This window comes from Manis pentadactyla, chromosome 13, assembly GCF_030020395.1.
Source record: "Manis pentadactyla isolate mManPen7 chromosome 13, mManPen7.hap1, whole genome shotgun sequence".
Taxonomy (NCBI): domain Eukaryota; kingdom Metazoa; phylum Chordata; class Mammalia; order Pholidota; family Manidae; genus Manis; species Manis pentadactyla.
In genome coordinates, this window is record NC_080031.1 from 100,454,588 (window position 1) to 100,734,937 (window position 280,350).

Consider the following 280,350-nt stretch of genomic DNA (forward strand, 5'->3'; position numbering starts at 1 on the left):
GACTGTCCTTTGTCCTTTGGTGTCTGGCTTATTTCCCTTAGCATAATGTTTTCCAGGTTATTCTAAAAGTCACAATGCCCCCACCCTGTCTGCCTCCTACCCCCACTCTGTTCAACTCCTGACCCCCTTTATGCTGCCCTTTTTCTTCCCATAGTATTTGTCCCTGTCTATATTGTACATTTTACTTATTTATTGTGTTGGTTGTTTTTTTCTCCTCCCCCACCCCAGTGGAGGTGAGTCAGGAGGGCAAGGATTTTCATCTCTTGTTTACTGACATGATTCACCCAGAATAGTGTTTGGTACATGTAGGATCTCAATGAAAACTTGTTGAGTGAATGAATGAAAGAAGAAAACAGTCTGATAACTGGGAAGGGGTCTGCAATCTAAAACTGGGTTGGAGCCAGGAAAAGGTGGGCTTCTGGCCAGGGCAGTGGTCATCAGTGCTGTTTGCTGGGCGGCGGCCACCCTCCTTCTCCCAGGAACTCTCTCCTGTTTTCCTGGGGGACAAGGCCCCTGCCACTAGCCCATGTGGATTGCGGGGTTGGGGGGCTGACAGCACCCCTCACTTCAAGGTGGGCAGAAACTCTTCAGGCCATGGCGATCAGTTCAGGGCTGAACGTGTTTCATCGCTGGGCCATGAGACTGAATCCTGAGACTTCTGCTTATATTCTTGGGACGGGGAAGGCTTCTTCCACCGAAGCTACACATAAGCTCAGAGCTGCCTCAGCCTTTCTGATACTTTCTTGGAAGAGCCTGCCTGGAAATGAAGCCAACCCCGAGGAACACTGGGCTATCGATGTGGAGAAAGACCACATTTGGGAGCCTGGATTCAGCACTGCCGGCAGCTGGATCTACTCCTGGACTTTTCATTTACATGAACCCCTTTTCACTGAAGCCAGTTTCTGTCACTTGCAACTATTTACACTGTGCTTGCCTGAGCTCCTGAACTGGGAAGTGAGGAAGGGGCTGAGTAGGGCCTGAGGGGTGGGTGGGGTGGGTGGCCCCAGGGGCAGTCCCAAGTGAGAGGGGCTGACAATATGGAGCTCAGTCAATGAGCAGTGTTGAGTAGAGGGGACGTGAGGGCGATTTCCCATGGCCCTGCCCTAGGGGAGTCCCAAGCTGTCAGGGCAGAGGACATGGTCACCAGTAGGGCAAGAGAGATTGAGGGGTCCTGCTATACCAGCTACAGGCTAAGCTGAGATGGACTGCACCCAAGGTTGGGGTGGAAAGTAGGAAGGGAAGCTCTCCCCGATAGGGGGAGCCCCCCAGGAGCTCATTCCTGACCTGCTACCCCCCACCCCCCAGTTCAGGGGAAGAGCCCAGTTAAAGTACACGCCAGAGAGTGGAGGCTGGGTTTTCACACGTACTAGAGCTGTGTTCTGGGTAGGTCACTTACCTTTCCTAGCTTCAGTGTCCTCATAGGGAAGATGGGATGAATGATGTCCCCCTCACAGGACTGCTGTATGAAATGAGATAATGTGTGAAATGAGATAATGCCAAGAACTTAGCATGAACCTGGCTCACAGAACACTTAATAAAAATCAGCTGCTCTGAGCGCTGTTCTCGGCGGTCTTGAGGACTGCGATTGCGCCCGGTAGCGCAGGTGCAGTTCTGCGGACACCAGAAGGTGGCGCCCTGACCCCAAAAGACACGGAACAGACAGCTTTCTGAAAGGTTCGGTAAAAACTGGGAGGGGCGGCCTCTCGGGCCTCCGCGTGTTAGCCCCCTGCCTTCCCTGCTGCGGTGGGGAGAGGTGCTTCTATTCCCCGCAGTTCCAGGAAGAGGGGGGCCTGCGTCACCCTGGGATAGTCAGTGGAGCTGCAGTTTTCCATCCATATCGTGCAAGAGCATGGCCTTCGGAGGCAGCCGGGGCCAAGTTGAAGACGTACTCAGGTTGGACCAGGTAAAGGACTCCAGAATGAGCGAACATGCCAGTACAGGGGCCGGTTACAGGGAGACTGCGGCTGGGCCTGGTGCCGAGGCGGAGGGATGACCCCCACGTTCTGTGCTTGCTTCCTTTCTAGGAGAGAGCAGGGCTGCCCGGTGCGGAGGACCCGGGACTGCTTAGCGCTGTGACGCGGGACACGCCGGTAATTCTGAGTGTGGGCAGCAGAGGGAGGCAGAGAGCCTCCAGGGCCTGGCCTAGCATGGCTCCCCTCGCAGCCCCGAGCTCGCCCTCCTGGGAGTCTTTCAGGCTTACCGCCCTTCCCTGGGCCAGCGTGCCCTGTGTCCTTGCACTTTGGAAAAGGCTTGCTCTCCTCTCCCCCCCTTGGGTTCCTGGGGGGAACGCGTAGGGGCAGGGGAGGGGCGGGGCGGGGAGGGTCAGCTTCGGCCCTAACTGTGCATCCTCCAGCTGAGCCCCGCCGTCCCTGGGCCTCCGTAACCAGGGTGGGTTCTGCTCACCACTCTCATCCCAGCCATCTGACTTCTGGGATGGAGTGGTGTTATCTCCCTAAGGGTAAGGATTTGGGGGACAGAAGGGGATCTTCTCTCTAACCTCCCATCACCAGGCCTGGGTGGCCAGCTGTACCTCAGGAATCAGGGTTGTGCCCACCTCACAGCACCCTGGCCAGTTCCCGGCATTGTCCTGGACAGGATCCCAAAGGCCCACAAAGGCCCTCAGACAAAGTTCTGGGCCAGGCTTTGCCTGGGCTCTGGGCCCACAGCTGGCTGGCCCGAGGCACTGAGAGTCCCTGGCCCTCCCCGTGGGGCTTTGTGCGCAGCCCTGGACCAGTGCTGGAAGGGCCCTGTTGGATGGGGGCGGGGAGGGGACGGCGGCTCTCAGAGCTCCCCTCCTGCCCATGGCCTTGCCTTCCCCCAGGGCACCTGGCCCCGACTCACGCTTGCCCAGGCTGTGGCCTTTCCCACTTCCCTGCTGCTTTTGGCTGCAAGTCCAAACCCTTGCCATCTTCAGGGTCCTGCTCATATTCTACCACTCATTTATTCTTTCATCCAGTTATTCAACAGGTATTTATTGAGCTCCTACTATGCTCTAGGGCTCTGCTAGGTGCTGGGGATCCAGCAGGAGAAGCTACACAGTTCCTTTCCAGAGGTCACAGTCCAGGGAGGCAGTAGGCAGGAGGCTGGTAAAACCCACACCTAAACTTTGATTTCATCTTGTGATAAATGGGGTGAAGCCCAGAGAGAAGCAGCTGCTCCAGGAAGCTCCACCCACAGGGATATTTCCCCTGGGAAATCACCTGATAGGCTGTGAGCTGTGGAGGGAGAGACTTTGGGCCCTGTCTGCCCCTCCCTCTGCTCCCCTCCCCCAGGGCCCGGCACACAGGCACACAGTAGGTGCGCACACCAGGGGCTGTCCAGTGAGAGTGGCCTTTCTTTCCCCCACTCCTTCCCAGTTAGCACAGGGTCATAGGTAATGTTGGGGGTTGTACAGACAAGACCGTGGGGCGCCAAGGAGTACATCCCAGGCTACTGTGGGTGCCCAGCTCCTTGCTGCATGGCGTCCCTAGCCCGGGCCCTATCAGAGTCCCACGGCTCATGCCTGCAGTCATTCATGACCTCTCATTCATCTATTTGGCTTTATCCCCTTTTGGGTGCCTACTGTATACTGGCCCTGGGCTCAGGAGGAGCTGGATAGGGTATTTGTCCTCATGAACCAAGCAGTCTAGACAGTGGTGGCCCAATGTGATGTGGGGAAAGATGGCAGAGCTGTGTGAGCCTAGGGGTGTGTGCCCAGCTTGGGGCACCCCTTCAGACAGGCCTCCTCTGTGGATCTGCCTGAAGGAGCTTCCACCCTTTCATCTAGGTGCTGTCACACCCCAGTTTTTCAAAGCACATTTTAGTATCTGCAGTCATCTTTCTCTACCTGTTGGTGCATTCATTATTTGAGAGCTTTACTGACTGCCTACTATGCACCAGGCAATGTTCTAGGTCTTGGGGATACAGAAGTGAAAGAACAAATTTCCTGCCCTCCTGGACTTTATGGTCTAGAGATAGTAGTGGTGGTAGGCAGACAGACAATAACTAGAAAAAGCAGTAAGCATGTAGTATACAGCTATGCATTATGGAGGAAAAGCAAATTGACAAAGGGGAGACTGGCAGAAAGCTGAAGGGGGTGAGGGGTGAGGCATGCAGAGCCACTTGTGGACAGAGTGCTTCAGGCAGAGGGAATAGCAAGTGCAAAGGCCCTGAGGTGGGAGTGTGCCTGGTACGTTAAGAGGATTACTGAGGAGGCCATTGGGGCTGGAGAGGAATGAGGTCAGAGAGGTAGCAGGGGCCGGATTATGTAGGACTCTGAGGTGTTGTAAAGACTTGGTTTAACTCTTAGTGACATGGGAGCCATTTGAGGATTTTGAGCAGAGGGGTGACATGGTCTGACTTACGTCTAACAGGAACCCTTTGGCTGCTGTGCTGGGAATGCTGGTAGTGGGACTGGGTGGGGGGACAGTTAGGAGGTGACAGTAAGAATTCTGGTGAGAGATGACGGTGGCCTGAGCCAGGCGGTGGTTGGGGAGCCACTGAGAGGCGGCTGATCTGAGACATACTTTGGAAGGAAATCCCTTAGAATTTGTGGAGGGATTGGATGTGGGATGTGAGAGAAAGAGAGGCAAGGATGACTTCCAGGTTTGTGGCCTGAGCTGAAGGAGGGATGGCGGTGACATTTACTGCGATGAGGAAGAGGAGGACAGTTTGGGTTGGGGTAAGTTGGACATCCCACTGGAGACTTTGGGCCAGCACTTGGGTCTGAGGCTCTGGCCACAGGGGCCAAGTTCGGGGCTGGAGGACCACACACTGAGAATCTCAGGGTTTAGCTGGGCTCTGAAGCCGAGGTGGGATGACTGCGGGAGAGGCAGAGAGATGACACAGGACTGAAAGCGTGGGTGCCGCAGCCTCTGGAAGTCAGGGAGGAACCGGCAGAGGAAGGTGAGGAGGCACAGCCAGGCCAGGGGGAGAGGAGAAAAGCCAGGGCAGCGTGAGTCCTGGAAATCAAGAGGAGAAAATACTTCGGTGGGGAGGAGACAGCCAACTGTATCAGATGCTGCCAGTGAGTTAAAGGCAAGGCCTGAGATTTGAGTTTTGGATTTGGCATTATAGTGGTCACTGGGGACCAGGCCACAGTTAGGGTATCTAGTACCTTTGTACAAATATTGGGAAGAGGTGTCCCCTCCAGTGGACCCGGCCGTGCAGGCACCCATAAGGGAGATACCTCAGTGTGAGGATAAGGTGTCCCTTTCCCAGGCAGATGTATCCTCAAACCAGGCACACAGCATGGGGAGAGGACAGCAGGCTGGATTTCAGCTCCCTCTCCGCTGCTTGTGTACCCCTCGTGCAGTGCCCAACCTATACATCTGTACTCAGCAGCTGTGCTGGTGTCCCTGATGAGTGGTGTCGGTGAATGAGTGTGGATGAGATGATCAGAGTCAGATAGGACTGCATTCAGGAGAGAATGGGACAGGAATTACAGAGCGTGGACCTCAATCTCCCACTTGGAAGAAGGGAGAATTGGGTGTATCAGGTGCTCTCTGAGCCAAACCTTCTCCGGGCTGGAACTGATGTCTTCCTCCAGGTGACAGGAAGGAAGGTCCTCACCTCTTCTCCTCCCTGGAAGGCCCCCTTACTCAGGCTGAGGAAGAGCAGGAGGCCCTGCCTGTGCCTGGGGAGGCAGAAGGTCAGGTAGAGGCTTCAGTGTGGCAGAGGCTGAGTGGGCTGGGACTATGGTCCTTGCCCCTCTCCAGCCTCCAGCCCCTGCCTTCCTGACGCCCAACCTTGGGCGGGGGGTGGGGTGGAGGAGGAGAAATGGAGGGAAGCTGCTGATTCTCCTTTCCTTAGAGGGATGCTGGGAGCATAGTGCATCTTGGCTGCTGGGTGGGGGGTGCTGTCCTGGTCTCTTTCAAGAGGCAAAAGTAGCTAAAAGGAATAATGACAATGACTCACTCTCCTGTGTCTATGACACTCAAAGCCCTCCATCAGGCAGAGCCCACCTGTGGCTTTGTGACAGCCCTTTGAGAGAGTTCCACTAGACTTGGGAAAGTGAGGTTCAGGGATGGAATATAGCTGTCCAGAGCCACACAGCCTGGGAGCAGCAGAGGCCAGACGAGTCCAGGTGTCCTGGCCCTGGCCAGCTCATGCCCACTGCAGCAGGCCCCCAGAGCCGCGGGTGACAGTAGACCCAGGGCAGGGACTAGGTTCTGTGCACCAGCCAGGCCCTGACTAGGTGGGGACAGAGCTCTTTCTCCCTCTGGCCCTTCTTCCCTGCCACATGTACTTACTAAGCCATACGGGTGTCAGGTGCTGCGGACACAGTGTGAACAAGGGGGACCTTCCTGCAAGGGGCTCACAGTCCATCTAGGGGACAGAGACTAAAGAATCCATTGCACAAGTCAGCCCATCATTCTGTTGGAAGAGCCATGGCCTGTTGAATGCACCTGTGTGCCAGGTCTTGGGTGGCTGGGCACTGAGCACATCAGCAACTTTCATCCCCACCCCAGCCCCACAAGAGAGGGGCTATTCCCATCCTTCTGGGTAGATGAGGATTGGAAGCTCAGACAGGCAGTCCAGCTGTGACCTGAGGCCATGGTCCTGAGGACGTGAAAGCAAAGCCCTGTCACCCCCACCTACCCCGGCGGCTCTTGCTGGTTGCCAGTTGCTGCCCCTCACTGCCTATAGGTAGCGGAGGGAAGAGGGTAGAGGGTAGGACGGTAGGAAAGCCATGCTCCTTCTGTTCTCTTTAAGAAGATCCTAGGTCCCTGCACTGGAGTGGCCCCTGGTTTCTGGGCTCTGTGGGAACATCCTAGGACTTGACAGGCATTGAAGGGATGTGGCCAGAGAGCCCTTTCAACTGCCCAGCTGTGTTCACAGGATCAGACCTCCTGGGCCTTTACAGAAATGGTTTATATTTTTGGAGCCTCAGTTTTCTCATCTGTAAAATGGGCTATAGAATTGTTTTTCAGGTTAAAAGCAACACCTGGAAAGCACTTAATGTGTACTCTGGCACATGGTAGATGCACACTTGATAGCAGAGATGTCACCATGGTTGATGAAACCCCAGCTCCATCTATGGCCCAGCTTGAAGAGGGAGGAGACTAATTACAGCTCAGACCTTGTACCTCCAATTACTGCCACACTCCATAGTTTAGACACCCCTCATAGGCCCACAAATCTCTACTCTCACCTTCTGTTCCCTAAGAAGAGGGTCCCCAACTGTCTATGTGTACATGGGTGGAAGGCAGGCCAGAGAAAGCTTCATGGAGGAAGGGATTTTTAAGCAGGGATTTGAGGATTGAGTAGGAGTTCACTGAGCACAGCAGGATCAAGGCCTTATCAGGCAGAGGGTGGAACACCTGCAAAGGTCCATGCATGGGAAGGAGCTGGGTGTGGTGAACAGCCCCTGGGGGCTGGGGTGGAAGGAAAGTCGTGGAAAGTGGCCTTCTGTGATAGGGCCTGACTCTGACCTGATCTCCCTTCTCCACCCGTGGGGCTGGGCCTACTCGCCTGGGGGTCCTGAGGATGTGGAAGCAAAGCCCTGTCATCTCTACTTCCCCCAACACTTCCTTCTCTCCCACCCTCAGGTCCTCGTCTCCCAGATCCCTGTGGGTCCTTTGTCACCTCTCTGAGGGGCGGAATCTTGCCCTGCAGGAGCCTCACGCCCAGGAAGTCCTTGGTGTCCAGCCCAGGTGTGGTAGTGCCAACCTTCTTCAGAGCTAGGGTCCTGGGGTCAGGGGAGGGCTTCAAGGTTGGGACTAGCCTGAGGGAGGGTCTGTGGGGCAGGTCCCTGGCATGACGGTTCCACAGCCCAGAGCACCCTGTATCCGTCTACTTAGGGGAGCCTCCCTTGACCTGGCGCTGGGGCCCTGCACCTTAGACGGGACCCACTGACCTCCCTCTCCCCAGGGTCTCTCCCCTTTGTCTCTGTCTTCGGCACACCCCCTCCAGCTCCGTCCTGAGATGCCTTGGCGCCCGTAAGCCAGGCCCATCTGTTCTGTCCTTGTAGGTGGGTAGGGCTCCTTCCCCCGCACCCCCTAGATCGTCAGCCCTGCATCCTTCGTTCGCCCCTCGTCTGTCCGGGTCGGGGCTCCTCGGGGCAGGTGTGCTGAGGGTGGAGGGCAGAGAGACCCCAGACCCCGAGAGCCTGCTTCCTCCTCCCCCTCGAGGAGGGCCGAGGGGCGCCGCAGGGGGCCGAGGGCCCAGAGCGTGCGGCCCGCGGGCCCCGGTGCGGGGCGGTGGTTGGCCGGACCGGGTTCGGGGACCGCCGCGCGGCGGGCCGGGAGGGGGTGGGACCTCGCGCGCTCCCCTCCCCCGCTCCTTAAAGGGCCGGGCGCGCGGCCGGGCGGGCCAGGCTGCCTCGCGCTCCCGGCAGGGTCGGGCTCGCAGCCGCGCCCCGCGTGTGCAGGCTCGCGGGCAGGCCGGCCGGGGCCGCCTCCGCCGCCTCCCGGCCCCGCTCCCGCCGCCCGCCCGCCGGCGGCCCTCCCTCCCTCCGCCTCCCCGCCCTCCGCCTCCCCTCCTCCCTCGCTCCCGCCGTCCGCGCCCCCAGCTCCGCTCAGCTTCGCCGCCGCCGCGGCCCCGACACCCGGAGGGACCGAGGCGGGCGCGGGGAGCCCCGACGGGCGGCGGCGGGCTGGGACAGGCAGTCCCGCGGCCTCGGCATGGCCCCGCCGTGAGAGACTGCGCCCGGTGGCCGGGACCCGGAGCGGTGAGTGGGGCTGCGGGGCCACCTTGTCCCCAGGGCCCTCGCGCTCCGGGACCCCGCCCCTCCCGAAGCCGGCTTGGGGGTCGGGAAGGGGTGCTGGGGGGGGACACATGATGGGTGGCGGGTGCCGTCCTCCGCCCCCTGAGCCCGCCAGGGTCTGCTTAACAAAGCTGCATTTCGAGATCAATTCCGTGGCGGCTGGAGCATCGGAAGGATACGGTTGTCATGGAGATGGGGCCGGGAGAGGAAGCCCGGGACGGCCGGGTCTGAGCCAGGGAGTGCGGGCGCCACCAGGGAGCCCCAGGCCAGCGTGCAGGGGGTTCAGGCCGCCGGCCCAATTGTCTCCTGGGCTCTGCCTCCCGATCCCCGCCTTTTGTATAAGCTAGTGTGTCTGTGTGCGCCTGTGGGGTGGCAGCGGCAGCTTGGTGGCCGGGGACCTGGGGTGCTGGGTGCCGGGGCTTGCTGTCAGTCTCCTTTACCATGGAACAGCTTTGAGAATTTATTTCTGTTTCCAGTTTCCCAACTTTGACAGCCGGGCTTGGCCATCAGGCCTTCCCAGCCCTGGGCTGCTGCTAGAGCAGGGGCTTGCATGGGGGCGTGGCAGGCAGCCGGCAAGGCTGCGAAGGCACATAATGGCCATGGCCGCCGCAGGGAGGGAGGGGTCCTTAGAGCCCACTGCTCGGGTAGGGGTGGGGCAGAGGGTCCAGATGTAGGGACCACCCTGCCCAGAATATGTAGGCAGCAGTTTTCTGACTCCTGCTGTCCTTGGAAGATCTGGGGGCTCCCTGTATTACACCTGGGGGTATTGTTTCTGCACAGGCCTAGGGGGGCTGCCCTAGCCCATCCATTTGTCTTGGGACAATCCTTGTGGGTGTGGGGGGGACTGGAAGAGAACTGGGGGCAGAAGTACCAGCCACAGTGGAAGTGGGTCTTAGATTCCTAGCAGGCTCGGGATAAGCCAGGCTGAGCTTGATGGGTGGGTGTCGGGAGCCAGGAGAGGGCTTAGGGTTTGGCCAGGGTAGATGGGCACCCTGGGTCTGGAGAAAGGCATTTGGACTTTCCTGGGCTCACCAGCTCCTCCTTCCAACCCTGGAAACAAGAGCTGCTCACTAGGGGCTACAGCTTGAGGGAGAGTGGGTAAGGGGCCTTGGGACCACCTCCAAGCCCAGCCCCTGGCCCTGGGCAGATACCGTCATTGGTCAGGACCTCTACTTTCCAGAGAAGCTACCATCCTGTGACCTGGGATCTCTGAACCAATAAAATGGGTCAGCTGTCCTCCCCTACTCACCTCACATCTCTGGAGAGACCTGCCCTTCCAAGAGACCCCTTTCCTCAGTGTATGGTCCTTGCATGGGGTGGCTACACCCTCTGGTTCTTGTGGAGGCCTGGCAGATCCCCAGGTTGCTGTCCGAGCCGGAGGGTTCCCACGCACTGCCGTGAGTACACGGGTGGTGGTAGAGGGGGCCTGGACTGTTCTTGGAAGGCCTCCCCTGCCGGTGCCTCTGGCGGGGACTGAGGCTGCTTTCTGAAGGGAGGGAGGAAAGCTGGCTGCAAAGAAGGACTTCCTGCTCTGGACAGGGCTGGGAGGGCCTGGGGGCCTCACCTGGCCCAGCTCCCATTATCATCAAGCACTACAACTGTGCTATGTCCTCTCATACACAAAACAGCCTTCAGAGGGAGGTACTGCCGTTATTCCCAGTTTGTGGAGGAGGATACTGAGGCTCGGAGAGAAGTTGTTTGTTCAAAGTCACCCAGTCAGTTAGTGGCAGAATTGGGATTCGTATTTGGGCAGAACTGTCTGATTCTCTTCTTTCCTTGAGATACAAGTTAGCAGGGAGGTAGGACTGAAGTGCCTTTCCATCTGGAGCAAGGAAGTGACCTTGGGGTAAACTGAGGCATGAAGATGGGACCTTCTAGAGAGGTAGGATTGAGGCATTCCCATTCCGGACGTTGGCATATAGGAAAACGATAGAGCCTCTCGTGACAGACGATGTTCTAGACATCCTTTGCCAGATGGTCTTTTCCAGGAAAATCTGTTTTGAGCGGCATCTTATGTCTGTGGCTCCATATTTAGCCTGGCTTGTCACATGGGAGGATACACTCAGGCTGTCACCCCTTGAGGGGTGTTTGGCGGGAGGGGTGGGTCTGGGCCAGACCTGGCTCCTTGCCACAGCTCAGGCAGAGGTGAGGCAGGACCCATGTTCTCGCTAGCCTTGCCCCGGCTGAGCTCAGCCCTGCTGGTGTCCCTGGGAGCTGGCTGTTGCCACCAGGGCCCTTGGCCTCCTAAGTGGGTTTGCTCACAGGTAAGTCTGCTTCCTTGGGGATGGACTCCTTTTAGGTGGTGAGCCACTAAGGGCTGTGTCTGCCTGGCACTGGGTGACTCCAGGGTCCGGCCCAGGGAAGGCCTCCAGCCCGGCTTGTGCGCTGCCGGAGTGAAGGACTGCCCTCTCTTTTGACTCCTGCCAGGCAAGCTGGGCTTTGAGCTCTCCTCTTTGGGGTGTCTCCCTCCACTCTTTTCCTTTCCCCTAATTTTTTGCCTTGTCGACCCCGAGTGCAGTGAGCACCCACCTATCTACCCCTCCCCTGGAGTCCTAGATCTTCTAGTTGTTGATATTTTGCCCACTTTGTTTCTCTGTTTCTCTGAACTTTTCAAAACTAAGTTGCAGACATCATAACACTTCGCCTCTAAATACTTCCCCATGAGTTTCCTGGGACAAGGACATTTTTCCACATAGTGACTGTACTATTATCATACCCAAGAAATGTAACAATGACACAACTTAACTTACTATATAATCCATATTCAATTTCTCTAGTTGTCCCAGTAATGTCCTTTATAGCTGTTGAAAAACGATTTGATCAAGGATTACAGATTGTATTTAGTTACATCTCTTTACTCGCCTTTAATCTGGAACAATCCCCCTGCTTTAAAAAAAAATATTTTATAACATTGTCAGTTTTAAAGAGCCCCATCATTCTCTTAGAGAATGTCCCACATTCTGATGTGTCTCATTGCTTCCTCATGAGTAGATTCAGGTTAAACATCTTTTGGCAAGAATATCCCATAGGTGATGATGTGGCCTTCCCAGTATGTCCCATCAGGAGGCATATGTCATTAGCTTGTCTGATAACAGGTGGCGTGAAGTTCAGTCACCTGGCTAAGGAGTCCCTTTGTTTTACTCCATTCCTCCCTTTTCCCTCCCTCCAGAAGCTTCAGCCGCTAGGTCATCCACACACCTGGTCACGACACTGTCCAAAGCCCTACTTGAGGCCATCCATACCTGGGGGAAGGACGATTAAGCAGACATTGAGGGGCCTCCAAGCAGCTCACGACCTCAGGGGCAGGGTGGGGGCGAGCTGCAACTGCGGGCAGGTGCTGTTGGAATGGGGGGGACCCAGAGCAAGGAGTGAGGGGTCTGAGGAGCACAGTTGGCCTGGGCTGGGAATGAGAGTGGGCCCTTTCTCCAAGGAACCACTGAAGGGTCTTAAAGAGGGGGGCAGTGAGGCCGATGTGCGTGCAGGGAAAGGCGCTCTGAGGGGGCTGGAATGGGGTTGGCAGGGCCTGCACGGTGGGAGCGACCAGCCAGGCGGCCGCGCTGCGGGGCAGCACAGGGTGCAAGGATGCGGGGTTTGAGGCTGCAGTATCTGTGCACAGAGGGGACGGGGCTGCTGGTGCGGTGGCCCGGCCGGAATGAGGTGTGGCACGAGGGGGTGGAGAAAAGGGGATGGAAAAGGAGAGATCTGGGAGGCAGAATGGATGGACACTGGTGTCTGACTGGAGGTGGGAAGCACGGTCTTGTGGCGGGTTGGGAGGGTGACGGAGAATGCCATTTTGCGTGTGTTCGGTCTGAGGTACTTTCCAGGTTGGAGGGTTGGTATGTGGGAAGCTCATTTCTGCAGATGTTGGTGGCCTCCTGGGACCCCTCTCAGAAGCTCATCTTGGAATGAGGGCGGAGGGCAGGCCTGTCACGGCCCCCAGCAGGAGCTCGGGCGGACTCCCTGGCACCAGCAGGGGCCAGGGGCTGGCTCAGAGCAGCTGCCACCAGAAAAGTTAGGTAATCCCTCCCTCACAGACCCCCCAACTCCCTCACCTCACTTCACATTTCCTTCACGAAACCCCAACCCTGGTTAAATCCAGCACCTGGCCCATCCCACATCTGCTCGGTACAGCTGAGCGGGGCTGAGAAAAACCACTACCCACAAGGGTCTCTCTTTAAGCTCCAAACTGCGAACCTCAAGTAGGTCCTTAGCGCTGCCCCACAGTCCCGCCGCAGGTCCTGGCCCCTCCCCTCTCCCCCTACCTGCTGACTATTTCACACCTTCTCTTCTCCCTCAAGCCTCACCCCTCTTCCCTTCTCCTCCCCGTCAGCCGATGACTCCCCTTACTACTTCTCTGGGAAAAGAGAAGCAATCAGAACTTCCTCGACTCCTAGTGCCACACTCACCCTTCTGCCAGTATCTGCACCTGCTGCTCCGCCTTCCTCCTGTTGCTGTGGGTGAAGTGTGCCTGCTCCTGGTCAAGGCCATCGCTCCGCTTGTGCAGTAGATCCTGTCCCCTTGCACCTGCTCAAGGACATTGCTCCAGCAAGTGCCTCCAGCATTACAGGTCCCCCGCACTGGAGCATTCCCTCGGCAGGGGATGCGCCGTTGTCTCTCTTGTCGTGGAAGATGCCTCTCTTGTTGTCTCCAGCCAGCTACCACTGCGTCCCTCCGCTCCCCTGTCCGGCAAAACTCCCCCGAAGGGTTGTGTGACTCACTGTCTGCGTGTCCTCGCCTCCCACTCTCTTGGCTCCACTCCAGCTGGGCTTTCGCCCCCTTCCACTCTGCGGACTGCTCTTCTCAAGGTCACCAATGACCTCCGTGTTGCTACACCAATAGCCAATTCTCAGTCCTCATTGGTAGCATTTGATACATTCAAGTCTCTCCTTTCTTGAAATACTCTCCTGGACCTCCAGGACATCCATTCTCCTGTTTTCCTCCAGTCCTGTGGGTTGTTCCTTCTCCCACTCTCACCTCCTCATACTGGCGTGCCTGAGGGCTCAGCCCCTGCATGCACCCTGCATGCGCTCCGGCCAATCTCATCGAGTCCTGTGGCTTTAAGAACCACCTACATGTTGCCAGCTCCCAAATTTATGCCCTAAATTTTGACCTTTCTTCCGAGCTCCAGTAGCCTGTTCAGCATCTCAGCTGTTACGTGTACCAGGCACCTCCAGCTCAACTTGTCTAGAGACGAGCTCCCCATTTTCCTCCCCAGACCTGCTGCACCTCATCTGCCCCATCTCAGGAATGGTAACCCCATCTCTCTAGGTGCTCAGGGCCCAAATGCTGGCTCCTTTCTTTCTCTCCTACCCCACGTACTGTTCATCAAGGGATGAGGCTTTTACCAGCAACTTTATCTCCCATCAGTGGGCTGTGGCTGAGTAGGAGGGACATTTTCAAAGATGGGACAGGGAGGCCACAGTGGAAGGGCCCAGGGCAGCCCCTTTCACACCAGCTGGCTTTGTGCCACGTGCTGCTCGCCCTCAACCAACCTCAAGAAGAGCACAGCCTCAAGACCTTTGCAGGCCCTGCGCTGAAGTCCTAAAGCAGAGGCAGCCGAGGACAGGGGGAGAGGAGGGAAGGAGGGGACCAGGGGGTACTCAGCAAGGGAGGGATTAAGTGGAGTTAATGAAGAGGTTGGGGAGGGGTGTGGAGGAAGGTCACAGGGAAGGAGGCAAAGAGGGAGAGGGGTTTTCCTGGGGTGGGAGGCGAACAGAGAATGTGAGGATCTAGGTAGTATGGGGTAGTGAAAGCTGGGCAGGGAGAGGAGGATGAGATTTCTTGGTGCATCTCCCCTGGCTGTTGAACCGGCCTGGGGGGCGGCTGCTCGGAGAGTGAGACCCCAGATCTGCCCCCACCCAGGCACCAGGGAGGACTCCTGCTCAGTCAGTCCTTTGTAGCTCTTGGGGTTCAACTCTTAATCCAAGGGCTCAGGAGGTCAAACTGGCTCAAGAAGCAGAGTGAGTCTTAGGCACCATCTGAAGCTACATCAGAGCAGTGAGGTATTTACCCAGAGAGCCCAGTCCTTTGTGGTCCCAGAGAGTTGGGGCTCACCCTGTAAGGAAGTCAGCCAGGGGTAGAGTCACCAGCTGTAAACATAATTTGAGGTTTGACAGCAGAAAATTATGAATTTCATCAGTGTTGAGTACCAGCATGCAGTAGGCAAATGCTAAGAAAATGAGGGTGCCAAGCGTCTGGGGGCTGGGGAGAGAAGCAAGCCAGGAGATGTCAAGAAATGGCCTTTGTGGAGCTGGGACCAAGTCCTAGCTGCTGGGCTGTGGGGCACAGGCAGATAAGATGCAAATGTGCCCCCAGCCCCAGGGACCTCTCTCTGCCCAACCATGAGAAAGAAGAGGCCTTCCAGACCCCCACAGCCCAAAACAAAGCTGGATTCCCCAAGAGGAGAAAATCGGGGGTGCGGGCCAGGCCCCTTAACAGCCCCAGACTGGCACCACTCAGAGAGGAGGGATACCTTTGGAGGGACGCTGAGCCCCCTGGCTCTTGCCCTGCACATGGTGTGGCTCTTGTGCCTTGAGGTGGAAAGTTAGGACGGAGGCTGGCCTGGGGTGGAAGTGTCATCGCTGGGGCCAGACTAAAGTCCCTACTGGCCTCAGGAGAGGGTGGGGTGCCCTGCTGGCCCAGCCGCCTGCTTCCACCATCAGGCTGGGCCTCTGAAGCCCCTGCCTCAGAACCGCCACTGACAGGCCACAAAGGACAGTGTCTGCTGGGGCCCCTAAATGTCCTTGCCGCTGTGCTGCCCTCTTGTGCGCCCCATCCCCAGAGCAGGCAGCCGGCTTCTGGAAAGCAGTAGCCGCTGTCCTCCCTGAGCACCTGTGCCAGCTTTGAGCATTGCACCCATGCCATCTCCTCACCACAGCCCCGTGAGGCATATGCTATTAGCACCATTTTACGGAGGAGGACGCTGAGGCTCAGAGAGGTAGACCACTTTCCCAAGGTCGCACAGCTTGTGGGTAGCAGAGTTGGGATTTGAAGCTAGTTCTTTGTGACTGCAGTTAGGGTGCTGACCCACTGTCCTGGACTGTCCTAGTCTGAGGCACTTGTTGCTGCATGAGGTGGTCCAACCTGGGAAAAGCAAGCCAATTAAGAGGGGTAAGGGTCACTTTGGGAACGGATGCAGGGAAGTTCCCAAGGCTCCTGTGTAGCCATCCAGGACCTTGTGGGGAGCCACTTTCCTGCCCTAGGCGGTTGGGACATTGAGGAGGCACATGCCCAGGCTGATCTGTGCTTAGGGAGGATGCTTAGAGCTCAGCAATGACGGTCCTGACCCCCAGACTCCCGGGTGGGCAGAGGGTGGGGGGAGCACGGTGAGCTGTGTGATCCAGGGGCCCCACTAAAGGGTCTTCCTATCAGCGCCCTGCTGCGCATGCTGTCAGTAGCCCACCGGTACCTGGAGTATGTATGGAGACCTGGAGTGCCCAGGCGTGGGCCAACCAGGGCCCCATGAATGGGTGGGACACAGTGGCCGAGGTCTGGTCTGAGCACTTGCTACCTGACGGCCCTTTCTGTCAATCATCTTCTTTAACCGTCCATGTGTGTGCACTTGTGCGTGTATGTTAGGGATTCAGTGTAATAGGAATTTTTGGGGAGATTAGTGGACTAATGGGAGCATTCAAGGTGCGTTCCCAGGGGGCAGAAAATAAGTTTAAGAATGAAAGGTTTCCAGCTTTTTTTTTTTGTTTCTAAGTATCCCTCATGGAACTGAGCGTCGTGTCAGAGGTGGAAGATCCTTGGGAACTGTCCAGGTTGGGACTTATGCCCAGGGCCTATGGATGGGCTTTAGGGGTCCATAATCTCTAAAAAAATACTCAAAAGGTTGTACGCACGTGTGAAGGTCTGTCTGGGGTAGGATGCACAGTCTCTCAGATGCTCAAAGAGGTCCAAGGCTTGGAAAGGGTTAGGAATCTCTGACGAATATGGGACATGAGGCCAGAGAGGGGTTTTGTTTGCTCAAGCTCACTTAGCACGTTAGAGGCAAGACCTGTGTGTCCTGGCTCCGAGCTCTGCTCCCTGGGACAGCCATGGTCTCAGATTCGCCTCTACACTGACATTCCCGAACCATTTCCTCCGACCCCTCCAGCACCCTACCTGGGCTCAAGCACCCACGGATGTCCCACGGCTTCTTAGACTTTGCCTGTCCTGGGCAGTGCTCAGCAACATGGGTCGCCCAGTCCAGTTCTGTCTCCTGTACCCCCATTTCCACCAAGTGGGCATGCATTCCCCTATCTCTCCCCAAAGCCACCCAGCTCTCTGATGCCACTGGGTGTGGCTGCTGTCAATGTGGGCGCCTCTCTTCCCCACCCCCTCCCATAGTCTGAAGTGCTGGGTTGCCCCATTCCTGTCCTGGCTTCTTGGAAAGCAGAAGGCTTTTCACCCCTCTGCCTAATGCTGTAGGTCTAGATCTAGCTGCCCTGAACCGAGCCCAGGCCTGTAGGCTCCTTCTCTGCACCGCAGCACCCAGGGGACCGCTTCATGAGGGCTGCCCAGCTCCCTCCATGTGTGCCTGTGTGAGTCTGAGGGTGTGTGTGTGTGTGTGTGCCCTCCAATGCCTGTACCCCCATTCGCCCCACTGCCCTTTGCCAAAATTCCTATTACACCGACTCCCTAACTCACCCAGGTTTTAGCACATGGGCTGAGATCTTTATTCACATGCACGCAAGTGTACATAATGGACAGTTAAAGAAGATGATCAACAAAAAGCGCTGTCATATAGCAAATGCTCAGAACAGACCTTGGCCCTCCTGCACCCAAACATTCTCCCTTCTGGCCTCCCTTCTTGGGCTTCCCATGGTCCCTGGCTTGGATCATAGTGTGAAAGGTACCAGAGGAGGCTGTCCCTATGGCAGTCCAGTGTCATTCCGAGCAGAATGCCAGCTTGCCATTTTCCAGCTTCTTTACTCTGAGCATGTTCCTCAACTTCCCTTAGCCTCTGCATATAACAGGGATGATAATTTCCAGGTCATTCATTCACCAAATGCTTTTTAAAAGTGCTCAGTCTTTGCCAGGCATTGTGCTAGGCTGTGGGGGAGACAGCAGTGAACACGACACAGTCCCTCTGCCGTCACCGAACTTGCATCTTAGTGATGGAGATGGGCAGGGAATAAGGAAACAAATAGAAAAGGGAGCTTCAGTTCTGCTAAGTGACGCTTAGATATGATGCTCCATGAGAGAGAGTGCTGGATGGTCAGGGCCTCTCTGACGAGGCAGCCCTGGAATTGAGCCCTGAGTGACAGAAGAGGCAGTCATTTAAAGATCTAGGAAAAGAACATTCTAGGCCAAGGGGACAGCTGGTGCAAAGGCCCTGCGGTGGGAATGGGCTCAAGGACTAGAAAGAAGGCCAGTCTGACTGATGGGGTGGGGGATGGGAGAGGGCAGGGAACCAGCTCAGGCAGGGCCTTTTCAGGTCATGCTGAGGAGACTGACCCTAACTGAGGGGCAACGAGAGCTGTCAGAGGGTTACCAGGGAGGCAGGGATGTGATATAATGATGTAATTTGTGTTTTCACAGCTCATTTTAGCTGCCTTGGGGAGAGTGGGGAGGGAGATAGGGTTGTCTCAGGAGCAGCTGAGACCTAGCAAGTGGCTGGCTTGGCATTCAGCCCTTGCCCAGCCAGGGTTCCACTACCATCACGGTTATCATCTTATATGGTGCTGAAAAAGATGCTGCTGAGCCCAAGGTCATTCCAAGGGTAGTGGGCAGCAGAAGCCCCCGCCTGGAATGGCGCCTGGATTGGGCTGAGAGAGGCTGTATGAGACCTAGCCCCTGCCGGCCTGCCTGTGCAGGCATCTCCGTGGGTTGGGTGCCCGGCGGCCCAGCCGCGCCCCCTCCCACACTTGCCAGCGGGGCTGGAGGTGCGCAGGGTCACTGCTTTGGGTAGAGTCCTGGTTGGTGAGCCCTTGATCTCATAGGAGAGACTGACAGAGGGCCTGGGATACTGGGGGCTCCTCCTGCACCTCCAGCCCACTGAGGTGCAGAGGGAGGCTGCTCCTGAGTTACAGAGGCAGCTAGTTACCCTCTGTGTGACCTCAGGCAAAGCCTTTCCTGCTCCTGTGCCTCAGTCTCCCCATTTGCAGGAGTTGAAGGAGCGGAACATATCGACCTTTCTCTGTGACCTCTGTGCATTTGCTTTTCCTTGGGTCTCAGCTTTCTCAGCATTCATGACCTTAAGATCTCCCCCCAGCCCCCATTCTGTGGATGGGTCCCTGAAGGCTAGAGAGGACAGTGATAAGTCCCAGGGCACATGGCGGTTCAGAGTGAGGGCCTGGGGCATTGCTCCCACCTTGGCCCCGGAGCCTCCCTTTGTAGACCCCTCTCTGTGGCTCAGCAAGAGAGGAGGGTCCTGGCTCAGCTGTTTCTGGGCTCAGCTGGCCCTCAGCCTAGGCAGGGACTTTGGACCCCCTGCCCAGAGTGGAGCTCAATGCTGCCCCTTGTCTTCCCACCCCTAGAAGCCAAGGACAGGGCCCAGTGCCCGGTGTTGGCAGAACCTCCATCCTGCTCCCGCTGCAGGAGGACTTGGTGGGGCAGGTAGGCTAAAGCCAGCCTCAGGCAGTCTCTGGAAGTTGTGGGGGGTATGTAGGGGCCTCCCAGGAGGTCCTTGATTTGTCCGTAATCCTGGCTTTGGGGCTGGTGTAGACTGAGCATCAGGTGAAGCCACTTATGCTGTCAAATCTCAGGGTTTACTGGGAGTTCGGGCAGAGCCCTGACCCAAAGGGAGGCACCCACCCTGCTGGGCATTTGTGGGTGTGGGAGTCCGAGGCACCCTGGTGGAGCTGGGTTGCTCACCCAGGCCCCAGGGCTAGAAAGCAGGCCAGCCGACTAGAATCCAGGCAGCGCGCTGAAAGGCCCCCCTCCCCCCTCTTTCCTTTCTGAATGCCGCCCCCATCCCTAAGGAGTCTCTGCTGAGGAGGTGACCTCCTGTTCTGCCTCCTCTGGGCACAACCAGAGGGAACAGATTGAAATAGCAACTGCAGCAGCAGAGATTTAGGGCAGACCAGAAAGAATCCCTCGCCAGGGCCGAGCCCCTTGGGGTCCCTGGTGTCCTCAGGTTTTTCATTTTTTTTTATTTTGTGGAAGATTTTTGTTTTGCTCTGTTTTGTTTTTAAAGTAAACCCTGATTCTCATTCAGTCTTCAAAACTCTAGGATCTGATGCTTGGGGTGGGTGGGCTGGGGCCCCAGATGTCTGTCCTGCCCTCTTCTCTTCCATTCCATGTTTGAAAACTGAGGGTTAAATGAATCTTAACTGGTCCTGGGGTGGCAGAGCTCCCCTCGAGGGCTCAGAAGCCGCCAGAGAAATAGACTCACCTTCCTTTCCAGCTCATCTCTGAGTGGAAGTTCTTCCTGGAGTCTAACTCAGTGTTCCCCAAACTTGCCTTAGTATAAGAATAGCAGGTTAGTATATCCACTCTCTGTAGATCCCAGGAGTTCAGGAGGTCTAGGGGACGGCCGTATATCTGCATTTTAACAAGCCCCTCAGGTAACACTTAGGACCAGGCAAATATAAACAACATGGGCCTCACTTAAAGCCCTGTTGCTGTACCTGCACCTTGTTCCACTGCAGCCCAGAGGGCTGAATGGTTCTTCTCCTCCATCCCCTCCCGAACGCCCCAGGCACCCTTTCTCCAGTGGAGACCGGGGATGCTGGGGGAATCTGAGGCCCAAAGAGGGGAGCAAGGAAGTTGTCTGGAGGGGCTAGTCTGTGTCCCTGGTGGCAGAGGTCACAGGTCATGGGGTGTGATGCAGAAATAGCCCATGTGGGGTGGGGCCTGGGCAGAGAGGTACGAGGGGAGAGCCAGACACAGCCCATTACCTCTGTCCCCCCATCTGGGATTAGATGGGGCAGGAAGCCTAGGGAATGTGGGCTGGTTCCAGTCTATTATGAAGGGAGGCGGGGCGGGGACGGCAGGTACAATGGGTCTGTTCATTGTACAGAGGGGAAGCAAGCCCAGAGAAGGGCAGAGGGGAGCAGGGCTGGCCTGGATGGGGCAGGGAGGAGGCCCGACCTGGACCCACACGGCCCCTGGGGTCATACGTGAGCTGGGCAGAGCAGGGTCCCACCCCCTTCCAGTGTCCGCCCCAGAATGCCCCACAGCAGCCTCCTCACAGCCCCTCCTGAGCAGAGCTGGCGAGCTCTGGGGCCTTCCTCTTTCCTCCTCTGACAGCCAGGGCTTGGGGCGCCGGGCGGCAGAGGCCGCCTCACTGTGAGGCACGCGGCTGGCACTGCACCTGCCCAGCACCCTGGACAGCTCCTCACGCTGGGCCCCGGGATGGCGGCCTCAGGCCTCCCTTTGGCTTCTCTGGGGTGGCCTCTGCTCTGACTTCCCTCCTCTCTCATCTCACCCTCTGTTGGCAGTCCCCCAGCCAGTTCCCTCCATTCAGCACACAGTCACTCTTGTCTGGCTCCCGGAACCAGGTGAGGACACACAGAAAGAGGCAAGGGGGGCTACCGCTGCCAGCCTGGGCTTTTCCCCATCGCTCACCCAGGGAGCAGGTTTGCAGGGATCCTGGGCCTTCCTCAGAGGGCTTTGGTGAATTCTGCAGGGCACAACGGAAACACGTAAGAGGTAACAGGGAAGGCGAGCTGGGTGTACCTGGATGGCCTGGGGTCAGGGAGAGGTGAGGGGCAGTGCAGAGGCCTCAGCCTGCACGCAGATGCCAGCCAGGAGGTCCTGAGGTCATCTCGGCTGTCCTCCTGTCCCCAGGCAGGCTGCCTGAACTGGTGCCAGCACCTGTCCTGTCCCACCCACCCCTTCATGTCTCCGTCTGCCGCCAGGTCCAGCGGAGCCCCAGGAGCAGCCAGCACGAGGAAGCAGCGACTGCCATGGATGAGGACCAGCTCCCGTCTGTACTGCCTGGGGAAGGCGGTGCTGCCTGGGACCCCAGCCCGGAGCCTGAGGAGGGGCCCGAGATCCAGAATGGAATGGCAGCCAGTGAAGACCTGAGTAGCAGCCACAATAGCCCAGGGCATGAGATAAGGGGCACCCTGGTGGATGCCGAGGAGCCCATGAAGGGCCCGGACGTGGTCCTCCATGGCCTCAGCCTTGGCCTCTCCCTCACCAATGGCCTGGTCCTGGGGCCAGACTCGAGCATTCTGGAAGATTCTACAGAGTCCAGGCCCTGGAGGGCTGTTGGGCTGGCAGAGGGGGACAGCGTCTCCAAGAGTCTCTGTCCAGACACTGAGGACTCTCAGCTGGGGTAAGTGGGTGCCTGGGATGGCGGCTCACCACATCCGGCTGCCCACAGTGCTCTGTGGCCTGGCCTAGGCACTCTGCCTCTCTGGTTCTTGTTTCTCTCGTCCATGCAATGGGAACGTCACGTCCTCTTATGTCCAGCTTCTTCATGTTCTGGGAGGATAAAGCTATGAGATTTCAAAGGCCGTGGGGCCTGCTGTGCTGCATACCCTCAGCCCCCAAACTACCGTGGACCATTTTCCTGTGGAGTCGGTGGCAGTACTCCATCCTAGGCTGGGCCTTAGTGTTCCAGAATGCCTTGATGTGGAAGGTCATCTGGCTCCCGCCTCCACTTCCCGGTTCTGCAGCTGACCTCAGGAGAACAGGCTCTGTGGGTTAATCCCTGCCAGCACCCCTCATCTGAGAGCCATCCAGAAGTTTCTCAGAAATGTCACTTCAATCCCACTTACTGGAGTTACAGCCCCATTTCTCTTATCCCCAGCAGGAGGTGGAGAGACCTGGTGTCCTGGAGGTGCCAGTTGATCTAGGAGGGTGGGGATGGGTCAGGGAGATGTCTAAAAGACCTCAGGGTAGGCTGAGAAAAGAAAGATTATAGAGGTCTTTATGTGCCCAGCTGCCAGCCCTGGCCTGGACAGGCAAGTGTGGAAGACGTATGTGTGTGAGGGTGGCATTCATGTGTGCCTGGCCTGTGCACTGGTGTGGGTGCACAGGGATGTGTGGGCAGGTTGGTGTGCATGGAGCTGTGCTGTGGGTGGTGGGTGTTTGTGTGTGCAAGGTCCATGCATTTGTGGGGGCACATTTGGGTCTGCACATAGGGTATGTCTATGTCCCATGGGTAGGCATGTCAGTAGGCGGGGTTGTGTGCAGCCACCTGGCTGGCAGTGGGGTGTGGGTGGGAAGCTGGGGCTTCTTGGAGCACCCTGTATTCAGGCTGTGTGTTTATTCGGGGTTGTTGAAGGTGGGGGTAGATGAGGTTTGAAAAACGGGCTGATGGTCTTTAAGCCCCTTTCAGAACCACCTGTCAGGCCTGCTCAGGTATATGACAGGGTGGGAGATGGGGCCTGGGGGAGACCATTCCTGGCTCTGATGGTGAGTTGAGAGCCCCCCAAGGTCAGGGTTCTGTATTTTTGTTCGGGTGTCTCCAGGACCCAGCACAGGCTGGGTAGAGAGGCCTTTCTTTGCCGGGCAGATTTCGGGTGTCTGCTCTGGTGGCCAGGGCAGTGGCCCTTCTCTTCCCTCCCTCCTCCTGGAAGTCAGTAGAGGCAACCCCACCCCAGCCCCCACCAGGCATCCCGTCCCGTCACATTTTTGATGTGCCCTCCTCTCCACTTCCTTCCCTGGCTTCTCCCAGAGAAGGCCTGCTGAGGCTGCAGCCTCACTCCTCCTGGGCCTGCGACGGGGGGATGGCTGCGGCTCCAGCGTTCCCTCTCTCAGGTCAGTTTGTTGCCCCCGGAAACACACTGGCACCAAATCTTAGACACTTGGTGTGGTGGGGTGGGAGGGTCCAGGGAGCTGTTGGAGGGGAAGGCTTTTCCCAGTCTGCCAAATACAGGCTTGGGGAGAGCAGGGTGGGGCCGGGTCCTCAGTGGAGAGGCCGCTGTGCTTTCCAAATGCCGGGTCTGGATTTTCTGGAATGGGCCCAGCTCAGCTGGCTTCTTTCTTTGCATCTCTTCCTCTCGCCGTCTCTGTTTCCGTCTCTCTCTTTGTCTCTCCTTAGCTCTGTTACCTGTTGTCTCTGTTTCTCATGCTCATCTTATCTCTTTTCTCTGTCTCTTTCTTTCAGTCTCTCTCCTCTCCCTTCCCCGCTTCCTCGCATCTCCCCAGTGGGTAAGGATCCTTCTGAGATGCCTCGATTTGTCTCTGTGTGATGCTCTGTTTGAGGTGGTGCGGATACACCAGTGAACAGAACATACAAATATTCCGACTTTCCTGGACCTTGTGTCTAGTGAGGAGATAGATAATAAATCATAAAAATAAAAAATAATTATATAGTGAGTTGGAGGGGCATAAGTGCTTTGGAAAAAATAAAGTAGGGTAAAGGATGTTTGGAGGAAGGGCCCAGTTATAAATGGGTGGTCAGGGCGGATCTCATCAAGAAAGGGATAAGAAAGGGGGGTTTCAGGATGAGGGAAGCACCCTCAGGGGCCTGCAAGGCTTAGGCGTGTGCTGGGCCATGGGGTGGACACACGCCTGTGCTTTCACCCAGTGTACCATTCAGCAGGGTCTACTGAGTACCTACTGTGCGTTGGGGGCTTCCTGACCTTGTGTGGAGGGAACAGATGATAAATACCGTGTGATAAAAACAGATGAGAACACTGTGTGCTGACAGGGACTGAGAGAAATGAGGCGCTACCCTGAGGATGGAGAATAATGAGGGGGCTGGATGGCGTACTGTGTGGTCCTGCCTCCCTCGGTCTCTCTGAGGCAAAGCCTGAGAGATGGAGTGTGGTTGGGTATGTGAGGAACCTCCCAGGCTGTGGAGCCAGCAAAATTATGACCCAGTGTGGCACTAGTTGTCATAGGGGGATGCCCACCCTGCTCTGGGAGCCTGCAGGGAGCAGCCCCGAGGCCAGCCTAGAGGAGAGGCCCCTCATTCATTCATTTAGATGAACGATGCCACTTATGAGGTGGGCATGGGGGGGTGGGGCAGTGCTTGTCTTTCTCACTGCTATATCCCAGTGCCCAGCCCAGTGCTCACTGGCACCTAGCTCTCAGTAAGCATTGGCTGAAAGGGTAAACAAGAAACAGTCCGTGCCCGCTCCCCACCCCCAGGGAGCTCCCAGACAGAGACTGGTGCAGTCCCTGCATCTGTAATGAGGGACACCCTGGCAAGGTGGTGACTGGTCCTTGTATCCCACAGGCTGGGCGGCCCAGGAGAGCCGGACGTGCGTGATGGTTTCAGTGCCACGTTCGAGAAGATTGTGGAGTCGGAGCTGCTGCGGGGCACCCAGTACAGCAGCCTCGACTCCCTAGATGTGCTGAGCCTCACGGATGAGAGTGACAGCTGCGTCAGCTTCGAGGCCCCCCTGACGCCCCTCATCCAGCAGCGGGCCCGTGATAGCCCTGAGCCAGGAGCTGCCTTGGGCATCGGGGACGGGGGGCCCGACGGGAGCCTGGGAGCGGCTGGTGGCGACGGGGAGCTGGGCAGCCCCCTGCGGCGCTCCATCTCCAGCAGCCGCTCCGAGAACGTCCTGAGCCGCCTGTCTCTCACGGCAGTGCCCAATGGCTTCCACGAAGACGGCCCTGGAGGTCCAGGCGGGGATGAGGAGGAGGAGGAGGAGGAGGAGGAGGAGGACACGGACAAGCTGTTGAACTCAGCCAGGTGAGGCAGAGCCCAGGCTGGACGCTGGGAGAACCGCAGAGCGGATGGGGAAACTGAGACGCAGAGGAGGCAAAGCGAGTTAGGGCAGCCCAGTGTCCAGAGTGAACAAGCCCTCTCCAGGGTCATCACGCCTTCCCTCTGCACCCAGATTTCCTGCCCTGAGGTTCCATCTGCCCTTCCAGGCTGTCCCAGCATGCTGTGGGCTGGGGTGTCATCCAGTGATCTCATCTGAGGGATTCTTCTGAAAGTCTGACTTGACTCCCTCCGGACAGCGGAGCTTCGTTCTTGGCTCTGGCCTCTGTGTGGGTCTTCAGAGACCTGGGGAGACCTTCCGGCCCCTTCCTGCCTCTGCCCCTGGGCCTCTGATCCCCTCCTCTCCACCCCACCTCCTCTCTGCAGCGACCCTAGCCTGAAGGATGCCCTTTCAGATTCAGACTCAGAGCTGAGCAGCTCGGAGGGGCTGGAGCCTGGCAGCACAGACCTGCTGGCCAATGGGTGCCAGGGGGTCAGTGAAGCTGCTCGCCGGCTGGCACGCCGCCTCTATCACCTTGAGGGCTTCCAGCGCTGTGACGTCGCCAGGCAGTTGGGCAAGAAGTGAGTTCTGTCTCCCATGCGCCCACCCCAGGCCAACCTGGTGTCTTCCTCAGCCTGAAGGGGGCACGGGCGACTTCTGGCAGGGCGCCTGTGCCTGAGGGGCTCCTAACGGTCCCTAAGAACTCCTCCTCCTGCCACCGTCCTCATTCCCTGCCTTGTCCTGAATCTGTTTCCTTTCTGGGCTGTCTGGGCGAGGGCCCTGGCTCTCAGGGAGGGGGCGGCGGAGGCAGCCCCTCGGGGCTGGGGGGTGGGGGGTGGCATGTGGTTATGGGGTCACGATGGATGGCAGTGAGGACAGAGCTGCCAGGTGGGGGCTAGTGGCCCATCTAATGGGGCCAGAGAGCAGAGAACCTGGGTCTGGGCTGGGAAGGCTGGGACCTAGGAGCAGGGGAAGGGGTTCCTGGCCCTTATTAAGCCCCACGCACTGTCTGTTGGGCTGGCTAAAGGGCTGAAGCTGCCAAAACATAGTCCTGGGCTTTGGACTGGGGCAAAGGGAACTAGCTAGATGGGGCTCCCAAAGGGGCTGGGGGGCAGGTGGGTGGGGACTGTGAGGAAGCTGGTCGGCACCCCCTAAGCATGTCTGAGAGCCTCTGCCCTGCCTCCAGTCCCTCCCAACACCCACATTAAGCTCTGAGATGTGCGGAAGCAGGCCTTGCTCAGAGGGCAGGGGGAACCCCAAGTCTTAGTGACTGGGGTTTTAGGCCACAGGGAGGTACCTAGGGTGGCTCCGTTTGGGGACCCCTCTCTTCTCCCTCCCCTCTGCCTCTTCCACCCTCTGCAGCCTGTGGGTGGCTCCTGCCCCTGGGCTCCCGGCCCCAGCGCTGAAACCACAACTCCCAAGTCCCCACTCCCCGCTGGGCTGGGCCACCTGCCCCCAGCACCCAGTGGCACCCCCATCGTCCAGTCTTTTCAACCACTCCCTCTACGTGAGTCTCCACCAGCTTGTGACTGTGCTCACCTGAAAACAGAAATCCTTCCTCAGCTGCACTCGCCACCGCCCCTCCTCACAGCCCCGCACTCAGGTGATCTGCCCTGGGGCCCTGGTCTGTCCCTTGCTGCACATTTTGCCCCTCGGGGCTGCTTCCTCCCCACCCCCTCCCAGGCGGAAGCCTCTCAGCTGTGCGTCATTATCAGCCTTGTGTTTTTGAGTGGCAGCTGCTACCAGGCCTCATCTTACTCCCCTTCCACAGTTTTAACACCTGGCTACTCCTTTCTGTTTCTTTAATTACGCTTTTTATTATGAAAATTCCAAACATACATAGAAGCTGAGAAAATAATACATTAAATCTCTGTGGACCCATTGCTCAGCTTTAAAGTCACCAACGTTTTTCTCTTCTTGTTTGAGCTATTTGCCCCACAGGCCCCCCAACCCCATTTACTGGAGGATTTTAAGGCGTATTTTAGGCACTCTATCATTTGATCCAAAAATATTTTAGTATTTGTCTCTAATTGATAAGGATTTAAAAAATGTAATCATGATTCCACTACTATTTTGAACAAAGATTAACAAAAATTCTTTAGTATCTCTTACATTCAGCCTCTGCTTAATTTTCTGTCTGAAATTTTGAGAATGCTTGTTCAAATGAGGATGCAAACAAGGTCCATGCATCACATTTAGCCAATATATTCCTTCAGCAGCAGTCTGACAGCCCACTCCTTTCTCCAATGCCACGTAGTCATTGAAGAAATGGGGCCATTTGTCCAAAGGAATTTTTTGGGTAGCTTCATGGTGTCATGCACATATTCCTCTATTTCCCAGGTCTCCTGTAAATGGGAGAGAGAGCTTGGAGCTTGATTAGATTCAGATGGAAATTTATCTTTTTACGCAAGAATTCATCACCCCAGTTTTCCGGAAACACTGTCTTCCTGGACTTCTGGGCTGCCACACCCCTACCTCTCTGGCTGCTGTTTCTCAGTCTCTTTCACTGGCTCTCCCTCCGCGGTCCACCCATTGGAAGGGCTTTTTCACACCTCTACTCTGGGTCTGCTGGCCGGTCTGTGCGTCTCCTCTGGAGAGGGCTCATCCCCCTTCCCACTAGCTCTGGGCTCAGGACTTCCAACTGGGTGCATCCCGTTGTTCTGAGCTCTGGACCGGTCCCCTGGGGCCACCTTCTCCGTCATGCCCCATACACATTCCATCTCCACGTGCTGGGGAATCTGCCTCCAGAATACCGCCCCCCCTCTCCTGGACGCTCGGGCAGCTCCCCAGTGCGTCTCCGCTCAGTGGAAAGAGTGTCCCAGATGCAGACCTGGCCTTCTTACTTCGCCCTCCAGTCAAGCCCTGGTCCTTCCCTTGGTCCTCAGGCCCTGTTCCCTGCCTCGCCTGTGGCTGTGTCCATTCCTGCTCTCTGGCTCTGGCCACACGGCCCCGCCGGTAGCTCCTGGACACGTGGCAGTGTCCTCTGTTGCGTGCAGTGGGCTCACTTGGGGACACTGCATCCTCTCGCCCCATCGTTCTTTCACCTGGCTGGCTCTTACTCCCTGGTAGGTGCTGGCTGAGGCTTCGCCTCCTCTGGGCAGCTTTCCTGAGCCCTCCACCCAAAGTTGAGCTGTCAGAGCCAGATTGGCCAGCAGGGAGAGGCAGCTCGGGGCTGGCAGGGCGGAGGTTGGGGGATTGGGGTGGCTGGGGCCCACTGCCCATGTACCCCCTTTGTTTGCTGTGCCCTGCTTCTAATGGATGCCCGTGCCCTCCTGGCAGCAATGAGTTCTGCAGGCTGGTGGCCGGGGAGTACCTCAGCTTCTTTGACTTCTCGGGCCTGACCCTGGACCGAGCGCTCAGGTCAGTGGGGCCGGGCTGGGGCGGGGCCCACAGGGGGTGCAGGTCAGACATGGGTTCTTGTACCAGCTCCATCATAAATTTGCTGTGCAACCTCGACGAATCTCTTGACCCCTCTGGGGAGGCTGTGGGGAAGGGACACAGAGTAGCAGCAGTCCAGTGACTCAGTGAGTTACAGTTGTGTGGTGGGCGCTGAGGGTGTGAAGGTCTGTGGCAAACTGACCCTTGAGAGGAGAAGGGGCAGAGGGCTTGCCTGTATGGAGCACTTCCAGGCTGCAGGGTGCTAGAGGTCCTAACGCACCCTGCTGAGCTTCCCCTAGCAACACCCTGAAAGGTACACCTTAGCATTCCATTTACCAGTGAAGACATGTGCTCCAGCTGGGTAAAATGATTTCCCCAGTGGGGTTGGGGCTCAGGTCCTACTGGGGTTTGGCTACAGGAGGCAGCCCTCAGGAGACCTCAGGAAGAAGGGGGCTGGAACGGAATGCAGCTCAGGAGCCACAGGCCCTGGTGACGGGGCCAGCAGGGGGACAGCAGGCAGAGCCCCTGGGGAGGGCCCGTGGTCTCTGAGCAAAGGCGTGGGTGGTCCATGTACGTTAGATCTTCTTGTCATGTCCCACGTGTCACCTATACCTTTAAAAAATGTATTCCCATTCTTTTTTCTCTGCTTCTGCTGGGATATCTTCCCACTGATTTGCTTCCAGTTCACTTAGTGCTTTTCTGTGTCTAATATGCCCTTAAACCCATTCATTGAGTTTTTACTTACTATTGTTGTGTTTTTCAGTTTTAGAGTCTTCATTTTATTAAAAATATTTTTAAGTAGATTTTAATTCTCTGGGGAAATTCCTCATCTCTTCACTTATTTTCTCCATCCTTCCCTCTCTTTTCTTGAGCATATTAGTCATAGTTATTTCACAGTCCTTCTCTGCTCACCTCAGTATCTGTATCATCTGAGTTGTCTGTATGTTTCTATTGTCTCTTGAAAAAAACAGTTTTCTATCATATGTCCTGTCTCTCTGCACGCTTAGTAACCTTTTTATTAGATGCCTTACATTTTGTATGGGATTATAGAGGCTCTAGGTGATTATATGTTTCTCCAGGGGGGTTTACCTTGCCCTTTGCTAGACCGTTAGAGGAGGGTAAGGGGGCACCTGACCCAGCCGGGGCTGTGCTGAGGACAGGCCGCACCCACGTTTGGTAAGGCTCAGGGCTCATGCCCAGGTTTCCACTGGGAGCCTCATGCCCAGGTTTCCACTGGGAGCCTCCCCTTTGGCGGCACCTGAATCCTAATTTTGTCTCAATGCTGCAAGATTGTCAGAAAGCCTCCAAAGCCCTCTAGTTCTCAGAGGCTTTCTGCTTAGCTTTTTAGTGTCCCGCCCCTCACCTCTCCAGAATGTGCCATATGTCTCAGGCGGAAAACTGCCCGGGTGCTTACAGCCCCTCAAGGCCCCAGGTCTGTCCCTTCCGCTCTGTGAAGCCACCAATGTTGTACCTCTTTGCCTGTGCCCATAAGTAGCAGCATCCCCAGGGAAGGGCGGCTACAGGCCAGCCCACCTCACCCCAGCTGTCTTTTCTCCAGAATCTCAGCCCTTTTGGCTATTTTGTGCCAGTGGGTCTCTGATAGGTGCAGAGAGCTGTCTTCTGTCTGGCTGTTCCCGCTGTTCTCAGGGCCAGTGTCGGTCCGCTGCGAGCTGCTCTGTCCAGAGCTGAGCCTGAGGTTTGCCTTGGAATGAGGAAGATTGGTTGGGGAAGGTGTTTGGTGGGTCAGCTCATGGTCAGAGGCATGGGTGCTGGTCTAGAGGACCTTGTAAGCCAGCCCAATAGGTTTAGGCTTGACCGCACAGGTCCTAGGGAGCCACAGAAGGTGCTGCGTGTAAAGCAGTGTTTTGGGAGGCAGTGCTGGCAGCAGCTGTTGGGGGCCTTTGATCCAGAGGTGTGCAGGCTTCTGAAGAGGGCCTGGTGGGAGAGGCGAGGTCTGAGGTTGGGCAGTGGGGCTGGAGGAAAGGTTGGTGTGAGAGACATTTGCCCGAGGATGGAGCAGACAGGCTGGTGGTGCCAAGACGCAGGGGAGAGCGGGGGCAGTGGTGAGGCCGACCTGGGGGCAGCCCGAGAGCTTGGTGGCAGTGTGCCCGGTCGGGGTTTGGGGCGGACCCCTGGGGAGGGCGTGTTTGGGTGGGGGAGCAGGAGCTGGGATGGAAGGCTCATAGGTGGGACAGGCCCAGGCTCCGACGGACGATGGGTTTCAGCAAGTCCCAGTGGAGTGTGGGGAGGGGCAGGAGGAGCCAGACGGGGAGTGAGATGGGGAAGAGAACGGGAGCAGGGGGCAGGGGGAGGAGGACAACTAGATGGCAGGCAGTGTTCTGGGCAGCCGCTGATTGACTGGGACTGAACTGGAGGGTGGTCTGCGGTTTTGGGTGCCTTGGCCAGCCTCGGGGGCTGAGGGCTGGCCACAATGGGGCCCATGGGTCCCAGGGTGCCTTAGGAGCAGCGTGAGGGAGGATAAAGCAAAGTGGGCATCACAGAAGCCTAAGATCCACAGCAAAATCAGGAACAAGCTCGTCTCAGGAACCTAGCGGCCCAAACGGTGTCAGCTTGCAGTGAAGGGGTGTGCTAGGCCCCATTTCCCACATTCCTGGTTTAGGGATCAGCTGCAGGGCCCTGAGAGCCATGGACCTTTGAATTGGGCCTTGAGAGGGATCCAGAGCTGCCCAGCCGATGGGGGCAGGTCTTTCAGGCAGCGCCCAGCCTGCTCAGAGGCAGCAGCAGGGAAAATGCCTGCCTTGCTAGGGTATGCAGTGGTGTGAGGTGTGAGGTTAGTGGGGCAGGAGGGCGGTGGGGTCTTCAGGAAGACCAGGACATGAGGAGTGGGGACATTACTCTGAGGGCTCTGGGGAGCCAGTGACCGGGTCTTAATCAGGATGAGTCATGACTGCATGTGTGTCTGGAAGGACCACCCAGTGTCTGCAGGGAGGATGTACTGGGGAGCTGCTGGGATGCACCTGTCTGGAGGCTGTTTCAGGTGTCCTGGGCATGCACCTGTTGAGGGCAGATGAGGAGGGATGGAGCTCAGAGGTGAAGAACAAATCGTGGGGACTCGGTGACAGCTCAGACCCGGGGCTGGGGGAGTATGAGGGAGGCTGGGGTTAGGCCTGGGCTCAGTGGGTGGCGCATCAAGAGAGGAGCAGGGATGACTGAGGAAGAGCAGCTCCAGGGCAGCTGTGGACCTGCTGGGCCCAGCTGTGGAGGAGGGAGTGTGCAGTCACCATTTGCCCCAAAGATGAACTGATGGTGGCCTTGAGGTGCTCATCTGTCTTTGTTCTTCACAACCTGTCCCCTGCCTACTCCCAGAAGGGCCCTGGAGGGCAGTGAGGGCTGAACCTCCAAAGTCTGCCAGACCCCCTGGTTTCTGCACTCTGGAAGCTGCCCTGGGGGCCAGGGGGCCTCCTTGGCCCAGATCTGGGGTGCTAGAGCCTCGGCCCCCTCTGGCAGGTGTGGATAATATATGTGGGGTGGGCTCCTACCCTGTATGAGGATCCAGACTGACTCATGGACTCTAGGAGGTGCTCAGCATCCTTGAATTTGCTCTCCAGAACCTTCCTCAAGGCCTTCCCGCTGATGGGGGAGACGCAGGAGCGGGAGCGGGTCCTTACCCACTTCTCCCGCCGGTATTGCCAGTGCAACCCCGACGACAGCACTTCGGAAGGTATGGCTGCCTGCCCTCCTCCGCCTGGCCCACCGAGCCCCTCCCAGCCGGGCCCTGGCTGCCTGCAACCCCTGGTCCACCCGCCACTCTGTCCTGCTCAATGAACATTGAGTGAAAGAGCAGTGGCATGAATGGGGTGTGCCCGCCGGGCAGGGCACCTCCCAGATGCCTGGCCCATGGTCGTTCTTGGTGCCTGAAGGTCTCCCATCCCACATCAGGCCTTTGGGTCTTCATTCTCCCTGCCACAGTGCTCATTCTTGGGGTGGTGGGAGGCCTGGTATGGAGGTCTGGGTTGGGCCCTGGTAGGGTCAGGACTTGCCCTACGGATGGCCCTGAGTCCCAGGAACTGGGAGTAGGCTGGTTATTGATGGAGACACAGACACAGTAGGGACATAGCCTGGGACCCAGAGCCATTCCTGGGCCTGAGGTTCCAGGTGAGTTCGGTCACAGGAGGTGTGAGTCTGGGCGAGAACAGGCCCAGGGTGTTCAGGTCCCCTCTGAGGGAGGGGCTGGCCCTGACGTGGGACAGGAAAGAGGCTCCAGGGCTCCAGTGGGCAGGCAGGGGGCGTCACGCAGGCCCTGGGTCCTGAGGTGTGTTTGGGAGGTGGCTGGCCTCTTCCTGTCTCCAGGCCTACAGACTGGCTCTGTTAGGAGACAGGTGGGTGGCCAGGGCCGGGAAAGAGCTGGTCCTCACGCTGATGGTGCCGCCATCTCTGATTTAGATGGGATCCACACGCTCACCTGTGCCCTGATGCTGCTCAACACGGACCTGCACGGACATGTGAGTTGGGGGAGTCCAGGAGGGGATGGGTCCTCTCACCGACTCATCCCGAGTTGTCCAAGCACTGTCCCTTCCTCTAGCCCTCTTCCTGAGACCTCCTGCTTGATGGCCGTGTTTCTCTAAGCAGACCTGGGAGCTGGGCAGCTTGGCTTCTGGACTTGGCCTGTCCTAGTGTATCCCTCTGAGAGCTGCCTGGGTCCCCACCCTCAAGCCGGGCAGTAAGAACAGCTGAGTGGGGACTTAGAAAGTGCTGAGTACAGAGTGGGCCCCTAGCGTGTCCATGCCACACATGACTAAAAGGTCTTGTGCTCTTCCCACGCCTCGTCCCCCAGGGACCCCCATTGAAGTGCCACACCCCAGGCAGCCCCTACCTGTCGTTCCCATAGCCCCCACCCCCCACTGGCGCACAGTGAAAGGCCAGGTGGGTGCCCCGCGTGTGAGGCCGCGCCCCTTCAGGAACCTGGGCCGTCTTGGTGCTGCCTGCGGCTCACTGACACCTTCTTGTTTCCTCTGTCTGCTCCGGGACCCCCTCTTTGGGCTTTCCACCCTCCCTCAGGTGGTAAGTGCAGCTGGTGGTGTGCATGCCCTGTGAGCCTAGCCCCCCATCTCCATGTTCCCCTTCTGTGTCCCCCATCACCCTGTCTGGCTCCACCAATCCCTACCCCATCACTGCTCAGTCAGGGGTGGTCAGAGCCCTTGGGTTGGGGATATTTCAGTGACTAATGGGGACAGCACACCGGCATGTCTAGCCCTGGAGTTGACCGGGAAAGTCCAGGGCACACTGGATGGAAGAGAGAGCTGGGCCAGGCCTGACTTCAGGTCCTATCCTTGCCTCCCCATGGCAGCTCTGTGACTCAGGGCAAGACACTTGCCTTCTCTGGGTTGCCGGCTCTGCGTCTGTGAGCTGGGAATGATTTTTCCCTCCCCAGTGTCCTGAGGAAAACCCTGGAACTTAATAGATACACCACCAGGTGTCAGGGTCTGGCACCTCAGAAAGATTTTATTATGAATAATACTATGTAAGAATCACAATAGTGCTCATTGATAATATTACTGTATAAGTGAAGGAGAGCCTGGGGGCCTAGCGTGAAGATTCCTGGAGGGTCAAGAATGTGAAGGCCACGGCCTGACGGCAGCCTGAGTGCCCGTGGGCACACTGGGCGCCTGGCCTGGGAGGTGGAGAGCCTCGGTGACCTCGGCACAAAGAGTAGTCACGTGACGACTCTGGTTCTACGTGCCTGGCCCGGCAGCCTGAGTGGGGAACGGGAGAGAAGACACATGCATTTCAGGGGAACGCCACCAGAGCTAATGCGCACGGACGGGTAATGTTCCCCGAGAGCACCCACTCTGTTTACAGAGAGCGGGTGTCGCCAGCGCACCTTTAAAGGAGCACTAAATGCAGACCCGTCTCCCCACCCTCACCCATGCCCGGGCTGGAGGGCAATCTCAGGACTCGGTCACTGCTGGCCCCTCCCCAAGGTGAAGTCCTGCAGTGGCCACTGTTCGGTGAACTCCAGGTGGACAATACCCCCAAGCTTGGGGTGCCCCAGCTGCTCACGTCCCCACATTAATGCCCACAACTGAAGAGAACACGGGCACCTTCTTAGATCAGAAGTGGGCAGGGCAGGATTGTTCATACTTGTAGCCAACGGACACTGAAGATCCCTTCTTGCTCTCTCTGTTTTTTTTCTGAATTGACCATCTTTCTCTCTTGAGGCGTTATTACGAATGACCTGACAGCTGTGGGGCTCGGGGCCAGTTACTGACCTCACCAAATCGGGGTCCTTGGTGTCAAGCTCCTGTGAGGCTTAGTGACACCGCTTGTCTGGCCCAGGGCCTGCTTGTGGCAGTTGCTGTGAGCTCCAGTGCCCCCTGCTTTGTGCTTTTCCCCCTCTCTTCTTCCTCCCTTCTCTCTGCTGCTCTTCAGAGACAGTGCCTGGGGGAATGTAGGGACCTCAGGAGTGTGAGGCCTGCCAGGCCCCCCAGAAACAGCTGTGATCAGAAGGAAGACAGTAAAGGGGCTGGCAGGGGGAAGGCAGGTCCTGCCCGTCAGATTGCCCCAGCCTGGTGGAGGAGTCAGGAAGACTGTGGGTGGCGTTTGGACTCTAGGGGCTGGGTGCCTTCTGTATTCCATGGGCAAGAGGGAAAGGGAACCCTTGCCTCAGGGTGTCTGCTTTCTGGTTAGAGGACATGGACAGTAACAGGCAGACAAGCGATCAAATAGCGAGAGGTCTGTGAAGGCAGTGACCAGGTGAGTGGTGGCGGCAGGCGGGGGTCAGGGAAGGAAGAGGCGCGGGTGGGACAGAGACCAGGAAGGTCAGCAGGAGGCGGCTACAGAAAGATCAGGGACGAAGTATTCCAGGCAGAGAGGCTGGTTCCTACCTTTTGGCTATTGTGAATAACGCTGCTGTGAACACTGGAATGTAAGTTCTTGTTTGAACACCTGTTTTCATTTCTTTTGAGTATATACCTAGGAATGGATTGCTGGGTCACATGGTCATTTTGCGTTTAACATTTGGGGAAACTGCAAAACTATTTCCATCGTGGCTATTGCTTGAGTCTGGGTGGGAAAGGACAGTGTTGGGCCCGCAGGGTGGTGCGTGCGGACAGATGATGGAGACCAGCTGAGGGACTTGCTGATGGGGTGGCCGGTGAGAGAAGTTAGGACGGCCTCAGCATCTGATGGGTGAGAAATGTGTGTGTGTGTGTGTGTGTGTGTGTGTAGGACTGGTAAGTGGGACTCGAGTCCCAATATGACATGTCGTGTTTGAAATGTCTATTAGACATGAACATGGGGTTGCCAAGGAGGTGGTGGGACAAACATACCTGGGACACAAGGGAGAGATGAGGTGAGGTGGTACCTGTCATCCTGATGGAATTACAGCCACGGGCCTGGCTGGGTGTCTGGGAGAGGCAGGCTGGCAGCCTGCTCCTGGCACCCAGGGTTGTGTGGAGGCCAAGCAGAGACGGCGAGGAAGCCAGGGATACAGGAGGACTGCCAGGAGCACACTGCGTTCAGAAGCCAAGAGAAGAAAGTGTTTCAAGGAGAAGGGAACGGCCAACTGTCTAAAAGGCCGGCATGGGGTCAAGTAAAATGACAACAGAAAAGCGACCATTGGGGTTGGAATGGCCGTTGGTGGGTCATTGTCATTGGATGGCTAAGGTCACTGGAGAAATTTACAAAAGCACTTTAGGTGGAGTGGAGAGGACAAATGCCAGGCTGGAGTAGGTGGAGGTGAAGGTGGGAGGTGAGGAAGTGGAGGCTGTGGACAGCTCTTTTGAGATCCTTGGCTTTGAGCTGGACCCTGGAATGAGCTAGGCTGGAGGAGCCTTGGAGGGACTGTTTTAAAATAGGACTGGGCCACGTGTGTGTGCCAGGCGGATCCGCCAAGCAGGCAAGGAGGAACTGGTGATGCGGGAGAGGGAAGGGAACCAGAAACTTCTCTGAGATGAGCAGTAGGGCTGGTGGGAGTCAGGAAAGCTCACTTCCCATGACAGGGCGAGCTGGGAGGGAAGGATGTCAGAGGATGGCGATTTTAACCTCCAAACAAGAGAGACGGCAGCTTGGGTTAGAATTGGAGACGGAGACAGGGAGAGAAAAATCCAAATAGTATTTTGGATGTACGGTCACTAGCACTGGGCAATGCAGTGGGCGCGGGGTGAAGGGGCGAGTCGTTAAGGATGAGGCCAGTAGAGAGGGGAGCAGGTGGGCGGGAGAAGCCGCTCCGTGAGTGTCCAAGCTGCAACAAAGTTGAGTTGTTTTTCAGGAACAGCTTAATTTCTCTCAAAACTTGGGTTGTTTGAAGAGTGTGGCAGGAGTGTGGGGAGGTGGGTTGAGGCTGGAAGACGGAGGGCTTGAGGGACACATGCAGGGGTTGGGATGCCGTCCTGAAGGCTGTGCCAGGCCTGCCCATTTTCGGATGGTGACCAAGCCCCATACAAGAGCTTTAAGGGAGTACCAAATATCACCCAGGGTGAGTCTAGATTTGCCAATAGTGACAGAGGTTTCCCTGCCTTTATGACTTTTGATGGGCCCCTTCCCTGGCCCTGAAGGATAACATCTACTTTCTCTCTGCTTCTGGGGGAGCCTTAAAGACGGGCTGGGATTGTTCCGACTCCAGGGCTGCACAGCTGGTCGTGCCAGGTCTGTGGAGAAGGCCTGGCTTCTGTGGGTCAGACGCAGTGACCAAGCTTCACTCTCTGAGTGACGGCCTGGGCAGTGCACCAACCCCCATCCAGGCCCTGCTCTGGGAGGGAGATGGGCTTGGGGAGGGGCTGGCCTCAGGGTGACTCTTCCTGCCAGGACACAGAGGCTGTAAAGAGGTTTGAGGGCCAAGGGCAGGCTGGGAGGCCCTGTGGATCCAGGAAGGAAGGGAGGAGCTGGGGACTTGGAGGTCCCAAGTCATCCACGTCCCTTTGGCTTTGGGATGTCCCAAGTACATGTCTTTTTTGCCTAGTAGTAGTAGTTGTTGTTATATTTCAAATCAGATAACTTACCCAGTATGATTTCACTTCTTTCCAATTTGCTGAGTCTTACTTTTCCATTCAGAGAGAGATCAGTTTTAGTGGATGTTTCACATGGTCCTGTAAAGACGTGTTGGTTGTAATGCTCTACTGTTGATAAGGTCAAGTGTCATAAAAATCTGGTATGTCCTTACTGATTTTTTTACTGTGGTAAAATACAAACATAACATAAAACGTAACATACAAAATTTTCCCTGTTGAAGTGTAGAGTTCAATGGCGTTGAGTGCATTCCCGTGGTGCGCACCTATGACCGTTCTCCAGTTCCAGAACTTTTTCATCATCCCAAAAGGAAACCTTGTACCCATCAGCAGTCACTCCCCATTCTCTCCCCACTCCAGCCCCTGGCAACCACCAATTTGCTTTTTTTCTCTGTGGGTTTGCCTATTCTGGGTATTTAATGTACATAGAATCATACAATATGTGACCTTTTGTGTCTGGATTCTTTCGCTTAGCATAATGTTTTCAAGGCTCGTCCAGGTTAAGGCATGTGTCAATGTGTCATTCCTTTTAATGGCTGAATAATATTTCATCGCATGGATATTCCACATTTGTTTATTCATTCATCTGTTGATGGATATCTGGGTTGTTTCCAACTTCTAGATGTTGTAAATAGTGCTACTATAAACATCTGTGTGCAAGTTTTTGTTTGAACACCTGTTTCTATTTCCTAGAAGTAGACTAGCTGCATCATATGGTAATTCCATGTTTAACATTATGAGGAACTGTGAAAATGTTTTCCATAGTGGCTGAACTATTTAAAATTCCTACTAGCAGTGTATGAGACTTCAATTTCCCCACATCCTCACTGGCACTTCTTTTTTTTTTAAATGATAGTTGTCCTAAGGGGTATGAAGTAGTATCTTATTTTTGTTTTGATCTAAATTTCCCTAATGAGTAATGGTGTTGAGCATCTTTTCATGTGCTTGCTAGACGTTTGTGTATCTTCTTTGGATAAATGTCTATTCAAGTACTTTGCCCATTTTTTTTGAATTTTATAAGTTTTATTTTAAAAACTGTGGCAAAACACTCATAAAATACACCATCTTAAGAATTCTTAAGTGTATACTTCAATAGTATTGTCTATTTACATTGTTGTACAACCAATTTCCAGAACTTTTTAATTTTCTGAAACGGAAACTCTATACCCATTAAATAACTCATTTCCCTCTCCCACCCTTGGCAGCCACCATTCTACTTTCTGTCTCAGTGAATTTGACTACTCTAGACACCTGTTATAACTGGAATCATGCAGAATTAGAATTTTTGTGACTGACTTATGTCACTCAGCATAATGTCCTGAAGGTTCATCTGTATTGTGTCACAATTTCCTTCCTTTTAAGGCTGAGTAATATTCCAATTGTTGGTGAAACACCAACAGTTTCAGTAGTTTGTGTGTTTCCAGGAATTTGTCCATTTCATCTAGGTTACCTAATTTGTTGACATTTATTAATTGTTAATGAGTTAATTATTTAGTGTTCTTGTTCTTCCTGTTACAGAGAGAACAGTGTTAAAATCTCCAATTCTTTTCATCTGCTGATGGACACTTGGGTTGCTTCCCCCTTTTGCTTATTGTGAATAATGCTGCTATGAACATGGGTGTGCAAATATTTCTTTGAGACTCTGCTTTCAATTCTTTTGCATATATACCCAGGAGTGGTATTGCTGGATCAATGTTATTTTTCACTTTTTAAAGAGTATCCATGCTGTTTCCCCTTCTGGCTGCACTATTTTACATTGCTACCAGCAGTGCACAACTTCTCCACATCTTCACCAACACTTGTTATTTTCTGTTTTTTTTTTCTCATAGTGGCCATCCTAAGGGCTGTGAAGTTATATCTCATTGTGGTTTTGATTTGCATTTCCTTAATGATTAGTGATGCTGAGCATCTTTCCATATGCTTATTGATCATATGTATATCTTCTTAGGAGAAATATCTACTTACAGCCTTAGCTCATTTTTAAGTTGGGTTGTTTGTGTTTTTGTTGTTGAGTTGTAAGAGTTTTTTGATGGTATTGTAAATAGAATTGTTTTCTTGGTTTCATTTTTTGATTGTTCATTACTAATATATAGAAATATAATTGATTTTTGTGTGTTGATCTTGTATCCTGAAACTTTGCTGAACCAATTAGCTCTAAAAGGTTTTTTGTGTGTACGTGTGGATTTAGGATTTTCTATATATAAGATCATGCCATCTGTGAATAGAGGTAGTTTTACTTCTTCCTTTCTAACTTAAATGCCTTTTATTTCTTTTCTTGCCTAATAACTCTGGCTAGAATTTCCAGTACAATATTGAATAGGAATGGGGAAAATGGGGATCTTTGCCTTTTCCCATTCTTAGGGGGAACGTTTTCAGTCTTTCACCATTGAATATGATGTTAGTTGTGAGTTTTTCATAGATGTTTGTCATGTTGAGGAAGGTTTCTGCTATTTCTAGTTTGTTGAGTGTTTTTTTTTCTTTTATCATGAAAGGACTCTTGAATTTTGTCAAATGCTTTTTCTGCATCAATTGAGATGATCATGTGTTGTTTTTCCTTCATTCTATTAATGTGGTGTATTACATTGATAGACTTGTATGTTGAGCCACTCTTGCATTCCTGGGATACATTCCACTTGGCCACAATATATAATCCTTTTGATATGTTGCTGGATTCTGCTTACTAGTGTTTTGTTGGGGGTTTTGTATTTATATTCATAAGGGATATTGCTCTATAATTTTCTTGTGATGTCTTTGTGTGGTTTTGGTATCAAGGTAATGCTGACTCATAGACTGAGTTAGGAAGTGTTCCATCTTCAACTTTTGGAGAAGAGTTTGAGAAGTACTGGAGTTAATTTTCCTTTAAATGTTGGGTAAAGTTCACTAATAAAGCCATTTGATCTTGGACTTTTCTTTTGTGAGGTTTTTGATTCCTGATGTAATCTATTTACTTACAGGACTATTTAGATTTTCTATTTCTGCTTGAGCCAGTTTCAGTAGTTTGTGTGTTTCCAGGAATTTGTCCATTTCATCTAGGTTACCTAATTTGTTGACATTTATTAATTGTTAATGAGTTAATTATTTAGTGTTCTTGTTCTTCCTGTTACAGAGAGAACAGTGTTAAAATCTCCAAGATTGTGAATATGTCTTTCTTCTTCTGGTTCTGTCAATTTTTGCCTTGTATTTTTTGAGACTATGTTATTAGGTGCATACAAATTTAGGATGCTTATATCTTATGGTAGATTGGCCCTTTTGTCATTATGAAATATCTCTATCTCTAGGAAGGCTTCTTGCCTTCAAGTCTATTTTGTCAGATATTAGTGTGCTATACTGGAGTTCTTTTGTTAGTGTTTGTTGTATATCTTTTTCCATCTTTTGCTTCTAAGATTTCTGTTCTTTTAAGAGGTATCTCATGTATCATATACTTAAAAAATCAAGTCTGATAATCTTTGCCATTTAATCTGACCATTTAATGAATTACTAATATATTTGGATTTAAACATAGTTGGTTACTATATGTTTTCTCTTTGACTCATCTGTTCTGTGTTCCTTTTTTTCTCCTTTCTTGACGACTTTTGGATTATTTAAGCTTTTCCTAGAATTCTATTTCTCCCTGACAGCTTGTTAGTTGTGCATTCTTTTAGAGTTCTTTTTGTAGTTTGCAATATGCTTCCCTGACTTATTAAAAGTACTTTTTCCACGTTCTGGCCAATGAAATATCCTTAACACTTTAACTCCATTTATTGCCCTCTCAATTTATATACCACTGCTACCATCCTTTTAACTATTATATCTCTCTACATATTTCTTCCCAACAAAACTTTGATATCATTGCTTTACATAATCCATATTAATTTAGACTTAGCCACCTTTTCTGTTGCTCTTCACTCCTTTCTGCCTTTCCATGTTTCCTTCTGGGATGATTTTCCTTCTGTCTGAAGAACTTCCTTTAGTATATTCTTCCTTATTTCAACTTTTTTTGTTGAAGTATGACTGGGGTGCTTTCCAGGCCCCCCCTGGAGGTCCTGAACCCCAGGTTTTGTTCTCCAGTCCTATTGGCCACCCAGTTGCTCAGCCTTTTGGCCCCTGCTCGTGAGTTGGCAAGTGCTTCAAGAAAGAAAGCTGCTCTTCCTTGGGCTCAGCTCTCCATTCTTCCTCCCTCTGCAGGATCTTTATCCTTGAAGTCCTCACTGCTTTTCTATTTCTCCAATGCCTTCGCACAGGTGTTTTATTAATATTTTTACCAGTGAGTGTTTCTGCTCCCAAAGTTCATCTGCAACAAGATAGTCATCATTACTAGGATTGGAATCTTGTCTCATCATTTTTTAATTGAATTACCATTGTTATACAATCTTATATTGGTTTCAAATATACAACACAGAGGTTCAACAGTAACCCATATTATTAAATCCTCACCCCCTCTAGTGTGGTTACTATCTGTCAACATAGAAAGATGTTACAGAATCACTGACTATATTCTCCATGCTATACTACTATCTCCATGACCAACTTATATTATGATTCAGAATTTTTGTGCCTCTTTATCCCCCTCACCACCCCCACCCATCTCAACCCCTCCCCCATGGTAACCACTAGTCACTTCTCAGTGTCTATGAGTCTACTGCTGTTTTGTTCATTCTGTTTTGCTTTGTTTTTATATTCCATAAATAAGCGAAATCATATGGTATTTGTCTTTCTCCACCTGGCTTTTTCCACTAAGCATAAATAACCTCTAGATCCATCCATGTTGTTGCAAATGGTAGGATTTATTTTATTTTTATGGCTGAATAATATTCCACTGTGGATATGTACCACATCTTCCTCATCCATTCATCTACTGATGGACCCTTAGATTGCTTCTGTATTTTGGCTATTGTAAATAATGCAGTGATAAATATAGGGGTGTGTGAATCTTTTCAAATTTTGTTTCCTTTGTGTAATTCCCTAGAAGTGAAGTTATTGGGTTGAATGGTATTTTTATTTTTAGTTTTTTTGAGGAACCTCCATACTGCTTTCCACAGTGGTTGTACCAATTTACATTCCCATCAACAGTGTAGGAGGGTTTCCATTTCTCCACATCCTTGCCAACACTTTTTATTTTTTGTCTTTTGAATAGTGGCCATTCTAACAGGTGTGAGGTGATATCTCATTGTGGTTTTGATTTTCATTTCCCTGATGATTAACGATGTGGAGCATCTTTTCATGTGCCTGTTGGCCATCTGTATTTCTTCTTTGGAGAAAAGTCTGTTCAGGTCCCCTGCCCATTTTTTAATTGGGTTATTTGTTTTTTTTGATGTTGAGGTTGCCTGGTTATTGTTTGATTTTGCACGCCTGATGGCTGGTGAATGTTCAGTGTGTATGGAACTCAGACAATATCAAAATTGCCATCATACTCTTCTGTTATGAATGCACACATACATGGCTACACACACACACATATATATGTATATACACATGTTGAATATACACACAGACATGGGAAACACACTATATCAAAGCACACATAGAATCTTTTCTCCTTAACCCTTTGGAAAAGATGTAGAAAAATTCTTCCTTGTCAGCAACTTATAAAGCCTTACATCGTTGTTTTCTGAATTGTTTTCTGTGTTCTCTGAATGTACCACATGATATTAGTATGTTCTTTTTGCTATATTGGTGCCAAGGTCAATAAATTTGGGAAAGTGTACATGGAGTCCTGTCCTTGGAGACTTCTAATGCACAAAAGCATGTAAATAAACTCATTATGAAATCTTTTTTGAGGGAATTCCTATTCCCACCTGTAGGTAAATCTTTGGAAACACTGCCTTTTAGCAAACCTAAGTCCACAGAATCACACACAGTAAGTATCTTGGGTTCAAGGGTCTTTGTCTTTATAAAGGTGGAATTCTACCCAGTGGTTCCTCAAACATGGATACTGAAAAGAGAGTCGGAAAGTATGCATGTCAGGCATTGGGTTTGCAGGGCTGGAGCACTTTGCTACTTAGTGATTAGAGAAAGAAGGCAGAACTTGGGGCTACAGTCATTCCCAGCTCTTTGTCTGTTTGTGCGTCCTGGAGTGAAACCATTTGCTTGGGTTCCCTTGGTCTCAGCCCAGCTCAGCATGAGGTTCCCATGTGTGTTGGTGGAAACTGAATTTTGATTCTCTTAAGACCAAACCCTCTCTCACTGCACCCAACTCTTGGAGGTTTTGCTGCCCCTCTGTACAGGTGGGAGGGTGAGACAATTGTGACGGGATACACAGGGCTTCTGCTCAGGAGCCAAAAGGCCTGGGTTCAAGTCCTGGTCCTATGTGACAGTGGGAGAGATAACCGTGGAGTAGCGATGAGAGCGCGGGCTTTGGATTCAGACGCACTCAGCCCTTCCACTTCTTTGCTGTGTGATTGTGGGTACGTCACTTCACTTTCCCGCACCTCAAGTTTCCTTCCCCACCAAATGGGGATAAGAATAACACCCACCTCAAACTTCTCTTTGTTATGAGAAGGAAGTAAGATAATGCATGTCAAGTATGATACCTGGAACATATTAGGCACCTGACAATGTCAGCTGTGACAATACTTCATCCAACCTGATGCCTTCCTCTGGGTTTGAGGAGAGCCCCAACCTCTCATGGTGCTTGAAGATCAAATAGAATCTTGAATGTGAAAGAGAGTTTTGCAAACTCTTGAAGACAAAGGGCGATCCAGGCAATTTTTTCTTTCATTACTGCCCTTGATGCTGCCTCATCGCTTCTGGCTGGGCTGGGCAGGCTGTGGGGGCCACACCAGCCTCCATTCCTGCTCTCAGGCAGAACCATTTCTCCACTACAGAACATCGGCAAGAAGATGTCCTGCCAGCAATTCATTGCCAACTTGGAACAGCTGAATGATGGCCAAGACTTTGCCAAAGACCTTCTGAAGGTATTGCCTACTGAGGGTCCCCATGTCCCTAGGCTCGGTGGAGGGGAGAGAGGTCTCTGTCTCACTACATCCTGGGGCCACCATGACTTTGGGACAGAATTAGAGACGATCCAGCTCAATGCCTGACTGTTCTGTGTTTCTGGACTTAGGTGCAGGGCAGGCTGTGTGAGATTTTTTTAGTGCTCCATTATCATCTTTGCTGTCGTGGTGATCCTCGACATTGCCACCAGTTGTCACAGATGCTGCCACCATTACTAGCACTTTTATCACCAGCACCATTACTGTCCTCACCATGAGGAAAACCCCACTTATTCTTCCAATATCACCAGGAATTAAGGGGATCTAGTTTTGTATTGAGACTGAAGCCTAGGGTAGAACTCTGCCTTTTCAGGCCTGGTCAGTTCTCTGCCTTGGAGGAAGAGAAGCAGGTTTAGGGGAGTAGATGATAAGTGCAGTTTCAGATAGTGGATTTGAAGGACCTGGTGATACCAGGTGGACAGTTGGATGATTAGTATGGAGGTCAAAAAATAGAGCATTGTCTCCATCACTCTTCTTACCATAGTTACCCTCTTTACCATCAACAAGCACTTGTTAAGAATGTATTTGTAAGTAAGACCAAACAATTCCAATCCCACTGCCTACCTGCCCACCTCTCCTTATCTACTCATCCACCCATCCACCCATCCTCCCACGCATTCACCTCCCCAGCAACTCATTCACCTGCCCGTATACCCACCCATTTGCCCATCACCCACACATACACCCCCTATGCTCCTAAACCTTCCCCCATGTATACTCTACATCCACTCATCCAGCCATTTCCCCACCCACCCACCCACCCACCAACCCAGCTACCCATTCATTGTCAAATCTGTCTACTCAGTCACCTAACAAATCATCCACTCACCCATTCCCCATTCATTCACCCATCCAACAAACAAGTATGAATCAAGCACCACTTTGCCCCACAGGCTGAAAGGTGCTTCCTCACTGTATACACATAGCTAGAGGTAGGTGGAGATTTCGTTGACTCTTCATCTAAATTCCTCTCTTTCTCGTTTCCCCTCTCCCAGACCCTTTATAACTCCATCAAGAACGAGAAGCTGGAATGGGCCATGTGAGTAGTGCCCGTGGGCACAGGTATATGGGGAGAGTGAATCTCTGATGGGAAAGAGGGGTAGCTGGGAGTACATGGAAGACACTCTTGTTACTCTCCATGGTGCTGATTTCTCCCAGCCCAGGGCCCTGGTGACGCCTGTCCCACTGGCCAGCACCTCCTGTCAAGTTCCCCTTTGGGTTTGTTTTGACTGGTAGGAAGTGTGCAGTGTTTACATTACTATGGAATAGACTGAACTGTGACTGTAGTTTCATGATGTTCACAATTAGTTTTCAGTACTGGGGATATTGCCGCTATTCCCAAATGATGATAGCTCTTTCCCCTTTGGGATGTCGGCAGGCAGGAGGCATGGGTCACCCTGTATGTCACTCCAAGAACATGACCATATTTAGGTGACGACTGCTCTTGGCAGTGGGAAGAGGTGCTGCCCCCTAACTTTCTCCCCTCTGAAGGCAGTGAGACCTGGAAGTGCCCAGCCTTCTGGAAAGAGGTGTGGTGACCTTGTTGGTTGGGGAGACTGAGAGGCTCCTGGGAAGAGTGGCCACCCTACCCTGCTGTGCCCCCCAGGACAGCCCGGGTCTTTGGATTCATGTAGAGGTTCTAGGCAGGGATTTTTAGAAGTCCCAACCCCACTGGGAAGAGCTGGCATTTTCCTTCCAGGGCTTCAGTGGGGAGCCTAGACTTTGGGGGTCTCACCTTCTGGCCTGCCCTCCCCCAGTGTGTCTGTGGGGTGTGGGCAGCTTCAGGCTGGCCATGGATGGATTACTGCTTCACAGGGCTCGGCATTCAGGGCTGGAGAGAGGAGAAGGAAGGCCAGGAAGGAGGCCCGGAGACACTAAGATCTCCAACTTTGTGGTCATGGGTGGGGACTGGAGCTTGGAGGTCAGAAGACAGGGGTCAGCATGGAGACTGAGGGGAGGGGTCAAAGGTCTATCTCTGTGATCTGGCGTTGGAACCTCATTGTCTCTGTTGTTCAGCTCCCAGAGGAGTGGTTGGTGGGGAGAGGGCATGTAAACGTGGGGCTGAGGGCCTCCGTGGAGGCGGTGCTCAGGCCCAGTACTTTCCTAGCGATGAGGACGAGCTGAGGAAATCGCTGTCTGAGCTGGTGGATGACAAGTTTGGCACAGGCACAAAGAAGGTGACACGGATCCTGGATGGCGGCAACCCCTTCCTGGATGTCCCGCAGGCTCTCAGTGCCACCACCTACAAGCACGGTGTGCTGACCAGGAAGACTCACGCCGACATGGATGGCAAGAGGAGTGGGTGTCAGGCGGGTCAAGGGTTGTAGGGAGGGCTGCTGGTGCAGAGGGGGTCTGTCCCCTTCGGCCACCCCTCTGGGAATGCACACCCAGAGAGACATATGGGGGGACACGGGAAGAGATATTAGTCTGGGTGGTTGCAGCCACACAACCCCTGACTCCCTCCCCAGCGCCCCGAGGGAGGCGTGGCTGGAAGAAATTCTACGCGGTGCTCAAAGGGACCATCCTGTATCTGCAGAAGGTGAGAGACTGCCCCAGAGTCCTTTCCCAGGAGGGGCCAGCTCAGTCCTCCACGCAGCCTCTGCTGTGTGGTACCCAGAGGGCCCCGGCCAGGACCCGGGCCTTAGGTAGATGTTGGGTCCCCACCCAGCAGGGGCTTGAGTTGGGCCTACCAGGGGCTTTGATAGTTGCAGGGAGGGGCCTTTTAAATGTCCAGGGGCTCTGAGGATACCCAGTGTGAAGACCTCTTTGGGCCTCTCAGACAGACGGGCAGCTGGGAGGAGTGCCCGCAGTGGTTTGTTGGGGCAGCCAGACATCAGAGCGGCAGGAGCTGCAGGAGGGAGGGGTCCAGGAGCAGGGATGGGGAGAGCAGGAGGGTGCGGTGGCGAGGGTGAAGGGCGTGTGGGTCAGTAAACCAGACCTTGGTGGTGACAGCCTTGCGCACCCCCCGCCCTGCCTGTCCAGGACGAATACAGGCCTGACAAAGCTCTGTCTGAGAGTGACTTGAAGAACGCCATCCGTGTGCACCATGCTCTGGCCACCAGGGCCTCCGACTACAGCAAGAAGTCCAACGTGCTCAAGCTGAAGACAGCTGACTGGAGGGTCTTCCTCTTCCAGGCACCGTAAGTAGGAGTGGGAGGCCCTTGACTCCCACCCTGGGCCCAGGGCCTGCACAGCCCCCCTCTCCTCATCTGCCCCAGGTGAGGCACCCTCAGGGTCCCCTGCACACCGGCCACAGAGGGAGTGTATCTGCCTGGCACAAACCAACAGCTGGGGTCTCCTGAAGCTGTGGTCCCCAAGTGCAGTCCCCTCAACATCTCCTGGAAGCTTGTTTGAAATGCAGCTTCTCTGGCCCCACCTTAGACCTACTGAATCAGAAGCTCTGGGGATGGGCCAGCAATCGTGTTTGAACAAGCCCTCCAGGTGCTTCAGGTGCTCGCTCAAGTCCCCAGGTACTGGGCACATGGAGTCACGGCAGGGGTGGGAAAGACCCACCTAGTTTCCCTGTAAGACCGTCCATCTGCTCTCTGCGCCCCATCCTTCCGTGACTTGAGACGGGGGTTTCGTGTGTCAGATGACCTTAAAAGGAGGCTAGTAGCTGAGCTCTCAGGATGGGAGGGTGCGTGCTGGGCGGGGCAGTGGGCAGGCAGGGAGGGGGGCCCAGCTGCCCTTTGTCTCCCTGGGCCACTGGCACAGCACCCATTAGCTCCGGGGCTACTGGCTCGGGACCTGGACAGCTTTATTTTCGCAAGCAGATCCAGGTCTCGCCCAGGTGCTGGGGCAGAAGGGGGGCTTCCTGTTCAGAGGTGGCCGGGCCTGTCTAGCCCCGGCCACGCCATCCTCCCCCCCTCCTCTGCTCACCGTATGAAGGCACTGTGCCCTCTCTGTGCCAGGCTAGTGCCGGGTACTGGGTGCCGGCTGGGGGACAGGGAGTCCTGTTGTGAGCAGCCGGCGCCCTCTCGCCTCCTCTCTGGCCCCAGGAGCAAGGAGGAAATGCTGTCCTGGATCCTTAGGATCAACCTGGTGGCAGCCACCTTCTCAGCCCCCGCCTTCCCGGCCGCAGTCAGCTCCATGAAGAAGTTCTGCCGGCCCCTGCTGCCCTCCTGCACCACTCGCCTCTGCCAGGTCCGTGCTCCCAGGATCACAGCACCGCCCCCCATTCACAGCCCCCGCCTCAGCTCCTATGCGATGCCTGGTCCGAGGCTAGGAGACGAGGCAAACGGGTGGATACCGTCCTCCTTTCCCTGCTGCACCCCACCCCACTCACAGATGGGAAGACTGAGGCCACACACACACACACACACGAGGCCTGGCTGTGCTGTGCTGGGTGGCCTGCGTGCACTTCTCTGCCAGTGGCCGTATATCCCGTGGATGTGGGTGTGGGTCTGGGGGCTTCGTGTGTGTCTGGGCATGATGTGAGAGTGTGGGCATCGTACAGAGCCAGGGATAGCCCAGGCCCGGCTGTCCCTTGGTCCAGTGCATTTGTGTGTGCATGTGAGAGTCCATATGAGCCAGGGGTGTTCTGGGTGATTGTGTGTCTACGTCAGGGAGCATGTAGTGCCCATACAAGTGTGAGGGCTTGTCTCCGGGGCCAGCTGGGGAGCATGGAGGGGAGCCGATGCCGAGGAGAGGAAGGGGAGAGAAGGTGCAAAGACGTGTGCTGAGGTCCCGAGCCCGGCTCTACCCTCACGTATGTGATGACCCTGACCAGGCCTCAGTTTCACTTTGTTGAAGCAGATCTTGGCTGGACAGGATCAGACACCCCCATGTGACACCCCGAGAGCAGGACCTCACGGTCCAGGACTTGTTTTGCAGGAGGAGCAGCTGCGTTCTCACGAGAGTAAGTTGAGGCAGGTGACTGCAGAGCTGGCTGAGCACCGGTGCCACCCAGCTGAGAGGGGCGTCAAGTCCAAGGAGGCGGAGGAGGACCGGCTGAAGGAGCATTATCTCACCTTTGAGGTGGGTTTGCCGAGGGACAGATTGCAAAGGACAAGGCTGGGGCAGGGGGAGGAGGCCAGCCCCCACCTCTCACCACCACCGTCATTCCACAGCCAGGGGCTCCTCATCTGGGGGTTCCCCACTTTGGGGGCTCCCCTGAGGCAACCATGAACCACACTTGGCACCTTTGGGCCAGTGTCTGCACAGTCCAGCTGCCAGTTGTTAATCAAACAGTTGTGCCCTCACTTGTGTCTCTCAGAGGGCACCAGAGGGCCCCACTGGAGACCCCCGGCTGCCCTCCCCACCCTTCCCCAAGGCCCATCTTTCTTCACCTCTGCTTCCCCCACGGGCCCCGCTTTTTCAGAAGCTTTTACAGCCAAACCACAGAACTCTCAAGCCCTGTCCGTGAGACTTTCCTCCTTTTGTCTCATTTTCCTCTTCCACGTATGTTTATCATGCAGAGCGACTTAAAAACCTCTGCTTCGGCACCCACCCCTTCTCTCCGTCTTCCTCCCTGCCCTCTCCCCTGCTTCAGCCTCCTGATGCTCTGCAAGGGGGGCTGACAGGGCAGTGCCCGCACTGGGGGAGGGTGGGGGTTGGCTTGGGGGAGGAGGGCAGGAAATGCTTGTCCATTTTGGACTAACCTGCACATGGGGGTGGACAGACAGACGACAGAGAGACTGAGACTGGGCCAGGGAAGCCTCCAGAGCAGAAAGGGTAGGAAGTCACCAATCTCAGTCTTTAGATTTCTGCATTGATTTTTGTGGGGGACCGAGGAGATTTCCCAGGATAGGTACTGATGTTTTGAAAAATATAAAGCTTTATAGTTTTCTGAAGTCTTCTCAGATCCACTCTCTCTGCGATGTAAACCTAGGAATGGGAAAGCTACAGTGGACTGTTCTCTCGCTAACGGTCAGGTGTGAGTCTCTTCAGTTCCCTTGTATTGACTGATGTAATCCTTCTATCAACTGTGAAATGGGCTCTGTTATTATCCCCAGTTTACAGATGGGGAAATGGAAGCTGGCACAGGTCAGATCACTTGCCAGAGGCACCCCAGTTAAGGGTGGGAGTCAGGATCCTCACCGGGCAATGAGGGCAGCTTCCGAGCCCTGGTCTTCCTCACTTCTGCCTGGCTCACCTGGTGGGGAGGGGTGGTGAAGCCCAGCAATGCGGGGTCTTTCTGCTCCTGTTCTTGCCTGCTTCTCCCAGGGCCCCAGCCTCTCCTGACTGTACTGAGGGCCTGAAGCTGAGACCAGGCGCTCAAACACTGCCAGATCTCCCTCCTAAACGTTTACCACTTTATAAGCCCTTTCGTAGACTATGATTGTACCTCTCTCTCCATGCCTTTACCAACACTGGACACTATCAAGTGTTTTAATCTTCACCAGTCTAATAGGTTTAATACATGGTGTTTCATTGCTGTTTTAATTTGGATTAAAACATTTTTATGATATTTTGTAAATTTTGTGATATTTTAATTATCATAAAATACTATGATAAATACACATAGCATAAAATGTATCATCTTAACCATTTGAAAGTGTATAGTTCAGCAGTGGTTTTTGTGCATTGTTGTGCAACCGATCTCCAGAACTTTTTCATCTTCCCAAACTGAAACTCTATACCCGTTCAATAACTCCTTATTTCCCTGTCCCACTTCCGGCAGCTGCCATTCTACTTTCTATCTCTATGAATACTTCATATAAATGGAGTCATACAGAACTTGTCTTTTTATGACTGGCTTATTTCACATAATAAGCCTAATTTCCTAGCATAGTAACCTTAAGATTCATGCATGTTGTAGCATGTGTCAGAATTCCCTTCCTTTTTTAGGGCTGAATAATATTCTATTGTGTGTCTAGACCACATTTTGTTTACCTTTCCTCTGCTGATAGACATCTGGGTTGCTTTCATCTTTGGCTGTTCTGAATAATGCTGCTCTGAACATGGGTGTGCAAATGTGTCGTTGACACGCTGCTTTCAATTCTTTTGGATGCATATGCCCAGAAGTGGGATTGCTGGATCATATGGTAATGTCATTTTTCACATTTTGAGGAGTAGCCATCCTGTTTTCCACAGTGGCTGAGCCATTTCACATTCCCACCAGCAGTGCACAAGGGTACCCATTTCTCCACATCCTGACCAACCTTTATTTATTTTTTTATAGCATTTATCCTAATGGGTGTGAGGTGATGATCTCATTGCGGTTTTGATTTGTATTTCCCTAATGATTAAAGATGTTGTACATCTTTTCATGAGCTTATGGCCATTTGTCTATCTTCTTTTGAAAAATGTCTGTTCATGTCCTTGGTCCTTTATTAAATTGGGTTGTGTTTTTGTTGTTGAGATGTAGGAGTTTTTATATATTCTGGATACGAGACCCTTATCAGATGTACTATTTACAAATATTTTTTCCCATTCTGTCAGTTGCTTTTTCATGCTATTGATTGCATGCTTTGATACACAGAAATTTTGAATTTTGATGTAATCTTATCTATTTTCACTTTTGTTGCCTATGCTAAGAAGTCATTGCCAATTAATTTGGATTTTTTAAATTATAAGTGAAATTTCTATGCATTCCCTTGCAATTTTTTTTATTGGATTGTTTATCTCCTCTTTACTGATTTGTAATAACTCTATGAATATTAAGGAAATTAGTCTTTTGTCATATAAGTACAAATTTTTTTTTGCATTTTTGTTGTTTATCTTTTGACTTCTTTTTGGCCTTTTTCTACCCCTTTTCCAGAAAAGCCGTTATGAGACCTATATCCACCTCCTGGCTGTGAAAATCAAAGTGGGCTCAGATGACCTCGAGCGGATTGAGGCCCGGCTGGCCACCCTGGAAGGGGACGACCCTTCTCTCCGAAAGACACACTCAAGCCCTGCCCTCAGCCAGGGCCACGGGACTATGACTGGCGGCAAAGCCACAAAGGATACCACTGGGCCTGATACTTAGCTGGCATGGATGGGCAGGCCCCAGAGGCAGGCAAATGTCCCCAGAGGGGTCAGCGAGCACAATTCCAGCCAGGGGCCACTTGGACCAGCTCCAGGCAGTTGACGGGTAGTCAGAGGGGTTTGGAGAGCCCCATGGGCCTAGCAGACATGCTATTCATGGCATTGACCGTCTTGTGTCCTAGGGCTTCTCAGGGCCTCAGACCCTCTCCAGCCCTCACGTCCCTCTCCACCACGGAGCCTCATTTTCTAGGCCAGCTGTGCACGCTCTAGACACCATCTCACTGGAGAAGCAGGAAGGGTGCGGGCTTCCCAGGCCACCTTTTCTCGCAAGTTCCCCCCTCATCTCCCTTGCTTGAGGGCAGGTCTTGACTCCAAGGTCTTGGACCTCCCACCCTTTATCTTCCTTGTTCCTCGGAGTTGACCAGCAGCAGGTCTGCAGACCACCAGCACCATCCTCTCCTCCCTCCACTAGCAGCATCTGGAACTATGCCCTGTTCTCCTACCTCCCATTGCAATAATCCAGGACCAGGGCCTGCTCCCTCAGTGCCACGCTGTCTGCACTCACATGTGCATCCACCTCACCTTCCATCCATTGAGGCCACTACTGCTTTCTTTTATATGGACATAAATGTGTATATATATATAAGAATTATATATATGTATATATATATGGAACCCCTTTAAAGATGGTTTGGAACTGATATCAGAGGATGAAATAAGATGAAGGAAGAGGCTATTTCAGAACTCCGTCTGTTAGTGAGAAGGGCTGCTCTCTGGGCTTCTGGTGGCCCTGACATTCTGGAAGGGAAGGTGGAACTAGTGCTGACCTTCTCTCACCCTGTTTCTACTCTTCTGGCTGACCTGTGACTACACTGCTCTTACAGTGATGCTTTGGAGTAAATCGTGTATGTGTGCCGTCCCCTCTGTCCCACAGGCTTCCTGGGCTGCAAGTGGATGGGGCTATGGTCCTATTTATATTTTGGTCCTTATGTTGGTGCTGCCAGGTCTCTGAGCTCCAGAGGTGCCTCTTGTACAGATCTGCTACAGGAATAAAAGACATTCTGCCTTGCAAATAGCCACTTGTCAACAAGCCCAAAGATGTTTGGTGGGGGAAGGGTATGGAAGCCATTCATTCTTGGTCTTGGGAATAGGTGGGATGACAAGTTGCTGATTGTTCTGCAGGTTGTTTTTTTTTTTTCCCACTCTTCTTGTGACTCAGAAACACGAGCTAAGGACATGTTTGAGAAGAGAGAAATTTGTCACGTGATGATCACAGACTAGCATCTTTTAATCCCTGCATTCTTCAGACTGGCAAGTGGTGGGGGTGATGACACCCTCAATGCAGCTATGATGAGCAAATCCTTACTATTTTTTTAATAGATTATTGTAGTTTGGCCAGCAATTTGATCTCAGTGGTAACACATTTAGTGAATAAGTCAACCTTGCAACTAAGTATGCAACATTTACAAGCACACTTGCATTTGATGCAAGGGACATGTGAGCTTGCAGAAAAGTGTAGTGATTTAAATCCAGATTCTTTAAGTCGGGTCAGCTGAAGTGTATTTCATAACCAAACCATCTGGCCTCTTTGTTTTGCAGAGGGGAAGTAAATGTTCATTTAAATGAAGTTGAAAGAGCAATGTGACAACATAAAAGAGCTCTCTGTACTTTCTCCACTGCCTCAGAGGTCCTTTTAGGTTTAGGGCCAGCTTCCCGCCCTCTATCTCTTGGGGGTGCGTGAGTGAAAGCAGAGGAGCAAACGCCACTGCCTGCAAGCACATGTGCTTCCCTGAACACTCCTTGTGTCTCCCGTCAGTAAAAAAAGTTTTAGTTCACTTTCTTAATTGTATAATTATTTATTGTAAATTATATACATGTACTACTGTACTAAAATATTATGTACATTATAAAACATACACAAAAATAGAAATTTTAAAAGATGAGATGAAAATAAACCTAAATCAAAGTTCTAATATTTTTTTCCTGCATTCTAATGGACTATCATGTTTCCACCACTTGTTCCTAATATGCCCATTTACCAGGACCGTCCAGACCTAGGGGCTGGTAGACGACAGGTGGGATGCAGTAAGTGGTTCGTGCCACCTGGTGGTCCAGGGAAGTGGCCTCGGGCTCAGGGATTCCTGGGGCTGACCCTTGGTGACAGTCTCTTGAGCCTTCATGCTCATTCAGTGAAGGTCAGCAGCACTGTGCAGGGTGCAGGGGATCCTGGGGTGAGAAAAGGGTTGACCAGCAACCTGTCCACATGTGGCTCACAGTCTGGTGCAGATGGGGACAGGAAGTCCCCATGATCCCCTGGGACTCTGGGAGGGCTGGGGAGATAAGCCAGAAGCGACCTGAGAGAAGGAGGATTCGGAAGACTGGGGAAGAAGACTGTGACTCAGGAAGCTGCTGGAAGCTGCTAAGAGCTCCTGGGGGACAGGTGGTAGTAGGGAAGTCACTTAACAGGGCTGTACCTCTTCCTCACAGATGCCCCTAAGGCAGGAACTTGAGAGGCAGAGTGAAGGCCTTTCTGGCCACACTTGCTGGTCATGAAAAGGTGAAAAGGTTCACCAGGAGGTCATTCAGAATTATTTGGGGTCACATAGAGATCAAGGGGTTCATTTGGAATCATGGAGGTGGTTTCTGACTGAAAATTCAGAAGGCAACAGCAACTTAAGACCCTCAGAGGGTCAAATCAGACACCAAGCGGTCATCCAGAATTATTTGGGGTCACAGAGAGGAATTACTGGCTCTCAGAACATTTTAAAGCCAACAGCAAACCCAGAGGCAGTAGAGGGCTCTGGATGAGATTATCAGGCAGGGCTGGGAGAGGTCAGTAATTTTCAGGTTTATGTAGTATTTTCATTATTTTCCATTGTTTCTTTGTAACAGGTCCTTTTTTCCAGCACCCCCACAATGAATATGATGACTTCTTTCTTTTCTCCACTTCTCTTTCATCCAGTTTTGGCTACTCTGTGTGATTCCGGAATGCAAAGCACAGGATACTGTCATCATCATCGCTGTCAAATTAGACATTAATAGGCACCCATTATGTGCAGAAGCAATGCCAGGTGCTTTATAGATATCATGCCCACAGCAACCCTTTGAGGTAGGATTTAGCATCACCATTTTGCAGTTGAAGAAACTGTAGCCTAGAGAAATCACATAGCTAAATGAGGGGCAAAGCTGGAATTTGAATTCAGGTCCTGTTGATTCCTCAGCCCTCTCAACCCTAAACCTCTGTCTCTCCTGCCTGTAGGTCTCTGAACTGGCCATGCACATATATCTTAGCCACCTGAGCTCTTCTGATAGAAGACTCCCCTCATGTCTGGCTGGGACCTAATGATTCCTGGCGCTGGGCACTGGTTTGATAAATTAATCAGTGAAGGGAATGGTTTCTTAACCCTGGACTTCCATCTGCTTTATTGATGCCTGAAATCCTGTACTCTTCATCAGGAACTGCAGGCTTAGACAGGCCCTGGCTCTGAGGGGGTATAAAATTGGGAAAAGTGCAGCACCCCATGGGCTTACAAGCTGCAGCAGCTGTGGTCCTCCTGGCAGCCACAGGTACCCATTATGCCATCCTACATGTCCAGACTTTGCCTTTGACATGTTTGAGGCTCCAAGGGTCATCTTGCCTCAGCTACCCTGGTGCCAACACCACAGCCCTTCCCTCTTCACCCACCTAGGCCTGGAAACTGTTGCCTCAGTCTGCCCTGCAGCTCCAGGGCAGGAACTGGGCCAGGCTTTTGAGGCTGAGCTGGAAGCAGAGTAATTTGCCTGAGCCCCTTGGCCACATACCTCTGCAACAACGGGAGACACCTGGTGGATGTTGGAAGGGGAGAGAGGGCTGGGCCGTCCTAGGAACTGAACCGTGGAGATTGGAGGGTCTCTTCCTCCCAGGAGCTGTCCTGGCCACCTCCAACCTGCACACCGACACCCATCCATCACCACCCCAGGTCCTCATTCTCTCTCTTCCCTCCTCATCTGGGGACTAGGCACACACAGTCAAACACGTATTATTTCTGATTTTATTTATAATATAAAAATGTTCAAGTGTCAACAGTCAGGTGTTTGGACATTTCAGGGCAGGGTTCCCATTTGTTTGTGATTTCTTTTAAACAATCACCTTTTTGACAAATTAGCAGTGGACCCAGTTTTGGGGGCTGGGGAGGACATGGCTGCAGAGGGCGTGAAAGTTATAGATAGGCTGGGGGCTTGGAGTTGGAACTGTGAGAAGGAAATGGTGTTTTTTATTGCTAAAAGGGGAATCAAATACACTGTGGAGTGGCTCTTCTCGGTCCCAGCGTGACCATGCATCCAATCTAAAGAATCTGAAATGCAAAGGACATGCAGGCGTAAAATAGAAAAGACGACCTGTAAACGAAGGTGCTGCAGAGGACGGAGGGGCATCCTGGCGGCCATGGGGGAGGCGGAGCCGCGAACACTGGGGCCCTGGCAGAGCGGCCCCCTCCCTGGGGCCGGGGCTGCTGGGAAGACCTCTTAGTCAGAGCTCCCTCCCTTAGCAGCTGCAAGGAGCGGGGGCCCCCCTCCCCATTCTGGTTGCTGTCGGTGGGCAACAGTCTACCCCTGAAAGGTACCTGACCCAACTCCAGCTCCAAGCCTAGGATCCCCTGCCCTCTCCTCAGGGGGTTCAGGGCTCAAGATCTTGCCTGGGGGTAAAGCTACTCCCCTCCCGTTTTCCTTCCTCCGGGCCAATCCCTCACCGCAGCCCCGCCCCGCAGAACCCCACGGCCTCTCTCCAGGCTTCCTCTCACCCCCTCCAGCTCAGGATCCTACATTTCCCCCACCCCCACCCCACGACCCAGACTTCTCTCCAGGAGCCCCAGATTAGCGTACAGCAGAAGGCACCACAATATAGGTTTCTATTAAAGAGTCAAAAAATTGGCCCATCTTTCTTTTTTTTTTGTTGTTTTTTTTTCCGAAGCTGTAAATCAGGATGTTACATATAAATAGTTTCCCTATAAAAACGTCTTTGCCGTTAGCTAATATTATAAGACAATTTTTGCTAAAATGAAAATAAAACATTTTGTTATACCTTTTTCCTTTTATAGAAAATAAAAATATTTTTATTTCTTTTTTTCCTCCTTTCTCTCTCTCCAGCCGGTGGTCTCCGTTCTCCTTAAGGACAGTGGGGCGGGCGAGGCGGCGGGGGCGGCGGGCGGCGGGGGCCCTAGAGGGGCGCCGAGTCCTGCTGGGCCCGCGGCGGCGGCCCGCGGCTGTGTCTGCTGCCGGCCCGCGTGCTGTGGCTGTCCAGGGAGTAGTAAGTCCTGCTGTCGGCCGCCGGGCACAGCGGCGGCGAGTCCGAGCGCAGCGCGTCGTGCGCCGCGCGCAGGCCGAGGAAAGGCGTGCTCTCGGCCGCCAGCGCCCCGTCCGCATCGTCCGCGTCGTCGTCCGAGGCGGAGGCCGAACCGCCCCCGGAGCCGCTGCTCAGCGACAGCGAGTCCCGCGCCGCGCGTGCGCGCTGCGCCGCCAGCCCGTTGAGGCGCGAGCGGCGCCAGCGCCGGGGCCCCGCCGACGTCCTGCGGGACGCGCCGCGGGCGCGCGGGCGCGGCGGGGGCGGCGGCGCGCACTCCTGCGTCGTCTCGTACTCGTCGTCCTCGGGGATCCGGAAGGGGCTGGCGGGCAGGCTGCCCAGGCTGCCGCCCAGCGCGCAGGCCCCGCGCCGCGGCCCCGGCCCCGCCGCGGGGTAGTAATAGCTGTCGTAGCTGCGCTGCATGTCTGCGCCGGGGCCCGGGCCGGGGGGCGCCGGGTGCCGCAGGAGCGGCTGCTGCTCGGCCAAGCGGTAGCTGATGGGCGCGGCCGGCGGCAGCGACACGGCGTGCGCCGAGTTGGGGGACGTGATCTCGAACGTCGGCACCTGCGTGGCCAGCGAGTAGTGGAAGTCCACGGGAGAGAGGCGCGCGGGCGTGGTCAGGGCCGACACGTACCTGCGGGGAGAGGCAGAAGGCGGGTCAGGGGCGGGGGCGGGGGGCTGGGGCTGGGGCTGACCCCTAGGAAAGCAGTGGTTCTGCCTGGGATTCTGCCCGCAGGAACTATGGTGGGAATCGTCAAGCAATTTTCTTTTCCTTTCTGGGCCTCAGTTTCCTTATCTGTTAAGCGGGGATAGCCATAGCTTTGTTGGGGCGATTCTGTAAATGTATCAATGAGATGTCATAGCCCAGTGCCTGCCTGACCCACGGTAAGCCTCCATGACGGTCCTTTGCTGTGGGGTTGCTCACAGTGACCGGTATTTCCTGAATGGGTACTCTAGGCCAGGCGCAGGCTGGGGCTTTTTACAGGTAGGATCTCATCTAATACGGTACTTCTTTAAGACTCTTTTGTTAGTCCCATACTACGCGTGAGGAGCCTGAGACTCAACTTATTCGAGGTTCACACAGCTAGGAAGAGGTAGAGCTGGGATTTGAACAGAGGCCGGGCAGGAACCAGGACTCATACTGCCCAAGTCCAGAAGCCACTGAGTCTCATTCAGCCAGCCCTGTGACCTGGCCTAACCGTCCCTGCAGGGACAATTCAACCCACGACTGCTGGCTTCAGTAGGGGAAATATTCCTACCTATATTGAAGCTAAAAGCTGCCTTAGGGAAGTAACTGTTCACGTGGCCTGAAGGTTCCTCAGCCCACAGCTGAGGATCAACAAGACCCCATTGAGGTGTCTCGGGGGCTAGAGACCATCTGTTCCTTCAAAAGTCTGCCCTTGTTAATCTCTCCCAGTCTGGGTCCCAGGCATCTGCCCCTTTTCTTTTTCCACATCTCCCTTGCTGAGACCATCAGCCTCTTGACCGACCGTTGTCCAGCCATCTCTGTGCTTCTCTTCTGAACTGTAGAGTCACAGATGTCACTGCTCCCCGAGTCCCCGTTACTCTTTCTGAGTCATGTGACTCCCTTTTTTTACCCTCTCCCACATGCACGTCCAATTAACCAGCAGATGGTACCCACTGCCCGTCTCCCGGAGCACATGGAACACACCCCTTCCTGCTCTACCCCATCCTGGGCCTCGCTGTGCACTCTGGTTAATCCCCCACCTTAGGGTCTCTCCTTCGCTTTATGCAGTTCATTCTTTTAAGGTCACAGCTCTGCTTAAGGAGGTTGTTCCTGCTTAGCTATCCAGGGCCCACCTCCCAAGCAGAAGCCCAGGCCATTAGCCATCTTTCTGGCCCCAGCCTGCCTATTTAGGCCCAGCTGCATTTACCCGAGTCCACCCTGCTCCAGGCATCTCCCTCACCAGCCATGTTCTTAAATACCTCTGCTGTAACAGCTCAAGATGTTCTTGCCTGGAATGCGTTTCCTGTCTGTTTTCCTTCTAAACATTAAGGAATCCTGTTGCTATTGATAATAGCTACACTTAGTGAGCACCAGCTCCATGCCAGGTAGGAGGCAAAGAGCTGTGTACACATGATCTCTGGTGGCCGTCCCAAGGCATGCATGATAGCTATCCTCCCAATTCTATAGCTGGGGAAACAGAGGTGGTGGAGCTGGATATGGACAGGTTGGTCTTGGAAAACTTGGCTGATTCCCAGAACCCGCAGGCAGTGTGGCCTTCTCTGCCCTGGTAGGGTGTTCTGTGCTCAGCACTTTCTGTAGGCAGCTGTGAGTTTCATCAGTTTGTGTGTGTGACCAGGACCTCAGAAGCAAGAACCAGGTGGACCATCTCTGGATGCCCAGGCAGTCCTGCGCTGCATGGGGCCAAGCAGGGAGTAGGCTGAGTTGGGCAGAACATCTGCTCCTCTCCCTCCATTCCAGCCTGGAGTTCCAGGGACTGTGCATCTTCCTCTGTCTCCTCCCATAGACCCCACTTGCCAGGGCCACTGCTTCCTGGTTCTCACTGCATCTGTTGATCGGGAACCCAAGGGCATCTTGATCCATGGGGCCTTGTTCCTGATACTGCCAGGGCCTGTGGTCATTCTTGGCTCATGCCCATCCTGCACTGGTCACTCTCCTCATAGACAACTTCCCCTGCATCTCCAATCTGCTTCTCTTCGTGTCTTTCTATTCCTGCTGGAACACAGGGCCTCTGAGTGACAGCAGGGTAGAGCCACCATGTGTTCTGGCTTGTCCTGGACAGCCCAGTGCAGTTACTAACATTCCCTTCTACCCTGAAAAGAGTCCTAGTTGGATAATTAAATTAGATGGTCACTCTACACCACAGCCCACTGGCCTGGCTATAGTTGCAGTCTGTCATTAACATGCTGATGACCCTGAGCAGATCATGCAACCTTTCAGGGGCCTTGTTTGCCCATCTGAAAAATAGGGATGAGGCTCTTTGGAGCACCTGATCCTGATCTCAGGTTCCTAAGAGTCAGCCCTTGGTCAGTGGTGCCAGCTGTCTGGCCAAGGTGGGACTCAAGTCACAGGGTAGGATCTGACCTCTCGCTGTGTGGGGAGTCCCGCAGGGAGTCTATGGAGTCGTGGTAGGGTGGCGTGGCAGCCCTGCGCCTCTCCTCCAGGCCGGAGGCCGCCGCCCGCCGCGCCCGGGCCTCCACACACGCGGGGCTGTTGCACTTGCTGGTGCCCACCGATGACAGCATGATGCCCGACTGCGAGTCAGAGGTCAAGCTCTCAGAACGTTCCAGGCTCCACGTGTGGCTTTCATGCCTGGAGAAACCAGGTGAGAGTGAGGTGAGGGGTCAGGATGGGCTGGGCAGCCCAGGAGGGATGGTCCCAGCCCACCCCCTCCTGGTCTATCATTCCATCTCAGGCTCCCTCCTCAGTGCCCTTCCCCACTCTGAGCTGACGCATAGTGTCACAGATGCCAACCCCAGTACAGAGGGAAGGAGAGATGGGGTCCTATGGGTGGGTGAGTTACAACATGCACAGGCCTCTTCCTTTCCTCTTTGCCACCAACCTCCCCTGAGCACTTGCCTGGGGCCCCTGCCTGGGATCCTTCTGCCCCCACGGTCCTTAGCCACCTCTCTCAGAAGCCCAGCCCCAGTGGCCAAACATGCAAGGGGACCTTGTCTATTCCACACTGCCGCCTGGGGATGAAAAGGTCCAATCATATTTTTTCTTGAGCTGTATGAGCCTTTATGTTTCTGTGGACAGAGCTTCCCACCCCTGGAGAGGAGGAAGCCAGGGTGGAGTAAGTTCATGTGGGCAAACTCATCAAAGAGCATCAGATAGCTCAGGGCGTTTGGGTGAGTAGGCACATGATGCCACATAAAGTGGTGCCAATGAGGTCCAAACAAAACAACATTAGAGGGGAGCTCAGCACTGCTGTTGTTCCTCTGGGGCTTGTTTAGACAGGAAAAGGAAGTCTGGTCCCCCCCAGATGTGGATGAATGTTTTGGGGTGGATTCTGGTTTGAAGCCCACCACCTCCAGCCTCTTGTTCAGGGGGACCCTCAGTACAGAACTCTGCCAGGCTGGGGAGTTTCTGTGTGTGTCCCCAGGCAGGTGAGTGGGGTGTGGTGCACGCCCGCTGTGGGGATGAGGAGAAGAGGCTGCGAGTCTGTTGTGGCCCTTGGTGGCACCCACCTGTGGCTGGAGGTGGGCGTGGCTGTGGAGCAGTGGTGAGAAGGAGAACAGGAGTGGCTCCCAGAGAAGGTGGTCTCAGTTTCCCTCCGGATGACGTGGTCTGTGGCTGGCACATTCTTGGAGATGTACTGGGACAGACAGAGTTGGGCAGGAGTTAGTGATGCGTGACCAAGTTGGCCCTCCTTCCGGCTGGGGATGGGTAAGTGAAGCTCTACACTCCAGGTTGGGGCGGGGTGGTCCCCTGGGTAAGTGACTTGCTACTGGGGCAGCAATGTCTCCAGCAATCAACCCTCCCACCCTTCCTTAAGGAAGTGGGCAAAGGGAGGCCAGTCATCCTGGTACTCGAGGGAAGACTGAGCATGGGACGGCAGGCTGCCGCGCTGGCCCGTCCTGGTAGGGGTTGGAGCAAGCCAGCTGTCCAGCGAGGGCTCAGAGGGGTCCTGGGACCACCACTCACATCTGCCATCTGGATCTCCTCAGGGTCTAGCCGGGGGTGGCTGGGCCCGTTGGCCAAGCTCCGGTTCTGGTGGGCTGGGCACATGTTCGGCCGGAGGTGGTTATGCATCTGCTTCCTTTGTTTCCTGCACAGGAGAAGGGTGTGTTAGCCTGGTGCCCTTCGTGCCCAATGTATGAACTCCCTCAGCTGCCCCTCCAGGGGACCTACTCTGGCTCTGTCCAGGGTGGCTGCAGCAGCGCCTGCTACTGCTCTTTGCCGTGCTCAGGCTGCCCTCGGCCAGCGCCCCTCCCACTGCCTCAGCACACCAGCCTGAATCCTGCAGGACACGAGCCAGAGAGCAGGATGCCACCCTTCAAACTACGTAATCCTGGGCAAGTTACTTAAACACTCCATGTTTCACTTTCCTCATCTGTAAAGTGGGGGGATCATTTACCCATCCCAAAGACTACTGAGGATTAAGAGCAGATAAGCTGTTCAAGCATGGTGCTGGCCCACTCACTCACTCATTCATTCATTTGGCATTCCTTGGGTTTGTACTATGTACCTGACGCTGTTTGGGAGCAGAGAAGGAGACAGATCAGGTCCCTGCCCAAATAAATGCACAAGATACTTTCAGCAAAGTGCTATGAAGAAAATAAAACAGGGCGCTGTGGTCAGGGGGTCAAGGCCTGTGGGCTGACTTTATTTTGGCACATATTGAGTGCTCAATATATTTGTTTTATAATCAATAAGTCTAAGCATGTCACTTCCCTGTTTAAAACCCTTCACTGGCTCTCAGCATCCCGTTTCTCTCCCCAGCCCTGTCTCTCACTGTCCCCGCCCCTTCCCAGCTTGCTGCATCCTTGGAAGGTTTATTTCTGATCCTCCACTGTGCCCACCCTCTCTGGCCTCTGGGCCTTTGCACATACTATCGTAGCCAACTAAAACACATTCTCTGCCACTTCATCTGCTAACTCTTGCTCACTTCTCAGGCCCAGCCAAATGCTCCTGAGGCCAAGGAGCCTTCCAACTGAGGTTAGGCACCCCTGAAATGTATCCCGTGACACCGAACCTCTTGCTTAGAGCACTGGCCACTTGCCTGGTGCAGGGCCTGGTGTCCGACAGGCACTGAGTGGAAGTTTATTGAAGAAATGAGTGAATGTAGTGGGGGTAATGACAGGGGGCTTGCTTCCCCCCAATTCGTGGCCTCAGTTTTACTACTTGGGCCCAGTCTCTTCGTCTAGGATCCCTGAGCCCCAACTCCTAAGGCTGGCAGGGCCTTATATCCCACAGATAGGGGCAACAGGAATCAAGACCCACGGGCCCAGTCCTCCAAATGGTGGCCACGTCTAGACCCTTGCTTTCCAGATAAGAATGAATGTGGTAAACCTATCATTTTTCTGCACTATATCACTCTACAGCCTTTGTTGGATCCCTGTCAACCTCAGGATAAACCTGTCCTCCCTAGCTGGGCATTCATGGCCCTATGGTGCCATCTGGGTCTCAGCTGTCTTTGTAGACCCACACCCCTTTTTCTCTTGACCCCAGCCATTTGTTCCAGCTAGTCTGGCTGCTCATGCTCTGGAATACAGCTGTCCCTCCCCCAGGACAGTCTTTCAGCTTGCACCATGCTACTGGAACTGCCCAGCCCCTTTCTGCCCCTTTTTTCCCCTTGGCCTGAGGTTCTTCCCCCACCTTTCCTGTGCCCAGAGGTGTTTTGACCCAGCCTTCTCCGTGTCTCTGCCTGGATCACTTCCTGGTGGGAGCAGGCAATGCTGCCGGAGTCTCTTTGCCCTTGGGAATGTGGCCTTCCTCTGCACTTCCCCACCCCCAGTGCCGCTCCAGGGCCTGCCCACCCAACAGGGGAGATGCTCCCACACAGCGTCCTGGGGTACAAATGAGGATTATTCCCATTTTACAGATGAGGACTCAGAGGGGTTCATCAGTTTGCTCAGAGTCACATGGGAAGTGGCAGAGCTGGATTTGAACTCAGATCTTTCTTCTTCCAGTGCCCATTCTTGTTCAGTCCTCTAGCCCGTCTTCCCCGCTCTGCCCCACTTGCTTGGCCCAGTCCTGTGGCTGCAGAGCCTCTGAGGAGGCAGCTGGGCCCAGGGGGGTGTCGCGAGGGCCAGGCCAGGCATGGCAGGTGGGGAGGAAAGCCTGTCCTCACAGAAGCGGTGGTGGGCCTGCCCCCAGCCCGAGTGCCTGGCACTTACTTGGTCTTGCAGTAGGCGACCACGCAGACAATGCCCACGACCAGTAGAGCCACGCAGATGCCGGTGATAGTCAGGACTCTCTTCTGGTACAGCTCCTCGGCTTCTGCAGAGGCAGAGAGTGTGAGGCGGCAGGCAGGGCAGACCCGTGGGGACAGTGGTGCGTGGACCCTCCCCACCCCTGCCCCCAGAGCTTCAGGCTCCCTTCCATTACCTCCCTCCCCAGCCACGGTCTCCCTCCTGGGTGTCCTGCTACCCTGACCTCCACCCACCTGTGGATCTGGTCACAGAGTACCCCCGAGTTTACCTTCCCAAACCCCAAGCCCTGCCCGGAGTGTGTGTGAGTGGAAAATGCAGGGGGTTGGGGGAGAGGGTGGGATGGAGGTGAAGTTCCTAAGGCCATAGGGGGAGGGCAGTCCAGCCTGGCCAGCACGCTGCCCTGCCCGACTATGGCCTGGTGGCTGTAAAGAGCCTGATGGGCTCGGGGAGCTGTTCTCCATGGTGGGGAACATGGGATCCTGGGCAGGGCCTGCCTCACCACTTCAGCCGCCCTAAGACAGTGGAGAGTGGCTTGTTCCAGGCGGGTAACAGGACATCAGACCCAGAGGCTGGACTTCGGAGGGATGCCAGGGCCAGGAGCAGGGACAGAGTGGGCCAGGCCCCTGGCAGGGTTGTGGCCCTGGGCCACTCCAGCCTTCCCTGTCTTGGCTGTGAGAAGCCCACGAGTGGCAGCACAGACCCCTGGCATCTGGGACAATTCCTGTGCTCAAGGAGCAGCCCTCAAAAAGACCTGAGCACCCCCCCACCTCCCACTTCTTGGTGGGGCAACCTGTACTCTTCTAGAGCAAAGGAAGCCAGGAAGAAGGAAAGGAAAAAGGTGACAACCCCAGCCACTGTCAAGGCCTATAGCCTAGACATCCTGCCCTGCCCCCAGCTCCACCTGTCGGCTGGCCCCTCAGAAAGGCTCCCTGCCCCCAGCACGGGGATAAGTGGCAGCTGGACCCCAATACCTTGGTGGAGCCCTGGGAAATGTCCCTAAGCCCTTGGACTTGCAGAAGCCGCTGTGGGAAAGGTGCACTCGGCAGCAAAGCCCCAGGGCCGCAGACCCTCTAGACACAACCTTTAGAACTATGCCTATCGGATACACAGACACTTTCACAGATACACTCACACACATGTCCAGCAAAGCACACGCAGACGTGCACACACAATCATGCAGAGTTTTAAAGTCGTGCAGAGATAAACCCACATGCCCTAGCTGGTCATTCATGGCTCTATGGTGCCATCTGGGTTCTCGCGTCTTTGTAGACCCACGCCCTTGATCCTGAGGAGTCTTAAAGAGCCCTGCATCCCGGACCCTGACCTCTGCACCCTGCTGCCGGTTCACATCCCCACACCCCTTGGTCCCCTCTAGTCAGGCATCTGTCGCTGTCACTCCTCTGAAACCACTCTGGCCATGGTCACCAACAGCTGCCTGCTGCTAAGTCCTGTGGCCATCTGTTTTGTTCTCAGCCGACACCCCTTTAGCAGGGTGCCAGGCCCATGCCCCCTGGACGGCTCCTTTCTCCTGGGGCTCCTCTTCCTTCACTGGCTGGTCTCTCTCTCCCAGCTGCTGCTCCTCCACCGAGGCAGAAGGGCCCAGAGCTCCCTGGCTTCTCTCTTTTCTCCACCTGCCCTCTCTCCTCTCTGATCCCACCCAGACTCAGACCTTAAATGCCATCTGTGTGCTGCTGACTCTCGAGCTCCTGAGCCCTGTGGTGACTGCTCCCTGAGCTCCAGACTCCGACAGCCAAGGGCTGTGTTCTAACAGAAGCACCTACGCCCCACCTTCTTTCCAAACTGCTCTCTGCTTTTCCCATCTCTTCAGCACCTTGCCTGTTGCTCAGGTCCCGAGGCTTGGAATCATTCCTTGTGTCTATTACGCTACCCGGGCCATCAGCAAGTCCTCTCAGCTCCCAAGGAGACCCTGGATCTGACTGCTTCTTGCCGTTTCTACTGCTTCCAGCTGATGCTGTCCCACCTGGACAGCTGCTCACCGTCTGGCTGCTTTCTCTGCACAATGTCCCGTCCTGTCCCCAACCCAGTCTATTCTCTGCCCAAAGGCCACTTGATTTCTAGCCATAAAGCAGATCATATTACCCCTCTGCTTAAAAACTCACAGTGGATTCCCCCTGCAACTCCAATACAGCCCAAAGCCTTACCACGGCCCATGAGGCCCCTGGTTACCTGGTCCCAGCTTTCCTTGAATTTCTCATCTGGGGTCCCCTCCCCCATGTCGCCTGTGCTCCAGAGTCGCTGTCAGTCTTTCTGTCCATTGCACATACAGCCACACCACCGGCGACTGGCTGAGCCCTGCCTCCAGCTCCCCCCACCCCCCAGGTGACTGCAGGGCTGGTTACTTTCATCAGCTTTGAGCCAAACGGCGCCTCGTTGGACAAGCCTTCCCTGGCCACTGGGCTGAAGAGGCCCCCACCTTGGCGGGGCACTATCCTACTGCCTTCTTCCATTTTTCTGTACATGCTTGCCACTGCCTAACCCCTCTCCTGTCTTCTGTCTGTGTCGGAGGGCAGGGGTCCTCTGTACCCCACCACCAGGGTTTGGCGCATCCTGGGGCTCAGGATATGTTGAGTTGGTGAGTGAACGAATACACACACCATCACTACAGACACAGATGCACATTGGCACACGCGTATCACCTTCACACCCACACAGCTCCACCTGCACAACGCTCAGCCCTGATACAAATGCCCTCCCCAGCCCCGTGCATGCACTTTCTGCACTGAGACCAAACAAGGTATAAACATTTTCGCCCCCATAACAATGCAGATTCACCCCTGAGCACCGTGTCACCACTGGACAGGCTCCACACACACTCAGCCCCTCTGCTGCCCACCCTGTCGCCATCAGCAGATAGACAGGCATGTGCCTCCACACAGACTGTTAGCTCGGTCTTCTCCTGAGAGCAGCCAACAGGAGCTAGGTGATGGGGGATCTCCCCAGACCTGCCATGAGAACAACGTTCCTATAACTGCAGGCTCTGCACTATGAGGTCTGACCCCACCAATGCCTTGACCCCTCTGAGCCCCTGCATCACTCTTGCTGTAACACATCAATCTCGCTGTAACACATCTGGACACCTAAGGCCAGGGTACAGCCTCCCTGCACAAAGCCAGAAAGCTAGACAGACTGACCCCTCAAAGTCCCTTTTTGCCCAAGGCATATTCCTGGGGCTGAGGGGCGGCAGTGGGAGGGAGGGTCTGAGCTGGGGGGCAGGAGGGCAGGTACCAGACGCCAGCCCACCCTGGACCCTTGCATGTTTTGCCCACAGAAGAACATGCGTGCTGTCATGGGGACAGATCATGGAGGGAGTGACAGCCTCAAGCAGATGGCAAAGCCCGGCAGATAGACACAGAGCAAGGGAAGAGACAAATGGGCCACCAGCCTGGTGCAGAATGAAAAGCAATGGAAATGGGAAAAGGAAGGAAGGTAGAAGTCAAATTGGAAGGGATGCCTCTCTGCACAACTCTCCAAACCAGGATCTGTGGCTTCTAGATACTGGCTCGCCAAAGGGCCTGTCCCTTGTCTGGCCCACCCACTGGGATGCACACAGCTCAGGAAGCCCCTCCCCTTGGAGGCTTCCTGCGGTTGGGCCCAGGCAAGGGAACACTACTGGACACTGGGGGCACCGTTTGAACCCCAGGACACTCTGTTGCTCAAGAGCGCCTCTCATCTCCCCCTCATCAACGTAGTTTATGACAGGATCTCTTGATGGGGCCAGGGGAGATTTTGGCATCATCCTTTTTCCATTTTTTTGGAAAGAAAACAAAACATCCAGCACACATGGTGTCAGAGGCTGCAGAGAGGGGCTGTGTGGACGGCACCGACTCACACACACAGGCTCCGTACCCTTTAGTTCAAATCCAAGGTGCTCTGGCAGTGCAGAAGAGAGGCGGGCCAGAGAGGGGAGGGAGTGGAGGGAGAGATACGGACAGAGAGAGATGGGGGGGCAGGGGAGAGAGAGAGAGAAACGTTGGTCAGGACTCTTCAGACACCAGCAGCCAGCCTGTGAGGTGAAAGCAGGTTAGTGGTGTCCCCTCCCGGCCTCCTGAGCCCCTTCCCTGGCACACCGCCCCCAAGAGCCCCGAGTGGGGTGGAGAGAGGAAATGTTAGGCTCAGCAGGCAGGGCAGGTTCTTTAGAGATGAGCTGTGGGGTTAGTACCTGGTGGGGAGGCAGAGGCGCAAGAGTCAGTTGGCGAATGTCCCCAGGGAGGAAAGGTAAGTGGGCGCGGGGGCCCAAGGAGGGCCCATTCTCCCACGCCCAGCCCCACAGCCAGGCGGGCAGCACTTGGGAGCCCCCCTGTAGACAGCTTGCTCAGCCCTGAGCTCATTCATGGGGCACCCAGACTGGTCCCTTGAGCCTGCCTGGCTTGCTCATCTAGTAGGAGCCTGGGCACGGAGACTCAGGGTCTGTGGTGGGACAGGAATGGGGAGAAGAGGAGGCTCCAGGGGGTCGGCCACTTCTGTACTTGATGCCCCAACACCCTAGAAGCCGACAGGGGCTAGGACTCAGCGTCTGAGCTGTTTTCACTACTTAGAAAAAGCAAAGTGCAACTCAGAAATCTGAGTCGAGTGGGTTCACTTGTGGGACACCTGTGTCCCTTAAATTGTGGGCCAGCTACTCTCTGAAATGGGAGGTAAACATGTGATTTCAGAGCCTTATGAAGTAGATGCCCACACCAAATAAGGGTCAGGTGAAAGGGCCTGGCCCCAGGGGGTCTGACACTGACCCCCTGTGTGCCCCCAAGCGTGCCCAGCCTGTCAGCTGTCGGCCTCTTATCTGTTCATTGGGGATCAGTGGGGATCAGGCCTGGCCATGGGATCTCTGGGCACTCTGCCACCTGACTGTGCTTCAGAATCATCCAGATCAATGGAAGCAGGCTCTAGGGTGGGAGCCCAGAAGTCTCAGCAGTGTTTTTGAAAAACTCACCTACCATTCTAAAGTAACAGCCAGTACCTGTCTGCAGGCCTTGAGCCTCACTTTTGTCCCTAATTTGCTGTGTGCATGTGGGCAGGTGAGAGGCTGTTTCTTCATCTGTCAAAAAATGTCAGTCCATGGTGAGACCTGGCTCGCATGAGGCTCAGCGCGTGTGCAGGGCCTGCTTTACAGCCTCCCAACATGCACAGGGAGCTCTGCTAGGCACAGACAGGAGGTGAAACTGTGTTCTCCTCGGAGGAATGAGTGTGTGTGGGAGCCAGCAGGAGGTCCTGTGCATTGTCCATCCCTGGCTATCCTGCTTCCTGATAGGGATTCCAGAGGGTTCTGCTACTGGGAGAGGGCAGGGTGGCTCTCAGCCAGGGGACCAAGATACGGCTCTGACTTAAAGAGGCTTGAGGAAGCACCCAGGGCCCTGACCCCCAGTTCCATGCAGAGACAATGCCCTCAAAGCATGAACCCCAGCCCTTTCAAACAAGAGCCCTTCTGTGCAGTCCTGTTAAATGTGAGGTTGGGAGTGGTCTTAAATGTGGCTTCTCTGCAGTCTTCCTCTTACTGCTTGGAGTTAGGAGTTACCATAAGCATAATGAGCCCATGCCTCTCCCCTGGCCTCCCAGGGCTGGCTAGCTGTGCTAAGCAGACAGTACAAACTTGACAAGCCCAAACTCGAAGGAGTAGTTCATATTGTGGTCCTGGGAACCCTGCAGGCAGCTTGAGAGAGCTCACATGGGGCGGACATCCACCCATACTCCTGTGAGAGAGAACAGTCTAGCCTGACCACAGCACCTGGGACACTAAGAGGTCTGTGGTTCATAGAGCTAGTTGGAACCCCACTTTTGATTGCTGTTGTATTCGATGAGACAGCTAGGGTCCAGTGGTGCTAGGACACTTTCCTAAAATCACACAGCAAATTAGGAGGCAGAAGGGAGACTAGAGGCCAGTTCTCTGGTTTTTTGGAACGAAGCCATGGCTATTCCTGACCACTGAGTCTCTGGGTAGGCAAGACTGGCTAGTCTTGAGGACAGTGGTCGTCTTGGTTCCCAAGGCCATTTAAAAACTCCCTTCTGCATCATTCCTCTGAGACCTGTGTAAGAGCGGCAGCAGCCTCTGAGCCTTCCGACTGGCCTCCCCTTGGAGTCAAAGGCCGCTGCTGTTTTGGATGGACCATCAGTAGCTGGCAATGTCACCGAAGGCTTGGCTAGTCTCTAGGAAGGCGGCCCTGCTTCCCTCTCACTGGGAAGGTATCCCGAGGGGCCTGCAGCATGTGTGCCCAGTAAAGAGGACAGCCTCCCATTCATCAAGTTCACTGGCTGCCACTCAGCCAGGATGGAGTGGCACCACTGAGCTATAGACAGTGCCAACTGGGCAGAAATTTGCATGTTGACTGGTAACTAGGCAACCTGATGCTGGACTTCCAACAGTGCCAGGCTTACCAGACCATATGCAGTCTTCAGCCTGGACAGTCACAGGGACCTGGACAAGGAGGCCGTGATGTGGGCCTCAGAGCACGTGCTCATGTGTTTGAGCCCTTGTGAGCATGTGTGTGTCTGCACATGTGTGAATGTGAGTATGGGCTTGTGTGTGTGTGTGTATGTCTGCAGCTATGTGTGCTCTTTTCCCTGGGGGAATAGAGCTGCACAAGTTTGGCTGTAGGGAAGGGGAGAGGTGGCCAGTGGAAGAAGGAGAAGCTTCAGAGTGCTATTGTGGCCACAGGCTCTGTTTCCATGGCTTCTGCAAAAGGGAACTGGGTCTGGAGGCTGTCTGGGCAGAGGTGAAGGTCAGACATTGCTCAGGATGTGCTGAGAGGCAGCCTTCAGGGGACTGGTGCTAGCCCTCCTACCCTCAGTCCCATAACCTCTCCCCTACTGTAGCAGGGAGAGGTGCTCAACTGAACCCACCAGCAACAGCAGTCTCTCTGCTAATATGCATCACCTCATCCTTACAACAACCCTAGATGCATAAATGTTACTATTCCCATTTTACAGATGAGAAAACAAACAGAATAAATGAGGCCCTAGAACTAGTAAACTCAGCAGCTGGCATTTTTATGCAGGTCTGTCGGAGGCCTGAACACTTAGGCTAGCATGTTTTACTACCTTTTCAGTAATTATCTGACCAAGCCATGCATGAGGTGCTTTGGGCAAAGTACTTGAATAATGAAATCATTTACAAAAAGGTAACACAGCAATGAGCCTGATACCACTAGGCAGGAAGGCCTGGGGCTGCCTTTCCAGGTTCTTTTCTGGGCTCCCAGGGTCCTGCTGACCCTCCCAGCAGGTCTGAGCTGAAAGCTGAAGCCGCCTGGCCGGCACAGAGGCTTGGACAGTGGCTGAGTTGCGGAGGCTCTGCTGCTCTGACTTGGGACAGGGACAGGGCTGGGACTCCCTGTACAGAACAGTCTCACAAGCTGGGAGGCTCTGGGCCTGAGGGTGAGAAGGAACAGGCAGGCCCTCCACTGCCTCTCTGCCCTGGTCCTCAGCCTCTGCCTGGCTGCCTGCTCCCCCCTGAGGCCCCTCTAACTTAAGGTCCTCCACCGGCGCTGGACCTGACTCCGCTCTTCCTGGAGCCTGGGCCCACGGGCTCTGCTCTTATCCCCACAGTCTTCCTCCCTGGCCTCCGACCAGAGGGGCCTGGGGAGACTGCTGCCTCCCACACTCTGGCCATCTGGGTTGACCGGCCCCCACCTCCCTGGGGCCTCTACTTCCCTTTCTAAGTCTTGGCCTCCAGGCTCTTGGCAAGGAGGGGACGGTGATTTCTGGGCTTTGGTACTGTGGCCTGAGGAAGATTGATAAAACTCATTTCTCCACTCTGAGACCCAAACCTCAAAGCCCTCTTCTCCGGGGCTGTCTTACGGCCCCTGGGCTCTGCACTCGGCCTCTCCTGGAGCGCCCCACTCCATGCCCAGGCACCTCACTCTGGTCCTGGCTCTTCGTGGGAGCCAGCTGTCCTCCCCGGAGAGCAGGAGGTGGGCTGGGGCCCAGCCAGGGCTGGTGTGCTCTGGAGGCTAGGTGGCAGGGTCCTGCCGGGCAGGCCAGCAGAGCCCTGGGCCCCGAAGGGAGCCCGTGGCTGGCCTGTGGCTTTTTGCTCTGCTCCACCTCCACCTGGTGGCACTTGGAGGAACTGCTCCCAGGTCCGAGTAAAACAGTTGCAGCCTCGTCCGTTGACCGGCAGGCTTCACATTTTTTCAGCAAACTATGCAAACCAGAAATCGCCAACCTCAGAAGTGATAGGAAGGGAATGAAGTCCTGTTTGGAGACTCAGACCAGAAAGGGCCTGGAGAGAGTCACCAATCAGCCCTGATTCCTCATTCCCTCGGTCTTCTCGCGTCTGCAGCAACCCCCCACGGCACCCATCCTGTAGCCACATAAATATCTCCAGTCTCTGGCCCCCATGGAAAACACTGCCCTGGGGTCTGTTCTCTCTCCCGCCCCCTTTACCAACCATCCCTTCTCGCCCCGAACTAAAACAAAACAAACTCTGGCCAGCTTTGAAGACAGGCTTTCCGAGAACTTGTTTCTGTCTCTCAAACGCACCAGCACACATGTGCGCACCCTGCCCTGCCCGACAGCAGCCCAGCTTCCTCAAACAGGCCTTTAGAGGCAGGGGGGTGCTCTGTAAGAGCTGCTTCCCTTCCGGCCAGGCTGCCTGGTGGCACAAGGGGTGAAGGGGCCTGAGCGTGGCTCTGGCTGGCTGCAGACAGAACCCAGGTCACTGTGCCGGGCAGCACAGCCACGGATGGCAGGGCACATGAGTCTCCTCTGCGCAGGCTTCTGGAGGGCGCCCAGGACACACTCTGCATCTACCCCACTCTAGTCTTGCGAAGCAAGGCCCCAGCCCTCCCGCTGGGGGAGACTGTCAGTCACCAGGGAAGAAAAGAAATAGAAGAAAGAGACATACTGGAGAAGTTGACCATTGCGAACTGCTGACACCTGTCCCCGGTGTATCCCACAGGACACCTACCAAAAGAAAGAAAACCGGAAAGAGAGAGCCAGGATAGCAAGTCACAGGCAGCGCAACACCCCGGCACGGGCTCCTGCCGATGCCAGCTGGGTTCCTTGCCACCGTTACCATTTGTATTGGCCTTGCCACTCTGCCCCTTACCTGCAGCCCTGCACTTTAAACCCAAGGATTAGGCCAAAAATGAAAAACAAAGCAAAATGAAACAAAACAAAACAAAACAAAACAAAACAAAAGAACTAACAAACCAAAATACAGAAAAGAAAAAAGAAACAAAACAAAACAGCCAAAGATCAAAACAACCAACACCCCTGGCCCTATGCCCTACACGGGGGCGGGGGGTGGGGGGAACTGCACCCAGAAGCTTTCTAAGGAGCAGGGACTCGTGTTTGTATCTTCAAACATACTTTGCTTAGGATCTGGCATGTACAATCGCAAAGGCAGTTTCTCCAAACATCTCTGTCCGAAGAATCCGTTTGGACATCTGGAGAAGGAAAAGGGGAAAAATCACAGAACAAACTGGCATCATCCGCGAGGCTCAGGTTAGAAATCAAAGTGCACAGTGATGAATGAGAAAACCAAGTCGGGCGCCGGGGCACACTCGCTGCTGAAGGGGCTGGAGACGGGGCTGGGTGGAGGGCTTGGAAATCTGCTCCGAAATCTCTCTAGTAGATGTGGCTCCGCGGGGGGGTGGGGAGGTGGGGGCGGGTTGGGGAGGATGATTGAGGGAAGCAGGCTGGGGAGTTAGGAACTTGCTGCCTAGTTGTCCTATGGCCCTCGGGACTTCCCTTCCCACCTGCCTGGGGCCCCAGGAAGCCACAACTGTAGCCCCGTGGCGCCAGGCCATCAGCAGGCAGGGTGCTGGGAGCCCTCTGGAATACCAAGTTTCGGGGAGCTGCTCCTTCCAGACCCTCCCGAAGGGCTCTCTCCAGGGCCCCAGGCAGGTTTTTGCATCCACGAAATGCCCCTGAAAACCTCAAAGGAGAATTCCGGGATGTTGCTCCCAGACTGTGTGCCCACGACACAGGGACCATGGAGGTGTGTCATCGTTCCTCTCAAAGAGGGTTCTGTGGTCCCGTAAGTTTGGGAAATCCATTCCTAGGCTTCCCTCTAGAGGGGCAGTGCATGTTAGCATGTGAAATGCTATCGAGTTCCGTAGGAGGAAAGAGCTGAATTTTCCAGAATGTCCCAAATCTATTTGACCACAGAAGTCATTTTTTGAGGAACCCTTGTGAACACAGTTTGAGGAAAGCTGTCCTAGAGTAATCCATGTGGGAAAAGCTTCATGGGGAACAGGCGAGGCTGGAGAGGAGCTGAAATCACCAGCACCCCAAAGCTGGCCTGCTGCGGCCAGGTGTAAGGCACCCAGCCTCAGGTGGCAAGAAGGACCTGGGGCTAGAGCAGGCACCCCAGGGACCCTAGGGCCCCCTCCATGCCGGGGCCGTGCCGGCTGCCAGGGATGCCTGCCTCCTCCCCATGCCCACTCCTCCATCCCTGCCTGGCTCTGGGGGGCTCTCTCCCACAGTGCCTCCTCCGTAGCTGCACAGCACCGCCCGCTCGCATGTCTCTGACCTCGTCCTCACCCCCAAGGCACACTTCCTTCTGCTCTTTGGCTGCCACTCTCCCCTCTGGTGAGTGCCTGTCTTGCAGGTTTCTGGGAGACAGGCCCAGCCCTGTACTCTCTTCTGACCCCCAGCAAGGCCAGATACTTGAGGGAAGCTTACAGACAGGGCCAGACTGGCCCCCGAGGCCTGGACCCGAAGGTGGGTCTGTGTGGCCTCTGCCTCTTCTTCTTTAGGGAGTCAGGGAAGCCCATCCCCAGCGCCCCCCCAGGAACAGGTCGTGCTCAACACTGACTGGTAAACCTCCTTCAGAGGTGAGTGTACTCTGCCTCTTAGCATTCTGGGGCATGCCGACCGTCAGAGGTCCTTGAACTCATAGGGCCTGCTGGCCACTAGCTGTGACAGACACCACGAAAACCCTACAGTCCCCCGGCTGGCCTGGGAGATTGGGAGTGGTGGTGGGCAGGCAGCTGAAGGTTTTCCAGGCCTCCACAGCATTTCTCTCTGGGGAGGCGGGAGGCCGGGCCTTGCTGTGAGGGCAGCGTGCAGGCAGTGTGTCTGGCTAACGGCCGGGGTGGACGGCTGGGAAGTGTCTGGAGAAGTGGCGGGGGGACGACAAGAGAACGTGATGCATGCTCGTCCTGTTGAGCAGGTGGCTTGGAGGAGGCGGCTACCACCTCGTCTGCGCACCCTTTCCTGGTCCCTGGCCCTGGTGCTCGCCACCGCAGCCCAGGGAAATGGAGGCAGAGGCTCAGGCTTCCCAACCAGCTCCAGTCAGGCTCAGCTACTCTTCCTCAGCTCTCAGAAACGGATGTCCACTTGGGGTGGGGGAGAAAGACCCAGGAAGCTGCCAAAATGACTTTTGGAATCAATGAAGGAACAAGAAAGAGACAGATTTGACTGTGTGCAGTGTCTAACATAAGCCCGGCTCTTGGAGACAGGGACAACGTGTGTGTGTGCGTGTGCGTGTGTGTGTGTGTGTGTGTGTGTGTGTGTAAGAGAGAATGGGGGAGTGCAGGGGCAGAAGGGGACAGAGGGGAAATTTATTCTCACTGCTAAGAGTCAGGGATGCTGTCCCATGGCCCCCGGAGACTGATGATAACTAAGCCTGTCCCTGTGGCTCTGATTCCACACCCAGCCTGGACTAACCCAGGGTCCTTACATCTTTCACAGCCCCTGAGTTGCACAACGCCAGGTGGCACATGGACATGGTCTCCAACGCAGACGTGCCCCCTGGACGTGTGCAGTGTGGTCCTACTCTCCCTGCCATGGGAACGTGTGCTCCCCGCTGGCTGGAGGAGAGAACAGGCAGTGGGGGGCGGGCACAGTGAGGGGTGGGGAGGGCTGATACCCCATGCTGTTCTTGGGGCACTTTGGTTGTCTGGGACCCACCTTCCAGGGGCTCCTGGACACTTCTGCTCTTTCCTTAGCCCTGTTTGCTGAGGATGAGCCGTGTCCAGAGACTGGGGCCTCCCTAGAGAAGGTCTGGGGTGGGCCTACAGCCTCTCTCTACCTTGTACCCAGGACCAGGTGACAGGGTACAGGTGACGACAGCCGGTCACCCAGGAGGGAGGTTTGAATGCAGTGTGGGTGGCTGGCTGGTAGTGGGTAGGTTCCTACTCAAACAGGGATTGACCCTCTGAGTTCCAGGGGCACAGGGGACAGGTGAGAAGGTGTGGCAGGTAATAGTCTTCACAGCCCTTCCTGCAAGTCATCAGCTGTGGTTACAGGAAGGCCTGTGCCCAGGGCTGGAGAAGAGCAAGGTGAGGGGGCAGACAGGAGAGCCCATGGGCGGCATCTGGGGTGACAAAGAGGTAGGGACTCTGCCTCCTCACTTCCCACCCCCCTCCCGGGCCTCAGTTTCTCCTTTTGGTAGCCTGGGGATAATGCCAAGTGTGCTGCCCTCACCCAGGGGAGGGGGAGGATGAAGGATGAGGGGGCGGCCCGGGCACCAGAGGGAGTGCAGGGCCTCTGGCCTCAGGAGGGGTGGGGTGGAGAGGTGGAGAGGATGAGCAGGCAGATGGGGATGGGATGGGCATCACCTGAACACTGGAGGGGCGGGTGGGGAGCAGAGGGATGGGGGTGAGCCGATGGGAGGGAGGCATGCCGCTGGTATGTGCACAGGGCTGGGAAGAGTCTTGTTCTGTTATCATCCCCTGAACCAGTCCCCAGGAGTCACGCACCAACCGTGCTCTACAAAAACGCGGAGAGAAGAGGAGAAAGCAGCGAGAGGACGTGCAGAGGCCCCTGTCTGGCCCAGACAGGGATAGTCACCTTGATTTGGACCCCCATTTTCAAATCCCCCTAAGTTTTCATTTTTTTTAAAACAAAATTCAGTATCAGTGACACTGTTTCTTTTGGCTCTGAATTGCAGAAAAACAGGAGGGACGGAGTGTGCCTGCTTTCCAACACTCCCTGCGGGGCTCTGAACCGATACACAATGACAAGTGTCAGAAAACCAGGAAGGAAAACTGATTTTTATAGAAACTGGAATGAAACTGACCAGTCTAGTTTCATTATCCAAGCTAAGCGGAAATGCAAAAAAATCAAAATAAAAAGTAAACAAACAGCACAAATGGTAAGACGTGAGTTCCGTTTCCTAAGTTCTTTCCTTTTCATTCCATTCAGGTGCCATCAGGAACCCCAAGAAGCCTGCCCCCCTTCCCTCCCAGCTCCCAACCCCCAGAATGGCCTCTGGGTTCTGCCCTGCCCCCCGCCCCCTGTCCTTCTCCAGCACAGCTCTGAGGACCTGCCCTCCTGACAGCAATCCCAGCCAGGGACGCCCCTCTCCCCTGTGGCTCAGGGAGTCAGGGAAGTTGCTCCCAGGAGTCCTTGGCTGGGGCTGACCCATGGCAGGTTGAGATGGGGAAGTGGTGGTTCTGTGTGCCAAAATCAAGGCCTAAGTGGTGAACCCCAGTGCCCTGGGGGGTGGGGAGGAGAAAGAGGATCTTCTCAACGATTCAGGCTCCTGTCCTCTGCTCCCCTCCGATCTAGCTCGGTGGGCAGCCCTGCTGGCAGGACCCTCTGGGAACCCATATTGCTCATCACTCCCCTTCCACACTAAACCCTAGCCTGGGCCCCCGGGCCCTCCTCAGCCCTGGCACCTGTCCTGGGTGGCTGAACTCTTCCCTACCTGGGGCCGGGGCTGATTTCTGAGATGACGCTGGATCCCATTAAGGTTCTGGGGCCCAAGGGGCCAGGGAATAGGACAGGTCTGGCATGTGTGTATTGGGGGGACAAAAGAGGGGGGTGCAGAGCTGGGCTGTCTCTGTGAGGTATTCTACAACCCTTATGAGTTTCTATAGCCTATTCCAAAGAGCTCAGAGCATTTTAAAGGCTAGAATGTTCCCCAGGGTCTGTAGAACTAATGTGGCAGCCTCCTTGAGGCAGAAGGAAGGGAAGGATGAGGGGCTGAGTCTGCGCTGAGACGTCCCCTGGGGGGCCTGCAGTGGTTGCTGGGACTGCCTCCTGAGATCCAGGATGGGAGAGGCCGGGAAGGGGGTGCAGCAGGTGAAGGGTGGGGCCAGGGAGGAAGCCAGCCAAGGAGGCCAGCTGGGGCAAGAGGTACAGATCTGCTTGGCGGTTGGAGCCAGCTAGGCCAGCACTGAGGGGAGCGGGTGCAGGAGGCAGGGCCCCCCGCCACCATGCTGGGAGGCGAGGGCCTTGGCCAAGGCTGTGTTCAGGAGGGGGAGGCAGCCCCGGAGCTGGGGCCCAGGGCAGGAGGGCCAGGGAGTGCTGGATCTGACCTCGTCTGAGGGGAGGGCAGATGCCTCTCCCTGAATCTCCATCGTATTCTGGTGGGACATTTCGCCCGGATGCCATGGGAATGGGGCAGCTTCGGCACCTCGCCAGAGCCCAAAGCTGTTAACGATGCCCCCCCTCCCAGTCCTCCTCAGGGTCTCGCCAGAACATGTGCTCTCCTCACCAAGCTCCCCCCACCCTGCTTACCCAGCAGAGACTCTGTCAGGGGGCACTGTGGGCCCCGCTGCCCAGGGATCTGGCAGGGCCTGACAAGCCCTCTGATGACTCTGCTCCCACCTGCCCTGGCGCTAGGGGGGCAGGCTTGGCCCTTGGGGAAGCCGAGGAGCCTCCGCTGGGGCTTCCCCTGCACCCTGACCTCCCGCACGGGGCCATGCCCGCGGGGTGTCCTTGCTGGTGCCCTGTCACTGCCTAGGGAGGGGCTAGGGACTGAGGTGGCGCAGGCAGCCCCCAGGGCACCATATCTGGACAGTGGGTCCTGCTGGGGGGAGAGCAGCCAGGTACTGAGGTGACTTTGCCCCTTGAGGCTATAGCAGAACCTCAGCTACCAGGGCCTGTGGGGCCTGTGCCCTCATGACTGTGCCAGGCTCCTTACTGCCAGGCAAGACACACCCTCAGAAATGTTCATTAGAACAGTTTGGAGAGTTGCTGAGAGAAGAGGAGAGGAAGAAAGAAACAGAGAGAGAGAGGGAGGGAGAGAGAGAGAACCCAGTGCCCGATGCTGAGGACACAGACTGGCATCGCCATCTCCCTAAAAGGTGTTGGTGAAGGAGTGGACATCGGGAGATGGGTGTGTAAGGGCCCGGGAAACTGGGGCTGCAGAGCCCTGAGCCCCTTAGAGCTTATGTGTCCCTATATCCCAGGAAAGTGCTAGAAGTAGGACAAACCCTCTTGTCTGCACCCTTGGGGACCCCTTGTCAGTGGCTTGCGGCCCATTTCTCCTAGAGCCCTCCACTTCTGCCCAGCCTCTCTTGCCCTGCTCTTGCCCCCATGCCACCTCTACTGGCCACTTACTTGCAGGAGAGCTGGTTGATGCCCTCGATGTAGTAGCAGACGCCTCCATTGACACAATAGGACTTGGCGGTCTCGTTGCACTTCCGGGCGTGCCCCGACCAGGACGACAGAGTGGTGCTCACTGGAGGTATGAGACACATGTGCCAGTGACCCACTGAGACCAGCCCTGGGCCCCAGGAACCGTCTCGCTCATGGCCAATCTCAAAGCTAGAAGATCAGACTGCAGGAATGGCGTGGGGTCGGGGGGAGGTCTAGTGGCCCCTCCCTGTCACCAACAAGGACAAGTGGAGGCCACTGCCAGCTCTGACCACCTGCCCAGCACGACGCTGTGTCCACACTCTGGGCAAACATCCAAAGGTCAGGCAGGTTTTCTTGTGGTTTTGGAGGGGGTGAGACAGCTAGCCTGTCTCCTGGAATAAGGGCTCCCCTCTGCCCACCCGCTTGCCTTCCTGGGGGCTCCACTGCAGGTGGATGAGAAGGAAGATGAACCAAGTCACGGTGGTGCAGGGAGGAGACATCTGCGCCCAGGGGCACTGCTCGGGCTCTCAGGGTGGCAAAGGGGTGGCACCTTTTGGACCCTGTCATTTTCTAAGACCTAGGGACATGTGGGGAAGGCCTTAGCTGCCATCTCTTCCACTTGGTCCCGTGGAGGGCAGTGGGGGGACAAGCCTCCCAGGAATGCTACAAAGGCCATGTCTGTCTCCAGGAGCACCCAGGCAGCCCCCTTCTCTCCCAGCTATTTGCCATTGCCTCCAGGCTGTGGCCAGCCAGTCCAGGCTATAAATCCTGGGCTTCGGGTTGCTGGAGCAGAGCGGGGTGAGGGAGAGGCTGGGCTGAGGAACTGGGTGAGGGCAAGACTAGGCTTCAAGGCTCTGCCCGGACTGCGCGTCTGCTCCCCCAGGTCCATCTGATAAATGAAAATAACGAAAGCTCTGCTCCCCATGGGCTGGCATCCAAAGAACTGGTTTCAAGTGAAAATTCTTGCCCCAAACATCATTCCCCACGCTGTTGCTGCAGAGTGGGCAGCTGGGCATGGGGGCCTGTGCCCTGCCAGACTCTGGGGCTCTGAGAGCCCCTCACTCCCACCTGGGCAGCCTCCTGGCCCAGGTGGCCCATCCCACCTTGGCTGGTCCTGGTTCCTCAGGGGTTTTGAGTGTCTACCACCCCCCACAGTAATGGGAGGTGAGTGGAGGAGGAGGGGGCAGGCCCTTGGCGCCCCCAGTGTTTAGACATGCGGGGAGACAGATGGAGCGCAGGGAAGGGGAGTGTATACACAGCGTTGCCTCTGTATATGTCTGAGGAGCTCACTGATAAAACCCAGCGGGCAGGGCCAGCTCCCACCTTCCCCTCCACAGCACCGGCTGCTGGTCTGGCATCCTTGCGCTGCGCCCCTGCCGCCGCCTCCTGCCTCTGCTCAGCCCCACCCCCAGCTGGGACCCACTTGCTGGCTGGGACAGGAGGCCTCCACTGGTCTCTGCCTGCTTCTAGGTCAGTGAGACCCAGGGAACTAAGAAAGGGACAGAGCAGAGAAACGGCTGAGGTGACCACGCCTGTGGGTTGTAAAATTCCATTGCTGGGAGGGCCGGAGAGGTTGCTCTGCCCTGCAGTCACACCGCCAGGGAGGAGCGAGGAAAGAGCAGGGAGATGTCTGTCCAGTTACAGTGAGTGTTGGGACAGGATCTCAGGTTGAGCTTTCTCACCAGCCACCTTGGGCCTCCTGGGAGAACACATCGGCATGAAGGCTTGACACAAGCAGGGGGACACAAAGGAGAGGTGCGTCCTCTCAGGGGCCTCGGCTAAGCCAGAGAAATCTCAAGCCAACTTGATTGATTCCCTCTGTAATCATGGGCGGCAGACACTGCCTGCTGCCATGCTGACTGGGCAGCGAATAGCAGCCAGGATGGTGGCAGCGACCCCAGCAAGGCACTTGGGCCTATCCACATGCATGTCTGTGCTCATCGAGGTCTCGGGAGGCAGAGGACAGCTCCTGAAGGAAGATGGGGCCCTAGCCGGGGTGCACAGGACTGTGTCATCATCGGGACTAGGCTGGGGCCCCTGACAGGCAAAAAGGGAGGGCAGCGGGGGAGCCAGTCACAGAAGGTGCTGGGAGGAGGCGACCACAGGCCTTCCCACCTCAGAAAGAAGTGCCTGAGGCCACCCCCTGTGGTGGCAGGTCTTCCCAGGCACTGCAGCCCATCCCTGCTGCTGGTGAGGCTCATGCCAGCAAGGTCCCCACACTGCAGATGTGCATCATCCATGCCGTTCCGGCACATGTGGTTCCCAAAGGCAGCCCGTGTCCCCACTGCCTCACCAGCACATCCCTGTTCCTTCACTGTGTTCTCCCGTGTTTGGGGAAGTGAAGACATAAGGACTCCCAGTTGCAGAGGTGGCTGTGCCCTTGACGCCTCACTGGGATGGCTCCAAGCTACCCCAAACGCAGCAAACAGTCACCTGCCCTAGCCACTCGCCCCTCTAGTCTTGCTCATCTCAGTGGCTGAGTGGCACACCCCGGAGACCCGGAGGCCACCTTTGACTCCTCATCCTCCCTTGTCCCCTCAGCCACCTGTCACCAAGGGCTGCCTTCCTACCGCCTCACGAGCCTCTGTCCATGTCCTGCTACTGCCACCAGGCCCAGCAGCCGTGGTCTCTTTCTGGGATGACCACAGTAGCTTCCTCTCTGTCTCCCTGCCCTTGCTCTTGCCTTCCTTTCTAATTTTTTTTTGCTTTGCAGCTGCCAAAATGGTCTTAAAATATGTAAGTTGACCAATCACTTCCATCACCGAAACCCTCCAAAGGTTTCCATTTGCACTCAGAATAAAGTCCCCCAACTCCTCCCTGGGTCTAAATTGGGCCTTACCACCTCTCCCACTTCATGTCCTGTCCCTCCTTGGCAGTATGTTCAGGCTACATTGGCTTGTCCAACTCCTCTAACAAGCTAGGTGCCTCCCTGTCCAGGCCTTTCAAAATATCAGCGTCTCAGAGGGCTGCTCAGGCCCTTCCTTGCCTACCGGCCTCAGCTTTGCATATTTGTCCCAGTAGTACTTATTCTAACACCAGCAAGTGACTAGTTGTGCAGTACTAGCTGTTTAAAGCTTAGCCCCTTCACTAGAATGTAAGCTCCACCTGGGCCTAATGCCTGACATGTAGTAGGTGCTTAACAAACATATGCAAGTATTTGTAATGAACACATGAACATCTGATTCTTTAGAGAGAGGTGCCTTCTGCTGCCATCCCAGAGGCTAGTCTGGTCTCCATGGCTGATGATGATACCTTTTCTGCAGACTACAGATTGTCTCCTATTAAAGGCAGATGTTCCTGGGAGGTCATTAGGGAAATGAAATCAAAAGCACAGTAAGACACCACTTCACACCCACTTGGATGGCTATAGTAAGAAAGATGGATAATACAAGATGGTGGAGATATGGAGAAACTGGAACTCTCCTACACTGCTGGGGGGGAATGTAAAATGGTACAGTCACTTTGAACACAATCTGTTGGGTTCCTCAAAAAGTTAAACACAGAGATACCATATGACCCGGCAATACCACTCCTAAGTATATTCCCAAGACATACATCCACACAAAAAGTTGTACCTGAGTGTTACAACAGCATTATTCATAATAGCCCAAATGTGGAGATGTCCCAGATTGATGAATGGATAAACAAAATGTGGTATAGCCTCATACTGGAATATTATGTAGCCATGAAAAGGAAAGGAATGGTCTGTACGGATGAACCTTGAAAACATTATGTTAAGTGGAAAAACCAGTCACGAAAGGCCACATATTGTATGCTTCTATTTATGTGAAATGTCCAGAATAGGTGAATGCATAGAGATAGAAAGTAGATTCGTGGTTGCCCAGGTCTGGGAGGGGCACAAGTGGGGAGTAACTGCGAATAAATACAAAGGTACTTTTTGAGATGAAAATACTCTGGGATTAGTGGTGATAGTTATACGACTCTGTGAATGTACTAAAAACCACTGAAGTGTATGCTTGAAAAAGGGTGAATTTTATGGTATATAAATACCTCCAAAAAGTTGATTTAAATATGTGCCTGGGCAGGTAAACCCAGGAAGCCCCTATCAGCCATCAGAGTCCTGGTGCGGGTGAGTTCATTGGAGCCCCGAGGAGAGGCGGAGCAGGGCTGTGCCGGCTGCCAGCCCCTGCAGCTGCAACCTCTGCTCGTCTTCCAAGGCCCAGATCAAGTGTCTCAGTGTCTCGCCATCTGCCGAGGCTGCCCCCCCACCTGCCCAGTGTGCCCCTTTTCTGGTGGTAAAGATGCCTTTCCTCCAGTGCATTAGTACAGGCAGGTGCTTTGAGTTCAGGAATTAGCTTCCTGCCATTTGAGGGACTTTGTTGGGAGCCAGACTATTCAGAGCAGGGTCTGGCTGAGTAGGGCCTTGTTGAATATACATAAGAGAGTGTGTGTGTGTGTGTGTGTGTGTGTGTGTGTGTGTGTGTGTGTGTGCATGGGATTAAACAGCTAGCCATGTTGGCCCCCAGGTGAGGGAAAGGCCCAGAAGCCTCTCCAGGGGTGAAATGTGCCGGCCCTCTGGGGCAAAGCCAGGCCCAGCCCCACATCCTGGGAGGGGCATGGCCACCCTGGGACAGTCCCAGGTTCTCTTTTTCTCTAACTCAGAAGTGGGTTGAACCAGGCTTGTTTTGTTGAAAGTACCACAAATGTCGTGCCGACTCCTCTTCCTCCCAGCCGGAACTGGGAGGCAGCCTCCTGCGAGCTGGCACAGCTGTGACTGCAAGAAGGGCCACTCTAACTTCAGGAAAGAGCACCAGGCTCCTCCAGAATGGAGCTGCGGTAGTCAGGCAGGGCCACCCTCCCCTGCCCTCTTCTGGCTGCCCCACCCCTGTAGCCCTGTCTCCCCATGGGCTGGGTGGGGCTAAGCCAACCCACCGTGGGATGAGTCAGAGGGGGGCTGGCACAGCTGCCCGCTACCTGCCCTCCACCCCCTCCTCAGGGTGTGGTTGCTGCAGGTCTTCTGGGTTCTGCGGGTAAACAGGAGCCTGGGCATCTCTGCCTGGAAAAACATCCCCACGGGGGCTCCCAGTCCCCTGCGGCAGGGTAGGATTGTCAAGGTAGGCTCTTGCCTGATGTGGACAGAACAGGGCAATGGAAGAGGTGGCGTGTGTGTGCATGTGCATGTATGTGGTGGCAGCCAGGTGCACAGGATGCCAGCCTCAACATCAAACTCAGAATTCCGGAAGTTTAAGAGAAGGGGCTTAGAGATCATCTAGCTTAGCCGTGGATGGGAGAATCGAAGATGAGGGAGGGAGAGTAACTCGTTCAGGGCTGCACGGCACAGGTGGGACACGGGCAAAGCTCTGGACCCTTCCCACGGTTCTGGCCTGCCGCTCTCCCGCCAGGCTGCAGGGACAAGAGGCCAGAGGGCCCAGGGGAAGCCTTCAGCAGGAAGCTCCACTATCTGGTTCCTAATTGATCAAACACAGGCTGCTGAGGGCTGGCAGGAGCCCATGGGTGGGATGGGACTGTGGCTTTTCCGAGGGGTCTCACAAGGGTCCTAGTCTCAGGCCCCAAGCCCTGTGCAGGAGAGAGGGCGCCACTGTGGTATCCTGCATGGCAGCCCTTCTCTCTCTCTCTCTCTCTCTGCTTCAGCACCTCTCTAGGGAAGAGGGCTCCGTGTGGTCTGGTAGGACCACCACTCAGGGTATTCTGTCTCCCAGTAAACTGCTCTGCTGAGGGGAGTTCCCCATATGCCCCTGACCATGGTGTCTGAGCAGGGCACATGACCTAAGCAGAGTCAGGGAGACTCCATCCTTGTGACTGTATGAGAAGGCCCAGAGCCAGAGCTCTCCTCCCCTGGGCGGCAGACTGGGATGATATAAACCGGGCACTGCCTGGGGCCCTGGCCTCCTCTTCCCAATGCATTCCCCGAGTGTGGGAGAAGCCCATTGTTCAGCAGGAAAGAGCGAGGCCAACACGCAATGGGAGAGAGCATCCTGACCCCTTCTTTGAGTGTTTGGGCTCTGCAATGTCTAGGGCCAGTTCTACCCCTGGACATCTGTTTTATAAACCAAAAAAAATAAATCTTGTTAAGGTAGTTTTAAGTTGAGTTCTTGTCAGTTCTAACCAAGAAAGTCTTGAATAATAAGACAGGAAACCTTAAGTCTAAAGTGGATCTGAGCATGTCTGCCCATTATGGCTGAAGGTAGAAGGTGCTGGACCCCCAGCACGGTCCATTTCCCCAGGCTTGGGACAGGTTGGGAGGAGCGGGGGCCCCAGGCACACCCACTGCAACCATGTGCAGGCTGGGGCACGTGGGAATCAGTACAGGCCTCGGAGCAGGTTGTAAGCTTCTCTATTATATTTATTAGGTGCCCGCTATGAGCCAGGCACTGTGCAAGGCCCTGAGGCCAGAGTGATAATCAGGCTAGACGCAGCCCCGTGCAGCTCACGGCTCAGGGTTTGCCAACTGCTTTTACATCGTATAGCTCTGTCATTACCCAGCTGTTTGACTTGGGGCAGAATATTTAACCTTGCAGAGCTTCAGTTTCATAATCTATAAAATACAGCACAGGCTTGAGTCAGGGTTCAGGAGACAGTGCGGAGGCTGGCACAGAGCATGGTATCAGTAAGCGGCGGCTATTACTGTAGCTCCTGGGGAGAGGGCATCTCCCTGGCCTCCCTACTCCTGGGCTCACGATTCCACTGCGAAGGTCACACCCACAGAGAAATTCAGCAACTGTGTGAGACTTGAAGAATGATCTAATAAAATTCAACAGATGCACAAGACCACAGCTGGCCAAGAAGTGGCCCGGCAGGGGGGCCTGAGCAGGGAGTGTCCCTGCCATGGTTGGAGGGGTCGGGAGGACGGCTGCCCAGAGGGACAGCACGGGAGGAAGAATGAGAGGGGATGTTGGGGGCTGACTGAACGCAGGGTGGGAAAGGCGGCTGGGGGTGGATTGGTGCCCACGGGGCTGTAAGACAAAGTCCCTGTTCTGAGACTCCACAGGGTCGGGGCAAAGGATGAAAGCATCTTAAGACGCTATTGCTCAGGTTCAAGTGAGTAGGGATGAAACCTGGACCAGGGTTGCCCCCGAGGAGGGGGTTGATGTGGCAGGGTCAGGTGGGAGAAAGATCCAGAAAGAAGACCGACGGGGACTTGGAGACTCAGACCTATGGGATATAGTGGCAAGGGAGGCAGAGTAGCCAGAGAGGCTGGGACAAGGCAGGACACACAGGGTCTGAGCCATGTTCGCCTCTGAGGGCCCGAGGGCCGGAATGTTCCGAGTTCTCTTAGACGGCGCTGGGCTGGGGGAGTACTGGAGGGCCGTCTGGTGGCAGCATAGGGGGTGAAGGCATGTGCAGGATTAGACCTGGTGTCCGCCGCAGGCCTGGGAGCAGCCTGGAAGCAGACCCAAATAACCAGGTCGCCAAATGGCAGGCTCAGTCTGCGGGTGTCGGGAGCAGCAAGGGGCTCTGTGGAGACCCTCTGGGGGCTGGAGTCCTCGGGTTAGAGTGGAGCCAGGCAGCGCTGGCTGCTTTCCAAACAGCCTGGCAGGGAGGAAGCCTCCACACTGAACTTGGGGCCATCTATGGACAGGGTGAGTAAGGGTGCGTGGGCTCCTGATCTTGCAAGTTTTCAAGGGAGAAGGGCCTGCCATCCCTGAACAGAGGCTGACCCCAAGGGTCCAAGGCACACAAGCCTCCCACCCAAGGCCATGAGGAGATGGCTGTCTGCACCGGGGTGCCCAGCAAAGCAACAGTCAGCTTGCACACGCCACGGGCCTGCCTCTCTCCGGAGCCCCACTCCTGGCAGCCCAGCCTCCCATAATTGCCTTCTAAAAATATCCTCCCCCACCCCCATCTCTTGATTTCAAAATATTTAGTTTTCAGGGTATTTAAAATGAGAGCTGGCGGCTCTTCCAGGCCCAGATAACAAAACTAAACATTTATGCTTCAGCTGCATTTCTCTGAATCAGCCCAGATCTCAGGGCTTGATATGGCAGCAGTGGAGGGAGGGGAGTCAAGTGCAAGATGGGTCGTGTGCAGGCCTCCAGGGGGCTGGGGGGACAACTGGCCCGCCCCGCCCCAAACTCCTGGAGGGACCCTCCCTTCCTTGGGGGGCCACCTACCGCTGTTGACATGCAGCCGGCCCCGGACCGTGTCCCTCCCCAGGATGTTCTCGGCCTCACAGACATACTCGCCAGCGTCCTCCACCTTCACTTTGTTGAACTGTAGTCGCGAGTTCTTTCTGGTTAGGGAGGGGACAAGAGGGGGCAAGGCACGAGTTAGAGCCACGTGGATCCCCAGCAGTCACCCAGCATCACCTCTTCGTGCAGAGCCACAAAGGCTGCTCAGGGTAGGAGGCAGATTCTGGGTCCAGATGGGGTGCTGAGCCCTGTAGCTGGAGGGAGACCTGGGCACTCAGAACACATGGCAGGGCTAGTAGCTACACATATGTTCTAAATCTATGAATCCTCACATTCACTTTTCCAGGACTGCACCTTCTTTTAGGCATTTTTCTGGGGGAGGGAAGTGGGGTCCCTTGGGAAGTCACATGACCACTTTCAGTGCCCCCCTGCCCTGACTCCAGGGGCCTCCCCCTGCCCCCAACAATAGGGCAGCCACTGGCTCACCAGCCACCTTGGCCTTCCCTTGGGCACGGCAGCCTGTCACTCTAGATATGCAAGGCCTAGTCCCAGAGACCTGGGGGGCTGCTGATCTAACATGTTCCCATGGCAACCGTACCCACACTCTGAGTCCCAACCAGTGGCTGTCCAAGCCTTCACACTGGTCCTGCTATCAGGGATACTCGATGGCCTCTCCTAGGGCTGTTGTTTCATTCATTCATGCAGCAAACGTTTACTGAGCTCCTTCCGTAGGCCGGGAGCTTGGCTACCTTCGGGAACAAAAGGATCCTCATCCTCATGGCCTGACTGGACCCTCATGGCTAACCTGGACAGAGATGGACAGGGCAGTACCGATGGAAAGACTGAGCCTCAGAGCATCTCCCAGACTTGCCCAAGGGCACCTGGCAAGGCAAAGAGGTGGACCAGGGGCTGGAGTTGGCGAGGACATAGCGGGCCCCCCGGCAGCTCATGGATAGTCTCCTAGAGCCTGGCTCCCTGCATGCCGGGAACTGTGGGGCCAGGCCTGGGCAGGGACTCCGGTACTGCGTGTGACTCCAGGGCACCTGGCCCTGGTTCCCCTCTTCCTTCTGAAGACCCTGCCAAACCTCTCCTTCCTTCCCAGAGTCTCCCTGCACCTGCCCCAGGGTGCCTGGGCTCTTCGGGGCCTGCTCACGCCTCCCACTTCTTCCTCCGCCCCACTGCTTTCCAGGGGCTGGTCTGAGCTCCAGATAAAGCCTGGGACCCCAGCCTGGCCCCCAGGGGGAAGCAAGAACTAGCATGAACATTTCTTTACGTGACGTAACCTCCTCCTCTTTTTAGTCCCCAGTTAAAGCACCAGGTTCTCAGAATGTGCATAGTGGGTTGGAAGGGTGGTGGAATAGGGAGCAGGGTAGCAGAGTGGCCACTGCTCTGAGCCCAGGGATGAAAAACAGAGCCATGAACCTGACAGGGGCAGGAGAGCGAGGGGAGCAGAGGGGCTGGGCTGCGCTGGAGACGCAGCTTGACCCACATCCCTACTGGGGAGGCCCTGTGGGGACTTGTCTGCGGGCTCCACCTCTGCCTCTGGTGGGGATGGAGGGAGCTCTTCCCAGACCTGCTTCCTCCAAGGCCCCCTGAATAAGCCTCCATGAGTTGTCTTGTCAATAGGCCCTGTTGCTGTGGTGATATCCTGGCTGACATTACGGTGACTGACAACTGTCTGATTCCACTCTCCCATCCTTCCCAGCTCAAGCCAGTGTCTGTCTCCTTGGCCTGGTGATTGCCTACAACTCTCTTCTGTCGATTCAAGTTTGTTCTCTTCATTAGACAGAGCCCTGGAGGCTCCTCTGGCTGAGACAGCAGCTCCTTCCTGGCTCCAGACTAATTAGATGCCAGGAAACCCAGGTGCCCCAGGACCAGGCTTCTCTCGCTTCCCAGCCACCAGCGATTCCCTGACACTGGAGGAGCGGAGCAGGGGGGTCAGCTGAGGGCCACAGGGGCATGATGCAGGGAACCAGAGCCATAGCCTCCTCGTTGACCACAGCTGCATTCAAAGGGGCTCCCCTGACATGGTACCGTACGTAGCAGGGCAGTGCTGAGCTAGGCTCACAGATACCTGGAGGGATAAAAGCTAGAACTAGAAGGAAGCCCTCTGGAAGGAGGCTCGGGGCTCAGGCAGAGACCCCTCCTCCCACCATGAGGAACCAGCAAGAGGCAAGGGGAGGGGGACAAGGACCCCTAGTGCTACCAGCTGCAGGCACCGTGCTTTACCAGCTTGTGCTGATGCGGCTGGTTCCAGGAGGTGGGCCGCAGACTTGCAGAAGAGGCCCTGGGGTCAGAGCTGCAGGGTGAGGCTCTCTGGGTCTCTCTGGCCCTGAAAGAGCGGGGACCACTGCACTCTGTTCTCCGCACTCCCAGCTCCAGTGGGAAGGGCCTCGGATTCAGGACTCCCTCCTGCCTTCTTGGCAGGCCTGGTGCCCCCTTGCCATGCTGACCCAGGCCTGCCCCTGTGGCAGATGCCCCTCCCCTCCTCCTTCCTCAGCCAGTTTTCTGCTGGCAGGGACGGATCTGAGCGGCCACGTCTGTGCTCCACCCCTCTGCACATTTCCCCAGCCCCTCCCTCCTGTTGCCTGCCTGAGGGGCCTGCTGTAGCCTGCCCCTCATAAATAAGGGAACACGCGGTTCTGCAGGGGAGGGCCCTGCACCCAGGGTTGTGAGGGGGGGCAGTTTTCTCCTGGCACAGGAAAGCTTGGGCAAGACACCTTGGTGCAGCGGCCCCAGAGGCAGACGGCGAGGGCCAGGGCGGGGGCCTCTGCAGGCCAAGGGCAGTGTGAGCTGGAGAGTGGCCCGAGCAGATGGAGCGCTAGGAGGGCCGGAGGGCAACCTGCAGGTGGGCGGAAGGAAGGAGAAAACTGTGCCAGAGAGGAGGCTCCAGCCCCTGCCCCTGCCCCATGCCGGCGAGACGTGGTATGGAGGTGGCGGCTTTGAATCACAGTAAGGGAATTGGAAGTTTCCTACCACAGCTTGCTCCGCACGCCAGCAACGTACCGCTGGGAGCCCATGGGCAGGATGGGGGAGCAAGAAGCTTCAGAAAGGCCACAAATGGGACAGGGCTGTGACAAAAAGGGGTAGGGGACACATTTCAGGCTCTCGGAGTCTCCCATACCCAGGAGGGGAAGACATGACTGAGCCATTTCTAGACTGGGTGACCCATTTGTCATATGAAACTGAAGCTCCACCAGGACAGAAATTTGGTTAAAGGCTGGGTCCACCCAAAGGGCATGTGGCCCAGTCCCAATGTCATTCTGCACTTGGGAGAGGAGAGCTAGTCCTGCAAGAGTCTCATCAGTTCAGCACTGAATGCAGCGCTCTGCCAGGGCATACACAGGTGAGCAGTGCATCTACGAGGCCCAGCCTTCGAGTCTGTCTCACGCTAGGAGAGACAACCCCCCAATAATGCAATAAAACCGTGTCTAAGGCACCAGGAGAGGAGATGATGAGAGCTGCCTGGAGGGCTCAGGAAGGTGTCCCAGGGAATATGACATTTAAGCTGGGCCTTGGAGAACTTTGCCAGGGACAAGGGTGGGGGTGGAGGGAGCTGCCAGCACAGGGAACAGCCTGGGCCAAAGTCCATGGTCGTGAAAGGAAAGAGCAGGGATCAGGAGCGCTGAAGGGCTGGGGAACAGCAGGGTGATGATTTATAGGTCAGGAGAGTCGGAAGGGCCCCAAGGCCTGGGCTGTACCTGGCACACAGCAGGCTCTTAAGATCTGTCAAGTAAATGAATGAATGATCGGATATGTGCCCATGTTAGAAACATCATCCTGGCAGAGTCACAGGTGTCTGTGGACCTCTAGAACTGTGAGCAAAACTGGGTGGATAAGGCACATTTTTTCCGAAGAAAGGGTTGAAACCTTTACCAGATTCTATAGGAGAAGCTAGACTAGGAACTCCATGAAGGTAGGGACCACATCTGTTCCCTTCTCTGGTGTATCTGCAGCCTGGCACAGAGTTCATGCTCAACATGCTTATCGTAGATACAGGAATGAATTCACAATTCATGGCTTGTGGCCCAGAAAAGGTGGGGATGGCCACGAGTGGAACAGTGGAGCAAAGGAGGGTAGAGGCAAGAGCACAGAGATGAAATGTGCACGGTGTGGAGAAGAGACACGGTATTCAACTGGAGGGGACCCGCGGCGCAGGTGCTGGTTTAGCCGCAGCTGAGAGGGGAGCGCCGAGGGCAGGCAGGGCCAGAGAGGGCAAAGGAGAGAGTTTCTGGATTCCATTCTGGATTAGAGGTGTCTGTGGGGCATCTCAGGGGTGCTATCTAGTGTTCACCTGGCAGCATGGGTCTGGAACTCAGGTTTAAAAATGTCATCAAACTAGAGATGGAGTTTTGAGGTCATGAGATATGACAGGGTGAAATCACCCAAGGTGGAGAGGGCGGGGGAAGAGGAGTGAGGCCCGTAAGACAGGAATGTTCCAGCATTGATGGCAACTGAGAGAGTGATCAGAGGCACAGAAGGTCCCAGAGGAGGAACCCAGGGGCAAGGGAGCAGGTGGCACCCATGCCAATGGCTGCAGATCACAGGATCTCTCAAGAGCCACGACCACAGGGAGCTTCCACAGGGCATCAACAGGGCAGATTCCAGCAGAGCAGAGCGGAGGGGAGGATGGGAGAGCGGGCTCCGCGGGTATGAAACCAACCTCAAGTGGTGGTGGAGGAGGAAGACGGGGCAGCAGACGGCGGACAGACAGGGACAGCAACACGAGGAAAGGCCTTCAGAAGAGAAGTGCTGTGAGTGGGTTTGGTGGCGGACAGAGAGGCTGCAGTCGCCAGAGAAGGGGGTTTGTTAGTGGCCCCAGGGCTCTGAGAGCGTGTGCGTGCCTGTGCGAGCAGAGCGTGCGGGTGAGCGTGAGGGCGGCTGGGGACCAGGACTGGGGGATGAGGACGGGCAAGCTGTGGAGGAGGGTCTGGAGGACCCTTCCCTGACCCCTGTGGTCTCGGCAAAGCAGGGGGAGAGGCTGTCTCCCGGAAGGAGAGGACAGGAGGGAGGCAGCAGCCCCAGGAGCAGTCCTGGAAGAAGCCTGTCCTTTCTTCTCTCCAGTTTGCAGCCGGCCTTGGCAGGGCAGTGCGAAGGGGTGGGGGGGCCTCAGGGAGGCGTGGTGGGCAACCTGCATGTCCTGCTAAGTCTGTAGGCCAGGGACTCACCGGACCCCTCCCCCGGCATTCTCTTGGGAAGCAGCTTTCTTTCACCAGAAGCCTTTGATCTAAACCAAACCATTCTTGAATTTCTTTCTGTTTTCTCTCTGGACCACTTTCCAGGGTGCCCAGTTTTGTCTTTGTTCCCCGCTCTTGGAAAGAGAGTCAGAAAGTCTGACCCATGACCCCCCTACCCTCTTCATAGGTACCGGGGAGTCAGGCCCAGGGCCACGACCCAGGGCCACACAGTGGACGGACGGGAGCAGCCTGAGCCCAGGCTCTTCCATTCCTTTCTGTTGTAGGGCAGGCGGGTCATCTTCGCTTGTATTTGGTGCGTGCTGGTGGGTGAAGAGGGAAATGACAGCCAGGAAGAGGGTGGCTGTGAGCTCCTCTGGAGGGACTGGAAAGACTGGAGGGCCCCTCAGCCAGGGAGAAAAGCCTGCCTAGGCCTCTGGGCTGACAGGGCAGAGGTCACACAGCACTTCTGTTTGGCTAGCAGATGGGAGCCTCTTGCTTGTCCTGCCCTCTGACAGCACCTCAGGGGTATGAGAGGCAGGAGAGAAGGAGGGGCTGCCCTTGGACTCTCGGCTTCTCTAGCGCCTGAAACCCCCTGCCCCGCCAACCCAAGATGGAAGAAAGCCCATCTCCCACAGCCCGGAGACTGTAGAGCTTCTGACTCTCTTTCCTGGAGTGTTGACTCCAAGATTAAAGACAATTCCCTTGTCACGGGGGACCCTGAGATACAGGCTCCCCTGAGAGCAGGCACAGCCTTGTGCCCTCCCCTAGCTCTCTGCCTAGTGGCCGCTTGCTGTGCTCAGAGGCCAGCCCACCCTCATGCGCGACCTCCCAGATGCGTTCTGGAATGAGACTCTGTCCCCAGAGATTTCCAAGTGGGGGGGTTTTCGCACACTGTGGCAGGTCCTTTGAGAAGTTTTAGGAATAAGAGGGGACTTCCACAGATAAAGCTGATCTAACAATCAAATTGCCTTGAGCCAAGCAGAGACATTAACGAAGCATCCACAGTGCAGGACACCGGGCCAGCAGAACCAGACAGGCCCAGAGCTGCCAGGGGAAGTCGGGTGTGGCGAGGAAGTGGACCGGAACTGGTTCCATGGGTGGGCCTAGGGGGACAGTCCTGGCTTCAGTCCAGCTCAGGAGGGAGGGGCAGCTGGGTGGATGAGGCAGGGGTGGATATTGCTCACCTGCCGTTGCCATACTTGATGCGGATGTCACGGCTGCGGTTCAGCTCCTTGCCATCCTTGAACCAGCGGTAGGAGGGCTGGGGATTGCCCGCTGCTGCCTCACACTTCAGTGACTGCTTCTCGCCCACCTGTCCCGTCTGGCTCTTCATCTTCTTCAGCTTGGGCCGCGCGGCTGTGGGGGAACCAGGCAAGGAGGTGAGTGTGGTGGGGGAGGGGGCAGTGCCAAGCATAAAAAGTCAAGGAAGGGCCCCTCTCCTGGGTGGAGTGAGCCTGGGCTGCCACCCTTCTGGGGTTGCCTCCTAGTTTAATTCAATAAGCATTCACAGAGGGTCTGCAATGATGTCAATATGGTGACTGCCTATGGAGTGGTACGAGAGCTTTAAATGCATTAGCTTATGAAAACGAGCTCACTGCAGCGGTTAATCCCATTTACAGATGGGGAAAACCGAGGCTCAGAATGGTGCAAGGTGACGGATCTGGGATGCAAACCCAGGTATCCTCAGTGTTCCTAATCTAACTCCTGTCCCAGCTCCCCAGGCTATGCTGGGCCCAGGGGACACAGGCAAACCTAGATGAGAGCGACAGCTCCTGCCTTCAGGAATTTCAGTCTGGCAGGGATGTCAGCACAGCACGGTTCGTGAAGGCTTGGGGGTGCTGAAGCCCTGAGGGGCCACCCAGTCCAGGCTGGACAGGAGCGAACTCAGCTAAGAGCAAAGGGCGGGGCTAGAAGAAGAAGGGAGGGAGGTGGGCCAGGTGGTCAGCGCAGTGGCCTCAGAGAGTCACATGTGGTCTAGTGGGGTGGGATAACTTTTTCAAGTCACATAGAGTGGCTGTGTGGGGGACAAAGTGTGGGGCTACTCAGGTGGGTACAGGCCTAGCTAGGGTTACACGGCTGCAAATACTGAGCTGAGAGGCTTCTCCCATTTTTCTTAAACACCTTTCTGTTTCCACATGCCCAGGTCCCCATACTTCACTGCTCCTCTCCCCGCAACAACCTTACAAAATAGAAAAAGAAGTACACTGTTTGTTGTCAGGAATGTGAGGGCCAGCCTGTGCTCCCTGCTGGGGTACGTAATACTTCCCATGGCGACAGCCCTCTAGAGGACATGCAGTGCCTTCACGCACACTCTCCTTTGGTCCCTGAGCTCCTCTGTAAGGCAAGTGTCATTGCTGACATAGATGCTGAAGATGACACTCAGAGACGTTAAGATATTTGACCAAGGTCACATAGCCAGGCAGCCACAGAACTGGGACCAAAGCCCAGGAATCTGCATTTGCAGTGTGCCAGGCTTGTAGCAGGCTGGTGTCCACTTTTGCAGTCTCAGTGTTTCTCTTTGAGGTACTGAGAACCTAGTTGAAATCCTCCCAACAGCAGAAGGGGGGTCTGCTGGGGCCAGGGAGTTGTCTGGGGGCCTTGCTGGCCCCATTTAGGCCCTCAGTCCTTCTCTCAGCAGTTCAGATCAACAGGCCCAAGCTGGCTCTGGGTAACGGCAGATGAGAGGGCCTGCCGATAAATGGGGTCCCTGACTCTGAGCTGCTGCTTGTGAGTAGGGAGTAGATGGGAGTGGGGTGCAGGGTCCCTAAAGCCCTAAAAACTAGATTGCATAAACTCAGAAAACAGTGCTTGTGAAATTATTAAGTTAATTTTAGAAAAATTTATAATACAGATGGATAAAAGAACACAAAATCATCCAGTGTCGTCCTAGTGCTCAGAAATAAAACACACACACACGTTTTTAAACAAATGGGATCACTGGCAGTAACATGTTTCTTTCATTTAATAAAACAGTGTAAGCCTTTCACCTTAACATTAAATATTAATAATAGTATTCCCCAAACTGAATTCTAAAGGACAGGAATATCCAGAGAGATGATAATAGATGTTACTTGAGAAAAGGGCTCCATTAGCAAATCAGTTTGCAAACAGTTAAAGAAGTATCTTTGTTGATTTTAGTATGATTCTCCAAGAAAGGGTCTTGGCACTTTTTTCTTAGAACGCTTAGTAGGATTTCAAGGAAATAAAAGTTATGTGGGTAAGTTCTGTAACATAACTTACAGGAGTATATATTTATAGATGTATACATATTTTAGTAGATAATATATTCACATAATTCAAAATTCAACAAATGGAAAAGGGTATATGGCTTAAAAATAAGTCTCCCTCTAACTTCTGACCACAGCCATACAGTTGCTGTTTCAGGAGGCAATGAATTCTACTAGTTCCTTTTATATCCTTTCAGAGATCTTTTATGCATATACCAAAAACCCTAGTATCCACATGCAGATTTTTTCCGCTCATCCACCAATTTTCATGGCTGCATAATACTCCTATATAGGTGTATGGTAATTTACATAATCAGTTCCTCTCATGGGGGCATTCAGCATGTCTTCGTCCATTCCACCACCCCTGCATTACAAACAGGCCCAGAGCCACAACATCCTTGCAGCGTCCTCCATTGCATATCCTGCGCACACATCCAGCATATACCACTGTAAGGGCAGTGTGGCCCTTCACTCAGACTGCCTAGGTTCAAATCTAGGCTTTGCTGCTTGTTAGTTTTGTGTCCTCAGGTCATTGACGTAATCCTTCTGTGCCTCAATTTCCTCATCTGTAAAACACAGGAGATAATATCAGCCCCTACCTCCTGGGAGGATGGCTGCAAGGATTACATGGGTGTAGAGCCTGGCAGGCAGAGAGCATTTAATAAAGGTTAGCTATGACTGTTATTATTATCCACAATTATTTCCTAAGGCAATCTTCCTAAAAGTGGAATTGCTGCGTCAAGAGGGGAAGCAAGCTTCCTCAGCCTTACGTGTTGCCAAATTGCCTCCTGGAAAGGCTGCACCAATTGTATTGCACTCCCACCAGTAATGACAGTGCCTGTTCCCCCCTCACCACCACCCCCAGCACTTGGTATTATCATGTATTTTATCTTTGCTAACTTGCTCCACAAAGGTAAACTCTCTTTGTTGTTTTAATTTGCAGTGATTTGACTTCTGGTGAGGCTGGCCACTTTTCCTAAGCGTCATGGCCCATTGTGTTTCTTCTTTTTGAATCGCCTGTTCCTGTCTGTACTCTGTTTTTCTGTTGGGTGCTCATCTTCTTAGTGATCTGCGAGAGTTCTTTATAAATGTCAAGGCTATTAACCCTTTGCTATAATTTTTCTCCAGTTACCTGCTTCTTAACATTTTTTTAATGCTGGCTTTGGTGTTTTTGTTTCTTGACACCCAGAGGTTTTATGTGTATTAACCTAACAATCTGTTGGACTTTCTGGAACTTAGTTTTCCTGAGTGTGGCAGAAGCCCTGTCTCAGCATCCTTCCCCCTTACCTACACCCCCACCCTCCTTCATGTGCTTGCTCAAGGGTCCCCATCACTCCTTATTAATAGCTCTTAACCATATATGCTAATGAGAACCATAGGGGAAATTAAAACTTACGTAGGTGCCTGGGACATATCCTAGACATTCTAAAGCAGAACCTGTGGAAGGGGGTCCAGGCGTGCAGGTTGTAAATACATAATAAATATGTATGTGACATACATATGGGAAAGTGCACATATTGTAAGCATATAGCTCAGTGACTGGTTACAAACTGGACCCATCTTCACAGGTGGCTTTGCTCTAAGGCTGAGCTGACACCCAGGGATCTAAACTCTTGGTGACCTGGTGAGCTCCTGCCCATCTCCCTGTTCTTGTGAACTGGGACACGGAGAGCTCTTCTCAGGTTGTAAAGTACCCCTTTCCCTGGCTTGGAGAGTGTTGCCCTTCCTTGCAGTTCCGAGACAAGGGGACTCCTTTCTCCCCCGCCACAGGCCACCTCCCAATGAGCCATGGTGGGGACGGGGGATGACACCTGCTGGGAGGAAGTGGTGGTCACTCTATGACCTTATTTCCCAACATGAGTCTTGGCACAATACTGTGCACTGAGCTCTTGGTCACTGCTTAATGGTGCTGGTGATGGGGGCAGGGGTGTGGTTACATAGAGACTGACCCCAGAATCAGTTGGCATGACCCTAACTCAGAGGGACTGGGAACTGGGGGCTACAAGTATCCCCTGCCACCAATGGAAAACCCAGGACTCCATGTCACTGCACAAGGGAGCCCACCCCAGCCAGTGAGAACCCCACGTGACCCAGTGGCCACCTGTTGATAGTCCACTTCCTTCAGAACCCCATCTAGTTCACTTGTTCCTCATTCATTCATTCATTCATTCGTTCATTCACTCAACCTATTACATGCCAGGCACCATTCTGGGCCTTAGTCTATAGTACAAGACAGAACATTTACTTAGTATTATGAACAAGAGAGATAAGCTTCCTGCTTGCAGGGAGCCTGAATTTTAGTAAGGAGGACAGACAATAGCAAATCATCAACAGGAACAATGAGGCAGTGATAAACAGCTTGATAAAGGCCTTGAGGTAGGAATGAACTTGGTAAGTTGAAAGGATAAAAGATGCCCATGTGACTGTAAGATTCTGGGAGGCAGGAATGGTATTAGGGTCGCCTGGAGAGGTAGGCCCACGTTACAATGTAGGGCTTTGTGAGCCAGGATGAACAGCCTGGCTTTGTTTTGCCTTTTTATGGGCCTACTAGAAAATTTTAAATTACATGTGTAGATCACATTACATTCTTAAAATTTTTTTTATTTTATTAAAACATCATTGACATACAATCTTACGTTGGTTTCAAATATACAATACAGTGGTCCAACCATTACCCATATTATTAAATTCTCACCCCTCTAGTGCAGTCAGTATGTATCAACGTAGTAAGATGTTACCGAATCATTAACTATATTCTCCATGCTGTACTACAGTCCCTGTGACCCACCTATATTGTGATTGTGAATTATTGTGCCACCTAATCCTCTTCACGTTCTCCCCACCCTGCCCCACTCTTTTCTCCTTGGTAACCACTAGTCCCTTCTTGGTGTCTTATGAGTTTACTGCTGTTTTGTTCTTTCTGTTTTGCTTCATTTTTATACTCCACAAATAAATGAAATCATTTGGTGTTTGTCTTTCTCTGCCTGGATTATTTCACTGAGCATAATGCCCTCTAGCTCCATCCATGTTGTTGCAAATGGCAGAATTTCTTTTCTTTTTATGGCTGAATAATATTCCATTGTGTATATGTACCACATCTTCTTTATCCATTCATCCACTGATGGACACTTAGGTTGCTTCCATGTCTTGGTTATTATAAATAGTGTTGCAATAAACATAGGGGTGCATATGTCTTTTTGAATCTGGGATCTTGTTTTCTCTGGGTAAATTCCTAGGAGTGGAATTACTGGGTCAAATGGTATTTCTATTTTTAGTTTTTTGAGGAACCTCCATATTGCTTTCCACAACACTCGTACCAATTTACATTCTCACCAAGAGTGTAGGAGGGTTCCCATTTCTCTGCATCTTCACCAGCATTTGTTATTTCTAGTCTTTTGGATGTTGGCCATCCTAACTGGTGTGAGGTGAAATCTTGTTGTGGTTTTAATTTGCATTTCCCTTCTGATTAGCAATGTGGAGCATCTTTTCATGTGCCTGTTGGCCATATGTATTTCTTCTTTGGAGAAGTGTCTGTTCAGGTCCTCTGCCCATTTTTTAATTGGGTTGTTTTTGGGTGTTGAGATATATGAGTTCTTTATATATTTTGGATGTTAACCCCTTATCAGATAAATTGTTCACAAATATATTCTCCCATACTGTAGGATGCCTTTTTGTTCTGCTGATAGTGTCCTTTGCTGTACAGAAGCTTTTTAGTTTGATGTAGTCTCACTTGTTCATTTTTAGTTTTGTTTCCCTTGCCCAAGGAGATGTGTCCAGGAAAAAGATGCTCATGTTTATATTTAAGAGATTTTTGCCTATGTTTTCTTCTAAGAGTTTTATGATTTCATGACTTAAATTTAGGTTTTTGATCCATTTCGAGTTTACTGTTGAGTATGGAGTTAGACAATAATCCAGTTTCATTCTCTTACATGTAGCTGTCCAGTTTTCCCAACACCAGTTGTTGGAGAGGCTGTCTTTTCCCCATTGTATATTCACACTATATTCTTATTAGACAATACTGGTCTAAAGAATGACAAAATAAAAATAACTATACATTGACTTATGCTGTGTTCATTATAAAGAGTCTTCTTTTTGTATCTCTTAATGCTTCCTCACAAGAGTCATCAGAGATTCTAGAAACCATTTCTCCTGTTCTGGCAGCTTCTAGTCCTGGTTCTTGGTCACAGAAATCTTAGTTCATAGCTCTTTGAAACCCAACAATGGGCATTTTGAAAGGGAATAGGACCCTGAGGATTGGCTGTGTTTTTACTTCAGGCAAGTCCCTTGACAGGAGGGGCAGCTGCTCAGGTGGTAGGGAAGAGAACACCCCAGGGTGGCACTGAGAATAATGCCCCAAGGACCTGTGCATTCTCACCAGAGTCTTGCCAGGCTTTCTATGGCAAGGAGTGTGGGCAACCTCCCCAAGATGGGCCTGGATTTGTTTTGTAGACGTGATGGGAAGGAATCAGAAGCTTGTAATGCTTACAAGGCTTATTTTCTGCATTTTAAGCTCATTCTTATCCTGAGCCACCTTTGCTTTTTCCACTTTGGCTTCTAGCCAGTGGATCCTGTACCAGCCCCTGGGCACATCTGGACAAGGCTAAGAGGCTGATCTTTGTGGGCCTGGAGAGAGCACTTATGGGGCTTCAGACATGACTGGGCCAGCTCTAGCGCCTGCCTGGGCACCCTCTCTGAACCGGGTCCAGTACTGTCTGAGTCTCTCTCACAGCCCAGGGCCCAGAATACAATACCAGTGTGAGGTATGGAGACCACCGTACCATATCCCAGGAGTGCCTCGGAGCCAGAGCTGACCCAAGCAGAGGCACAGGCTTCCTGGGATGGATGGGATCTCTCAGAGCAAGCACTGAAGCAGCCCAGTAGTAGGCCCTCACCGTCAGTCAGTTGACATGTGCTGACCAAGTGCTTACTATGTGCCAGGTTCTGGGCTTTGTTCCAGACAGAAATGATCTAACCACACGTCACCATACCAACCCCAAGGAGTTCAGCTTGTCCCCTTGGTTATTGTTTTTTATATGAGAAATATTTTTGTGGTCAAAAAATTACACAATTCAAATAAGGAAAAAGAAAAGCACATTTAAATTCAATCAATTACCGCAAGAGAGAAAACCACTTGCAACACTTTCAAATATCTCTTGCAAGACTTTTCTAAAGTGTTTTATAGCCTACCTTTTCAGTCTATATATTGTAAAAACATTTCCCCAAATCTGGAAATACAGATCAAAATCATTTTAAGGACTGCATAATATTCCACTGTTCAGATGAATTTGTTTCATCTCCAGTGTTCTGCTCATATTAACAGTACTGCAATAAAGTCCTCTGTAAATTTATCTCTGCAGCCAAAGGGAGGGGTCACAGTACTGGGGGGTCTGTGTGAACTTCCCCACGCAGAGAGGGGACCCTCAAAGGCCCAGCACATAGGAGGTGGTCCGATGAGAGGCGTCAGGTAGGAGCAAGGGGAAGATCTATGTGCACAAGAAGGAGTAGCAATTTTAAGCACCCTCCTCCCATGACCGTCACCAATACCCTGTCCTCTATGGCTTCTCCTTCCCCATAGGTAGAGGGGGCAGATGGCAGGTGACAGCCTAGGGGGCCCTTGGGTGTTGGCAGCCCTGCCATCACCTCCCTTAATGTCTCCTCCCCAGACCAAGCCCTCTCTGCCTAGCTCCCAGACTCCTGGAGAGGTTATTTCATCCAGCTCCCTTCTTCCTGGATCGGTGCCCACTGGGGCAACAGGACCAGGACTCTCTGGAGTTGGGGGTTGGGGTGTAAGATCCCTCTGGCAGCTCTGTAACAAGAGGAAGGTCTCAAGGATGAGCTAGGTCTCCATAAAAAGATTTCCCTTGAGGATGGGTCCTATAAAGCCTCAACACACATCTCCACAATTGCCATGAGTTGGGCCACAGGATAGCTGGTGGCTTCGGCCTCTTCATCACCCAGTGTTAAGCCCAGGCATCCAGCTGTCTGTCTGCTGAGCGACCCCCCAGGAAGCACCTCACTGGCGCTACCAGCAGCAAGAACAGCCGCGGCTGCGCCTTTCCCACAGCCCAGCCCCACGGCCAGGAGGCACCGCTGCTGCCAGGGGGCTGACCTCATTTCTCTCAGCAGTGGGCGGTGGGTGCGGAGGCTGCAGAGATCTGAGAGCAAGACTGACGCCCGGGATGTGGCCAGGCAGCCCAGCTGGGGAGGACCTGGCTGGCCTCCCTCCCAGCAGGCAGGGAGCAGGGGCAGTGGACTCTTAAAAGGGTTAATGATCCTCACCTCATGACTAAGGCTGAGCAGTCCTCTTTGCAGGGCAGCACTTGGAGACAATGTGGCCAGCCTGCCCGCCCAGCATCAAAGTCTCCCACCGTCCTGGTGCTGCGGGCTGCAGGCTGGCCCCCTCCCCGGCCCTCTCCCACCCACAAAGCAACTGCCACCTACTGGAGGTTAATTACAGACTCCAAGTTCAAATGAGAAAGAAAGAAAGAAAAAAAACTAAAAACACAGCTGGTACAAGTGGGCACAGAGGGCCTACTCTGTGAAAGGGTAGTCAGGTATCCTCCCCGTGGCCTGCAGGAGAGCCACTTGTTACTCACACGCCAGGCCTCCCAAAGTGAGTGGGCACCCCGCTGGGCTTCTTGGCTTTCCCTGAGCCACATCTCCTTGGCCAACCAGGCCTGGCCTGATGCCTACACTTGTCTTGTTCTCCTCTCGCACCCATCCAACAATTACCCCCTCCAACAGTCCCTGTGGTGACCAGTCCCTCTGACGCACGGTGTTGAGCAAGACAATCTGGCCCCTGCCCCTGGGTCAACCTCCTGTTCAGGGCTCCACTGAGACTGGCAGGGGAACAGCCTCGTGGAGGACCACTTCCCCTGTGCCAGGGAAAGCCAGCCCAACCCGATGGGCTTTCGGTTCAGCAAGCCAGGAACTTGGCACCTCAGCTGCAAACTAGGGCAGAGGGGCCAGGGCTGGCTAGGGATGGGAGCTAAAGAAGGGAGGCGGGCCCTGTATCAGGAGGAGGGTGATCAAAGAGGAAGAGGGGAGGGGGCAGGAGGAGACCACACTTGGCCTCCCCAAGACCAACACAAGTGGTTCCTGCTTTCACCTGTGTCTGGGGGAGATGGCACAGATTCACAGAGCAGAGGCAGCCATTGCTGGGGGAGCATAGAGTACTCAGCCCAGATCCACACTCTCCCAGGGTTCCTGCCAGCCCCAGGGCCATGGGCCACAGACACCTGGAGTTGGCACAGATGAGGCACAGAGGAAGCAGCACGGTAACAGGGGAAACAGTGGCTGCCGAGGGCGCAGCCCTTCAGTCTTTGCACCGGCCTTCCGACTTCCCAGCTGTGCTCCCCAAGGTAAGAAAGTAGTTCAGCTTCTCTGGACCTCAGTTGACTCATCCGCAAACCACACTACCTGTTTTAGAGGAACGGAGTAAGAGAAAGCTCTCTAGGGAAGGCTTCTGACTAATATCATCTCTTCCGCTGCTGGGGTGGAAGTAGGGACAAAGCAGAGATGACAGGCCTTCAACCATTTGCCCACGCGCGGTTTCATCTCCTCAGTGGGGACGGCTGGGCCCTGGAGAACCCTCCGTGGAGGGCCTGCTGCTGGACGAGGCTGCCCCTTGCTTGAGGAACCCAGAGAGGAGAGCCGAGGAGGAGATCCCAGACCCCCACCTGCTTTGGAAGGGGCTGCACTTTCCACCTCCTCAGCCTGGCTGGAGAAAGTTGTTTCCGAAGCTCTGGGTCACGGGGAAATGTAGCACGGCCGGTAAAGGGGAGGCACCTCATACACCACCCAGACTGGGGTACATGCAGAGCTGTAGGAGGAGCTGAGCGCCTCTTTCTGAAGGCTCCGCCAGGCTCATTAATTAAAGAAAAGCAACACCTTTGTATTAAAGCAAACAGACATATGATGGAGTACAATGTCAAGTTCATGTGGGTTTCTAAGATAAAACAAAAATACAAGAATTCAAAGAAATGTTAGATTTTAGTGGAAAGGTCTTGGCAGGCTTGATACAAGGAAGATAGAGGCCCATGTGCTTACCAAATGCAGATACCCCAGAGGCTGCAGGGGGGGCCCGTTGCCAGAGGCCTGGCCTCCTTCCCTCAGGTCCACCCACTAGGGTGGGGAGCCCCGGCATGGGCGCTCGGGGGTCTGGGAGGGCTGCGATGTGTCCTGTGGTCCAGCAGAGTCAGAGAAAAGGGGCTTGAAGGAACTCACCCTAACATGACTGACTGCCTAGGCACTGGCCCAAACATCACATGAGGGAAACTGGTTTCCCCATCTTCTCTCCCAAGACCACTCTTTCTCCTGGGTTCTCTTTTTCACAGGTACCTTGTCATCTGTGACAACTCTGTGTCTCTCCTGACTCTCTGCAAAGGTGTAGAGCATTCTTCTTCTTTCCTCACATCCCTCCATCACTGCCAGGCCCTGGTTCAAGCCTTACTGCTCCCACCCAGGACCCGCCCACTGGCAGTGCCACCTTTGTGTGCCTCTCTGCCATTCAGAGAGGCTGATGTCTGTAGAAGAAAGGCTACCCCACCTCTCTGGCTGGCAGCCAGGGCCCTTGTGGGACCCTCGCTGGGTCACTAGTGCCCCCTTCCCATACACACCTCTCTGCTTTTCCCCCTGCTTCTTCTCTCCCGGAATTGTACATCCCAGGCAAACCAAACCTCTGGCTGCTTCGCAAACATGCCTATTCTGTTCTCTGCTGGCCTCCATGCCCTCTCCCACAGAAGCCCAGCCGAGAGGGTCAGACACGCAGGCTGTGGGGTCAGCTGAGTCTCACTTCACATTCTGCCTGTGCTCGGTGTTTGTACACCCAGACAAATTACTCAACCTCTCTGAGCCTGCATTTCCTTGTCTGTAAAAGAGGCACAGTCTCATGCACCTGTTGTGGTGGAAACTCAGTGGGGTTAATGTATGTCAGGAGGCGGGAACAGAGAGAGAACTAACTGGCAGCTCTTGGTAACCTAAATCCCTTAAGAGCTCCTCAGACGGCGCCGCCTGCTCTAATGCACCGCGCGGGGAGCATTCTCTGTCTCACGCAGACTCCCTGAGCATTTTTCCTGCCCCACCTGGGGATACCTACCTTGGAGCGAACCGAGTTCTTTACTTCCTAGACCGGGGGACCTCGGGTATGGGATGTGTTGGAGCAGAGCATCGCTACACTCTTGGCGCCCGGCACTGAGTAGGTCTCACTGCTCACTGGCTGATCAAGTGAACTGATGATGTAAGGCCGGGCTGTGGCTGCAGGGCGCCTCAGAGTGGCCCAGACCAGGGCTGCGGCAAGTCCTTGGGGCTGCAGGGGCCCTGGACAGCGAATCCCAGAGCGCTTTCCCACTCGATACCGCTCCCTAACTCAACCTCTCCTTCCCCATGGGCCCAAGCGGGAGAGCAGAGCAGATGATGGCACCGGAGGCGTCCCTGAAGGGCCACGCTTACTCAGGCCACCAGGCTGCTCAACCACGGAGGGGCCCCTGGCAGCAGGCAGGCAGCTCAGCCAGGGCCACCTCTTCTCATGAGCCTGGCCTCTTCCAGGAGAAGAGGGTCTGGCTAGGCCTCCTTGTACAGCGGTGAAAAGGCTTGAGAACGTCCTTTTTCATTCATTCGTCCAAGTACGTATTGGGCACTCAGCCCATTTCAGGGGTTGAGGGTCAAGTTGACAAGTCTCAGCCCTGGTGGAGATTCCGGCGGGTGCCTGTACAGTGGGATGGCTACTGTGACTGGAGAGGAGGGGGCGCACAGAGCCTGCACCTCTTCCTCCCTCCTCACCCTTGGGCTGGGTGGGGGTGGGGGGCTCTCTGAGGAATCAAAGCCAATGCCAGGCCTGACGGATGACCGGGATTGGCCAAGAGGAGGAAACAGCGCTCCAGGCAAAAGGAACAATGGATCCGGTGGACTGGGGAGGAGAGCACGGTGCCCCTAAGCACTGAGAGAAATCCCATCTGGCCCACCAGCCTGTGAGGACAGAGACAGGAGGCGCGGTGGCTACGGGAGGGGCAGGCCTTGGGGGGCTTTGCTCTTGTTGGCAAACGCTTGCCTTGCTGCTGTGTGGACGTGTCTCCCTGGGCCTCAGCCTCCCCCCCTGATCAGGGAAGGGACTGGACCATGAGCTCAGACCCAGCCTCAGCCGACTGCACCAGGAGTCTCGGAGAAGCCTGTTCCAGGGTTGGAAAACCCACCGTGTTTTCTCCCCCTACACACTGTGCTGGGCAACGAGTCTTCAGCACTGTACTTCCTTTCCCAAACTGCCTCTGTTCCCCACCATCACTCAGCTGGTCCCCTCAGCCTGAATGCCCAGCCCCCTCACATCCCCCCCCGACAGCCACAGCCGGGTCTCCAGAAAGCCTCCCCAGATTCCTCTGATGGGAACGAGTCTCTCCTTCTATCCATCTGTGTCAGCCCTTGCCAGGGTCAGCCTTGCAACTGCAATTAGGTCTGTCCCAGTCTGTCCTGTCCCACAGGCGGTGATCCCATTCCCCAATTCCCCAACAAAGGCCTCCAGCCCCTAAGCATCGTGCCTGGCACTGACGTGACGGATTAACACCTGCAGGGCTGACGGGCCTCCTACAGGGCTCTCGCACCTCTCCACCAGTGGTTCTCACTCGGGCAGGCATCACAGTCAACCAGGGGGCGCGCTGGCTGCCATCGGCACAGTTCCTGTTTCAGTAGGTCAGGGCTGGGGTGCAGTAATTTGCAGTTCTAACAAGTTCCCAGTTTATGCTTTAAATCAGGTTCCCACTGATTTAAACATTCGTCTACTGTACAAGGGGCTCTAGGGGACCAGAAAACACACACTGGTGCTAGAGCTAGCTGGACGTTCTGGCCCCCCCCCAGTTTGGTTTCTGGCTAGGCTATTTGAACGTAACACCCCCAGTCTTCCCAGGAACTCCTGCCTGTCAGCGCAGCCTTGGAGCCTTGGGGCTGCCCTCCTATTTCACTGCTCCAAGGGTCCTGGGCGTACTTTACGGCCACAGTCACACTCTGCAAGCTCCTGTGAGGGCAGAGTCTCCACCTCCTCATCCCTGTATCCCCCTAAGCCCCGCCCAAGAGCCCAGGCACTAAATCTCTCACCAGGTGATGTGACGGGAAGGCTCTGCTCCGACAAGTGGGCCAGTAGAGTGTCCCCTGCTCCTTGCTGGTTTATCTCAAGGGGCACGGACTGTGGAAGCACCCAGGGCCAGGTGAACTGTTCATGGTACCGCAGGGCAGGGGACACACCTGAGCTTAAGACCCCATCCTGCCACTAATTTATGTCTGGGTTGCATGTAAATCACGGACTCCCCCTGACTTGATTTTCTCATTTGAAGTGGGGACCATAAAATAATACCTATACTTCATACAGCCAGGACTGGCAGGTAGTAAGTGCTCCGTAAATGACAGCTGCCTCCTGCCTCCCCATTCCCTCTCCCGCCCCCTTCATGCCGTCATGCCAGCTTCATGCCAGCTGGGCACAGACATGTTTCTAACTCTTGGGAAGGCTCTTTCTCTTGCTGGTAAATTCTTACTCTGTGTTACGGCTCAGCTCAAAGGTCACCTCCTCTGTGAAGTCCTCCCTACACACTCCCAGGAGAACAAATCATTCCTCCCATCCCCATACATTGCATGTATCTCTGGCTTTACACTTGGTTCCAGGTGTTTGTGTAAGGACCTGTCTGAGCTTCCTGAGGGCAGGGGTGGTGATGTGTCCACATAGCAGGAGCTCAGTGAATACCTGCAGAGCTGAATACACAAAAGCGGCTGAAAGGACATGCAGTTTGTATGGTTACCACATGGCCAGGACTTGGAAGTCTTGATAAATGATGGTCAGACCAGGGCCAGGCTGGAGGAGGAGGGGAAGATACTCTGCACTCACTTCTGTTAAATAATAGACGGTGTGCCACAGGCTCAGCAGTCATGGGAAAACCAATGGGGACTCATGGTACTGATGGGCTCCAGGTCTCAAATTTGGCAATGTTTTGCCAGTGTTTAAAAGAAACACTCCCTCTCTTTCCCATGCCAACTGTCCCTCAGGCCAGCCTTGTGGAGAGCCGAGGCCTAAAGGGTGAGTGGGGCCGCCCAGTGATGGATCGCCACCCAGGAGGCCCACCCCCCAGGCCAGGGCCCACTCGTGCTGGGCCAGCACCTTCCCTCCACACGCCCCTCACTCAGGCGCCGCCCTACGGTTAGGGCTGTCCTGACTGGGTCCTGAACATCTTAGCACCAAGGGCAGCCGGCAGCAACAGGGATCACTTGCGGATCCATGCTAATATCTGAGACCAAGGGCCTCTGCCTCCCCACAAAGCTGCTTCTTCTCCTCCAGCAGCCCACAGAGTCCACACAGGCCAGGGGGCCTGCGGGACGGGAGGGATTAGCTCATACTCTTTCCAGTGGGGAGAGCCCCTCTATTTGCAGCCTGAGACCCTCAGTCTAATTCTACTTCTATCTCAGAACTACCGCCCAAATGACTCCCCCACTCCAGGTGACTCACTGCCCTACTTCAGCCCTGCTGCTGGGCCCGTCTGGAAAGACTCGAGCTCTCTGTCCCCCTGTCACCCGCCTCCTTCCCCCAACCTGAGTGCCTGAGACCTGGGCTGAGGACTGATGCATCCTGGTCTGTAAACTGCTTTGAGCTCTCAGGATGAAAGACTGCTGGGAAGTACAAAGTCACTCTCTGCTTGTTGTTATTGTTCCTAATGAACCCTCAGGTGCCGGGGAGCTGGAGGGGGGCATGAGGCCTAGGCTGAGCCCTAGAATGGCACAAGGACCTCTCCAGGCTCAGCAGGGTCAGCCAGGGGCCAAGGCCAGAGGTGGAGACTGCCAAAAGCAGTCTCCAGATATGGCTGAGACACGTGCACATGGGCACACTGCCACCTCTGACCTACCTTGGACAGCCTTAAAGACAGGAGTGTCCTGTAAGTCTGGGCCCTATCTTTACCAAAGGCAGGAGATGGAAAGAAAAACCTTGCAAGGATTTATTTGCACTCACTGAAATGAGATGTGTCCAGAGCTCTCAGCTAGTGATAGGAGTCCATCTTCAAACCCCAGGACACCCCCGTGAGGACCAAAGCCTGCGCCCTGCCTCCTGTGAGCAGACACAGCTTCCCAGCTCACAGGGAAGCTCCCACAGAGGGCCCCTTTCCCTCAAGCCCTGACTGGTCTCTCGGGGGCATGCAGAAAAGGCCAGTGACTTAGAAGAATCTAATTCCAAAGTCACTCTTCCCACAACACAGCCCCTTCAGGGGTTATCAGCTTCCTCGGGGCCAGCTTCACCAGCCCCCACCCCAATCCCACAGCTCTCCCCCCCTGGGGACTCTCAGAGCCACAGCGCCTAAAGGCTGAGGAGAGGCCTAAAGGCCTTGCCATGGAGAAGGTGAGAGTTGAGAGCAGAGAGATTTCTAGAGGCCCAGAGAGAGGGAGGGCAGTGCCCGAGGCCACACAGGCTGAGCAGGGGTAGACTTCAAGCTCAGGAGAGGGTTTCTTGCCCACCCAACACTGATTCCAAGGCTGGCAATCCTATGCCAGCCCCCCACCAAAACCTTCTGGGATAAGGGGAAATGGGGGATGAGGGAATCAGCCCCAAAGAGGGACACCAGGCATCAGCTGCACAAGCTCTCAGTGAGTCATGGAGCAGAGCTCACGCCTGCAGTTCAGCCCACCTGACACTCCTGTGCTGAGGCAGAGGCAAAGCCCACCTCTCCGTGTTGGCCTGGGCATGTGTGGGGGAGGGTACTCTTCCTGGTATTTGCCAAGGGGGAGATAGGTTAGGGGTTGCCGATGTGTAGTCTTGGATGTGGGGAGCCAATTAATTAATGCCCCCTTCTTCCTGTGTCCCACTTTCCAGATCCCTCCCACCCCCAATCTGAGCTAAAGATTTTAGTGGATAACTTGCTCACACTCTCCATGTCTGTACCTCCCAATCTTTCAACCAGATGTGTCCCCCTGCCACCCCCATCCTGGCCACGACCCTCTCTGGCTGCCTAGTACCCATGTTCTCTTCAGCTGGGGCACTCTGAGCATGCAATAGAAGGGCCCTGCTGCCTCAGGAGGGGACTCAGAGGGGAGCTGTGAGTGAGGCCTGCAACTCTGCAAGCCACTGTTAGCTTTAGCACCCATCCTACTGGCTTTGAAATCACACCTCCCCTTAGTCACATATCTGGGATTTAAGACTGTTGCTTCTCATTGACGTGGTACTTCTCTTAATATCTTGATTTTGAGCATGACCCACCCCCATGCCCTCTCCACTCAAGAGTGTACCAAATGTCCAAAATTCCTCTCCTAACAGGTCTTTTAGGTATCTGCTCTCAACTCCCTGAAAGAAGGCATTCTGAAGAGCTGGCTGCCCACTAGGAAGCAGAGAAGAGAAGACGGCAGGAAAGATTATAGTTAAACATCAAGAAAGACTTTCTCATGGGGTAGAATATGCTGGAAGAGATCACTGAAAGGCCTGTGCAATCTCCCACCACAGCCTACACGATGCATACCCTACGCTGGGCCGTGGGCAGGCTCACCTCCCGGCATGACTGACGCTCAACCGCGGAGCCTTCCAAGAGGCGTAGGACCAGCTCAGCTCCCGCATCCTTGACATTGGGAGGGTGCCCTTACCTAGCCAGTCTTCCAAGGTGCCCACATAGGATGTGGGGGTGGGGAAGAAGAAGGGTGGCTCACTGAGCCAAATCCATGACTTGTTGACCCAGAAAATAGGCATCCTGACTTCCTTCAGGTCTCAGCGTGGAACTCATCTCCCACGACATGTGCCCAGCTCAAGCTGACCCACATACTACTCAGGGCACACCATCACTGTGTCCTCAGGGAGAACTCCTAGATAGTCCTGCCCAGTATCAACGGGCAAAGAGGCCTTCTTCATGAAGAAGAGAACACAGCCCTGGCCTTGAAATTCCCTTAGCTCCTTCTCTCGATTGGGCTGCAGGTAATGTTTGCCTCCTAGGCTCTTCCCAATGAAGAGACCTCAGAGGTTCCCTCGACACCCCTCAATCATTACACAGACATTCAGAAAAAGAAAGGGGTTTGGCCAAATTCTCAACCACAGCTGAAGCCTCCCAACTCCCAGTCGTCCAGGACTCTTTTGAAGTAGTTTTTATGTTGCAGCTCTGGCAGGAACTCCAGTGGGAGACAGCAGGCAAAATGGGCATCATTTTCCAGAGAATGCTGATCTGAAGCCTTAAGACCTATCTCTGGTTTTTGTGACTTTAACCTTAGTTGCTCGTTCTGTAAAATGGGCCCAGGACCACCTGCCTGCAGGGTTGTTAGGAGGATTAAACGGGAATGAAGCATTTGAACATGCCCAGCTTGCTATTACAAAACGGGCATATTAACAAAATGCTTGCCCGAAGAAGAAAAAAGAAGTGGGAATTCAGGGTTTCCCATCTTTGCCCCAGTAATGCAAGCCTAGTTCTCCCAGGTGGACCTGTGCACCCTAGGCCCATCCCTAAGAAGCCCAAGACCAGTGCGCTGGGCCTGGGGGGTGGGGTGGGTACCCTCCTTTACCCTGCAGCTGCCCAGGGAGGGTACCAAAGTGGGTCTCAGCACAGAGCACCGTCTCACCTCCCTCCCCCAGACAGAACCCGAGGGCCCAAGGGAGTCACTCCTGCAGACCAGAGGGGGGCAGCTGTCCGATGCCAGGCCCAGTTCTGAGGGAAGTACCTGTCACAGAAACAGGGGCCCCCGCGCGGAGCCGCGGAGCCTCCTCCGGAGATGGCAGGCGCCGCTGCCTTGCTCCAATGGCTGAGCAGAACTCGTGGAGGTGTGGCACATGGGTGGGAGCAGCGCGGAGCGCACGGCCAGGGAGGGAAGGCAGTGACAGCTCCCCGAGCGCTCCGCGGCCGGGCCAGGCCCGGGTGCGCCTGTGCGCTCGCCGCCCGCAGCCCTGGCTCCGCGCACCCGGCCGCCCGCGCCGGCCTCCCCCCTGCGCTCGGGTCCCTGCAGGCAGCGCTTCTCTCGCCCCCCGTCGGGATGCGGCGGCCCGGGACAGGCGCGCGGCCACGGGCCGGCTGGGTGCGGGCTCCCTCGCCCACCGGCCGGGCGCCCCGCTCGCCCGCAGGCACGCGCGCCCCGCTGCCCATCACCAGGCGGCTGCGCGCACAGCCCGGACTCAGCCGCGCGGCGCCGGGGACGGCTGGCCGGCGGCAGGTTTCTCCCGGCGCCGCGGGGCTTGCGGGCGCGCCGAGGTGCCCTACCTTTCTCCCCGGGCTCGGGCTCCCGCTCCCGCTTCCTCCCCTCTCGGTTCTTCCTGCCGCGGCCGCGGCCCCTCCTCCGGGACTCCGACATGCCGCCTGGGGTCCCCGGTGGTGGGCCGGCCGCGAGGCGCGGGAGGCAGGGCCGGCCTGAGCTCGCCGCCGCCGCGCTGCGCCCCCGCCGCCGGCCGCCCCAGTGCCCGAGCGCGGCGCCTCTTATAGGCGGTCACACCCTCCGGGGGAGGAGAGCGGCGAGCCTTAACTCTTCCCCTCCCGCTCCCGCCGCCCTCGCGCCCCCTCCCCACCCGCGCAGGCTGCGGGGGGCCGAGGGCGGCCTGGTCTGCGCCCCGCACCCCCTGCTGGGCCCACCGAAGGAGTCAGGACCGGCGCCCGGGCAGGGCGCCCCTGACCTCCTGGCTGGAGAGGGGCTGGAGCTGGGCTGGAGGCCGAGCCCTGCCTGGGGAGAGGGAAGTAGAGACCCCCCAGCGAGGGCCAGGCGACGGGCACACGGCCGGGGGTGGGTGGGGGGAGACAGCTAGAGCAGGGCCCAGGAAGGGACCCAAATGGAGTCCACCGGCCAGGCTGGCAGGGTAGGAAGCCTGTTGCTTCCTCAGTCTGTCTCCACCTCCTCGTGGCCCCCCTCCAGAGCCTTACAGGCAGTTTGCCTGTGCGTCCTCATCCCTGAAGGTCTGGCCTCAACCCCCTGGGATGCCACCATCTGGGGAATACCTTTTATGCAGCCACCATTTGTGCCTGGCTGCAGGCTGGCCACAGACTGAAGGAAACCTGGGTGCCCCAGGCGGCTGGTAGCCCCCCTCCCACACATACTCTGACTGCCCAGGCTGCCAGCACCAGCTGGGTCCTCTCCTCAAGGCCTGTTGTGGTGAATTCAGACACTGATATGCAGCCACCCCCACCTTCCCCCAAACACGCCTCCCACCAGCCCCTGGGCCAGGGCTGCCAGAAAGGCTAGCATCCCGCCTCCTGCCTGGGTGTGGCACTGAAAGGGTTACCCAGCAAAGGCTCCCCCTCTCCTGGCTCCCAGAAAGCCTGAGCCTGCGGTTTGCCTGCCTTTCTCTGCCTGAGGTGTCCCCTTACAGCCATCCCAACTGGAATCCAAGTCAAAGATCATCTCAGCCAGTCCTCTCCTCCTCGGAGAGGGTCCACAGGCTTCTCCCAGCAATGTCACCCTTAGGAGAGCCTGGAGCAGTTAGCACTCTGGGTCAAGGCCAGGGACTCTGGGGTTCCGGGGCTGCCTGGCCAGACCTTGAGGCCAAACTGGGGGTGAGGGGTAGACACAGAAAGAAAGATGGAGGCAGTGCCCATGGAGAGGGCTGGTCTCTGCTGCTCTTGGGGCCATGAGCCTGTCCCGTGAGGAGCCACCTCTGGGGAGAGCAAGTCTAAGAGACTCCCCTGCTCCCACATCCCAGCTAAGGCTTAATGAGCATTCACCTTGACTCATGGAGTGTTGTTGTCTGTAAGGTGGGCAGTGAGGGGTCCTGAGAGCCAGAGCTGAACACAGGTCCCAGCCCCTTGCTTATTTAGATTCCAAAATGGCACTCGCATCCACCCCCCTCCAGCCATCCCACCACTGCCCCAGTTCATTCCCTCCTCTGCCCCACAGACTCTGGTCTTGCTTGAAGTCTTGCCCTCTCATTTCTGACCTCCTCGAGACCATCAGAGGGGGCTTTCTAAAATGCAAACCAGGTCGCTTCACTCACTATTACGTATGGGTTAAACCTAAGCTGCCCATCAGTACTTCAAGCCCTATTCCACCAGATCATAGCTTCTAGCCCCTAATCCTATACCTCAGCCACACTTACTAAAGTAAGCACATGCTATAGTGTCTCTTCTCCATATCTCTGCACATACAATCCTCTCTTCCCAGAATGGCCCCCCTCGGCTTCTTGGCCTAGCCAACCTCTGTGTTCATGCATTTAGCACATATGTCATAAGTCTTACTGTGTTTCAGGCACCAGTCTATGTGCTGGAATTGGCCATGAGCAAGACAGACATGGGCCTGCTCACATCAAAGTTATGGTCTTGGTGGGGACAAACAACTAATTACAAAACAATGTATTAATTGAAGTTTGAGTTAAATACCAGGGAGACATATTAAAAAAATATTTATATATATTGACATGCAGGTTGATAGAGGAGACAGACTATAGTGAGGGAAGGCTTTCTCTAGGAAACATTTAAACAGAGGTTTGAAGAATGAGTAGGAGTTGGCTGGAGGAAGGGGAGCTGGGAAGAGCATTCCTGACAGAGGCAACAGCTGTGGGGCAGGAAGGAGCTTTGCAAAAACAAGATGGTCAGTGTGCCAAGGTGTGTGTGTGTGTGTGTGTGTGTGTGTGTGTGTGTGAGTGTGCGCGTGTAAGGTATGGGTGTTTGGACATGAGGTGTGTGTGGGGGGTGAAGGGTATTACACATGGTGCAAAAGGAACCTGGAGAGGAGGCCAGCAGTGGTCAGAGCAAGCAGGACATTATAGGCCCAGAAAAGACACTGGGGTTTAGCCTAAGAGCAGTGGTTTGCTTCCCATCACTTTGTATTGTTTTTAGTTTCCACCTCTCTTTCCCTACTAGAGCCATGTCCTTTTAGGGCTGGGAGCCCAGCACCTGGCATGTGGTAGGTGATCAGTACCTCCCTGTGGGACAGGTGAGTGACCCCTCTTGCTAGTGAAGAATGGCCAAGGGCAGTGGCAAGACAAAAGGGCTGCAAGTGGGAGCCTGCAGGCTGGCCGCAGACAGCTCCTCCAGGCGGGGCTCTGCCAGAAGCCCACGGTGGATCAGGGCTTGGGGTCAATGCACGGCGTGCATCTGAAATGCCACAGGGAGTCACAGGGGCACAAGCGCGCTCCAAGCCTGGGGTGTCTAGACGCAGTGCTGGAGGAGTGGGGCTTGAAGAGGTCTCTAGGGATGGGGAGGATTTCGACAGGCGGCAGGGGCCCCAGTGGGTGAGATATGGCAAAGGGGAGGCATTCCCTGGTGACTGCTCAGGAGATGACACGTAGACCACGTTTATGTTGGACAACTGGGAGTTACTAACAATTAATACAGAAACGTTTCCTGGGCACCTAGTGTATGCCAGAGCTCACAGTGCCAGGGACATCGTATGTGTTATCCCTTGTAATCCTCACACCACTCCTGGAGGTAGGTCCAGTCTTGGGCCTTCTGCAGAAGAGGGAACAAAGAAGAGGTGTGATGAGATTACTCACTCAAAGCCAGTAACTGAGAGGGAGGGCCCACACTGTAGCCCCCTTTCACCACGGCCCATACCCGTCACTGTCCCACTTCATTGCTCATGAGGGGGCCAGAGGCACACTCTCACTGCCAGACTGAGGTTTTTGGACTTTTAGTGGATAATGGGAATTCACTGATGATTTTTGAGGAAGGGAATGACATGTGCATTAGAAAAATGAATCTGATTTAAGTGTGCAAGATAGACGGAAAGGGGAGGAGGGTGCAGGCAAGGGAAACAGTTAAGCAGGTCAACCCTTAAATATTTCTTTAGGGCCTACTATGTGCCAGGCCCTGACATTGTGAGGGTCAGGTAAGGAGGGCCTGAGCTGGAGGTAAAGGTAGTGCAAACACCAGTAGTAAAGGTAGCTAACATTATATGCTTAATATACAGCTCTTCACAACAACACCGTGAGGTAAGTCTACTATTATCCCCTTTTTTTCAGATGCAGAAACTGAGGCACAGAGCAGGCAAGTTATTTTTATTTGCTCAAGTCCAACACTTAGTAAGTGGCAGAAGAGGGTTAGGAACCGAGGCAGTGGGCACCCAGGGCCCATACTCCTAAGCACGGCTCCATGGTGTTGCTTGGAAAGGGTGGAAAAGAGGGAGTGTAGAGAAACGGCTTCTTCAAGGCCAACCATTGGCCTTGGGACATGCACAGTCCCACACCTCTGGGGCCAGTGCTCTGTGCCTGGGTCCTGGGCAGGTTGAGAGCGCCACACGGCACCTTGAGGTGAGCCAGGAGGGCTCCCACTGCCCTAGCCTCCCAGCTGCTGCAGCAGAGGCTTCCGGGAGGGTGGGGGAAGGACAGCACTCCTGGAGCACCCCGAGCCTGGACCCCTGAAAATGACCCTAGGAGCCAGGCCTGTTGCCATGGGAGCCCCTTCCTCTTCCCACAGGTTGTGCCGTGCCCTGTACGACCTCATGTGGGACGGAGGCGAACCTGGACGGGCCCAGCGGCCACATCACGCAGAGGAGAAGCCTCGCCCCTACCCTGGTTTCACAATGGGACACTAATCATAACATAAAAGGTTAATTCAATTCCTTTAAAGAGCAAAAACACAATGTTTAACTGGCTTACAACCTTATTTTTTCCTTTTTAACATTTTCCCTTCCACTTTGAGGCTGTGCCATGGACAAACTTTGAAGTTTAGGAAAGTTTAGACTTGTGTGAGTCATGTGCAAAAATGCCTTTGAGAGAAAAGGGGCAAAAAAACCCACTCTACCCTTTTCCCCACTCGAGACTTTGGGGCTCCAAGAGGATCACCTATCAAGTTCTACTGAAAAGGGGTGTCAGGGACCGAGCTGGGGTTTGCCCCCTCCCCCTGGACTCGGTGCTGGGTGTGAACCCTCCAGGCCAGGGAGAGCCTATGGAGCAGCCCCTTGGGACCACCCCAGCCCCTGAGCCAGCCCAGAGCCAGCCCAGAGCCACGGAATGTTCACCAAGGAGTCAAAAGCCCTTGGAGAAGAGGAGGCTACCTTCTCCCTCAGCCACCCCCATTTGGGTGCCACCCTCCCTTCCTCCCCACCCAGTGAGGCTGCCAGAGGAGGAAACAGATCACTAGGCCACTCCTTGTAGAACCAGAGAAATTTCCACTTACCCCAGAAGATTGTGCAAGGCCTGGGGAGCCCACGACCCCAGTGATGCTGGGATGCAGCGGGATCCTGTGGGGCTGGGGATGCCTGTGGAGCGCGCGGGGCCAGTCCCAGATTACAGGCCCAGAGAGCGCCTCCCATCAGCATCCTTGTAAATCATGAGGGATTTCTCCTTTCTCACACAAGTTCACGCAGGCCTCTACATCCTTTAGAGAGCCTGCAGAGCACCAGAGAGTCAGAAAGAAGGTGGCTGTGTGGTCTGGAAAGAACATGCTGGGTTCAGTGCTAGGACATGTGGGCTTGGGCCCTTCTACGAAGCTAATCTGAGCAGATCACTTCCTATACCAGGACTCGGGCTAGAAATCGAGGAGAAGTGCCCCCGGGCCCCTCTGTCCCCAAGCCCAGGAAGGCCACAAGGATCTGGGAGATGGAAGGAACAAGGGGCTCAATCCAGATCGCTGCAGGGGAGCACAAAGGCCGAGTGAGAAGGCTTCTGGAGCCCCAGGCCGACCTGTCAGTGCTGGCTGCTCCCCTCAGTGCTGTGCCTACCTGCTCCGCACGTGCACGCACACTCATGCCTCAGTGTGTGGCCCTCACTGAGCCCTGACACAGCCGGGAGACTGGAATCAGTCAACCCACCCAGGCTCCAAGCCGGGCCTCCTTACACTGTGATGTTCTGAGCAAGATTTGTTTTTCCTTCAAAATAATGGGCCCGTGGACCTTTCTCACAGGGATTTCCCTAAGTGGGTAAGGAAATTCGCATCTGATCTCCCAGAAATGAGGACGTTTGCAAAGAGCCCTGACTTTGGCAACTGGCTGTGCTCTGAGGCCACGCCAGCAGTGCAAAGGCGCCCTGCCTCCCTGCCACGCCTTTGTGACCCCATCTCCTTTCCCGTTGCTCCCATGGGGCACAGGTCAGCTGTCTCAGAGCCTGGGCGACCCCAGCTGTGGTGGCTGCCGTGGGCGGGCCCCTGTCTCCATTCCCGCTGTTTGGGAGGCTCCACCTGCCTCAGCCCACCCAATCCCAAACCCACAAGAGAATGCATGCTCCCTGCTCAGGAGGGTCGTCTCTTTCCTTCCTTTCTGACGCTCTTGGGAGAGAGAAGGAGGTGGAAGGGGAAGGGCAGGCCCATCCCGGAGGAGGCCCAGGAGCAAGCTGGGAGGGACCAGCAGAGAGCCAGAAGCACTGGCCAAAGAGAGGGTGGGGAGCCTCCCCTGGCTCCAGGGCCCTGGAGAAGAAAGCCGAGGCTGCAATGGGAGAGCAAAGGAGGGAAGAGGTGAGGCGACAGGCAGGCCTGGGCAGGGCTGGAAGCAGGACGGGAGAGGAAGTGAGAAACTGGAGCAGCCCCAGTGATGAGCGAGGCGCGGTGGGAGAGCCAGTGAGATGACAAAGGAGGGAAACAGAAGGGAGGCAGGCCAGGCACCGCTCCAGTGTCCCTAGGGACCTGCTGGGCATCCTGGGGTGAGTCCCTTTCCCTCTCTGGCCTGCCTCCCCATCTGGAAAATAGGAGCTTTTTTCTTTCATCTGAGGAACCTAAGCGTTCCAAGCTTGCCAGCAAGAGGCCAGAGGGCTGGGAGGAGACCAGTGCATAGCCCCCAGGCCCACAGATGGGAGAAGATGCTATTGGCCCTTCTCCCTGCCCCGCGATCTCCCTCAGCCCTGTCCTTCTGTGGGCTCTTGGCCTGGCAGAAGCCTGAGTTGTTCGGAACCCCCTGTTAGACTGCAGAGAAAGAAGGGGGCCGGCAGAAAGGCTGAGGCAGGAGTACCAGGCCCTGCTGCAGGTGAGCCAGCAGTCCTGGCTTCCGGCTGCCAGCTGCTTCCAGGGCGTAGCCTTGGGGTAAACTGCTGCCTCTTCCGGAGATGCTTGGGACCACCAGCACTTCCCATGTGACCCAGAGCTACCATTCTCACTGGGGTGAGAGTTAGGAGCCCATCTACCTTTCAGGGATGGGTGGGGGTTGTGATTCAGTCCTTCTGCCTACTGCCCTCTTCAAGCTAACTGCATAATTACAAAGCAATAATAATAACTGGCACTTGCACACCAAGTCCTGTGTAAGTACATAATTTATTTATGTAACGACATAATGACCTGTTTGCTGGCCTGGGGGTTGTGGTGACCATGTGCAAGGGCTTCGCTCCTGTCTGCACCACCCGGGGGACATAGAGACTGCATGCATCAGAATCCATGTTTCCCAGAAGCAGTTGTCCCCCTCACCCGCCCCCGGGTCCTGTCCTAGTGTAACAGGGGTAATGAGGGGCCAGCCCTCTTATGTGGAATTTGCTTGCATCTCTCCATCCACTCTGGGAGGTCAATCAGTGCCCATTCCTATCCCCTGGAGGACAGAGGAGGTTCCTCTAGAAGGCTGCAGTCCCTTTCAGGGCAGGGGAGACAATTCAAGCTGGGCTGGCAAATTTGGAGAGACTCCTGGTCACCACCCAAGGAAACAAGAGGCCTTGCCCAATATAGGCATTTAGGAGCCTGGAGGCAAAAAATTCTCTTCTCTCTCTCAGCCCTGCCCTACCCAACCCAGCCCTGCCATCCCAGGTTTGGCTGCTGCTGGGACCACAGCCCAGCTTCCCTGGCCTGGTCTGGGTACTGGTTCCCATGCCAGACTGAGCCCTCCTGGGAATTCCCAGTGGACAACGGCACAGATGCCTCCAGAGATGCTGTGGCTGGCCTCACGGACTCTGATGACCCAACTCTGGCCCCGTCTTCTTTCTTATTACCCCAAATCACCCCTTTCCTTCTCCTTGGGGCCCCTGTTCACAGGTTATGAAAGTTTCAGCACTAACCACAAGGCAAGGACCTCCGGAATGTCTAGGCTGTTGGCTCGTGGAGCACCCTCGAGCTAGGAATACCATCACTCACCCGGGAGCAGGAGCTACAAATTCCAAGCAGATACAATATCAAGATAGGGAGGGCCAGGAAATCTTGGGCCTTAAAGCCCACTTACATGGGAACCAAAGGAAGCCGAACTGCTTTCCAAGGCTGTTCTAGCAATAAACCTTCAAAGAGCTCTGAGTCTCCAAATCTGCTCCCAACTCTAGGAACTTGTCCCTTGCCATGAGCTGCTGCCCTTACAGCTGATCCTCTAGCAGCCCCCCTCCTGCCTTTGGAAGGTCAGCCACTGGTTTCAGGAAACCTCTACTCTCTAAGCCCAGTCTGTGGATGCATGTGGGGATGCCCATGTGCACCAGGATGCACATACACGGCCTCAGGAGGTCTGGACATTGCAGAATTCCTTGCAGTTTTCCTAGATCTACAGGCCACAGCATCGGATCAACCTCCACCCACATCATGACGATGACGAGGAGGAGGAGGGGGAGGATGACAATGATGATGACCTCCATGGCGCTCTTGGACCCACATTCACCCTTCACTCTGTTTCTTGCACCCTGCCCCAGTCACACCCAGGCTTCTGGAGAATCTGCCTCCCTCTCCTACCAACTCTGAAGCAGTGAGTTCTAAAAACTGTGGCCAGTGAAGTGCCTCCCACAAGCCTCTGGCAGATCATGCACATTGTTCTGGGGTTCTGACTCATGTCCTGCCAAGTGCTTCCTTCACGTACCTGTACACACTATCTTCCCTCCTAAATCAGTCTGCCGCTCCAGCACCACCAGCTCACCCTCTAGTCCCCGGGGCTTACCTGCGGCCACTTCAACAGCTTAGCCGCCTGAGGGACCCTCACCAGAGCCTTTGTGCCCTCCTCTCTGCCTGGCCCCTGCTGCTCCCTGGAGTCGGCCATTGCTCACTCAGCACCTGCTCCGTGAGAGGCACAGCACTGGGCACTCAGGATCCAAGGGCCCTATGCCCAGGAGTGCACGGTCTAGAGGGAGCACAACCCTTTGACAGATGGATGAAGATCACGGCATAAGATGGCAGCAGTAATTTACGGATGATTTCCCAGGAGAGGATCAGACTGAATATCCTGCGAGTTCCCTGGGGAGAGAGTGTGACCTGGGGCGGCCTGTCAAGGTGGGTGTCCTATAAAGAGAAGGGGAAGATTCCAGCTAGCAGAAAGGGCTGGAGGTGGGATGTGAGCTAGAGGTCACAGAGATGTGCGTTGACTTCTGAGGGAAATAGGCGCCTCAAACCCCACATTTGTGCCCTTTGGCCATTCCCCTGTCCCTTCCTCCTCAGGCCAGGGGTTTGGAATAGCCCCAAGGCCACCCCAGGCACAGAACTCAACCTCACTTGGGGCTACCTTCTTCTAGCTGCTTGCCAGGGTTCTACGAAGAACGAAGAACGACAGCTGCCGCCCAATACGCAAACATGCACACACACCCCGCCCTGAAGACAGCAGCTTCCGGGGCTCCTCTGCCAAGGCCCCCGGGCCCCTCCTCCGCCCCGCCCCCACTCACACCAAGACACCTCGCAGCTCCTTCCTTCCTATCACATCCCTCCCGTCATTTACATAACTGTTTGGGATTATTTTCGCCCAGAGGTATGAGCGCATTTCTGCATACTTAAACTACCCTTGATTCATTCCTGCCCCTTACTTCTGTTTGCCCAGGTGCCCGCCCCACCCACAGGCTCTGAGGCCCCTGGGAACGTGCCCACATTGGGCTCAGCCTGCCTTACAGCTACTGGCTGCTCACTCCAGGTGCAAAGGAGTGGACGTGTAGAGTCACACCAGCCTGCTCAGGAGGGCCCTGCGGCTGGTGACACTGGAGTCACCAAAACGCTGGTATTTCCCTTGCTCTCCCTTCTTCCCTCCCAGTGAGCCTGGGCCCCTGTATCTCCTAGTGTTTTCCACCCCTGTGGATGCACCCTGGCTCTATGGCCCCCCTGGTGTGGCCCCAATAAGTCAAGGGAGAAGGGGCCACGGGAGGAAAGACAAAATGCTAATTAATGGTTCGTTTCCTATTAGCTCCGTACAGATACAATGACTTAATGTAATTACTGACACGGCTGCAAAGGGGCTCTTGCTGCATTGCAAAATAATGACCTGACAATTTTTTTTTTCATTTTTAAGAGCTCATTACCAACTAGGCTGTAATTCGCCCTCCAGCCTCCTCTCCTGCTGTGGAGATGGGTGATTTGGTGGACACTGTGGTGGGGAGACTTTCCACTCGGGGTGGAAATGAGGATTCAGCTCAGCACTTTCCAGCTCCTGTAGGGGACCTGGCGCCAGCTGAGCTTGGTGGTGGCCCGGTTCCCCCAGCTCCTGCCCATGTTACAGCAGTGTCCAGGGCACGTCCCTGCTCCTGGGGTCCCCAGGGGAGACACTGACCTCTTCAGGAGAGACTGCCATCTGAATTTTGCTCCTGGTGTGCCAGCACTACCACCTCTCCACCCGTGTGCTCTGCACCGAAGGCCCTGTTCAGGTGCCAGCTGCTCAGTTACTGCACTCCTGCCGGGTGCTGGGCTGCGTCCCCGGTGTGCGTGTGTTCTCTCGTGATGACTCAGGCTCAGTATCCAATTTCCAAGCCGCAGACTCACACAGCTTACAAGTTTATCAAAGGCTGTGTGGTAAACTCTAGATGACCATCTAGTGAAAATGGAAGGATCCTGGTAACATTTGTATTGCAAAAGATGAGAAGGGAGTATAGGAAATGCTTCCCTGGATTACGGGACACCCTGGGCACAGCACATGAGTAGGAACCCGCAAAGTGGGATCAGAGAATGGTAACATTCTGGTGTGACTGACATAGAAGACTCATGTAGGGAGTCACGGGAGAGAAGCCTGGGAAGAGAGGATGGGAGCCAGAGTTCTCAGAGCTCATGCCAAAAATGAGAGGCCCTAGAAGGTTTCTGAGCAAGGAGGAGACCAACCCAAGTTCTCCTCTTGGAGGCTCGTCTGCTAGGAATACACAGGGCAGAATGGAACCCGTGGAGTCTGGGGGCAGCAAGATGGATCAGGGCGATGTTTTTCACAATGTGCTACAGCCACCTGCTACTTGCTACAGACGTGGAATACTAATCCCATTCAATCCATTCTGAATTACAGTCTCTGAGGTATGGCCAAATTTAGTATTTGTAAGTATTCTGGGGTGGATGAGTAGGAAGCTTAGAGGAAACTGGCCCTAGAGAATCCAGTCCCTACTGCTCAGCTTGGCATTTAAAGCTTTCTGTAACCTAACCCCACCAATTTTTTTCCCTTACACCTGCATTTTTCAAGTTAATTGAGATATAATTCACATACCATACCTGCGACCCATTTAAAGTGTACAATCCACTGTTTTTGGTATGTTCAGAGTTGTGCAACCATTACTACAATAAATTTTAGAACATTTCCATAACCCCCAAAAGAAATCCTGACTCTTTAACACCCACTTTCCCTCATCCCCTAGAGCCCTAGGCAGCCACTGATCAACTTTTAGCCTCTATAGCTTTGCCTGTTCTAGACATGTCATATAAATGGAATCACTGAACATGTGGTCTTTTGTGATTAGCTTCTTTCACATAGAATATTGTTTTTAAGGCTCATCCATGTTACAGCACGTATCAATGCTTCATTCTTTTTATGGCTGAATAATATTCCATTGGACAGATATTACACCTATTACTTACTTATTCACCAACTGACAGATATTTTGGTTGTTTCTACTTTCTGGCTCTTATGAATAATGTTTCTATGAACATTTGTGTATAAGTTTTTGTATATCTATATGTTTTAATTTCTCTTAAGTATATATCTACCTGGGGATGAGATTGCTGGGTCATATGGTAATTCTATTTAACCTTTTGAGGAGCTGCCAGACTGTTTTCCAAAGCAGCTGCACCATTTTACATTCCCACCAGTATTTATGAAGTTCCAATTTCTCTACATCATTGTCAATACTTGCTATTATCTGACTTTTTGATTCTAGCTATCCTAGTAAGTATGAAATGGTATCTTAATTGTGCTTTTCTTTTTTAAAAGTAGTTTTATTGAGATATAATTCACATACCATACAACTTACCCATTTGTACAATTCAAGGGTTTTTTGAATATTACATTATTTCATTATGGTTTTGATTTGTATTTTCCTGATAAATAATGATATTGAGCATCTTTTCTTGCATCTTGGCCATTGTAGATCTACTTTGGAAAAGTGTCTGTTCAGATCCTTTACTCATTTTTAATTAAGTCATTTACCTTTTACAATTGAGTTGTAAGGGTTCTTTATGTATGATAGATACAAGTCCCTTATTGGATATATGAATTGCAAAAATTTTCTCCCAATCTGTGGGTTGTCTTTCACTTTCTTGATAGTGACCCTTTGGCACACAAAATCTTTAAATTTTGATGAAGTCCAATTTATCTATTTTTCTTTTGTTGTTTGTGTTTAGGGTGTCATATCTTAGAGACCATTACTTAATTCAAGGTCGCAAAGATTTATGCCTATTTTTTCTTCTAAGACTTTTGTAGTTTTAGCTCTTACATGTTTATCTTTGATCCATGTTGAGTTAATATTTTATACGGTGTGAGGTATTCTTTTGCATGTGGAGTTCCAGTTGTCTCAGCACCATTCTTAAAGAGACTACAATTGCATTTTTCATCAGCTCTTCTCAGTGATTCTTATGTGGATTGTTGTACAAGAAGCATTGAATTAGATGATATAGAACTAGGTAGGGCAATAGCTGAGAGGGTTTGAACTTTGGTGGTCATATCAAGAATTGAGATAAAAGATGGATGAGAGATGTAGGAATGAAAGAAATAGGAACACAAGGTGATAGAGTGGTTGTAGTGACCCGTGAAAATATGAAGATGATAATACTATGATTACACGTTTTCTTTGTGTGCCTTTTTACAGCTTAAAACATGTTTCCAAATGCCTTGTCTCATTCAGTCCTCTTAGTGAGGTAGAGAGGGCATTACCCAATCCATACAGCAGATGAGGAAGGACAGTGAGTTTCCAAGATTGGTTAATAAGCAGCCCAGACAAGCCCCAAAATTCAGAACATCTGTGATTAGGCATGGACGGAAGCTGGGAAAACAGGAGCAAAAGCTGCTCGAGCTGTTTAGATGGGCTGGGTTTGTGCTGTCGGCAGGACATACGCCTCAGACGTCTGAAAATGCAGCGCTGGAATTGGCTCAAGAGTTTGGGGTTGAAGACAGGGTTTGAGGAGTCACTTTTGAAAGGCACCATTTAAGTCATCAGGGCAGGCATGCCTGCCAGGGAAAAAGTGCAGACAGAAAAGAAGGTTGAAGAGGCCTGGGGGAAGAGGCCCTTCTTTAGAGGCCAGGAAGGATCAAAACAGTGGATGGGAAAAGAGCTGGGGGAAGAATTTTCTGAGAACAGGGTGGGTCAGGAGCAAACACTGAATAAACAGCCAGGAGGATGAAAATTTCCACCAGGCAGGGATGGGTGGGTGGAGGGGGCTGGGAAAGAGTATCAGGATCTTTGCTCTGGGGAGTAGGCCACTGCATCGCACTTCAGTGCTTGAAGGACTGTAGTACTTGATGGGAACCTTTCTTGAATTGCTTTGTAAAGCATATAAGCACTCTCTAATATCTCTTTCCCTTTCTCTCAAAGAGGATTTTTACATAAAAGTTTTGCTTAAAGCTAGCTGTGCCTGCCTGTGGAAGAGAGCACAATGTGCTTCTGAAATATTTATCCTCCCAAGGGCAGAGGAGCCGGGCCAGGTTTCTTCACTCTGAGTACAGATTAAGCAGGCAATTCTGAGTTTTGAGCTTATACTCGAAGTCAGAGAAATGGCAGGTACTGGATCACTAACCCTCCCCTCCCCATGGCCTCCTGGGTCCCATAAGGCAAGGAGCACTTGCCAGGGATCTGGTCCTGATGTTTAGCCTGTATGCATTAGCTGCTTGAGACAACAGCCATCAAGGTTTCCTGAATCCCTGCAGCTAAATGATACTCTGGAGGGAGGAGGGGCCGTGGGAATGACAACATGAAAGATACAATGTTACAGTGGTCAAGTATCTGGAGAAGGGTAGCAGTGCTCTTTCATTCTACATCTTAGCCCTTAAGGGTTTAGTTTGTATCAGGTAGGGGTGGGGGGTGAGTAGCATGGCTAATTGCCTGGCTTTGTGATATTCTGATTCAGTTGACCAGCACTCTCTGAGGATCTATTATACACAAGCTAAACACTGTGAGGGATACAGCAATGTTGAAGATAATCCCAGTCTTGAGGGCCTCACAATCCCCATACTAACAGACAAGAGATGTGGTTTCTTGCACATACTTGGCAAGCAAATATTTGTGAAATCAAAATTGAATTAGAATACACAATACAGAGCTCTAAAAGACAAGCCATGAATGTACACCATGGAATACTAGGTAACCACTTCAATGACAAATATGTTGGCTACACTGATGTACAAAGATCGTAAATAAATTGAACAAGGCAGAGACCATGCCAGATACAGCTGTGCGAGGCTCTTGACCAAAATCAGAGAGGCTGAGGAGGGCAGTAAGGATTTACATGTTTGGTGTTCCATGAGTTTTCTTCCTGTAAACATGCTTAGATTCATAATAAAAATGATTGGTCTGGAAAACAAGTGCTATAGAACTGTGGGGGATGGGCAGTCATGGAAAAATGAGATTACATCTGGGCTTTGACGGATGGGCAAAAATTCACCCAAACCAAAAGGGGGAGAAACATTCCAAACAAGGAGAATAGCATATGCAAGTTTCAGAGGAGGAATGTAAAGACTATACCAAGGCCGAGTGATGAAACCAGCTTAGCTTGGGAAAGTAGATAGATGTGGATTCTGATGGCTTGAGGTGCCTGGTTTCTATTTTATAGACTAAGGAGAGTTGCTGAAGGTAATGGGCAGCAATTCTCATTAATCTTCACATTTGTGAGGACTGTGATCAGATCAGAGCTAAATGTTTAATATTATTATTATTACTGTTATTGTTGTTATTATTATTATCATCATCATCATCTTTGTGGCTGGTCTCCCAAATAAACCATTAAGTCTCCTGAGGGCAGGGATTCCACCTTTCAGAGAAGGAGGTTTACTGGGGGGTGACCAGCTAACCCGGATTCATAGGGTCAGAGAAGCCTTCTCAGTGTAAAGCATGGCTTCTCTGAGACCTTGAAGACATTGGTTAGGTATGAAGAAGGCGATATCTGCAGTGGAGATTGAGAGGAGAGAGACTGTTCCAGACAGAGGAAACAGCATACAGGAAAGCCCATAAGGGAGAGAAAGTACATGAAACTCAAAAAGTTTAGTTACCATCCTCTGAGAAGGTTTCTGTTTTAAAGGCAAATAACTAAGTGGTTATGGCCAAATTGAAGGATATAAGGTTAATATACAAAAGTCAGTCACTTTCTAATGTACCAGCAATGAACAAATGGACTTTGAAATTAAAAACACATTAACATTTACATTAGCAACTCCCCTCCCAAATGAAATACTTAGGTGTAAGTCTAACAAAAATACATATGAGATCTGTATGAGGATAAATACAAAACTCTGATGAAAGAATAAGTAAGAATCAAAGAATAAATAAATGGAAAGATATTCCATGTTCATGGATAGGAAGATTCGATATTTCAAGATGTCAGTTCAGTTTTTCCCAACTTGATCTATACATTTAATGCAATCCCAATAAAAATCCCAGCAAGTTGTTCTGTGGATACTGACAAACTGATTCTAAAGTTTATATGGAGAGGTAAAGTCCCAGAATAGCCAATTCAACATTGAAAGAGAATAAGGTCAGAGGATAGAGATATTACTCAAATCAAGACTTTCTATAAATCTACAGTAATCAAGACAGTGTGGTATTGTGAAAGAATAGGCAAATGGATTAATAGAACAGAACCCATATAAACATGATCAATTGATTTTTGACAAAGGAACAAAGGCAATACAATGGAACAAAGACAGCTTTTTCAACAAGTGGTGTTGGAACTGAACATCCCCATGCCAAAAAATCAATCTAGGCATAGATCTATGCCTGTCAATTATCTCAAAATGGACGATAGATCTAAATGTAAAATGAGAAACTACAGAAAGATAACACAGGAGAAAATCTAGATGATCTTGAGTTTAATGATGACTTTCTAGATAATCACCAAAGGTACAACCCATGAAAGAAATAATTGATAAGCTAGACTTCAATAAAATTTAAAACGTCCAAATATTCTTATCACATAAAAGAAATGATAATTCTGTAATGTGATAGAAGTGTTAGCTAATGCTATAGTGGTAAATCATATTGCAATATAGAAATGTATCAAATCAACACACTGAACACCTTAAGCTCTACAATGTTATATGTCAATTACATCTCAATAAAAAATAACAAAACAAAACAAAAACTTCCACTCTGGGGAAGACAATGTCAGGAAAATGAGAAGACAAGCCACAGAATGGTATAAAATATTTGCAAAAACACATCTGATGAAGTACTTTTATCCAAAATATACAAAGAACTCTTAAAATTCAACACTAAGAAAGCAAATGACCTGAACCTACACTCATCAAAGAAGATACACAGATGGCAAGTAGGCAAATGAAAAGATTTTCAACATCACATAATCATTAGGGAATTGCAAATTAAAGCAATGAGATAACCACTGTCTCAATGAGACACCTATTAGAATGGCCAAAATCCAGAACATTACATGCTGATGAGGATGTGGAGCAACTGTAACACACAAACATTGCTGGTGGGAATGCAAAATGGAACAGCCATTTTGAAATACAGTTCAGGGGTTTCTTACAAAACTATACTTACCCTTACCATATGATCCAGCAATTGTGTTGCTTGGTATTTACCCAAATGAAATGGAAACTATATCCACACAAAAACCTGCACAGGGATGTTTATAGCAGCTTTGTTCATAATTGCCAAAACTTGGAAGCAAGCAAGTTGTCCTGCAGCAGGTGAGTAGATAAACAAACTGTGGTACAACCAGACAACAGAACACTATTCAGTGCTAAAAAGACATAAGCTATCAAGCCATGAAAAGACATGTAGGAAACCTAAATGCGTATTACTAAATGAAAGAGGCCAATCTGAATTCCAGATAAATGACGTTTTGGAAAAGGCAAAACTATGGAGACAATAAAAAGATCAGAGTTGCTGGGGGGAGTGGGGAGGGAGGGGTGAATAGGCAGAGCACAGAGGATTTTTAGGGCAGTGAAACTATTCCGAATGATACTATGATGATGGATACATGTCATTATACATGTGTCAAAACCCACAGAATGCCCTCCACCGGGAGTGAGTGCTGATGTGAGCTATGGATGCGGGGTGATGACAGCGAGTCAGTGCAGGTTCGTCAATCATGTCGCGTGCGCCGCTGAGGTGAGGCATGTCCGCAGTGGGGGAGGCGGTGCGTGCGTGGGTAGGGGTACACGGAAACTCCCTGGAATCTCGGCTCAGTTTTGCTTTACACCTAAAACTGCTCTAAAACAATCAAGTCTATTAATGAAAAAAAAAAAAAGCAAATGACAGTTATGAAACAGTGTTTGTGCCACATGATCATCTCTCATTAAAATGTATCTTGGGTTCCCCAGGGGTCTTCTAGGCATGTCTGTGGCTGATAGCCCTGAATTAGAAGAAGTGAGCATGATGTGCATGGGTAGAAGTGAGGTCGCAGGACTTAAGAAACCTTGGTTCCTCTCCTGCTTAGCCGCTGATCAAGGTCTGTGGCCACCAGAAGGTCTCAGACTCTCCCCGTCTCTCTGGGGCCCAGTTTCCTCTCTCCAACAAAGAGCTTGGATACCTGTCCCCTTGGCGAAGCTCCTTCCAGTCTCATGTCCTGTACTTGTGCCAAAGAACTGGGGAGCTCTGGCTCTTTGGGACTTAATTGGAGGTCAACCTCCAAGGGCTCCGTCAAACCCAGAGGCCCAGTTGTGATTCATAAGGCCTGACAAGAGACCAGCAAAATCCTGAGGCTGGTGGGATCCATTTGGCCTGCTGGGGACTGTCACACTTGGGACCTCTAAGCTCCCGGCAAGGGCCCTGGCTGCCGGGACTCAAGAATCTCTGGTGCATTTCCGTCTCTTCTGATCAGAACTGAACTTTCTTTAACAAAACATCCTGGTGCTGAATCAATTAAGTTTTCACAAGAATACATCTTTTTGGTTTACAAGACAATATCAAAAGTGCAGAATTTTTGGTAAATGAGAAAAAGGAAAAAACCCTAAATATTTTTCTTAAGGGTGATGAATTATGCCTCTTGTTGTATCCTACAGACGGAATTACTCAACTGGCTTGTTCGGTTTTAATTAACCCAGCTAATAACTTCCCTGCTGGATTCCCTTGTTCATAACTTCATGGTTTCACATAATAACGTGTTTGTTTCTTCCTTTGTGTTCTAATGAAATGATACCTCTCTGGCATTCATTTCATCCTTAATATCCGGAGATTTCACTAATATAAACCCTCTTTCCATCTGCTCTTGCTCCCTTTTAAAGGAAATATTTCTGTGTTCTCTTTACTTGTCTCTTTCAGGAGGCTCAGCTAATCTCCTCTTTCTTAAAGAATCTTTCTGTAAGGCTTCCCTGGGCTGACGAGGCTTGGCACAGGTTCCAGTGACCATTTCCCTTTCCAGGGCCTCACTGATGTCTCTTCGATGCTGCCTATGGGACAAAGACTGCTGCCTCCGTGGAGCCTGTCTCTTGGAGGAAGTCAAGGCCACTAAGTGGCCTTACCTTTTTGGGGTGGGGTCAAGGTATGAGAGTGAAAATGACACTCTTGGGAAGAGGCAGCCACCGCTGCCTCAGGACCTGCTGTGTCTCAGGACAGCAGGATATGTCAAGACCTAGCGCAGCCCACGAGGAGGCTGCTGGGAGGCAGGACCAAGAGATTGGCCCAGAGGTCAAGGAAGATATGGGGCTGACCAAGGCACTGGGATGAGGAAGGGACGGTGCAGCCTGCCTGTCCATCAGTAACTCCCACTGCCTGCTTGTCTTTATTGCTTTCTTGGTCAGGAGCTGAATCCTGACTCCAGACCAGTGTCTAGCTAGAAAATTTCCTGTGGCACGAAAGTCCTGTGTTCAAACACGCACCATGCAGTCTCCCGGGTGGCCCCCTGCGCCATACGGCTCCGCACCTTCTTGTATGGGATCTCTGCTCTCGGCACTGTGCTGGGAACCCTCTCCTGCCCTCAAGGAGTTCCTACACTGGTGGGAAACTGAGGTGGCGCTCCCCAGAGCACCAGCAAGCCCAGCCCCCAGGGACTGATGCCCACCGACGGTCACGGGAAGAGACACCTGCAGCCAACTTCCACTCTTTCCTGGTGAATATTTTCTTTGATTTTTACTATCACCAACTCTAGAAGCCTCCCCAGGGGTTCTCCCATTCTGTAGGGAGCCCAGACCCTGGTGTTGGGGGGACTTCTGGGAGTAGAGCAGTTCAGGGTCCAGAGCCAACCACCTGAGGGCAAAGGCCCTGCACCCAGACCAGGAGGAGGGACGCAGAACCGTGCTGGCATGGCTGCAGGCAGAAGCTTCCCACGAGGCTCCTGATGTCTAAGAGGACCTACCTCTGCTGGGGTCAAGAGCTTGAGGGAAGACGGCAGGGGACCCTTCGAGTCTTTCCTTCAACTACCCGGCCAGCACAGCTGCAGGCCCCACTGCTGCACCCTCTCCCCAGTCTTCCAGGGCTGCCCCTGACATGCTCCCCTTGTTTGCCTCCGCTTAGCACACACCCTGCTGTGCATGCAGCAGGAGAAGCAAATGTGGCAACCGCGGCCTCTGAGTCATCCCCTTACCCCAACCCAGCAGCAGGGTCTGGGGAGAGCCCAGGGCCATCCTCTGGCACAGCAAGAGGGTAGAAGAACCTGTACCACTCACAAAAGATTGACCCCCTCAGGTCCCGGAGAGCTACCGTGCCATGTCACACGTGCTCTGGCTGCTTGGCGAGGGTGGGTATGCATGGGTCCAGTATCTTGGCTCCCTGCCTTTAACATTTGTCTCTGCACTCTCTGAGGCGGGCATGGGTGTCCCCTGGGGATCACGACCCCGCAGCAGGGCAGGAAGTAGGAGCACGTGAGCCCCCTGCAGAGAGCAGTGCACACAGGACAGCTGTGTCATGCTCAGTCACAAATGGTCATTGAAGCCCTGCTCTTCCCGGCCCCCAAGGCAGCTACCCTTCCCTGATTCTCTCCTTCCCAGACCCCAGGCTGGCCGCAGCCACTGAGGGTGCAGAGCTCATGACCCCAGTAGGCTGGCCCCTGGCTGCCTGGCCTGTCCAGAGGACACAGCCGTGGCTTCCATCAAGTGTAAGGTGAGCGGAAATGAGCAGGGCCCCTGTGCAGTGAAACCTGTGGTGGGGAGAACAGCCTAACTGTGCTGCTGTGCTTCCTTACCTCATTAGGCCGGCAGTGGTCAGCCTCTAGACTCCAGGCTCAGGCAAGGCTGCCTGCAGGCCCAACGTGATATATGAATGCACAGCAAACCCCTCCCGGCAGGGAAGCCCTGCTCCTCTCCTCTGGGAGGTCCGATGTCACTGCTTTTAACTCTCCTTCCATTCCACAGTGGCTGCAATGCGCCCCCTCCATTAGGTGTATCACCTGAGCTCACCTTGCAAGCACATTCCAGCCAGACCTTCCGCCAGGTGGCTGCACACGGCACCCACTGTGACCAGGGAAGGAAGAGAAGCTGCCTGGCTCCTGAGGGGATGAGCTCAGGGCCTTGTGCCAGCCACCCACCACCAGGACTCCAGGGTTGGGGTGTCCGTACTGCAGAGTCAGGACTGTCATGTTCTAAGTCCTGTTCTAAGAGGCCAAGAAGAACATAATCAAAAGACGTGGTACCTGGCAAGGGTCACAGCTGCCTCTCGGTGAGCCCGTACCAGAGAGCCTGCGAGTGGGAGCACACCCCCTCCCCACTGTGGTTAGTCTCGGCTCACTCTGGGCCCAGGCGCCTCACCCCTGCCCTATCGCCCCATCCTCTTTGGGCAGCTCACTGCAGTGAGTTCCAGGCAGCTGCTCTCCCCTCCCTCCCCTCACCCCTCTGCTAATCTCCCTCTTGTACCTGAATCCCTCCAAGTCCCTGCTTAGAGGCTGTGGGATTGTTCCGCAAAGAATACATGGGTCAGGAAAATGAAAATTATAAAAAAAGAAACCTGGCAAAGGACAAGTTTTGAACAATGTTAGGGCCCCCTTCCCTCTCATTCCATGTCCAAGGAGAACCATCCCCGGAATTACTTAGCTGCCTTCGGATGAGAAGGCTACCGGCTCACAGCTTAGTGCGTCCCCTTTCTCGGAGGCTAAGATGTAGACCTTACAGAGGTGGGGGCTGTGTCTCCGTCTGCCGCCTGCCCTAGGAAAAGCCTCTTTGTAAACGGAGCCACCTCGGTCCTCACACTAGCACTCCACTGTGTGCCCACTACCACTGGCCAGAGGCAAGAAACCTCCCTTGCCATCAGTCAGCTGCCCACGGCCAATCCTCTCATGACTTCAGCAGCCATCATGACCAAGCAGGAAAGACAACAAGATGAGCATGAATGCCCGGGCCCTGAGTCCTGCCACCGAGGCAGCTATGGGACTTGCCCGGTTCAGAGCACTGATGCCAGCCCTGCTGGCAGCCCTCCCAGGATCTCGACTTCCCTGCAGCAGTGAGCACTGCGGACCACCACCCTCCTGACATCATTCCCTCCCAGAGTCCTCTTCTCCCAGGGCTCCTCTCCTGGTGCTCCTGGCTTCCTGGATGCTGTTCTTTGCACTACTTCACTGATAGACCAAATTCGATTTCTTTTTCTCTCACTGTACATCTAAGAAACTTTCTCAGGATTCTACCCGTGGCTCCTTAATCCATTCATTTATTCCTCCCTTCAGGAAGGGTATGAGCCCTGCTCTTGGCCAGGTGTTAGACTTGGCATTGGCAATTTATTTCTCTTCCTATCTCAAGGATGTCCACAACCCCCACAGCAACAATCACCGCTTCCAGGGCCACCCAAGTGGGTCCCCAACCATGGCCTTTCCTGATGATCAACACTGGGTTCTTCACTCCAGCTCCATACCTGACCCTGGAGGGTGAAGTTCAGACACTACAAATGGAACTTGACCTCTCCCTGAGCCTGCTCCTCTCCTCACTGGTTCTTGACTCTCTGACTTCTATTACCTGCCTCAGCATTTTCTTGGCCACTGGAACGGAAAATCAGGAGTTGTCTCTGATGCTTGGCGTCACATCTAGTCACTGGCTGCGCAGCTAATTTTGTCAGCACAGGGCTTGTCTGACACATCTGCCCCTTCACCTCCACTCACTCTCGTCACTGTCGCCACAGTCAAGCCTTCCCAAGTCTCCCGACGTCATCCTGGCTTTCCACTCCCCCCAAAACAGTCCCACCCAGAGTTGCTGGATTAATCTTTCCAAAAAATCCGTTATCTTGTCACTGCTTGGCTCAAAAGCCTATTTGAGTGTTCTGTCAACTTCCAAGTAATGTCCACATCCTACGGCTTGCCACTCAAGGCATCCATATTGTGTCTTTTCTCATGGTTTTGGCCACATGGTTCCCCAACACACCCTACTCCTTCCCAACATTGCTTATTCTGGCCCCTAGATTCTTTACATCTTCTCTGCAATTTCTAAACCTACCCACCCCTAAAGAACAGGATCAGATGTTAGTTCCCTTTGATGAAGCATGTCATGCCTCCAATTAAAATGATTCCTTGGGCCTCATTGGCCCGACTAGACCATAGTCTTTAACTTACAGGGACTTTCCTTCATTTCTCATTGTATTCCTAGCACCTAACACAGTGGAGGTATTCATGGTGTTTGTCAGATTAATGAAATTTAATTCCTGCTTCTTTGGGAAGGCAAGGGACTCAGTGGGTTCGGATGCGGGCCATGATTTCCTCAGAAGGAAGGTGTGAAGCGTGGTCACAGTTGTATGGAAACGCAGCCAACCAGAGACGCCATACTTCCCTCTGAGTTCCAAGGAAGTGGTACCTCCAGGAAGCTGTGTGCAGGTTTTTCTCTAAATGTTCTTAACTGTAGGATTGCTCCACCCCATTGTCAAAAGATTCGATACCATAACTTCTCAAGGATCCCTGCAACACTCAGCCTCCTTCCTCTGGGTGGGGCTGGGCCCTTCACAGGTCCCTCCCATGTGCATCCTCCACTCTTGGGTCACTGTCAGCAAGAAGAGTCACCTCCAAGGGCCATCAATTCTGATTCTACCTTGGGCACAAAAGAAGAAAATCACCAACTGGGACATTCACTGCTCATTTCTTGAATACATGATGGTACTTACAGTGAGCTATTTCAACAAAATTCTTAACCTAAAACACCCCCTTCAGCTTCAGAAGGGGCTTTTGGACCAATATTCTAATATGGTTGTTTGTGGGACAAAGCAGGATTAGAGTGTTTTTCCATAGCACCCTCCCCGTTTCCTAAAATCTTCCCACTCTGAATCAAGACTGGATTTATTCTCTCTTAGACCTCAGCAAAGAACCAGCCTAAAGTGTAACTGGCCTCTTCCTATGGATTTGCTGTTTCATACTTTCCCTGGCAGAAGGGAGATAAGTTAAAGAAGAGGTTTGCTCCTCCAGTTTGCTGACACTGTAGTAAACCAAAGGCCTTGCCTAGGCCACAGAGAAGTGATTCTGTCTATAAGGCGCTGGAGCAAGATGTTTTCCTAAAGAATCCCTGTGAAGAGATGGTTTATGTTTTATCTGTTTTAGCCAGGTCTGGGGTATGTTTAGAAAAGGATTCAACAGGAGAACAAAAGTCCTCCAGGTCTCAGAGACAGAAAAGGAACAGAGTTTCGTTCAAACTTTTAGGCAGGCTCCTTTAGGTTTGTGTTTCTTCTCTTGGGGGGAGGTCTGCTTTTCATCCCTATAGGACACACTTCTGTTCCTGATGATGAAGTATGTGCCTCACTGGCTTCCAGATACTCATGGTCTGGTACTGGCCCTGCTCAGGGCCCCACTTGGCAAAAAGAGCTGGGGAAAACCCACCAGGGCACAACAAACGTGATTTGGGCCGCCAAGAAGGCGTTCAGGGAGTGGCAGCCTGCGGGCGGGTCCTGACGGAAGGCAGCTTGGGCTCAGTCACACAGGCAGGCCATCGGCTTCTTTCTGCAGTGACAAGAGGTTTGCAGGGAATCCTGGCTCACCACACACCATCCAAAGAACCATTTATAAGGGATCTGTTCCACGTGGTTGACAGTGAGACTGGTGGCAAGAAAGAGCAAGAGGTGACAAGTCCAGCTCGAGTAAAAAGCTAAGGGCACATGGGCTTTGAATCAGGTGGGCCCGTCTTTGAATGCTGGTTTAGTCATTCGTTCTCACTGGCTGGTAACTTTGGATTCACCATCTAATCTTACTAACCTTTCTTCATATGTAAAATGAGGAAAAGATACCTATCTTACAAGGCTGTGGTGAAGATGAAATGAAATGATAGTAAAAGTGCCCAGGGCAGGACCCGTCACACAGAAGGAACTCAATTTGCTGATCTTATAGAGAAAAAAAGTATAATCCCAATCCTGAAGGAGTTTATAATCTAGTTAGGAATAGATTGTGGGGTACAACTTTAAATGTAGCAGTTCAGAGATTTAGGTCTCTGAGGGTCACAGTCATCAGGGAAGTCAATCTGGAGAAGGTGGGAGGAGGGTGGGTCCATGAGAGCAGGGTAGAAGGGCAGGCGGAGAGAAGAGGCCCTCCCCCTACTCCCAGATCAGAGGGGAAGTACTGGGGCCAAGTTTAAAGAGTGAAGCCCAACAGCAAAGTACAACCAAGTCATTTTGGAAAAGGGCAAAGTAGGGGGAGACAAAGTTTATATGTCTTGTGCCAGGTGCTGGGAGATGTACACTGATGAACAATGAGTCTTGTGGGTGAAGCAAGCCATGTAATAGGCTTAATGATAGCTCTCATGTACTGCTGGTGGGATGTGGATTGGTGTAATTTATATGGAGGGAAGTTTGGTAATAACTATCAACATTTTAAATGCACATAAACTTTGATCTAGCTATTTTCACTTATAGGAATTAGTGGTGCTCACTGATAATTTTAATAGCAAAAGACTGGAAACAGCTATCTACTGGAACAAAACCCCAATAATCCTAACTAACATTCACAGAATACTCTGCTAAATAACAACAGAAAATATTTGTTTTAAGGGCATACAGAACATTTACCAAGCTAGATCATATTCTGGTCTGTAATACACACATCTCAATAAATTTTGAGATTCAAATCATACAAAGTATGTTTCCTAATCATAACAGACTTAAATTAGAAATACATAACAGAAAGATATATGGAAAATCCCCAAACACTTTTAAATTAAACAATACATTTCTAAATAACCCATGGGTCAAAGAAGAAATCACAAGGGAAATTAGAAAATATTTTGAATTAAATGAAAATGAAAACACGACATATCAAAATTTGTGGGCTGCAACTTAAGCAGTGCTTAGAAAATTAGGAAGTAAATCCTTCTGTGGGAAAGAACAGTCTTAATGCCTAAGCTCCCACCTTACAAAACTAGAGAAAGAAGAGCACGTTAAACCCAAAGTAAAAAGAATATAAGAAATAATAAAGATAAGCACTAAAATCAATGAAATAGAGAACACAGTAACAGAGAAGACCAATAAAACTAAAAGCTAGTCCTTTGAAAAGATCAATATGATTGATAAGCTTCTAGTCAGACCAATTATGAAAAAAAGAGAGAACACATAAATTAGCAATTATCAGCAAGGGGATATCACTACAGACCCCACAGACACTAAAAAAGATAATAAGGGAACATCGCAAGCAACATTATGCTAATAATTTAGATGAAATGGGAACATTTCATTAAAGGTAGAAACTACTGAAACTTGCTCAAGAAATGGATAACCTAAATAACCTTGTGTCTATTAAAGCAATAGAGTTTGTAGCTAAAATCCTCTCCACAAACAAAACTACAGACCCAGATGGCTTCATAGTAAATTCTATCAAACATTTCAGGAAGAAATAATAACAATTTTACACAAACTCTTACAAAAAATAGAAGACAAGGGAACACTTCCCAACTCATTCTATGAGGCTGGTATTGTTCTGATATCAAAACCAAACAAATACATTAAGGAAAAAAAACTATAGACCAATATCCCTCATGAACATAGACACAAAATTTATTAACTATTTCTAGAGAATCAAATACAAATATTTTGAAGGATAATATATTATGACAAATGGAGTTCAGAATTATAAGAATGGTTTACATTAGAAAATCAATGTAATTTACTCTATTAACAAACTAAAAAAAAAAACTTCCATACGTCAATGTTCACACAGCATTTGACAAAATGCAACACCTATTCATGACAAAAACTTTCAGAAACAAAGGGAACTTCCTCAGTGTGATAAAAGGCATCTATAAAAACCTACAGATAACATGGTACCTAATGGTGAAAGAGTAAATACTTTTTCTTTGAACTCAGGAATAAGATCAGAAATAAGGCAAGGATGTCTGCTCTCAGCACTTCTATTCAGCATTGTACTGGAGGTCTTAGCCAGTGCAAAAAAGCAAGAGGAAAAAAGGTACACAGATTTTAAAAGAAAAGTAAAACTGTCCTATTCACAGATGACAGGCTGTCTATGTAAAAATTCCTAAGGAATCTACAAAAAAAGCTACCAGAACTAATAAGTGAGTTTAGCAAAGTTGTAGGGTACATCATCATTATACAAACACTGAATGTATTTCTATATTCTAGCAGTGATTAGTTAAGGCAGAAGGGAACTTTTTGGGCAATGGAAATATTCTGTAACAAGATTAAAATTTAAATAATACCATTTGCAATAGTATCAAAAACGTGAAAAATTAGGTAAAACTTTGATAGAAGGTGTATAAAACTACACACTGAACATTAAGAAACATTGCTGAGGAAAAATTAAGATTTAAATAAATTGAAAGATATATTGTGTTCATGGATCAGAAGACTTAAAACTGTGAAGATGTAAATTCTCTCTAAACTGATCTATCAATTCAGTGAAATCCTAATCAAAATCCCAGCAAGCTTTTTAGTAGAAATTGACAGGCTGATTCTAAAATGTATGTGGAAATGCAACGAACCTAGAATAGCCAAAGCAAAGATTTTCAAAAAGAAAAGAAAATGAGAAAGTTGGAAACCTTAGATTACTTGATTTCTTATAGGCTTATTATAAAGCTAATATATATATAATATATATAAAGCTATCATCAAGACAATATGATATTTGCATAAAAATAGCATGTAGCTCAATAGAACACAAGAGTATGCCCACAAGTAGTTCCACACCTATATAATCAATAGATTTTTGACAAAGGTCCTGAGGCACTTCAAAGGAATTCTTGGGGGAAAAGAATAACCTTTTCAATAAATGGTGCTGGAACAAATAGGTAGCCATATACAAAAAAATGAACCTTGACCATTATCTCATTCCATATATAAAAATTAAGTCAGACTGGACCACGGACCTAAATGTACGAGCTTAAACTATAAAACTTCTAAGAAGTAAACGGGAAATCCTTAGTGACCCTGGATTTGGCAAAGACTTCTTAAACAGGAACTCAAAAATATGAAATACAAAAGGAAAAATTAATTGGACTTTAAAATTAAAAACTTCTGTTATTCAAATGACAGTGTTGTGAAATGAAAAGGCAATCCACAGATCGGAAAACAATCTGCAAAACATATCTGACAAAGGAATTATATCTGGAATAACTAGAATATACAAAGAACTCTTATAACTAAGTAATATAAAGACAGACAACTCAATAAAAAAAATGGGCAAGAAGATTTGAACAGACATTTCACCAAAAAAGGCAAACCACTAGAAAATAGGCATATGGAAAGACACTAAACATCATTAGTCATTAGGGAAATGCAAATTAATACCACAACAAGATAACGCTATAGACCCTTCAGGATGGTCAAATTAGAAAGAAGGATCATAAAAAGGTTGGCAGGGGCAGGGGGAGGGGCAGGGGGATATGGAGCAACTGGAACTCTCATGAACAGCTGCTGGGGAAGTAAAATGGTACAGTTTGGTAGTTTCTTGAAAAAATTAAACATACATGTCCATACCACCCTGCCATGTCACTGCTAGGTATTTATCCAAGAAAAATAAAGACATGTCCACATGAAAACTTGTATACAAATGTTCATAGCAGTTTTAATTGTCCCAAACTAGCAACAATTAAAATGTTCATAACAGGTACATGGGTAAACAGTGTGTGGCACAGCCACAGTGGGATAATCCTTAACAAAAAAGAGGAAGAAACATGATACCTGCAACAACAGGGATGAATTTCAGCAACATTTTGGGTAGCAAAGAAACCAGACACAAAAGAATACATATGTTGTGATCCCCTTTAAATGAAACTCCAGAAAGACAAATATAATCCACAGTGACAGAAAGCAAATTAGTGAGGGCACGAGGGAACTTTCTGGAGTAATAGAAATGTTCTACAACATGATTGTGTTTTACATGACTATACACATTTGCCAAAACTCATATAATTGTACCCTTAAGATTGGTGCAATTTGTTGTGCATAAATTCTATCTTAATTTAAAAAAAAGAATGAGGCAGTTCTATATGATATATATGGAATATACTCCAAAGTTTATATAGTAAGTGAAAAAAAAAAGGAAAAAAACCAACAGGTTATATAGTATGCTATCACTTGCGGGGGAAAACAAAAACATATATGTATGTCCCATATAGGCAGAGACTAGCTCTAGAAGGATACCCAAGAAAATGTAACAGTGGTAGCTTCTAGGAAGAGGAATTCAGCGTCTGGAGTCTGAAATAGGCAAAACACTTACTTTCCATCATGCATTCTTGGACTTTCTTTCATGTACATTTTTAAAAAGATTACTTATGTAGGGGAATTAAAGGATGCCTGGAAGTCCATAGGAGGGATATCTATCTCACATTGGTAGTCGGTGTCAGTAAATAGTTCCTTGAAAAAGTTATATCTAAGCTAAGACCTGAAGGATCAACCAATGGTATCAACCAATGGAAGTGGGGGAGAGGTGGAAAAGCATTCCAGGCAGAGGGAAAAGCATGGACAAAGACCCCAAAGCAAGCAAGAAAATGTGTCATTAGACAACTGCAGAGTAGTTCTGTGGAGCTGGAATGTTAAAGGACAGAGATGTGGTTGGGAAATAACCCCAAGTTTTCATCTTATAAACTATATTTCTATAAAGGGCCAGATAGTAAATATTTTAGATCTTGTGGGCCAAGAGGTAAAATCAAGGATATAATATAGGTACTTATACAAGAAGAGAAAAAATTAATTTCCACAATTTTTATGAAATTCAAAATATAATAATTGAGTACAATATTTTGTAATAATAATATGGTAATCCACCTCATCCTCAGGGGATATATTCAAAGACCCCCAGAGAATGCCTAAAACCTCAGACAGTACCAAGCCCTATATATACTATGTTTTTCCTATACATATCTACCTACAATAAATTTTAACTTATAAATTATGCATTATAAGATAACATAATAAAATAGAAGAATTATAACAATATATTATTTAATAAGTCATATGACTGTGGTCTCTTTCTCAAAACATCTTATTGTACTGTACTCGCCTTTCTTGTCATGATAATGTGAGATGATAAAATGCCTATGCGATGAGGTGAAGTGAGGTGATGTAGGCGTTGTGACCTAGCATTAGGCTACTACTGACCTCCTGACAGTGTGTCAGCAAGAGGCTCATCTACTTCATGACCAAGGCTTACCATGCAGGTAACTGAAACTGTGGATAAGGTGGGACACTACTGTAATGGAATTCTTTTGGGGGAAAATAACATTTCACTAATTGGGATGCAAAGTTAGTGTTTCCCATCATCAAAATTGATTGCAAATGTTCACCCATTAATGCTTATCTGTAATGAGATTTTATGTATTTCATCTTTGAACGTGTCTTTTTACACAGCTGAGAACTGCCAAGTATTGATACCAATTCATGAGCATATGATTTTAATTGAGCATATTCATCACTTGGAAGGTATTTATAGAATTCTATTAGATTCTTCTCTTGATATTTGCCTTTTAGCCTGTCATTACACTGCAGATTAATCACTTCAATTCAAGGTTAGGTGGAAGCTCCTCAATTGCACAGTTAAATGAATTTTGAAATATGGAAATTTTCTTTGCACTTGCATCAACATTAGAAAAAACACAGATGGAACTATAAGTTGAGCTCACAAAATACTTCACTGCATATTTGTGTGGGAATGGAGATTCTGCTTCTTATTTCAATTTCTGACAGCATGGGGAACATATAATTAATAATTATAATTCCAAAGCCATTTAGTGTTTGATAATAGTGGCTGAGGACAGTTTTTCTCATTCAGAAAAATTTCTGTCTTAGCTCTTAGCTCAAAAACCACAAGAAAACTTTAGTATATTAAGCCATCAAAATACTGTATGATAGGATAAGTTAATATATTCAGCTCATTTCTGACAAAAATTCACAGGACTGTCAATGGTTAAATTTCTAAGAGTGTATATATTATAGATATAATATATACAGTTCATTGTTGATACTATTGGTTAAATAACATGATAGATTAAAATATTTTCTTTAAAGTACCTGCCAATGAATAGTACATTGAATAACTTCAGGCTTTAAACACACTTTACATTTTCACAAGTTTTGTAAATTTGTCCAGCTAACTCTTTTTCTGCTCTACACATATTTTTGCCATCATTAGTTATTAACACATCCTAGTAGATTCCACTCCAGGTTATACTGAATTAATGTTTTCTCAACTATTCTCACCTGTAGTTGCTTTATGCAGACTATTCTTAGAACTGATTCTTCAATTACTTCAAACTTGACATTGATTCCACAAATAAACAGTAACTGGACAGTATCACTAACATTTGTCAACTCAAACAGAGCCAAGGAAAACTACTTGAAATCCTTTTCTTTGACTTTAAATTTACTATTTACGTTGCTCCCAATGTCCTCAGTTCTTTGCAACAACTATTCTTGCTGAAAAGCTAATAATCTTATGTGAGTGTATTTCTCTGGACATATTCTTAGGTTGCTACAGCCAAACCTGATTTAATTAACTTGGCATTTGTAAACAGCCTTACTTATTTTGCTAAAAAAAAAAAAATGGGCCACTTGGAAACTTACTTTAGTTGCAGCATGATTTTCATTTTTTATTTTTGTGAAGAATTCTGCTGTGATGAGACATTCCATTTTAAATTTTCTAATTTTTAACCATTGCTTTCCTGTAAGTTGGGAATATTGTAAGAATATTTAATTTGGTGATTTGATGTATAATATGTTCTTTTAACATAGTGAAAATATCACTGTGAAATAAACAATTCTTTGTCATTTAATTCAATAACAAAATAATCCACAGTCCACTGTGGCCTCAAAAGTATGACATTCAAAGTCCACTCTTCTCTTCCTTTCTTGTTCTGACATGATGAGTGTGCACTGGCAAAAAAAAATAAAATGCTGCAGTACAGGGATAAGCATGTCACTTGAAATACTGTTGAGCTATAAGTGCATCACTGTGATTTGTAGCAGAGCAAAGCTAAGTGATGAGAGCATCGTATATGGTCTTTATTGCAGCTACTCAACTCTTGCTATTGTTGTGCAAAATACAGCCATAGACAACATGTGAGAAATGAGCAAGGTTATGCATTCCAAGAAAACTTTATTTATGGGCACTAAAATTTGAAGTTCATATATTTTCACACATCACAAATATTGTTTTTTTTAACCATGACAAAAGTATAGGCAAGAAAATTCAGTAAAAGGCATCCCGATTGGAAAGGAAATAAAACTATCTCTGTTTACAAACGACATGATCTTATATACAGATAATATGAAGGAATCCATTAAAAAAAACTATTAGAACTAATAAGTTCAGTAAGGTTACAGGATGTAAGATATATATACCATATATTTGTAAGAATATACATATATCAATTATATTTCTAGACACAATGAACAATCCAAAATGAAATTAAGAGAACAATTTAATGTCTAATAGAATCGAAAAGAATTAAATACCTAGGAATAAATTAGGTAAATAGCAAATGAAGTGCAGAACATACACTCTCAAAATTGTAAAATACACTGTTGAAAGAAATTAAGGAAGATCTAAATAAATGGAAACACATCCTATGCTCATAAATCAGGAGACTTAATATTGTTAAGATGGCAATACTCCCCAAATATATAAGGAATGCTCACAACTCAATAATGAAAAGATAAAAAATTCCATCTAAAAATGGGCAAAGCACACCTCAAAACAAAAATCAAAGAACTTAATTAAAATATGGGTAAAGGACTTGAATAAACATTTTGCCAAAGAAGATATACAACCGGGAAATAAGCATGTGACAAGATGTTCAACACCATTAGTGCTTAAGGAAATGCATGCAAATCAAGAGCATAAAACATCATTTGACACCACTAGAACAACAAGAATAAAAAAGATAGGTCATAAGTGTTGGTGATGATGTGGAGAAACTGAAACCCTCACACACTGCTGCTGGGAATGTCTGGCAGTTTCTCAAAAGGTTAAACACAGTGTTACCATGTGACCCAGAGTTACCCTATGTCTCACTCACTGGTAGATACAGACTCAAGCGAAATGAAAACGTATGTCCATTCAAAAACTTACACACAGATATTCAAAGAAGCATTATTCATACTAGCCAAAAGGGAGAAGCATCCCAATGGCCATCAACTGGTGAATGCATAAATAAAATGTGGTGTATATGGAAACACAATGGGATATTTTTATCAGGTAATGAAAAAGAATGAAGTGTTGATACATGTTACAACATGGATGACCTTTGAAAATATTATGCTAAGTGAAAGAAGCCAGTCACAAAGACCACATATTGTGTCGATTCCATTTATATGCAATGTCCAGAACAGGCAAATTTATAGAGATAGAAAACTGACTAGTGGTTGCCTAGGGCTGCAGGGTGGTGGGAAGGGGGTTTCTTTTTGGAGTGATGATAGAGCTCTAAAATTGATTGTAGTGAGCATTGCATAACTCTGTGGGCATATTAAAAATCACTGAATTGTACACTTTAAGTGGATAAATTGTATCATATGTGAATTATATCTCAATAAAACCATTTCCCACCCCATCACCCCCCCACACCCCATGCACTGTAAAAATGTAGCTTGCTGGGCCATGCAAAAACAGGTAATAGGCTCCTTTCTGGGGCAAATACTCCCCACAGCCAGAACCAAGCCAGCATCCACATAGCCTCAGGGCTCCCGCATACCATTCCTTCCAGTGATGGGAAAGAAGTTTAGCTCTCAACTTCGTGAATGACCTAACCTAAATGGACCCTCCTGACCCCAAAACAGAGATCCACTTCACAAATCATTGTTACCATCACTGAGATCACTGCCACCATTTGAGCCCATCATCTCAGCCTCTATCCCAGCCCACATCTGGACTGCTAGCCCAGCCAATATCCTGGCCACCGCTGCCAATAGCAGCTCCCATTTATTGGGCACCTGCTATGTTGTCTCTAAGCCTTATTATGAACTGCAGACCAAGGAACCTGGACTTTATCGTGAGCACTACAGGAAGCTACTGAATGGTTTCAAGCAGTGTAATGATAAGGTCATGTCTGCATATTAGGATTTACTCTATAGCATAGGAAATAGATGTAAGACTGGAGTCAGACCAGTTGGCAGCTGTTGCAGTAATTGCAGGTGAGATAAGGGTGGTGACAGTGAGGATGAAGAGAACTGGTAGAATTGAGAGATGCTGAGAATGTGGAATTTATAGAACTTGATTTGGGGGATAAGACTGAGGCGAGAGTCAAGATTCCCTCAGCACAGGCGAGCTCAGCAGCCAAGGGCAGCCCCCTCCCATAATCATCAAAGTGTTTGAGTCTCGATGACCCTGGGGCTCCCAAGACCAGATGACTTACGTCTATCAATAGGGTTCCCCAAAGATCCACAGTGTGGGCATTTCAGTGAAGAACAAAACAGACAGGACTAATCTTACCACCAGGAAATGGTCTCCTGTCTCTCCTCTCCCTTTTAAAGAAAAAGGTCTGTGCTCTGCATATCAGAGGATCTCCAAGAGGCCCAGTCTTTCTTCTGCCAAATTTCTATCCTTTCCACCCCCTTAGTAGACCTTAAAATTCAATCAATCAAGTCCACAGACATTTGATGGTGCTGCTGTGTACCAGGTATGATACACTGATACATTAAGTTTAAGGATTCAGAGATAATCTCCCTCCCTCTAGCAAATCCTACTCTTCGGAAAAGACCCAGAGCTAATTTTTACTGAAGCACAAATGTCTTAATATTATCTTCCTTTAAGGGAAATTTGGATTAAATTTTTTTCTTAGTTCAAAAGTAATTTACAAATAAATAAATACAGATACAACATAAAAATCACTAGAAGTTCCACCACTTAAAGATAATCATTATAAACATGTTGGTTTATGCTTGCCAGACTTCTATGCTATTTTTTCTTCCATGCTTTTATTTTATTTTAACTAGGGCATTTGCATTTTACTTAAGAAGAGTATCTCAGGCTAAGTAAGGAATGATCCCAGTGTAGCTGCTATATGGTGCAGAGAGCTTTCCTTAAGCCCTCAAACATCACATCTCTTAGATTTCTACATAGGTGGTTGCTTTTAAATGAGGCCCTGCAGGGTATCTGGCCACTGGTAGGTGTTCACATTTACCAGCTTCTTCTAAAGAAGCCCTGCCCACCTCAGTTTTGGAGTATAAGAAAAGGAAGCAACAGACACCTCAAAGTCGGGGCAGGGTGCTGGTCAGGGCAGCTAGAATTGCTACATTCTTTTCATGGCCCCTGCCTCCATCCAAATAGCACATTGCCGCTAGGACTGGAGTGTTTGTGACAAAGAGAAGAGTGAAAATTCGTTAAGAGAGTGGTGTCCCACACTCTTCCTAGGGGAAACCTGATTAAAAGGATTATTTCAAAGGATCATTAGTAGAAAAAGAATTTTAGACTCCCCAGGGTAGAGCTGCCTTTAGCCAGACTGTTTAAACACTTCTAATATGTCCCTCAAAAGGTCAGCTGAGTGAGCCACACACCGGAGACTAAACTCCCAATGCTGGGAATACAGATGGTCAGCGCTGCCCCATCCCTGCCTGGCTGGATGGCCCTTCCTGACCCACCCCAGGGGAGAGCTAGAGGGTTTGGCCATTCCTTGGAATTGGAATGCAGCACTGGAAGTTCCAATATGTCCCTCACACCCAGGGGTATGACATGTCTTCTGGTGAACACTTAGCTTCTTTCAAAGCAGAGAATTCACACTGCTGAGAGAGCTCAATTCTCTCCTTTCACTGAAACCTAAAAGCACCTTTCCATTCCCACTTCTCTGGGAAGGTGCTCATCCCACAGTAGTGTTGTGGCATTCCAAAGCTGGGGGCCGTCTTGGACATCACAGCTCCTCCTTTCCCGGGGCAAATACTCCCCACAGCCAGAACTGGGCCCGCATCCACACAGTCTCATTGCCTCTGACATCTGGTCACATCCAGCCTCAGGGCTCTTACACACCAACCCTTCCAGCAATGGGAAAGACGTGCAGCTCTGGACTTCCTGAAAGACCCAACCTGGATGAACCCTCTTGTTCCCCAAACAGAGGTCCACTGCACAAATCACTGTGACCATCACCTTGATGGCCACTGCCATCATTCCAGCCCACCGTCTCAGCCCCTATGCCGGCCACCACCCTAGATGTATCCTGGCTCAGCCAACATCCTGGCCACTGCTGCCAATAGCAGCTCCCATTTACTGAGCACCTGCTATACTGTCTCTCATCCTCACTGTGAACCTGCAAGTTTGCTGAAGAGGAAACCATGGCTCCAAAATGTTAAGTCCCAGCACAGAGAAGAGGTAGAGCCAGGTTTTCATCTAGTCTGGACGAGTACCTAGCCTGTGCTGTTCAGTGCCCTACGCTGCGTCCCCAGAGCGGGCCAAGCCCTGGATGCAGACTGAGGAGGATAACATGCACATTTGCTGGCCATGTGACCTTGGACAAATCACTTTGTGCTTCAGCGTCATCTCTAGAATGACAGTTTTGTTTGAGGCAGAGGTACAGAACAGTGGGTGCACAGGGGGGTGGGGAAGGAGTTTGCGTGTTTCTGTGGCTACGTATTGGGATCAGGGGAGTTGGGGTGAGGCCGTGGTTCCTGCTCTGCAACCACGGGGACCTAGTTAGTCACGGTCGGGTTGTAAGTCACCTGTGAACCCTCCTTTGCCCCAGTGGGGTACCACATTGTGTGGTCAGGAAGAGGGGCCCTGGGAGTGCTGCTGGAATGTTCCATCTGCTGGGAGCCCTTTGGAGGGCTGATGGAATGATAAGGCAATAATAGAAGCCTGGGCTCTGTGGCTCCCTTCTTTCTCCCTAATGAGGTTCCTTCTGCCCCACAGCCATGGAAAGCTCCCAAGTTCCCCCCAGATGTCTCCTCAGCCCATCTGCCTGCCTTTCATCCTACACCACCCAGTTTTCTCAACTCCTAATTGTGTTTCTGAGACCTCAGTCCCCAGGCCCTTGACCAACCATGCAGAAAATCCACCAGTTTCAACACTGCAACCTCAGCCCTTGCTGCACACCCTCCCCTTGGCTTACCCTGCAGCCCTGCCTGGCCTGTCAGGGAGGCCAAAGCTCACAGCTTCAGGGTCTCAGTGGGAAAATCCAGAGAATACAGTGGCCAAGAAGGAGGACCTGCGTGTGGGTAGAGGCATTCACCGGCTAAGTTGCCAGGGACACAGTGCGATGTAAGGGCATATAACTTGCAGTCAAGTAGACTAGGTTTTGAATTTTTGCTCTGCCTCTTCCTAGTCATGTAACACTAGGCAAGAATTTAACCCTTCTGAGCCATGTTTTCCTCATGTATAAAACAAAGATAGTAGATAGTAATAGCTACCTTGCAGGTGGTTGCAAGAATTAACCAAGATAATATATTTAAAGCGCCAAGCTCAGTGCCTGATACATAGTTGGCACCCAATAAATTCTGGGTTCCTCTCCCTCCCCCGGCACCCCTCCCCATTCATTGCCAACACCAATGGGCAAACAAATTTGGCAGATCACCTCTTAATGAATTAAGGGTCCGGGGCTCAGCTTCTGTACCTTTTGTCCTTTAGAGTGTACATGTTGTAGGCTACAAGAGGTGGGAAAGAGGAAAATCACAAGGCGGGAAGATGGTGGATGAGCAGCAGAAGGTTGCTGAGGGGAGCCCCAGCAGGAGACAGGGGAGCTTGGGCCCAGAGCACCTCCAAATAAATGCACAGGCAACATGTTGAAAGCAGCTGGCCTCTGGAGGTGAATGGGTGGGTAGGCTCCAGATTCAGAACCTGGTTTCAAGTGGGTCTTTCCCACTAGCCTGTGTGCGCTGGAAGCAGGGAACCTAATATTTACATACCTCTGCAGATGTGTCCCAGCAGCCTGCCTCTCCCTACCACGGTGCAGGAGGCATAATCGCACCGAGGCTGAACTCCCCTCGGAAAGCCAGATGACCTCAGTCCCTCAGTGCTCCAAACAGAGCTGAGTGTGTGTGTGTGTGTGTGTGTGTGTGTGTGTGTGTGTGTACATGAGCACTTGTGTGCACAGCTCCTGCCCTTAGCAGAGAAGACTGCAGACTCAGGTTCAGAAGGGTGCAACATCTGGCCAGCTGTGAGCCTGAGCCAGATGTGCAACGGCCAGATGTAGGGCAAGCTCCCCTGAATGGGGGCTGCACAGGAGGGAGTCATAACCTCACTGTGCAGCCTAATCCTGAACATATTACTCTGGAATATGTGCACCATCAACAGCATCGCCATAAAAAAAAATACCTCAATAAAGAGAGGAGAAGAAAGAGCAAGGCCCTGAGAGGTGTCGGGGGGCCTCTGGCACGCTTTCTGGGGTGGGGGCGAGCTGGAGAGAGAGTGTGGGCTAGCACTCAGGCCTGGGCCCCAGCAGCCCATGTGACTGTGAGGAGGGGGTGCTGAGCTGGGAGGTGGTCTCCTACCCTGCAGAGATGGCTACTAAGAGCTCCACGTGGGCACACGGCCAGAAAGAGCCTCTGCGGCTGAGGTTGAAGGGTGGAAACGGGTGCCTGAGTCCGGGAATAGCTAGAAGTGAGCCAGAGAGCAACTCCGGGCCTCTTTCCTTGGCCTTCCAAGTATTCCAGAATACTTAGTATTCTGGATGTTTCTATCAGGGAAAGCACTAGAATGTCTATTCATCCTCTCTCCAATGTCCCCACTGTCACTCCGGTCCCCACCCCCTCTCTTGAGAGAACCAGCCAGACAAGTCACAAAGATGCAAAGCCAGGATAAATGGGCTGGGTCACCTTACTACTTGGCATATCAAGCTTGGGGCCAGCCAACTTCTTCTGGAACCCTGATGAGGTGGGTGGTCACAGCAGGCTTCCTGGAGCATATGGGGTCTCAAAAGATAAGAGGGATTTGACTAGATGAGAAGAGGACAGGATATGTCCTGTCCAGCTAAGGAGAGCCCCAGGCCCCTAAGAAGCTGAGAGAGAAAGAGAAAAACAGAGGAGGGAAGAATGAATGAAAAAGCACATGAGAACCAGAGGGACCTCCGAGCCCTTCACCTGACAATAGGGAGGAGAAGTAAATCGTGTGGTCAGCAGAGGGAGCTGGGAAAGGGTTCTAGCCATGGGCTTGCAGGCACTTGGGGAGTCCCACCCCCGCCCCAGGCAGCTTCTCTGAGCCAGAAACCCAAAGGCAGCCAGAGGGACAGGCAGACTGTCCATTAGGAGGGAAAGAGAGGTGGCGTTTGCAAGCTGGCGAAGAGTGAGACCCCGGGATGGGTGGGAGGCACACAGACTCAAGCAAGCAGCTGGGCTGCCCTTCTCTCCCTCAGCCTCCTGCATGTGTGAGACAAGCACAACTGCTTCTCATTAGCAGAAGGGACCGTGGAGGAGAAATCCAGCCCAGCCCAGGTCACGGCTACAGCCCTGAGCAGCCAGCCTCAGCCAAGCCAGAGAGGAGCAGGCTGGGGCCCAGGAGACCTGGAGGTACTGTCCGGGCCCAGGGTCTCCAGGCCCCCTGTGCCGGCACCTCGAGAAGCCAGGGAATGAAAGGGAGGAATGTAAATGGCCTGAGGAACAGGGAGCGGGGGACGTTAAGCCAACGTCCTCCTTCTGGCTGTCAGTGCCTGTTATTTTCCTCCTAATTCATTAGTCAACATCGTGACCAAATTCAACATCACCAACCTCCTGCTGAAAAAGTGGCACTGTCTGCTCAATGCCTAAATCAAGATAAACTTCTGAACCCAAATTTAAAGATTCTCTGTGATTTAGCTCCCCTGGACCTTGTCCTTGGGGCCCGTCTGCGCCCAGACAGTCCCTTCGGCACTTAAGAGAAGGGGGGAATGTGGGTGAGCCCTTCTCACCTCCGTGGCTCCCTCACCAAGCCCCCACTCTGGCTACTCTCTGCAAAGGTCCCTGGGCATATCCTGCCAAGTCCCTCTGTATCTTCATTCATGCAGTTTTTAAACATAAAATAAAATGCCTTTTCATCTCTACCAACTCATTATTATTCTCCTTTTACATTCCACTCATCTGTAAAATTGGGACAGTGATATGCCTACCTCACAGAGTTTTTGTAGGGACAAAATTAGAAAGTGCTTAGACCAGAGCCTGGCACAGTGTAAACGGAGCTGTTAGTTTACTATTGTTCTCTTCCTTCTGCTTCCAGACTGAGCCCAAGTGCTACCTTCTCTACGGAGCATTATCTCCCTGACCTGCCCACCGATAACTGTCATCACCTTCCTCCTTGTGCTTACCAGCTCAACTCCCCTCTGTTCAAACAGTATATGCTGGGCACCCTACCCAACGCAAGGCACTGTGCCTGGCAGCAGGGAGGAAATGGGGACTGTGATGGGTACTCCCCTGCCCTCAAAGAGCTTACAGTCTGGAGGGAATCAGACAAGCACAAGGCAATTATAAGGGGGCATACGAGTGCTGGGCTCAGAGTCTATGCACAGTGTTGCAGAGGCACAGAGGTCAGACCAGCACTGAGGATCAGGGAAGGCTTCTCGGAGGAGGTGATAAACAAGTGGGTATCTGAAAGCTGAATAGGAGTTAGCAGTGTGGTGAGAGGGAGGGGTGCTGCACATAGTGGGGACAGCGCGAGGGAGGATTTGGAGACTGCGATGCGATCAGTAGGGTTAAGGCTAGTCTGTGAGGAGGATGAGGAAAGCTGAGGCCATGGAAGTTTGGCAGGAGTAGAATCTGGAAATGCTGCCTAAGCTGGACTAGGCCGCTGGGGCCAAGTTCTGTGGGCAATGGGGGATCACGGGTGGGGCTGTGCTGCTCACTTCGGCCTCTCGCCTACATACCTAGAACTATTCTTAACTATTTCACGTCTGTCAGACTTGCCTCTCAGGAGGTTTGTGCCCGGCGGCCTTCTCACATTCTCTTTTTCAGTAAGTCGATGTCTATTAGCCGCCATTTGAGGGCAGGCCATGGACTGCACCGGCCCACAGAGAGAGCAGGAACTCGGTGCATGTCTGGGGCCAGGCAGCCCCTTCTGCACTTAAGAGAAGGGGGGAGTGTGGGTGAGCACCCAGCCACAGGCAGCCCAGGCACAAGCCGCTTGAAAGCCCTACCGCTCAGCTCCTTCCTCTGCAAACCGAGGATCACGCCGCGTGGCTTCCTGCGCGCCGCACGCTCGTGAGTGCGGGTGAAAGCACCACGGAGGTGTCCGGAGGGGGGCGCAGGCACGCGCAGGGCTGCCTCTGCAGGCTGAGGAAGGGCGCCCCAACCACAAGAAACAAATGCACGCCTCTCAGCAACTCCCCACTGCATCCACGGGCCCTCTCTCCATGTCTCTCTCTCCAGCTGGTGGGAATCACTGTCCGCCCTGGTAGTTGCCCAGCCACCCTCCCCACCCACATACTGCAGTAATCAGGGACCTGAAGAAGTCAGGTTAGGAGGCTCTGGGCTGTCTCTGTCTGACCAGGTAGCACCTCCTCCAGGATGCCCTCCCTGACCTCCAACTCACAGTGCTCTGCCCATCCTCTGACCTTTTGCCCTTCCACACAGCACCAGTTATGAAGTACGTGACTGTTTCTTCTCTCTTACGGGCTATCAGACCTCAGAGGGTCCCGCTCATGCTCAGGACTCTAAGCTCCCTAGGGCGGGATCTGGCTCTTGCCTCTCAGTACCTCTCTGGTCCCTCGCACAGGCTTCCTGAAGGTGTTGGGTTGCTGGCCCCCTCTCCTTCCTCTTGGAAGCTGAGGAAGAGGATCTGAAGGGCTGGTTGGACCAGAGCCGGGTCCTCGGGATGCAGATGGGGAGAAGAGTGACCTCTCCAGCTATACACCCACTCTGCTTTCACCAGGCAGGGGCCAGGCTGGGAGCGGCGGTCATGTGGCCGGCAGATGGCAAGGCTCAAAAGCAGCTGGGCAGCAAGTGCCGAAACCCCAACAGGCAGAGCGTGAGAGCTCCAGGTGGCACGGCGGGAGGCTGCTGGCTACCCAGCTAGAAATTCAAATGTACTGCACATTCTAGTGCCCGATGATGAGTCTAAGGCAAGGCCTGACTCCAGGCAGCTGCCCAGACCCCTCCTCAGCTTTACAGCACAGTGGATGTGCCCAGAGAAGCACAGCCGAAAAATGGGCTACCATCTGGAGAAGATGACAGGGTCTGGGGACAGTGTCACCACACGGCCTTCTCCCTGGGGCAGTCAGGGCAAGCCTCATCAGCACTTTGAAATGAGCATCTGGCTGGTTCCAGATGTGGAACCAGATGTGGGAAAATGACACCCTGGCATTGGCTGGCAGGCAAGTTCAGAGTCTGTCCTCCACCCTCTCAGCTGGCAGGACCTTCTCAAGGTCATTATGTCTATGCCCCTGTCTGTACACCTCCCTTGGTCTCATATCCCCTCTTCAGGACCCCTACTGTGGTTGGCCAAGTGGCTCCTCATGTCTGGCTTCGGTCCACTCCAGAATTGATTTATTCTCTTGTTCTGTGGAGCTGAAAACTAGCTGGTCACCAACTCCCAGTCAAAAATCTGGAGTGTGTGAGTGTACATGTGTATGTATGTATGTGCACATTCACATGGAGTCCTGAGCACACAAGGCCAAGTCAGGTAAGGAGGCCAAGAAGGGAGAGTTCTGCCAGGGGCATGCAGGAATCTACGTGCAGGAAGCAAGCCATGGGTCTAGCAGACTGAGACCTCAGGCATCAGGCTTCCAGGGTTCTTTCCACAATGCCACCTTTCCCCCCTAAAACACCTAGCTCCAGCCACTGCCTTGATTTGCAGAGCAAAGAGAGCCTGTTTCTTAGGTGGAGGCTCTCTCTCATGGTCAAGAGCTGTAGGTGCGGATGTGCAAATGCCAGAGGGAGGAGAAGCAATCAAAAGATGGCACATCCTCTCCCAGGCTGGAGTAACAGGTTTGAAAGGAATTTGAAAGACGCCAAGGGAGATTTTGGGAAAGGAGGCAGATGATAGGAGAGAGGCTCTAAGCACTGGTTTCTGAGGGATGCAGCCCAGAGGATGTGGCCTGATGGGGAGGGTTCCCTTCCCCACCAGGAGAGAGCCCCATTCCCTTCATTCCCCAGCGACCAGCCCTTCTGGGTTCTCCCCCTGGGGGGCACGGGACTCCAGAACCTGTGGCTGCTCTAGGCTGTAAGGTGCCCCCTGGAAATTTCCTGGGACAGAGACCTTAAGTGTAAGCTTTCCAAAGACTGGTTCACTTCATCTTACAAAGCAATGCAAAGGTTGACTCCAACTTTGCCCAGCCTCAGTCTCACAGTCTGCAAAATGGGCCAAGACCACCCAGAGGGGAAAAAGAAATAGGCAGCATCTTCAAGCATAAGGTGTGGCCACTGTTCCCAAACCACCCCCATGTGGGCTATAGCTCAAGCCTCAGGGTCCACTCCAGTGTTCTTAGGAGGAGGTTGCTATATTGGGGTGAAGGCCAGTAAGCAGGAAAAGAATGCAGAGCTTTTTCAAGCCTCAATAATTTTCTGAATCTGAAACCTCTCTTTTCCAAACTTTGCAGAGCACATACTGTACAGTCCCCTTCATTAAGGATTAATTACTAGCCAAGTTTGAAGTCTTTGGAGTTGTTTGGGAGTTATTTGAGCTGAAAAAGAAAACACAACTATGTTGTTGTTTCTTCTAAATGGAAAAAGGATATTTTTTGTGGGTGTCTGCAATGTTCACAAACAGCTGAAGGGGTTTTTACTCTATCTTTCCAAAATCATTGCTCCAGGCCATGACCAAATATGGAAAACTAATAAAATAAAAATAAAAATCCCCAAACCATGAACTTTTCAGTAAGTTGCAAATAGTTGAAATAGAAGCATGTGCTAGAAACGGCCAGGGGCTGTGCTTAGCACAATTTCCCAGTATTTCTGCCCCCAATACCCAATCCATCCACCACTGATGTCTGCAAGGTACCCGGGCATCTCTCAAGAGACTTTCCCTTCTAGGCGCAGAACTGAGTGCTGGGGAGGCCTCATTTCACAAGTGCGGCCCATTGGAGGGTGTAAGTGACTTGCCCTGCGCCCCACAGCAAGTTATGGCACAATCAGATCCTCAGGTTGGCTTTTACCTGGTTGTCACCCCCATCCCAGAAATGTAGGGAAGACTGGGGCAGGGTCTCTGGGTCTCTGGGGAGCTGGACAAGAAGCCACCTGTGGCTGTGCTTGGGCAGGGACATCACTGAGAATAAGGTGGGCATTGTAGAGGAGAAGGTGTGGGCTTGCAGGCAGAGACAAAGATGTCTTCCCTGTCTTGAGAGGGGAGGGCGGCAGGACCTGGAAGAACACACTCACCGTGCGAGCCACTGCCCCAGGTGGCTCCAGAAAACGTGCAGGGGTTGGGGGGCAGGTGCTGAGGAAAACTGTGAGCAGGGGCTGCTGAGGTTGGACCCTCTCCTTGGGCCTCGGCTCCAATTCACCAGAAACGCTGTCATATCAGGAATCTCCTTCATAACATCCCTATCACCAAGGTCCAGGCCAAGGCTCCTGGGACGTGATTCCCTAGACCAACTGCCCCCAAAGGGGAAGAGAGAGGGCACAGAGGGTCTCCCCTCCCCGGAGCTGAGGTTGGAGTTCTGTCTTGGCACAAGTGGTCTAGGTATGGTCCAAAATGGTAATATAATTCTTGAGGTGAAAAGTCTGGCACCAGACTTCTGGGGTTTGAATCCTGATGCTATCACTTACTAGCTGTCTGACCTGAAAGTGACCTAACTTCTCTGTGACTCAGTTTCCTCATCTGTAAATGGACATAATACCAGCACCTACCCCCTCTGCTTCACAGTGAGTGCTCTGCCAGTCGTAGCTAACATTACCGCTATCTGTTCCATACTGGCAACTTACAGAAGAAAGAATAAACAAGCAGATAGCAAAGAACCTGAATCCTACCTCCTAAGCTGGACAGAGCCTGCCATTCCCTGCTTCCTGCCAGCTCCTCCAGGAACCCTGAAAAAGCTGTCAGGCTCATCTGGGCCTTGGTTTCTTCATTAGTAATATGGGGACAATAGAACCCTTTGCTGTTCTGTCAAGTTCTTTGAGAGGCTGGGATGAAAGGCACCAGCAGCAGGGCGAGATGCTGCTATTACAGCTAATGACAGAATCAACACGCTCATAAGCTGCTGCCCAGCTCTGACTCAGGCTGTTTACGGTTCTAGGCCTCACTAGTGGGGCTGCTGAGTGGGTCTATGGTCAGGGGGCAAGGGGGCGCACTGGCTGGTGCCCTCTCCTGCCCTACTGTATTAGTGCATCTGCGGTGACCTAGCTTCCTGCATGGCTTCCTCTCCCTGGGTTGAACCCTCACTGCCTCGTCTCGCTGAGAATCCCAGCACCCCTCACCCCACGCCTGCCCCCTCTCCTTTCCTCCTGCCAGGACTCTGGTCCCAGCCCTGCGTGTGACACATCACTCAGAGGACAATCAAGCCTGTTTAGAAACATGTGGAAGCCATGGTCTCGGGCTGCTGCAGCCAGAGGGATAAAACATTCCCTAAGGCCAGGACCTCCCCCTCCCAGCAGTCCAGGGACAGCGACCCAGAAGGGGGTGATCAGCATGGGGCTAGACTCCCTCTGTGACCTCCACATCTGGTCAGATGCTGCAGGTCCCTCCCTCCCCCTGGGGAGCTTCTAATGGGAGGCTGACTGGGGAAGGGAGGCTTTTGTAAATAAGCCCCCCTCCAGAGGCCCTGAGGGGCCCCTCCTGTTAAGTATCATCAGTTCAGTTTCTAGATTGGGCTTGGCCCCTGGTCCGCTCCGTGAACTAGAGGCAGAAGGGGGCTGGTGAAGCCAAAGAGCAGCTGGTATCAGGCCATCCCTGGCTCCTTAGAAGGAGGGCTCTTTCCTTGGCAGCTGAGTCCAAATCCAGAAACTTCTGCAATAGCTTCTGTCCTAACCTTACACTGGGCTGGGAACATGCACACTCATCCAATCTAGATCCAAAGGTGACTTGGGGCCATGAGCCCTAAGCAAATACCCCTTGACCTTTCGATGTGTCTCTCCCCTTCACCAAAGCTCTTGCTTTCCTGATCAACAAAAGAGCAACAGGTCATTGGAGAGATGGCACGAGGTACTGGCAGCCAGGGCCGCCTGCACGCCTCTCTCAGATTGCGTCTCTGGCCCCAAGAACCAGTCCCCGACCTCCCCGCCCCCTGCCCTCTCTCCATGCTTCTTCAGGCTGCTGTTCCTCGTGAGTCCAGTCCCCAGAGTCCTTGCTTCCCCCAGGGCAGACACCAAGGGCCTGGACTGGGGCTAAAGTGGGCTTAGGGAGGGCAGGTCACAGAGGGTGGAGGGTGGCGGGGAGAATGGGGCCTCCCACTGGAGAAGAGCTGGCCAGAAACCAGCTGGCTTGAAGCAGCCAGGACAGAATAGGATGCACGAGGCGGCTGGGGAGGCATTCTAGGCAGCAAGAAACCGAGGAGGGAAGACCCCTGGCATCTCCAGGAGGCCTAGCTCATACAGGGCTCACAGGCTTGGGGGGAGATGGAGCGTGACCCCCGATTGTGCTTGGGGATTCCTAGGCGGTGAAGGGAGCACGTGGATTCAGGGTGGGGCGTGGGTGTCGCCTGGGCACTCAGCTCAGCCTATCTTCACAGGGACTCCCTGGAATTAAAAGATAGGGGCCTCTTTCTTCTTCAGAAATTAAGCAACCTTACAGAGGTGGGCTCCTGGCCCTTCCCAAGACCTGTCTGGCAGGAAAGGGCGGGAGGAAACCCTTTCATCACCATTTATCAGAGGGGGAAACTGCGGCTCATTAGTACTCAGTCATTTGCCCTCAGTCTTAGAGTAAGTCAGCAACCAAGCCAGTGGAATATTCTAGACTCCCAGGCACGGAGGGGGTCCTCAAGATGCCACCTACTTCCCTGCTTGCCCCAGGCAGGCCAGATCCCAACAGATGGGGCTTCTGACTATGCCTAACCATGGCAGGAAGCTTCTTTTTGTGTGTGTGTGTGTGTGCCTCTAGTGCCCAGTATTTGTTGAATTCAAATCTAGTCTGAATCCTTCCTGCTGTGGTTTAAAACATCCAGCTCCTCTGGTTCATGGGCACAATGGAGTCACAGAAAAGCTCTCTCTAGACTTGAAGGTTATTTCTGGGTTCCCCTATAGATTTCTCTTTTCTAAATTCAATCTCAACACTTTCTCTCCCTACAGGCCCAAGCCTCCCATGATTGAGGTGCGCACACACTAGGGGCTCCGTAACTATCAAGTGAATGGGTGGTGAATAAATGAACCAATGAACCAATGATTTCCAGATAAGCACAACACTTGGTCCTCCATGAAATAAACCTCAAATAGCAGTCCTTCACCACCACTAAATTCGCTTAACGACCTGACATGCTGCATGTGCAGCCTTTTGATAAAGAGTGTTACTTTGCCAACAGCTAAGGATTGTCTTCCTGAAAATCCTCCTTATCTTTACTCCCATGATCCTGACATACAGAAAGAACTGAGCCTTATACACACTGGAATCACTGAGCTCGCCAGGTGCCAAACACCATACATACATCTTCTCATTTGGTTCCCACAGTCACCCTATAGGTCACAGAAGAGGAAATGGAGATTCAGAGAAGTGAAATCTGGCTAGTGAATAACAGAGGCAGGTTTGGACCCTGGACTGCCTGCCTCGAGGGCCCACCCTCGCACCTCATTTGCTGTCCTCCCCCCACAGGCATAGTGGTGATGGGGAGCCTGAATGCCCCCCCAGCTCCTGCTCACCCCTGCCCCCCCGAGAATGCAGAACACATCGAGGAAAGAACACTCGGTCGCAACAGGGCTGATGTGAACATCCAGCAACCTGTCTTTGTTCAGACTGGTTCCTTTTCTGGTTGTTTCCTTTCCTCCTAATCTCAGATTGAAGACTTTTTATTTCTAAGCCAGGAAAAAAGAACAAGGAAAAAAAAAAAAGGGAGCTCTGTTCCAGGAACAGCAACATCTCTCTCTGGGCCGCCCAGTTTCTCCCTTCTCTGGCTTCTGACAAGCCCAGCCATGCCTGGCCCCCAAATTGAGTAGGACCATTGGTCACAAAACCTTTTTAGGGTCTTCTCTTCCTCTATGTACCTCCAGGCCAAGACTGGGGTGAGAGAACAAGGAAGGATGGGAAGAAAAGCCGAACAAAGAAAGGCACTGGAGAGTAATAACAATAATAAAGTCTGGCTCCCAAGCTGGCTCTCGGCTGTGTCCCCTGCTGTCTTGGGACTCTGCTACGTATCCCCTTCCTGGCCTGGAGAAGCAGCCCCAGAGAGAATGTGTGCTTAGTCACACAGAGAAAGACAGACACACGTAGGCCCACATATGGGGGCCCCTGTCAGAAAGGCAGACAATCATAAACACACATCTCAGCCCAGTCCTAGTCATAGAGGCCCTCAGAGCCTCAAAGGATATGACCCCCCACTAAGGCTAAGACACAACAATCATGAGCACATGCCCACACAATCACGTTTCCAAACCCTGCCATAAACATGCCCTTTCTCTGAGGCATGAAAATTGTCCTGTGCACGCTAGGGGAGTGTGTGCCACATCTCTGGGCACAGGCATGTGTGGACAGGCCCCATAGAACAAAGGAGATGGAGCTAGACCCTTGAGTCAGAGGGGTCCCTGAGTTCATGGGCCTTATAGTTTGCAGCCCCCCCATTCTATTCAGTCTCTGAAGTTAATGAATTGGCCGGGTCCCATCTAATCCAGGGAGTGGGAAGGCCCTTCCCAACTGCCCTTATGGTCCCGGCCCCAAAGCAGAGCTCATCTACCCTGAGCTAATAGCTTTTATGCCAGGAGGGATGGGTTGTATCTGAATGTCAGGAGACACCACCGTGTCTCCTGGGAGAGAGTGGAGTTTCTGGCTTCAGACCAGAAGAAGCCTCTCACCGGCGGCTGCCATCCACTCTCCCAGCTGAAGGGGAAACAAAGGTGCCTTGATGCAAGGGCACTGTGACTGTTGGTGGCAGGAGACACGTCAGCACTGCCACAGGGCAGGAACCCTGCCACCACCCTGTTAACCCCACATGGTCAGGCCGGCCCTCCGGCCTCCCCGCCTGGCTCCACAAAGCCAAGTCCCCCTTGCCCTGGGCACGAGCTGGCACAGGCTCCCTCTGAGACCTCCAAGTGTGAGCACTCCAGGAGGCAACTCGGGGAGAGATGGGAGAAGGAAGACCGCTCACTGGCTCCCAGGCTGGGTCAGGGAGGGCACCCAGAGGGACCTCCCCAACTCTCTCAACACAACGCGCCTCCAAAAGCCATGCATTTTCCACGGAGGCAGACAGCTGTTCAGAGAAGGCAGCCCAGCCCAGCACAGCCCAGCACAGCCCAGCACAGTGCCAACAGAGCTGCAGGCACTGCCGTCCCAGCCCCAGGCCGAGGAGCAGGGACACGGTCCTCGCGGACTGTCCAGTGGTGGCAGCACCAGGTGCCACCAATGCCAGGTGCCACCAGGAGGCTATGGCTTTCATGTCGCCTCACACCAACCCTGCAGGCGGTCTAGTATGGAATCAGGGGCTGAATATGTCATCCAACAGACAGGAGACGGAAAGTCCCCGCCACTTCTGCTGATGAATCCAGGCCCTCCTGAAGGCCTCCCCAGAGAAGAAAAGCAAGGGGTTATCTTTTCTGCCCAGACTCATCTCCTTCCTGCCTGGAAAGCCCTTCACCCCTTCACCAGAGCTTAAAGGAAAAGCTCGCAGGAGTGCTCATTCATACAACTCTTGCCAAATGCTTCTCTGCAGCAAAGCCAACAGAGATGTGGACACTGGGGGGGTTGCAGGCCTCAGTGGAGGAGGAGGTGTGCTAGCCACAGGCGGGGAGGAGGGTGGGCACAGCTCTCCTGTCATTGTTGGAGCACCCATCTCAGCCTGTTCACTTCCTTTCCAGGACTCATCACAATATGTAATCATGCTGTTTTCTTATTTCCTTTCTGTCTGTTTCCTCCACTAGGATGTAAGCTCCATGAATTTAGGTTCCATGTCTGTCTTATTTACTGTTGTACCCAGAGTTGGCACGGTGCTTGGCACACAAGAGGGACTCAGTAATAGATAGTGAATGAATGGCGAATGGTCTCTGTACACTGAGTCCCGCTGCGCAGAAACACAGGAGTGAAGAACCTAACGACCGGAGAATCCAGATCAGGAATGGGAGGAAGTTCTCCAAAGGCCTACCTGTAACTCATCTACCCACATTTGTACAGTGTCCCACAAACCTACCCCAAGCAGCTATTCAACACTGGGGGCTGAGGACATCTCCATGAAATTAAAAAAACAGAACCAAAAATGAAAAACTCGGCCCCTTCCCTTATGGAGATACCGCTTTGGTAAGGAAGGCATATCAGAACAAGTGTGACAAGTACCATTGAAGAGGTAAGCACAGAGGGCCCACACCAGTCTTAGGGAGCTGGGAAGCCTTCTGGGGCAGGGACATCTCAGATGAGCTTGAAGGAGTGCCGTGAATCAGCCAGCAAAGGAGAGGGGAAGGGACTTCACACAAAGGAACCATACATCCAAGAGTCTAGAAATGAGAGTGCATGTGGCTCATGAGGAGAGACGGGAAGTTCAGGATGGCCAGCGATGGTAAGGCAACGTCTGGATGGGCTGGAAAGGAAGCAGAAGGCCCTGGTGAGCCTGGAAACAGCATGAAGAGTCTCTAAGAGGCTGGAAGCTGAAAAGTTCCCTTTCCCAGGTCCCCATCCTGCACCCACAAAAGGCCACAGGTGACCAAATGTGCCCTCCCACCAGGTCAGACAGCAACGGCTGCAGCATCTGAGGTGGGCCCAGAAGGAGACGGCTGGTGACCAGGTGTGAAGAGAAGCAGAGACACTTATACAACAGGCTGGTGACCTAGAGCCCTTCAGAAGCAAGGCCTTGTCAGAGATGTAGAAGGACTGAGCTTCAGTCAGAGATTGGCCACCAGGCCACCAACCTACTGTGAAGATTTGGAAAAAATTTTCAGCCCTAGGCCTCTGTTTTCTTACCTATACAAGAATAGTTACATGTTCACTTGAGCCCTTCTAGGGCTTTAATCTTGGGGAGGAGGCCATGTCGACCCCGAAGGCCTCTGAGAGAAACAGGGTCTGTGTTCCTAGGAGGTGCCGGCAGCATCTTGCCAGGCTTTCCCGCTTTGTGACAGTCCCCGCCTCAATGGAGCACCGAGGCCGGGCCCAGGGTGCATCTGTCTGACCGAGAAGGGTTGGAAGGGAAGGAAGAAGCTAGAAGCAGCTGTTGACACAGAACACAAAAAGCAAGAGACTCAGTGGGTCTGGGCTCTGAGCTGAGAGGGCCTGGGTGAGTGAGGGGCAGGGCCTGGGGCTGCAGGAGGTCAGGAGCGGCCCAGGACTTGAACAACGTCTCTGCAAGTCCTCTGAGTAGAACTCATCTTTTGCCCTACTCAGCAAGCCAGCCCCAGGACTGGCCTTTATCCCAGTTGTGTAAAGGGAGGAATCTGGTAGATTCGGTGCCGAGGGAGTTGGGCCAGAGAGAAGGCAGCAGTTTCTTTCCGAGATCTGCAGGGGTTTGGAAGGAGGAAGGAAGGCTGGAAAGGGCAGGAGGGGTAGCTCCTGGGCTGGAGCATCCATCAGCTGTGCACACTGGGAGATGGCCGTTCAACGAACCTGCATGGAGGGCCTGCTCCCACGAGGCTGCATTCCAGACACCTTTCCAATGAGCAACACGGCAAATTTTCCAACAGGCTGCACGGGACCCAGACAGCAAGGCCACCAGGAGCCTGGCTCCATTGCCCTACAGGCTGCAGAGGATCAGCTGCCGGGGGAAGCGGCAGACCTCTAGGAGCCTACAGCCCGGTGGGGCTTTGCTGGTAGCCTTAGCCCAGGACAAGAGGTCCCCTTCTGGAAGGCAGGGAGGGATCGGCTACGCAGCCTGCCCCGCCACCTGGTGGACAGAGGAGGAAGGTGCTCAAGACAAGGCTCAGACAGGTGTGCCCTGCCACCTGGTGGAAGGCTGGGGCGGAGGGTTCTGCGGCTCTGCAATCAACCCCTGCAGCCCACCACCCGGACCCCCTCAGCCCTCCGCAGTGGGGCAGGACTAATCTTCTAAGGCAGGACGCTGGCCCCTTAAGGCCTCACAGTGGTTTGTGGAGAAACCGCGCACGTACATGAAAAGGTTAGACAATACAATTGTACACATTCAATTCAATTCAGTTCATTCCCCCTCCAACCACCCACTCTTACATCCAACCAAATACGTAGAAACTTTTACTATATAAAAGGTATTGTGATGATTATGAAGGAGAGTAAGTTGTAGGTCTTGATCCCAGCACTCAAGGAGCTGAAGTTCTGTTATCCTTACTTGAGTAAGATTTTTATTTTTCTAGAACTTACCTTCTTACCAAATACTTTGACATAACTATTATCTCCTTTAATCTTTGAAAAACCTGGAGAGGCAAGTGTTATTATTCCCACTTTACCCATGAAAACATGCTAGCTCTACAGAGTTAAGTGACTTGTCCAAAGCCTCACAGCTGGCAAATGGCAGGGCCTACAGGCAACCCAAGGCTTCTCATTTGTTAGACAAAAATTCCTCCAGTAACCAGGCACTGAGGCAACGACACTGAATGAGAAGCGACTCTTCCCCATGGAGTCCTCAGAGTCTAGTGAGGACAAAGACACTAATAAGTGCGCACAGGACATCGGGCTGGGCTAAGGCAGAATTTTAAGCAAAATTCTCTCTACTGCATGAGTAACAACAGCTATAATTTTAATAATGAAAATAGCTAAATGTATTCAGTGCTTAGCATATGTGAGGCACCGTGTTCAGTGCTTTACATGAACTGGTTCATTTAGGGCGCTATGAAGTAGGGGTATTAACCACCCTACTTTGCAAACGAGGAAACAGAAACACAGAGAGGTTAAACAGTAAGTGGCAGGGCCAAGAAGCAAACCCAGGCAGGCTGGCTCTAGAGGCCATATCCTCAACCGCGATGCAGATGGCCCCAAGGTGATGGCAAATGGCAAATGATTGGCAAGTGCTGGGGACCGCTCTGGGGTCAAAGGAGGGGAAGTCGCTGTAGCAAAAGCTCAGAAACCATGTCCTTGTCTTCTGAGCTTGGGAATAGACTGGCCCTGGGACAGTGCTGGGAAAGGACCAATCTAATTCAACCCCCCAAGATTAGGGCCAACTTGTCTGGCTTCTTTAAATAACCCCCTATGACTCTAGACTTTCCTACAGTTGTTCTGAAGCAAGTTCTAGGTTTGGCAGAAGGAAGTAAGGAACAAGTGCTATGTTCCAATATCTGTAGTGCTGTTATCTGGGAGGATTAAATTCATTCTGCATAGCTCAGGACAGACATAAGACTATCAAGTGGAAGTTAGGGGGAAGCAGATGGAAGGAACATTCTTAATTAGGGTTGACCCCACGGCCAGCCATCAAGAGGAACGGGCCAGCAGGCAATAGGAGCTTTCCAGCAAGGCAGGGTCACTAGTGGGCAGAGATGCTAGAAGGGCAGTTTCTGCACTGGGATCTCAGTGTTCCTCTGAAGGCCTAGATGCCACACCAGATTAGTCCTCCCTCCGGATCTTCCTTTACAAACATTTATTGAATCAACCCTATGCTAGGCACCAGGATTTCAGAAGTGAGAAGACACAATACTTACTCTCAAAGATTTTAGTCTAGTGAGCCTCTAGACCCACGCCAAATAATATAGGATGATCTTTGGCTTATTCCACATTTACCTTGTGAACAGGAAAGGCAAGGGCAATATTACGGGCCCTTTCTATCTTTATTGGAGCAATTCTCTATCTCCAGTTGACCTATGAACTTAAATAATATTGAAAACTGGTGTGCTGTTGTTATCTGAGAATGATAATATAAATAATAATGGTAGAAACCACCATCATGATTTTACTCCATGACAAGCATTGTACCCCTCATTTCACAAGTATGATTTTTATTTAATTGCGCTGGCAAAAGTTCAAAGGCAAACTTAATAATCTTTCAAGTCTCTAAAGGTCTCTACAAAAAGCTCTCTACATTGTCTAAGTTGTGCTGCAGGATGGTGGTTTTATATTGCGAGAAGACTAGGCTAGCTGTAAAATAGAACATTCTGGAATGAGACAGTCCAAAACACTGGAGTAAAATACCAGCCCAGGCTGTGGGCTTCCTTCTTTGGAAGATTTGAAAAACAAGATGGATTTCCATTGGGTTCTAGTGGTTAAAAGGAAGGGAAGAGAGGAAATGACCTGGTTTGGGAACTGGATAAGGTCTGGGCACGTGGCTGGAGGTTTAAGGCCAGGCTGATAAAATTCCACGTCATAAGGAGGCGGCCTTCATAGGACCACTAGGGCTACAAGGACCACAGCAATGTCCCCACCTCCCCTCGAGGGACACTCAAAGTGAGGCGCCAGAAAATTCAGGCAAGGCTTATTTGGGCCCCCCCTGAATAAGGGTTCTTAGTCCCATGCCCCCCATCCATCCCTCCATGCCCATGCCCCGCCGCGGCCCCTACCCTTCCACGTCCCTTCCTCACCATCCCAGCCCTTGTGTCCCTCTGTGGGGCCTATCTTCTCTAGGGCGCCTCTGTGGCCACCTTCTCCTCCAGCACGCAACCTGCGCAGGAAAACCCAGAGAGCAAGGAAGAGAGGGGGCGGCTGTGACAGGGCGTGGGGCAGGTGGGGAGGACTGAGGGTGTTCATCGCTGGGAACAACCCCGAGTGCCAACACCCAGAGGCCATGCAGTGCTAACCTTCATGTCAACCAAAGAATGTGTGAGCCCTGATGGGGCCCCTTAGTTGGCACGCTCCACAAAATCTTTCCAAACATGGTTGCTTCAGACTTAAAATGAGGCCAGTCCCCATAACCAGTATTTCTTTTTTTCCCTTGAGTTTTGAAAGATAATGAATCTCCATCCTTTTCATAAGGAGCACACAGCTGCAACACCACCATCCTAGAGTCATTCAATTTACCTGATTCTAGTTACTCAGACACACGGAGAAAAGATGTTGATCCAGCCCTGCCTTCAAGCCACACTGAGGACCTCCTCAGATGCCTTCAGCCGCCCAGACACCAAGCGTACAGCAGTTAAGATGCCCTTCAGGGCTTCCCCAGAGCTGCCAGGGCTGGCGCCACCTTCAATCTGAACATTGCACCTCCTGTGTGATCTCTCTGGCTGCCTCAGCTTTGCTGCATGCACTTACTCTACACTAGGTGGTAAGTCATTACTTCCCCGGCATCCAAATGGCTGGCAGTAGAGGGGGAAAGAGCTAGGTGGGCATCTGTTCCACACACTTCCATCCTCAGGAGGCAGCTGACAAGGAGCCGGCTGTGCCTGCCATTCTGTCCCCAAACTCCATCTACAGCCACAGGGAAGGATAGGGAGGAGCTATGGCCCAGATCCAGAAGGAAATTAAATAGCCTCAAATTAGGTCAACATGCCTTTGGCACAAACCCACCAAAGGGAAAAACAGGAAGACAGCATGATTCCCTTCCAGTTACCAAATCAATGTATAAAAATCAAGAGCTCTCATGTAGATGATCAATATGCAATTAGAAAATATCACAAATAAACATTTCACTAACCATGTTGATGAAAACATCAAATGATAGGAATGAAGGTATAGTAAGAAATGTACAGGACCTACCACTAGAAAACTAAGCTCTAGCTCTACTAAAGGAAACAAAAAGACATGAATTGATAGAAAAATGTAGTACTGTAAATCTTCCCAAGTTAGTCTCTCAACACCGTCCCAATCCCAAGGCATAACTGATTTTCAGATTCATCTGGAAGAATAAATACATGAAAATATTTAAGAAAAATATTGATAAAGAAAAACAACAAAAAAAGGGAACTTGCCCTGTCAGATATTAAAATATATCATAAAGCTACAATAATTAAAAAAGTGTGGGTCAGGCACCAGGATAGATTAATCAATAGAACATGTTAAAAAGGGGAGAAACAATTCTAAGTGTCTAACAGAGGCTTCATTAAGGGTGCCTATACGTATATAAAATGTAGTATTATAAATACATGTAGGACAAAAGTGACATATAAGGCAAAAGATGGATGTCCAATTATGGTGTTGGGATAATGAGTTTAAAATGCCATACTTATAGTATATAAAAATAAACTGTGAATGGTTCAAAGATTTAAATGTTAAGTAAAACACTAGAACATTGAGGTGGGTGTTTATGTAACATAGCAGTAGAGAAGTCTTTCTAAGAATAGGTCAAAAGACAGTCCAATAATAAACATTGATATGTTTACTACATTAAGAATGTAAATCTTCTGTGTGAAAAAGCTAATGGTAACTAACTGGAAAAACCATATGCAACATTTATCAAACAAAATGGAAGTTAGCACTCTCGATAGAAGAGGATCCTTGTAAAACAAGAAGGAAAAGATAAATGCTTCAAAGAAAAATGGGCAAAGACATTTTAAAAACCCACAAAATGCTAATAAACATATTTAAATGTTTGACCTAAATAGTAGTCAAAGTAAATTAAAATGAAATAACATTTTTTCGTATCAGTCACAAAATGAGCAAAGAACATTGGTGAGAGCGTGCAAAAAGGGGCACTCGCATACTGTCAGATACTGCCTAAGTTGGTACAATTTTTCTTATTTGCAATTTAGCAATTGGTGTCAAAAGCCTTAAGATGTGCCTATCTTTAGTGTCTGCAGTTCTGTTTGGGAAATCATCCTAAGGAATTAAGAACATGCAAAAAAACAACTTTATCTAGAAGCACAACTAGAATCACACCCACACAAAAAAAATTGAAAACAAACTAAATTTCTAATAATAAATAATTGATAAAACAAATTATAGCTGCATTCATACAATGAAATACCATGCACTCTTCTAGAATGATGGCATAAAAATACAACTATTGCCATAAAAAGATGATCCTGATATACTTTTAAATGAGAAAGGGGGCCGGTTATGAGACAATAGATACAATCTGGTCTCATTTTTATACATAGCAAAAGATCTGGAGGAAGATACTCCAAAATGTTTACGGTTTTCATGCTGGGTGGTAAGATTATGAGTGTTCTTGTTTTTTTCTTTTCGATCACTCATATTTTTTTACTTTTCTATATTAAGCACTCCTTGTGTAATTTTTAAATTAAAAAAAGAAAAGAAAAATTAGGAGCCACCAGCAATTCCTAGATATCCAGTCCTCCCTAGCCGTGGTTGGTCTGTGGGATAAAAGGGCTTCATTAAGGAGAAATGATCCCATGGCTTAGAAATAGATACTCCCACCCCAAATTGCTTCATTCTAACTCCTTACACGTGTTCCTCCTCCTCACCGAGAAAACTGCCACGGAAGTGTGTTAACACGAGGATTCCAGCTGTCCCTTCTGCCTCTCCCCTGCCCCCCATTCCCAAGAACAGTATCCCTGCCTCTGGCAAACTGGGGACATGCTCTGCCTTAGGAGGCGACAGGTGCTCCAAAACACATAAGCCACATGGGTCACTTTGAGCCAGGAAAGGGAAGAAGGCCCTGGGCCAGCAAAGAAGGGATTTGGGTTAAGTTGGCAGCACGTGAATCTGAGGGTCCTGAGCTGCCACCCAGATCGTAGAACAGCAAGGGGAGGGGTAAGGGCGACCAGGGAGGGGCGGGGCAGAAGCAAGGCGGTCGCATACCCGCCTAGAGTCATAACGACGTATTTTTCAATAGAGTAATTTACTGTACGATTTTCCTGCCGGTCAAGGTCTAAATTATTAAAATGCTAAGCTTCAACTTCCTCCTTTTCCCCAGCTGTTAACCATCAACTTCTCTTCACTGTTAACCGTCAACTTCTCTTCACACAGGATATAGGCTTTAGAAATGGCCTGACCCTCCACCCCGACCTCGGGACGGACCTCTGTCAGCACCGAGACTGGGGACAGCGACTCTCCAAAGGGCCCTGGGAGGGCAGGCCAGGGGATGCCTCCCCTCAGAGGGCCTCTGCCCTCTGCTGCCAGGCCACAGGGCCAGGCCACTTCCTTCCCAAATCAAGAGGGGGACAGGCCCACGCACAACGTGACTCCTTAGAGGGGGTAAATGTTCCCTGGACGTGGAAAACCCATTTCCTGGTCTGTATGTGGGCCCTGGGCCTCCTATGTGGGCTGGCAGCCAACCTACCTCTGGAAAAGAGATTTCTTGAAGATGCTGATATACAAGCATCTCCTGCATGTGTTACAGACGTCTATTTATCATGTGCACCACATGTATATGAATGTCAGGCCACCCTCAGTAATTTAGTAATGTCCCTCTACCTCCTCATTCTCAGATCTCTTGAAGTCACTCACCAATTCTATGGACTTGAAATCCAAACAAAGTCTAGCCTCCTGTCCAATGCTGTACCTTCTGGTAAGATGGGGGGAAAAAAGGACCTGGTCTAAACACCTTTCCCAGCACTGCTGGATCTCACAGTGAGATCCTCTGCCTGAGGGCCTGAGAGAGGCACAGGGGGGAGCCTCTGCTGGAGGAGCTGACCCAGCTGTGTGGCCCAGCCTTCCACCCTCGCCCCAGTTCTACCGTCACAGAGGGGCTGCTCTCACACTCCCAGGGAGCATGGTGTCCAGGACCCCAGGCCGGTATTCAGCACCCCAGCCTCTCTGTGGAGAGCCAGGGGCCAGGTCTGGGAGGCACCCTCCCAGAGGGCCCCTGTAGACAGTCCTGCTCACCTCATCACACAGGGAGATGGCCCACCAGGGGCATCTGGGGAATATCAGGCCGCACCAAGGCAGGCAGGCTGGGGGCAGTCGGGGCTGGGCTGTGATCGTCCGGCTAAGGCCACAGGCATCCTTTGCGGTTGGCAGAGATAGTTGGTGAGGCTCAGCAGACCCCCTCCCCCGCCCACCCCAGTCCCTGCCTCAGAGCATGAGAGTAAAGCCCTCTGTATCCCAGGGCTGAACTCTCCTCAGCAATCGGTGCTTCTAGCTGCTTGGAACTCCAACAGGAAAACAGATCTCAGAGTTGAAGGAAGAACAATTTTTAGAGCTAAAATTAAAATTGGTCTATTCAAACACATCCTAAAACAACTATTATTTATTAACCACTTTTAAGGGGCTTATATAAGCCTTTTATATAAATTACATTTAACCCTAAGAACAACTCCATGAGGTACCTATCCTTATATTTTCTTTGTATTACAGATGTGGAAAAGGAGACGCAGAGGCTGAGAGACTTGTCCAAGGTCACCAGCTCGTGAGAGGCAGGCTGGGTCCAAATGACTCTCAAGTCCATGTTCTTTACCACTTGGGGACACTGCCTCCGGGATCCTGACAAGTCACTCTTTGTATGAATAAACAAATGCATTGTGCAGTGCCTGTGCTTCTCAAAGAGTGGGTTCCTTTGATGTTTCAGAGAAAATATGCTCAGAGTGGCTGCTCTGGAGGCCTTGTTCCCGAAGGCTCTTAAACGAGCTAAGGGCAGTAAACTGAAATGCAGGGCCTACTGGCCTTGAGCTCTTCACTTGACGGAAAGCCAAGTGATTTGATCCTGTTCAATGACTGATCTGTCACACACATCTGCAGGCTCATTCCCCAAGAGCCAATGACCCTTGGTGCCTGGGGAAGCAGGACCCACTTCCTCCCCAGTTTTCCCACAGACAGCCCCCTGATCCTCTGGACAAGGGCTCTGGGATAGACTGAAAGGGTTGCACAAAGTCAGAGGCAGAAGAGGCTCGGGGTCATTAATGTAATCCTATCATTCCACAGATGAGAAGGCTGAGGCTGAAGAAGCAGGTCACTAAAAGGCTGTCGGTCTCCTGGCATCCTCTTATCTTTCCCATAAGCTTAGGCCCTAGGGGAAGGGCCAGATGTTGGTGTTTATGTGCATCAATCCCTTCCTAGAAGCTGGAGTTGGAGGAGGAGAGAGAGGAGGAGAAGCAAAAATGGTTAAGAGCACTGTGTGGGAGGGAGAGACCAGCTCAGGGCTCACTCTGTTTCTGTGCAGCTCTGCAATCTTGCCAAGTTACCCATCTCTTTGTGCCTCGCTTTCCGCTTCTGCAATATAGAGATGATAATAGTGCCAACCTTACAGGATTGGTCTAAGAGTTAATCAAAATAATCTGTGGCCCGGTGCCTGGCTCAATTACAAAGGAGTAATAAGGAAATCTGAATAAAGGATGGACTTCATTCATAATATTGTGTCAATATTGATTAATTGTCACAAATGTACCACACTAATGTGAGATGTTAACAAAAGGGAAATCTGGGTTGGGATATATGAGAAGTCTCCGGACTCTTCACACAATTTTTCTGGAACTCTAAAACTTCTAAAATAGCTTATTTAAAATAGTTTATTTCAAAAAATAAAAAGGCGTATAGTAGAAGCTGTCCTTGTTATAGAAGAAAATAATTATGGGCTATGTCCCGGAGACTCTGGAAACAGAAAGAATCAAGCAGCAATCAGCCAGCATCGAATGCTCAGTCAGCTTGAATCTGCTCCATCTCCCAACCATGGGTAGCAATAGGCAATGGGCTTAACAGGCATCCAGGCATCCTAGTAAGACTACTAAATCTCAAGTCAGATGCAGAGGTTCTAGTTCTAAGCTACCATTCTGCATCTCTGGGATCCTGGGCAGAGCACCTCCCCTCTCTAGAGCCCCTTTTCCTCCTTACCTGTGGGCTGTTTTTGCCTGTCTGGAGCAGAGCTGTTGTGGGACTGAAATGAGAGATGTGGCTGGCAGCGTCCAAGACAGGCCCCAAATCTCCCCTCCTGTTAGTATTCATATCCTAGGGTAAGCTTCTCCCCTTAGGCGTGGGTTGGAATCACTGATTTACTTCTCATAAGCAGAAAACGGCAAATGAAGGGATGTCAGCTCTGAGATTAGGGTATAAAAAGACTGTGGCTCCCTTCTTAGGTTGCTCGTCCTGGGGAAAGCCAGCTGCCACGTTGTGAGGAGCCCTGTAGAAAGACTCGTGTGAGTGGGCTTGGGAGCAGATCTTCTGAAGCCTGCCGACAAAATGCCAATGAGCTGAGAAGCAGACCCTTCAGCCCCAGCTGGACCTGGCGATGGGTGCAGCCCTGGATGACAGCTGCACTGCAACCTCTCGAGACATCTTGAACAAAAGGACCCAGCTATGTTGCACCTGGATTCTCAATACCCAGAAACTGCGAGATAACAAATGTTTGCTGTTTTAATTCACTAAGTTTTGAGGTAATTTTTTATGCAGTATTATATAACTAGCACAAGAGACTATCTGTGAAAATGCTTTGTTGAAAACCAAGAAATTAGCTAAAGCCAGACACAAAACCAAAACCGTAAGGCCCATCAGCTTCCATGGACGGCCCCTCCACATGGCCACGTCCCACGACATTTCTGCTAATCTCCGCCTCTTCCTTCCATTTGCTCCCTGAACATCTGGAGGCAGAGGGGCCCGGTGATGACAATCCCTGAGCAACCTCCAAGCTGGAAGGACTCAGCCATTCCAGGCGCCACAAACCCTCAGGGAAGGCAGCCCAGCTCTCCCCTGGCTCGAGGCAGGGGCCCTGCTTCAGACAGTTGTCCCAAAGACAGTCAGCCCCAACCCTGGGGTCGGGGTGAGATTTCCCTCCCTAATTCACAGCATGTTCACTACATCACCAAAAGAAAAACATCTATCTTCTCTCTGTCTTGCTTTTTTCCTCTTTCCAAGGCTGTCCTCGGGAGAAAGAGAACCTTGTCAAGTTGGAGTCTGGCCTTTAGGCCCCTAGGAATGTGCAGGCAAGCAAGCTGGTTCCAGTGCATCTCCTCCGGAACAGACAGCCTGCTCCCATGCCCACAGTTCCCAGGCAGATAGATGAAGGTTGAGGAACAGGACGGTCACCCACCTTCCAGGCGGAACCCATGTCCTCCAGCTGCCATCCAGCACCCCTAGCTCCACTGAGCTGTGTGGGGCAAGAACGGCCTGGCAAGGAGGCGGCTGCTGCGGAGAGCCACCCATTCTAGCTGCATCCGCCGAGGGCCAGCACCCATCTCCACAATCATTTGATTCCGATATGGGATTTTCTTCCCAGTTTCTTCCCCTGTCCCTGCCTCCTGCCAGTACAAATAAATCTTCTCCCAAAACTTTGAGCTTGGGGAGAAGGCAGCTTCTTTTCACTGGGGAATCTCCCTCCTACTTCCCTTTCCCAAATGGCAAAGGTCTATGCATCTCTTAACTTGATTACCCCCTGCAAGGATCTGGTTGTGCAGAGAAGAGGTTTCTGTGGATGCTTCCCCACGGGGCAGGACAGGGATGGGGAGCTAACGAAGCCTTAGCTCCTGGGGTGGCGGGGTGGCAAAAAGCTCCCCAGGAAGGGCTTCCTGTGGTGTGACTGATCCAGAAACGAGGGCCCAGGAGACACCCAGCAGGATCAGGCTGGGTTGACTGCATGGTCTGGGGCGCCACACAGAGAGCTGCTGCTCAGCGCATGCCAGCTGCTCACACCAGCAACAGCCAGAGGGCAGCTTATCTGGGATGGAGCCCTGCCTCTGGCCATCCCTGTTCCTTTAACATCCCCCTCTCCCAAGAAGAGGAGTGCACAGGCGGGGAAGTGTAGCTCATCCGCCCCACATAGCAGGGGGCCCGTCTTCCCAGCAGCCTTAGACCTCCCTTGGGTGGGACTCTCAGAGAGCCTTAACCTACACGCTGGGCAGTGTCAGTCATGCCTCTGGAACCTTCTGCATTCTCCTAACATAGGGGTGCTAATCCAGAGAGAGTCCAGATAGCTGTCTGGGGCCAGGCTGACATTCTGGCTCTATGCCAGGTCCCCCAGGAATAAGGAAATGGTCAAGGAACAGGTCCCAGAATTGTACCTCGGGCTCCACAGTTCCAGGATGCTGTGAGGAAGACTCACTTTGGTGTTGGACGGAAGCAGCCACCTATCATGCTCTGCATGTGGTACTTAATCTGGTGCTACAAGGCCATGAGCTCAGAGGACACGCGCCCCAGCAGAGCCTAGACCGGAGAATATCCCTGACATATCTGCCTTCCCCCTGGCCCAGGGCCAGCAAGCCATGGCCTGCCAACCTAGACACACTCAGTGGAGAAGAAAAGTGAATGGCACGTAGAGGTGCTGCTGGGGAAAGAGGGCTTGCAGCCATGCCCAAAGCTGGGGTGGCCACGGGGACTGGTGGGCAGGAAGCTCGGTTCTCAGAAGATGCCTTCCACAGCTCAGGGGTTAGGAGGCCTCACTGAAGGCAAAAAGGACTAAGGTGTAATCTGCAAGGCATGGCTTCCTGTACTTCTAGTTCTAGAAAGAACTAGGGGTTCTTTCTACTCTCTATTTGCTATGGAGCCAAGACTAAACTCCTCTGCCTGGAATTCAAGACAGTTTGACACCCTGGCTGCCTTGCGGCCCTCCCACTGCTGCCCAGCCCCCAGCAGCTCCCCACCGCCGCCCACCAGCACAATCCTGCGTCCCCAGCAGACTAGCCTACCGGCTGTCAGGCCGTATTGGCATCCTCACTAAAGCTGCCGCTTTACTCCCCCTCTTTACAACAGCCCTGAAACTTCAAGTGCCGGTCCCGCCCGTTCTCTGTGAAGCCTGCGCTCATCGGCGCCGCCCACACCAATCCCCGCCTTTTCTGCTCTCCTGCAGCACATGACCGGCCCGTTTATAGCATCTCACATTTGCTCACTAGCTGCTTTGCTTCAAGTTGTCGACTAGAGGGAAGCGCAGCCCGAGGATGTGCAGAGGGCCCATCAGGCCTGTTCGGCGAGCTTTACGTTCGCTGTGAGTTGGAACTACACTGGAATTGTTCTGTGTCTGTCCGGCTCAGGTGGACTCAGTGAATGCCACTAGTTACTCTTTTTCAGCGTTTAGGTACTAGCCTCCTCCCTCCCTGCAAGATGCCTCGCCGTCACCTGGCACGGCTTTCTGCAGGGTGCAGTAAGCTGGCCGAGGAGTAGGTTTATTCAGGGGTCCTCTTTTGTGATTTGCCTCAGTCAGAAACTGCCTTCAAAGGGGTGCAACCCCCTCTGTGCAGTGCCTCTCCTCCACAGGGCTCTCCGTCGGGCTTTATCAGTCCCGCTACCATCTCCACCGCCGAGCCTGACGTCTGGGGGATTAACTTGGCCCCAGCTGCTCAGTGCCACAGCCTCTGTTTATGACACTGGGTCTCAGGCCGTGGCCAGGGGCGCTGCACATTCCTGAGGACAGGGAGGGGCCCCTTCACACGAGATAGTCTCCCAGTTGCTGTGCCTGGCTAGGCAGATGGGTCAGAGCAGCCTCTTCCTCTCTTCCTTTCCCCCATTCCCACAGCCCAGGAGCTGGCGGCCTATCTTAAGATTTGAGAAAGAAGGTGGCTGTGAGTTTGACCAGATCAGCCACTAAAACTGCCTTCCAGAGAAGAGAGTTGCATCCCGAGCTTCCACGGATCCAATGAGAAAGGTCTCTGCCTCTTGGGGGGCCTCAGTGCCTTGGCCTGGGTGTGTGCCCAGGGCAGAGCTGACCCAGCACAAGGCCGCCTCAAGGGCAGCCTTGCACGTCCTGGCACTGCCCCTCTGAGGGATGTCCCCCGCCCCCCGCTGGCCCTCTGACATGCCCCTCGTGAGGTGTCCCGGCCTCACTTCCCTCTCATCCCCCCACGCTTGCCTTCACTGCCTCTGTTTCTCTCTTATTTCTCCCACTCCCGTGAGCCCTCCATCTCATCATTAGAGATGGAAAAGGAACAACCTTAACTACATCGCTATACACCAATGGGTTCACGTGCACACTGTTTCATTACATCTTCACATCATTCCTTCATGCCAGGGCCCCAGGCCCAAGGGATCATGTCACTCACAAGTGGCGCAGGGTGTTGACTGGAACCCGGAGTTTCAAACGCTGAGGGGCAAGGTTATTTGCTTGTCCTTTGTTTAATGAGACCTGGCCGATACTCCCTGCCCCCTCTCATACTGAAAACTTTCTTACCATAAACGGTTTTCCTGGCATAAGACAATTCTAAAAGAGAGAAACAGACACTAATACCATTGCAAAGTTCTACCCCTATCCTATGTCATGGAATCATGGAGACATCCAACTCACATGCACAGAAAAACCTAGATTGCAGTGGGTGAGGATATATATTCATAATGAATGAACAGGCATTCATATGTTGTCATCATTGTCTTCAATCCCTTGCACTTGTATAAATATATACATTTATATATAGCATATATGTACTTAATTGGATTAGCTTTATACTTAAAACTATAACCTCAGTTCTAAGGATTTATTATAAGGAAAGAGATGAGTACAAAGACTCATACGCAAAGTTGTTCGACATTATTAATAATAATGAAATATTTAGAAACAACTTATAAATGGCCTACACTTGGGGATTTGTGAAGTTTGGTCTTTTCAAATGATGGAATATCAGCTATTAAAATCCAGGTTCCTGAAGAATAATTAATGGCATGGGTCATCACTATGTAGTAATAGGTGAGAAAAGCAGTAGATAAAATTATAGGAACATTAAGATCTAGAAAGGTGAAAAAAAAGTATATGCATGGAAAAATGATTAGGAAAAGGAAAAGTCTTTAAGAGGATGCATTTTGGCATGTTAAAATTGTGAACAATTTTTTCTTTTTTTGTGATATGTTTCTGGATTTTCCATATGTCCTACAATGAGCATTTATTACTTTTAAAGTAAACATAACAAATGCAAATTTTTGTTAAGTTCCTTTTAATTTTTCATAACAGCCTTGTCAATATGTGGGACAGAGGAAGTTAGCCTTTTACAGCATAGAAAGCACAGAGAAGCTAAGCGACAGCCAGTGTCCACAGATGATTTACGGATCAGGACCCAGGCTTCCCCAGCCGCAGCCTAAGTCCCCTTCTGCTTCCCCATACGGCCTCCCCAGGCGGCTTTTTGCCCATACCTCAGTCATGCTTCTACTTTCAGCCTGGAGGCTTGCCTAGCTCACTGCCCTCAGGCACATGTACCCCACCCTTGTCTTCTGGGGTGTCCCCACACAGGAACCAACCTCACTTGGGGTGAAACATCTTGGGGAGATCGGACCTCAGGGGTAGGTGACGGGAGGGTGTAGCTGAGCCAAGAAGCATGTCGGTTCCCCTCAAGGGCCTGATACGGTGTCAGGCAGTTGGTAGAGGCTCATTAAGTACTTGCTGGCCAGGCCCTTCTGCACGGGTTGTTGTAAGAGCTTCACTCAGAAAGCTGCCCTCGGGCCTCCTAGGGAAACCTTCATCTCCCCCCGCCCCCACGCAGGAATGTACCTCCTTTCTTCAGCACCCAGTAGGGCCAAGGAGTCAGACCTCCTAAGGAAGTGATTCAGAACCTTTTGGGGATTACTTAAGTCTCCGAAAATCTGATGAAAGCTATGGACCCTCTGCAGAAAACTGCATGCAGCCTTCGATGCATAGACTCTTGTAACAATTCAAAGAGGGTCACAGACTTTCTGAAGCTAACCACAGATCCCAGGCTTCCAGGTCTCAGCAGATCGCTTGCCTTTGCAGTGGGATAGCCAGGCCCCTTCCCAGACCTCGCTAGAGTTGCTCTTTCCATTGCCCTTTCAGCCTGCCACTCTGCCTCAACGAGCCCTAATTAGCTCCTCTCTGGGAGATGACTCAGGACCATTATCCTTCCTCCACCCCTGATGACCCATTGGAAGGAGAGGGCAAGTGACTTACATGGAGTTATACCATGAGTCTGTGCACAAGCCAAAACTAGAATGTGGCATCTGGGGCTCCTGGGGTTATATTTAGGCCTCTGGGGAGAGCTGCTTCTCACAGCAGGGTCTGGACATATGCAGGACATGGACATAGGCCAATGCTGACTTACTACTTAGTACAGTAGTAAGAAGACAGAATCTAGGGCTTCATCACCCTTAAGCACTCCATTCTTGCATCTCTAAAATGCTTATGGGGCAGCGCCATCTTCGTACCATGCAAGAAGAAAGTGAGGAGACAGGAAGGAATGAAGAACTCTGAGTTTCTAGCTCCAGTCCATCTTCCCTAGGACCACTGCAAACCCAGGCAAGACCTCAGCCTGTCAGCAAGTCAGGCAGGGCCCCCAGGGTTTCCCTTCCAAGACCTTGCACTGGAGACAAGGGCTTTGGCCTAGGTCCGTCGATGTCATGAGCCACGATGACGTTTCTCTTATAAAATACACATACACACAGTTCTTAAGACATAAACAATCACAGAACTGGAGTCCCCTGCTCAAGGCCAGGGGGGAAAAGGTAAAAAGAACCCAGATATGATTGAGAACTGATTTCTGGATCAGCAAGGAGAAATACAGCATGTCATATGGATTGATGCTAATAACTTCCATCCACTCTTACTCAGAGATCTGTTTGATACACGTGTTACCCAAACCCACACCTGAAAGGATCCTAGGAACATTTCCCAAGTAACCCTCTGCAGTGCTGTCCAACTGACCTTCCTGTGATGATGCAAATGTTCCAGGTCTGTGCTGTCCACTATGGTAGCCACTAGCCACATGCGGTCAATGAGCACTGGAAATGTAATTAGTGTAACTGAATTTTTAAATTTTATTTATTTTTAATTAATTTAAATTCCAAATTTCAATTGCTTCCTGTAGCTAGTGGCTATTAATTTTGGATGGCAGCTCTAGAGGCTCTGAGGGGCCATGAACTTGAGTAATTAATTGATTAATTCTTTATATGCCTGCTTAACCTTTACCTAATGGACTCAAAAAAAACCTCCCAGGCTCGTTAGGAATCCCCAGGGAGGCTGGGGTGGGCAGAGTCTGAGAGGAAGACTGGTTGGGAAAGAGGGGAAGAGAGCTGCTTGATACACGTGTTACTGAGCCTTTCCCAGCAAGGAGACTGTGCCATCTCTCGTCCTGGGCTACGTGCCCCAGGGAAGGACCCAGTGCAGGAGTCCAAAGCTCTAAGGATGCCTATTATCTGATGGTAAGGATCCTGGGGAAATGCCCTCCGAAGGGTAAGGATCCTGGCCGGAAGGACACTGAGCAACCACAAAACATCATTCCAGGGGAAATTACTAGAAAGATTACACATGCCCTCAACTACCAATGAGACCATTCTGAATACAGAGCTCTGCATGGTGAAAAGAAGGCTAGAACAAGCCTCCCTGGCGGGTATTGCCTCCTACTGTGAGTGGGAACTGAAAGACTACAGCCTTTCTGGAAGGTAATTCGGTAATATGTATTAAAAGGCTTATTAAATGTGTCTATTCTCTGGTACAACAATTTCACTTCTGGAAGTTGAATTTAAGAAAATTAATTCAATATACATGAAGATTAAACAACAAGGATGTCCATTTTAGACCTTTTTATGGAGCCAAACATATTGTAAACAATCTACACATACAAGAGCAGATTGTTAAATAAATTATGGCAGCTTCATAGAATATTCCTTACCTCCCACATCTAAACCATCAGGGCAAGGCTTCCGTTACCTCCAAAACATATTCTGGTTTTGTCCATCAGTCTCCATCACAGCTGCCACCATCCAAGTACAAAGCATTACCCTCCACATGAACTACTCACCAGCCTCCTAATGGGTCACCCTGTTCCTACTTTTATCCTCTTCAACTCATGCTCCACAGAGCAGTCAGAGCTGGCTAGCTTTGTTGACTGGCTACCTAGGTAACTATTTTAGTGTAATAAATACCCATAAACTCATCACCTAAAGTAAAGGCTGGGAACTTGTCACTGGCATCTAACCATCTGGCCCCACCCCAAGCCTATCTCCTTAGCTCCTCCCACGCCAAGCAAGCCATCACCCTGTTGCATTGATAAGCATTCCTTAATATGTATCTTTTATTAATGTTACTTTTAATTGAATAAAAAGGTCACATGGTATGCACTATTTTTTGACAGTAATATTTTGCTAAGATTCATGCATATTGCTCCTATCACTAGCGTTCATTCATTTACACTGTTGTCTAATATTCCATGGTGTTTATAGGTCTAGTTTATCCATTCTCTCATTGGTATTTAGGGTTTTTTCCCCTAGGTTTTTATTATTGCAAACACTGCTGCCTTGAACATTCTGGTCCATGTCCCTTACTGTATGTGCACAGGAGTTTCTCTTAGACACACCTAGGATGAAATGTCTGCACTTTAGAGTATCTGAAATGTTAAACTTCACTCGTTCACCAAATTGTTCACTGATTTACACTCCCATCAGCAATTCTGAAGATCCTGTGGCTCCATTTCCTTTCCAACACTTGGTATTATTAGCTCGTTTAAATTTTTCCCAATCAATTAGGTGCTAAAATTTCTCTAGTGGTAGTCTTAATTTGCACCTCCCTGATCACTAAAGATGTTGAATATCTCTTCACATATTTATTGATCTTCAGTGTGTTCTGTGAAATGCTTGTTTTGTCATTCACCCATTTTCTTTCAACTGGGCTTTTTATGTTTTCTTATCAATTGGTAGGAGTTGTTTCTATGTCTTCTAAACACTAATCCTTTACCGGTTGTGTGTGTTGCAAAGATCTTACCCCAGACTGTAAATTGTCTTCTCACTTCCTTTAAGGTGTCTTGACATATAGAAATCCTTAATGTTAACATGATCAAATTTATCTTTTTTTCTTTTGTAGTCAGTATTTTTGTGTCTTATTTAAAAACCTTTCCCTATTCAAGTTCCAAAAGATAATCACCTATATTACCTACTAAGAGCTTTAGAGCTGTGGGTTTTTTACATTTCAATCTTGGAGTTGATGTTTTGTATATGGTGTGAGGCAGGCATCCAATTTCACCTTTTTGCACATGAATTTTTTTCAAGTTCCATTTACTTTATAGTTCTTTATTTCACTGCTGATTTGACATTCCACTTTCATCACACAGCAAAGTTCCATACCTATGTGAGTCTGTTTGTGAGCTCTCAAATTTATTTTATCGGTCCATTTGTTTATTCTTGGGCCAATACCCCACTGCTTAATTACCTTTGTTTCAGGTCCTGGTATCTGGTAGGGTCAGTCTTCTCTCCCTACTTTCCTTTTTTCAGTTCAGAATCCCTATCAAGTAACATGAAAAATCCTGTTGGGGTTTTAGTTGGAATCTGCAGATTAAATAGGAAGAATTGACAAAACTGAAGAATGCCAAATCTTTCTGGCATTACATTTTCCTGTCTCTCTGAACGTAGCATCTCCCTCCATTCACTTAGTAGTTCTCCTTCAATACCTCTTAATGAAATCGCAGACTTTTTCCTGTGGAAGACTCATATGTACCTTTTGCTAGATTTATTCCTAAGGATTTTATTTTATCTTACAGCATTTTTAATGTGTTTTCTAGCTTGCTCTTGCATATAAAATGCAAATGGCTTTTATGTGTCAATCTCATAGCAAGCTATAATTGACTAAATTCTCCTATTATTTCTAATAACTTGTTTGTATATTGTTTTGGGTTTTCTATGCAAATAATGATACATAAGGAAATAATAACTGTTTTGTGTCCTCCTGTCTAATTCCAATGCCTCTCATTTCTTTTCCTTGTAGTTTTGCACTGGTGGTAAATGGACATCTGCATTCCTGGCTTTGAAGTGAACACTTCTAACATTTCCCCATTTAGGAAAATGTTTGCTCTAGTATTTTTATAGTCACTCTTATCTGGTGAGGAAGTTCCTTTTCATTCCATGTTATCACGACTGGTTGACTTTTTAGAAACCTTTTTTAATAGCTAAAATAAACACAAATATAGAAAATAGCACAAAACAAAATATAGCTTAAGTACTACATAACTAACACATTTGTAAACATAATCCATGAAAGGAGATAAAACAAGTCACCCCAGAGGCCCTTCCATGTGTCTCTTCCCAATTATAAGCCCCTCTCTCCTCCTACCTAAGAGTAACTGTTCTGGCTTTTTGGTGTAGTCACCCCTACTTTTTTGGGTGTAGTTTCATCATCCAAACATGAATATCTTAAACACTGTGGTTTGGTTTTGCCTAATTTTTTTTAATTTAAATTTTTTAAATTAAGATTTTATTTTTTAGAGCAGTTTTTAGGTTTACAGCAAAACTGAGGGGAAGGTACAGGGATTTCCTGAACGCCCCTTGCCCCATTCACACACAGCCTCCCCCAGTATCAACATCCCCCAGCACAGTGGTACATCTGTTACAGCTGATGAACCTACAATTGATCCATCAGCATCACCCAGAGTCTACAGTTTATATTATGGTTCACTCTTGGTGTTCATTCGACATTCTGTGAGTTTGGACAGATGCACCATGCCATGAATTCATCACACAGGTATCCTGCACAGAGTGGTCTCTCTGCCCTAAAACACCTCCGTGCTCTGCCTACCCATTTCTCCCTCTGCTCCAACCTCTGGCAACCAGAACCTTTTTACTTTCTCCATAGTTTTCTCTTTTCGAGAATGTGATACATAGTAAGACCCCCTTACCTGTATTCCAAGCCCCTCAGTGGATGCCTGAAACCATGGATAGTACTGAACCCTGTATATATTATGGTTTCTTTTAGTACATACATACCTATGAAATTTTTAATTTATAAATTAGGCTCAGTAAGAGATGAACAACAACTAATAATAAAACTAAACAATTATTAACCACCTATTGCAATAATAACAATAGGTGAATGTGGTCTCCCTCTCAAAACATACTGTTATCACCCTTGGTGTGATGAGGTGCGATGATAAACTGCCTACATGATGAGATACAGTGAGGTGAACGACATAAGCATTGTGATGTAGTGTTAGGCTACCACTGACCTTACAATACATTAGAAGGAGGATCATCTGCTTCCAGATCTTGGTTGACTACAGGTAACTGAAACTGTGGATAAGGGGGGCTACTGTATAGGAATCATACAATATGTAGCTTTGTCAGATCAGCTTCTTTAATTACTAATATGCATCTACCTACTCTTCTAACGTGTCTTTTGAATCCTCCTTCTTCCTTCTCGCTATCTATTCAGTGAAGATACCGGGGCACTTGCTGTGGGGTGTTTTCCTCTCTTTGGTGTTGATTTTTATCAAAGGTTTTCTTTGAATCTAATTAGATGATTATGTGGGGTCTTTGTCTCTCTTTTAATCTGTTAATGAGGTAACTGACATTTATGGAGAGCAATCTTCCTAAAACAAATCACATCATGCCACTTCCCTCCAGCAGCTTCTCACTGACCTTAGAATAAAACCCAAAAGCCTTGACCAAGACCTACAAAGCCAAACAGGGCCTTATAAAAAGGCCCATCTTCATTTACCTCTCTGCCTTAATACACAATTTTTCCTCTTCTGCTTGCTTTAGCCATACTGGCTTACTTATGGTCGTTCAAACATGTCAAGTTTATTCCCAAGCTTTGTCCTTGTATTAGCTGTTCTTTTTCTGGAATGTCTTCCTGCCGACCTCCACATGGCAGCTTCCTTAAGGTCTCAGTTCAAAATTTCCTTCCTCAAAGAGACTTTCCAGGACCATCTGGATTAAAGTAGCACCCAGTCACTCTCACTCACCAGAGTCTGGGATTACTCTGTTCATTTGTTTATTTTATTATCATCCCCCCTCATCCCAGCTCATAACATAAGCTTTAAGCAAGTTTTGTCTATTGCTTTATTCCTCAGGTCTAAATTAATGTCTGGCACAGTGTAGGTCCTTAATAAATATTTGTCGTACCAAAATAATATTGCAGGAATTTATCTATTGACAGGTAAAATAGTCAAACCACATTAAACTGATCAAAGTAGTAGGTATCCATAATAGGATTTCCTTTATGTTAAAAAGTACATCTGTACGTGTGTCTGATTCTGAAGGGCAGCCTATCTGGAAGGGCAGAAGCACAGAGTTAATGGCAGTCACCTCTGGGTGAGGGAGACGACGTCTGTTACTGGTATTTATGTTCTTGTGCTTGTCTGTATTTTCTGTTTTTTTTTACTTCTTTGACAAGCACATATTGTGTTTGTTACAAGACAAAGTAATGAAAGCAGCCTTGTTACCCCTGATACTCAGGAACTCATTTATATCAGCATGTGCAATTACCACGCCACGCAGAGTAAGCGTATGCCCAGCCTGGCCCTGGGTGTCATGGGGAACCCCAGACTAGATCCACAGTCATCTCATCACAGTGTCCTGCCCTGTTCCAAAAAGGGAGCTGTGGTGCCTCACAGGGCGGTCCCTCTCATATCATCTTATTAGGGAGACGAAACACATACAAATGACACAGCAAACTCTAGTCAGTAACAATTGTGAATTCGCTAGGTTCGTTGGCTGTGTCTCATTTAGTTTCATGTTCTCCTAGAGCCTCCCAAGGACTTGCCTGGAACACTGGTGCTCCCTGAATGCTAGTTGAAACAAACAGTTCAGCATTTATGGTTATCACCCCACCGTCCTCGATGACATGCCAAAGAAAGTGAAACGGGGAGTTCGTGTTGAATGGGTGCAGAGTTTCAATTTTGCAAGATGAAAAGTTCTAGAGATCTCTTGCACATGTAAATAGACAACACTTCAAACATGGTGGAGATGGTACATTTCATGTTATTTGTTTTATACCACAATTTTTTTTAAATTGCCAAATAAAGTGGTACTGACTCGAGAGGTCTGGGAGGTTTCAGGGAGAAGGACTTGAGCTGGTCCGGGAGTGGAGTAGAACTGGTTTCCCCTACACAGAGGAGGGCAATTTAGAGAGGGGCTCACACAGGAGCCAGCAGGCAAATGCACTGGGGGCCGATGCAGAAATCCACGGGTTCCTAAGAACTACAGAGGGTTCAGAAGGGTGTAGACTGAGGGTGTGAGGGTGGGGCTGGGTCAGAATGCTGGAGGCCTTGAGGCTCAGAGGAGGCTGGAATTGAGCCTGGAAGCAGTGAGAGAGGGAGGGTTTAGATTTGGGAAATGATGTGATACAAGCGGTATTGAAAAAGTACTAATTAGCATTCAAATGAGAATATAGTACACGTTCATCTCAAACTTGCTGAAAGGGGAGGAAAAGGAAGCACCCAAATCTCCTCAGGTAAGCCTCCGGTGCCAGCTACTGCAGAGGCTCCCACGGGGTCCAGACCAAACAGGTCATTCTCGTGGGCTCTGCGGGCAGCACAGACGCTGTCCCCCACCACTACTGCAAAAAGATGGATTCTACCTCTCTGGCCTCATAACCTTTTCCCAGAGAGGCTCAGAATCTCAAAAGCACCTTTTTCTTGCCAGCGTGGTAATTAGCTAGACAGGGGGCAGCAGCGATTCCCTGATGAAACTGCAAATACAAAGAAGGCTGGATTTAAAAAATTGGGCTCCCGCCTCTGCTGACAGGGGCAACTCAGCCCAGCTGCTGTGTGCCTAGGAAACAGGTTCCCCCAGCTAGAAGGTGCACTTAGAGACTTCCTCCCAGGCAGCGCTCTCCAGACCAGAAATGAGCAGGTTTCCCAGTACCTCCCGGCCCGACCAGCTAACTTGTCTTTTCAGGAACCGAGGACTGGAGTGAGCCAAGGGCAGTCGGCCTGGTACAGTGAGGGACACGTGACTCCACTGGACCTGTCTACCCACAATTGTCATAGGATGCACAAACTCTTCTGTTGAAAAAAAGTGAAAACTTTAGAAGTTATCTTATTTACAAGTGAACGCACATGTAGCAAAAATTAGAACACGAATCAATGGAGATGAATAAAATAGTCACGTTTAGCATGTTGCTATGTTAACAAATATAAATGGACTCAATATGGGACACACTATTTTGAAACCTGATTTTTTTTTTCACTGAACCATCTGTTATGAATGCTGTTTGATGTCAGTAAGTAAACTTCTGCAAACATGATGTGTGATGGCTGCATGGCGTTCCATAATACGGGGAATAAGGGAGGCCACGGTCAGGTTATCCAGTGTCCTGTCACTGGATATATAGGTTGCTCCCAGTCTTTGGCTATTATAAATAATACTATGGGGAACATCTAGTAGCTAGATAACCTCAGGATCCTAACGTTGGTGGTGGTGAATGTGTTAAAAATCTGCAAAGGGAGACACCTGTAACATTTATTGTAAGAAAAAGCATGTGTCCCTTCAGGGACCCGACTCAAATCTCATTTCTTCCACGAAGCCTTCTCCTGACTATCACTCCGAAGCGCCTCTCTCCCTCCAAGTACTCTGATCTCCTGCTTCGTGGGCACGCCCTTCCTTTGGCACGCAAAGCCTGCTGGGCCTGGTCTTGGCCCCGTGTCCCTTGTCTCTCTAATTACACCAGAAGCTTTGGATCCTTTGTAGATCCAAAACGAAGGCACATGTGATTAGCACTCAGTACTACTTGTTAAAGAATTTCATTTAAAGGTCTGAGGGGGTCTTGGGTGGGAGGTCCTCTAATTTTAATTAGGGCTTATGGGCATTCAACTGGGAATGAGGGACTGGAGGAAAAGCTCACCCTTCTTTTTCCCATCCAAAGGCACTTGTACAGCTCAGCCGCACCCCCACCCCAGCCCCTGCCCCACCCGCCTGTCTCACCGGCTCGGCCCTAAGCAGTCAAAGCTTGGACCATTCAAAGAGCGGTGGCAGTAACTGGACTGATATTATGAAGAGCGTCTAACACACGGCCTGCCACCACTGCTGTAAGCGGTAAGCAGTGAGCTGCCTCTATCTCTAAACAGTACTTGCCGTGTTCTTTAGTGAAGGAGGGGAAGAAAAGGTCAACAAAACAGACCTGCCCTAAAAGTTAAGGGAAGACACCACTGCGTAATCCCAGATGAAGGGCAGACACACGGAGCTGCTGCGCCGTATGGGGCATCGCCTGCCAAAGCGCAGAAATAGAGGGCAGCCGGCCAGCAGGGCCAGGGCTCCGTAGTCAGTGAGGATCCCTCCCTTAGCCCGGGCAGACCCTGGGATGAAGCAGGTTCCCAGGAAAAGCTGACAGGTGGATCTGTTTATCAGAAAGCAGAACTTCCAAGCCTGCTGCCCAGAGTCAGGGTCTAGCACACGTGGACACGGGTTGCCCCTAAATGGGCCTGGGACAGAGAGGGTGCCAGGGCCAGGGTCCCACCTCGTGAGGGGCCAAAGTTAGTCCTCCTTCCTGGCACTCAGCTGCTCTGAGTATTGTCCCTGCAGGTCATCTGGAAGCTTTTATTAAATGCCTATTCCACCTAGACCTGGCCTACAAGCAGGGAGGTATGTGGGAAATGAAGCATGGATCCTTTGCCTATAGAGCTATAATCTGGCTAGAGGTCTGAAATTAGAGGTAGAACAAGGGACAAAAATGCTCTGATTCTGTGTTGGTGGGCAGGCATGGAGGCGAGGTGGGGAGTGGAAAGGCAAGAACTTCAGGAGGAAGTCAGGAGGCCTCGGTTCTAGCACTCTCTGCCACCAGTGAAAATGGCACAGTTTGGGCAAATCACTTAACTTCTTTGGGCCTCCAGTTTCTACACTAGAAAAATGAGAGGCCAGTCCCAAAGCTGTCTACAAAAGAGCTAGCAGGTCAGAGCACGGTTCCACAAAACCTCAGAGGGCCGCAGAAATGCCCTTACTGTGGTCAGCACTTACATATTTAAGCAGACCCAGAAGCCAAGAAACCCTCAAGGGCCAGCCATCCCTGCATCTCAAGTGCAGTCAGGTTAGACTGTGTTAGGGTCTCCCGGCAGACCAGCCCTCCACCAGAGGCACACAGTATCCACCCTATTGCAAACTGGAGCCCTGCCAAGCTGGGGGACTGCAGGATAGGGGAAGACAGGAAGAGCTGTTAGGACAGGGGAAAGAACTTGCACCAAGTCAGTGAAACCTGGAAGGGGTCTAAAAGGTCTAAATTATAGCAGAGACTCTGATGCCCCAAATCACAGCCCACGGCCCACCTCTGACTTCCACACAGAATGATTTTCTGTGCTCAGAACCACCTCCTGCTGACAGGGTCACACCTCAAGCACACGACCCCTGGGGCTTTTTCTGACACTAAGGACAGTGCTCAGCCAGTGGGGAATGGGAGCTAGCAGATAAGTGTTCCAGCCCCTCACCCTGTTGGTAGACAAGTTCAAAAGGCACTCTGTGTAATTCCCAGGAAATCGTGGGAAAACTGAGTCCTGATTGCGCATAGTAGGACCCTTAGTACACCCTCATTTTAGCTTCCCCTCCTCCCCTACCTTTTCCCCACTCATGCTGCTCCCTCGTTCCAGCTTCCTCAGACTTCCTCTCAAATAAACTATCTGTACCTGACCTCACCTCAGGTCCTGCCTCCAGGTGAACCCACACCAAAAATATCAGTAGAGAATCTGATCCTTACAAGCTGGTTAGAGTTCTCTGGCGACTTGGCATCTTGAAGGGATGCCACGTGGCTCTGAAAAGCTTTCTCAATGGCTCTGTTCATCCACCAGGTCCGGTTATTCAATTCGATGGTGCATCTTGCTAAACAAAGCTCATGGAAAGAGGGAAGGAACCAAAAGTTCTCTACTGGTGCTCTGTGCCTTCTTGGAATCATTGTCCAGGACACAAGATTATTACACAACCTCAATTTCATCTTCCCCACTGCACACCATCCCATGCTGAGCGACTCCAGACATCAACCCCTCCTGGAAGAACAAGCAGTCTTCTGCAAGGAGCATGTTTTCATTTTCGAAAAAGGAAGAGAGTGGCGGAGGAAAATCACCCAACTACCTGGGAAGTACACTCTGGGAGACAGTACTTTGGTGCTGAGGCCACGAGCCCCATTCTACACCCACCCAAAGTGGGCCTGGGGAAACATGACATGTGCATGTGCCACACACAAACACACATGCACCCAGGAGAGTACACACCCACACATACAGGAGAAAACAATATCAAAATATTTGCCATAGCTCTCTCTGAGTAACAGAATTATGGGTCACTTCTATTCTTTGTATTTGTACTTTCATGTATTTTCTACAATGAATGTGTAGTACTCTTTTAAGTCTTTAATTATGAAAGAATGACACTTGTCCCTTCCACACTATATCTGCCGCAGAGCCCTAAACATGACCTATAAACGCCCACAGATTTAGTTAACAGGGTAATCTGGGACAACAGCAGACTCCAGATTGTGTGCCAGGAGGTTCTGAGACAAGAGCCGTGGAAACACAAAATATTATCATTATCAAGCATTTTCTCCCTCAGTAACTTGGTCTTTCGGAGGAAGTGAAGCAGAGAAATGCAAGTCAGTTGCCTGCGCACCTCTGTGCCTGAACTCTGACATTTACCATCACCAGCCTCAGCTCCCAGCTTCTGCAAGGCTCTTTCAGCTTCCCCTGCCTAAGAGCCATGGGGGGACCTGGGTTAGCATCCTGGCTCCCCTCCCTGGGACTTGAGCATCCTGCTGAACAGTGAGGGGACTGAAGGGCAGCAGTCAGTGAGCTGGGAGCCCCTGAACCCAGCCAGTTGTTAAGTAGGCGTGAGAACCCATCAGCTGGAAACACCGAAGGCGGGCAGGCAGGCGGGCTGATTCTGGGTGAAGGAACATTGTAAATGTTGTCACCCAAAATAGAGCTGAGCTGAACTTGGCTCCCAGGCACTGCAAGCCTCCTTCCTGCTCCCTGCTGGCGCCTTCCCGAGGCCTCAGAGATGCTCCCCAGGCACCACACCTCCTCCTGCTGCCAGGATTGGCTTTGTCTGCGCTGCTACTGAAGCTGCAGGCAGCAGGCAGAGGAGCAGCTCTGATCTGGAGCTAGAGAGTCAGCCTGCCGACAGGCTCAGTCCCTCCCCACCCAGTGACCACACGGACTCTATAGCCAGGCATCGGGGACTCATGAGGTTAAAGCACGTCCACCAGACGACCCCCGGAACCTCCTTACTCCTAGCATCTCCCCCACGCTCCACCCTGGCCACTCCCAGCCTCCAGCCCCACGCTTCTTTCACTGTTCACGAACCATCCCTCACCCAAGACAGAAACCTCAGCGTTGCCTTCAATAAATCCTCTCCTACCCCCACGTGTAATTATTCACCTAGCGGTGCTGACCCTTGTTGGAACGCTCTCTCTAGCCCAGTTCCTCCTTCCTGTTTCGCAGCTTCCGTTACACTTGGGGCTCTGTCGTCGTTCCCCTGGATGACTACAGGCCCTTCTCAACTGCTCTCCCTACCTTCAGGCCCTTCTCATCAGCAGCAGATGTGATCCAGCATCACGGTGGGTCACTTCAATCTTCTCTTCTGACACTTTTCAGGGGTTTCCTACAACCTACAGAATGAAGTCCCAACTTGAACCCAGGCCTCAAGGTCCCTCACCAGCTCTTTGTGACCTACTTTGCTCGCCTCATCGCCTGCCCTTTCCCCACCCTCACACCATGTTCTAGTGATGTCAGACCCCCAGAGTTCGCTGGATTTTCCAGACCCGTGGGGTTATGGTGAGACCTGTCACAGGAAGTCGCTGCCGTGGGCTCTGCTGACGGAGCCCCCCCGCCCATCTCCTGCTGGCGTCCACACTATACATCTGGCACTTGGCTGTGTGTTGGGTAGGGCTTGCTTTCCCTTGTGTCCTCACAATGAGCCTGGGAGAGCTTGAAAGAAGAAACTGCCTTACGTGCTTGTTTGTCCCTAGTACCTACCACTGGGCCCTGTACTTTACAGTATTTATACACAGCAGTAGCTTACAATGGTGACACCATTAACAATATTTTCACACATGGATATCTTGTTACCCCAACCAAATTATAAGCAACTTGAAGATATAAGCCATGTATTAAATTTCTTTTTATCTGCCTAAACATACAGCACAGGGCTTTGCATATCTTGGAAAGCAATTATAAAAGCAGATGTTCATTTCATTCCAAATATTAATGGTGGAATAGTGCCTGGCTACTTGCTGAAGTAGCCAGGCACTATTCTATATACAAGAGATGTGGCGGAGAACAAAAACACAAAAATCCTTGTCTTTTCGGAGTCTGTAATTTCCGTGGAAGGAGACAGACAACATTCATAGCATAAACTGGTAAAATGTATGGTAATAGTCAGTAAGGATAAGAGCTAAGGTGAAAAATAAAACAGAAAGAGGAATAGGAAGTGATATGGGAGTAATTTTCAATAGGATGATCCACAAGGTCCTCATCGCAGAGGTAACCTTTGAAAAGGTGAAGGAAGGGAGCGAATCATGCAGATCTCCAGGTAAAGCATATTCCAAATAGAGAAAACAATACAAAGGTCCAGAGGCAGGAACAAGTCTGGCTGGTTTGGAAAATAACAAGGAAGGCCACGAGGGAGGGGTAAAGTGGGAGAAATGAGGGGAGCAGGCAGAGCTGGGGTCAGAGGAGTAACAGGCCGGAACAAGCAAGTGGGCCCATGGTCATTCTGCTCTGAGTGGGAAAAAAAGCCAGGTGAGGCTCTGAGCAGAAGAATCACATAAGCTGACATATTTCCATTTTTGTTCAATCTGGCTGTTGTGTTTAGAACAGACTGAAGAGGGGTGAGGGTGAAGCAGAGAGACCAATTTGGAGGCTATTAAAACAACTAGGCAAGAGATAATGGTGGCTTGGATCAAATGGATAATTGCGGAGGTGATGAGAAAAGGGAGAGTTTGTTTGATGGGCAAAATTGCCTGGATGTCTCTTGCAATCTCCTTCATTCAAATGATGGCGAGACCAGCTGTTCAGGTCAGAAAGCCTGCAGCCACTCTGGGCACCTTGTCTTTTCTCACTCCACATCTGACCTGTTCACACATCCTGTGTGTTCTGTCTTCAAAATACACCCAGAATCCAAAATGGTTAAATGAGTTACAGGTACAACTATTTCATGGAATACTATATGCAATCTTTAAAAAGAATTCCCAGGTAACGTAAAAGAGGAATTTCCTTTTCATTGTATTCCCTTTGAATGGTTTAATATTTTGAGCCATTCTTTTAAATTAAAAAAACAAACCCTGCCAATGAAGAAGGAGAGAATTAGGTAGATCTCACAGCACTCAAGATCTGACATGGAATGATATTCATAATATGCTACTAACTGAAAAGAAAGGACTAACAATATACATAGCTTATATTTTTTAATGTAGAAAAAAATGTGTATGTATATGCACAGGAAAATGCACAGGACATTTAAGGATGTTTTTTAAGTATTTAAGGATATTTTCCAAACTGCTAATAGCTGTTATATCTGAGGAGAAGGACAAGGAGGAAAAATGAGGGGGCCTTCACTAATTCCACTTATATATTTCTGTCTTGCTTAATTTTGTCTTTAACAGTGAACAGGTATAGAATAATAAAGATTATTTTTCTTTAAAAATAGCTTTGGGAACATAAAGGACCTCCAAACAGAGGACCAGCCAAATAAATTATGGTATTTTCATTAAAAAAAAAAAGAAGGAAGAGAAATATACCCAGAATCCAATGATTTCTCATCAACTCCCCAATTATCTCCTTGATCCAAGCCACCATCATCTCTTGTGTAGTTGTTTTAATAGCCTTCAAATAAATTAGGTAACCTCCTACTTCTGATCATTATACTATGTTTATGTAATGTGTTAATATTAGGGGATGTTGGATGAGGGGTGTACGGGAATCCTCTGTATTATTTTTGCAATTTTTCTTTGAGCACCAATAGGGAACTACTATACAGAGGGATAAGGAGATAAACAGATTATCTTTTGGGAAGAGTTACTGCTCTTATAAAATTGATCAAGGAATAATATATCTCACCAAGATTATGTCTCTAGCTCTGCCTTCTAGAAGATACAATATGGTATTCTACAAATAATAAATGCAGAAGGCATGAGGGAAACAGAAAATCACCATAGGCAAACACCACAAACAACGGTGGCAAACAGGATCCACCAATGGATGCTTAAATTAGTGGTCAAATGTTGGGAGAGAAAGAGTTTGCATGCATAGTTTCAAAATACATCCTCCAAGATACTCATTAAACCTGGAGGGAAAGACGGTGACTTTACAGTGGAGAAATTCACCAGACACCACCTAACCATGTGATGAGGGGTATCCCCACCCACACAAAGCACTTAGAAGGGCACAACCTCATTTCGGTGGAGATCTTGCCAAAAAGGCATAACCTCACTTCAACGAGAAAACACCAGGCACATCCAAACCAAGGTATATTCTTCAGAATAACTGATCAACACTCTTCAAAAGTGTCAGGATTACAAAAGATAAGGAAAGACTGAAAAACTTACTGATTGGAGGAGAGAAGAAGGAATAACAGCTCGGTGCAGTGTGGGATCCTGGGAGGCTCATGAGACAGAGAAAGGACATGAGTGGAAAACTGATGGGACTTAAACAAGGCCTGTCATTCAGGTAGTAGTACTGTACCAATGTTAATCTCCAGACTGATAACGACTAAGGTTCTGTAAGATGGTAACACTAGAGGAAGCTGGGTGAGGGGCATACAGGAACTCGGTACTATTTTTGCAACTTTTCTGTGAGTCTAAAATTAGTTCAAAATTTAAAAAAAGAAAGATCACGTCTCTAGATTTATCACTGACTAAACCCTATCCCTAACTTCCAGGATACTTTTCCTCAGTTCTACCTGTAAAACAAGCTGAATCCGATATCCTCTCAGGAAATGTGGCAATGCGTAGGTCTCCCTCAAAAATGTCTATTAGGCTTTTTATGGCCAGATGTAAGGATTTGAAAGTTAAGACCACAAATCTCTGAAGAGTTCTTTTCCCACATATGAGAGCTCCTCCTGTGAACATCAAAGGGCCTGATGAAGGGCCAGAAATTGCCGGTAGTGAGCACCTGTTCCCAGTTCACCAGAGACCCCCAGCTTCAATTCCACTAGCCAGAGAAGGGTGGTCAGGGCCTAGGAGCTCAGGCTCCCCAGATGCCACAGAGTGTGGCAGGACCAACTTTGAAAACCAGTGGCCCCTTCGGAAGACCAGTTAGAAAAGAGCCATTGACACCTATCATCCCATTCCTGAGACCAGGCCAAAAAGAAAGGATTCCCCCATGGCAAGGCCTGCTGTGGTTCTCTGGCCTGGGTTTCGGTTCTGTCATTAATTCTAACACGCGCCTTCTGTCACTCATCCTGGTCAGTACATATCCTGCCCCGCTGTACCGTGAGAGCAGACCACCACCGTGCTTTGCAGGGCTCTTGTAGAGTATTACAAACAAAATGGGGATTGTTCAGCTTCAGCAGAAGCCTGAGGCACTGAAGAAAGCTTTTAAGTACAGATCGCCTCAGTGTGGCTCTCTCATACACTGCTGGTATGAAATGGCATACTTGATAATATGGATGAAAAGCCTTAAAACTGTTCCCACCCTTTGACCCAGCAATTCCACTTCTAGGAATTATCCTAAGGAAATCAGAGTTGCACACTGACATTAATACATAAGGTCGCCGTGCTGGTATTAGCTCTAATTGTAAGAAATCGGTTATAATAAATGTCATACAACTGAAAGTTGATTAAATACAATGCAGAACCTTCTAAGATGCTAGGTGTCCAGTAAGGCTCACATTTCCCAAGAAAGGTTTATCATGTATTATGATATGATCCTGATTTGGAGTGAGTGTGGTGTGGGAGAAGAGAGGTACGCAAATTAAAAATGCAGGAAGAAAAGTAAACCTTAATAGTAGTTATCTCCGGGTGGTTGAGATGCTGACAGATCTCTATTTATTTTTTTTACTTTTACTACAGATGTTTATACTTTTCTGTTGCTCCTAAACTTTCTCCAACATACAGGTAGTACTATTCTAATAAGGAAATTAGATTGCCCCCATTTTACGGGTGAATAAACCAAGTTACAGAGACTGTCATTAACTTGCCCTCGAGATCTTCAGTGAGTCAGAATTGAAACCAAAAACGAGGATCTTGGTTCTCAAAAGCCTCACTCATCTCACAAGCTGCCAGCCTGTGTGGAATGGTGGCTGGAGGACAGTGGTTCTTAACCGGGTCATTTTGTCCCCTGAAGACCGCTGGCATGTCTGGCGTCACTTCTGGTTGTTATACCTGGAGGCGGGGGGCTACTGCTGCTAGACATCTTATATACACAGGACAGCACCCACACCAAAGAATTAAGTGGCCCCAAATGCCAAGAGTGTCATGGTTAGAAACCCTGCTCTCAGAGAAGGGAACCACAGACTTATTCCCTCACCAACTGGACTTTGAAAAAGCTCTAGTGCCTCAAAAGGACACCAGGAACCTCCAGCCTGCCTCACACCCTGTGCAAGCTGGTCGTGTCTTCCGCTGCCAACAGGATCTGACCTGGCAGGTAACAGGTCCAGAGCACAGAGCACCGAGGACTTCATTACTTATATTAAGCAGGCTTCCACTTTCCAATGAAGAAATATTAATGGATTCATTCCAGAGGTGTAACAGGCCCAATGGAACACAGCTTGGGATTAAGAGCTCAAACGGACGAGATGAGCCAGTGGAGGCGGGGGCAGAAGTGGCCTACGGACAGCGCAAGGCCAGCCGGGCAGAGGAGCAGGAGGCCTGTCTGCACGTCCTTCCTCTGCATCTCCACCTCGGGCACCTCCGGAGACCTGGGTGGCCACGCCAGACTAACTCTAAGTATCTTTAGAGCAGAGAAAAGGGGAGTCCCACCCAAACCCTGAGAAAGATTCTTTCCCCTCTTGGAGACTCTGTTTCCCAGCAAAGGGGCCACCTGCTTGTCCTTATCCACAGGCTTCAAGGGGACAGATGTGAGGTCAGCACTTCCCTCCTTGTGACCTTGAGCCCAATGTAGCAATTCATAGGACTCAAGAGCTGGAAAAAACCTTGACCAAACTACCTTCCCTTTACACATCAGGAAACTAAGTCTCAGAGAAGTCAAAGATCAGGCCCAAGTGACGCAGCTAAGCCAGAACCAATACCCGAACCTGTATCTTCTATTCTCTCTATTCCTTAACAGCACGTCAGTCACCAGGAGGTCCAGGGCTGCACGACCACAGCCACCAGTCTTGTCAGAGGAAGCTGTTACTCTCTAGTGGCATTTCACATGAGAACAGTGTGTGCATGCCAGGGGGACCCCCCCCCCCCGGGAATGTGTGCACAATGGGCAGACTGTCATCTGTGTATCCATCCCATGTGGCTGCAGCCGCCAAGGACAAGCTCAGAGTCTAGGCAGAGGATGGGCGGGAAATGTGCCCAACAGGTGTGACTCCAGTGTTATCGCTGCCCTATCCTTTGGGTAGCCTGGCAAACTTTTTTCAGCCGAAACAAAGGGCTCTGGTCCCACTGGGGCAGCCGCTAGTCCCTTTCACTGGACAGTCGGCCACACAACTGTTTGCTGCATCTATTTAACAAATATTTATAGAGCACCTGTTATATACCAGAAACTGAGCTGGGTGCAGGTCACTTGGGCCTGACCTAGTGTCTGGTCCGGCTCTGTCACAGACCCTTTTCATCAATTGCTTTGAAAGGTCTTCCTCCCTACTTCCCCACATTTCCCAACAGTAAGCCCATCTTCACCTAAGCTTTGGCTTGTGACAGAAAAGCACAACTAAAACCAAATGGCATGGATATATACTGTAGGGTCAGCACTAAATGCCAACTTAAAGTGTAAAAGGGAAAAGGATAGCCTAAGTACCCCAGCAGGGGAGGGAAAATAATCTGGCAAATGACATGATCAGAGACAAGACCGATAGATTCAAAAAAATAAAAGCATAAAGACAGGGAGCTATGGCAGTATGGTAAGGATATGGGATCTAAAGTCAGACAGGCCTGCCTCTACTTCCAGCTAGCTGTGTGGCCTTGAGCACGTTGCTTAACCTCTCTGAGGCTCACTTCCCCATATGGAAAATGGGATAATAACAATAGTACTGACTTCCTAGGGCTGTTGTGAGTACTGAATGGGATAACGTGGACCACGTGATTACCTAGCACTGGACGTATTCAGTAGCCATTCTTTCTGGCACTGAGTACTCACCTTCGATCTGATCCTACCCTCTCCCCAGAAGAGTCTGGCAAATGGCACACAAAGCTTCTCTGGGTGGCATAGTTCACTTGCTGTGTCTCTCTGCCGTCCCAGGCACAAGGAACCCTGTCGGAGCCACATCGTGACCTGGAGCCCTGACACTAACTGACCTAAAAGTCCTGGGAGGCTGCTCTGGAATGTCCTAAGGGGGAGACAAAAGCCCCTGCACCCATACATGGTGGCCACAGTGATGCTGGAGGTGCTGCTGGTCTCTCCATGGGTCTTTGACGAGTGATGAGCCCTCAGGGTAGGGTAGGACTTCTCCACCTATCTGGTTCTGGTTAGAACTGAAGGTTCAAAAGCACCTGATACATTGGTGATCTCCCAGGCTGTCCTCCAACGCTTGTTCATTGTTGTCTAAAAATCCTTGGAGTCTGGTCCCCTTCACAAAGCCCACTGTCATTATCCGGGTTCAGGCCCTCCTCGCTCACCAGAGGGTGCTCTCCCCAGTCCCTCCCACTCCCATATGCCCACCACACAGCCATCAGAGACCAAAAACTAATCAGGTCACGTTCCTATACAAAAGCCCTCTAGGGATTTTCTCCTGGTACAAAGAGTAAAGACCAAACTTCTCAGCGTAGCACACCACACTCTTCCCGACGGGCCACAGCCTACCTTCACTGCAGCATCTTCCACCACTTTGGACCCCCAGTGAGTACACTGCGTGCCTTCATATCACTGCCCGTGTTATTCCCTCTTCCTTAAAATTCTTCAGTGCCATCCTCTCCTAGTTGTTCCTCAGCAATCCCTGGCAAGCTCTTTAGCCCTCCTTCAGGACTGAGGCAGACAGCTTCTGAGATGGCTCCCGAAGATCATGCCTCCTAATGTTCCTGCCCCTGTGCAATATCTTCCCCTTGAGTGTGGGCTGGACTCAGTGACCACTTCTTATAAATATGACAAAAGTGATGAGATAGGAGCTTCTTTGGTTGGGTTATAAAAAGACTGACTTTGACCATGGTTGCTCTGAGGGAAGTCAGCTGCTGTGTCACGAACTACCCTATGGTGAGACCCATGTGGCAGGGAACTGATGTCTCCGGCCAATAGCCAGAGAACCTTAACCAGCCAGTGGCCATGCGTGTGAGCTCAAAAGCTGCCTGTTGAGTCTTGAGATGACTGCAGCCCCGGCTGACACCTTACTCGTAGCCTTGTGATAGCTCCTAGGCCTGGGGACTCAGTCAGCTCACAACTGGACTCCTGGCCCACAGAAACTGTGAGAAAATAGATATTTGTTGTTTTGAGCCACTAATTTTCAGGGCAATTTGTTACGCAGCCACAGCTAACTGATGTGAGCACCCAGTCCAAATGTTATTCATCTATTAAGCATTCCCCAACAACCTCAGTTCCTTGGATTTTTCTTCTCCCGTGATCTTGTGCTCCACGGTGTGCATCTCTAGGGTGTGACTCATTCACACACCATAGTCCTTGTCATCACCAAGAATTGCAACCCCTCCATGATCTCAAATGTATGCAGATCACTCTCCAACCATTTCACAGCTCAATCCCTCTAGCATTTGTACTATTCTTCTATCCAAACAGGATCTCCAATCCATTAATACGACTGTCTTTTCACTGGTCCTCACAGTAAATATGGGGTCCTCTCTGTCCTTATTTCCTTGCTTACAGTCATGACCAATCTTTATAACATTTCCCTTTCTTCACTTGGCAAAACTACAATCCTACTTAAATCCAACCTGGTATTTACACTCATGCAATTGAATGCAGCTTGGGAAAAGAACATGCACTTTATTATTTATTTATTTATTTTTATTTCTTTTTCACACGCACTTTAAATTCATAACCATGAACCAAAGACGGGCCTTTAGTGAGGCCTGACAATCATACTGTACAAACAACCTCCATTCTATTCACTCACCTAGATGGCTGTTTCACACCTTCTCTCTCTTTTGCAACTGCCAATGCTCCTGCCCCATTCCCTTAGTGGATGACTTTGTTTCCTAGTCCACTGAGAAAATTGAAACAATCAGAAGACAATTTCCACAGGCTCCCACCATAATATTTATGTATTTACCAGCATCCATACACATAACCCTGCCTTCCCTTCTGTTACTGAAGACGAATTATCCATGGTCCCAGAGCCAGTCCTTCCACTTGTACAGATCTCACCCTCCCCTGCGCTAGAAAACGATTCCAACAATCTCTCCTACCTCATTAATTTCCCTTCTCAACTGGACCATTCCCACCAGCATTTAAACATACTGTTAGTTCTCCCATATTAAAAAATTTAAATAACAAGAGTTTCAGTTTGGGAAGATGAAGAAGTTCTGGAGATGGATTGTGGCGATAGTGGCCAAAATGTGAATGTACTTAATGCCACTGAACTGTACACTTCATAATGGTTAAAAATGGTAAATTTTGTGTTAGGCATGTTTTACCACAATAAAAATAATAATGAAATGACAACCCTCCTGATTCTACTTCCTCTATCAGTTACCACCCCATTACTCTTGTTCCCCTTTGCACCAAATCTGCAATAAATTCCTTCTCCTTCATTTTCTGTTAAATCCACTCAAGTAAAACTTTAACCCCAAGCATTGCACTGGAACTGCTCCTGACAAGATCCCTGGTGGCATTCACGTTGCCAGCTCCAGTGATTAATCACCCTCCTCACCTTACTTGACTCCTCAGCAGCATGTGAGCCAGTCCGTCTCTCCCCAGGACCTGGTGTACCTTCCTCACTTGGCTTCAGGGCCCCATACTCACATGGTGTTCTTCCAGCCTCACCAGTCCCTTCTCACTTCCCACCCCTAGCACTGCAGTGCCCAGGGCTCAGGGCCTTGCTTTGCCCTGCCCACCTGTCTTCGTTCCTTTGGTGATCCCATCTACACTCATGGTTTTTGATACCACCTATATGCTGATGATTCCAAGATTTCAATCTCCAACCCATACCTAACTCTCCACTTAAAACATGCAAGCTACCCAAACCTGTGCTCCTTTTCCCCCTCCAACCCTGGCCCCAATCCTGATCTGCCCACCATCTTTCCCATCTCAATGTCAATATCAGTTTCCAATTGCTCAGGCTGAAAACCTTGGAATCATTTTTTAACTCTTCGTTTTCTCTCCTACTCCACATTTTATTCATCAGGAAATCCTACCGGCTCTATCGCTAAAAAATACCCAGAATCCAACCACCTCCTTTGCCACCACCGCCCCCAACCTAGATGTCAGCAGTGGCCTCCCAGCTGGTCTTGCTCCTGAGTCTATTCTCAATGTAGAAGTTGTTGGGACCCCTTTCAAATATAAGTCAGATCCTGTTAATCCTCTACTTAAAACCCTCCAGCGGCTCTGCTCGCCACTGAGAGAGAAAGCCAGATCTTCACGACGGCCTTCAAGGCCCTATGTGGTCTGGCACACGTCGCCTCTCTAACCTCAGCCTATTCCAGTCCAGACACTATGAGCCTTTTTGGATTCCCCGAAAATGCCAGGCATACGTCTACCTTAGGTGGAATTCTCTCTGCCTGAAATTCCTGTCACCAAGATATCCATATGTCTGACTTCCTCACCTCCTTCAAGTCCCCAGTCTAATGCCACTTTGTAAATTAAGTCTGTCATAACCACCCTACTTAAAATTGTAACCCCCACCGTGCTCCCTTACTCCTTGCCATTTTTCTTTTCATACTGTTTAGCACTTCTAAACACTATTTAATTTACTTATTTATTATGTAATATCATGTATTATTGGTCTCTACTAGAAAGTAAATTCCATGAGGGCAGAGATTCTTGTTCAATATTTCAAGCACCTGGAAGAGGTCCTGATATATAAGAAGACATCCAATATTGTTGAATGAATGAATATGCCACAGAGAATGCCTAGCACATAATAGATGCCTTCCAAATATTTTATAAATGAGCAAATGAATATACGAATGGTCTATCTATCACTATACTGTGGGCATCCCACGGACAGAGATGTGACTTACTCGTTTTTGTGAACTCAGTACTCAGGACAGCAAGGGAGATTCAATACATGTTGGTTAAATAAAAAAAAAAAACACATGAAAATGAATGAGATGAGATTCATATTCTAAGTAGCCTGTTTCCTCCATGGCCCCTCCCAGCCTGGAGTTTTCCATCTGTGGATCTTTGGGGATGGAATTCCCAATGACTAGAATGGAGTGGTCAGGTAAACATGGTGGAGGAAGGAACAGGTTACTGAAGAAGGGCTCCCCTGTGCACTTAACTAAGGCTTCCCCGTCTGGCTGCATGGCAGGGGTTTCCAGGCAGGCACACAGTGGGTCCACAAGTAACAGATGCAAACCAGGCTTCCATAAACTGCAGCTCCAATGTTAGGCTTCCAGGTCCCAAATTCTGATAACCTAGAAACTGGAAAATCAAGTTACTACAACACATCCCTTGTATCTCTCCTTTCAGGGCTCCAACATCTCAACAGGTCAGGCTGGCGCGGGCTCAGACGCCTTTGCAGCCCATCACTCATTTCTGAGGCTGGGGGAGGGGAGGGAAGCGGCTCCATAGGCTGCAGTTACGGGATAGGCTGCTCCTCCCTGCCACACCCCCACAGCCCTGCTTGCAACCGGAGCGAGCGAGCGCCCAGGGGGACGGCAGGTGGGAGGAGTCAGAACTCCGCTACTCTGTTCACGCTATGACCTTGAACCAGTGACTCCACTCTCTAGGCCCTCCTTTTCTCATACTTAAAACTGAAATCTTGAACCAGGTACCACATGATACTTACAAAACTGAACACTTATTCTAACTTCTCTAACTGGACAGTTGGGGAGGACAGCATGGTCCGCACATACGTCCCTGCAAATTCCTCTTGATGCCTCCTCCCCAGCTTGGCTGGCGTTCATTCATAACTATAAACCATCCCGGGGCCAGCTGTGTGACAGGCATTGCATTAGGACTGAACGTACAGCTGTGAGTAGGACAGACACAGTCTGCTCTCAGGCACTTATGGCTCACAGGGAGAAGGACATTCGACATCAGACAACTTTTTAATCACTGCCACATATAAGTGCTAGAACGATGAGGAAGTGACAGTGGCAGAGATTATTGTTGTTCAAAAATCTGTGTGAGCAGATGGAGCATATCTATGGGCTTGTCTGGAGTTTTAGAAAGCCTTCCTGAAAGAAGTAACATTTGAGCTGAGCTCCGAAGGACAGATAGGAATGGACTGAGTGAGAAGGAAGGACATTTCAGAGACAGGAAGGAGCACATGCAAATGTCCTGAGGTGGGAGTCGTGTCAAGGCCACTGCCGCCTAATGAAGTAAAGAGCAAGGGGGCAGAGATGACACTGGTGAAGCTGGCACATGGGAGACCACACAGGGCCTTGGAGGCCAGTGAGAGGGATGTGGTCTTAATATACATTAAAGTTAATGAGAGGGATTGGAGCAGAGTACGGGTGGCGGAGTGAAATGGGATTGGATGTACATTTTTAATAGCTCACTATGTGGAGAATGAACTCTAAGGGGCACAAGTGGATATAAAAAGGCCAGTAATGAAGCAACTACAGTAAAACAGGTGAAAGATGATCAGTATTTGACATGGGTGATGTCAGTGGGAAAACAAATTCAAGGGATATTTAGGAGGCAAAAGTGATAAGATCTTACGGTGGAGGGTGAGGGGGTAGGAAAAAAGAAAGAAACAAAGTATAACCTACTGGTTCAATCAGGGAGTACTGCTTGAGGACCAAGTATGGAAACTAGGTGATACTATTAGTTCAGTTTGGAACACTTGAGATATGAAGTAGAGAAGATGAGTAAGAAGGGTGAATATATAAATCTGGAGTTCAAAGGTCACTGACTAAATAAAGAATTGAGGCATGAATTTGGGAGTCTTCATAGACACAGTACCTGGAGCCATGAAAACTGCACAGGGAGAACGTAGGAGAAACAGAGCCCAGGATGGAGACATAAAGCCCTCCCACATTTATTAACTGAGTAGAGAGGAAAGACAGAGAATATGAAGGAATAAGCAGAGAAGTAAGAGGAAAGTGCAGAGCGACACAATGGCAGCCAAGAGAACGACCTATTCCAAGGAGTCAGGATCAGGTGACAGTGTCAAAGGGCGGAGAGATGAAGTAAGGTGGGGACTTGGAGTCCACAGAGAGCAGGTCTGGGGGAGTGGAAATTAGAAGAAGCCGGATGGGTGTGAGAGGTCATGAAATAGATACAAGGGGTGTAGACTTCTGACAAGAATTTGGCAGTGAGAGAGAAGAGAAAGATGGGTGGAATTTAAGATGGGCCAACCTGAGTATGCTGAGAAATAAATAGAAAGGGTCCAGCAGAGATGAAGACAGAGAAGGGACAGTCAAGGGAGAGAAAAGTTGCCAGTTTCAGGACCCCAAGAAGGTGAGAAGGGATGGAGGACAGGGCAGAGCGGACTCCAGACAGCAGGGGACAGCTCCTCTGCGTGTCCGAAGGGAGGCGGGGAGGGTGAGTCGGCATGAGGGTCAGTTTATCTTCACCCCTCCAAACACACAGTCAGGAAGTTAGCTCTGCTAATGTTTTCCAGAGAAAACCTCAAAAACCTCCAGGACCATGTGTTTCTGGTAAGCAACATAGATCCCAGGAAGCAAACGACCTCTGTGGGCCCCATCCTGACCCAGAGCACAAACCCCACTGCCTCTGATACCTGGCCCCCCAGTCAGACAGAACAAGGCCACACTGTTGCTGCCTCAAGCCGAGCTGGGCACAAGCGATGTGGCAGGATACCGGGGAGGTGGCCCAGGGATAAGCAGGTCAAATCTGGGAAAATGACTCAAAACAGCACCTAAGTCAAGTCCCAAAGCAGCGGTGTGCAGACAGAGGGATCAGAGGTGCATTAGGAGGGAAAACCGCCCTACTCCTTCACGCCATAACCTTGGAAGGACGCAGAGGCTGCCGTCTGCCGAACAGACTAGGCCTTTATTTTACACACGACTGTCCAAGTGAGATGCCTCCCACGCCATTGCCCAGGCACTAAACTACAGCTCCCGGAAGCCTGCAGCCCGGGAGGGTTTCTCCAGTCCACTGTCTCGGCTCTGGCTGGGAGTCTAGGACCAGAATTCAAGCAGCATGTCTTAGTTCAAAGTGCATGAACAGCAGCAGGATACAAAGATTTCAGAGGACAAGCACTTGGCAAGGCCACAGGAGCAGAAGGAGGCTGCAAATCCCAGATCAGCACCTGCCCCCTGCAGATCCCAACCAACACCCTCCAGTCCAGACCCTGCTCCCCTAATCTGCTCTCTTTTCAATCCTTTGTGAGGCACTCCTTCCGTGGACCACAGAGAGGATTCTCATGTACAGTGCCAGTGCTTCTAACAAAAGCTCACCCCCGAGGGAAAATCAGCAGAAAAGCGTAATTCCAGATGAAGAACTGAAGAAGGAACCTATTTAGAATGCTGCGTCCTAGGTCCCTTTTGGCCAGAGCCCCCAAAGCATGGGGGAAAAAAGGAGAAGAAAAGGCAGGGAACCACGGGGCGGTGGTAACTGGCACTTCACAGACTGCCTATAATAAGCAAATGACATAATAGAAATAAACACAGCTTTGGGGAGAGGCGCTGTGAGCACTGGCTTAGCAGGCCCAGGGGCTCCAGGGAGTCATGCTGGGCTAGAAACCCGGTTATTTCTAGGGCACCAAGCAGCTTCAACCTGGATCGGGAGCCTCAGGAAGCAGAGGCCAGAGGGCCAATCAGAGGCTGAGAAACATGGGACAGCTCCAGCCAGGGGGTTTGGTCACTGGCCCACTCCCAGAGCTGGGTAGAGAAAAAAACATGGGACTCTTCAAAGAACCCTGTCCAGTCATGTCTTGAGTCTCCACGTTGGCCAGGAGGGAATGCCTGGATAATCAGTAGGAACAAGTAATCCCCTTATCACTTTTCTTTGTTTTCAGATCGGCTCTGCCTAGAGAGCGTGGGTGCAAATTGGCTCCGCCCATGGCCAGCTCAGAACTCACCTACTTGTTTTGGGCCTCAGTTTCCTAGATGTAACATTGGGAAGGGGAGGGCTACCTTCCCAAGTGGTTGTGAGAATTAAATGAAATAATGCATGTAAAAGTACAGGCTGAATGCAGCAAAGGACAAGGCAGGGATGGCTGAGCAGCCTCCTGCTCAGAGTGGACGATCCACTCTTGACCATCAATAGGAGACCAATGCAGCAAGAATTGGTGCTAAGACAGGAGCTCTGAATTTGCAGTTGAACCTGAAGATCTTTCAAAAGGTAAAAGAAAAGAAAAACAGAATTCATTCTGAAGAGAAGCTTCACAAAGAGTGTATCGGTGGTCCTGTCACTTGGAGGGTTTATGTTAGGGGGTTTACAGGACAGGGACTGGAGACCCTGCCCCTCACCTACTAACACCTAGAGCCCAATACAGTCAAAGCCAGGGAAATACACAACATCCGTTAACCAAAATACATCTCGCCTTCCACCTTTAGGAGGAAGCAGGAAATGATAACAAAATTATCACCAGAGATTTTTTTCTTTAATCACCAGGCAGGATGTGTCCCAAGATCAGGACATATATGTTCAAGCCAAACTTCTGCTTCCAGAGGTTCTGTGCAGTGGCAAAGGGTGACCACGTGACAATATACTCAAGGACAGACGGAATTCTCCAATGACCAAGGAAGCAAAATGCCCCCATGCATTTCAGCAAGACCTTCTCTCACAAAGGTCGAGATAAATAGCTTTTCATAGAAAAAAGAGTTTGTATACGTGGCTCACCTGGCTCCGAGAAAAGAGTTAGCTGATTTCATCACATCTACTGTTCCATCAATTGTAAGGCACAGTCAAATCTCAAAGATGTTCATGTATGGAGGAGGAGGAAGTGCATTAGGATATGTCTGCCTGAGGAAATATTCTATGCCGTGTCTCCAGCTCCCACTCTGCGGCCTTGCCCCGTTAGCCCGTGACAGAAGGACTGTGCAGAGGTTACGCACAAGGCACTCTGCAAGCAGTGATCTTGAAGAGAGAGCAGACTGGCTGGTAGCTCTAACAGCGCACTCTGATACAGCACTTTGCAATTCCAGACATTATTCCCTGAGCCTCTCAATACCCCTGTTAGGTAAGAAGAGCAAATATCACTAACCCTATTTTTCAGTTAAAGAAACAGGCTCACAAAGGTCAGCCGTCCCAAGGTCACAGAGTCAGCAAGTGGCAAACTGGAGATTAAAGCGACATCTCGTTCCTAGGACTGTGCTCTCTGTCCTAGGAGATGAAGCCTGAGCTCTGGACCATTCTAGCATGTCCACTGAAGAAGTCCACAAATAATGCCTGATCGCTGTATTTTAAAATTCTGGTTCTACTCAACAATGTTTTCCTAAGAACGATCCTCAAAAGGATATGGAATACCGGAAGAGTGCCTTGCCTGTCTTCTGGAAGTCACCGCCTATGACCTAAGACAAAGCAGTCCCAGCCCCCTCAGTTTCATCCCATGCAGGGAGCTTAGGATTCCCTGCAGAATTGCCTCCACACCCAGAACAGGGCCGAGGCCTCCTATCTTGTTAATTCCTTCTTCAATCCAGGCCAAAGGGACCTGGGATTCCTGTCCACGCACAGCTACCTAGAGAACAAGGGCAATGGAAACTTCATTTACCCAGGTGGCTGGGAGAGCCCCAAAGATCAAAGGCAGAGCCAAAAATGGTTTCCCTGTCTAGGAGAAGAACAACCACATCCCACAAGCCCACAGACCTCATTTTAGGAAATATCTGGGCTCTTCCCCAAGTAAGACTAGGCTTCTTAGCTGCACGCTAAAACAAAAAGCAGCCTCCTCAGCGCCCAGCTCTTCCTAGAGTTGGCCCTGCGGGGGTCCTCAGCCCAACAACATCAGCCACCCACCGGCATCTGCACACAGTGGTCTTGCTCTCCCACCTCTCCAGTCTGGCCCTCTCCCTTAGGCTCCAGCCCAATGCCAGGGGAGCCCCAGCCTTCTCTTACCACTTCTCCGACTCATGCTTTACACTCCGCCAAACTCAACCACTTCCCATCCCAGTCCAGGTCAAACATTTACCGAGTTAGGTACCGAGCCATGTGCAGGGCCCAAAATATATTTCGAACTTCTCTTCCATAAGCCTGTTGAAGCTTTTATCTCCACCAGGAATGACCTTCCCCTACTACCTACCAAGTGCCAAAGTCCAGCTTGGCCCATCTTTGCAAGTCTGTCTGTAATTCCACCATCTCCTTGAGTCTTTCCTGATCTCTCTGACTAGATATGTACTTGTCCTCACTTTCTCCTTCTTTCAGGGCTACCTTCCCCTGCAGTACAGAACTTGGTACCCTTAACAATGATTTGATGGTCTGCCTTTCCCTCATTCCAGCTTTACAAGCTCCATGGTGGTATATTCATGTCATACTCATTTTTACATTTCCTGCAAAGAGTTCTGCACAAAGGAAGCACCCAATAAATACTGATCTCCTACTGTCTTTTGTATTTTTCTTCTTGAGCCTCCTGGCAATAAGATGGAGCCTGGCACAAAGGGCCTGGGTTCCCAATCTGGTTCTGCCATGTATTTATAGCTTCATGATCTTGGGCAAATTATTTAACCTCTCCGTGCCTGAGTTTCCCCTTCTAAGAAAGAAGATGATAAGAGTATTTATTTCATATGGTTATTATGAGAACTAAATGAGTTAACACTTACAAACTACAGTGCCAAGTACATAATAAGTATCACATAAGTACTTGTTAAGCAAATAAAATCATTGCCAAACTCATCATTTTCCTCCTTAAAATTACTTTTCCTCCCAGATGTCTCCATTTTTGCCAATGGCACTATTACTTTTCCCAGCTTTCCAAGATTAAACCTTGACCTCTTTCTCTCCTTCATGCTTGCTACCCAGCCCATCATCAAGTCTCACAGACTCTGGAAAGAACCAGTGTAGTTCATTTGCCTTTCTCCCAGTTTCCAGGGCTCCAAGGACTTTATAACTCCCTCCTTGATCTCTGGAACATATATCTCTCCCCAACTCCAGTCCACTCTGAATTGTGTATACAAAGTATTTGCAAACATTCCTCTTGTTATATCATATCTCTGCACCAATACCTACAATGGTGCCGTATCACCTCCAGAACCAAGTCCAAACTCCTCTGCCTGTCTCTGGGACCCTCTTTAATCTGGGCCTGCCCTACTTTCCTAATCTTATCTCCCCTATATCTCTCCCCCCCGCCTCAGTAATCTCCTCATGGTTCTGTAAAGACATCTTGCTTGTCTCTACCTCTGCTCATATTGTTCCTTTGGCCAAGAAGCCCTTTGGTTATCCTCCTAAATCCCAAAACCTTTTCATTCTTTAAGACTAACCTCCAGGTCTAATTCTGTCTTGAAAAATTTCAGCCCTAACTGGTCTTTCCCTCTCTAAATTTCATAGTCCCTTTTCCCTTTCTTCAATTATTCTATACCTTATTTGCTATTGATTCACATATTAATCTGATATGCCCAAGTAGACTGTAAACCTCTAAGCAAGATACTAGACCTCACCCAGCATCCTTCAAAGAGAAGAATAATAAAGGAGCTAAAAAGTATATCTATTATCCAGTATTTGATGATGAACTTGCCTGGGAGGCCGGGAGCGGATGAGAATGGGACCCCATACCCTTCTAGCTGATCCTATATGCTGTGTTCACAGATGGTGTGGCAACCCTACCTGGGGGATTTGCTGTAGCCAAAAGCCTGCTCCCTCTGTTGACAAACGCCAACAATCACTGTAATCCAGGCTGCCATATGGTTCTCCTATCCCTGTAGCAGTATCAGTTTCTCAGGGATATGGAGAGAGCAAGCAGGCCAACTCTCCCGTCTACGGAATGGAGGGAGGTCACCTTGACTAGCCCCACCCAATCCAGGAAGGTGCTTCTCCAAGGAGAAACTGAAGGTCAAGCAGATGCAGAACTCACATCCCCTGAGGCACCTGTCAACAGAACCTACCCCTTCCCTGGAGTTCAGGGACCTTTCCTCAAGGCTCTTGACACTTCCCTGGAAGTCCGGGCAAGGGTACTGGGCAAGGGTGGAGAGGAGAAGCTACACTGCCCTCACTGGGTGGAGAAAGCTGCCCAAAGTTATAGTCTAATGTCTGTTTTCATAGCACAGGATCCTGAGGGCCATTAGCAGTAAAACAATTTTATCACTGAGACAGCAGTCCTAATTTAGGAGGGAAACGCCCCATTTTTTGATCAGCTATTCATCATTTTCCCCATTCTCCCTCCTTCGTGGATCTCAAAGGCAGGAGGAGGTCAGGGCGCACCATCTTCCTAAATTGCCTTAACCCCTCCCACCCAATTATCACAATCACAGACTCGAGGAGGCTGCTGGGGTTTGACACTCAGAATGGAATACTGGGCAAGTCTGGCCTCCAGAGAGAAATGCAACATTCCACATGGCCAGATCATCCCTCAGCCCTGGATTTTGCTAACATTTTTGGAGAACGACTATAAATCCACACAAGCACTATTTTGACACCATGTCACTTACCTAATTGGCTTGAAACACTTCTCCCCAGTTCTCACAACTGAAGAAGAAACCACCATTTGTCAGCTCAGAACAAAGCCCAGGGTGTAAGTCTGCCTGCACAAGGTCATGCGGAAAGCAGTGGGCTGAGACTGGACTGGGAGGCTGATTTCCAGGAAGGATTCTCATCATTTAAAAGCAAAACAACAACAAAAAACCTGACAAAGCTGAACAGTCTCCTCTTTCTTATGTAAGGACACAGCCCAGACTCCCCCCTGGCTGCCAAAAGGGAGCTCCTGTCACTTCTGACTGTCTGGTTCAGATCCCAGCTCTGCCACTCACTTGCCACCAGTCACCCTGCCTACATCCTAAAGCCGTGATACCCACCTCTCCTCTGTGGCAACGCAGAAAGCTCTGACTACCGAGATAAATCACTAGTGATCAATGAGCTTTCTCTTCACTTGCGCTGATTTTGAACCAGCTCTCCTGGCTATGATCCTTGGGCCTGGCACATGTAGGTATCCTAGAGTCACACAGGAGAAGAAAGCATTTCTTCACTCATTTTTCCCCTCAACTAATATTTATTGAGCTCCTATTACATGCCAAGTACCACAAAGGTGATAGGGATAGAGTGGTACGCAAAACAGTCAAATTTGCCTGTCCCTGCGTTAGCTTTCCATAGAGGCTTAAAAAATAGACTCCAGACCACACATCAGAGATTTGGTTTTTATTGTTAAAAACAGCAGCAACAATGATAGTAAAGAGTCCAATGTAGCACTTTGTCACTAAATCAAACCCCCATTTTCATCTAAAGAGATTGCCTCGATTTACTACTTTCAAATCTCTACCAACATGTCACAGACCGAGGCTGATCTCTTCCATGAACCAGATGCTTGTTCCCAACTGCTAGTTCCAATCCTAAAGTAAAATCCATTCTCCTTTCAAGTCACTGAGCAGTTGGTTAGCCATCTAACTTACACAAGGCACAAAAAACATCAGGAAGATAGATCCTTTGCACTCAAGAAGCTCACAGTCTAGAGGACCATATATGCATGCCCTGCTTCCCCGTCTGACTATGCTAAGTGGCAGAACAGACTATTATGATTACAAAATAGCTATGAACTGTCACAGAAACATAGAGGATGCCACAATTCATTCAGACTGAGGTGATCAGGAAAAGCTTTGAAGAGAAGTGGGATCTGAGCTGAAGGATGAAGAGGCTAGAAACTGACAGAGAAGGAAAGGAAAAGCATAAACAAGACAAGGGAACAGAATGTGTAAAGGCACAAAGGAAGAAAAATGTAAAATGGGTTCAAAAATTTCAGAGCAGTACATTTTGGCTATAGCAAAGAGTAAGTGTGGAAGATTGGGCTCAGGGCTTAAAGGTAGGTGGGGGTCCAAGAGCGGAAGGCCTTGCATGCCACGTGAAGGAGTTCTCACTTTATACATTTACTTAAGGGCAATAAAGAGCTACTAAAGATTTCTGGGTTGGGCAGAGAGAATCACTTTGTTTTAGAAAGCTGACTTCAGCAGATGATGCATGGAAAAGAGCAGAGACTCTGAAAATAAGGAATTCCATTTAGCAGCTACTGTGTGCCGGTCTAGGTGAGGTAGAGCATAATAAATTATGAAAAGAACTGGATTGAAGAGACTTTACTGTAGTAAAAACTGTCGTGAGTGGACAATGTGCTGTATACAGAGGAAAGGAACCAAGGATGATTTTGAGTTTTCTAATGGCTTGGAAGACTAGATTGATGTCATTATCTAAGACGGGGGTTTCTGGTGGAGAATAAGATATGGTAAGGAATAGATAATGAGCTCAATTTGAGACATTTAGAATTGTATCCTCTGTTAAGACCTCAGGAAGATCAAAGGCAATGCCTCAAAGAGTCTTTGAGACAGACAGACAGTCCTCCAAGGATCTTAAAGACATGCCTCCTAGGTCCTTTCTGTTAAAGAATAGGGGGGATTCCACTAATCTGAAAGATGTGGCCCCACAGCAGCCGCACAGGGCGCTCAAGGTAGAGAAGAGCTTAACTCGATAAAACTTGAGGGTGTGGCTTTTGTCTACTGTAGTGAACCCTGATAAGATTCATAGGCAAACCACAAAGTTTTAAAAAGGAGTCTACTAGCAGGAACACTGCCAGCTTGGACTAAAAGGGCCCAAATAGCACAAAATGAAAAGAAGCCTTTGGACTCTGAAACCTCTACTGGTAGGAAGTGGGCTGACTATACTGAAAAGAGTTTTTATTTTCAATATATTATGGTCTTAAAAAGCCCTTTCTGGCTGGGGAGAGACTACCCCTTGGGCCAAGCCAGTTCTTGGAGACAGCAAAAGAGTCCGCCAGGAACACACCTTTGATATGCAAACTAACCAATCCAGAGCCCCGCCTCCTCTCTCTGCCCCTTAATCATCCCAAGAGCAGGTACTAGACAACCAGGAACCACCCCTACAGCTTAGAGCTCACCAAAATCATTCAAACTAGCCAGTCCTGAACTGTTTAGCCTGCCTTGCCTTGCCCTCCCCCAAGGAAGCCCCAATAAAGTCTTCGGCCTAATGCTTTCCTCTCTTTTCTGTCTTTTGCTACCTGACCAAAGCCTTCCCCTGTGACTGTGTGGCATGTGGTGACCCCCTTTCTAGTGCCTGTGAGTATAGTAAAAACTTTGTTTCGGGGGGCCTTTCCTGTGTCTCCTCTTGTGACTGGACCTGACTGACCCATCACTTACAAGAACACAGAATACTGAGGAACTACTTGGCTGTAGACACAGGCTATATTTTATGGAAAAGGGAGGTTATTTTCTGGAGGCAAAACCAGGAGCCCATAGGGCAAAACCAAGAACAGTGGAGAAGCATTCCCAGGCAGCAGGGCTGAGCCGACTCCTGTGCCAGGCTGGATTTCAGAAAGACCAGGGCTCCCCTTTCTAAACGGGAACATCTCCCTCAGACACAAGGCTAAGGGCACACGACAGCTGAATGTGATGTGTGAGTCTAGATTGGATCCTGCACTGGGAACAGGCCATTAGTAAGACAATTGGCAAAATCTGAATAACATCTATAGATGAGTTAGTTTTATTGTGTCAATACTATTATATAATAGTAGAATACGATTATACTGTTGTATAATTTGGGGAAGCTGGGCAAAGGACAGTCTTTGTACTATTTTTGCAACTTTCTTATAGGTCTAATATTTCAAAATTTAAATTAAAAAATAAATTCATTCTAGAATGTTTAAGCATTACCAATTTTTTAAAAGGGGGGCATCTATGGCAGTTATCCTAAGTCTATTCCAGCATTGTGTGGTGGGGGAAGGGGACAGATAACCTGTCTCTTTAGTTTACTTCTTCACGTCAAGAGGAACAATGCTCGAGTTCTCATACCCACGGAACCGTATCAGAGAGGTCTCATCTGCACCCAGACCTGAGCCTAGTGTCATACGGATGAGACTTTTTTGAGGGAGGAGGATCTTGGGCGAGGATGAGGGTATATTTTGTATCTGAGGACTGTAAATAATTTGTAACCAGAGGGAATACTGTCATGGTTTCAAAATGTGTCCACAAATTGTTTGACAATCCTTCCACCAATAGGTAGAGTCTAATTCTGCTGCCCTTGAACCTAGCTAGAGCTTAGTAACACTCTCCTAATGAACAGAATGTGGTAGAGCTGATGCTAGTGACTTCTGGGGCCACATCATAAAAGACAGTATAGCTCTTTGTCCGGCCCTCTCTTGGGCAGCTCCCAGGTGAGGTCCCTGGCCCTCAATCCCAGCTAAGCTGCTGGGTTTGAACCAGCCAGCAAGAACTGCTAGACATGCCAGGGGAGAACTTTGAAGCAACCCGGTCAGCTACTGTCTGACTACTCATCCACCACCTGACAAAAAATTGGATGCCAAACCTCCTAGCTGAGCCCAGTCAACCCCCAGGACTATGAGAGATAATAACAAAGAATTGTTGCTGTTTGAAGCACTACTGTTTTGGGGTGATCTGTTGTGTAGAATAAGTAACTGAAACAATGTGCCACAGACAGTTGGAAACTAGGACTCAGAAAAATTAAGGGGCTTTTCCCAAGTTCACATAGCTAGTAAGAAATGGAGTCAGGATTCTAATAAATATCAGTCTGAATCCAAAGCCATTGTCTTTTTGCTAACAGTAGACATGTCAAGACCAGTAATTGCAGCCAGGCTGCACTGAATATTTCTACAAGCAGGAGGTGTTCTAAGCACTTTATAGGGACTAACTCACTGAATTCTTATCACAGTGCTTTGAGGTAGGTATTATTATTAGCCTCATTTCATAGCTGGGGAACCTGAGGCACAATGAGGATGATTAATTTGCCCAAAGTTCCACAGCTAGTAAATCACAGAGCCAGCATTCACCCTTCAGTCAGCTCCAGAGCATGCAGTCTGAACGCTATGCTGCTGGTTGAAACTTCAAAACAGATTACATAAATTGAGAAAAGAACCAGGAACAGCCCCTTAGGAATTGTACCCTTTACAAGGTGGTCAAAAGGAGAAGGGCCAGTGACGGACCTGAGAGGGAGGGGGAGGGGAAAGAACCAAATACTCTCCTCCAGTGTTACTAGAGGAACCCATGGCGGGTCCCACAAGCCAGCTTCCATCTTTAAGGGTGACCAGTCAACCATGAGCCAGCCACAACCCGCTCCCCCGGGCTCTCAGTTGTCGGGACCAGCTCTTTCAAAGAAAGTCATCTTGGACCCACAGGATGGAGAGTAATGTCCACTGGGTTACCCTATGACACGTGGCAAGAGAGGCATTATTGCCCTTTTCTACTCTTCCTCTTACTATGACAACCATCACCCCTGCTCTGGAATCGTTAGGCTGTTATTTAACTCCAGAGGTGAGCTGTACTTACTTTTAAAAAATACAGCCCAGTGAGGACCATCAAACCCACCGGGACCCTTTATCAACGTGACATTTAGACACGGCTCCCTAGGGTGCACAAGTTTCTGCTGATCCCTTCACAGAATGAATCTAAAACCAATGCCTTTACTTCTTACTTTTGTACAACAAACTCTGGGCCTAAGGCAGGCCATTCGCCAGAGGCCCTGACGCTGTGACAGCACACAGCAGAAGCCAGGAGCCCACTGCGTGTGGACAAAGGGGGAAGCAGGGCAGAACCGGCGGAGGTGAAAACAGCATTTCCAAGGGAACCAGTCTCAGCTCCCATTTGTCCTCTCAGCTAGCTGGGTGCCTACCACGCACAGTAGAAACCTACTCAGATAATTTACATAATAAGAAACAAAGACAGCAAGCTCCCTCCCAATCTGGGGGCCACCCATGTGCCTCCCTTCAGCCTACAAAGTAATTCTTTCCCAGCAGCAGTTTCTTTCTCTCAGAGGTGATGATGTCTTGCTCTGCCCAGAGATTGATACAATCTGGCTCCACATCCTCGGATCTTCTCAGTTTCAGCCTGAAACACCTGGGCCAAGCCCCGGAGGCACCATCGAAAGGGCTTACTGTCAGAACTCGGCCAAGATAATTCAATGTACACGTTACTAAGAGGCCACTGCATGTTACTGGCCTTTTTGGAGAAAGCTTTCCTTTTTGAAAATGAATGTATGGGCGTATGGGAAAGGTCTTCTTGGAAAAACGCCACATTTTTTCCCAAAAGAATGGAACCTGAGAGAGATTTAGCCTGATTTGTTGGATATGGTTCCACCTTCCTAGGGACCTATCCCAGGCCTTGTTCCTTCCTTCCCAGTAGGCCCATCAGACCTGAGGTCCAAAGAAGAGTTGGAAACTTGGTGGTAGAAATTTCTGGAAACTTCTCTGGTTCTTGGGAATGGGAGCTGAGGAACGGCTGTTACATTTATGACAAATCAAGTATGACAGCAGGCCTTGGTAAGAAGGCAGGGAGCACGGTGGGATGAGGTGGGAGGTGGGGAGGCCCAGGTAAGAGGGTCTCAGGAGTAAAGCCCGTATGAACAGACCATGAAAAGGAAACCGACTACAAGTAAGTGATCAGACAGGCTGCCTTTGGGAGCCCCAGTGTCCTTCCCAAGAAGTTCCTCACTCGTGGGCCTTGGCTTCACTCTGTGACAACTGGATCATGCCATGGCCTAAGACTCCTATCTTCCTTTTTTTAAAAAATTCTTCTTTTTTGTCATTTTTTTCCTGAAATCCAAGTAGCAAATGACATTGCTGGGAAAGTTGCACTGGGTGCAGCTGCACTGCTTTTCTCATTCAGAGACAAGAATTCAGACATGACAGATCACCTGCTTCATCTACTGTTCCATCCTGATGGGTACATACATTCTCCTCTCTAAAGTCATACAAAGTCACTCCGGAGGAGAGTCATCGGTTGGGCAGTGTCTGTGAAATTCATTAGGGCCTAAGCATCTGTGGGGAGGTACTGTCCTGAGATACACTGACGGGCAGGGCCACCAGCAGAAGGGACGCTGAGTCGAGGAAGCTGAGTGCCACAGCCTCCTGCAAGGTGATGACCAGTGGTCCCTAGGAGCTCTGAGCTAGAAGAGGCCTCCCTCTGGAGAGTCTCCCCCAACCCCCACCCAATACTTCAGCCCATCAGACACAGAAGAAAAAGCACTTCAAGGAAATGGTGCAAGAATGAACTTGCCAAAAGACAGACAAGAAGAAAATTCGTTTCTCACTCCCCACCCTTGTGGCAGAAACACAATGATCTGAGAACCAGTGGTGCCCTCCAGAGGCCCCCAAGCTGCCTACTAAGCTAAGAGCTACAGCCCCTCCCAATTGTGAGCTTGGCTTACGACAGAAGATGTCTGGTCAGACCTGTTACCTTTTAAGGTATTCGGCTTGAAGCATGCGCATCCAGAGTAACAGAGGTCAGTGGGATGATCCGGTGAGAAACCAGAACGGGGAATAGCCGGAGAGCTCATGTGGCAAGTGAAACTGGAGAATTTTGCAGAATGCCAACTAACCAAAAGACAGAAAGGGATCACAAGGCAAAATATTGACATGCGTGAGGAAAACCACCTAGACGTAATTCCAAAACTTGAGAAAAGAGAATTACTTGCAAGAAAATGAAGATACTATGGACTATCCAGAAAAAAAAAAAAAACCAAAAAACTGAATAGACACATAACTGTAGAGCAAAATTCTGTCCTTTATCAAGGTGTCTGAAGGTGCTTCCCAAGGTTGTCTAGTCCTTCAGCCTGTGCTGTCATTTGAGGAACCCTGAAATTTGTTTTGGACAAAAGCGGTCAGTAGAGAAGGCACAAGGGCTCACTCATTCCCTTTTTATTTGACAATAGCCATTGATCAAATATTTACTTAAATATATTTTAAGTTACTGCCCCCAATGACCTTATAATCAGGTGAAGGAGACAGGTATTGACCTATCAAAAGATAATTAACCATGCGTGGCATAAATGATAAGCATCATATAAGTGATACAGGCCATAAATACTGAAACTCCAAGAATAAGAAAACAGTGAGGCATACTTCTTGACGTCAGGAATGTAAGACCAGCACAGCATCCTCGGGGCAGTAACACCCAGCAAATAATTAGGGCAAGAACCCAAAGCAGGAAGTCTTTATCCTACAAACATTTAAGGTTCATACTTTCATCAGGTTCCATACATCAATTAACTAATTAAAATTAAAATTAAACACCACAAACTCCCAAAATGCCACCTGTAATATGCCCACACTCTTATTTCTTTGACTCTGAGTGGCCACCAGATCCATCCCAACCCAGTACAGAAACGAAGAAAGAAAGTATGAACAATGCATCGTGAACCCATCCCCTGCCCCCGAAACCCCTAGATCAAAGCAGGATGGATCAAAGACCTGCTTTCTTGGAGAAAAAGAAGCTTCCAGCCATTTTCCAGAGACTTTCCGCAATGTCTCCCAATAACAATACAGTGTAAGATAAGACCTGCTGAAGTCAAAGAGCAAGCCAGGCAGGATCCAGAACATGGGGCCTTGGTTGGCCCCACAGACATGGTGAAATTTCAAAAGAGACACTTTGGAATATTGGTCTTAGTCATCCCATTTATGAGAGAGAAGAACAGTATCTATTTTGTGGGTTTCCCAAAAAAATTGACCAACACAGACCCATGGACACAACAGATGTGTAGCCTACTTGTGACCTGCACAGGACAAGCATTCCTACCCTGGACTCATGTGGGCTTCCCTACAATTAGGTCACCTACAGAGCCCATTCTCTCCTCACCCCCATCTCCCCAGCCCAGCCCAGTGAATCTCAAGTTGAGATAAATAGGAACATCTGGGTGAAAAATACAGTTGTTAGTGAAAATCTCCCCCCTTGCCTGTCATTTTTAGTCTACTTCTAGAATTTAACATTTTCACTTACTAGTCTTTTGAAATGCTCACATTGGTCTAAGTGAGTATGAGTTTGTTAATAATTAACATATATTGAGCAAGTGCTTTATTAATCATTTTACATGCATTATCTCATTTAATACTCATAGCAGTCCTGTTAGGTGCTATCACTACCCCCATTTTATAAGAAACTAAGACAAAGAGATAACTTGCCCAATATCGCCCAGCTGGGAAAATTCAGAAGATGGTTGCCAGACACAGGTCCATCTGGCATTAGAGCCCAAATTCTTAGTCATTACACTGTATTAAGTAGACTTTTTTTTTAAAGGAAGGTACCTATGAAAAACTTTCAGCTTACATCACACTTAATAGTGAAAATCTGAGTGCTTTCCCCCCACGAATAGAGCAAAGATGTTCATTGCTCCTACTCAACATTGTATTTGTTAGTTGTAGCCAGTGCAACAGGGCAAGACAAATAATTAAAAGCAAACAGATTAGAAAGGAAAAAGTAAAACTCTCTTTTTTCATTGATGACACCATTATGTACATAGAAAAAAAAAAAAAGAAATCTACCCCCCAAAATTATTAGAATAAGTGAGGCTAAGTTCACGTGATACCATTTAAAAAATTGTCTTTTTATATACTAGCAATGAGTAACTGGGAAACAAGATTAGACAAAAATACCATTTATAACAGCATCCAGAAAACATGAAATACCTACGGAATTTAACAAACTCGGTGTAAGACCCATTCACCTATAACTGCAAACCGTTACTGAGTCACTAAGCCTTCATATACTACTTCCATAATTACAAATAGACTCTTTAGCCCAGCATTCAAGAGAGGTGAAAATATCACCCTCATCTACCTCTCCAGACTCCAGCCCATTTCTCCGATTCATTCTGGTTATTTTATACACCACAAACATGCCATTCTGCTACTGAAAATGCTGCTCTCTCTGCACAGGATAGACTTAACCAATCGATTCATGTCTATCCCTAAACCACCCCCACCTCATCTATCTCTGACTTTTAGAGTCCCACACCGAACTACTTTTCCAAGAAACTGTCTTTAATCCTTTACGAAGACATGATCTTTCCTTTAGGATGCTTCCTCTCCTCCCCAAAGCACTATGTTAATGTATCTTGTGGCATTTATCATATTCTGCACTGAATTACTGTTATATCTTTGTACTCCTAGATGGCAAGCTCCTTGATGACAGGAACCGTGTCTGAGGCAACACCCTGAGGTACCTGGTTCTTTACACAGAGCCCATGTTCAAACATCTGTCGAAGCAAACATTTGAAAGATGGGATTGAAAGGAAGCTCTTTTAGTAATACAGCTTCTGGGATACCAAACTGTACCACGGTCACAATCGGATTATTGCTGTCCAGACATTCCCATGGGCCAGACCAGGTATTTAGCTATGTGGTGCCCTTCCTCTCATTCAGCCCTGAGGAATGCTAGTTCAGCTGGGCTTCTGTTAGTTGGACCAGTATCAAGATCAAGACCAAGAAAACAGTCCAGCCTAAAGGACAAAGACAGATCCTCAGTCTGTATAAGCAGATCAGGGAGGGAAGACGGAGGGGGAAGCCAGAGTCCACAAGCTCAGGGGCAGAAAAGTTGTGAAGGAAAAAGAGAACCATTAAGGATTCTGTTTCTGAAGAGAGAATAAAGAGTAACCTGAACATCACATCTTGGGGGGCTCTGTTGCTAGTAGAAGGTGGAAAGCGTCCAGGATAACCTGGGCCTCTGCCACTCTGGACACATCTGCAAGGGTAAAGGGAATGCTAGAGGTCTCCAGCCCCACCCAGGGAGACAGGCAGCACAATCAGGTCCTGAGCGGAGGTGGAGAGAAGAGCTAAGAGGCTCTGTCCCAGAGAAGGTCCCCGGAGAGGCCATTTGGGTCTCACTGTGTGGGCAAAGCGGGAGGGAGTGCTACTGTGGAGCAGAGCTCCTGTGCCACCTTTGCCAGCCACAACTCGCCAAAGAAAGCTCCTTAGCAGAGCCTCTGTTCAAAATTACAAAAACCATTACAGCTGATTAGCAGCAAAAGCTCTCAGTCAGTGTGGATCTCTGTCTTTTGACCCCAGATCAGGAAAAGCTTCCAAGCTGTTTGCCTGGGACAGTCTGTCCTCTTTCATGTCATCCTGTAGGTTTGCTTTAGTACCTACAGCCTTCCATGGAGCTCTAGTGCACCACGAGCATTAGGGGTCTCATTTCACACGATGGTCATTTTTTTTGAACTTGTCATAATTTAGCACTTCATCTATTTCCCCCAATTTTCAAAACTGTCCCCTATATGGTCTCTTGAAATTCATAAATTGGATTTATTTCTATGAACAAATTCCGATAAATAAGTGGGAAGGGAGGGTTAATTCACTAGAAACAAGAAAGACAAAAATCCCCATTTCACAGACGTCATCCAAAACTCAAAAGTCTAGGGGGAAATTTCTTTTACCTTTGGTGCAAATTATACTAACAGACTCCAGATCTTGAAAAGAAAAACTCCAGAACGAGTTGTTGAAGACTGTGGAGGGGAAACATCACTGATACTAACACCATCATCCTTTTTCCACCTCAGTGTTGAAAACTGCCGAATACCATGAAGCCAACAGGATTCAGAGGGTGAAGACTTGTCACTCTTTAGATTTGCAGAGTTCCTTTTTTACCACTTATTCAAATGGCAACTTTCTGACCCTCTGAAATTTTAACACTATGTTCAAATCAGTTACCTTAAATGTACTTCAAAATAATATTCCAGTGGCTCATTCCTCTTGGAATCGTACCAGCTGTAGATGAATATGGTCAAAACCAAACTCTTTATCAGCAACTGGAGTCTTTGGCTTCTAAATGAAAATCAAAGCAATCATGTCCTGTGGGGTTTTCTCTTTCCATCTGTGGAATCACGTGATTCCCCATATGGATGCTATTGTGAGCTTACCAAAAGTGGGGAACAGCAGGGACTGCTGCATGCACAGAACTGCAGCCCTAAGGCTCAGGGACAGACCCCTGGACCTCTCCTTTGAGCATTCCAGTTAAGACTCATTCACAAAATTCATTGTCATACAAAACAAATCGTCTTAATGGCAAAGTATCTGAAAACTAAGTTGATATTTTTATTTCTGATCCTAGAGTATTATTTGGGAGGTAGGGTACTGGTTAAGATATTAGGTTAGGTTAACAAAATGAATATGTATTCAATGGGAAGAATTTACCATAAAATTGGCTTAGTGGCAAAATTTACATTCTCCATCTGTTAAGAGGAAAATATAAGACTACTTTGAAAAACATTTTGCTTTTAGAGAAATACACATTTCAGGAATATGTTATTTTGCAATTGCCTCAGAGCTGGGTGGCTGAGGACAGGGTTGAGAGGGAGTCTTTTCACCCTGTCTTCTTATGAACTTCCTGGATTTTGAGCCATATAAATGTGTTACATATTCAAAAATACAAATACAACTTAATAAAAATAAAAGCTAAGAATGTATTTGCCATTAGGAAATAAAATTAAAATGTCCTAGATAATAAAAGATGTTAAAGAGGCTTGGGACCAAGAGGAAGTTAGTCACCTCGTTAGTTAATATACCATGCTAACTCCTAAAACATTTGTTCATCCAAATTGAGTGTTGTTTTATTTTTGTTTAAACATGGGGGAAGGAGAGTGGTAATCTACCCTCAGAAAAAAGGAGAAAAAGGAGGGTCTTCTCCATCAAGACCTTTATTCTTTACTGCTCAAATCCCATTAACACTAAACAGCACAATGATTAAGCACATTGTGGTTAAGTACTCTAGTTGATAACCGATGCCTGGGGGAAAAACAGGTTCCCACAGCGACCGGTAAAGGCTGTCATCAAACTCGGCTTTTCCTCACTGGGCTTCATGTCACAGATCAGAGTTAAAGTTGTTTTAGTATTAATCTGGAGGCTTGCTTTTTTAACTTCACTTGACTTTGTCCATTCAAAAGACTCTTAATGAGAGTCCCTCTATAAACCAGGCATGGTACTAAACACTGGGGGGCAGCAGAGGTAGGAGAAATAAGATCTCGAAGATAAGATATAGCTTCTGCTCCCCCCAAAAAGGAAAGCAGCCACTCAAGAGAAATAATGACATTGCAATGGTAATTCTACCCCTGAATCTCCAACCCATCCTTGTCCTAAACCCCAGGACCGGTCAGTTTCTAATCCAGTTTCACTTTCCCATCTTCAAGCTGCAGCACAGCTGGGTTCCCAGCTGGCTGGAAAGAAAAGATTCTTTAAATAAACAGCATTTTAAAAATATGCAGTCACTTTTGCTATTCTGAATTTGGTGAACCACCTTCCTCTAATATGTGAATCTGAGTACCAGATTAATTAAAAATTATCCTAAAGAATGTAAAGTCCTGGGAGAATACACCTTTTCTGTCTTTAACAGCAAAGTACACCATAGGTTGGAAGAAAACTGCAAATCAGAAAGTCCCAAAGTTAGAATTATCTTTCTTTTTTAATGCTAAGTCCTGTATCTATTCAATAAGGAAACCGCTTTAGACCATATATAGAGGAAAGCAACAAGATAGGGTGTGATTATACAAAAAGATATGCAACCATCATTAAAAATGCAGGACTATTTGCAGAACAGGATGCTTTCACAACACTGCACAGACTTGCTAATCCCTAAGAGTCCTTTCTTGCTCTTTTTCCTCTGCTTTCCTCAGAAGGCACAGAAAGCAGCCTCCATGTATGCAATCTTCTTAGAAATGCAAATATTTTTACTCAGCTCTTTATTGGAGGTAGTAATTTTGGATGGATGATACACAGTAGTTCTATAAAAATGCCCCTCTGGCAGATACTGCTATTCCAGCAACACTTTCACTGGCTTCAAATCAACATTAAACAGTTGCAGAGAAATTAGCCATTTGTGAGGCCCTTTTAGAAGGGGTCCAGTATGACCCCTGCATTGGTGTTACAGAAACATATGCTAAAATGTAAACAGAATATATTCCTAGAAATGGCACATTATCCCAAACTCCTGGCCCACCAAAACACAGTTTTCTAGATGATCACCAAAACACAGAACCCAGGCATACTCAGACCTGAAACTGCTAAACAAAGTAACAATTCACCCATAGTTGCTCAACATAACGGCCACGATGACAATTTCCAAGTGCCAGTTTCCCTATTTTGCAATGGGCAAATCTGCTCCAAGGAGAAAATGTTCCCAGTGACCCTGTGGCCCAGAGGGCTTTCTTTAGAGATAGAAAACAGAAAATGAATTTGTTAGTTATTTCCTGCTGAGCACAAGGAAGGTGTTGTGGTTAGTTAGGATGATTTTATTTCCTTATTCAATATACCATCACCAGTGCATGTTTTCTTTAGCCACACAGTAGAAAATTAAAAAATGCAGTTTATGTTCTTCTGTCCTGTTATCATTTGTTCCACAAGTTTCTTCTCCCAAATACGTCCTTTAATTTCTAATCCTCATATATAAAGCCCCCTACCCAGTGACTTGCACCTATACACTATCAGTTCACAGCAAAAATCTTTGCATTCTAAAATGTTTACTTCTGTATACATTCCTGCTCGTTGCTAATTTGTGAGGTGTGCAGGCCTTCCCTTTAGCAGTGATGGAGGTCCTAAATTTACCTTTCTGAGAACTGTGCTACACACGTGCTCTTTTAATAATATGAGATGATCATAACCTAAAAGCAGACTATATTTCTGACTCCCAAATCGTTCACTCATTATCTCTACATTCAACTATTAAACTCTTACATGCTCACTAAAACAATTATATTTCATGGGGGAATTATAATTGATAGGGCAAAGGGAAAAAGGAGGAGGAGGAGGAGGAGGACAGGGGATTATCTGACAATGACCACAGAGTCTCAAGGGACCAGACTGGGGATTATGTGGCAATGTGCGCTGTGCATATTCAGGAGCAAACCAAAAACAGAAGCTGTCCTTGGACAAGGTTCAGTAAATGTTTTTACTATCTATTTCCCACTGTACAATACATTTCCACAGCTCCCCAAGGGATCTCAGATAAAATACTTAACAGAATGAAAAATGAGAAATTCTTCACTGGTCACAACTTGTCATCGTAAAACATTTCAGAGCATAAAACCAACATTAAAGAGCAGTTAACAGTATTCCCCAGAACAATGTCAGAGATAAATTGCAGTTATCACCAAAGTTTTTCTCCTCCTTATTAAGATACTGCCAGGTTCTTCTAATTAAAGTAAAGGGATCAATGCCTAGGTATATTCCCCCCACTATACTAAAATTTGTCTCTTGAAGGATAGGGGTGAGGGGTGGGGGATAGGAGAAAGAAGTAAAGCATTGATCCATTAAGATGAGGGCAGCAAAACTTCCTATGAGCTCTTACACATTCTTTGCTACTCATATCTACACTACCCAGAATCAGTTGGTAAACTGGTAAACATGCCAACTTCAGTGACAGGCCCAGGACATCTATCACAATTCAGTGATTTCACAGCTCAGAGTCACACTGCAAGTACCAAATTCAGCCTCAGTTGGGACAAAATGAAACCCCAAGTTAAATAGATTAAACACAAGACAAGCTAAGACCAAATTCTCCAGTAAAGGGGACAGTTTGATTTGAAATGCCTTAATGAACAATGAACAGTAAGTACTGAATTCAGGGACAAAAGGGAAAAGTGCTTAAACTGACATTTCTTTGACTTCTGACATGGGAGACCTCCATTCCCAGCTGCACAGATCTACAGATTGCAGTTTTTGTTTCTAATCACCTGCATTCCTGTGCAACACCCAACATCGTGAAGATGAGATGCAGTCTACACATCCTGCCAGTAAGATGTCAGAGCTGAACTTAACAGCGTTCAGCAGAAGTTACTCTATTTCACCGTCATCACAATCAACAGGACTAGTAAGATCTCCCAAAAGCAGCCAAAAGAGGTGTCTGCTCGCTAGTCCTGGAGGTTAAGAGGAGGCTGTGCTACCCGCCTAGCCAAGACAGGCATTCACGCCGGAGAAAAAACCCGAGCCTCACGGAGGACACACGGAATACAGTAGCAGGAAAAGTCAACTCTGTCTGCGCCAGCGGTGTGGGGAGCAGAGCGGAGCCCAGGAGAGGAAGGAGGGCGGGGGCCGCCTTTCCCAGGGAGAACCTGCACAGGAGGCCTGAACGGCCCGGGAGTGTGCCCACGGCGCCTGCAGACCCCGGCCGCCTGGGCAGGCAGGCCCGCGGGAACAGCGGGCAAGGCCTCTGAGGGCCACTCCCGGCTCGCTGAGCCTGGCCAGCGCCGCCCGTTTGTCCTGCCGCCAGGCTGCGAGGCAGCCGTCCAGCTGCACAGGCCGTAAGCAGCCGCGGAACCCCCGGCACAGGCCAGCGCCCCCGCCCCCGCCCGGCACCTCCCGGCCTCCACGCCGCGCCGGACCGGCCAGGCGGCCCCCAGGCCCGGGCACCTGCAGCGTCCCCGCCCCCTCGCGCCCCCCAGCCCCGCGGAGGGAGGGGGCGACTCACCGCAGTCGGTGCACAGGATCTTGCCCACCTCTTTCTTGAGGTTTTTGCCGTTGGTGTCGAGCGGGGCGAAGGCCGTCTTGAAGACTAAGGGCTGCTCGGTGGGCTCCAGGAAAAAGATGTAGCGCTGGTTCCTCTCCAGCGGCGCGCAGGAGCCCACGCTGATGAGCTGCTCGCGCTGCAGCCCCCCGCTGCGCAGCGGCCACTTGTCCAGCACCCTCACCAGCGCCACGCGGCCCGCGGCGGGCGGTTCGCGGGTGCCGTTGGGGCCGGGGCCGCCCGCCGGGACCAGCCCCTGCACCTTGCCCTCCACCACCACGGGCGCCTGGTACGCCTGGTCCTGCACCGACCTGAGGCTAGGCGAGTAGCAGGCGAGCGACACACCGAAGAGCAGCATGGAGAAGCCGGGGGCCGGGTCGCGCCTCATGCCGCCGGCGGCTGCGGCTCTCGGGGCTGCGGGGCTGCGGGGCTGCGGCTGTCGCGGCGGCCGCGGCTCGGGCGGCGCAGCGGGACGGGAGGCGCTGCTGCTGCTGGGGCTGGGGCTGCTGCTGCTGCTGCTGCTGCTGCTGCCGCTCCCGCTGCCTCTGCTGCTGCCGCTGCCGCTGCCGCTGCTGCTGTGGCTGTGGCTGCTGCACCGAGCCTTCTCCAGGGGCGGCGGCGGCAGCGCTGAGCAGCAAACCTGCCGCATCTGGCCAGGCCATTTGGGGGGCTCCGCCGCTCCGCCGCCGCCTTGGGAGGGGAAACAGCCCGCTAGAAAACCGGAAACAGCGTAACGCCAGCGCCTCGCAGCCCTCCGCCGGCAGCCCGGGGAGGTGCCCAGCCCGGCCGGGGGCAGGCGGCGAGCGGGCCGCGATGCGCAGCGCGGAGCCGCGCGGCGCTCGCACCCTGCGCTCCACGACCGGGCGGAGGCTGCGGAGCGCAGGACGCCCGCCCACTTGCTCTCTCGCGCCCCCTCTGCCCCCGAGGAGCGCGGCTCCCGCAGGGGCCGCCGGGCTGCGCGGCTGCAGCGCCCGCCTGGGAGCCCGCAGGGCGCGCGCGAGGCCCGCCCTGGCCCTCGGGGCTGCCCGCCGGGCAGCGGGCAGCGCGAGGAGCGCGCAGCGGGGACAAGCGATGGGCGGCTCCGTCCCGTGACGGGAGGGGCACGCGGGGCGGCCGCCGGGTGGGCCCGGCTCCCGGGGCGGCCCTCCCCAGGGACCCTACGGCTGGCCCGCTACCGCCCGGCGAGCGCCGGAGATCCGAGGTGAGGTGGGGAGGACCCCGGACCCGTCAGCTCGGAGGGCCGGGCCACCTGGAGTCGTGCTGGCGCCGAGGCCGCTGACCCGGGATGCTGGCTGGGCGAGGGCCAGTCCCTTAGGCCGTGGGCATTCCCAGCGGCCGGGCAGGGACGGCTGGGCGCTGTACGACCTCATCTTCTTTTAACAGGCTGCTCCCTGAGGGAGGCGGGGGCTTCCCGGGAGCAGACCTGAGAGCCACAGCCTGTCAGGGCCAGAGGCTGCTCCGTAGGAAAATGGTTTCTTTTAAATGTCTGGGGCTTGCAAGAGGCAGGAGAGTTTGATCCACTGGAGCCAGCATTTGATTTTAGAAAACAAGTCCACAATCCCTTCTCCTTCTATCAGTAAGGCCCCAGGGAGTTTTCAAAACCCAGCCTCTATCCTTGAAAGAACTGGGGCTCAGAATTTCAGTGAAGTCCTAGAGAATGGAATACCTGACTGATCCCTGCAAGACTGGTCCAAGGATGTCCCACTTGCACTAGGACTGCTATTCTGGAAAGGAGGAAGGGAGCTAAGACCTTTCCTCTTGGCCACTGAAGAGGCACCTCAAACTTAACATGTCCAAAGCCGGCCACATTCTTGCTGCCACCCCACTTCAAATTCCCTATATTTAGTAATAGCACCATTTTATATGTGGCCACCCAGTCCATTCCAACAAGTCCCTTAGTCCTAGTTTCATTTTATTCTCCCCCATCCAATCAACCACCAAGTCCTTTGGCTCTACCTTTTAAAAAAATCTCCGATTAAACATCTAGTTCCTCTCCAACTCTGCTGTGAACACCTTAGGTCCAAATGCTCATCATCTCTCACCATGTCTGCCACAAGCCTCCTAAGTAGTCTCCTGTGTCTCACCCCATCACCGTTCCCCAGTCCTACCACTGCCGGAGTGAACTTTCTAAAATTCAAGTGTAAATATGATTTGGCCGTGCTACTGCTCTCAGGAGGTAAGCCCGCACTCTTCAGCAGGACTCCTCATGGGCTCCCTCTGCCTCGCCAGCTCCGTACTCTGGGGGCCAGCCTCCGCCCCAGCAATCCTTAGCACACTGCTGTTTCTCAGCTTGCTTCGGCATATAACGTCCGTGTGTCCAGGCAGCCTCACCTCCATCTTGTCCACCTGGAAAACTATTCTCTCCCCAAGACCCAGCTCAGCAGTATACCTCATCCTTCCCTTCATACACATCCAGCTCCATCCCCACCACCCCATGGTAACACGTGTTACCATGTGCCTCATATATATTATTATTACAGCACTGACCTATACTGTACTTCCAGGAGCTGTTAGTGTCTGCATTAGACCCATCAGACCAGGCACCTTAATGGCAGAGACTAGATCCTATGAGTCTTTGGATCCCTAACCATAAGGGACATCCATCAGTGAAGGAAGGAGGGAAAGAAGGAAAGAACTGAAAATCAACTCTCTTAAAGGCATCAAGCCAATCTTGGCTCCTTCAGTGTACCCCTTTTACTCTTCATAGATCACAGCCTCATATATCACAGACCATCACTGTAAGGAAGGTTGCTAACTCTACCCTCTCATTTTTCAATGGAAGAAAGAGTCCCAGGGAGGAACAAGGACTAACTCAAGATCACATGTAGCCAGGACTGTAGTCAATCTTCTGTTTCTGAGACCAGAAGTAGTGGTGAAAAGACTGTGCTCTGGGGTCAAGCAGAGCTGGGTTTCAAACTAATTTTGTAACTTACTAACTTTGGGATGAGTATTTTTCTCTCTTTGGCCTTAGTGTCCTCATCCGTGTAATGGAGATAATAGGGTCTACCTCTTAAAGTTGTTTCCTGCTCATTATGTACTTATTCAGTAAACATCCAATTGATTGGCTCCTCTGTGCCAAGCACTGAGGCTGGGCAGTGGTTACTGGGTGGCAGTGACCCAAACTGGCATTGCCTCTGCTCTCAAAGCTCATTCTCTAGTTAGGGAGACAATGGTACACAAGTAGATGAATAGGTAACTAATTACTTACAGTGATTTGTGTCCTGAAGGAAATAAAAAGGATGAAATGATAGGGAATAATGGGAAGGGGACAGGGTAGGTATCCTTGGATAAGGGCAAGCTTCTCTGAGGAGATAATATTAAAAATGAGACTAGAAGGATTTGAATGATGTGGATTATATGAGATAGAAAGTGTAAAGTGCTTATAACAATGCCTGGTGTAGAGTAAGGGCTAAAATTAATGTTGACTATTATTAATACTTTACTTATACCTGTGGTTTCCAAACTAAAAGCTGAGGATCTCCAAGTGGCATGTAGTCATTGTGCACTAGGACTTTCTGCATATTAAAAATATGTAGTTCAGTATTTCAAAGTAGGCGCATTGTAATGAATAAAAATATCTATTCTCTCTCTTTTTCACCTATCCATTTTCAGGCATAACAAGGCATTGTTAAGTATGAAGAAGAGTGGTAAGATATGCTGCCATTTGGGGTTTTTTTTAGAGGGTAAATATATAAATATTTGTAGAGCATAGACTACTTTTGAAAGGACACAGAAAAAATAGAAACAACATTTGGCTCTAGGACAGACACTGGGTAACTGAGGAATGGAGTGCAAGAAGGATACTTTTCATGGTGTTCCTTTTTATACCTTGTGAATTTTGTATTAGTTCATATACTACCTGTTCAAAATAATGTTTAAGAGAGGATCCTTTAGTTTTTTACTGTTGCTGAATTTTTATCATGCATTTTCTCAATCAAAAGCTACTTAAAATAGACTATTATTCTATGGGATTCCTTGACTTTTTTATTTATTTAAAATAAGATTCTTGTTTTAAAAAGGGTTGGGAATTATTGCATTATAATTTTATCCTCTTTAAAACACAAAGGTATGTTTGGAGATCCCAGCTGTCTACTAAAATTCCTGCAGCCCCAGAAAGTGGGGACTTAGGCAGAGTCTTCTAAAGGTAATAGAGTTACCTGTCCAGATTTCCTCAAGGTGTGATGTGTATGAGGGTAAGATTCCAGAATCATCCTCAGCCACTTAGTATGGAAGAACAGGATATTTGGTGTCCTAGAAGGTCAATCCAATTCTATATTGGCTTCTTCCTGGGGATCAAAGTGAATTATTATGCATGTCTTAGCAAATAAAGTTTAGCATACTAACCTTCTAACTCTTCATCATAATTCAAAATTTGATAATAAAATTAATACTACTACCATTTATTAATGTCCTGTTATATGTGCAACTTCATGTCTGTATTTCCGTACCTCAACTTTGTGTTTTACAAATCAAAGAGACTTACAAAGGCTTAATAACTTGGCCCAAATGACAGGAAACTGCAATTCCCATTCAGGCTTGCTTTGTGCACACCACCCCCACGTCTCTATGCACTGTGATCTGAGAGGTCTAATCTCTCCAAACTGCTCTCCCCAATGTCAGAAATTTGAAGTTTATTTGAAATTTACAACACTGGAGAGCAAAGCACATAGGTATCATTTTACAAAAAGATGAGGAAAATTAAGACACTGGTAGAATTTCCCAAGGTCACAAAGCTACTGATAGGGCCAGGATTTAACAACAAGTCGAGGTCATACTTCTGGGGTTTTTGTGTGGTTTTTTGGTTTCATTAATTTTTTTTCTCTTCTCTCTTTTTATTTTTTCTGCTTTATTGAGGTACACTTGACAAAATTATATTTAAAGTGTACAAGGTGATAGTTTGATATATGTATACATCGTGAAAGGATTCCCACAATTGAATTAATTAACACAGCCATCACCTCACGTTTACCTTTTTCTTTTTTTTTTTTTTGGTGAGAACACTTAAGTCCTACATTCTTAACAAATTTCAATTATACAATACCATTATACAATACAGCTATAGTCACCATGTTATAACTTTATAAAAAATGTTTGTGTCCTTTTACAACTTCTCCCTCTCCCCCACTCCCCAGCCCCTGCCCTCATTCTAGTCTCTGTTTCTATGAGTCCAACTTTTCTTTTTTTTTAGAATTCCATGTATAAATAATACTATGCAGTATTTGTTTCTCTCGGTCTGGTTTATTTCACTTAGCATGATGTTCTCCAGTTTTATCAATGTTGTTGCAAATGGCAGAATGTCCTTCTCTTTTAAGGCTGAACAGTAGTAAATATATATTAATAAGTAATGGATATCTATATACATATATATCCCATCTTTACCCAGTCATACATCCTTCAATGGACACTTAGGTTATTTCCATAGCTTGGCTATTGTGAATAATGCTGCAGTGAACATGGGAGGACAGATACCTCTTTGAGATAATGATGTTGTTTCCTCTGAATTAAACTCACACTTTTGAACAGAACCACATGGAGAAATGGAGACCAGACCTGTTCGCTGCACCGTGGTTCCCCACCAGGGTGTGAAAAACTGGTTCAGGGTAGCAGTGGGCTGTGTCACTATGTAATAATCACTGAGAGCAAAAACAGAAGTAGACAGAATGATATAGACATTCTGAATTCAAGATAGAACACCCACATGAAAAGCTCGGCTTTTCCTCCCAGATCCCTCCTCCCACACAACATGGGCTTCTTCCAGCTCCGGCCAATTCAGTGGCCAGAAATGTCCGTTGTACCAGGTCACATGACTGGACATGTCCAGGAGAACCGGCTAGTCAAGGAGTTGTGTATGGCCTTGATGTGGCCAGTGAGTCTCACAACTCAAGCCAAACACTTTGCAGGACGGTCTCATTTTTTAAACAAAGAATTTTGTAAACTTCTTTTTTTCTCCGTTTGAGATCTGTTTTCTAAATTTGGCTTCCACAGTCTCTCTCAGGTTCTGTGTGGTTAATTTCTGTTCCTTCCAGGATTTTCAGACAAGGGACTAAATAGAAAACAGATACTGAGAATCTGAGGGTATTAGCACTGGGAGGGACTTCAGCATCCACGTGGCCCGATGTCATACAGACCACAGATACTAGTTGATCTGCCCGAGGTCACATGGTCTCGTTAGTGGCAGAAGCAGCCCTGAGCCCTGACTCCTTGTCTAGTGCTCTTCCAGCTACATTTCACAATCCTGATTCCACCCCTACTGGAATGTGAGTTTGGTCACGTCACCTCGCCTTTCTAAGTCTTACTTCCCCCGCCCCCCAGTAAAACGAGGATGATACTACCTCATAGGAGTTTTGTGAGGTTTCAGTGAGATGACTGTGCAAAATACCTCCCAGTACTGGGCACAGAGTCACTGGTTAAGAGTGTGGGGAATGGACTCAGTCTGCCTACACCTGAATCCCAGTTCTGCCTCTCGCTTACCTGACATTTCGGCCTAGTTACTTGATTTCTCTGTGTCTCAGTTTCCTCAGCTGTAAAATGGGTAAAGTGGTAATAGTTCCTACCTCACTGAAATTGTTGCAAGTCCTAATTAAAATACATATAGCCCACTTAGAATAATGCTCAGTACATGTGAGCTATTATTAGTCTGACTAGGACAACCACTTTTCTTATTTTAAGTAGCTATGCTTGCTCCCAAATTCAGCAGTTATAAAACCTTCTGTTTTCATGTTTTGAGTACATGCTAAAATTCTCAAGGGTAGAACCTGATGTTCTACTTCATATTAAAAAAAAAAAGTCACATCATTGGTAGTCCTAGTCCCCAATCAAGAGAAGATGTGATTCAATAATTTATAGCTTAGGGCTGTGGCAGGAGTCCAACAGCTTCCGCTCTCCAATTTGCTGACAAGGCAGCAGTCCCTCTGTCTAAGTTGTTCCATCTGGGATAATAATACTTATTTCTTTGTAAAGCGCTTTGAGACCTTTGGATGAAAAGTGCTATGTGAGCACAGATTACTATCTCTTTTGCAGATATCACTTTGAGATTTAAATCCAGAAGCTCCCTAAAATAGACCCCAGCAGAATTACAATCTGGACACAGATCTATCTGTCCGGTATTGTCGCAATCAGGTAATACATTTGTGCTTTGCACCATCGTTAGTTTTCTTTTACATGTCATAGCATATCTAATTTAGATTGAAAAAATGAGAAGTCCTCAAGCTGGATACTTTTGTTGTTTAACATTCAAAGATTTTCCTCCTTCTGTTTTCCTGATTTGTATATTTGGAATCCTCTCCTGATGTCAACAGGAACTCCAAGGTTGACTTAACTCCGGGGGCGTGGAGCAGGACAAGAAGACAGTATTCTTTTATTCCCAAATCCTTGGGCTAGTGTACCTTCACGTGGCCAATTTAACCTTGTTTCTGTTTCATAATTTCCAGTTTGTGTGCATTCTTTTTCATTTGCTTCCTAAACACTTCCAGTATCATCCAAGGTCAGAAATTTCAAGACTTTACTTTTCCTGAGTTTCTTTACAATTCATAAATGAATGTATTCATTCTACCAAAAAGCACTTACTGAAAACCTACTATGTATACTGACCCAGATTCTAAAGAAATACAGCCATGGGTCATGCTGGAGCCAAAATCTAGGCCAAGAAATCAGGAGCTCTTCTGTGCTGAGCCAGCACTCGCCCTGGACCTCCCCCCAGCCCAGCCCACCCACTTTTCTACTTTGATGTCATCCCTCCCCTCTGCCTCTCAGCCTCTGTGTTTCACTATTTTCTCTGCTCCCCCCAATTCTGAGGGAGGAAGAGTATGCCTTGCAAATGCCAGGGCCTCAATATTTGCTGAACATGACAAGCTCAATCACAGTAAGGGATTAATATCTATTAGGCCTCATGTAGACTCCTTAAGGTATGCCTTAGTTTCTGAGGAATTCCATATTATTCATTCTAAAATATATCTATTTTTTCCAAAAATAGTTTCATTCTTTCTTTTAAAAAATCCACCTGATTAGTATTTATTTTGCACTTTATCACTCAAAACTATTTCTCATGCCTCCTCTGGACCAGACTTTATACCAGGTGCTGTGACTTCAGGTGCAGGTAAGATACACAAGGTCCCTGCTCTTGAAAAGCTTATACTTGTAAAAGGAGACAGACACCAAAAAGGAAACAGATACACAAAACCTTCAGCAAAAGAAAGAGGAAGGAAGAAAGAGAGAGTGTGTGAGTCTAATTAGATGAAAGTGACTAGGACAGAAGGCCACTTGCAAGGATGGTCTCTCTAAGGTGGCAATACTTGAGTTGATGTCTGATGGATGGAGAGGAGTCACCCATACAAAACCCCAGGAGCAGAGCATTTGAGACAGAGGGAAGAATCCCATACAAAGGGCCTGAGACTCTAACGAATTTGACATATGGAAAGAAGGCCAGTGAGGTAGGAGATTGTTATAAAAAGGGAAAAGAGTGGTATGGAATGAGGTTAGGGAGATAAGGAGGGATCAGACTTCTGCTGGACCTTGCAAACTATGGTAGGTTTTATTCTAGGTACAATGGTCAGTCACTGGCAGGTTTAAGTAGAGAAATGACATGATCTGGTTTATATATAAAAGAGGTCACTGAGGTATAGAGCAGAGACTATAATAGGTGCAAGAGCAGAAGCAAAGAGAGCATTAGGAAGGTGTTGCAGTAGTCTGGGTAGGAGACGGTCGTGGCTTTGACTGGGGTAGTGGCAGTGGAGATGAATAAAAATGGATGCAACTCAAAATGTAATTCCAAGGTGAAACTGACAAGACTTACTGGAAGATTGCATGGAGTGGGTAAGGGAGACTGAGTGATCAAGGATGACTCAAGTTCTGGCTTGACCAACTGGACAGATAATGGTACCATTGCTTGAGATGGGAAACTTAGCAACTGATATAATGGGGCTGGATGAAATAGAAAATTCCATATTTGACATTTCAATCCTGATATTCCTGATAGTATGGATAGGTAAATCTGGATTTCAAATGAGAGGTCGGTTAGAGGTCTAGATTTTGGAGTCAACATACATGTTGTATGTAAAGCTATGGAAATAGATAAGATGAGGAAGAGAGAAAGTTGATGAGGAAGAGGATTTAGAACAGTGCTGTCCAGTAGAAATAAATGTGAGCTCCTAAATGTTATTTCAATATGTACTCGTATAAAAATCATTAATGAGAAATTTTATATTCTTTTTTTCATACTAAGTCTTTGAAATTCAGAGTGTATTTTATGCTTGCAGCATATCTCACTTCGTACTAGCCACATTTCAAGGGCTTACTAGCCACACACGGATGGTGCACGTCTAGATCATAGCCCAGGGGCGACCCAACATTTAGAATTTGAATGGGGGGGGAGGAGTCAGGAAAGGAGACTGAGAGAATGGTAACTGAAAGCCAAGAGAAGAGTATTTTAAAGAGACTGGTCAACTGTGTCCAGGGTTTATAAGAGGCTGAGTAAGATGAGAAAGAGCGACAGAATCAGCAGCATGGAGGTCACTGATGACCTTGACTCCATTCGCTTCAGTAAAGTGATGGCTTCCTGGAAGCCAGAATGGAGTCAGTGAAAGGTAAGGCAGTGGTGATAGCCAGTACAAACAACTTTTTCAAAAAGTTTTGCTGTGCAGACAAGCAGAGAAATGAAGCACTAGTTGGAGGAGAGGTGGAGTCAAGGGAGAGTTTTCAACCACAACAGGAGACGCTCCAGCATGTTTGAATGCTAATGGGAATATTCCAGTAAGGAGGTAGAAATCATTGTGGGAGAAAGGGGGTAAGTGCAGAAGGAAGCCCTCCAGAAGACAAGACAGGACGGGCAGGGAGAGCACACAGGACAAGTGGTTCTGCTGTTCCAACAGGAAGGAAGACCGAATACGGATACAGTGTCGGAGCAGAGATACAAATTAGTTTATAGATCCGGGTAACAGGAATTTTCATTTTAACAGTGAGCTGAAGCCATAAGCAAAAAAAACCCCAAAGACACATATTTGAGAAACACAAGCCAGAAAGAAAAAAATAGCATGCATGTGGAAAGGGGAAATATGGAAAATTGTTTTTTTTTCTTTCTTTAAAACTATTGATTTGATTAATATAAAAGAAGATTAGATTTTTAGGATCTAGAATGTCTGTATCCACCCTTCAAGGTCCCCCTTTCTCTAGATCAAGTTACCAAGGAAAGCAATTTAGTAATCACAAGGCTGCTTGATAATCAGTCTCAAAGGGAATGAATAATCTTGAGGTCACCTCATTCAAGCTATAAAAAATCCCAATGAACTATTTGATACTTATAACAGGGCATACAATACTTAAGAGAGTCTCTCTTCCCTGAACAGTGTTGGAAACAGAGTGATAAAAGCTCATGATCCAATCAGTGGGCCAATCTACCTGAGGCCTATTTAATCTTATACTGATTTGGAAATCTAGGCCTCTTTAATGCTTTTAAGAAATTGGAAAGATGGTAAGAGGGCAAATTTTCCAGCAGGATCCCAACCAGGAAACAGTATCCTACTTGAAATAGTTTACTGAAAATAATTTATTAAAGGGGCTATTACAAAGATGTGGGCAGAGTTAAAGGAAACAGGTATATAGAGACACCCATGGACTGCAAAAGTTAAAACCTTCACTCCCAGAGATGCCTAGGGTCAAGGAAAAGAAAGTGGGAAGGACCCTAGTGAGTTCCAGAAGCCACGTGGGAAGAGCTGTCCACCAGCTGCTGCAAGGCTGTGGCACCAAAGGAGGCAGAAAGGAGGGAGAAGAAATGCCCATATCTCTCTTCCTGCTCTTCTTCCTACCCTGATGCCAAGCTTCTGCTGAACCCACTGGAAGCCAGAGGGCAAGGGAGCTCAGGTGATGGAAGCCAAAGAGGTCAATGCTCCAGGGTTCAGAGCAAGACAGGGAAGGGCAGAGAGTGGGTCTGGGTGGGGAGGGGGAGATGGGGGGGCAAGCAGAGTATAATTAGCATGGGAAGATAAATATCCTAACATGAAACAATTAAAGAAACAACTAAATAGGAATATCAACTGTGGACTATCTATGAAACACTGGATAAGTGACAGAGATGAGAGGAGAGGAGAGGGAAGGCTAAAAAACTCATTAATTCAGAATCAGATTGTAGTGAATGCTTAGCTTTCATTTATCTTTCTTAAGAGACCAGAGATTTAGAGGAGGGTGTTTGATTATTTTGTATTTTGTTTTATTAAAAAAATGGTTTTATTTTCTCTTTATTATATACAAGTTGAAAAAATCCTGGTAGTAAAGTATTTGTTTGATTTTTTGAGAAAAGGAATCCTGCCCAGATTTTCCTATCCTATTACCCTCAGTCCTGCTAACCCCACTCTCCAGCCACAAGCACTCCTGGAAAGAGGCCTAAAGCTCCAGGAGACACTGGCTTACTGAAGCTTAAATTTAGATAAAAGCCGGGTGTAGACATTTGAGGTCACTAAGTTCTTGTCACCATATGGACACAATGAAACAGAAAGCAAATACAGCATTATGGGTAAGAAGGTAGGCCCTGAAGTCAGATGGCTGCAATTTAAATGCTTGCTCTACTACTTATAGCTGTATGACCTTAGGTAAGTTGCTCTTTTCCTCCATGCCCCCCATAAAATGGGGATAATAGTACTTATTCCACAGAGTCATCTTATGAGGATTATATAAGACACTTTATGTAAAGTTCTTGGGATACTGTCCGGCACATAGGGAATGCTTAAGAAGAGTCTTACTAATAAAGTCAATTTCTGATTCCAAAGTTTTCTACAACCACCTCTATTTCTCTTTAATAACCTGGTCTGGGTCTCCTCTCCACATCTTTAGGTTCTCAAGAAACCTCTCTCTCATAACACACATACACACACACACACACACACACACACACACACACACACACACACACAGAGTAGATAGTGGAGCCCTCATTTATACCAAGGGTATATAGATACTTTCTAATCCACTCATATACTCACATAGTTATTGAGGACCTATTATGTTCAAGTTCAAGATACTAGACTAGGTGCTAAGCATAACATAAAAGTAAGAAAAAATAACCTCAGCCCTTGCCCCTAAGGAGCTTGGGATACAGACATTAAACAAATAAACACTATGACAAGGCAATGCCCATTAGTGAATTATGATAGGGCAGCTCAGTTTTTTCAGATTTCAGAGAAAAGGAGAAGAGCAGAATTCTGTGAGCTACAAGAGAGACATCAGGCTGTGTCATCCAGTATGCAGCCACACCACACGCGGCTATTTAAATTTTTAATTATAAGCAATTAAAATGAAATAAAATGTGGAAGTTTATTCCTCATTACTAGCTACATTTCAGGTGCTCAATCACAATATATGACTAGAGGTTACTGTACTAAACAGTGGAAATATAGAAGATTTCCATCATTATAGAAAGTTTTATTAGACCTGCCCTACAGGGGAACCTTAAATATGAAAGAAATTCCCATTGTCTGGCAAGGGGAGGTTGTGGACAAAAGAAGGGAAAGTGCTGTAAAATGCAGGAAACAGTGGCAGAGATAGTTTTCCAACTTGGAACCATAATTTCTAGTAGATATAAGGGTATAAGTATGATACAAGTTTACAATATTACATGGATTGGTTCCCCTACCCATCATTTTCTCACCAAAAGGACATTATTCCTGTGGAGCTTTATACTTGGGTTCAGGTATTTTTTAGTTTGCAATTTTGTGATATTAAGTCCAGGGGAACACAGAATTCCCTTTAAAATGAACTACAGTGCTTACAATTCACCTTCTTTGAAGTAGAAAACTATAGGGTTATGTGTATGGACCAAGTGGTTTTTCCCAGAAGCTGTCTATTTTTTCTCATCTATCAGTTAGCTCTTTCGTACTTTCCTGACTCCACTGTTTCTTACTTGTGAACATACTGCTAGTTAGCTTCCCTTTTTCTCCATTCTCTCAGGATGCAAAGCTTTGAGTATAATTCACATTTTCTGTGTTTACATTCATGGAGTCAGAAACAAGAGCTCTTCATTTCCCCTGCGTGCAAACATTCCTTCAATGTTCCCTCTTTTTGTATTTGACAGTGCATCAGAAAAATGCCATAACTAGTAAGGAGGAAATGGAACTTTAAAATTTTCTACCCAGGATAAATCTGTCACACGCATAGAAAAGTAAGAGCAGACTTGGTAACAGGAGGCAGTTTTCTACCTGGAAAAAGGTCACCAAAGGAGAAATGAAGCTTTGCTTATTTTCTAGGTCTAAGAAAAATCACAGCTATTGTTGTTGTCAAGAATTCTTATCAGACAGTTTTAATTCACAAGACAAAATATGGGTCTGGTCTTCCAGCTACAGATTGGACGGTTAAGTTTTAAAACGTGGGCCCTAAAGCTGAAATTGCCTTAATACTGAATCTCCTCCAAACAACCCAGCAGTCCAACATGTGAGAAGTCTTTCTCCCTTGAGACCACTACGCTGTGAGGAAGTCCAAGCATCTGTGTGGAAAAGCCCACCTGGAGGAAAAGCACGGCCCCTGGCTGATAGCCCCAACGGAGCTTCCCGCCAGCAGCCAGCATCAACCGCCAGCCGTAAGAATGAGGCCGGGTCGGTCATTCCGCCCTTCTCGGCACCTCAGCCAACACCTCGTCAATCCACAGAGTGGTGAGAAGTAATAAATTGCTGTTTTAAACCAGTTCGTTTGGAAATAGTTTGTTAAACTACAGTAGATACTGAAACAGTATCTTGGGCAAGACTATCTAGAAAGTATATAGTTTACTTCCTTTATGCATCTTACACATAAACGGTAAGCAGACATTTTGTTTTGATGAACTCAACTCTGTTGTGGTAGAAGAAAGAAAAAACTGACAGGCATTTCCCCCTTCTTTCCACCACCAAATACGTGAGCCATTCCATACTTGTGCTCACACTCTCTGCCTTGCCTCTGTTACACTGGAAAAACTGTTTCCAATCCTATCCAAAGCCAATATTGCATTATCTTCATGGGGACAGGTGGTAACTACATTTATTATGGTAAGCATTTCACAATGTATATAATTGTCGACTCATGTTGCACATCTGAAACCAATATAATATTATATACCAACTATACTTCAAAAAAAAACAACCATTTTTGCCTTTTTAAGGACTCATTCCATTATGTTTCCCTTCTGTTACATCATCAATTTTTCCCTATTGATTTATTCCTCTAGTGGATAAATATGACTTAATATCATCCATTTAAAAGAAATTTCTTTGACTCCATACTCTTTTCACCCACTGTCCCATTTTCCTGTTCCCATTCATAGCAAAACTTCCTGAATTTATTGTCTATAGTTGCTATCTCCATTTTCTACCTGCTGTTCTCTCAACCTACCCCCACTAGGTTTCTATTCACACCACTTACCTACAGGCTCCTATCTGGCTCTTCCTCCTCTGATCAACTTCAGATCGTTGGTATCCCTTAGGCACCAGTACAGAGGATGCATTCTCTCAAGAAACATGTCACAAAGGATGTGATAATAAAGTAAGACTTCTAAAGGTTAAACTGGGATTCACCAGAAGGACAAGGAGAAAACTCTATCAGACAAAGGCAGCCACAAAGTTGCATTCCTAAAGGAATACAGGTCCTTGGATAAATCACACTGTGTGCTGTTCTTCCTAAAAATGTTTATGGGTAATATCACCTTTGAAGAAATAGCAACAAAAGCCTTGAGGAAAAGTGTAAAAAGTGTAAACAAAATAAAATTTAGGTTAGGTTTGTAGAAGAGGACAAGGAAGTCCAGCTAGTATTGGTGAAGGGATGTATGTATGTGTTTGAACGTTTATATATGAATATATGTATACATATTTTTTTATTTATCACCAATTAGCCAATGTTGAGGTCATGATACAATTAACTAAAAAATTATCTACTCAAAAGTTTTCTAGAAGGCACTGTTGCATGAAGCAAAGTGTAATAAGGAGCAAGATTGAGCTCAAATTTTAAAAACATTAAAAACTATTTCCTCCACTTCCTAAGTCTATTAGCATGTTAATGTGCAATCTCCCTATTGAGACTGGACTACATATGTGTAAAAATCATTTGGCACCTAGACAAAGAAGAGAAAGAAAGAGAATTACATCTACTATTACTTTCTGTGGTCCAGGCTGGAATATCTAAATCAACTATTTAATAAGTGTACCAGTATTTATCCAACACTGTTAGATACAAGGACATATTTGGGGATATATAAAAATAGTTACCATATGTACTCAAGTAAAAACCAGAAATTTGCCTAGTAAATATATCGGATGTGTATCTATGCAATGTGTGGTCACTGTTAATCAATAGTTTTGACTTCAAGAAGTTCACAGTCTAACTGAAGAGAGAATATTCACATTTGCTAGACAGAACTAACATAAAAAAGTGTAAAGCCAGTCCCAAGGTGAGTAAAGACCACAGGTGCTATCAGGGTTCTGAGCATGAAAGCAATAGTGATGGGACTCCTGACCTCCACAATGCCAGAGCTCTTGTTCCAGCTATTTCTTTTTTAAATCTTTCCTCCTGTGTAAAAAAAAAAAGCTCATTAAGAAAAACTTGGAAAATAGAGAAAAAGAGAAAAGAAGGAAAACAAAATTATCTATAGTCCAAGCATCTACAACTAATGATTATCAAGATTTGAGAGAATTACCTTCTAGGTGTTTTTAAAAAATATGAGGGCCATTTGGAAAAAAGTAAAATTAGACCCATTCATCACACCATACACAGAATAAACTCTACATGGATCCAAGAGTTAAATGCGCAAATAAATAAATAAAACCATACAAGTTCTAGGAGAAAACTTAGGTGAATTCCTCTTTAACTTCTGTGTAGGGAAGCGTTTTGTAACTATAATTTAAAATTCGGAGGCAAGAAAAATAGAAGATTGATAAATTTGACTGCATAAAAATAAACATGTTTTGTCTGACCAAAAACACCATAAAAGCCAAAAGGACAACTGGGAGATTGAATAATATTCATGTACCACAGATAAAGGGTTAATATTTCAGTTTACTTCTTAAAGATCTCCTTAAAATGGAGACAAATATGACCCAAAGATAATCCTATAGATAAATAGGCAAAAGTTATGAACAGATAATTCATAAAGAAATATTTAAAGACAGTTTTTAAATATATAAAAAGATGTTTGATTTCATAATAAGAGAAATGTAAATTATCCAGGCATATTGAGACATCATTTCTCACTTTGTGGATTGGCCAAAAAAAAGGAAGATCAACAGCTTGACAACACACTCTGTTGGTGAGCATGTCGGAAAACAGATACTCTCACATTGCTGGGGAACGTGACACAATGACATACAAACACACTCTTCAATATAGCAATCCCATGTGTTGACGCTGATCCCAAAGTTACAGCTCCAATAATAAAAAACCACACATGAAAAAGATTGTACATTGCAGCATTGTTTGCAATTTCAAAATATTGGAAATTACCTAAATATCTAAATGAAAGAGGTTGTTTGAATAAACTATAGTACATCACACAGTGGGGCACTACACAGTGTGAAGAAGGAGGAAGACCTCTATGGACTTCCATGGAATCATTTCTGGAAGATGGTAAATGAAAAAAGCAAAATGCAAAAGAACCTATCTAATACGCTACCTTTTGTGTGAGAAAAAAAGGGAAAGAAAAAACGCATCATCATTCCAAAAGAAACAGAGGAAGGATTAAACCAGAAAACAGTGAAACATATATCCTACAAGGAACAGGGGTGGAGGGGGAGTGACTGGAAGTCACACAGAAGGGAGTGACCCTTCTCAGAGTGTAACTTCATATAGCTTTAAGTTTTGAAAGCATGTTAATGTTTTACATATTCAAAAATAAATTAAATCCATAAGAAGGGGGGGGAACTAAAACCAAAATCCAATGGAAACAAATTAGCATAATTTATTTCAAATAACTACTATGACCACACTGAATAGGAAAAAAATTTAAAAGAAGGGACTAATCGAAGGGATTTATGAGAACAATGTACTCTTAGTTTTGAACAGGGTAGAGAGAGAAAAGGGCAAACAAATCTTGAACTCTTTTTTAGTAGGGTTGTTAATCGTAGTGGTACGGGCAAAGTTTCTTCTGAAACTATTTTAGATGCAATCTAGGATTGAGCAAATGAGTAAATGTGCCGCTCCTGTTGGGAGCCAAGTTTCTCACTGTGGAAGAAGCGACACGTAAGTATGGAATGGGGGAGGCAAGAAAGAATCCTGTGGAGATGGGCTGAAATTAGAGAAACTGGTATGAACTCATGATGCCTAAAATACGCATATGTTGTTTGAATAAACTATAGTACATCACACAGGAGGATGTCTTTTTCATAGAGCAAAATGCTAAGGGCCCAGAGCCATGTTTATAAGTATGAGCCCATGTGTATGTATCTATGCAGATGTATGTGTATATGTATATACAGGCCTACATTTCCCAGCTCTGGCTGTTCAAAGGTCCAAGAAGCAAATACAACCCAACAGCAAAAACCAAGAGCATGTCTAGTACCCAGATCTTGGTTCCTAATATCCTTGCTTACTATAAGGAACCTGGACTCCTTTGAGAAATGGCTGATTGCAGGGCTGGAGCAAGGTAGGTACAATTGGAGCCCAGAACATCTTGTTATGCCAGAAAATAAATGCTAAAGATGATGGGAGCCTGTGGCAAGGACACTGCGGCCATCCTTGATAAGGATCCCACTGACCAAATCTGGGACAATTTGAGCCCCAAACCAAGTAAAAACAGTAATGAATTATAAACTATTGGAAAAAAAATAGCAATCTATGAGTCCATATCATTATTAGATAGGTGATAGATAAATAGATAGATAGGTAAAACAGTCAGATAAATAAATGAGGGAGAAGGGAAGTCTCTTGCATAGAGCAAAAGGTTAAGGGCCCAGAGCCAATTCATCCATTAGGCACAGTGTCTAAAACCCATAATACTTTTAAAGGCCCATGAAAATGCTTTAATTTTTTTTTCCTTTAAAAAAAATCAGAAGAAAAATAAATGTAATAACAATAAATCCAGGCTGGATCATATTCATCTTTATACCAACCGTCATAAAATATGATTTAAAACATTTTTTATGGAGAAAGGGGCCCTTGAAGGCAGAGGGCTCATGAAAGTCATAATGCAGCCATATGAGGGACAACTGGAGTACGTGGACAGGGTGCTAGGTGGGAAATCATCATTTTGCGACCTTCGTGGTAATGACTGGATCAAGCAAGAATCATCAGTAGATGCTAAATCTAAGGGGAATTTTTAGTGAAGAATAGGATATTTGCCTGGTCTTAAAGTGTCTCCCATACACAGTTCCTACTGCAAGAAACCAAAAAGATGATTAAACATTTTCAGTGGAGAAATCAGGCACCCCCTTGGCTGAGTGATCAATATTAATATCACCTGTGAGGAACAGATGGCCATCACGCACCTCCAGATGTAACTGCCCAGAGAAAATTACAGTGTCGTCTATGCAATAGTTCCACTGAAAGTATATAAACTCAATATAATAATAAGGAAACATTGGACAAATAGAAATGAAAAGTGTTCTATTTTTTAAAAAGGTGGGGGTGTGGAGGAGTTACATTCCTTAAAAATGTCAATGTCAAAAATGACAAAGAAAGACTGGGAAATGTTCCAGATTTAAAGCAGCTCAAGAGACATGATGACTAAATGCTACACCTGACCCTAAAATTGAACCTGTACTGGAAGGACATTATTAGATCAACTAAAAAATCTGGAATATGGAGAGTAAATTAAAGTATTATGAGAATGTAAACTTATAAAATTAAGAACTGTAGAGCAAAACCCAATTCTTCAGAAATCCATGCCTAACTATTTAAGGGTAAAGAACTATGATGTATATAACAACTTCAAATGGTTCAGAAAATAAATTGTGTGTGTGTGTGTGTGTAAAGACAGAATAAATGCTAAAGCAAGTGGGGTAAAAATGATTATAGATGGGTGTGTGTAAGGATAGATGAGTATTCCTTGTACTATTTTTATTTTTGCAACTTCTTATAAGTTTGAAATTATTTTCAAACAAGTTTCTTAAAACTTAAAAGATAAAAAACATGTTAGTTAGACTGTCACAACAGATGATAACTCATACTACATGCATAACATCAGATGTGTTTTTCACATTTTGAATAGTTCCCCATGGTATTACATAATCTTTGAATCTATCATTTTAAATGTATACACAGCTTTCTATCAAATTGAGTTTACTGGGACTTTTACTTATTGTTAAATATTTAGATTTTTAAAATTTTTCCTGATTTAAACAGTGCTCACTGATTTGGTGAAGGGTAAGAGCTGTAGAACGTATATTCAAATCTGAGATCTGGTATTTATTAGCTATGTAGCTTTGAGTAAATTATTTATCTTTCCATGCCTCAACTTCCTCAAGTCAGACATGATATATTCATAGGATTGTTGTATTAACTGAGATGTTCAGGTAAAGAACTTACATTGGTGCCTAGAACATAGTAAACAGTCAACAAATATCAGCTTTTTGTGTATTGAGCTTTTTCTGTTTGGGGGGAATCTAATCTTTTGCAACATTAATAGTTTAATATAAAGGCAATACTAATATTTTGGGATATGGAAAAGAATACATAATGTAGAAATAAGAAAGGCAATGCATTATTCTGAATACTAACAACAGTGGTTTTATAATCCTTGCTTCCTTTATTTAAAAAATAATTGTACAGGAATCCAACACATCCCCTGCTATCCTAAAGTACACCACAAGGGGGCAACATAACCAATTAATTGGCAAAATTAATATAAATACGTGATTTTCAAACTCAAATTTACAAAATACCAAAAGAGAAAGATAGTTCTTTGAAAAGAAGTCAGGTCAGAGCAGACATATTAAATCTATGGCTGGCAAATCAGTTGGATTACATCTGTCCAATACTTCGTTAGGCGTTACGTTGGCCAGACATCGCTGAACTCATTCCTCTTTCCTCTGACCCCATTTCCACTCAGCTTAAAAAAACCTTTTCCTCCTTCAGCCTTTCCCATTTCAGCAAATGGCACTACTGCCGTCCACCTCACTGCTAAAAGCAGAAACCATAGGATGTGGAGCTTTTTGTTGATTTCCAGTTTTGTTGTTATGGTTAAAACTATAACAAAATTGGTCTATGTGATACTGATTCATTTGTTATTTCTTCAGACTGGTTTGAAGTAAAATTTTATTGGTTTTCCATGAGTCCTTGGGTCTATTCTCTTCCTGAATGATCAATGCCACTAGAAAGCTTTATCTCCAATCACCCTTCCTCTCATCTTACTCATTGTTATCTACTATTTTAGTTTTACCATCTCCAGTTAGCTTTAGTACCATTGGTGATGTTTTTTACAATCTTATTTTGATACGCTCATGCTGTTAAGACATTTTCTCGCTCTACTACTTCTTGCACTGTTATTCCCTTGATTAAAATCCTTGGATAGCTTCACATTAGAAACAATAACATTCAAACAAACCCTTTGCCGTAGTGTACACCCCTTAGCAGGATCCTCCCTGCTCGCTGCCTTCCGGCTGCATCATCTTGGGAACAGGATATACTCGAACACCAATTTTGTCCTCACCTCAAAATCTACCCACGTTCTTTTCCTTTAATTCAGTATGGGTTCCCTTTATTCTTGCTATTGCTGGCTCTCATTCTTCCCAGTTTAAATGTAATCTCCTCTAAGAAGTTTTCTTTTGCCACCTGTATAGATGAGGTCCTCCCATCCCATAATTCTCTGTAACAGCACTTCACTTTTTCCCCTCCCTGAACTTATCACAAGTCATGATTACATATTTGAATATATGTTTCCTTGTTTTAGTACCTGCCTCTCCTGCCAGATTTGGCTCTCTAAGAACACCAGTGGGAATGGAAAAGCAAATGTGAATGAAAAACATTTCAAAAGAAGGATTGTCACATTTTTATATCAAATTAGATGAAAGTGCATATAGAAGGAAAACTTAGATGTAATTCTAAGGGTTCTCCTTTGGAAGGTTGTAAGAATAGGGATACCATTTGACAGAAATAGAATAATTGGGGAAAGATTTCAACTTGAATGAAATTGAGGAAGAAAGAAATTATTTCTGCTTAAAAATATTTAGGCTAAAGCAGTGGTAGGATAGCCTCGTGAAGATATCACACAGACAAACAGAATTATCCTGGTGGAAAACAGGTTAGAGGTCAAAACTAGAGATGTAGTTTTAGGAATAACTCAAATATTTTTTTGTCCCTTATCAATTTAATATTCAATTTCTCATTGAGCCGTTCTAAACCTCCTGCTAGTTCTTCCCATTCATTCAACAAATATCCTTCCTGGCTCATGGACCTTACAGCACAAAACGGAAGAAAGACAATTAAATAAGCAGTTTCAGTGGAGTCTGACATACCCTGCCATAGGGATTAGATGAGCATTTTTAGGAGCACACAACAGGAAACATTAACTTAGTCTATGGGGCCAGCGAAAACTTTCTGGGGAAAAGTAATGCTTTATCGAACCCTAAGGAAAATAAGGAGTTATTCAGGGAAAATGAACAGGAAAGAGGCAGAGGGAACATGTATGCAATAGCTTTACAGCAAGAAACGAACATGCGTGCTCAAGTATTCCTACTATTGTCAAGGAAATATTCCCTACCCAGCCCTTTAACAAATCTTTTCAAGCTGATTGGGGTATAATTTACATTCGGTAAAATTCACTATACTTAAGGTGTAAAGTTCTATGAATTTTGACAAACTTACTCAGTCATGTAACCATTACAACAACCTTCACGTACCTCTTCTACCCTCAGTCCACCAGCAACTGCTGATTGGATTTCTGTCCCTACAGTTTTCCTTTTTCCAAATGTCACAGAATGTAGCCTTTTGAATCTGGCTTCTCTCACAGAACATGACACTTTTGAATCATTTCTGTTGCTGCATGTATCAGCAATTTGTTTCTTTTTATTGCTGAACAGTATTCCATTGTATAGGTATACCACAATTTATTTCCAGTTTTTGGAAAATATGGACAAAGCTGCTACAAATATTCCCATGGGGGCTTTTGTGGGGGTATAAGCCTTCACTTCTCTTGGGTAAACACCTGGGAGTGGTATTGTTAGGTCATAGAGTAAATGTGTGTTTACCCTTATAGGAAATTGCCAAACTGTTCCCCAAAGTACCTGTACCATTTTGCATCCCCACCAGTGATGCATGAGAGTTCGTTGTTCTACATCCTTCCCAGCATTTGGCATCATTGACTGTTGCTATTGCTGTTTTTATTTGAGCCATTCTACTATGTGTGTAGTAGTATCTTATTGTCATTTTAATTTGCATTTTCCTAATGACTAATGATGTTGAGCATCTTTTCATGTGCTTATTTGCCATCTGTATATCTTCTTTTGTAGTGTTTGTTCAAATGTTTTGTCCATTTTTTCTGTATTGGATTGTTTGTTTTCTTATTATTGAATTTAGAGAATATTTTACATATTCAGGTTACTGAGATACTTTATCAAATATTTGGTTTGCAAATGTCTTCTTCCCAACATGTGGCTTGTCTTCTCATTTTCTTAGGGGGTCTTTCAAAGAGCAGAGTTTTTTATTTTGTAAAGTCTAATTTATTAATTTTTCCTTTTCTACCCAGTCTTTTTATTTCATTCCTTCCCAACCCTTTCCGACATAGCTTTCCTTTGCTGCCTTCAATCATGCAGAAGTCTCCCACTTTTTGCAAAAATCTTCACTTGCACTTATTGCCCTTTGCCCATTGTTACTGTCGGTTTTCTCCTTCATTTCCCTGCCAAAAATTTGGAATGAATGTTCTCTGGAAGCTTCCATTTCCTTACTACTTAGTCATTCCTTAAATCCCTGAAATTTTACTTCCATACACCACACTACCAAAACTAACCTCTGGATGTCACCAAAAAACCTCTTACGTATCAGTTCCAGTATTTTTTAGACCCTAATTTTCCTCTACTTCCTTTTGGCATAGCACTTCCTTCCAAAACTATTTTTTAACCTCTCTTACTTTCAACATTCCCAAAAAGCTGATCTAAGGCTGTATAGTATTCCCTCAGGGATTAATTCCGTTTTTTAACAGCATGTAAATGAGAGTTTTTTACTGAATAAATTCCACTTAATTTTGTTTTGAATTCAGACAAAACAGTAACTATGAAATAGGTGTTAAATTTCTTAAATGAGTTGAATATCACCATTTGTTTTTTCAATTACTTTGTCTTTTTAAAAAATCTATATTCCTGGATCAGGGGTTGGGGGCTATGGGAGACATAAGAAGGGGAAAAATATTACTGAGAATGTTTGATTTCTTGATCTAGGTGATGGTTACATGTCAAAATTTGGTGAGCTGCACAGTAGGATTTGTGTATTTATTGTATATACCACAATAAATTTTTTTAAAAAACACAAAATATTAAATTATTGTTTTGTCAAATATGATTTTCTTTTACTTCATAAATCTGGGTATCTTGTCTTACTTAAAAACCTTTACCTGAGCCCAAATTTAAAAAAATATTGTTCTTTAAATTTGCATAATTTTTCAAAGTTCTTTCCCTCCTATTAAAGATTTTATTCAGTCTGGAAAAAAATTTTTTAATTAAATAAAATTTATATTCCCAATGATCTAAAATTTAGCACAACCTATGACTGTTTTTTTATTAAAAATTCTGAATTACTGGAGTCCAAATGAGTAAGATTTTACTCTAGCTTTTCCATTACAATATAACATATATATGCACATATATTAATTCATATATATTAACATGAATATATGTTCATATAATATATAGGCCCATTTATATTATATTATATATTAGGAAGAAATACAATCCAGGAGCAACATCCTAGGACAGGGAGAGAAGTAGTTACTGGAATCACAAAGTTTCTTTCTAATATTTATTAAAGAGTATAAAATATAGTAAAATAGGTTTTTCCCCCCAAAGTGAAATCATAAAGGGGCACAGCAAAGAGGTTTCAGGTTTGATTTTACATCACTGGAACCACGAAGAGCAAACAGTCTCATTCTTCTCAAGTAATCCCCCTAACCACCACCTTTTTCCTTTCATTTGTCTTCTCTTTCTCTTTCCCCTTTTAATTTCCTCTAATTAGCATAACAACCAGAGAATATGACTAAATTAAATTATCCCCTTTCTCTCAACTCTAGGTCAATGTAATTACTTCTTGTTATCCCATCTAGCTCTCCTGCTGGCTTCCCTTTTACCTGCTCAAGTATCTACTTTCAGATGGACAGCTCCTACTTCTTTCTTCCTGGACAGAGCAAACCAGAGCAATGGCTGAAAATTTTCTGAAATTCCTTAATGTCATAAGGTCAGTCTTGAGAAGTCAGTGCTCTGAAGTCTCCGTGTCTCTATCTTGAGAATCTCAGTGCATTCTGAGCACATTAGGAGGAGACATGGTATAGTAAAAAGAGCTTTGGAGTTAGAAAGACCCCACATCAAATAAATTCTGACCACCACTTAGTAGCTTTTTGACCAGGAAGTCAATAAATCCTCTGGCAATGTTTCCTCATCTGTGAAAGAGAGATAGTAATATCTACTTTAACAGGAAACACGAGTAAAGAATCTGATACTTAATAAGCACTTCATACATTTTGGTCCTTACCTCTCCTTGCCCACAATAATTCTTTTAGTCAAGAATGACTCTTAAAAGCATCACCCTTTCTTGGTGTACTGATGCAAGGCCAATCCGTTGGCGCTTCCCATAGGATGCACTGACAATGACAGTGCAATAAGGGGATATACTGCCTCCTGCATATATTTGTGTTTTAACAAGGATTTACAAGATAAGAGTTTTTGGTATGGCAAGGGCAGCACTAGTAGTGATTTCTGTATTATGCTCTGGGAAATCTAAAAGTTTATGACGTATCTTAAGAAATTTCTGAAAACATAGTAAGAGAGGAGACTTACTTCATTTCTGCCTGCTCTGTGACTTGATGCCCTACCTTGACAATGAGTACACTGGTTATCTGCATTCAGCTGTACTACTTTGCATAAAAAGGACATATAGGAGTCTATGAAGATCACTCAGGAAATACAAGTTAATAAAGTTCAAGGCATATTACATTTTTTTTATCCTGAAATATTGTACATATATTATATGAAATTAATTAAACATGAATTTGAAACTTTTCATCAAATTAAGAGTACACATAATCTTTGACTCAGAAATTATACTTCCAGGAATCTGAACTACAATATACTCATCTGTGTGTGTGTGTGTGTGTGTGTGTGTATTTATTGCAGCTTTTTGCACTAACAAAGGCTAGAAACAGTTGTTAAGTATTATAGCATAGTCATACAATGGAATATTATAAACCCATTAAATAATAAACAATTAATACTTAGACAGCAACTACATGCCCAGAACCTTATCAAGTGCTAAGGAGAATAAAATGTGTAATGCATGGTTCTTATCTTGGAGGAGCATATGACCTGGTTGGGAAGGGTCAAAGACTCACAGATCATTGGTTTTAAATTATGTGTCTTCTGTATGACTCAACTTTTTTATTTCTGTTCTTGAAAAAGAATCTTCTGGACTAGGGGCCAGTAAACTACAGCTTGTGGGCCAAATTCAACTCCATGCCTATTTTTATAAACAAAATTGTATTGGATTTTAATATGCCATGCTCATTCATGTACCTACCTATTGTCTATGGCAACTTTTCTGGTAGAGCTGTGTAGTTGTAACAGAGACCATATGGCCCACGAGCCAAAAATATGTACTAACCATTGTTTTTATAGAAAAAGTTTGTCAACTCCTGTTGTAGGCCTTAAAACAAAACAAAACAAAAAAATCCTTAAAAATGATTTGGAAATAAGGTTGGTGGGATTAAAATAGTCCATAAGTACTTTGATACACTTTCCCTTAAAAGCTGGAGCCTCCAAAGAAGAAATTCAGATGGTCAACAGGCATATGAAAAGATGATCCACATCAGTAATCATCATAGAAATGCAAATTAAAACCACAGTGAGATATCACCTCATACCAGTTAGGATGGCCAACATCCAAAAGACAAAGAACAACTAATGTTTGTGGAGAAAGGGGAATGTGGAGAAAGGATGTGGAGAAAGGGGGACCCCTCCTACACTGCTGGTGGGAATGTAAACTAGTTCAACCGTTGTGGAAAGCAGTATGGAGGTTCCTCAAAAAACTAAAAATAGAAATACCATTTGACCCAGGAATTCCACTCCTAGGAATTTACCCTAAGAATGCAGGAGCCCAGTTTGAAAAAGACATATGCACCCCTATGCTTATTGCAGCACTATTTACAATAGCCAAGAAATGGAAGCAACCTAAGTGTCCATCAGTAGATGAATGGATAAAGATGTGGTACATCTACACAATGGAATATTATTCAGCCATAAGAAGAAAGCAAATCCTACCATTTGCAACAACATGGATGGAGCTAGAGGGTATTATGCTCAGTGAAATAAGCCAGGTGGAGAAAGACAAGTATCAAATGATTTCACTCATATGTGGAGCATAAGAACAAAGCAAAAAATGAAGGAACAAAACAGCAGCAGACTCACAGAACCCAAGAATGGACTAACAGTTACTAAAGAGAAAGGGACTGGGGAGGATGGGTGGGAAGGGAGGGATAAGGGGGAAAAAGGGGCATTACGATGAGCACACATAATGTAGTGGTGGGGGGAGACACAGGAAAGGCAGTATATACAGAGAAGACAAGTAATGATTCTATAGCATCTTACTATGCTGATGGACAGAAACTGTAGTGGGGTATGTTGGGGGGACTTGATAATAGGGGGAGTCTAGTTACCATAATGTTGCTCAAGTAATTGTACATTAACGATATCAAAAAAAATTGTGATGACAAAAAAAAAGGTGGAGCCTAATTCTCCTCTTTGAGTGTGGACTAACTTGGTAACTTTTTTCTAACAAATAGAGTATGGGGTAAATAGGGTGTGTGACTTCTGAGACTAGATCATAAAAAATGTTATAGCTTTCTCCTTGCTTTCTCTCAGATCACTTGCTGGAGGGAAGCCAGTTGCTAAACTGTGAGGACACTCAAGTAGTCCAGTGGAGAGATCCAACTGAGACATCTTGCCCATAGCTAGCAAGGAACTAAGGCCTTCAACTAACAGCCACGTGGGTGAAACATCTTAGAAGAGGATCCTTCAGCTCCAGTCGAGCCTTCAGATGCCTGGAATCCTGGCCAATGTCTTGACTGCAACCTCATGAGAAATCCTGAGTTGGAACTACCCAGTTAAACCACTCCTGAATTCTTGACCCACAGAAACTGCAAAACAATAAATATTTCTTGTTGAAGCTGCTAAACTTGGGGCAAGCTGTTATTCAGCAATAGATAACAAATACAAAGCTGAAAACTTTAAATTCTCTAGAGCAGTGGGTCCATAAACATTTTCTTAAAGGGCTAGACTCAATATTTCAGGCTTGCAGACCTTATGGCCTCCACTGCAATGACCCAACTCTGCCACTGTAGCAGGAAAGCAACCACATAGGTAAAAGCAGCACTTTTACCACATAGGTTAAGCAAATGAGCAGAGCTATATTCCAATAAAACTTTATTTACCAAAACAGGCAGCAGACCTATGGGCCATAGTGGCCAACCTCTGCTCTAGAGAAACCAGTATTAATGATATTAGGTAGTGGAGGCAGAAAAAGATAGCAGCATGAGAAGTGAGGTAGAAACTTCCTCCCAAAACCACAGATAACATGAAAATACAGCAAATACAGCTAATTCTGAAAGAGTGACTGGAAAGAAGATTGCAAAAGATGGCCTATATCTGGGGAAAAGAAAAGCCCACTCAGAAAAGGGTAAAGTAGCAAAGCCATGATCTGGCAGGACCCAAGCTCCCCCCTCTCCCCAAGTCACCAGCAGGAGGAAGAGAAATGGAGCAGGGGGAGTAAAGGCCCAGCACTGCTAAACACCCACCCTGGACATCTGCTTCTGGAGCACAAACCCACATTACATGGTGCTCTGGAGATTAGTGGGGTTGGAAGGCAAAGACACGTGGAATACTCGGAGAGAATGAGATTCCAGCCACTTGTGGAGAACAGGTACAAACAACCAGCCACTCCTGGGCAAAAGAAAGGTGGGCACTTTGAAAGACTTCCCAGTAAGAGGAGTGCTAAAGGGGCAAGGATTACACAGAGTTTGCTGCTCAGAAGAAAGAACAGGTGGACAAAATCGTCCTGGCACACTCAGCACAGCAGGTTGGGAACTTTCAGGAGCTTCAGGCTCTCCATACCCCTGGCTGGCAATGCAGCGCTGAGGCCCCTCACTGTGATATGCAGCTTGCCACTCCTTTCTCCCTGCCAGCACCTGTTTACAAACCTGCTGCCCCCACCATTATGCCAGGCCAGCTGGAGAGAGGTCCAGTCTACAGCAGCTACAGGGGCATGACACAGAGGCTTCTCCATGTGCACTTGGCCCACTGGCCCTGGCAGTGGAGGCAGACACTGCAGCTGGGAAGCAGGAAAGAGTTCTTTCCTCCCAGCAGGCACCAGCACTGCTCACCTGTGGCCCCCACCATCGCTCCAGGAGCTGGGCAGCTCCAGAGAGTAGAAGTTCTGGGTACTAGAGGGCACCAACTATACAAAGTTATTATTCTACAATAATCATTAGAAATATGAAATAGCAAAAGAATCCTGTACAAACCAAAATCCCTCAAAACCAGAAAGAGGGCTAAGTGAAACTGAAATCACCAATCTTCTTGATAAATATTTCAAAATAAAAATCATAAAAATGCTCATGGAGTTACAGAAAAATATTCAAGATCTTGGGGAGGACCTTTAGGAAGAGACAGAAACTGTGAAAAATGTATCTGAAATGAAACATACAATGGAGGGACTTAAAAGCAGATTAGATGAGGTAGAGGAGGTGGTAAATGAAACAAAAATTAGAGAAGAGAAATTCAAAGAAGCTGAGGCACAGTGAGAAAAAAGGAACTCTAGGAAAGAAAGAATACTGAGAGAACTGTGTGACCAATCCAAATGGAACAATATTTGCATTATAGGGGTACCAGAAGAAGGAGAGAGAAAAAGGATAGAAAGTGTCTTTGAGGAAATAACTGCTGAAAAATTCCCCAATCTGGGGAAAGAAATAGTCTCTCAGGCCATGCACCTGATGGTTATCATTAGATTTCTCAGCAGAAATCTTACAGGCCAGAAGGGAGTGGCATGATATATTTAATGCAATGAAACAGAAGGGTCTTGAACTGAGAATACTCTACTCTGCAAGATTATCATTTAAATTTGAAGCAGGGATTAAACAATTTCCAAATAAGCAAAAGTTGAGGGAATGTACCTCCCACAACCCTCTCTGCAGTGTATTTTTGAGGGACTACTATAGATGGAAGTGCTCCTAAGGCTAAATAGCTGTCACCAGAGAAAATAAAACCACAGTAAGGGAAGTATACCAATTAATTACTAAGCAAATGCAAAATTAAATCAACTACCCACAGAGTCAGTCAAGGGATACACAAAGAGTACAGAATATGAAACCTAATATATAGAGTGGAGGAGGAAGAAAATAAAGGGAGGGGGGAAAAAAAGAACCTTTAGATTGTGTTTGAATTAGCATACAAAGTGAGTTAAGTTAGGCTGTCATATAGTAAAGAAGCTGCCCTTAAGCCTTTGGTAACCATGATACTAAGCAATGGTTAGAAAAGAGTAATAGAAGTTGGGAAATTTCTCAGCTTAAGCTACAAAGCCAACTACCAAGGGAATCCCTGATCAGAAAAAGGTATGTGCGCAATATAGTCACAATTCCCTTTTTATCATTCCTTGTAAGTTTTTTCCAAGAGGAGAAAAGAAATAAAATAATTGGAAGGGTGATAGGACTTCATCCTCTAAGAAATCTGGTAGAGTAGGCACTATGGAAAGCAGTGCAGAGGTTCCTCAAAAAATGAACAAAAGTAATAGAAATACCATAAAACCCAGTAACTGCACTTCTAGGAATTTACTTGGAGAAAACAAAATCCGTGATTTGAAAAGATTTATGGACCCTTATGTTTATTGCCACATTATGTACAATAGCCAAGATATGGTAACAAGCAAAGTGTTCATCAAAAGATGAGTGGATAAAGAAGATGTGGTACATGCACACAGTGGAACATTATGCAGCCACAAAAAAAAGAAATCCTGCTATTTGTGACAACAGGGATGGAGCTAGAGGGTATTATACTAAGTGAAATAAGCCAGGCAGAGAAAGACAAATACCATATGATTTCACTTATTTGTGGAATCTAAAAACAAAAGAAAATGAGGGAGGGGCTAGAGTGGGTGGTTGGGGTGGGTGAGGGGGATGAAAAGACACAGAAATCTCAACCATAATATAAGTTGGTCACAGGGATGGAAGAGCAACATGGAGAATATAGTCAGTGGTTTTGTAACATCTTTCTATGTTGGCAGCTAGTGACCGCACTAATTGGGATGAGGATAATAATGGGTATAACTGTTGAATCACTGTGTTGTATACTTGAAGCCAATATAATATTATATACATATTATACTTCAAATTAAAAAAAGAAGAAATCTGAAAGAACGAGGATTGAACACGAACCAGAAAAGAGAATGTGAAAACTGAAAACAGGAGAAAAAGGCTCTTAAATTATCTCTGTTAAGTTGATAAGACCTTTGAGTACCAGTGCCAAAGCTGGTGTTCTAAACATGCAAAGCAAACTGAAGTATATAACAAAGTGATTCAACAGTTACATACATCATAATAATGGGAAGACTATTTCCCATTAACACCTGAAAATAAGAACAAGGAGCTAAAAAGTAGTTGATAACTATTAGTGGAAATTAAAATGGGACCTAAATTTTACTTGTCTATTTCTTAACATTGTGGTCTACGTGTATCCTATTTTCTTTGTGGTCCTTAGAAGCTAGTAATTTTTCAGATCTGCAAATTTACTAACCATTTATTATGAAAATAACTCGTAACTAACTGGAATCATCTGCTGACCAGACGTCTGTTAGAAGAAAGCCTGACTGGATCTTAAAATTATAGTCACAAGTCATTATTTATTTATTTATTTATTTATTTATTTAATATGAAAATATATTTATTTATTTTTGTTGTTCATTTATTTTTTATTTAAGTATAGTTAATATACAATATGGTATTGGTTTCAAGTATACAACATAGTGATTCAACAGTTATATACATCATTAAATCCTCACCCCAACTAGTGTAGTTACTATCTGTCAACACAGAAAGATGTTACAGATCTATTGAGAAGTCATTATTTTTGGTTGCAACTCATCAGCCTGCAGACTTACCATGTAGCCATGCAACCCTCGACCTATTATAATCATAGCCAGTATTTACTGAACACCCACTAAACAGCAGGTGCCAGGTTTAGCACGTTACTTGCATTATTTCATAGAATCCTCCCCTTCCAGTAACCCTGTGTGATTGGTATTATCATTAACCCAGATGAGAAAAAAAACAGGTTCAGTAACTTATCTCGGATAAGTGGCAGAGCTAGAATTTGAACTCAGGCAGTTCACCTCTGGAGCTCACCAGCTCCCTCTGCAAGCTCTGAGGAGGAAAGGTTAAGTGCAACATTGTGTGATAGCTGTGTGACCTCACATTTTCTTTCAAAGAAGGTCAGCTTAGTTGGATGAAGAGAATTCAAATACATTAAACAATTGAAAGCCACTCTGAGAAAACACAATAGCAACAATCATTCAGTACTCTACAGTGAAATAGCACCTAATCAGGGGTTGGCTTTTAAATCAACATGTAAGGGAAAAACTAAATACAGACAAATTATTCTAAAATTCCTTAAACTTGCTGATAAAGCCCAGTTCCATGGACAGTTTCATAAGGAAACCACAGAGTCACACCACCCTCTCATTCTCTCTCTGGGTATGTCCTTATTAGGGGAATGGCTGAGGGTTACCATCACAATTTAAATTCTCTCCTTTTTGTCTCCTTTCCTCCCTCTCTCGGTGCATATAGTTGAATGTCCATAATTTTAAAGTATTTACAATGTTACTTCACTGTAATACAAACCTAGAATAGAACATAAACACTAAGGCAACCCAAAGTAAAGAACATTAACAAACCCTCTTCTATAAAACAGCACAGGATCAGTACCTCAGGGCTATTTTGACGTGTCTCTGGCAGAGCAAATACAGTATGTCTCTTTTTCTGAGCAAGCCCTGTTAGCCCACCCTGGGCATGGACATGATTCAGGCATTAGGACCTCTTCACAAGCAGAGTGAATTCCTCTCTCCTCCAAGTTGTGTAAAATCAACACAAAAATTGAGGGGCTTTTTGAGATGACAGTCAGGAGAACTTAGCTGGGATCATAAAATTTAGGAGACACTGCTCGGGAAAAGTGAAGTAATTAGAGGACAATTAAGAACATTCTGCCAGGGAACTGATTTCAGAGAAAAAAGTCAAAGAAAGAATGTAGAATTAGAAAAGTTTACTGCAAAAAAACAGTATGTCCTGCATATTCCCAGTTCTAATTATGTTAAGACAAGTTCAGGAAGGAGCTTGTTCACAAAGAGAATCATCAAAAGGTTAAAAAAAAAAAAAGGAGGGGTTGAAGCAGAGCCAGAACCAGGGTAGCCTGAGTAACACATTTCCCCTGGGGGCCAAATTTAAGAGGTGCCCCCAAAACTCAGTAATCAAGACATATAATTTTTTAATACAATAATTTAAAAAATCTAATTGTCAAACCACATCCAGCCACCTGCTTTGCAAATAAAGTTTTATTGGAACTAGGGTCAGGTTCAGAGTGAAGTGACAGGGGCAGGTTCAGACAAGTACAGGATAGAATTGTGTCATTTAAAATTTTGACATTTTGCTCATCATGGATTTTTTAGCACCAATTTTGAATTTCTAAAAAATATTGCATGGAGACATTATTTATCTTGACTACTGAGCTTTTTGGCTCCCCCTGAATTTGTGTTTCGTTCACTGCACCCTAGTCCTGCCTTGGTGGTAAAAGAGAGAGGGAGGAGGCAGGTAGAGACAATGCTTTAAAGACTTGAGGTCAAGACCTAAAGCAGAAAATTTGGAGATTCCTTTCTATCCTGATGTATGCATTCTGTGCCCTCGGTGCCCACATGCCAATGAAGGCTGTTCTTTCATTTGAGCTCCTTCACTTGCCTTGGCAGCTGCATTCACTTTTATATGCAGGTTCTGGAATGCTGGGAGCTGTATGGCAGCCAACATTTCTCCTCTCCCTTCTCAAACATGACGTTCTCTGTAATTCAGTTACAGACACCTCTTTCCTTAGCCTTCTCACCCAGAGAGCCTGATCAAGGAATCTAAGAACTAAGCCTCATTTGCCTTCTCTGGGTATGCAAGTAAATTTGCATATATCTTGTGGCCATTTGCATTCCCCTCACATGGGGCATTTAGAATAAAAACAACATTCATGAATCAAAATGAAGCTTGTTCCATTCTTTCTCTGTCAAAGTATGGTGTAAGTAAAAGGATACTGCAGTGTGAGAAAAGAGCTGAAATTATATTTGCCAGGGTTATGTGCAGTTTTAAAAGCAGTCCAGTTTGGTGGCATTTACCACCACAAAATTGGCATTTCATATTTATAGGTTTAGCCTTGGAAAACAGAATCACCCATGACTGAAATAGCCAGCCCCTTCCTCAGCCATTCTTGTAGAAATTTGAGCTAAGAGCCCCTAAAAGCTGAAACTGCCTTTTTTTTTTTCTCCCTCCAGGTCACCACTTGGAGGGTGAGAAGTCTGATGGTCCCAGGTAACTGATTTCTTCATTTGATGTGAAGTGGATGAAGAATTGATTACAAGGAGTAAAGGAAGGAGTGTTGCTCCTCATCCTCCCGTGGCCCCTTTGGAAGCCGAAAGAAGAAAAGAAAGGGAAAGAGTGGTATGAACATTGCACGAATATGGTCTAAAGAAAGAAACCAGTGAACAGCAGACCACTGGTCCACAATGAGATGGAGCCCAAAATGATGAAAACTGACATGATAAATGAAAGGGCAAGTTTATTATGGAGCTGTTGGAAAAACTAGAACAGAGAAGTTAGATTGTGTCAACGTGCCTCCAGCACTAAGTGAACCAGAGGGTGTGAGCCTGGAAATCTGTGACAGGGAGATAGATAGTTCAGTGAAGGAGGATGACTCAGTCCTTCGCAGCTGAAAAGAATCCCTTCAGTGCATACAACCTCTTTCTTTTAAAATACCCAGTTCTTGAAGCAACTTTCTGGTTAGTGGATAATTTGTAATCAAGAAAAGGGTGCTCTACACAATAGATTACTATTTTCAAACAGTTACACCTTTTACTATAATTTAATGAACTGGTATCCTGGTTTAGAATTCAGTTTTGTAAATTTGGTTACTGTGAATTGATGCCCAATTCAACTCTTGGTTGAATGGATACAATCAGGCTTCTAACCAACCTGTCACCAAGCCTTACCATTTCTTCCTCTAAAATGTCATATGCATCTAGAGAAATACTATGACAAACATGCAGAGATATATGAAGAGAGAGGCTCTCTTTGTTCTAATAGTTACACAAAAAATCCTTGGATGTAACCTAATGTCCGTCATTCAAAGACAGGTTAAACATATTATGGTAAATTCATACTATGCAAAATTCTGATACTATCTAAAAGAATAAGATAGATTTATATGTAACAATATGGAAATATATCCAAGATGAATTATTAGGTAATCTACAATTCAGAACAGTATAAATGGTATAATCCTATTTAGGTAAAACTAAGTATATATATATATATATGTGTATATGTGTGTGTGTGTTTGTTGGTGATCATATTTTTCCCAGATGATATCAATGTTATTAGTTATTTGTTTAGAGTGGGATTAGGGAAGGATTGGGGGAATAGTAGACTTATATTTTATAAAGTGCTTCTGTAACCATTTAAATTTTTCCAGTGATCATGTATTCCTTTTATATTACCTATTAATTTATGGTGATTTATATTTAGTAACTGAAGTAGTTAATATACTCTATATTTATGTGGATTTATTAATTTGCATATTTTATACACGCACATACATACACACACAAAGTGCGTGGGAGGGTAAGCGCTGATGCGTGTGAAAGAAAACATGCCAAACAATTATAGTGTTTCTCATTAAGTAATGAGATAACAGATGATTTTTATTTCCTCCTTTAAAAATTACTTTTCTAGATTTTTATGATAATCCTGGGATAGTTTTCTTCTGTAAATAGCATTCGTCTATTCTTTTCAAGTTACAAAAATAATTCATTTTCAAAGTGGAAATTTAGAAAATACACATAAAATTAGAGGAATACCATCAAAATTCACTTATAATCTCAACATCCAAAGATGATCATTGTTAAACTTTTAGTGTATATCTTTCTGGTCCTTTTTTTTCAGCAGGAATTTTTTTCTTGCTAAAAGAGGATTATTGTATCTGCTTTGTGATTTTTGTTTTTGTTTGACATATTATCCAGAACATTACACTATGTCCATAATGTATTCTCCAATATGATTTTTCATAACTGCATACTATTCCATAATATGGAGATACCATAATTCAGTAAGCCAACTCTATTTCTGGACCACCCCAATTTTTTGGATTAAGTTATCATTGATATACAATCTTATGAAGGTTTAACATGAGCAACATTGTGGTTACAACATTCACCCATATTATCAAGACCCCCCCACAGCCCACTGTAGTCACTGTCCATCACCATAGTATGATGCTATAGAGTCACTACTTGTCTTCTCTATGCTATACTGCCTTCCCTGTGAGCTACCAACATTATGTGTGCTAATCATAATGCCCCTTATACTCCTTCTCCCTCCCTCCCCACCCACTCTCCCCCTTCCCTTCCCTTTAGTAACCGCTAGTCCCTTCTTGCAGTTTGTGAGTCTGCTGCTGTTTTGTTCCTTCAGTTTTGCATCGTTGTTATACTCCACAAATGAGGAAAATCATTTGGTACTTGTCTTTCTCCACCTGGCTTATTTCACTGAGCGTAATACCCTCTAGCTCCATCCATGTTGTTGCAAATGGTAGGATTTGCTTTCTTCTTATGGATGAATAGCATTTCATTGTGTATATGTACCACGCCTTCTTTATCCATTCATCCACTGATGGACACTTAGGTTGCTTCCATATCTTAGATATTGTAAATAGTGCTGCGATAAACATAGGGGTGCATATGTCTTTTTGAATCTGGAATCTTGTTTTTCTCGGGTAAATTCCTAGGAGTGGAATTCCTGGGTCAAATGGTATTTCTATTTTTAGTTTTTTGAGGAAGCTCTGTATTGCTTTCCACCACAGTTGAATTAGTTTACATTCCTACCAGCAATGTAGGAGCAACTTTTCCCTGGACACATCTCCTTGGGCAACATCCTCACCAACATTTGTTATTCCTAGTCTTTTCGATGTTGTCCATCCTAACTGGTGTGAGGTGACATCTCCTTGTGGTTTAATTTGCATTTCCCTGATAATTAGCAATGCGGAGCATCTTTTCATGTGCCTGTTGGCCATCTGAATTTCTTTGGAGAAGTGTCTGTTCAGATCCACAGCCCATTTTTTAATTGGGTTATTTGCTTTTTGGATGTTGAGGCATGTGAGATCTTTATATATTTTGGATGTTAGCCCCTTATCAGATATGTTATTTATGAATATATGCTCCCAAACTGTAGGATGCCTTTTTGTTCTGCTGATGGTGTCCTTTATTGTACAGAAGCTTTTTAGTTTGATGTAGTCCCATTTGTTCATTTTTAATTTTGTTTCCCTTGCCCAAGGAGATGTGTCCAGGGAAAAGTTGCTCACGTTTATATTCAAGAGATTTTTGCCTATGTTTTCTTCTCTGTGTTTTATGGTTTCCTAACTTATGTGCAGGTCTTTGATCCATTTCAAGATTACCTTTGTTTATGGAGTTAGACAATAATCCAGTTTCATTCTCTTACATGTAGCTTTCCAGTTTTGCCAACACCAGTTGTTGAAGAGGCAGGCATTTCCCCATTGCATATCCATGGCTCCTTTATCTTATATTAACTGACCATATATGCTTGGGTTTATATCTGGGCTCTGTATTCTGTTCCATTGATCTATGGATCTATTCTTGTGCCAGTGCCATACTGTTTTGACTACAGTGGCTTTGTAGTAGAGCCTGAAGTTGGGGAGTGTAATACCCCCAGCTTTATTCTTCCTTCTCAAGATTGCTTTGGCTATTTGGGGTCTTCTGTGGTTCCATATGAATTTTAGAACTATTTGTTCTAGCTCATTGAACACTGTTGTTGGTATTAAGATAGGGATTGCATTGAATCTATAGATTGCTTTAGGCAGGATAGCCATTTTGACAATGTTAGTTTTTCCTATCCATGAGCACAGGATAGATTTCCATTTATTGATATCTTCTTTAATTTCTTTCATGAGTGTCTTGTAGTTCTCAGAGTATAGGTTTTTCACTTCCTTGGTTAGGTTTATTCCTAGGTATTTCATTCTTTTTGTTGCAATTGTAAATGGAATTGTTTTCCTGATTTATCTTTCTGCTAACTCAGCATTAGTGTATAGGAATGCCACAGATTTCTGTGTATTAATTTTGTATCCTGCAACTTTACTGAATTATGTTATTAGTTCTAGTAGTTTTGGGGTGGATTCCTTAAGGTTTTTTATATACAATATCATATAATCTGCAAATAGTGAGAGTTTACCTTCTTCCTTACCAATGTGGATGCATTTTATTTCCTTGTGTTCTCTGATGGCTGTGGCTAGGACCTCCAGAACTATGTTGAATAAAAGTGGGGAGAGTGGGCATCCCTGTCTTGTTCCCAATCTTAAAGGAAAAGCTTTCAGCTTTTCACTATTAAGTATGATGTTGGCTATGGGTTTGTCATATAGGCCTTTATTATGTTGAGGTATATGCCCTCTATACCCATTTTGTTGAGTTTTTATCATGAATGGATGTCGAATTTTGTCAAATGCCTTTTCAGCATCTATTGAGATGATTATGTGATTTTTGTCCTTCTTTTTGTTGATATGGTGTATGATGTTGATGGATTTTCGAATACTGTACCATCCTTGCATCCCTGGAATAAATCCCACTTTATCATGATGGATGATCTTTTCGATGTATTTTTGAATATGGTTTGCTAATATTTTGTTGAGTATTTTTTGTATCTATATTCATCAGGGATATTGGTGTGTAATTTTCTTTTTTCGTGATGTGTTTGCCTGGTTTTGGCATAAGAGTGATGTTGGCCTCATAGAATGAGTTCGGAAGCATTCCCTCCTCTTCTACTTTTTGGAAAACTTTAAGGAGGATAGATATTACGTCTTCACTAAATGTTTGATAAAATTCAGCAGTGAAGCCATCTGGTCCACGGTTTTTGTTCTTAGGTAGTTTTCGATTACCAATTCAGTTTCATTGCTGGTAATCAATCTGTTCTGATTTTCTGTTTCTTCTCAATCAGTCTTGGAAGGTTGTATTTTTCTAGGAAGTCCATTTCTTCTAGGTTATCCAGTTTGTTAGCATATAATTTTTCACAGTATTCTTTAATAATTCTTTGTATTTCTGTGGTGTCCATAGTGATTTTGCCTTTCTCATTTATGGTTCTCCTTATGTGTATAGGCTCTCTTTTTTTCTTGATGAAAGAAAATATACTCTATGTACTCTTGTTGGAGTGACCCCTTTATCATTATGTAACATCCATCTTTGTCTCTTATCACTTTCTTTGTTTTGAAGTCTACTTTGATACAAGTACTGCAACTCCTGCTTTTTTCTCCCTATTATTTGCATGAAATACCTTTTTCCATCCCTTCACTTTTAGTGTGTGTATGTCCTTGGGTTTGAAGTGAGTCTCTTGTAGGCAGCATATAGACGGGTCTTGTTTTTTTTTATCCATTCAGTCACTCTATGTCGTTTGATTGGTGCATTAAGACTATTTACATTTAGGGTGATTATTGATAGATATGTACTTATTGCCAATGCAGGCTTTAGATTCGTGGTTACCAAAGGTTCAAGGGGAGCTTCTTTACTATTTAATGGTCTAACTTAACTTACTTGGTGTGTTATTTCAAACACAATCTAAAGGTTCTTTTTTTTCCCTTCCCTTTGTTTTCTTCCTCCTCTACTCTATATATTAGGTTTCATATTCTGTACTCTTTGCATATCCCTTGACTGACTCTGTGGGTAGTTGATTTAATTTTGCATTTGCTTAGTAATTAATTGGTATACTTCCCTTACTGTGGTTTTATTTTCTCTGGTGACAGCTATTTAACCTTAGCAGCACTTCCATCTATAGCAGTCCCTCCAAAATATACCATAGAGACAGTTTGTGGGAGGTAAATTCTCTCAACTTTTTAATATCTGGAAATTATTTAATCCCTGCTTCAAATGTAAGTGATAATCTTGCCGGATAGAGTATTCTCAGTTCAAGGCCCTTCTGTTTCATTGCATTAAATGCATCATGCCACTCCCTTCTGGCCTGTAAGTTTTCTGCTGAGAAATCTGCTGATAGCCTGATGGGTTTTCCTTTGTATGTGGTCATTTTTCTCTCACTGGCTGCTTTTAGAACTCTGTCCTTGTCCTTGATCTTTGCCATTTTAATTATTATGTGTCTTGGTGTTGTCTTCCTTGGGTCCCTTGTGTTGGGAGATCTGTGCACCTCCATGGCCTGAAAGACTATTTCCTTCCCCAGATTGGGGGATTTTTCAGCACTTACTTCCTCAAACACACTTTCTATCCCTTTTTCTCTCTTCCTCTTCTTCTGGTACCCCTATAATGTGAATATTGTTCTGTTTGGATTGGTCACACAGTTCTCTCAATATTCTTTCTTTCCTAGAGATCCTTTTTTCTCTCTGTGCCTCAGCTTCTTTGTATTTCTGTTCTCTATTTCTATTTCATTTACCACCTCCTCTACCTCATCTAATCTGATTTTAAATCCCTCCATTGTATGTTTCATTTTGGGTACTGAATTTTTCAAAATTTCCATCTCTTTCTTGAAGTCCTCCCTGAGATCTTGAATATTTTTCTATAGCTCCATGAGCATGTTTATGATTTTTATTTTGAAATCTTCATTAAGAAGATTGGTGATTTCAGTTTCACTTAGTTATCTCTCTGGTGTTTGAGGGATTTTGGTTTGTATAGGATTCTTTTGCCATTTCATATTTCTAGTGATTGCTATGGAATAATAACTTTGTGTAGGTGGTACCCTCTAGTGCCCAGAAACTCTACTCTCTGGAGCTGCCCAGCACCTATAGTGATGGCGGGGGCACCAGTGCCTGCCAGGAGGAAAGAGCTCTTTCCTGCTTCCTGGCTACAGTGCCTGTCTCCACTGCCAGGGCCAGTGGGCTGGGTATGCAAGGAGGAGCCTCTGTGTTATGCTCCTGTAGCTGTTGTATGTGGGGCTGCCCCCACGTCAGGCCTGGTGCAATGGCAGGGGCTGCAGATTTGCAAACTAGTGCTGGATGGGAGGAAGGAGCGGCAGGCTGTGTATCACAGTGGGTGGCCTCAGTGCTGCATTGCCAGCCGGGGGTATGGAGAGCCTGAAGCTCTTGAAAGTTCCCAACTAGCTGAGCTGAGTGTGCTGGGATGACTTTGTCCACCTGTCCTTTCTCCTGAGCAGCAAGCTCTGTGTAATCCTTGCCCCTTTAGCACCCCTCTGACTACTGGGAAGTTTTTCTAAATGCCCACCTTTCTTTTGTCCCAGAGTGGCTGGTTGTTTGTACCTGTTCTCCACAAGTGGCTGGAATCTCATTCTCTCCAAGTATTTCACCTGTCTTTGATTTCCAATCCCACTAATCTCCAGAGCATTATGTAATGTGGGTTCATGCTCCCAGAGCAGATGTCCAGGGGCAGGTGTTCAGCAGTCCTGGGCTTCTACTCCCTCCCTGCTCCATTTCTCCTCCTCCCACCAGTGAGCTTTGGTGGTGGGGAGGGCTTGGTCCCACCAGATCGTGGCTTTGTTACTTTACCCTTTCCATGAGGTCTTCTCTTTTCCCCAGATGCAAGCAGTCTGTCACAGTCTTTTTTCCAGTCACTCTTTCAGAATTAGTTGTATTTGATGTATTTTCATATTATATGTGGCTTTGGGAGGAGGTTTCTCTCTCATGTCTCACACCACCATCTTTAAGCCTTTGTGGTACTTCATTCCTTTTTATGACTAAACAATATTCCATTGTATGAATATATCACATTTTGTTTATCCATTCTTTTGTTGGTGGACATTTGGTTTGTTTCTACCTTTTGGCTACTCTGACATATGTATACAAGTTTTTGTTTCAACATCAGTTTTTAATTCTTTTGGATATATATCCAGGAGTGGAAATTACAGATCATAGGTAATTCTATATTTCACTTCTTGAGGATTTGCCAAACCATTTTGTACAGTGGTCTGCACTCACATTCCCATCAGCGATATATGAGAGTTCCAATTTTTCCACTTTCTTGTAAGCACTTGTTATTTTCCATTGTTGTTGTTTTAATGATCACCCTAATGGGTGTGAAGTATTGTCTCATTTTGGTTTTGACTTGCATTTCCCTAGTGCCTGATGATGTTGAAAATTTTGTCATGTTCTTATGGCCATTTATATATATTCTTTGGTGAAATGTCTATTCAAGATTTTGTCCATTTTTAAGTTGAAGTTTTTTTCACTGTTGAGTTGTAAGTGTTCTTTACATATTCTGGATACTAGACCCTTATAAGATATATGATTTACATACATTTTGTCCCATTTTGTGGGTTGTCTTTTCACTCTTTAACAATGTCTTTTAATGCAAAAAAGCCTTTAATTTTCATGAGGTCAAATTATTTACTTTTTTCTTTTATTGCTTGTGCTGTTGGTGTCACATTTAAGAAACCATTACCAGATCTAAGGTCATGAAGATGTGACATTAAGCTTTCTTCTAAGAGTTTTATGGTTTTAGCTCATATTAAATAAAATGATCCATATATTTGATCCATTTTGAATTAATTTTTGTATATGGTGTGAGGTAAGGGACCAACTTCATTCTTCTGTATGGATATACAGTTGTTACAGCACAGTGTTTTTTGAAAAGACTGTTCTTTACCCCCATTGAATGGTCTTGGAACCCTTGTTGAAAATCAAAGTATTTACTTTTAAATCAGAAAACAAAATCAAAATAATAAAAATGTATATATAGTATGTTTCCTCTTTTCTTCTATATTTCTATTTTTTCTGTTACTTTTCATCAGGTTTTTATGCCCTTATACCCTTCTAACTATCTTGCCTACCAGTGGTAGAGTAACATCTTGTTAATAACGCCATGTTCTTTCTTTGCTCAAGAGTGGGTCAGGTTGCTACTCTCCAAAGATTTAATTGGTGCCACACCACAGAGCATAATTATCCCACCAAACCACATCATTTATGTCTCTTAGCCTAAAATAATCAGCTAGCCTTACCCATGGCTTCTACTATGTATGGATTTAAAGGAAAACTGAATTAAAATATATTTAAATTCAAAGGAGTGAGGAGATATATCCTTTTTATCAAGGAGTCAAAATAGTTGACTTTGTTCTCAAAATCAACTGTCATTTACTCTTTCTACAAACATTAACTGGACACCTAGTACATGTTCCAGGATTATAAAAAGGAATAAAATTTAGACACACTGTGCTCTAATTGCTCACAGTTAAGAAGAGGAGACAGTTATTTAAAAAGATAAATTATAATTCAACATTGTACATGCAATAATGAAAATGTGAATAAAATACTGTGGGAATACCAAAAGTGCCACAAGTTGAATAACAGGAAGATTCCTTTCTGCCTTAATAGTCTGCTAAATTGCCATGTATAATTACCTAGAACTATTTTTATAGTATTTCCCCATCACCAGTTTATCTTTTCATTCATTTACAAATATGTATTAATTGCCTACTTAATGCAGACAAAAGGACAAAGAAATTTCTAATCTGGTTGGGACTGAGTTATGACATACAGAAACCTTAAAAAAATAATGTAGCTGCGAGGTTTGCAGTAACGTTTTCCAATTTGGTGATACGTTAAAAAGTTATATGAAAGCAGTGCGTTAGGAAAAAATATTATGCATCAATAGCACAAGAACTCTAACCTAAAACAAGAACTAGGTGAGTAGTCTACATTAGTGGTTGTTAATCATGGTGCCTCAGTACAGCAGTATGTCACTATAAATTGTGCAGCATGTCACAGTAGTGTGTATCTATATTAGTTAAGGCATCAGAATTTGCAATTACACACACACACACACACACACTCAGAATTGAAGATTATTCTTCTTATGCTAACATCATTCTCATTTATTTGCATGCTGATATACTTAGTTGAATGTTTTAGGTAATGAATTTCAAGAAGGAAAGATCAATGTATCCAGGAGAGACTCCATGAAGAATTCACAGAATGGGTAGTATTTAGAGATAAACTGGGGGAGAATACATCCTCCTGTGTGGGAAGGATGAGAATGTTGATGAAGTCTTAGTAGAAATAAATAGACTGGCCTAGCAGAGCAAAGATTTATAGAGGGAAGTATGGCAACAAATGAGTTGGAAGTTTCATAGTGGACAATTGTTTTTGCAGTTTTGCATCCTTTCAACCTTCTTCTGGTAATAAGACCCTAACTTGCTCTGGCAAACCCCTCTCTCTCCCTCTTCCCTGACTGCATGAACTTTGGGTAGAGTTAACTCAAACCACAGTCCAGGATTGAGTAGGTAACTCAGACCTGGTGAATCAGTGTCAGAGTCCCCAGGTTGCAGAGAGAGTTCAAGAATGGACAATAAGAGGCAATGAAACTTTTACTAAGAAAGACAGATCTCTTTTCTTTTGAAATTGCTAATAGTAAGGATGCTATAAGCTTGGAACTACTGAGAGGTCGGCACTTTGCACCAGGAAATGATTCTGATATAGCAGAAGACAGAACTAAGAGATGAAGAGAGGGAATAAGTCCCAGTGAATTATCCAGCCCCTGGATCTATGCATGACTGAAACCAAGGACCCCCAGACTTTTCAGTTATTTTAGCCAGTAAGTTTCCATATTTACTTACGCCATTTTAAGTTAGTTTCTGTCATGTGCAACAAAAGTATCCTAAATGGTTTGGGTCTTTGGGGGACAGTTACTAAAGATCCTATGTGACAAAGGTTAGAAATTAGGACTTTACCCTATGAAGAGCCACTAAAAAAATTAAGTGTTTAAAGGAGATATAAGACGTAATGAAAGTTATTTGGCCAATATCATTTTTTTCATTGTCAAGTGAGAAAATTACCACCACGAGTAATTTGTTTTAACAGGATAGCATACAGGAGTAGAAGTGAGATTACATCTCAGACTTCCTAGGCTCTGGACCTGGGCTGCTTGCCTTTTATGTTATTCTGTTGTAGTTAGAACTTAGTATACTTCTCAAATGTGCAAACCTATTTTTTACTTGGTCCAAGTTTGACACAGAAATCATTAGGCTTTGAGCAAGTGAATTTCTTCATCTTCATAATATGTTCAAGATAATGTGGTTTTCAATGAATATGGTAGTGATAATGTCCACTTTAACAGCCAATGAAATATAGTAGAAATATAGTGCTAACTGAAATGGGTACCTAAGGTCACTCCACTAAATATGAAATTCATGTTTTCAGCATATATCAATAATCATATGCTTTCAATAACTGATTTGTGGAAAAAGCCCAAAAGGGAAAACTAAGAGAGTTGGGCCTTACTCATAGTTCCTAAACAGTTTTGTATGATTTAGCAAATCACATTCTTTCTCTATGACCCAATTTTTCTACTTAAAAGATAGAAAAATGATAATACTGAACCTAAGACACAAGATTTAACTATGGCCTTGACAATTTTCATCTGTGTTCATTAGGCACTGTGGAACATTAGGGAAAGCCACTCTAGGAATACAGTAATAATAATAAAAGTTAAATTGAGTACTTACTATATTCTAGGCACCATTATAAATGTTCTACATGTATTAAATCACTTGTGCCTTACAACAACCCTATGAGGTAAATACAATTATTATCCCCATTCTTCTAAGGCTCAGAAAAGTTATGTTTCGTATCCCAAAGCCCTGAGTTAGCCATGAATTGAACCCAGACTACTGTATACTGCATTTCTACTTATCTAACAATATAGTAGACAATCTAGAATAGAATAGTAAGCATGAAGGAAAATACTCTGAACAGCTGAAAAGAGATGTCAAAGGTTTTTAATGTCTTTTATTTTGCCTCATGCTCAAGGCCTATTAACTTTTATCTTAGGCACAATTTTAACAAATGTGTTGATATTTTTTAAACCCATGGGAGGTGATAAGGAACTAATAAAAATGCTGATTTCTAAGATAAAAGTTGAGAAGGGAGGGAGAGCAAAAATGAAAATGTGGAAAAAATAACAAAATGCACAAGTCTGGGTCCCTCTAAGGTAATTGCAGACACACGTATCTATTGCAATAGCCAATGAGGATATCACTGTTAAGGCACACATACTGATATTCCTAATAATTACCCTAAGTCATCAATTGAAGGTTAAATTATAGTCAATGCTCTTTAAGAGATTGTTTACTCTCTTACTGTTTAAGAGGGGGTCAAGTTTCAGACCAGAGTCCCCTCTCCCAGAAACTTCATTCCAGAGAAAGACTGTAATAAAGGGAAACCTAAGGGTCCTAGAAAGAAGGACTATTTGTAACTGAGCAAATGGAAAGGTTGGAATCCCCTGGGGGAGATAAACATCTTCTCAGAGAATTTTTCACTATCTTTGATGGACATGATCAGGAAATAGGACATGGTTTGAGAGGACTTTCAGCCTCAGACACTGGAGAAAAAGTGGGCTGAAATGATCTTGGTTCTTTAAATTAGAGTGAATGAATCCAGTTTCTCCAGAGAAAACATCTTCCTTCTCTGGCATGGTGAAGGAGAGGAAAGCATCTGACTAGTTGAGGTGGGAATGGGGGATAAAAATCTGGCTTCTACCTGATTTTTATATAGACTTTAAAATAATCTGTCCCCTTTCATCCCCTTCTCTCTGTTGCACACATTCTTCACCCCTCCATTTGCTGTTTCTTTCTGAGGTTCCATAGGACAAATCTGTGGGCATATTGCTGGTGTCCTCCTCTACAGTACTTAGGTTTTACCTTTCTGACTTGTTAAGTCATTTTTCCTTTCTTCATCCACTTTTAGCCTTCATGTGATATGCCTTGGGGTTAAAGATTTCACCTAATGTCACTGAATGTAGACTTCATGTTTTTATTTCTCATTCTCATTCTACAAATGTCTTTAAACATATTAAATATGCCTAATACCACTCATGATAGGAAACTGTAAATTAAAACTTCAATAAAATACCATTTTCCACCTATTGGATTAACAAAGATTATTCACAAGCTTACTGTCAGGCCTCAGTTCCTCACTGGCTGTTTGTTGGAAACCTCAGTTCCTTGCCACATAAGCCTTTCCATAGGCAGTTGCTTGAGTATCTTTGAGACATGGCAGTTTGCTTTCTCCAGAATACATGGAAGAAGAAGAGAGAGAGCCAGTCTTTCTTAAAACTGCTTAATTGAGATATAACTGCTTAATTCATATACTATGCAATTCACCCATTCAAAGTATACAGTTCAATTTATCTGGTGTATTTACAGAGTTCTGCAGCCATCACTACAATCAATGTTAGAACATTGTAAATTTTCATTACTTCCAAAAGAAACCCTGAACTAAGACAACACCTACCCCAACCCTCCAGCCCTAGGAAACTATCAATCTACTTCCTGTCTCTGTAGATTTGCCTATTCTGGACATTACATATGAAGGGAGTCATACAATATCTGGTCTTTTGTGACTGGCTTCTTTCACTTAGCATGGTTTTAAGATTCAACAATGTTGTAATGTGTCAGTGTTTCATTTCTTTTTATTAGGTTTTTTCTCTCTCACTTTTCTTGGTCCAAGAAAGACCTGGGTCTTCTTGGTTTGGGATCTGGGTTAGCACTTCCCAGCCTCAGCCTCAGAAACAGTTCCCTTTAGAAGTAGCTGAGGTTCTGATTTGACCCATAGTCCAATCCTTGCAGCATTTCATAACCTAATCTTGCAAAAGACATATCACTACTTTGCCATCCTCTGTTGTTCATACAGGCCAATCTTCATATAGTATGGAAAAGGACCACATAAGGAAGTGAATGCCAGAGGGCATGAATCACTGAGGGCCATCTTGGAAGCTGCCTACTAGTGAGGATGTTGTCCTGTTGCAGTCCATGTTATAAGTAAAGACTTAAGAAATCTGATTAAAAATGGGAGAATAGGAAGGCAAGGCAGAAACCTCCTTCCAAAAACATATAAAAGAAGAAAATACAGCAAATATAACTAAACCTGAAAATGACCTGAAGACTGCAGAACAGACCCCCTACACCTGAGGAAGAAGAGAAGACCACACAGAAAAGGGTAAAGTGGCAAAGCCAAGATGGAGTGGGACCCAAGCCTTCCCTGAACCCCAGCCTACAGGTGGGAGAAAGAGGAATGGGGTGGGGAGGGGGGTAGGAGCTCAGGAGCGCTGCACTCCTAGCCCTAGAGATCTGGTGCAGGGCCATGAGCCCACATTACATTGGGTTCTGGTGATTTGCAGGGCTGGACACCAGGGGCAGGTGGAACACCCTGGGAGGCTGAGACTCCAGCCAGTGTGGAGGGCAGGCACACCCCACCGGTCCTAAGACCCAAAGGAGGCAGCAGTTTGAAAGACTTGTCAGCAATGGGAGGGGTACGAGTGGGGTGAGGGTTGGACAGAACTTTCTCCTCAGGAGAAAGGGCAGGTGGAGGATACCTCCCCAGCCCTTCCTCAGCCCAACAGATCAGGAACTCTTGGGAGCCCCAGATGCTCCACCCCCCTTGCTGGCAATGCAGCCGTGAAGCTCCTCCCTGCATGCACTACTGGGAGCCAACCTACTTGGCTCAGTGGCAGCATCAGACTTAGCTCCCTGGCAGGCAGAGGGAGGCTCTCCCACCACCTTCCTTGGCTCCATTTCAGCCCAACCAGGCAGGTGCCTGCAGGAGCCAGCACCAGACCTCCTTCCTCCTTGTAGGTGTCCAAACCCGGTGCTGTGAGTCTGGCCGGGGCAGAGCCACACATTGGCCCACCCACTCCATTAACCCTGCAGCCCCACCATTTCTGAAGGCTAGGCGGAGGGCAGCCCCGCCCACAGCGAGCTCAGCAGAGATTCCTGAGCTGATCACAGAGGCAGCAGCAGATGCACACTGCCTGCCCAGACTGAGATGACTACAGATGCCAGACAGACAGATGCCCAGCCCACAGCACACTATACTGGGGCCCCCCGCAGGAATCAGGCACTAGAGAGTAAAGAATCCTGAGCTTCTGGGCACCATAAGATGCCTTCTTCATAAAGCTATTATTCTATATGTCAGAAAGCACAGCAGAGACATCTAATACAAAGGAAGAAACACAGAAACCCTGACAAAAAGTAGTAGACCAACTAATTACCATGCAAGTACAAAATTAAAACAAAAGAAGCAAAAGCAACTATACACAGAAAAACAAAACTACAATGATGTGAACAAAACTATAAGGCAGAACCCCAGAAAGACTGCTAAATGAAACAGATCACCAATCTTCTTGATGAAGATTTCAAAATGAAAATCATGAACATGCTCACAGATTTACAGAAAAGTATTCAAGATCTCAGGGGGGACTTGAACAGAAAGACAGAAGACCTGAAAAAGAGCCACTCAGAGCTGAAGAATACAGTATCTGAAATGAAACACACAATAGAAGGATTTAAAAGTAGACTAAAACATGTAGATGAAATTAGAGAACATGAAAACAAAGAAGCTGAGGAACAGAGAGAGAAAGAATTTCTAGGAATAAAAGAATGATAATAAGAGAACTATGTAACCAATGCAAATGAAACAATACTTACATAATAGGGGTATCAGAAGGAGAAGAGAAAGACAAAGGAATAGAAAGTCTCTTCAAGGAAATAATTGCCTAAAACTTCCCCAATCTGGGGAAGGAAATCAACACTCAGGTCACGGAAGTACAGATATCCCCTAACAAAAGGAACCCCAGCAAGACAACAAGACATAATAATTAAAATGGCAAAGATCAAGGATAAGGAGTGTTGAAAGCAGCCAGAGAGAGAAAAAAGATCACTTATAAAGGAAACCCCATCAGGCTATCAGCAGCCTTCTCAACTGAAACTCTTCAGGCCAGAAGGGAATGGCATGATACATTTAATTTACTGAAACAGAAGTATCTCCAACCAAGAATCCTCTACCCAGGCAAGATTATCATTTAAATTTTAAGCAGGTATTAAACAATTTTCAGATAAACAAAAGTTGAAGGAATTTACCACCACTAAGCCAGCCTTACAGGATATGTTAAAGGGACTGCTGTAGATGGAAATGTCCTTAAGGCTAAAAAGTTTTCACCAGTAAACATAAACCCACAGTAAAGGTAGTAGACCAACTAATTACTAAGCAAGTATGAAATCAAAACAAAACAAAAGAAGCAAAATCAACTATACATAAAATCATTAAAGGGATACACAAAAAGGGATGACATCTAGTATGAAAAATGTGGAGGAAGAAGAAGGGGGAAAAAGCACCTTTAGATTGGTTTGAAATAGAGTAAACAGCAATTTAAGATAGACTATTACATAGTAAGGAAGCTATTCTTGAACTGTTGATAACCACAAAACTAAAGCCTACAATAAATACACACAAAATAAATAAATATTTTAAAAATAGAGAGGAAATCCAATACAACACTAAAAAACCATCAACAATAAGAGAAGAGTATAAGAGAGGAAGAAAGGAACAGAGAGGAGCTATAAAAAATAGCCAGAAAACAATTAATAAAATGGCAGTAAGTATGTATCTATCAATAATCACCTTAAATGTAAATGAACTGAATGCACCGACCAAAAGACATAGAATAGCAGAATGGATAAGGAAACAAGACCCATCTATACGGGTCTCACATCAATAGACAGATCAACCAGACAGAAAATAAATTAGGAAACAGAGGCACTGAACAATACATTAGATCAAACAGACTTAAAAGATATCTACAGAACCCTCCACCCAAAAGCAGCAGGAAACACATTTTTCTCAAGTGTACATGGAATGTTCTCCAGAATAGATCACATACTAGGCCACAGGAAGAGCCTCAATAAATTAAAAAAGATTGAAACTGTATCAACCAGCTTCTCAGACCATAATGGTATGAAACTAGAAATAAATTACACAAAGAAAACAAAAAGACCTACAAACACATGGAGAGTAAACAACATACTTCTAAATAATCAATGGATCAATGAAAAACTTAAAACAGAAATCAAATAATACATGGAGACAAATTAAAACAAAAACAGAACAGCCCAAAATCTGTGGGATGAGGCAAAGGCAGTTCTAAGGGGAAAGTACATAGTGATACAGGCTTACTTGAGAAACAAGAACAATCCCCAAAAAACAGTCTAAAATCACAATTAAAGAAACTAGAAAAAGAAGAACAAATGAAGTCCAAAGTCAGTAGAAGGAGGGATATAATAGAGATCAGAGCAGAAATAAATAAAATAGAGAAGAATAAAACAATAGAAAAAAATCAGTGAAACCAGGAGCTGGTTCTTCAAGAAAATTAGCAAAATACATAAACCCCTAGCTAGACTTATCAAGAGAGAAAGAGAATATATATACATAAACAGAAACAGAAACCAAGAAGGAATAATCACAACAGATACCACAGAAATACAAAGAATCATAAGAGAATTCTATGAAAAATTATATGCCAATAAATTGGACAGCCTAGAAGAAATGAACAACTTCCTAGAAAAATACAACCTTCCAAGACTGACCCAGAAAGAAACAGAAAATCTGAACAGACCAATTGCCAGCAATGAAATTGAACTGGTAATCAAAAAACTACCTAAGAACAAAATTCCTGGACCAAATGACTTCACTACTGAATTTTATCAAACATTTAGTGAAGACCTAATACCCATCCTCCTTAAAGTTTTCCAAAAAGTAGAAGAGGACAGAATACTTCCAAACTCATTCTATGAAGCCAACATCACTCTAATACCAAAACCAGGCAAACACACCACACACACAAAAAAAATTACAGACCGATATCCCTGATGAACATAGATGCAAAAATACTCAACAAAATATTAGCAAACCAAATTCAAAAATACATCAAAATCATCCATCATGATAAAGTGGGATTTATTCCAGGGATGCAAGGATGGTACAGTATTCATTAATCAATCAATATCATACACCACATTAACAAAAAGAAGGACAAAACCACATGATCATCTCAATAGATGCTGAAAAAGCATTTGACAAAATTCAACATCCATTCGTGATAAAATCTCTCAACAAAACGGGTATAGAGGGCACATACCTCAACATAATAAAGGCCATATACAACAAACCCATAGCCAACATCATACTTAATAGTGAAAAGCTGAAAGCTTTTCCTCTAAGATCAGGAAGAAGATAAGGATGCCCACTCTCCCCACTTTTATTCAACATAGTTCTGGAGGTCCTAGCCACAGCCATCAGAGAACACAAGGAAATAAAATGCATCCACATTGGTAAGGAAGAAGGTAAACTCTCACTATTTGCAGATTATATGATATTGTATATAAAAAACCTTAAGGAATCCACCCCAAAACTACTAGAACTAATAACATAATTCAGTAAAGTTGCAGGATACAAAATTAATACACAGAAATCTGTGGCATTCCTATACACTAATGCTGAGTTAGCAGAAAGATAAATCAGGAAAACAATTCCATTTACAATTGCAACAAAAAGAATAAAATACCGAGGAATAAACCTAACCAAGGAAGTGAAAAACCTATGCTCTGAAAACTACAAGACACTCATGAAAGAAATTAGACACCAATAAATGGAAATCTACCCCATGCTCATGGATAGGAAGAATTAATATTGTTAAAATGGCCATCCTGCCCAAAGCAATTTACAGATTCAATGCAATCCCTATCAAAATATCAATGGCATTCTTCAATGAACTAGAAAAAATAGTTCTAAAATTCATATTGAACCACAAAAGCCCCCAGATAGCTAAAGTGATCCTGAGAAAGAAGAACAAAGCTGGGGGATTATGCTCCATGACTTCAAGCTCTACTACAAAGCTACAGTAATCAAAACAGTATGGTACTGGCACAAGAAGAGACCCATAGATCAATGGAACAGAATAGAGAGCCCATGCATATATATGTCAATTAATATATGATAAAGGATCCATGAATATACAATGGGGAAATGACAGCCTCTTTAACAACTGGACAACTGGTATTGGCAAAACTGGACAACTACATGTAAGAGAATGAAATTGGATTATTGTCTAACTCCATACACAAAAGTAAACTTGAAATGGATCAAAGACCTGAATGTGAGTCAGGAAACCATAAACCTCACAGAAGAAAACATAGGCAAAAATCTCTTGAATATAAACATGGGCAATTTTTCCCTAGACACATCTCCTCAGGCAAGGCAAACAAAATAAAAAATGAACAAGTGGGATCACATCAAACTAAAAAGCTTCTGTATAGCAAAGGGCACCATCAGCAGAGCAAAAAGGCTTCCTACAGTATGAAAGAATATATTCACAAATGATTTATCTGATAAGGAGTTAATATCCAAAATTAATATAAAGAATTCACAAAAGCAAGCAAAAAAAAAAAAAGAATTCACATGCCTCAACAGCCAAAATACAAATAATACAATTAAAATATGGGCAAATGATCTTAACAGACACTTCTCCAAAGAAGAAATACGGATGGCCAACAGGCATATGGGAAGATGCTTCACATTGCTAATCATCAGGGAAATTGAATGTGAATTGGTTCAACCGCTGTGGAAAGTAATATGGAGGTTCCTCAAAAAACTAAAAATACCATTTGACCCAGTAATTCTACTCCTAGGAATTTACCTGAAGAAAAGAAGATCCATGATTCAAAAAGATATATGCACCCCTATTTTTATTGCAGCACTATTTATAATAGCCAAGATATGGAATCAACCTAAATGTCCATCAATAGATGAATGGATAAAGAAGGTGTGGTTCATATACACAATGTAATATTATTCAGCCATAAAAAGAAAAGAAATAGTGCCTATTGTAACAACATGGATCGATCTAGAGGGTATTATGCTCAGTGAAAGAAAGCCAGGTTGAGAAAGACAAATACCATACGATTTCACTCATTTGTGGGATAAAAATATAAAGCCGAAGAGAAGGAACAAAACAGCAGTAGACTCATAGACCCCACTAAGTGACTAGTGGGTACCAAGGGGAAGGATTTGGGGTGGGAGCATTGGGGGAAGGGGACAGGGATAAAAGGGCACAATAATTCACAATCACAATATAAGTTGATCACGGGGACTGCTGAACCACTGTGAGGTACATTTGAAACTAACATAAGATTGTATATTAATGATACTTTAATAAAAAAAGAAAATTAAAATAAAAAAATGTAAAGGCTTAACCTCCAACTTTGCCTCATCTTATAGATCACCACTTACAAAATAACAAGAGCAAACAAACAACAAATAGCTCATTCCCACTGCATGAGATAAAGGAAAAGCCCCCATTTAGAGGGAGCTTTGGCAGGAGTGAGTCTTGCTACAGCAGCACCTGATGTCCCTTGATCAGTAGAGAACTGAAGGTCTGGCATTACGGCAATGAGAAAATGAGCTTGACACTTGACTTTAAAAGGGGATATTGAAGGAAACCAAAGGCTGACAGCAACTTGATGAAACACAGTGCTAGCTATATAAATAAAGTTGAAAAACACTCACCTGGCATAAATGTATTCACCCTGATGAACACTTATTCCCAAGAATAATACAGTACCATAGAGAACAAGTAACTGCAGCTTTCTTACGGTTTGGTCATGACTATCCACTCAGTCATTTTGTCAGTCAACAATTATTAATGGTACTTGTATAGAGGGGACTTCTGCACTCAATTAATATTCCCTGAGTTCCCCTTTGGGATATGACACTATATTTAACAATATAATAAAGACACATAAAACAAATACATAGTCCCTTCCTTCAAAAATCTTTCAAAGCAAGAAAAAATAGACAAATGAGAAACTGGCATTTGTTTTTAAAGATAAAAACACAGGGAGCTATAAAAGTTCTTAAAAATATACATATATTGCCATTTGTCTCAGATTATCTTCCTCCAATTCCATGTATTTTTAGTTATTGATGAAAACTGTTTATATACAAGATGGCTTTTACAATTAAAAAAAGAAACCCACACATTTTAGGGCACTATGTAGCAGCACCATCTGTTTGGGCTTATTTTCCTGGTTAGTGTGTATGGGTCAATTCACTTTGTAAAAGTAGTGAGATAAACAATTGGAGTTTTGAAATTTCTTTGGGGCATTAATTTGTTTTGCATCATGTAACCATGTCAAAAGAAGGCAAGTTAAATCTCTGGTACAATTAAAATACAAGGAAATACACAAAGATATCTTTACTAAACTTGATTCCATGAAAATATTCCAGATCAACAGATTGAAGGAGGCTTTTACTTAAAATAGTTTTGCAGATAGGGGTAAACTCAAAAGCAGATTAATTGTGATGGGCCAATAATAAAGAATGTAATTTCCATTTCTGTAGCATATTAACAAGAAATTTTAATCTATGTATAATTTGGTATTATGTAAGATCAACTTAAAAGCAACAAACTACCCAGTTAGCAGCCTCCATCCCACTGCAGTTTTTATACTGTTAGCAGAAACTATCACACAAATAAATGGCTTTCTCTCAAAGGAACTCCCAGTCAAATGATCTGCAAGCTCTTAATAAAGAAAGGAAGAGGAAGTTTTAAAAGTTTCAGATAA

The 280,350-nt window shown here is 48.4% G+C and overlaps 2 protein-coding genes across 6 annotated transcripts; one reads left to right on the forward strand and one right to left on the reverse strand.

Annotated features, from left to right (window-relative positions):
• The first annotated feature begins 1,663 nt into the window (after window positions 1–1,663).
• On the forward strand, window positions 1,664–55,713 carry PSD2 (pleckstrin and Sec7 domain containing 2). 2 transcript variants are annotated; one of them, XM_036896725.2, is made up of 16 exons: window positions 1,664–1,903; window positions 2,025–2,090; window positions 21,475–21,896; window positions 24,753–25,214; window positions 25,614–25,808; window positions 28,507–28,587; window positions 32,175–32,287; window positions 33,010–33,068; window positions 44,375–44,464; window positions 45,538–45,581; window positions 46,650–46,840; window positions 47,011–47,081; window positions 47,525–47,682; window positions 48,541–48,685; window positions 49,376–49,519; window positions 52,245–55,713. In XM_036896725.2, the coding sequence occupies exons 1-16, from the start codon at window positions 1,850–1,852 to the stop codon at window positions 52,452–52,454; spliced, it is 2,505 nt and encodes an 834-aa protein (XP_036752620.2). In that variant the 5' UTR covers window positions 1,664–1,849; the 3' UTR covers window positions 52,455–55,713. The 2 variants fall into 2 exon arrangements, with proteins under 2 accessions (XP_036752620.2, XP_057346941.1); XM_057490958.1 differs by lacking the exons at window positions 1,664–1,903; window positions 2,025–2,090 and adding an exon at window positions 8,392–8,650.
• A 21-nt stretch (window positions 55,714–55,734) lies between these two features.
• NRG2 (neuregulin 2) lies at window positions 55,735–226,984 on the reverse strand. 4 transcript variants are annotated; one of them, XR_008993450.1, is made up of 12 exons: window positions 225,501–226,984; window positions 94,371–94,542; window positions 87,992–88,110; window positions 79,881–80,001; window positions 73,486–73,544; window positions 68,502–68,525; window positions 64,599–64,701; window positions 62,404–62,527; window positions 61,947–62,074; window positions 60,841–61,068; window positions 57,513–58,404; window positions 55,735–56,787 (listed from the first exon to the last, which is right to left on the reverse strand). XR_008993450.1 is itself a non-coding variant. In XM_036896698.2 (11 exons), the coding sequence occupies exons 1-11, from the start codon at window positions 226,183–226,185 to the stop codon at window positions 57,648–57,650; spliced, it is 2,520 nt and encodes an 839-aa protein (XP_036752593.2). In that variant the 5' UTR covers window positions 226,186–226,984; the 3' UTR covers window positions 55,735–57,647. The 4 variants fall into 4 exon arrangements, 3 of the variants coding, with proteins under 3 accessions (XP_036752593.2, XP_036752611.2, XP_036752602.2); XM_036896698.2 differs by having other exon boundaries at window positions 55,735–58,404; XM_036896716.2 differs by lacking the exon at window positions 68,502–68,525 and having other exon boundaries at window positions 55,735–58,404; window positions 225,501–226,983.
• Window positions 226,985–280,350: the final 53,366 nt, after the last annotated feature.

Excerpts from the sequence above, each read along its gene's own strand:
- PSD2 (XM_036896725.2), top strand. The coding sequence starts at position 1,850 with ATGGCCTTCGGAGGCAGCCGGGGCCAAGTTGAAGACGTACTCAGGTTG. Across the intron at positions 21,897-24,752 it reads ACTGAGGACTCTCAGCTGGG|GCTGGGCGGCCCAGGAGAGC; the intron begins GTAAGTGGGTGC and ends TGTATCCCACAG. Across the intron at positions 45,582-46,649 it reads GAGAAGCTGGAATGGGCCAT|CGATGAGGACGAGCTGAGGA; the intron begins GTGAGTAGTGCC and ends GTACTTTCCTAG.
- NRG2 (XM_036896698.2), bottom strand. The coding sequence starts at position 226,185 with ATGCGGCAGGTTTGCTGCTCAGCGCTGCCGCCGCCGCCCCTGGAGAAG. Across the intron at positions 68,526-73,485 it reads CGCAATGGTCAACTTCTCCA|AGCACCTTGGATTTGAACTA; the intron begins GTATGTCTCTTT and ends CTGCACTGCCAG. Across the intron at positions 64,702-68,501 it reads CCTTGGATTTGAACTAAAGG|AAGCCGAGGAGCTGTACCAG; the intron begins GTACGGAGCCTG and ends CTGCCTCTGCAG.